The 288,358-nt window shown below is 36.0% G+C and overlaps 5 protein-coding genes and 2 long non-coding RNA genes across 13 annotated transcripts in view; 3 read left to right on the forward strand and 4 right to left on the reverse strand.

Annotated features, from left to right (window-relative positions):
* The first annotated feature begins 26,847 nt into the window (after positions 1-26,847).
* LOC149796486 (uncharacterized) lies at positions 26,848-112,421 on the forward strand. 2 transcript variants are annotated; one of them, XM_089961200.1, is made up of 18 exons: positions 26,848-26,928; positions 32,674-32,809; positions 34,260-34,339; positions 36,312-36,452; positions 40,697-40,803; positions 43,421-43,539; positions 47,716-47,831; positions 58,973-59,118; positions 62,144-62,265; positions 68,368-68,540; positions 73,670-73,783; positions 104,478-104,559; positions 106,179-106,272; positions 108,261-108,343; positions 108,666-108,791; positions 109,539-109,629; positions 110,558-110,736; positions 112,049-112,421. In XM_089961200.1, exons 2-18 carry the CDS (start codon positions 32,681-32,683, stop codon positions 112,226-112,228), a joined length of 2,082 nt encoding a protein of 693 aa, XP_089817326.1. In that variant the 5' UTR covers positions 26,848-26,928; positions 32,674-32,680; the 3' UTR covers positions 112,229-112,421. The 2 variants fall into 2 exon arrangements, with proteins under 2 accessions (XP_089817326.1, XP_089817327.1); XM_089961201.1 differs by lacking the exons at positions 26,848-26,928; positions 32,674-32,809; positions 34,260-34,339 and having other exon boundaries at positions 36,328-36,465.
* Positions 34,633-100,493, reverse strand: LOC149796487 (uncharacterized). 2 transcript variants are annotated; one of them, XR_016421704.1, is made up of 4 exons: positions 100,352-100,493; positions 86,624-86,668; positions 74,128-74,197; positions 34,633-34,816 (listed from the first exon to the last, which is right to left on the reverse strand). It is a non-coding gene; the product is annotated as an uncharacterized LOC149796487 (long non-coding RNA). The 2 variants fall into 2 exon arrangements; XR_016421703.1 differs by lacking the exon at positions 100,352-100,493 and having other exon boundaries at positions 86,624-88,309.
* A 14,080-nt stretch (positions 112,422-126,501) lies between the features above and the next one.
* LOC149796488 (uncharacterized) lies at positions 126,502-144,404 on the forward strand. 2 transcript variants are annotated; one of them, XM_089961202.1, is made up of 8 exons: positions 126,502-126,583; positions 127,070-127,127; positions 129,310-129,406; positions 131,052-131,134; positions 133,376-133,501; positions 134,196-134,286; positions 140,783-140,961; positions 143,583-144,404. In XM_089961202.1, exons 2-8 carry the CDS (start codon positions 127,077-127,079, stop codon positions 143,760-143,762), a joined length of 807 nt encoding a protein of 268 aa, XP_089817328.1. In that variant the 5' UTR covers positions 126,502-126,583; positions 127,070-127,076; the 3' UTR covers positions 143,763-144,404. The 2 variants fall into 2 exon arrangements, with proteins under 2 accessions (XP_089817328.1, XP_089817329.1); XM_089961203.1 differs by having other exon boundaries at positions 126,503-126,571.
* Positions 144,405-163,367: 18,963 nt separating this feature from the next.
* LOC149796489 (uncharacterized) lies at positions 163,368-165,333 on the reverse strand. Its single transcript, XR_016421435.1, has 2 exons — positions 165,103-165,333; positions 163,368-164,587 (listed from the first exon to the last, which is right to left on the reverse strand). It is a non-coding gene; the product is annotated as an uncharacterized LOC149796489 (long non-coding RNA).
* Positions 165,334-196,949: 31,616 nt separating this feature from the next.
* Positions 196,950-249,758, reverse strand: LOC149796490 (choline/ethanolamine transporter flvcr2b-like). Its single transcript, XM_089961204.1, has 11 exons — positions 249,519-249,758; positions 238,777-239,351; positions 231,672-231,813; positions 227,673-227,810; positions 225,138-225,205; positions 221,584-221,687; positions 219,329-219,439; positions 216,402-216,507; positions 204,770-204,881; positions 203,515-203,558; positions 196,950-199,119 (listed from the first exon to the last, which is right to left on the reverse strand). The coding sequence occupies exons 1-11, from the start codon at positions 249,520-249,522 to the stop codon at positions 199,045-199,047; spliced, it is 1,479 nt and encodes a 492-aa protein (XP_089817330.1). The 5' UTR covers positions 249,523-249,758; the 3' UTR covers positions 196,950-199,044.
* A 9,612-nt stretch (positions 249,759-259,370) lies between these two features.
* Positions 259,371-271,739, forward strand: LOC149796491 (uncharacterized). The gene is made up of 6 exons (XM_089961209.1): positions 259,371-259,525; positions 261,032-261,254; positions 265,925-266,063; positions 267,622-267,748; positions 268,336-268,481; positions 271,582-271,739. Exons 1-6 carry the CDS (start codon positions 259,397-259,399, stop codon positions 271,607-271,609), a joined length of 792 nt encoding a protein of 263 aa, XP_089817335.1. The 5' UTR covers positions 259,371-259,396; the 3' UTR covers positions 271,610-271,739.
* A 2,411-nt stretch (positions 271,740-274,150) lies between these two features.
* The window catches only part of LOC149796492 (AFG1-like ATPase), a 62,218-nt gene continuing 48,010 nt past the window's right edge, over positions 274,151-288,358 (reverse strand). For 3 of the 4 annotated variants that reach the window (XM_089961207.1, XM_089961206.1, XM_089961208.1), the window contains 2 exons: positions 287,467-287,583; positions 274,151-277,675 (listed from right to left, as the gene is read on the reverse strand). In XM_089961207.1, coding sequence (XP_089817333.1) covers positions 277,544-277,675; positions 287,467-287,583 — 249 coding nt within the window. In that variant the 3' untranslated portion in view covers positions 274,151-277,543. The remainder of the gene's footprint in view (positions 277,676-287,466; positions 287,584-288,358) is intronic. The other variant, XR_016421705.1, reaches the window with a different exon arrangement.

Raw genomic sequence — 288,358 nt, forward strand, 5'->3', positions numbered from 1 at the left:
GAAGAAAGTCTATTCAAAGTTATTATTTTAAACGAGTTTGCAACTTACTTAAGCTCGGTTATTTGACCAGAATCAACGCAGAGATAAGTCCCTGTCAACGTATTGTACCTACAGTGTTGTTTTCTAAATATATTTTGAACACTGATGTAAACTGCTCATTAGGTATGGCAGTACGTGCAACATAATTGTATTCACAGGAAGGATGCATTCTAATCATAGTAGATGCTGACCAACTTGGAAGGAACACGTACACTGCATTTAGGTTTACGTTATGGAAAAAACACATCTGAATTTAATATCTGATTCTCCTCCCATGTGGAGGAGAAAATTTGTGTATTTGGAAGACAAAAGTACTCTAGGCTCGTAGTTTCACTGCACACCTACCAAACTTGCTATCCTATACATGGTCGGTCGTATTCCGACTTTATATTCTATACTGGTTATGGTGGATCAGTTGCGGGTTCGAGACCATTAATGACTAGCATGGGTAAGCTGCTACAGTCCATCCTTAGGCAAAGAATTGTACTCCCTTTGCCCTGGCACTAAAACGCTATTGATGTGCTTATGTGCCACTATTGAACACCATCTCTACCTTCAAGAACAAAAGAATAGAACAAAAGGTATTGTTGAATTGTATTACAAAACAGAAACTATAAAAATTGTTTCAGAATTTACTCTCAGCCTATCTTAGTTTTGCTATATATTGGTATGCATATGTCCTACGTGCGATTTTCAAAGAATTAATAGGGTCGCAGATTAATATAGATTTTTGCATTTACAGCACTCTTTGCACTAAGTTTTGATACCATGACATTGTGAAAGGGTAGATAAGAAAGCTATGAAACATTTATTTTGACGCAGAAGTACCTATTGTTTTCGATCGGCTAGAGTGTTTTTTTTCCTAACCACTTGATTAAAAAGTAATACATATGATGAGCTGGTCCTTTCGAAACAAATAAGTGAGATATTTATGGAACACTCGACCAGATTAGACGCGACTAACCAGTCATTTCTGTGCAACAAGAAACTGCATTATATACTAAATTGGTTTGGCTCGCCACCGTACTACAGGGAAAATAAATAGTACGTAAGTCTCTTGCTTGCTCAACCAGATGGCAACACAAAATAATTTGAAATGCTCAGCGCAGATAAATAATAGCACACTGCAAAATTTGGATAAAGTTAATAGTGTTCAGAAAGGTGATATAACTAGTTCATGAACTTAATCTCTAAGTAATCTCAGTAGCAAAAGATGTTGTTTACAAGTTCCGATGAAATGAAAGTTTGGTCAAAGCAGATGTGTTACAAAATAACACTAAATAGAATAAAAATGTTAAATTGTCACTTTTGTCACTTACAAACATCAGGACACATCCTGCAATATTTGAGAAAATGTAAATATTTATAGATGCATTCAATGACAATAACACAGAAATAATCATAGTTAATCCCAAATACAAGAATTTTATAATAGTACGATACGGTGAAGGAATTAAAGACATGATGTGAGTAAATATACATATTTGCATTTAGCTTCACTTACAGCACAATTAGAAATTTTCGTTGACTTTACGAAATCTATAGCGATTTTAACAAAACAAATTCACTGAAAGAATGAAAAACAAAGATCAAATAAAATATAATTTATGGTGGCGCGGTATCATTCTTGGGCAACAAAAGCCAGACGACTTTTGCTCAAGACACACTGATAATTCTGGACAAATCTGAGCTTACCATACCGGATCGGTCGTCGCCCGGGTCAACAAGGACCGCGCCTGCCGTTGTCCACCAGCACGGAGGTGACAAGTGTGCTACTGGTACTCTGCATAAAATCAGAGCGAGTGACAGCATTGCCATCGCCACCTGGCACATTAGAACTCTGGCGCAAATTGGAAGAATCCAAGAGTCGACACATGAGCTGTAAAACTACACATGCCACATTCTGGGACTCTGTGAAGTTAGATGGAAATCCATAGGAGAACACCAAACTGAAGATGGGCATATATCATAATATAGTGGAGAGTGTGACAAGTCCATAAAAGGAGTAGGCTTCCTTGTAAACAAAGCCATCAAGGGATCTGTGCTTGAATGCTGCACCATATCTAGCAGAATCATTTCCATTCGTCTGAAAGCATCTCCCTTTAACATCACAATTATCAAAGTCTATGCTCCAACTACTGATCATGATGATGAAGAAATAGAGGAGTTTTACAACAAATTACAAGGTATTCTAAACATGGTCAGTAAAAAAAGACATCCTCGTCATCCAAGGAGACTGGAATGCCAAAGTTGGCAAAGATGCTCTAAAAGACTGGGGAGTACATTGTGGACCTTCTTGCAATGAGCTGACCAATGAAAGAGGGAGACGGCTGCTCGAGTTCGCAAGCTACAGCAACTTGGTACTAGCCAACACCCTGGGACAACATAAAGCTTCACGATGCTGGACATGGCACGCATCAAATGGAACCCATCACAACAAGATCGACTACATACTGGTTCGAAACCGTTACCGATCTGTCATCAATAGAGCAAAAACAAGGACATTTCCAGGTGCTGATGTTGGAAGTGATCACGACATCGTGATTATGAACTTCAGAGTGAAGCTGAAGAAAATCAACAAGCCAAAGAACATCAGGCTCAAATTCAACCTTGAACAACTGAAGGACCCTAACATCTGCAAGTCATTCCAAGCCACACTTGGAGGAAAATGTGCTCCACTCCTTGTGATGGATGGTGATGTCAAAGGGATGACAGACACCTTCAACACAGTCATGACAGCAGCTTCCAAGGACATCATTGGCCTCCATCGCCCGAAGAAAAAAACCTGGGTTACAGAAGAGATTCTGAAGTTGTGTGATGCCCGTAGAGAACTCAAAAACACCAGACACACAACAGGGGCAATGGAGTACCGAGAAATAAACAAGAATATCAGATAAAAACTTGAAGAAAGGAAAAGAAGATTGGATTGGACAAAAGTGCATAGAAATAGAGAGCAGTCTGATAAAGAATAACAGCAAAAAGGCGTTCCAGATTGTGAAAGACCTCACCAGACAGAAACAACATAGAGTCAGTACCATTCAAGACAAAAATGGAAAATGCCTCACAGAAGCGAGTGACATTGCAGAAAGATGGACTGAGTATTGCAAAGAACTCTACAACCATCAGTCCACAGGAGACCCAGAGGTGCTTGAAGTTCCAAACTCCTCAAATGATGATGACTTCCCCATTCTCAAAGAAGAGGTGGAGTCAGCAATAAGAGCACTGAAGAATGGGAAGGCAGCTGGAGTAGACAACATCCCAGCTGAACTTATCAAGAATGAGGTGGGGGGGAATCAGTGAAAGAGCTACTAACCAAAATCTGCAACAAGATCTGGCAGACAGGTGAATGGCCAACACAATGGACCCAGTCACTGATTATAACACTCCCGAAAAAAGGCAATCTCCAGCTGTGCCAATATTATAGAACTATCAGTTTGATCAGCCATGCTAGTAAGGTAATGCTGAAGATCATCTTGAACAGACTGAAACCACAAGCAGAAGAAATAATCGCTGAATAACAGGCTGGGTTCTGGAGTGTAAGAAGCACAACAGAACAAATATTCAATCTCAGGGTTCTGTGTGAAAAGTACTCGCAACACCAACAAGACATCTATCATGTGTTCATAGATTTCGTAAAGGCCTTTGACAGAGTGTGGCATGAGGCATTGTGGGCCACAATGAAGAAGTATAGCATGGGTCAAAAGTTAACCAATACTATCAAGCAACTGTACACCAAGGCTACCAGTGCAGTAATCGCCCAAGGTTCTGTGGGGGACTGGTTCCAGACAACAGTGGGAGTGCGTCAAGGCTGTCTCCTGTCACCCACACTTTTCCACATCTACTTAGAGCGCATCATCAGCGAAGGCCTGGAAAACCACTGTGGGACAGTCAGCATTGGAGGGTGTAACATCACCAACCTCCGCTTTGCAGACGACATTGATGGGCTGGCAGGCAGTGAAGACTAGCTAGCCACCTTAGTGAAGAACCTGGATGAAACATCTTCCAGATTTACCATGGAGATAAGCGCTGAGAAGACAAAGCTGATGACAAACAGTGGCAAACAAATCTCAGCCAAGATTAAAGTTAGAGGACATGAGCTGGAAACAGTGGGCCAGTTCAAATATCTTGGTTCCATAATCACCGAAGAGGGATCAAGAGCAGAAATTTTGTCAAGAGCATCACAAACAATGGCAGCTATGTCAAAGCTAAGACCCATCTGGAGAGACAAGAATATCTGTCTGAAAACTAAAATCAGACTATTGCGAGCTCTAGTCATCTCAGTCTTTTTGTACTCATGTGAGGCCTGGACCCTGACAGCAGAATTACAACGAAGAATCCAGTCACTTGAAATGAGATGCTACAGAACCATCCTTGGCATCTCTTACATGGACCACATCAAAAATGAAGAAGTGCGTAACACCATCAGGCGCAAAGTAGGCTATTATGAGGACCTCCTCTCCACCGTCAAAAAGAGAAAGCTGAAATGGTATGGCCATGTCACTAGAGCCAACAGTCTATCCACAACAGTCGTACAGGGCAGCGTCCAGGGTGGCAGAAGGAGAGGTAGACAGAGAAAAAAAGTGGACTGACAACATCACAGAATGGACCAGGAAAAGTTTTGCGGAGACACAGGCATTGGCACATGATCGAGACAGGTGGAGGGAACTAGTCAGATGTTCAGCAGCACAGTTCCTCGACGACCACAGTAGGTCATGAGACATCATGATGATGATGATGATGATGATGATGATGATGATGAAGTAGCCATTTTTAGTCAACTAAAAGAATCCTACATTTTTCATAAATCTGAAATCGTTCTAACATTTGAAAGAATTAAAAATACGTTGCAAATCGCTGAAAAGAAAAGTGCTAGTTTTGGATGGATTTCCGGCTGAATTGTTGATAATGCCTAAAAGACAATTTGTCAAGCGTTCCATATTTTCTGGATGCTTTCATCTCATTTTTAATGGCTGAAAATCAACAGTATTTAAGGCATATTTTTTACAAACCTGAAAGTACAATCAATTAGAAAATAAACCAATGAGGACAGAAACAAAAATAAAATACGCGGAATTTTAAAAAGAAATTGAAACTGAACAATCTGCCTGCACTTTACGAAAACAAGGAAGAGCAGAAAGATTTCCACCCTAAAGACAATAATGTGGGAGTAAATAAATCAAAATTAAAGCAGAAAATTGGTTGACGTTAAACCAAAGATAATCGATGGATACAGGAACACACAACATACATCAATAAAGATGACTCCACTTGAATCAAACATGGAACAAAATAGATCACGTGTATTGATCTTTATGTTATGTTACACTACAACTTACCAGTTTGGAGCCCCAATATTCAAATTTAGTGAAACAGAAAAAATATTGCAAAGGGATACTCTCCTAAATTTGCAGAAAAAGGTAATCTAAATCAGACAAGTAATTATTTGCGTCCTGGTAGTTTAGAGCTAAAAGGTTTGAAGAGACAGCCGATTCAGTTTAACAAAGAGCGGTATTGCAAAGGTCGAGAAAGAATCGTGACATTGTGACAGATAGTTGAAGAAGACAAAGTATGCAATTGCTTTATAAAACGTTAAGTTAGAATTATAATGAATTCAGACAGGGACATTGTTTAATTTTAGTATTGTGATACTTCAAATGACTTAGCATGTCGCCACAATCCAGGCCATTGATACATTAGCAAGTTTGAAACTACAGGCACATTAATATATTCAACACATTAATTATTAGAACTTACTTGGAATACCACTGCTGTTGAATTGGAACACCACTGCTATTCAATTAGAATACCACTGCTGTTGAATTGGAACACCACTGCTATTCAATTCGAATACCACTGCTATTGAACTGGAATATCACTGCCATTCAATTAAAATACCTCTCCTGTTCAATTGGAATACCACTGTTATTCAATTGGAACTTCGTGTATTTAGACGTGCGATAGAATGTGCATGGTTGTGTGGGATTAAGTTCACACTACTGCAAGTTCTTTTCAAAGAGTCACTTTGTATTCTACGGAAATAAATGATTTGTTGAATTATATAAAAGTTGTTGGCTTTTCGCTCTGTGCTGTTACTTTGTCTAAGACCATATAGTCATAATACGTGGTTTCATGAACTGGTGTGGTTTACTTTTTAAGATGTTCGTTATCTGTAATATTACTCCTTGCCTTATTTTCTTACTTCTTTGATCAATAATGCGAATAATAAAACAACTAATGACAACACAAGTAAAATAGTTTATTCAACATTGAATGAAACACCTGAAATAGCTACTTATCACTCCACCGATAATGCAAGGCAATGCTTTCTTTTAGACAGTAATTGTTATACCCGATTCATTAAAGGACTATTTCAGTCTTTTTTTTAACTTAAGTCATCTCTTTTGTTGATGTCCTTTTTAGGTTCTAAGTCTTATTTGATACATTTTAAGAACAAGTTTCATTAACATTCTCTATGATTTGATAATTTCCATGGCATTTCGTCAAACGAAGACCTCATTGGTGTTGTGTAGCTGTTAGTTATATCCACACTACGTGTATTAATAGTTTAGAATATAGACCTTAAAGGTCATTTTTTATGCACACTACGGGGCTTCAATGTAATGAGTTCGTACTTGTGGATGCGGTGATTCCCTACATAGATGCGCTAGCGTCTGTGCGCAGTCAATCCATGCGACTCAGTTTTCAAACATGACGGAACCTAAGAAGACAATGAATTGGGGTGTATCGGTCGTGGAGGCGAGAAGCAATGATATATCAACGACTATCAAAGTCAACACATGCCTACTTCCAGAAGAGGTCGATTGTAATTGGGATTCAGTCGATTTTCTTCTTCGCAAGAATTTGTTTCGGTACCAGTACATTCGCCGACCTCTCCTTCTTTACCACACGTAGAGGATTTTAAACAGAGACAGAAAAAATAATTGGAGAATTTTTTACAACAGCAGAAAGAAGAACAAGTTTTACTTCTTCAACAGCAAGAACAAGAAGAAGAAGAAGAAGAGGCAAGAAGAAAATGACATGAAGAAGTAGAAGTAGTAGAGAAGAAACAAGGTCTAGGAGAGAAGGAGAATATTGAAAGTCAAATGGTAACGGTACTCTTAGACATTTTAAAGTTTCAGTTAAAGAGTCTGAAACACATGTATCAGTCTTCTTTATTAGGACCCAGGAGAAAAAGACCTTACCGAACCAAACAATCCAGCCCTTTTACTTCGCCTGCGATACCACCCATAGTGATTTCTACCAAATCATCATTGACAAGAGCCAGTACAGAAGTATGCCTTGGCCGTAGCAAAGGCTTAAGGCAGTTAAAGACGATTACGTCCCGTTCCTGAGTTTTTAAAAAAAAAAAAACAACTAACCAACGGTCCTTTTCAGGGTTAACCACTTCTCCCGAAAAGAGACAGTATTTCAATTGCCAAAATCAATTAAAACTCAAAAGCCCTTTTTTACCCATGATGTACGTGTGTGAGTGAGTGAGTTTGTGAGTGTAGGTCCATTTTCTTTAAAAATCAAAGGCAAGAGATACATACGTTTCCTGCCTAGTCTAGTCTGGTACAAAGTTTACAATCCAATTCACAACACAACACAACACTTTAAAAAGTTCATAGACTTCTTCTGTGACTTTGTTCACTGTCTCTGGGTTGTTGTTTTTTTTTCAATTTCTTTACTTTCGCAGGTTTTTTCTCCTCTACGTCCTCACTTTCTCCTCGTCTTTTTTTCTTCTGTTTTTTCTTTCTGAACGTGTATGGGTTCTTCCATTGGAGAGGGTACCACTTCTTCTTCCTGTTCTAAACCCCTCTCTTCCTCTTGCTCCTGTTGTTTGTAAGGGCATTCTGATGACCAATGTCCTTTTTCTTGACAATGATAACAGGTATCTTGACTTTTGTCTCTTCTGACACCTGTTTTGCTTTTATGATGACCAATGTACTTTCTTCTTACAGATATAGCAAGTATCTTGACTTTCATCTCAAAGGAGGGGAGTTGTCCGTCAGTTTGCTGAAGAACATTTTCTTATGACACTTCGCAAAGCTCTGATCAGAAGTTCGATCTGTGTGGTCACTTCTATCGTTCTGTTCGGTTTGAGAGTGAAATTATTATTAGAAGGGAAGACACACCCTTTATATATACGCTGGTTTGACACGGATATAAAGGGACCCATGGCGTTTAAAATGTAGTCACTGGACTTTTGCAGTCAAGATGAAACTATCGTATCATGTCACGGAGAAAGAAGACAGCAAGAGACAGAAACGTGACTTATCGCCCCTACAGTAGCTGAAGTCTTGGCACACATTCATGTAAGTGATTTTGAAGATGATATGAGTGAGCCAGAATCCAGATCCAGAGAGTCTACACGCAACCAAAGTTCACCACCATTAGTAAACCCTGAAATGTACTACCATATTGGAAAGACGGAAAAGCGCTCCACTAGAAACTTTAGAACGACGGCTTACACATACACGGTGAGGTTTAAAGATTTCATGTCCGACGTACCGCTGGAAAAAGCATTGGGCTTCATCACCAAGGTGTGGGATTCATCGTTAACCACACTGAAACGACAATGTCAAACCAAAGAAGACGATCGCTTGAGACTTTCCATTCACCGCGACAGTTTAAAGTCCCCCTTTCGGATCGAGTTTAGCATCCCAGCAGAATTAACAGCTTCCAAAGTCATCGACAAGGTTCAACACGTGCAACAATCCAACGACAAGTTTAACATCACCGATGGAAAAGCGACACTGTTTATGATCCACGTGTTATTGGTGGACGCCCTTCGTAGCACCAAAACGAGTCTCGTCCGAATTAACAATCCTCAAGACAAAAGGTGTTAGTCAAGGCCCTCGTGGTGGGACGAACGTATGCCAACAAGAACGACACTGTAGAATGGAAAAGAGATGAGAGAACATTCGGAAGCAAAACTCATGTTACAGCAAGCGGGTGTATTCAAAGACACACTGTGGTATTCCTGAAATGCAGAAATTGCATGGTGTCTTAGCTCCATGCTACACCTTGAAAGTGCACCCTCAAGAAGTGAGCTGACCTCTATTGTGCTGAGGCAAAGATTTCAAAGACGGAAAATACATTCACGTCTGTTAGCACGATGAACATTTCGACGCCATCACCAGTATCGTCGCATTATTGGCATACAGTTAATAATGTGAGAAATGTGACTATGGCTATAACAATCCAGAGCAACACAAACATTGTGGATCGAAATACTCAGGATGTTTGGCCTCTCAACTTTGTCTGCACGAATGACAAGAAAGAGTGCATTGCCCAGCTTGCCAGCGCACTTTTGTCAGTCCAGCTTGTTACCAACAACATCTGAAGACGCAAGGTTCACAGCAGAAAAGTGCTTGTCAACTCCTGAGACTGTGCCCTAATTGTGGACAAGGCATAAGTACCAATAATGCCAAGTTACACGTTTGTCGAGGAAAGAAACAATGTTACATTTGCCACAAAATCGTGGATTTGGAACACGAATGCTACATTCAAAAATACCAAACACAACAAGAGGAAAATGACCAGAAGAAAGGTAATTTCAGCTTTTTCGATTTCGAATGCATGCAAAAAACTGGTATTTGCATTCCTAATTTCTGCGTGGCTCATCGAGCGTGCGGAAAGTGCATCCAAGAGCCTATCTTTAGTCATTGCCTTCGCTTTAGCAAGATTCCTGGAGGACTTGAAAAACTATTTTGGGAACCGATCAACCTGGCCGATTTCGCCCAACGGATCTTAGATCCTATCGACGGGACGTGGAGCCAAGAGGACATCGAACGTTACGGAGATTGTTATCGCCATGTCACGGTGATGGCTCACAATTTCTCGGGATACGATGGACAGATTCTTTTGAGATACTATACGGAGAAAGGCACCTAATGTTCTAAAGTGACTTTGAACGGAGCCAAAATCATTTCCATGCAAGTGGGTTAAATGCAGTTGAAATATTAATGAGTCGAATGCCTAAAACGTTTGGAATGACAAAAATGGCCAAAGGTTATTTTCAACACTTTTTCAATATCGAAGCCAATCAACACACTGTTCTACACCATTTGCCTGAGACTCACGACTACGGCCCCGACAACATGCGTACCGAACAATACGAAGCATTCTACGCTTGGTACCAGGCTCACGTTTCGGATCCCTTCGACTTTCAGGAAGAAGTGTTAAAGTATTGTCGTTCCGACGTGGAAATTTTACGGTACTGTGGAAAATTTCGAGAACTGTTCATGGAACACGGAGGGATCGATCCTTTGAAACAAGTCTGCACCTTTGCCAAAGCGTGTTCTTTAGTGTACCGGCAATGATTCATGCCCGAAAACACCCTGGCTGTCATCAACCCTCAAACGACCAACTTTGTCAAAACGTCACTACTCGGTCAAAGCCCTACGCTGACTACATTATTTGTGCGATAAGGAAGATAAATGAATGCAACATGCCCGCAACGGAGGAGGTGAAAAGACCATTGGAACCTATTCAGTGGATGGTTGAGACTTAGAAAACCCAAAGATCGTGTACGAGTTTAACGGTTGCTTATTTCACAGATGCCCCCTTTGCTACCCTGAACGTGACAATACAGATCAGGTTTAAAACGGACCATGCAAGACTTGTACGAGGCCACTTGTCAGCGGCGCAAGAAGTTATAACAGCAAGGATATCAAGTGGTGGAAATGTGGGAACACGAGTACGATCACCGTTTAAAAACGGATCCCGAGTTTAAACGCATCGTGGAAAGTTAACAATTGGTGGATTTTCTAAACACGCGAGACAGTTTGGACGGAGGACGGACAAATGCCACCTGTTTGCTGTAACGAGCCGACGAGTAGAAAGGAGAAGAAATCAATTACTTGGATATGTGTTCTCTGTATCTTTACTTGTGCAAATATTGTCGCTTTTCCGCAAGATACCCTTAATTACTGACGGAACACAGTATGCAATTACTGACGAAATGACATGGACAACATTCGACAATACGAAGAATTAATCAAATGCAAAGTCTTTCCTCCAACGGAATTGCATCCTCCCGTTTAACCACACCATTGCCAAGGAAAACTAATGTTTCCCTTGTGCCCAAACGTGTAACCAAGACCAACCTGGTCTGCACACCCAGGAAGAACGCGCCTTGACGGGAACGTGGGTAAGCTTGGAATTGTTGAAAGCTCTGAAACTGGGATACCAACTGTTAGAAGTGTACGAAATTTACCACTTTTCCAAGACAGAAAAATACTGCAAGGGAGACGAGACTTAGAAAGGCATTTTCGCGGACTACCTGGTTGCCATTTAAAACTGAAACAAGAAGCCAGTGGCTATCCTTCATGGTCCCACACTCCCGAAGATCAAAAGAAATTCAAAGAGAAACAATGGAAGCAGGAAGTCATCACTTTAGACCACGTGGAGAAAAACGAAGACAAGCGATCTTTGCCAACGTGATGTTAATTTGGTTGTGGGGCAAAATGGCACACCTACCGTGTTTCCCCAAGACAGAGTATTTGACAGAACCTTCGCCGTACTTTAAAATGATTCATGACAAAACAGAATACATGAAAAGCGTGGACGTCGTTCGTGAGGACTTGATCTTAGTAAATTACGAAGAATAACCGACGAATTTGAAAATGTTATCTTTGCTGTTTACGTGACGCCCATGCTCGCTTAAAATTGTACGAAGCTTTAGAACTGTCAGGAGATCGCGTCCTGTACTTTGACACGCACAGTTACATCTACATTGATCGCCCGGGACAACGTCAGCCTGACATCAAAGGAGACCGTTTAGGACCCTGGACAAACGAATACCCCGACGACAAGATTTTAAGTTTCGCTAGTAGCGGTCTTAAACTTTATGGCTACGAATACCGGGACAAACAAAGAGAAGTGCACACCGAGTGTAAAGTGAAAGGATTGACTCTCAATTATCGCACCAGTCGAGTGGTGAACATTGGTATAGCAGTCTTGCATTCTGGACAGGATGGAAATTTTAGAGTGACCACCTACGAACCTTATAAGATTGTAGGTTTACTTACACCCATAATAGTCAGCTGGCCTTTAAAAAAACTGGATTAAATCTTGTACCAGAAGCAAGTGCGGCTTCCCAACCACTTCACTTTACCCTACGGTTACGTTGATATCGGTCAGCATATTAAAAGAGACAACGGCCAAGACCCATAGCTTATTGTCATTGTCACTACCAAAACTAAGCGAGAAGGTGAATCCTTTTAAACAGACATCTTTCAAGTTTGGGGATTCTCAAGTGGAATGAAATGCTGTGCATTGCGATGAGAGTGATGCCGTACGCTGTGACCTCAGCGATGCAGGAAAGCATCATGTGAACTTTGCTATAACTACTACTACTAATACTACCACTACACCTACAATGGAAAGAGATGCTGTTTGCGTCAAACCTGACGGATGCGAACGCTATGCCACTCGTTATCGTGGGGTCTTTACTGGCTTTCATGGTTAATGTTATCCTCCATGTGAAACCATGCAGCTGTCACCATACGGATGTCATCCAAAACCGAGCTAACCTTTGCGGATTTCACCCAACTCTCATTAAAATGAACCTGTGAAACACGAATATTCCATGTGCGTTAGCCTGAATACTGCAACTTTGAAAGTCGATTCCAAACCTTCTAAGGAAGATATCCTAAATATCTGGGAGGATCTACTCCCGAAGAATTAGCCAGAGCATGAGTTTTCTAGTTGAATGAAGGGGATAAAGTCAAGTGCTTCAGTTGTGGTGTGTCACTACACCAGTGGGAGCAGAAAGATTTGGCTTACCTGAAACATAATCGATGGTCTCTGGATTGTCACTACCTATCTTTAGTGGGACCGAGTCATTGAAGTGGCATACCATGTCATTTACTAAACCAGCTTATTTAGGAGTCAAACGTTGGACAACACCTAGACAAGTATTAAAAATTAATATTCAAGGATTACCAAACAAACTGCAAGAGAAGACCCACAAGGAAGTTTGGCAGGGACTTGCCAGAGCAAAATCTCAATTGGTGACTGTAAAACATTTGTGTCGAGAAATTCACAAGAGGAAAGTGAAAGAAGTCAACAAACGGATCAGATTTCTCTGGATCAAGTGTGTGCTCATCCTATTATTCTGCTTTAGACCGTTTACATTGAAAGAGTTTATTGACATTCTTGACTGTTACCCTGAATGGCAGTAGTCAGAAATTACTCACTATGTTCATTATTTTCGCTCTAGGAGAAGATTTTAAATAAAATAATACTGACTGACATGATCATGGATACTTTACAAGAGAACATTCGAGGTTTGCATGTGGAGTTAAGAAAACGCATTTACTCTCGGCTGGTCCAAATACAAGTGAAATGCAAAACCCAATTGCATCCTTTACGTCACCCGTGTTTAAACCACTGGGACCTGAATGATATAAGAGCACTGATTCAGATGAAAGTGTTCCATTGGTCAGACATTGCCCAACTACCCATTGGAATGAAGGATTGGTTTGTATTGCTGATTCTATTTGCTACAATGTAGACTGGAACGAATACCAGGACAAGAGTTAGTGGGTTACCAAAATCTTTCACACAACATAAATTTAGTTCAAGAGGAAACTTCTGAAGGAAGTGTGACATGCATGTTGGTGACTAAATCATTTATATTGGCCACTGGATCATCTCTGATTATACAATCATATCTGTGCAGAAATTACACTTATTACCTCGGACAAAAGAGTGTATAAAAACGGGATACCATGCACCAACTTTTATCACTCGTGATACAACAGATTCCGTGGAAGGAAATCAATGGCACTATTCACACAGTGGAGAATTACCAACACTTATTACGAGATCTGTGTCCATTGAATTGGACTCGACCTATGGTGTGTGTCTTATTGACTTCCTTTCTTGAATTTCGTTTACCAGCCTATTCCTTGTGGGATCTTTACGAACAGCACCGACCACCAAATAAAACATGAAAGTGGTCACTTTAAATGAGCGCGAGAAACTCATTTAGTTCAAAGCCTTGCGTTTTCATTTGGATACTTCTCGGCCTCTACGGTAAAAATATTCGTCATCTTTTAGGTACTGACGATGTGTATGACGATGTGTGTGTAGCTTGTGACTTACACCCTTATTGGGCAGATGTACCCGACTGGAAAAGTTGGGGTTTTGATACTTGGACCAAAGAAGTGGCCAATTATGCCCAAGAGTTTTGATCCTCAATTCAAACATACAAGGAAAAAGTAAATTTTAAACCTGTGTTAGTGACGGTGCTAGAGGAATCCGTCAACGAGGACAACAACTCCCAACAGGACAGGACTCTCATTAACATTCCCGAAAGACCACTCCGGGAGGACAACTGTGTCACTGTACCAAATGCAGAGACTGTAAGAACATTTCACACTGTCCCTAGGACACCTTGGTCGTTAAACACATGTTGTACAGTGACTTGTCTATATTCCACTTTGATCTTTCTATGTGTATTTTATCGTTGTACTTAACCATTTGGCTTTTAAGCATTTTTGTTTTTTGTGTTGTTCCATTTTAACTTGCAATACACGTGTAATAAAAAGTATATAAACTCTTGTCTTGACATTCCTTGCACTATGGCTACCCCTGCTATCTCTGCACCCTCTTCCTCCACCTGCAAATTCATCAACGAGCACATAGATCGTGTTAGTTTGTAGGCCTTGTATATTCGCCATCCCTTTAACATGTTAATTGCTGGACCTATCTGTTCAGGCAAAACCGAATTTGTCAAACGTTTGATCTAACATAAACATCATTTGATCGATCGTCCAACTCAACGGGTTGTGTGGCGTTACAAAGAGTGGCAACCGGCTTACATCCTCTTGCGGGAAACTCAAGGCGATTCCATCGCGTTTGTGGAAGGCATTAATAGTGAAAACGACAGGATCGTATCTGACCTTAGTCAAAACCATCTGGTCATTTTAGATGACATCTTAGGAGAAGACGAAGAAGAAATTAAACTGTGGTTTACGCGCAAAGTACATCGTCGTAATGCCAGTGTCATTTACACTACCCGAAATTTGTTTCAAACAAAGTAAAGCCCATCGCACCATCAGTCTCAATGCTCATTACGTGGTCATATTTAAAAGCCCTAGAGATAAATTGCAAGTGCAAGTCTCAGCCAAATGGCTAGGAACACATTGGCTGCCTCATGCGTACGATGATGCCACTCAAACCATAAACTGTTATTTCCTCGTGGATTGGGACCCACCAACAACAATTATTTGCGATTTCGTACCCATTTGTTTCACCACTGGTGCCATGACGAAGGGCATGTTGCGTACACGTACTCCTGGATTTACTTGGATTTACCAAAACAGACATCTATAAATATAATTAAAAAAACTCAGACACTTTGTATCTGTCTCACACAGCGTCAACATAACGTCCCTTCAGTCTCATCGTCCGTTCAGATTGATTCGTGCCTTGTTCGGCATCATTAGCGAAATAAAATCCACAAACACGTGCTCATGACTTTGAAGCCAGTCTCAAAGAAGTTTTACGATGGTGTATGATGACAGCACATCAATTGCTGCAAGGTAACATTCACATTCCTCATCAAACCAAACGCTTTCTCGAGATAAACAAAGTAGCCTCGACACAACTTGCCGATCCATGCATCGACACTCAAACCGAAAAGCAAATCATTTTGAAACCTATAGGTAACGGTTCTCTAGGAGGTGTCATCATTCGCTCCATCTTAAAATGGGATCCAAATTCCACCTAAGTTATCTCCAAGAAAAAAGCCACCCCCAAAAAAGCAAAACAAACCCAAAGAAGAAAAGGAGCAGTGGTGTCAAGACCAGGTCACAACTCCGGAAAAAGAAAAGCCTAAAGAAAAAGAAAAACAAACGTCCCCCAAAATGAAAAGCCCCAGAAAACAGCTTCTACCCGCAAGAGAAACACTTCGGCCAGGACCCAACCTTGCATTCGCAAACAACTACCTGCAGCAACGTCGACCGCGTCTCCAGTACCCTCAGGTTCTTCTACTTTTCCGTTGTTATGGACGCCTGCCAAACCCAATTTGACACAGGTTCTTCCTCATTCGATGAAACAAAGGAAACCCGCGTCTCCAAACACTTCTCCTCCAGCGGTGACATCCTCCCTCTCTTTAGCTGCAGTGACAGCTGCTCCCAAAGTACCTGCTCACAAAATCAAAGTCCAAGAGAGATCAAGCATGTTACAGAGTTTACTAGATTTGTCCAAACAATAACTGTCCCGATTTAATCCGTTGCGAACGCCTCCACGACGTGTGATGTCTGCCATCAAGTTGAGACGACGTAAAGACAATCAGTGGCGACGCATTCCAGTATTAAAAAGACAAGATGCAAAGCATGGGAATCGGTGTTTTTGTGCTCTGAACACATGAAGATGTCACCCCACCCACCCCCCATACGCAATCCCTCTGCTAACCCCAACCGAAAAAGGAAAGGACTGCCTCCTCGTTTAGTTAAACAAAGTTTATCCACCCATGCGAGAGAAAAAAACTCATTCAAACCGCCTCCGAAGACGTTATCGATACCGTGTGCGATTGTTGTTTGAACGTCTTGAAAGGCACGATACCTTTGTCTAAGCACCAGAAAAAATGCTTAGCTAAGCATTGATACGTTTTTCGCTCAATGGTCCAAAGGAAAACAAAACATCCGTCAAAAAAGAACATGTTGGTACAATGTGGAGGAATTTTGCCCATGTTTTTAGGGCCCTTGCTGAAAGGACTATTTGGTAACAATGCTGGGATGAAAAATTACGACCACCACCACCATCACCACCCCATCGGTCAAGACAGCTGCAGTGCCACGAATGTCTGAGGAAGAAGAGGTACGAGACGTCTTTTAAACACCGTCAGCAGTTCCCATTCCTAGTAAGATTTCAGCGTCCTGTACACCCATTCACCACTCCCCAACGAGAATAACTTAAAGCCTTAAAGCTTGCGTTGAAATGATGATGTCCACTTCTCCTTCAACATCAGTCAAAAAGAAAGAAGGGAAACCAGAAGTGAAAAAAGAAGTGAAAAAAGAAAAGAAGACCAAAGCCATCAAAACAACCACCAACACCACTGCCACCACTACCCTCCACTTCTACGCCAGTGGCATATGGGACACGTAAAGCCATTTCCAAACCACCAATTCACCCCCTCCAAAGTAGCGAGTGACTTCTTAAAATATGGAGAAGGTGTTAGCCAGCATTTACTACGATACATCCCATCCTGCGGGTTACAGGGGAAATTCAGAAATTGTATCGTGCTGCCAAATCCCGTCCGATAAGTTTACGTTTACCTCAAGTGCATCGATGGTTACAGGAACATGCCACGTGCATTTTACACAAAACTATTCGACAAAAATGTTCCAGAAATCGCACCTAAGTAGAGGGCATCGATCATGAATAGCAAGCCGATTTAGCCTATGTATTCATTTGGCCACCTACAATCGTGGTTACAAATATTTGTTTTGCATCATCGACGTCTTTTCCAAATTTGCCTGGGTCGTACCGTTGACTTTCAAATCGAACAGTGAGTTAGTGCAAGCAATTAAAATTGTGTTGAAACAAAGTGGGCGTCACCCTCTTCGATGGCAAACCGACAAAGGCACCGATTTCTGAACCAAGGTTTCCGAAAATAATTAAAGAAACGAGACATTCACTTTTTCACCACCGGGAATCCCGAAACCAAAGACGCACCTTGAAAGAACGCATGTGGAAATATTGTATGCATCAACACAATCTTAAGTACATCGACGTCTTACCGCAACAAGTCCACGTGCACAACCAGTCTTACTATCGGAGCAACGGATGTGCCTCCACGAAGTGACTTCCGACAACGAAGTGACTGTTTTTGAGCGCCTGTTTGGTACATCCCCGACGGTGATTGTCCCCAAGAAAGGTGGAGTGTTTGTAACAGGAGATTGGGTGCATATTGGAGCCAACAACATTTTAGAACTGATTGATCGTTTGCATTTAGACATCTGGTCGCAAGAGAAGTATTTGCTGAGCGCAGTGGATGTCTGCCGGAGACTGAAACGTAGCAGTGCCGCTTTCCATTTTATAGTTCAGTCTGCCTATTACAAAATAGTCATTCAGAAAACCAGGCTCCACGTACGACGTGTGGACATGTTACCTAAAGTGGTAAACGACATCAGTCACACTTTGAACAGAACGACCGCCAATTATCGGATACGACGCGTGGAAGCGAAAACTTTAACTATTCCCGCTGAACATCAATCGATGATCGAAGATCATCTGTTCCAAGGATAGTTACCCCAATGTTTGATTATGGCTATCGTCAAAAATACAGCCTTCGATGGAGCCTTAGCGGAAAATCCTTTTGAATTTCAGCACTACAACGAATCCAAGATCGAAGTCGGTCGAGATTGCAAAACATTGTGTACCAGGCCTTTTGAACCTAACTTTAGTGACGAGAAGAATTACTTGAGATCATACATGTCCCTGTACGAAGCCAGTTAGGAACCAACTGCATTGCATACGAGGATTATGCAGAAGGTTACAAGTTGTGGGCATTTCATTTCCCTCCAGACCAAGGCAGCGATGAGGGACATTTCCACCCTGTAACATCTGGCCACATTCGTCGGAAACTTCAGTTTGCAAAGCCAATACCCGTAAACAACACAGCAAACGTTATCGTGTATGCCATATTCGATAAAATAATAGAAATCAGCAGTTTCAGAGAAGTCATTCTAGACTATTACAAACTATGGATGCATATAATCCCTCTTTGATAGTGGAGAATCATTGGAAATGGAATGGGAGGATAAAGTGCAAAACCCCAACACAAAGACGAAGAGGACATGGTGATGACGTCAAGATGGACAGAACAAGATCAACATTTAGCCTCCTGTTTTGCCAAACACCTGGCAGAAAACATTACGTAATTGGTTATCAAGAAAGATTGCTATGTCAAAACAATCATCCAATCAAATTCAACACGATGAATGTCTGAAGAAAAACTGGACAAGTATCTGGACGAAGCTTGGAGTCTTATCTTGGAAGAAGCCGTGTTTCATCAGTGGTATAAAGACTTGCGTGATCATTCGTCTCCTCCGTTGATTGCTCTAAAGATTCATAATATCGAAGCTCTATTGTCTCAGGGCGCGAAGATGAAACGAAGACACTGTTACTTGTCATAGATTTTCAAACAAAAAGTTATGATTGAATTGATGACTTATCATTACCTGTGGGGAAAACAATTGAAAAAACAACAACACAAAAAATGGGAACTGGTAACTGTATTACATTTTGAACCACAGTTCGTACACTGCTTCTTGGAATCCTTTCGTGTGTGCTAAAGATGAACTGATTCATCGCAGACCTCAAGAACATCGTCTACTTTATGAGAAGAAATGCCCAGACGACACAGTTTAATAAAGCACAGATTCGTTGGTGTGTGGACAATAGTGTGTGTATTTCCTTCATCAACGCAGTCTTGGATATTCTTTAGAACATTTAGTGACTTATTTTGATCGTCACTCTTCTAGAAACGATGACAAAATAGATCAATGGTTTTGTGAGCATTATGGTTATCTCTTGGTTTTAGCTAGTGTACATCAATAGCCCATTGATTTCCATCCTTGGCAGTCCAGCCTGCCTTCACAAAGTTGTCAAGCTTACCAAAAATAGTTTATTTGTTTTAAAAATTGTTTTTATGTTTGTTGAAAAAAATGTTTTATGGTAAGTTGTTGGTTGTTATGTTTTTTTAATTAAACATGTTGTGCTTTAAAAACATTGTGTATGTCGTTTGTTTTCAATTTTTATCATTATAAATGTTCTTTGACTTCTCTCTATTCCTCACTCTAAAATCAACTCTATAGTATTCCGACCCAACACAAAAGCATAGGGATGTTTTCTATTATGTCCGCGCTTCGACGATATAAAGCGAAGCAGTCTCCAATCTGACCATCCATTGTTGACTCGTTCACCTATGAAAATGCCTTCTAATTTACCTAAACTAAACGAAGCCTACGTGCATTTGCATCCTGTCAGGCTAAGCCTGATACCCAGACCTGAAGAGATAGAGAATGTCAGGATCCTGAAAGCAGCCAAGACCTGATAGAAGAGGTCCTCACAGAGGAAATCAAGAAGAAGAAGAAAGAGTGGACGGAGAAGTACGGGTTTCAGAAGCAGATATATAAGAAGCAACAACAGTATGAACCAGACAGAGGATTTTTCGACTGCCGTGTAGACATAAAAGAGTTCTCCTTCTCTTTCGGAAGAAGCAGACCCTATCCTGTGGGGAAAACCTGCCGCCAGATTGCTATAACTCCCGGTCCAATAAACAGCCGTTTTCAGGGCTATCCCAATACTATAAAAAAGAGACTATTCAAGTGCCCAATTGGTATGAGTGTAGAGTAGTCTAACTATAAACACTCACTACTTTACTGGTATGTGTGCGTATTTGTGTGTTTGTATGCATTCGCGTACGTTTGTGTCGATAGTAGAGTGTGTATTTCTATGCGTGCCCGTGCGTTTGTGCGGAGAGTAGATACTGTATTTGCTTGATAGTAAATATTGTGGTATTGTTTATAGTAGATATTAATAATTTTACCATTCCTTTCTGGGTAGATAGTAGAGTGTGTTTGTAGATTTTTTCTTCCCTCTGTGTGGATAGCATATTTAGGGTTATGTTTTTCTTCTTCCTTCTGTGTGGTGTGTGTGTGGTGTTTGTGTGGGGGGTGAGTGTGTGGGGTGGGGTGGGGGGAGTGGGTGGGTTGGTGTGTTTGTGTGTTCGTATGCATGCGCGTACGTTTGTGTGGATAGTAGAATGTGTTTGTGTGGATAGTGGAGCAGGTGTTTGTATGCGTACGCGTACGTTGTGTTGATAGTAGAGTGTGTGTTTGTGTGGATAGTAGAGTGTGTGTTTGTATGAGTTCGCATACGTTTATGTGGATAGTACACTGGGTTTTTTTTCTCCTCTTCCCTTGTGTGGATAGTATATTTGGGGTTTGTTTTTCTCCTCTTCCCGAGTGTGGATATTATATTTAAGGGGTTATTTGGGGGTGGATTTGTCTTTTTGCACCTTACCGTGTGTGGATAGTATATCATGGTTTCGTTAAGAAAGTAGGAGAAAGAATAAGAAGTAGGTGGAGAAAAAGAAGAAATTAAAAGAACAAGAAGAAAGAAACCAAATGCCCTTTTCAGGGCCATCCATATGACTCGAGAAGATATTTATTCTCTTTGCCTAAAAAAATGCTGCTTCAACGTAGGACTTTCCTTGCTGAACAGGGCCGTTGGCGCGTGGCGGGTAAATTTGGAGTGACAGGGGAATCTTCAGGGCCCCGTAGGGACTTTCATCGCTAGACAGTGCAGCCTTCCTGTTTGCGTTACAATGGGTTTGAAAGTGATTTTCCTTCCTTGGGATTGTCTTCAAGCAGACACAGAAGATACTCCGTCAGGTTTGGGCAAGAATATTCAAAATTGGTATAGTTTATGAGCTAGCTGAACTTACCCGCCACCCCACTACTAGCTACCCGATGGCCTACCTGAACTTACCAGCCACCCGCTACCCGCTGAACAAGCTAACTTACCCGAGACCCACTTCCTTATACAACAACCCAACTTTCCCTTATCGCTATACAGATCCAGTATTCCCCATGTTCAATCCACCTTGTCGCTAAACGTGCCCTGTGTGAGCTAGAAAGTGCTGTCGCCAAAAAGCGGCGGGGGATGTGTGTCTGTAATGTATTTTTCCATTCTCATTAAAAAGCCCCAAGTAACTACTAGTCTTCTATAGCAGCCTTACATTCCGGTACCTTGAGAGTCGAGTCACGAATTAAAGTAAAACCAATGAATATTATCTGCGGACTAATACAAGAACTATGGGATGAACGTTTGTTAGAACAATATTTTTTTAAACATCACTTAACTCTAAAACCTCACAGGAAATAAATACATTTTTCAGCATCTTAATTTATCTTTTGATTCACATCAATATATTCTATATCACACTGTACAGAATACCTCTCTTAGTATCACCACTTCTGACTCGGATATACCGTACTATATAATGGGTTATTGTTCTAACGTGACGTTTGACGGAAGTTCTGTAAAATGTTGATTTAACGTCGTACTTTTTCGTATATTTCCAGATAATCAGCAAAATAAAATATATGCATATCAATGTAAACATTCTATTATCCTACAGAGAATGTGCGATACTTTTAAAACAAAAATAGGTTTGTTAGGGAAAGAGCCATTATACTATATATATATATATATATATATATATATATATATATATATATATATATATATATATATATATATATATATATATATATATATATATATGAATGAGTGTCAGGGATTTTCAAAATGAATCGCTCTCTGACTTTCGCTCTCCAAAGACATATCTATGAAAAGCTTTGCAAGTATGCCTGCCTTGGAGTTGCCCTAGAAATTTAAGATGATTATAAGAAACAAAGTATGTAATTCTCGTTATTGAAACACACGTAATCACGTGCTAAAGACGTTAAGAAAAATGTAAGAACGTTTTGGGCTTACGTTATTTTGTGAAATGATGCCTAAGAGTCATTGTCACGGAATAGTATAAATCCTTTTATTTAATAAATACATGTACTCGGGTTTATTTTTTTTTATATTTTTTTTGTACAACGATACCCGAGGGGCGGGTATGTATAGCCTACGAAGATTTTGAAATAGTGAGGTCGGTTCATCTTATGCCGCACGTGCGAAGTGCCTTCGATTGGAAGAACCGCATACGTCCAGCGCACAGACGATGTATTGCGGCATCGTCTGTGTATAAACCATTAGACTAAATATTTACATTACCGAACGTCTTGTCAGTGAACGATCTACTTTAAAGACTTGCACATCTTCAGCTGTAGAGGTATGTGAACTATTAATTTCTTGTGTATAAGATATAACTATTGTACGACCACGTTTATTTTTGTATATTTTCTATGTAGATTCGGCTTACGTAGTATCACGCAAATATTTTCTATTCTTGTTTGCGGCTTATCAAGAGATTTATATTAGCACTATATAAACTTGCATTTTTAAGAAACGTTTAGTACCGTAGCATTTTTTTAGGGCACGGTTACGTACACTTCTTAACATGTGTATTGTTTGGCAATTATTGTGCCGATAATGTAATCTGTGTAACTTACCGCATATAATAACATCATTACGTTTTATCGTATATGCCCGTGTCATGCATAGTACACGGTGTTAGATGTATTTTCAGCTGATTAGAGCGATCGGAGTCACAGCTGTGTAGCTGACCAGAGTGACAAGAATGATCAGAGTGATCATAGTTATCGACGTGGTACAGGCTGCGGAGCTAACCATAGAAGTTGACCATAGATGCTGTGAAGCTGAATCATAGCAGCCGTAGAGACGAGTAAACAGTGTTGCTGGTCGTGTAGCAGGCGATCTATCACACATCGTTTGAACAAATCCAAACTACACTTACACTGAAACAAAGGTAAGTCTTTTTTTCGACCTATATATCCCTCCTCCTAGTAATAAAAGCAAGCTGACTGAATCTCTCTTTTTGGAGCAGTTTCCTAATCTCCTGGAGTATGGAAATTCGATAGGTTGCAACCTGATTATTCTTGGAGATTTCAACTTTCACTTTGTCCGTCCCGGAAACCCAAACACATCAAAACTCCTAGATTCCATTAATGTTTTCTTCCTCAAACAGTCAGTTAACCAGCCCACAAATAAACATGATCACATTATAGACTGGATTCTTCATAGACCTGATGATACTATGGTCCTCCCTGGTATCCCACAAACTTGCATCAGATCACCTCTGCATTATATGCCATCTTGACGTATCAGTCGCTAACCCTCCATCTTTATTTGCTACTAAGATAAATCTCCGTATGATAAATAGAACCAAACTAATGCATGTCTTCCAAGCAAACCTAACAACTTGCATACCTCCTGCAGCAGAACAACACGATAACTGCCTGCGTTCATTGCTCGACAAACATGACCCATCCAAAAGAGTGCAGAGTATCAATTCAAAAGTGGTATGAACCAGCTTCGCACTGCTAAAAGAGACCGCAGTAAAGCTGATATGCTTTGGCTTTCCACCAGACTCACTATTCATAAACAAATATATGAAGCCGCTAAGAAGAATGTCACCAATATAGTCCATGTAGCGAAATCAGCCCACTACAGTACTAACCTCATGGAACGTTCCAGCCGCAAAGAGCTCTTCGAGATTACTAACAAGATATGTCAAGGAATAAATCTACATCGCTTCCAACTACTTTCTCTCTAGTCGACCTTCTGGACATGTTTCCAAATTTCCGTGACAAAGTACAAACAATTAGAGACAAGCTTGATAACACAATTTCAATTGACTCATCGTCACCGTACAGTTGGGATACAGAATTTGAGCAGCAACCATTAGCAGCATTTGAACTTGTTCTTATGGATTTAGTACGTACAATCGTGATGAAGAGTGCACCAAAGTCATGTGAACCTTATCAAATCCCAACTTCACTGCTGCTTGAGTGCTTAGATCTAGTATTGCCTTCACTAACCGATGTTATTAATGCCTCTCTCATCAGTGAATTCCCACCATTCTTCAAAACTGTCAGTGTAAAGTCTCTGCTGAAGAAACCAACACTCGACAATAACGATTTAAAGAACTACCGCCCAGTTTCTGATCTCACATTCATATGAAAAATCTTAGAAAAGTTTGTTCTACCCCAGCTTGTATCTCATCTAAATTCAAACGGTCTTTTTAGCCATGTACAATCTGCAAATCGCCCTTGCCACAGTACAGAAACTACTCTTCTAAAAGTAGCTAATGTCATTCTCTCTGCTGTGGCTATCGGAAGTATTACAGTCTTCACCCTCCTTGATTTGTCTGCAGCATTTGACACAATAGACCATGATATATTACTTTACCGTCTCCAGCATGTATTTGGCATTCATGATACAGCCTTACTATGGTTCATATCCTACTTGGTCAACAGGACACAAATTGTGTCTGCAAATGGAATACACTCCAGCCCAGTTAATCTATGTTGTGGTGTTCCACAGGGGTCTGTTCTTAGACCTTTTCTCTTCATTCTGTACACTCAGCCGCTCTCAAGTGTCATACATCATGATCCAGTGTCTCACCAATTGTACACTGACGACACCCAAATATACAAATCTAGCCACCTAACTAAAGTTGATACTACCATCCAAGGTGTAGAGAGGTACATTTCTGATGTGAAATCATGGATGACATGTAACAAGCTAACAAGCTGCAGATGAATGATGATAAAACTGAGGCCATTCTGATCACAACACAAAGACTTTCTCAGTCACATCCTTTACCTCAAACAATAAATATCAGTAACACCAAGATTAAATTCACACAGTCACTACGAAACCTAGTTGTCACTCTGGACAGTATTCTCACGTTGCACCATGTCATGAACATATACAAGGCTGCATATCTTGATCTGAGACGCATCAGCTCCATTCCCAAACATCTTTCAGCTGATGCCACTAAAACACATGTATGTTGGTATTCAGGAGATATGAACATGATTAGGTTCAAAACATCATTTCAAAAGCACAATCTGCTCCACACGGATTTATAACAATAAATTTACAAGATCCTCGATCACGATATCGTATAGGTCTTGATAAAATCTTTGGTTGAGATATTGATATAATAATGATTTAATTACAGCAGCAGAGAGGGTGCGACCACAAATAAGTGTCCGGACAGGTAAACACAAAATTTGAAAAACACAGACGACAAAGATAAAGTAACCCAATTAGAAAAACTCTAGGTAAGTTAGAGGCTTCGGTTTGACGTTATTGACCTTATTTATTTATTTTTAAATTGTTTCGTTTCTTTCGTATGAGGTTTTATGTTCATAAATGGACGTTAAAGCAAGTGGTCTGTTCACCATCTTTGCTGCTCTTATTTGATGATTCTGACAGATTTCTACAGTGAAGAAGTTTGCGGTACACTAGGTGATACTTGTTCGATTGTCTGACACAGACAACATACCGTGCAAGTGGGTCATATTGCACACCTTGCTGAAAATATCACAATAATATTATAGAACTTACAGTTCAGTCCAAAGCACTTTGCTTCTCTTATCTCGTTCCTTTGTCAGGCAGGGAAAACTGCCAGCTTAATTTGTATATGACTGTAGAACTCAGTCCTCTTAATCTCCGAATAAAATGAAGAAACGCTCTACAATCCTTCGATCCGACAGATTCTACACCCACTCCACACCGGCTATAAGGAGGGAGTACATAAGTATCAATCCAAATAAACGGCATCCATGCCTGCGTGTATATTAGAAACAGCTCTGAACTGACGAAGCTTTTACATATGAACTAAATTGTCGTTATTTGAAATATCAAACACGTTAGCTCTAATGAGTTTCTACTTATCGTTCTGCATGGTTCGATTAATCATAATTGTTAGTCTCTCCCCGACGTTCTCTTCTGTCTAATATTAAAGAGAGATGATAAAAAATATTTCTTATGCTAGTGCAGTTATGGGGCATGGGGTTGGGAGAGTCACTCTAAAAGAAGAAAGAAAAAAAAAAAACCAGCACATATTCTCTTCCTGAATAACGCTGCGTTCAGAACCGTGTGTCGGCTTAAAGAATGACGCGCAATTGCGCAGAATATCTCGCAAAAATGAACAAAGACACGCAATAACCACAAATGTAATCATACAAAGACAATGTGTTTAAGAGACTCATGATGGTGTTGACGGACCAAATTGTAGATTGGATTCGTCTACATTGGCACCGTATGTTGCATGATAAGTTATCTCTCTTTCCAGGATAGGTTATTTCCCTTGTAGCATAAAGCGGTTCACTGTTCAGATCAACTCTGCTGATTAGAGACAGGGAAAAAGAGATGGTACTTGCTGAATGTCTCTCATTGAAATGTTGAAAAAGTCCTTGCTTCTTTTAATCCAGTGTTTGAAATTTTATCACTTTTCTGTTTCCATCCACGAGTACCCATTATAATAATACGGTGCATGTTGATAGACAAGTTAATGCTACCCTGTATTGTGATGATAAGATTCAACATGCACTTTCTTTACCCAGTTTAGTATTTGGACACCATTGTAAAAGTCCGTAGCAGTCAACAATTTTCGTCTTGAAGTTTCTTGATGACAGTTAAGGTGCAGAGTATTGAATTATGAGGATTGAATAGACCTTGGTTAAACAAAATTAGTAATAAATTTTATACCAACATGTTATTTGTAATTTAAGATGAGTAAATGCGCATATTTGACCTGTATGACTTTAGCATTTTCGCACTATCCTGTTTGTACCTTCCCCAACCAGTTTTAAATTTCGAAGGCATCAAGAATGTAAAAATTGCATTAAGCTAAGTCATGTCATTCATTGGTTTATAATTTAAGACCTGAATGTCACCAGGGGGTCCCAAAGTTGCAACACTGTCGACCTTTGACATTTTGAATCAGACAGGAGTTTTTTCAACAATATGGTCACCATATTTGCTTGGGCTGATCTATGTTTTCAAGCAACAGAAAGTGACGTAGTTCACCATCTTTGATAATATCAATAATTCTGTAAATTTTGGAGTAAAATTTCTTTGAACATATGTATTCAAGAGTTCCTCCTATTTATTTGTCCAGTTTGTTTTGCAAATACATGTATTATAACTAGGCCTTGAAAATATTGGACACAGATGACAGTTTTTACTGGAATTGACTATTAGGTCACCAGAACATGACCCCAATGCAGTCGCTGTCGGATCTTCATGTATGACATTGGAGATCTGATTTTAATCAGATTTCTAGAAACCAGAAAATAGACAGCGAGCAGTCTGCCTGTTTACATTGAAAGCTTCCAGTTGTGTTTGAAACACCAATAAGTTGAATGTGTAAGAAATTATAAAACAATGAATGAAATGACTAAGCTTTACACATTCTTATATCCTTTATGCTTTTTATTTTTAAAATCTGTATGGTGGGTACAAACAAATGAGAGGGTTTGCAAATACTATAATTGTTGTTTCTGTTTCTGCAAACGTTGTAAGGAAGATTCTGCAGGATGCTGAACTCATAAAGGTACACAGATATTTAATTTGGACACATGAAAATTCCAACACGAAAACAAGAGTCTTTGGTATGCATGTGTTTTTATCAATGACTTTTTGTATTTGAGTAAGTACTAATCATGTAGTATGAGATATATCAACGTGCAAGTGATTGTAAAGGTATTAGGTGAATCAACATAGGTTATATCTTAGCTGGATACTGAGACATTTGTTCATAGATTTGCTCAAGGTAATTTGAAAAATGCATTTTCAAAGAGTAATATTAATTTTTATTTATTTATCATGGTCTCATTGTTACATATTTATCTTTTCTCCACCATAAACCCTAAGATATTATGCCAGGAACTGTCTAAAAATTCAGATCTATAAATAACCTGCTCTAAAAATTTAAGCAAATATTGCAAAAATGTAAAATGTGGAAACATTTTTTATAATACCTTAAAGTAAATAACTGTTAAAGTATTCATACATTTGTACAAGTAAATAAAAAATAACATCTAAAATGTGTTTTAAAATTGTTTCCTAAGTATAGTAATTTGGGCTAAATTGTATTTGTTTGTACAATAGAATTCACATCATTTTGATTTTCTCCCAAAATGCGGACAAATAAAAAACAAAATATGTTACTATTAGTTGTTTGAATGTCACACATCCTTTTTCCTAACAACTGAATAGTAAATTAAAGACTTTACTTAATAACACTTTGGCAAAGAGGTTAAGTCATATTTATGACTCTATAGATTGGCACTACCAATCACCAAAGTAGCAGCCCAGAAATTAATACCTCTTAAGCTGGCAATAAGTTCTTTTAAAAATACATATCACCTGATTGAAAAGTTATGATTGTTATATTATGTGCTGATTTCAGTCCATCAGTTGATACAAGTTTGAAGGCAATTTATTTTCATGTCTGTAGGAATGATGTCACTGACTGGAAAGTTTCATTTCTCTAAGAACTTCAGGAATTCATAAAATAAATTTAATTATATTTTTCCTTTGGAAATGTAAGTATTCTGAGGCAGCTTATAAATTTTTCAGGGACAAAATTAAATGATGTGTAATGACTAGTTTTGTATTGGATCTAAAATGTCCCTGGTGCAGTCTTACTTTGATACTACATGTTTAGACTTAGCAGGGTTTTTTTCATGTTGAAATTTGGCACTGGCAAGTTTCAAATTAAAAAAAAGACTTGGCTATTTTCTTAAATGTTTGTTCGTGCTTGCCACCAAATACATGCATGATGTACCAAAATTCAGGCATGTCATTAGGGGCAATTGTGCAGCATTATTATAATCAGGCATTACTTCTGGTATGTTGTCTGTCATTGCCTTTTCTGAATTGAATGAACTCTTGCACACTTAACTGAAAATTCACCTTCAAGCATGACACAACCATTGTAAAAATTATGTTATAAAAGCTTTAAAATATTGCTTTGTTTAAAATTGTGCAGAGTGTGTATTTGGTCAGTTAAGAGGATCAAATATAATTTGAAGATTTCAACATTCTATTCCTTATCTTGAAACACATGCTAAAATGATAATGAGGCCAGATACACAAGATTTGTGGTATCTACTTTGCATAAATACCCACAATTCCAGTGTATGGAGCAAACAAAAAAGACCCGTTTTTAACTCTGGGCCTAATCTTAATTATCAAAGGCATATTAGTGTTATCCCCACCTTGCTTGAGCATAGCTACTGTTAATTGATTGCCAGTTCCTAATGATCATTTTAATTAAAGACAAATTATATGTGCATTGATGCCTCACTTTGATGAGCATCATTCAGCACAGTTTTAATCCATTGTATTTTAAATCACTCCACAATGTTTGGAACACTTGCATTCAATCATTTATGGTATTTAGAAAAATTCACTGTAGTGGCCAGATTTTAGGACTTATATTGCTTGTCAGTGAAATATGAACTTTGATGTTAAGAATCAAATCCTAATAAAATGAGCTATTTTCTGTGTTGTGTACTTTTGTTTTCGAGTGATGATCAGATAAGGCTAATTAGATCATTCTAGAAGGTAATTTACCATTAGGCAATGGTTGTTAGAAAATGCTAATTGTGACCTGAGGTCATGCAGAGAACTGTATCATCTTGTGACTGTGAGGATTGTACCAGTCATGCTGTAACATCTAGCACTTTAAGTTGTATCATTTTGTGACCAGTTTGGGCTGAATTTTATTACTAGGACTTGTGTCTTTAATTCTTGGATTATTTTTGGATTTAATTCGCAATACCGTAAGTTCTTTTTTTCTTCTTATTTTTCACTTTGAATTCTAGAGAAATAAATTATTCGTAACATTTTACAAAGCTTGTTGTCTTCGCTTTTTGCTGTTACTGATTTTAAGAATAGACTCGTAACAATGTACTCAGACTTGTGGGTATGTGAGAAAGCTTGCCAGTAGCCTCCTGTGTGTCAGTGGTTATTTACATTGATTTTCAGGATTCTTCCTCCACCAGTATACTAGCTGCCATATGTGGCCTATATTTTGCTGAACAACCCCACAATATCAACAAGATATGTTTGAAGAGAGCTAGACAAAAAACTTTTTCCAGTAGCCATGGTGTTCTCAGTTCTTTTGTACACAAATTTTTCCAAACTTTGACTTGCATGCTCTTTGCAGGAAAAGAAACAGCTTACATAAACAAACACTAACATCATGAGAGAAAAAATGACCAATTACATGTATGAATGACAGGGTAACAATAAAAAAAGAGTTCAGTAATGGAGCAAACAGTCAGATGATAAAACAGCTTCAGAATATGTAAACTACCGGTACGTGTAGATTTGTGTTGGGTGAGAATAGCCAGTGTTTAAAAAATAATTAAAGGTAAGGTGTCAGGTGATCTGAATATAATACTTGTGTATTTATTGTATGGAGAACTTAATTGCTTTGACCTACTTACAGGCTAAGGACAAAGGATGAAAACTATAACAGTATATTCATAGTTATGATTGGAAAGTTATTAAGGAAATGCATGAAGGGAATTTTGTAGTGGGATAATGAAAAATAGATGATGATAATAAGAAGAAAAATTTATGTAAAGATTCAAGGGATATTTAAAATGATTATAAATATTTGTATTTGGGTCATGAACTGATGTCTGAAATATTGACAAGATTACATTAGGGATGTTAGATTTTTTTCATTTAGACTAAGTCCCTTATGAATTGCCAGTTACAAATTCCAGTATCATTCCTTATGTGCTTGGTTTATTATGGCCAATCTTTGGTCAGATTCAGTCAGGGGTATTTTGAAGGACTGATGAATGGCATACATACATACATACATACATACATACATACATACATACATACATTCACATCCAAACATGCACACACACACACATACCTGAGACATCAAAGATAGATTACAGGTGCTTGATTACAATTACAGGTTGTATGGCGCTGCAGATTAGGGTTAAACATTATTTGGAAGGCATGATTATGATTGCTTTGTATTCGCTTGTTGACTTTTTTTGTTCTGGACAGATATCATACATTGCATAACTAAAAAACAATTTAAATGCTATGTAAATGTTTACTGACAATTATATACATACAAATTTAAATGCCAAATGTGCACTACTTGGCATTACTTATATCACATTTACATCTACAAAGTAAGGTACCTGGCTTGAATATTAGCTTAGTAATTGGATTTCTACTTAGAAGCCAAATAAAGTACTTTGCTTCACTAATCATCTTGTGAGACCAACCATAACAAGGTTGAATAGATGAAGTCTACTTCACTGCAAACTTACACCTGATGATTTGTTGTTGTTGTTGTGGGGTTTAACGCCATTTTTCAGCACGATAGGCTATACATGGCAGCCAGTATTAATGGTGGAGGAAGAACCCTGAAAAGCCCGGAAAGAACCACCGACCCACGAGAAGCTACTGGCAGGCTTTCTCACATGCCCACATTGGCTGAATCTTAGACTCGAACCGCCGCAGACAGAGGTGAGATGGCAGTGATCCGTAACGAAGAGCGCTTTAGACCACTCGGCCACTCGGGGCCCCTACACCTGATGAAGAGATGCCAATTCAACATAATTTTTTGAATTAACAAAGATCACCTATAATTATAAGACATGATATATTTGTAGAAAAATTAGCTTGTATATTGCCCACCTAAAATTGCCCATTCCTTGTTGCAATAGTCAACATTTGTGGACCTTTGTTTATGGAACCTTTTATTATTCTTACAGTTATTAAGAATATAATTAGTGCTTTTTTGTTGTAATCATTTGTAATCATGATTACACTGTGCAATTATACTGCCATTGAAGGATAATTATGATTACGATAATGTCAATGATTTCAATTACAAATCACAATGTAATTGCTTATGAACACACACACATACACACACACAGTGGTTGGGTCAGCAGGTTGTGACATAAAAAGTAATTTTAATAACACAGCAATGCATCCGATGACTTAAACCTCGGTTATTTTGCGTTGTTTTGTATTTTAAATATCACACCTTGCATTTCACACATCATGTTTTGTGAGTACAAATAGTAAATATGTATTGACTTTCTTTATATTTTACCCCAGGTTCAAAATGGACTGGAATTGTACTGTCTTGCCAACCCTGACAACTTACAATGTGATCCTGTATACCAGTCTGTTGGCCATGATGTGGTGGGTTTACAGAAATATGGTGCAGCCATTTCTTTCTCCTTTGCGCAAGGTATGCACATGCCGTTTTTCATAAAAATTTCTTACAGTTGTTCATACCCTGTAGTATGGTGGTATTTGTACCTTTTGAAAAGGCATGCGTTTGATCCTCAGCAGCAGCTTTCTCTCTTCCCTATTCCTGTGAAAATCAACCACAGAAGAATAGGCTTGAAAGTAATTGTGACCAATAGTCGAAGAATACTTGTAAGCATCAGATAGTTAAATGACTACATGGTCATACAATATCAGTAGAGCATAAGTAATGGTTATTCATTTATCATGGTTATTATTTATATTTGTCTTTTTAAGGAAATTAAATAAAATGTAGTTTTGTGATATAATGACATTAACATTATCAGTTAATCATGTAACCCATATATAAAGGTAAAGTTCCTTAGGTTTCATTCATACAATATATTAATAAATTAATAAAAATTTACATAGTTATAATTTCACCTGCTTCTAAATACTACCTTACTATACCATTTCTGTTTGCACATACATTGGGTCCAACTGCAAAGAACACAGACTTGGATCTGTGATTACTATATGTACTGGCAGATCAGGGTCTATGTTGTTTTGTTCTACAAATTATTCATAACACACTGTACAGACCCAGATCTGCTGGTACATAATGCAATGGCAGAGAGGAGAATATGGTGTTATGTCAGACATATACATGGTACTCTTCCAAGGTTTTATACATCAATTTGATTGTACATAATTTATTATTAAAATCAGTGGTGCCTTGGATGGTCATAAGTGCTTACCATTCTGGATCACTGCCATCTCACCTCTATCTGCATGGGTTCAAGTCTCATGCTCTGCTAACATGGGTATGTAAGAAAGCTTGCCAGTAGCTTCTTGTGGTTCAGTGGTACTTCCTAGGGTTTTCCAGGGTTCTTCTTTCGCCAGGTTTACTGGCTGCCATGTATAGCCTATCTTGTGCTGAAAAATGGCATTAAACCCTACAAAAACATTAATATCAGTATAAGTGCTATAATTGATGGACAAGGGTTAAGAAACCTTCCTACCTTTCATATATACTTCTTCCTCCCTTTGCTCACAATGGCAAGAAAAATTTCCAGCTGTTGAGTATATTTTCTAACCACTCAGTTCAAGAAACTAGTATAATGCAACAACTTAAATGTGTCTATTCTCCAGGAAAGATATGTTCTGTCTAGACTGATGCTCACTGCATACAATGAAAAGTCAAAATGTAAAATGAAAGTTTGAATTACCTCCCTTTTGATGTGAGCTATATCTGTTTCCTTTTAATTGGCATTAGTGTCTTGCTAGTAATAAAAATAATTGTCTAGGAGCAGACTGGTTTCAAAGTAGAATCACCACATTAATTTGTTTCAGATTGCAGGGAAACCATATAGACCTATAGTGGGTAACATGTTTATTTCATATCCCAGGGAAGCCATATAGACCTATAGTGGGTAACATGTTTATTTCAGATCCCAGGGAAGCCATATAGACCTATAGTGGGTAACATGTTTGAGGCCACAAGAGCAGAAGCTATGTCTAATGCAGTTAGGTATGTATGAATATAACCATGGATGAATTTGAAATAAAAAGGTAATTGTAACAGAGATGAATAAATAGATAATCTTAATGAAATCTCATTTCAAACGAATTTATTTATTTAAATTTATTACATCTTTTGCAACATTTTTCTCCAGAAGATTGAAATCAACAATTTTTCATAAATTATATTTGATCTGAGTACAAATTAAGATTCCATTCAAAATTTGATGCAACACATGTTTTCAATAAATTATTTCTATCGTGACATAATGATGGGATATAGTAGTATGAATTTTTATTTTATGCTAAGCAGTTAATTACTTGATTTTCTAATTAAAATAATATTAATATTTCACTGTAGTGAAAAAATATTATTTTTTCACTATAGGAACTACTTTTTGGGGTCAGAGCATACTTACCTCCTTTTGATTTTCTGTCAGTGAACTACTTTTTCCTTATGTACATGTCATTGTCATCTCTGTGGCATCTGCAGCCAAAACTAAAATGTCAGTTATCCTTGAAACTTGTAGTTTGTTATTCTGGAAATATCAGTTAATTTTTATCAATCTGATGTGGAACTAATTTAATGCGCAGGTACACATAGCACAGCAGAACATGTACGGTAAAGAGCTGACATTACCGTAAGAAATCTGCTAATTCACTGAATCACAAAATTTAGGTAGCCAACGTATGTGAGCATAAAATAAAAAGAATATTTGCTTGAAACGAGTGAATAACGGATACATTTCATCATGGGTGAAAAACTCTAGTATTTCATCCACTCGATGAAATATATCCGTTATTCACTCGTTTCAAACAAATATCCTCTATGTATTTAATATTTCATACAGTAACAAATCAGAAGTCTGAAACCCTTCAAAACGTGTGTGATTAGGATTTTTAACGTAGCTTTAACAGTATTTCAGTCATATTGCTATGATGTCTGCAGTGTGGCAGTTTATAGTGATGTCTAGCCCTGGGGCATCATGCCACAGACATGTAGCATGATGTCCCACCCAGTCACATTATCCTGACACCAGGCCAACTAGTCCTAACACTAACCTCTTTGCTGAACACCTAGCAAGGCAGCTGTTAGTACCATTTTTGTAAGTCTTTTTTTATGACTTGGCTGGGGTTCAAACCCACAACCTCTAACTTCCGAGGTGGATACTCTAACCATTAGGCCACCAGTCCCTTTCAAAACATAACATTAGTGATATCATGTGATAAAACCAATAAAACATTTATTATGTTGAAGATGATCAGAGTCTGAAAAAAACGAGGGTGAAATGGAATTAATTGAGCAAAAGATTCCTTTCATCCAAAAGGTCTAATCATCAGACAATACATTGTGTTGGTACCAGTTAAGTTAGACTGACATCTAGGTGCCAGTCAGTTTCAAAACTTGGATAGTATCTCTGTGGCCTACCAAGAAGACAGTCTGGGTACCCCAGCATATATTCTTAGGCCCAGGAAGGCACCTTAATATAAAACTGTTAGGTTTTAGACTTCTTTGGAATTGATGAGTAATTGGTAATTATCTGTGGAATATTTTAAATATTGATTTTGAAAATAATGTACAAGAGGCCATTAAGCCATGTTGTAGCTTTTTGAGCTGCCCTAATTTGATGTGGTGGCCAAGACCCACCATTTTGGTATCCCCTGGGCTCCAGGCACAGAATTTGTCAGATGAGTTACTCTTTGGACTAATTTCACACAAATGTCTCTTTTTAAAACATAATGTTGTGATCCCCAGAATGATCCAATAATCAATTCAGGAAGATTTTCTATATTGACTGAAGAAGCATAATGAATGTGTGTAATTTTATGTAAATATTTGTATAGAAAAATGTTCATATAAATGCCTGTCAAAAAGTGTTTAACATAGGTAAACATAAAGTTAAACTTGTAACAGGGAAGTTGGAAAGCTTCTTAATTTCTGTGTTTCAGTTTACAGTTTGAGTTTTTATGTTTAATTTCAGATGGATGACAGAACTGAACTCTTTGACAATCCGTTTCTATTACCTGAATGGACAAGAGCGGGTCCTAACAGCTGATCCACAAGCATTTCGCCACATTCTTGTAACTAACACCAAAAACTTTGAGAGGCTTAGATCTCGGAGGTTATTATCAAATGTAAACAATTGAATTCCAGTCATAATGATTTTCCACTTTATATTTGACAGCTATATCTTGATTATCCTCTTTTCCCTGATAAAGACTTTATATCCTCGTTCTTGACCAAGGTCAAGGTAAAAAATTATTATGCTAACTTACTTTTTCCACTTTTTTTCTTTTACTATTATAATTTTCTGTTAATTGACATAACTATGTGCATTAGCTTGTATTTTTCCAAACTTATGTCTAGTAAGAGCAAGATCGTCACTACTTAAATAGGGAATTCATACCATAAACAATCCATTTACAATATAAAGTGATGCAGTATTAAGTAAGGGGTACTTAAATAGGGAATTCATCCCATAAGCAATCCATTTACAATGTAAAGTGATGCAGTATTAAGTAAGGGGTACTTAAATAGGGAATTCATCCCATAAGCAATCCATTTACAATGTAAAGTGATGCAGTATTAAGTAAGGGGTACTTAAATAGGGAATTCATCCCATAAACAATCCATTTACAATGTAAAGTGATGCAGTATTAAGTAAGGGGTACTTAAATAGGGAATTCATCCCATAAGCAATCCATTTACAATGTAAAGTGATGCAGTATTAAGTAAGGGGTACTTAAATAGGGAATTCATCCCATAAGCAATCCATTTACAATGTAAAGTGATGCAGTATTAAGTAAGGGGTACTTAATTAGGGAATTCATCCCATAAACAATCCATTTACAATGTAAAGTGATGCAGTATTAAGTAAGGGGTACTTAAATAGGGAATTCATCCCATAAGCAATCCATTTACAATGTAAAGTGATGCAGTATTAAGTAAGGGGTGCTTAAATAGGGAATTCATCCCATAAGCAATCCATTTACAATGTAAAGTGATGCAGTATTAAGTAAGGTGTACTTAATTAGGGAATTCATCCCATAAACAATCCATTTACAATGTAAAGTGATTCAGTCTTGAGTAAGAGGTACCTAGATATGAAATTCATGCTATAAATAAGCCATTTGCAATGTAATATGATTCATTATTGTGTAAGGAATACCTTGATAGGGAATTCATTGTTTAAAAAATCCATTCACAATGAAAAGTGATGCAGTTTTCATTCAAGGATAGGGGAGCTTGTAATGTAAAGTGTTACAGTCTTCAATAAGGGATAGGGGAACTTGCTATTTAATGTGATACAGTGATCAATAAGGGATAAGGGAGCTTGTTTTATGCTTTACATACATTGTATAGTAAGACAAGTTTTGGAGAGGTTCCCTCAATGATGTATGCACTTTTTAGATTGTACAGCTTGGAATGTAAATTCCAATCCATTTTGATTGGTACATTATATCTTGTACAGTAGACTTTGGAAAATACATTGTGCCAAGGAACCATTCTTGAACAGTCTTGTGATTTCATATGTCCTTATTATGGTGAAAATACTTTTACTTGAACAGCAGAAGACATTTTAATTAATTTGGCCATATACAGAATTAAAACTTTGGTTAGAAATTTATATTTCACCAACTTTAAAGGTGAACAAGTTTTGAAAATTTTGAAGTAAAAGTTGTACATATGTCTGTTCAGTTAAGGGACTGGCAGCAAAACTTTTTGTCAACAGTCTTTCATAATTACCGTAGCATATCTTTTTCTCCGTATTTTTTTTTATGAAACTATGGATAGTTTTATTAAGGCGTGTGAAACCTCCTTATTTATTCAGATGACCTTCACTGCAGGTTGTTTTTGTTGGTTGGATTCTCCTTAGAATACATTTCTCAATCACATTATGTTAGGAAAGAAGATCTTTCAGATACAGCAATCATAAAAATAGGTGATCATACAGAGACAGAAAGAAACAGATTTTCTCTGCCTTCAAACCTCCAAACTGTAAGCACTGACCACCTCCCCACCACCTGCATATGGCTTACCCATGGGCAGCCAACTCCTGCATTTTGAGGCGCACTGGATCTTCCTCTTCACTCAGAATTGGTGGGTGACCTTGATCATTTTGGAGTGGCTTCAGGTTATAGTCACCCAACTCCCTCCCCTTTCCTCCTTTCCCTTCACGGAATTCCAGGCAGAAGGATGCCTTCCTTCAGCAGGAGATGTGGTCACTCATTTCAAAACAGGTGGATTAGATTGTGCAAAAGCCACAATCTCCAGGGTTTTATTCAAGGCTGTTTCGAATTTGGAAAGCAAATGGCAAGCTGAGACCCATCATCGATTTGAGTCACCTCAACAAATTGATTGCACCACCAAATTTCAATCTGCCTCTCCATCAGGAAAGGCACGTATGTCATCATTCCTAACTTAACCAATGCATATTTTCATAACCCTACCCAACCCATCTCCCAGAACTTTCTCTGGGCTTTTACACAGATTATGAAATGTGTTGTCTCCCTGTTCCAGTCGACATCATCCTTGACGATGGCAGGGTACCTGGATGATGTCCTCCCGAAAAACATGATAAGTTCTATCCCAATCCAAGACAGGAACAATCTCCTTTCTGTTTTAGATCATCTAGGCTTTTTAACGAACTGAGAAAAGTCATCCCATAACTTCATCCATCTGTGTATGGAGTTCTTAACCAACTGGAATCTGGTGTGGCTACCATGTGCTTGTGTTACAAGAATGTTAAACTCATCAAGTCTGTTTCGAACAGGACTTGGATTTCGACAATTCCTTGGTTTATTCATTGTGCCAGCAGACCTGATCCCACTTGGCTGTCTTTTTATTAGCCCCTTGCAGATAACATTATTGGCACAGTGGTGCCCTTTTTCAGGTCCCCTCGACCAAGTAATCATGATCACGCATGATTCATTCATTCCTATGTCAGTGGAATACCCCAAGTTGGCTGACCATGGGAATCCCATTGAAGAAACCACAATCAGAAATTATGGTATGCACTGATGCCAGGGCATAAGGTTGGGGAGTGCACATGTTGCCAGGCTTCACTAATGTCAGTGTCATGTGGGAGCAATGGGAATGGCCTCTGCACATAAACATGCTTAAATGAAGGCTGTCATCAAAGCCTTTCACTTCTGGGAAGATGGACTCTCAGGGAAAGGTTCTCGTTTTGTCTGACAACTCAGTCATGGTGTCCTATCTCCGCAAAAAAAAAGGGGGCACCAAATCACCTGACCTGTGTGTTCTGATGTGACAGTTTCTATGATAGTGTGACAACCTCGATATCAACGTATGAATTGGACACATTTCTGGCAGACTCAGCACTGTGTCCATGCTGCAAACTTTAAATCCTTGGATTAATAAAGAGTATACAATCCAGATCTGCCATCATATTGATACTGTGCTGTCAGATCAGGGTCAATGCTGATCACTTTCAATCCTTTGTACATTTATATTTGTCTTTGCATAATTATAACATGCTGGCAAATCAGTTTCCATGCTGTTTATTTTCAGTCCTAGATACACCCAGTTCTTCCACAACATCATTATATGAAGGTAGATCTGGGTGTATGCTGGATATTCTATCTAGTATTTGATATGAACAACACATACCCTGATCTGCCACCACAACATTGTATGAAGGCAGATCTGGGTGTATGCTTTATATTCTATATAGTATTTGATATGAACAACACAGACCCTGATCTGCCACCACAACATTGTATGAAGGCAGATCTGGATGTATGCTGTATATTCTATTTAGTATTTGATATGAACAACGCAGACCCTGATCTGCCACCACAACATTATATGAAGGCAGATCTGGGTGTATGCTGTATATTCTATTTAGTATTTGATATGAACAACACAGACCCTGATCTGCCACAACATCATTATATGAAGGCAGATCTGGGTGTATGCTTTATATTCTATTTAGTATTTAATGTGAACAGCATAGACCCTGATCTGCCACCACATCATTATATGAAAAAAGTTCTGGGTGTATGTTTTTTGCAGTTTAATGTATTTTATTTAAGTGCAAATATGGAATAGAAAATTCACTACCTTGTATATACTCATAAGTTGAGCCCATCTGAAAAAACAGACACTGATCAGCCATCTCAGAATGCACTTGCACACCATGGTCTTTGTTGTTTGTTCTACTAACTACTCAAGACAAACTGCATAGACCCAGATCTTGCTGATGCATTTTGCGATATGGGTCTGTTCAGTTTGCAGTTGATCTCAAAAGTGAGTACATATTTTATTTTGAATTACATTTCTGAATATTCTGATAGACAAATAATAATGAAAGCATTGAACTTTTCAGTTTCATTTTCATTGCAGTGGTCTTCAAAGACTAATTGGAAAGGCCATTCTGTTTGTGAACGGTGAAGAACATCATAATATGAGAAAATTGTTGAACCCAGCTTTTGGTCCTAAGGTGCTTATGGGTATGTGAATTGAACTTGCCAAGAAATTGTCTTTACGTGTTCTTCAGGATGATGGTACGCTGCAGTAAAAACTTAGGATTAGGTGTGCCTTTATTTCTACATTTTTATCTGACATTTTATTTGCAACTACACTGGTCTTTGAACTCTCGATTTTCACTAAGAGTTTGATTAAGGGCCTGATCCCATGACTCTAGATTGATTCAGATTGGAGACTGATGCTCAAATCCATTTGGCCCTGGTTTTGTACTGGAGATCTTATTGTAACATTAGGTACCAAACCTTGTATTCTCATAGGTTTAATGTACAGTGTGACCCCGCTTTTACATGCCCTGCAATAACGTGAATTCAGATATAGTGCAGTTGTGACATGGCTCCTGAAACTTAATATATTCATTCGCACATGAAAAGAAAATTTGGGGAAGAGATTGTGTATGAATTTGGCCTGGTTCCTGAAATTTTAAATACATGTACGTGTATTTTTCTCATACAAAGAAAAATATTTTTTTAAAGTACAAGAAATAGTGTGTAAAAATTGTATTATCCCTTGGGGGAAGAGTTCGCATATAAATTCGAATATAATACGATTGTGGCATGGCTTCTGAAATTTAACAATTTCACCAGGATCTTGAAGTGTTATGCCAAAATAAACATTATCAGAAATTTTACTTATTATTGATCCATGAGTAAAGCCAGTGTTGTCTTTGTGATTGTCTTCAATTAATTCTGTATACAATCGTTGCTCAAACAATAGCCAACATGTTTCTTCTTTAACTGCATACACAACCAAGCAGCAGACAATGTGGTAGTTGATAAAAGATTCTCACAATTTAATAAACATAAAAAAGCGAAAGCTGCCAACATGTTTGCTGTGCTTGGTGGTTTTATTAGACGCAGTCAGTTGACCAGTAAATAATGTCCACTTTATTAGCTGGAAAGTGAAAGGGTATGAAATTGTACATTCATTCATCTTAAAAATCTTTATAAAAATATTTTTCACATGTTTCTTTTGATATACACATAATCAGAAGTAAAAGTTATATGCACACTGAAAGCATGTGTTGTTTGTTAATTATTCTTGCTGTAGTCGTTCAAATGAATGTGTGTACAAGTGTTAATTATTGGAAATTTACAATGGATAAAGGTACGCAGAAATGCATATGATACAATTTTAGCAGCATGAAATTTGTACAGACACCGTTCATAGACCCAGGAATGTAGTGAACCGTACTTGTGCTTCATCTTTCTTAACCTAATTTTGCTGTTCATTTTTCCCATTGAATTCAGACACATAATGATCTGTGCCAAAATTACTGAATATTTTAAATATGTATGTATTTTTGCAATGGAATTACATTATTTTGGATTAGCCGCATACCATGACGGTACGATATCAGTCTGTAAGTAAATGGTGTTATTACTCTGTTCATGCTTTATATTAGACGTTGAATTCAGACATAATGATCTTGACAAAATTATTGACTATTTTAAATCTGTGTGCAATTTTTCAATGGAATTAGATGCATTATGGATGAATTGCTAGCCATGATGGCACAGTACTAAATGGTTTTGATACCCTCTTCATAATATTCATTAGACATGAATAAACATATATGTGCCAATGCGTTGTTCTCAGAAAAAAAAAAGTAAAATACTTTAAAACCCTGCATTAAAATGAACCCGCTATTAATGCAGTCCAATTTTCTGGACTGCAATTATCGTGTTATAGCGAGGTTCCACTGTACTGGGAATCTAATTGTTACAGTAGGTATTTTGCCACAGGTTTTCACAGGTAGATTGCGCACGGAATCAGAATGTAACAGTAGATGTTCTGTCTCATGTTATAATTTTACATTTATTTAGGATCTAAAGTACAATTCACATAGACAAGTCATAAAACTAAACTATGAATAAAATTAGCCCTAAGTATAGAAACAAACATATAGACAAATGGGACACAAAAATGACAAAGTTAAGTACCATACTTAAACATGTCATCAGCACTGATTGTTATCAGTACCTTTTAAATAGGCCTGGGATCAATTGAAAATTTTTACAAATTGATTTTTGGTTTAAAATAAAAGAAAGCAGCTTATTAGCTAGATATGTCCACAGAGCACTATGTAATAGAAAAATAGGATCCCTATATTATGCTTGTATATGAAATAAAAGTTTAACAAGTCTGAACTCATAATACATGATTAATTCACCAAAACAAATTATCAGTTTCAAGTTTGACTCTAACCCTCTTGTGGATGCCGAGCTAAATTTAATGAAGAATAGTGTGTCTAAAACTTGGATGAAAATGGCTTTGTTCTTGTGAAAATGTTAAATTTAAAAACGACCTTTCCTTCATTAATCTTTATTATTGTAACTAATTCCACACAAAGTAATAGGCTTTCCAATGTAAATGAAAAAAAGAAGCGCATATAAATGAAATTAATAATTTTAAAATGAAATATATTCTGGGATATGGTGGACCTGATTACCATCTAAAAGTAAAACCTGTTCCTTGATCAACACTAATTAAACATGGCTGGTTTCATTTGTTTTTTGCAAATATTTCTGGCAATTCAAAGGTTCTTTAACTTCGTTATAACAGATGTTGTTTCCTATTCAGAGATTATCCCAGTGTTTGAGATGAAGGCCAGGAAAGTGAGTTCAATATGGTGTGATCTTCTGTCTGAGTCTAAAGATAGAGCAAAAGTAATACAGGTCCAGGACTTCCTCACCCGCATTGTAAGTTGGTTTTGATGGAATTTTTTGTGTTCATTTTACATGCTGTAGGGGCCTCTTGGTTTGCCACATCATACATGCATACATTATGATTGATAAAATCCTTGAGCCCAACATCCTAGACTGTTGGAAAAGTGACATTTTCCTATTTAAAACAAGCCAGGCAAGTGCAAAATTTTCATACTTTAATCACTTGATAATTGCAATTGGCAGTAGCTGGTACAGGAAAGTAACATTTCCATTGGTCACAATGTTACCATGTGATCAAAATGAATTGCATTCATTTCTGTATGAACTGTAAGGAGAACTACTTTTCCACTTCTATAAATAGAGTCACATGTACAGCATAAGATAAACACTGCCAGTGAAGGCAGACATGAAGTAAGCATTAAAGAAAAACAACATTCTTACATTTTTTTAATAAAAAAATTGAATAAATTTGGCTTCCATTGGTTGAAGGACTGGTATTATGATGACCGTATTATGATCAAGCAGGACAATCCCAAGTGCTGTATATAGCTACGTAACGGAAAAACCCCAAACATGTATTACTATGCTCAATTAAGATTTCTGTTTTTTAATGATGCAAACAAAATAACATAACAAATAATTGAAATTTCAATTATAAAAGTTTAACATTGTTTTTTTTTTTTGTTTATTGTGGTATAAACTGACAGTTGCCGACTCGCACAGCTTACATAACACCCTTCGGGCATTATTTGCTATGTGAATTAGCAACTGACAGTTTATACCAGAATAAACTCAGAAAAAACTATGTTAAACTCCTACATATACCTTTACCTTGTTATTCCTGCCCTCTGGACATACTAAATGCTTGAATCTACCTCACCGTGTATTCATTCACATCCTGTGATACAACAGTAAATAATCTTTTATAACTGTCCCATGTGTGGGAGTTCTATTACTTCTTGACTGCATAAGTGAAGCAACCAAAGTTTCAGTCTATCAAAACATTTTAGACAAAACAATTTCATTATGACAGATTGGCAGTGTTTTAAGTGACCTTGTTATAATATTGTCCTGGTCAAGTAGTTGAAACAAAAATTTGTTCAGCCCAGTACATACAGTGTTTCAAATGGGCAGTGACTGATTTTTAGTTTTGACAGATTTTTAGTGGGAAGTTGAATACACCTCTCCTTCTATAACTCCCACACAGTGAGGAGGTCCAAAACCATAGAACCTATGTGAGGGGGGTATTTAGTGAGGGACCTCTGAAAGGGATGGACGTCACCAGTGGTGGTGGAGGGAGTTAAGTGGTTGAATACTGGCTGAATAATCAGTCAGCCAATGTGAATAATTGTGAACAATATAAAAGAAACTGCTTTTTGTAATGAAGTTTATTTTTATTAAATGCAATCTCTGAAAGATCATTTAAAATATTACTCTAAGTGGTTTCAGCAGACATCACATGTGTACTAGCAAAATTATTGTTTATTAGATGACTGATTTTTCAGTGTGAATGTGGATACATTTTTCTTGTATTATTGTAGATTTGTAATAAGAGAAGATTCTTTATTTACAGAAAATAAGGGTTAAAAAATGTAAATGTTTTATATTAAATAGTTATTTTGTGATTTCATTGCAAGTGTTAGATAAATTTCTGCCCATACATGAGCAAACCTCTGAGTGACAATTCGGGAATTTTAAGTTCGCTGTAAACTTTGGAACTCACTTCTCCATAATGAACTATGCTGGGGAAAAAAGCTTTTGTTGGGACATAGACAAGTTAAACCTCTAGATGCTAAGGTCAAGGCTATCTCTGAATTCTCTGTGCCTATCAGCAAAAAAACTACTGATGCAATTTTTTAGTATGGCTGGATAGTATTGGAAATTTTGTTCCAATTTTTCCATAATTGCTGAACTATTGACATATTTATTAAGCAAGAAAACCACGTTTCATTGGTCTGAAAAATGTCGGGAGCCTTTTGATAAACTAAAAGCCATACTTAAGAGTGCACCAGTTCTTACAGCTCCATATTTCAGCCAATCATTTAAACTTTCTGTTGATCCAGGTGATGCCTGTGTTGGAGCAGTATTGATTCAACAAGATAAAGACTTTTGGAGATTCCTAAGTGAATTTTATATGCTATTGTGTTGTAAATAAACAAGGCTCATTAGATCATTGGAGAAGGTTATTTTCCATTAGGTAATGGTTGTTTTTAGAAAATGCTAATTAGGAATTGTAACCTGAGTTAAAGCAGAGAACTATATTATCTTATGACTGTGAGGATTGTACCAGTTTGGGCTGAATTTTATTTTCTTCAGATTAATGAATTCAAGTGATTATTTTCTCTGGAAATACAAAAGTGCTCTGACAAAATTCTTGGTTAAAGACATTCACTGGAATTTATACTGAATTAAAACCAGGAATATTTTTGTGATTCAACAAGAGACTGTTGACATATCAGCACTTCACAGGCCATAACACACACATCATTGCCTTCAATTTGGATCTCTTTGGGCCTTGAACTGATTTTTATTCAGAACTTTTTATTAATAGGACTTGTGTCTTTAATTCTTGGATTATTTTTGGATTTAATTCGCAATACCTTAAATTCTTTGTCATTTTTCACTTTTCCTGTTCTAGGGAAATAAATTACTTGTTAAATTTTACAATTTTACAAAGCTTGTTATCTTCACTCTTTTCTGTTACTTATTTTAAGAGCATAGACTCATAAGAATATTAAATCATTTATAATTTTCTGTTCTTCCTTTCATTGTCTTTAATAACAGTATTTGAATACATTATGATTTGTCTTATTCTCTCTATTTTTACTCATCTTAATTCATATTGATTTAAGGCAGAGAGCAAACTTACAGCTATTTGATACCTTTAAGGTACATGTACATCAAAACAATAAAATGAACCGAACCAATGGCTTAAGATGTGGGAGGTTGCAGGTTCGAACGATGGTCGAATCATACCAAAGTCTTATAAAAATGGTACTAGCATCCACCTCACTTGGCGCTCAGCATTAAGAGGTTAGTTTTAGGACTGGTCAGCCTGGTGTCAGGATAATGTGGGTGGGACATCATGCTACATGTCTGCGGCATGATGCCCCAGTGCTAGACATCACTATTAACTGCCTAACTGCAGACATCATAGCGATATGACTGAATTTTATTTGAAAGCTACGTTAAAAATCCAAATGACACATACAATATAAAATGCTACTTAATTCCTTTTTTTGAAACTGGGAAAATAAAACTGACATGTAAAAGCTAATATTTTTTAATCACATTACAGAAATAACATTGACTTATCAAATAGGTTTATTGATCTCTCAGAATAAAACACAGTAAACGAAAAGGAAGGGTGCTTCTTAATGATAGGTGGCTAAGTTTTTGTTGTTGTGTCTTTCAATATGTGGTTCAAGGCAGTAATGAAATCCTCGAAAATTGGTACCCAACAAAAGTTATTGATACTACAGTATGTGTTTTTTTGTCTGCTTCAATGTACAGAGTCATGGTCTTAAACAGTCTGGATATTTTTAGTTATGGTTTGCATTTACGCTTGCTATAAACAACAATATTAATCCGGTTTTATGCTGTAATAATCAAGGGCTCTAAATACTTTTCGGGAGGTAAATTTTCAGACTTGTAATTTGGTTATTATAGAAAATAAACTGGTTATTGTAGATGGCTTTCATTATAAATTTGCATTCTTTTATATATTATATATTTCACTATTTTATACCACTCTAATGTGGCATTAGATAATGTTTACATGATTTTGTTACATGTGTCTAATACATTTGAACTGTGCTAAAATATTTCAGTTTTGTGATTTTTGCTTTTTCAATTAGTATTCTTCACCTGTAGTACTTTTATAAAGTGAAAACCATGTTGCTGCTCCAGTATAATTTACTTGGGACTCTGGGAACTATAATTTACTTGGTACTATGGTTACTATAATTTACTTAGGACTATGGGAAGGAACTTTCAGTGTGAAGTAGACACTGACAGATGAAATTTAGAATTTCGTATTATTTTAATGTGATTTTTTTGAGTACTCAAAGCACACTATCATATATTTGTTAAAAACTGCCTTCCATTGGTACTGCATGCATTTAAATTAAATAGCTCTGAACATGATTATATTCCTGATAATTGTATTGATTTCTAAAATGTCACTTTACGTACAGTTGATACTTTCAGACACTTGACAGCATCTGTGGTATAGGCCTTGACTACCATCCTGATGCAATATCCCAGCCGGAAGCTGCAAATGTCACAATATTTTCCAGGCTTTTCCTGGAGGTTGCCAAAGTCAGGTAGGTACTTACTTATGCATGTACTTGTTTTTAACTTGGAGGGTTTATTCTTGTCAAGTCTATTGCATGGTCTACTCACAGTTACTAATAATAGTCTGTATATCTTAGATAATAGGTACTTTTCTGTATTTAGTTCTGTTGGCATTTTTGGTGCTTGAAAAGTACATCTAGCTTTGTAAAGTGAAATAAGTCAATTTTTAATCCTAAGAGGAATTGACTATGAGCAGTTATGATGCTGTTTGAAGGCTTCTATGTAGAATTATTTTAGTACCAATACAAATGCTCACAAATAGTAATTGCTGATATATTTTATGTCCAACTCTTATGATTTTTTTTAATCAATTCTCTTTTAAGAGATAAAGAGACAAGACGGTATCACTATATTTGTCATCAGGACAGTATCAGTATGTTTGTCATCAAGTCAGTATTAATACATTTGTCATCAAGTCAGTATCAATACGGCCTAGTGGTTAGGGCATCTGCCTCGGATGCGGGAGGTCGTGGGTTTGATCCTCAGCCGAGTCATACCAAGGACTTACAAAAATGGCACTAACAGCTGCCTCACTTGGCGCTCAGCATTAAGAGGTTAGTGTTAGGACTGGTTGGCCTGGTTTTAGGATAATGTGACTGGGTGGGACATCATGCTACATGTCTTCGGCATGATGCCCCAGTGCTAGACATCACTATAAACTGCCACACTGCAGACATCGTAATGATATGACTGAAAATTTTTTAAAGCTATGTTAAAAATCCAAATCACACACACACACACACAGTATCAATATATTTGTCATCATGTCAGTATCAATACATTCATCATCAAGTCAGTATCAATACATTCGTCATCAAGTCAGTATCAATACATTTGTCATCAAGTCAGTATCAATACATTCATCATCAAGTCAGTATCAATACATTCGTCATCAAGTCAGTATCAATACATTCGTCATCAAGTCAGTATCAATACATTTGTCATCAAGTCAGTATCAATACATTCATCATCAAGTCAGTATCAATACATTCGTCATCAAGTCAGTATCAATACATTCGTCATCAAGTCAGTATCAATACATTCATCATCAAGTCACTATCAATACATTTGTCATCAAGTCAGTATCAATACATTTATCATCAAGTCAGTATCAATACATTCATCATCAAGTCAGTATCAATACATTCGTCATCAAGTCAGTATCAATACATTCATCATCAAGTCACTATCAATACATTCATCATCAAGTCAGTATCAATACATTTATCATCAAGTCAGTATCAATACATTCGTCATCAAGTCACTATCAATACATTTGTCATCAAGTCACTATCAATACATTCGTCATCAAGACAGTATCAATACGTTTGCCATCAAGATGGTATCAATATATTTGTCATCAAGACAGTATCGTTACATTTCTCCTTCGAATATATTCCCCAATCACATTACATTAGGAATATTAGCCTGCTACCTCGCGAATCCAGCCCTACTTAAAGACAAAAATCTTCTTATTGTCTATTTTTAGATAGACAAAGGACAGTAACTCTTGTCCATTACCTCCCCTTGACACCACCTGGTGTCACCAGTGTTTAACTTCACTGTGTTCTGAGACACAGGCAGTGCAATAGCCTCTGATAATCCAGCCCATTTTTGTGTTCCTATGGACCCATCCAATGTTTTACATTTATAATGCGGATTTATCGATCTACTGCAGGTTGTATATTTTATTTTACAAATTCTACCAATATTTTGAGAGATTTATTACTTGTCGGAACTTTGTCTTGTAGGACCACCAACCCACCATGCTATCGTTGACCTTATACAAGGTCATTACGGGTTAGCGTACATTTGACTTTATTTGCATACTTTGTCCTCTATGGAGCTCTTAATAGCGAATTCTGAAGTGCTGCTTGATAATTATCCCTCATTTATTTGTATTTCATGCTGTTTTGATAGATTTATTATTAACCAATACAACATAAGTTTTAAACAGTGTCATAGGTATCTGATTTGACAATTCACTGAACTGTTAGTGTTTTTAGCGACCTAGTAATTTCACACATTACTAGTTTCTGATTTAGTTTATATTGTGTGTCGTTTTAGCATATATCAATTACACGTTCAACAGGCCACTTCAGAGCATGGAATTTCACCATGACTCCTGTTTTGTTTATGCTATGTAGATGGTTTCTGTTACATGGCATCTATAACATGTGGTTATGAAAGTGTTTTGTTTCAGCAACCTAGTAATTTCAATATATTACTTGTTTCTACTTAGATGTGTCTTGTGTCAGAGCATGGTACAGTGCATCCCCCAGGGGTGTAAAATTGAGGGTGAAAAAAAAACCTTGATGTCAGAACTGGAGGTCAAATAAAAAATGTGGGGGTCAAAAATGTACTGACAAATTATTATATGACTTGTACTTTTTCAGCTTGAAATAGAATATTGCAACTTGCACAACATACTCTCTCTCTCTCTAAACATACAAATAAACCAACATGCACAATTAACAAACAAATGCATTGTTCATTCAAAGAATAATTTTATTAGTTCATTTTTGTTTTAAAGTCGTACTTTTAACAGTCTCCTTATAATCATTATGAAGCAATATTATAGCCCAACACAGTACATACAAGCCAATACAAAAAACCAAATAAATATTTTAAGCAAAATGGCAGTCAAATTACTGCCTTTCATAAAATGTGTACTGTCATCAGTTTCATTGTACTTCGTCCTAGAACATATTTATCCAAATATCAAGGAGGATAATGATTCATCTTCTTTCTAATAAGTTACACTTGAACTTTAAGATCTATCTTTTATTGCAGCAAAGTTAAAAACCAACAAAATCTGCAATGACCCGCTGACTTTGTAATGCAAATAACGCATTTGTCGATGCAAGTTTACTGATTTCTTTGTTGTGAAAGAATGTCTTGGGTTATAATGTGTTCTCCAGATATCTTGTGGCGAACGAGAGCAGATTTTTAAAAATTCTAAAACCCTGTCACGAAAGGATTATTCACTTTTGCAGTCTTCGCAATCACGCGATCATAAGTCACACCGGTAATCCTAATGTATGAATACCGTATTCCAGTCAAGGATATTATTTTCTCCATTTTTCATTAAAGTTTGGATCCACAGTTAATCTTTTGTGTTCTGCTTCTTTCACTTTCTTCGCTAATGATTTTTAGTGCACGTCGTTTTAATCTGGAGATCACTTTCTAGTGCAACAAGCATTGAGATTAAACATCTAGATGACCGCTTGCTGAGCTCGATGGAAATCGCGTGAGAGCTCGCGAGATTAGGGGAAGCTACTCCGTCATAATATTACCTATGCTAGTCTGGTTCATTGTTTCGAATGTTCCCTGCGTTGCACTCTGCTATACGAATAGAGGAGCGCAAGGCAAGGAACAAACAAAGCGGGGAACCAGTCAGTGCCTATGTTCGAAGTATATACGATGCAATCCCAATGCATTGGGGTATTAAATAAATCCAGATCACATTATGAAAATCCTTTGCGTCAAAAAAATACACAGAAACAAAATGTGTGCGTCAATTTTCTCCAGCGTGTGTCCCTGACGCACAAATGTGCGTAAAGGGAAACACTGATGGTAGCTTACCATGACTCTGGTTAGGTTTATAGTATGTACACATTATCCCTTCTCTAGTAACTATGCATTGTGCTTAAGCTTAATATAGCACATAAAATTTATGATACAACACGTTTATGGGTCTGTTTGTTACAGCATTGTTTTAGCGATCTAGTAATTTCAACCTTTGCTAGATTCTGATTTAGTTTGTGTCTTTTGAGTTGTTTCCACAGGATATTTATTTAATCAATCTATATGCAGTTTCAAAGCATGGAAGTCCACCATGATTCATGCTTTGTTATGTTATGTATACTTTGTTTCTGATATACAGCGTCTGTAACATGTAGTATGGGCTGCCGAGTTAGATGATTTATACTATTAGCTAGTTAGTCACAAAATAATTTGCTAATCTATGCTTTGTCTGCTCTCATCTGGTGTCGTTTCAGGAGGAGTGTTTACTACACACATGCCATGCAGTGTTTGGTCGGAAAACACATGCTCTGCTATACTTCAAAAAGCAGCACTGGGGAAAAAGAGACAGTCGAGGTCACGGCAGGATACCTCTGACATCCTTAGTCTCCACACCAAATCAGCCTCAGTGGCAAGCCTTGCTTGGTTCGCTGGAATCCACCCCATCCCAGCTAAAATTTGTCACACGTAACCAACACATACCGTTACATCTGGGGATGGAGAGGATAAAGCCTGGGACCATCCATCACTGCATAAGATGTGTCAATCGATACAGCAGTTCAAGCCACACTCTCTTCAGTCTGAGCAAAACATTAAGGGAATCTTCCCCATTTTTAGGCTACCCACATGGGATTTACAATTGATCAGCTGGATCCAAAAAGTATTAATAATACTGCTGCACCGTCACCAGCCGTCCAGCCAAAACCAACAGTCACACCGACATTACCAGCAGTGCAGCCATCCCAGAATGGAGACCTCTTGGCCGGAATGGTCTAACTACATAATATTTATGGGGATCTTAGTGATCTGTCCATCAAGCTGGACAGTCGGCAACATTTTATTTCACCAGTGATTTCAATGAGAAATATGCTCGTTCAGCCATGGCTTTGGAGCATCCAGCAAAGGTGCGTGCTGGACGGACATATATGCAGTGACATTGCTGGAAAGAATAGTAGTGTGGTGATGCTGACTGTACGGGAAAGGTCAGAGATACTGGCAGTGCTGGAAAGGCCTTCAGTGAGGTGATACCGACAGTGCAGGAAACAACAGTGATGCAGGCAGTGCTGTCTTTACCAGCGATGTTGGATATCAGAGTACTCAAGGCATATCCACAAGGAAGAGCTTGTGTCACGATCAGGCGGAGTCATCAAGGCCACCCGCTTGATCTTGAAGCCAAGCCAGACGATAACCCAGCATACATTTAGGGTGATGAGTCATCGATAGTTGCATGTGCACCCACATTGACCCCTATCATACAATAGTACAATGGATGTATGGAACAGATTTGAGCTCACTGGACCTCCCTGTTCCATCAGAAGAGGGGGGCTGTTCCAGGTAAGTCTGAGGGACTTCGGGTTTCATTCATCAACAGTCCCCATGCCCCTCAACACAGTTCACCATCAGATCGGGAGAGGGATGCCTTTTGATACCAGAAGATACAGTCGCTCATAAAAGGCATGGGAGCTTGTGCTATGGACACATTCCCCAGTTAGTTACTCAAGACCTGCATTTGGCATACAAACAGCAAGTGGAGGCCCATCATCGACTGGAGTCTCCTCACCATATCCAAGATGGTGAAGGTAATGTCATTCCACCTCCCCATCAGACTGGCAAGTATGCCATTAGTCTCAATCTGATAGATGTATACTTCTTTGTCCCTATCCACCCCGTCTTTTGCTAGTTTCCACGTTTACCGCCACACTGCCCTCATCAACCCTTGGGCTTTCACTCACACTAGGGATTCCGCCATCTGCCCATTCTGGGCATCGTCATCAACATCGACAGCATGCTGGGCAGCATCTTAAAGAAACACAGAGTAAGTTCTGTCCTACTCAAAATCATATTGATCTACCTTCTCTGCTAGATCATCCAGGCCTTTTCATGAACTGGAAAGTTCACACCTCTGTACGTTCTAGAATATCATCCATTTCGGCACAGACTTCTTAACCAACCTGAATCTGGCATGTTCCCTTGTGTTTGTGCTCCCAGAATTGTCGAACTTGTTATGTATGCTTCCATCAAGACTTTAATTTCATTGGGAGATTTCTTGCAACTCCTCAGCTGTTATACAGCAGCATGCTTTACTCTGCTTGGCCATCTCATGTGAGCCTTGCCAGCACATTGGCACCCTGTTATCAGTCCTCTTAATCAAACAGTCATGATCACACCCAAAATTAAATCATTCCTACATCAGTGGAGCAATCCAGGCTGGCTGACCATTGATATCCCACTGAAGAACCCCAGGCAGAAATAATGTAAAGTACTGCCACCTGTGCACATGGGGGGGGGTGGTTTACCAACCTGTTGCTGACTTTCACTACCATTAGCGACACTTGAAGAATGGGCTGTATGGGCCTCTATCCCTCAACTGGTTGCCTTTCTCTGGCTCTGTTTTTGGAGGAGAAACAGTAGGACCATAATCATTACCAAAGGCCACTGCCTTACTGCATGATGATATTGGACAAAATCTGGCATCATAGCAACATGTCTGTTTGGAATAGAAACCTAATGATCTTTTTGACAACATTGGTCTCTTTGACCAATATCCTTTATTTATCTCCAGAGAAAACCAATCAGGTTTTTTAACATGGCATGATTTGAATCCTTTCAAACTTCTAGCCCACACATTGCTAAAGTCACTCTCATGTAGACCATGTTTACTGATAGCTTTAGTTTCACCATGCAGGGCAAGAGAGCTGCATCCCCCTTTATGTTCACCGGAATTCTCTTCAGTTCAGATCAGAGGGTTTGGTGGTCTCCAAGATACCATTGGGATTTGTAGCCCAGAACAGAATACCTTCTGTTGGTGTCCCAGCTTGCTTTCTTACATAGCCAGGCTAAGAACAGCAGCCATGCAAGATTCTATTCGTGCCCTTAGGGATCAATGATTTCGGACACATTCCAACATCATGGCAGATGTGACATTGGGCATGATAAAAATCTCTCAGATCTGTTAGACAATTTGATTTCCAGTTACCAAAATCTATAACATTATTTCCAAAATGGAATTTGTCTTGGGTTCTAATTTGGCTCAACTCAAGCAAGTTTGAACCTCTCACCCATGCTTTGCTAATAGTTCCTATCATACAAGACATGCTTTCTGATAGCTTTAGCTTTCTCATGCAGGATCAGTGAGCTACATGCCCTTTCAGTTGACCCAATGAACTCTTTTTTGTTCAGTTCACATTGTTCAGTAGTCCTCCTTACACAACCAGGCCTAGTTGACAAGAATCAGTTGCCATCTGTAGGTAACCGAATAGTAGTCATTTGTCCTCTCTTTCCCATAGACAGGTCTAGAGAGGCAGCCATGCAAGATCCTGACTGCACCCTCAAGCTCTGCTTGAGATGCACAAAGACAAGTCGTGGCACGAGCAGTGCCTCTTCTCACATGGATTATTGCTCCAAAGTTTTGAGCAATTTCTGTGAGACAGAACACGAGATATAATGCTTCGTGACCTTTTTTCCTGGCTGAAGGGGATCATATGCTTGGTGTACTCTGACATCTCACCAGATCAGAGTAGCCTCATGTCTGCACCCTCAATCACTACTTGGGACACACACAGACAAGTCATGAAATGCGCAATTAGCACTTCCTTTGAGTCAAGGTCAGAAAACAAGGCATCACCCCTCAAGACCTTGCTTCGTGGTTGAGGTGGGTTATATGCTCGGCATACTCTGAGATCTCTCAAGATCAGAGTTGTTTCATGAGGATTACAGCTTATGAGATTAATGCCATTTCTGCGAGCCTTGCTTTCTAACACAATGTTTTGATCCAAGACATTATAGAAGCTGTTGGCTGGTATGCATAGTAAAACCTTCTCAAGTTTTTATCTCAGAGATTTGGTGTTGCAGAGTCAAATGTTGGATCTGGTAGGGCTGGTGGCAGCAGCACAGATGGCCACCAGACCCAACTAGACCAGTTAACACAGACCATTAGTTTTGCTGGATTTGTGAGTGAAAAGTTTGGTTGGTGAGAAGATCTCACCTTTGTCTTCTTAGGCATGCATATATATATATATATATATATATATATATATATATATATATATATATATACACACACACACACACACACACACACACACACACACGAGTCCTCAGATCAAATGATCTCAGACTGTGTTGCTTAGGTCATTAGGAGTATGGGTTATCTTTCATATGTGGAATCCAGCCACTCATCTCCTGAGGTAAAGGCTGGATGTTCAACATCCACTCCTTCTATTACTTATTCTCCTAACATAATGTGATTGGGGAACGTATTTGAAGGAGAAAGCAAATTTTAAAGTAAATTATGTTTCTCTGAGAATACTTACCCAATCACATTACTTAAAAACCCTTCCAACCACCATGCCAAGCAAGCATCCACATTAATATCTCACTCAGCTAAAAACTGGTGTCATCAAGGGAGGTAATGACCAAGAGTTACTGCCCTTTGTCTATCTAAAAATAGACAATAAAACGATTTTTGTCTTTTAGTAGGGCTGGATTCACAAGGTAGCAGGCTAATATTCCTAACGTAATGTGATTGGGTAAGTATTCTCGGAGAAACATATTTACTTTAAAAATTTGCTTTCTGTCATTTGAGGTAATACATGTACAGTTCTTTTCTGTTTTTATTCTGTATCACTTTTTAGCACATCTCAACAAAATACAGATAAGCTAATGATCTACCCCAGGCATCAGCATCTGCACAGATCAGATCTCATGTATAACTACACTGTCACTGGGTGTCATCCATTCTGTCTTCATAGGTCCCAAGCAACAGTTTGGAGTGGGTTTCATGGAACTTCTCCACAGTGGAGGGGGCTAAATTTTTATATGTACACTATTCTTGGTCAAGTGCTGGCAGTTAGCAGTCTTTTGCACACTGTATAAAATATTGTTTTACCTGAAATCTTGAAACTTGGTAAGAGGATGCATTTTCAAGAATACTACACTCTTGTCACAATTGTAGGTCACTGTGATCCATATTTCATACTTCACCGACTTTGTTTAAATTTTGTGGCTTAAATTTATTTCTCAAGCTTTGTTCATAAATTCCATTTCTGACCACTGCCATTTGGAAATAGGAATATATATGTTTATTCAATAGTTAACATTCCATTTTAATTGCTATACATCTTATATCGTGCTATGTTACCCACTCGATAATATTTTACATGGGAATGAGTATAGGAATTAGATGAGTGGGCTGCATGCTCAGAGTCATGCTGCCAGGCAAAGTTGGTGACTAAATTGCCTAAGGAATGTAAACTTAACTTTCTTCTGTTAGGAAAATGGGAACAAATTTGCCATATTTTAGTTGTACAGTGAGTGACAGAAGTTTAAGACTTTTGATATGCTCCCTCTTCCTAGCCAGGTAGTTGCAATGTTGTTATAGCTCAAGGTGAAATGTATTGCTTGCCTCAGATAGCTGGTGTTCATATCAGTTGTGCTGACAAACTGTTCCACATTCACAGGCATGTGTTTTTATAGCTGACTGACATTTAACCATTTGCAAAGCAAGTTGGCAACTATCATTGCCCGATTTCTGCAAGTTCTCTTTTGATAATGAAAACATACATGCTTGTGTTTGAAAAGTTAAACATCATTATGTAAATAGCAATTTTTGTTTTAACACGTTAACCCCTGGAGCTTTTTGTCATTTTTGCCTGAAAATCGAGTAGGAAACACATTTTGAAAGTTATTTCTGAATAGACTCAAAAACACCAAATCCCCGGTCATCTTTCAATAACATACTGCCTAGTTGTGTTAGAAACATCGTTTTTCATTGGCTATTTGACTCGCGCATGAGCAGAAGAGTAACAGTTTTTTTGGTGCTAAATGGAGCCATTATTTTTGTATGGAGACCACTCTTTATTCCAAATGCCCATCTTATCCTATTTTTTGCAAAGGCTCATCTATCTGTTTGCAGTTCATACTTGTTTGCCTTAGATCTGAGATCAAAAAGTCTTAAATCCTGACACAAAATCGGATTCCAACCACGGGCGAATTTTGGGTAGAAAAAAGTCGGGTCCAAAAAATGGTTTTTTTAATCTGTATTTTGTAGTGCAACTAGATATTCGAGATTATTTGGTATCATTGTAGAGCTACATCAGTCTACCTTTCTATAATACCACCCACTTTAGTGTATCATGCATGACCATGATGCTACAGAGCTCGGCATTAGGCTACTACCTCCTGCCCCATTAAGTCGTCGCTAGGGGTTAATGTGTTAAGAATAGTTTGAAAAAAGTAGTTTCTAACTTTAAAAAAATATTTGAAGATTTTAACTGCTGCATTTTGCATTCTTTTCTCTATAAAATCAGGATGAAAGTGAACCTGTGATGGGAAATTAATGGCAGACATCACTGTGAAGTATCAGTTTATTAGATTCTGTTTTCATAAACCATTGAGTAAATATACCAGTATTAAGGAAAATATACAGTTCATAGAAAGCAAAGTCTGAATATTATGTAATTGAAGATTCAGCCTAAAAATGCAGTTATATAGTCAGAAGCATTTGGGACAATGCTATGTTGTTGAAATTACAAAGCACTGTAAGATTAAGGTTGTTTTCTGACCTCATTCATTTTGAGTGTAGTAAATACTATTTAACCAATGCCCTATATTATTTCAAATAAGAGAATCAAATATGCATGTATGCATGCACTATTGCATTCCTTGCATTGCTCCCATTTCTCCCTATTCTTTCCAAAAGAAAAAGTCACTTCTTTCTAAGGTTTAAGTCAAGGTCAAATCCTGCATGCTGTGTGTTTTTCATGTAAGTCCTCCTCACCTGTGGTAGTTAATCCAGGTGATTGTTGATGAATTAACTATATATGGTTGGCCACAATTTCAAGGTTCCATAATGTGACTTTCATCCAGTAAAATCTGCCTTGTGTTGGTAGACAATGATAATAGCTTTTTAGGGAGATTGTAATTATACTGGTTTTCAACAATTAATACGAAAACAATATTCACATGTTTCTTTTGAATTTATTATCTTTTTTTTATATGATAGAAAAGAGTGCTCTTTTTTATGTCTTGCATGCCCCGTCACAGTGGAAAAGTAGGTGGGTAGGTAGATACTTGTCTTTTATGCCCCGTCACAGTAGAAAGGTAGGTGGGTAGGTAGATACTTTTGAAGTAGTTACACATGATGTCAACATAATATTGTCTATGCAGTACCAATTGATCATTCATATTTCATTTTAAAACTTTATCTCTAAAAAAACATGATTGCCAAAAATATATTTAGTATAAAAAAGGGGCCAAGATCACTTTAGTGTCAATTTATTTTCTTCATGATAATGTTTACAAGGCAACTTGAGAGTAATGAAAAGAGAGGTGAGTTTGGTTATCACTGATTACAATCTGGTTTCAGGTTGCTCTCAGTGATACCATTTTATTCATACCTACCCACAAAAGAAAATATCAGGCAGAAGACTGATGTACAGTATGTCACAGATACTGTCAAGAGGACCATTGCAGCAAAACGGAGTAAATTTCAAAACCAGTCTAATGAGAAAGGTTTGTTTTATTCTTGGGGTTTGTCTGTAATCTAAACTCAAAAATATGAATCTCATGAAAAATTATCACTACATTGCTTCCTCTATTTTGAGTGCCTCAGTATACTATGGTCACTTACAGATTTGGTTATGGATCCCATTCTATACAACTGCCTGAAAGTAGGATGTATTATGTTATGTCCATCGCTGTTACCAGTTTTATTTCTGCATGGTGATGTGTTCATTGGAATCAACAGTTACACAAATTTGTGGTAAGTTCAAAAATCCTGTTGATTTTGGGGTCAAAAAGTCAACAGTCAAGGTAACTGTGACTGAAACTAGAAATATGATTTCCACACAACAATTTGAACTCACTCCCATCTTCAATTACAAATCTGATTGGATGGCTTGCACTTTGGATGAAGAAGAAGCCTATCAAAAGTCAAAATCACTGTGACAGTAAAAAGGAAAATGATTTCTGCACAGTAACATTAATTATACATAACACACCTAGACCAAATTGTGTGGATGGCCTGCACTTGAGGCATGGAAGATGTCTGTTGGTGGATGGCCTGCACTTGAGGCATGGAAGATGTCTGTTGGTTTGATGGATGGCCTGCACTTGAGGCATGGAAGATGTCTGTTGGTTTGGTGGATGGCCTGCATTTGAGGCATGGAAGATGTCTGTTGGTGGATGGCCTGCACTTGAGGCATGGAAGATGTCTGTTGGTTTGGTGGATGGCCTGTACTTGAGGCATGGAAGATGTCTGTTGGTGGATGGCCTGCACTTGAGGCATGGAAGATGTCTGTTGGTTTGGTGGATGGCCTGTACTTGAGGCATGGAAGATGTCTGATGGATTGGTGGATGGCCTGCACTTGAGGCATGGAAGATGTCTGTTGGTTTGGCGGATGGCCTGCACTTGAGGCATGGAAGATGTCTGTTGGTGGATGGCCTGCACTTGAGGCATGGAAGATGTCTGTTGGTTTGGTGGATGGCCTGTACTTGAGGCATGGAAGATGTCTGTTAGTTTGGTGGATGGCCTGCACTTGAGGCATGGAAGATGTCTGTTGGTTTGGTAGTCAGATGGTAATGGTCAAGTCATTGTGACTTAAACGGAAATGGGTTTTGCAGAATAACTCATGTTGTGGAGTAAGTTCCTTGACCAGACTTCATGGATGCCTTATTTTTAAGGCTGTATAATACCTATAGATTCTGGTGTCTCAAGGTTAGAGGTCATGGCAATTCTAATAAGAAAATAATGGCTTCAATTTAGCTTCATTCAGGACTGCATGCCTTGGCCAAAGTTAAAGATCATTGAGACCTATTCATGAGAAATCTCCGGAGTCAACCATACCCTAACAGTGCCTACACATAGGACTGTTCAATACAGGATGGTCATACAGTGTGCCATTCACTGTATTCCTGTTAAGATTAATACAGCTTTAAATTGAAACTACTTTGGTATAAGGCAAATTTCTTATTGTGCTCCACTTCATGGCTTACAAGAACCCTGTTATGAAGAGGGAATGATGTATTTATAATTGGTTTTCCAACATATCTTTGCAATGTTTTGTTGGACTTAAGCTGAGTTTGGCAGCAGCTTTATATCCATGATACCTTCAACTGTACAAGTTTTCATAATTCAGCATCATTATTTAACCATTGGACTGATTGCCTATTATTCTCAGACATCGGTTTCTGCAGCATAAGAGTTCTTGAGGTCACTGAATTTTAAGCGAATTTTAGAAGTGTACATCTTTATATTGATTGACTCTTGCTTGAGTTTGATTGCCACCATTTTATGTCATTATCATTTTTATCAAACCCGCCTTCTTGGAAGCTGTACACAGTAATCACTTTGATATCCATGTGCATGTCTGTCTGTCTAAGCATCAATATATCCACACGTCCATTCACACCCACGATTAACCTAAATGATCAAAATTTGCATGTGACAAGTTTTTCAAGAACATTTGGTCACAGAGACATCCTGCTTGGTATGTGGATTCATCTTGATGTGTAAAACACCAATTTACCTAAAGCTCATGGGTGAACTTGACATTCAAGCTATGGCCAGTGTTTTGTTTAGATGTATAACCCTATTTGTCAGAAAAACTTTTGTTCCATCAATTTTCTTTTAAGGCCTCACAGAGCAAATTTTGCAAGTGCTGTCTTTTGCAGTGCAACTTCCTCAATCAATCGGTCCATCAGTATATTTAAAAAATGGTTTTGGTAGGTAGCAGTAATTGTTTGAAGGCGGTAGTCCACCTTTCATTTTTGGCAATGGACTTCTTCCAGACAGAACAAGGGGCCCCGAGTGGCCGAGTGGTCTAAAGCGCTCGCCGTTACGGATCACTGCCATCTCACCTCTGTCTGCGTGGGTTCGAGTCTAGGATTCGACCAATGTGGGTATGTGAGAAAGCTTGCCAGTAGCTTCTCGCGGGTTGGTGGTTCTTCTCTGTGTTTTCCCAGGTTCTTCCTCCACCATTAATACTGGCCGCCATGCATAGCCTATCGTGTGCTGAAAAATGGTGTTAAACCCCACAACAACAACAACAACAACCAGACAGAATATAAGGAATGTAAATACTCTCTGCATGCTTTTTTATGAACAGCAAAAGATCTTGTCAGAATAGAGTAAGTTCTTGCATCTGCCTTGATATAGCAACATTTATTTAATATATGGTGAAATCTCTAAAGACCAAAACTGCACTAAACTGAAATTCTCAGTTAGCTGACTTTTGAAATTGTTCTCTCATATTTACTGTCCAGTAACATTTTGTCAGATCACAGAAATTTACATAAATGTACATGTGGAAACAAAATTTCTAGAAAGACAGTATTATATTAATAAAATATAAAATAGTCACTAATAAGTTTACATAATTTTAACTAAAGGGCCATAGCTGTCTACATATCATACTCATTTAAGTGACATTTGAGAACTTTACTACGTCAAAAAAAACCTCTAAACCAAAACTTTTACTTGAATCCTTGGAATTTTAGTCTTGATGGGTTCTGCTGTATTTATACATTTTTCTTTTAGATATGAAAGCTCCAAAAGATCTGCTGTCTATACTTTTGATGGCCCGAGACGAGGAAGGAAACAGTATGGAGGAAGATTTAATACAACAAAATGTTCTCACTCTGCTTGTAGCCGGATATGAAGTATGTTACCAGTTTGAACATGATATTTATTCTTGGATAGCAAGTCATTTGATTGATGATGATGAAGATGGTAACTTGACAATTTGAGCAAGATTTTTATTCTTACATAGCGAGTCATTTGAATGATGATGCTTGTGCAATGTGCCCTCACTGTATTCTTATTATAACATAGGTATGGTCACAGATTCCATGGAATTGGCCTAATTTCGTTTCATCATTGCTTTTTAATTTATTTCTTCATCAACTACATTATGAGACCAGAATGCATTAGGAGTACAACCTCTACCTTGCAAATCCAGCTAACTCAAGCAAGATTTTGAGAACAAAAGTACTAACAGTCATCTGCCAAATTAGGTGGAAGTCAGACAAGTGTGATCTCCCCTTAGATAGGTGGGTTGATGCTGAATCCTATCTGTTCAACTACTGCTTCTGCTTGTGTTAGGAAGCACTCTTTTGGAGACCTTGTAAAACCATTTCCCATTTGTGCCATTTTTATGTTTGGAGAGATTCTTGAGTTTTTTTTGGCACAGGGAAGTATATACTAACTACTTTTTTTCAATTTTTCTACTCAGTTATTTCCAGTAATTCTCACTTTGCTGGTCTAACCTCGTCTGCATCATTTAAAATTACCGACACTGTGGTCTATAGTACATCAGTTTGAATCTTAGTACTTGACCTAGTGTATGAATTCTGTTAATTAATTCTTTTGTATTACATACTGATGATATACATGTCTCATCATAGTATATGAATTCTTTCAAATAATTCTTTTGTATTGCATACCATAAAAGTCACTCTTGTAATTTTGTTGGACACTTGTATTCATCATTAGCATCTTCATGTTAAGTTCATGAGATGCTTGACTGATTTCACCTGTCGATGCTATTGTTTTGCTGTCTTTAGTTATATGTGTCACACTTTGGGTAAAACTAGATGCACATGGTGCAAATATTTTAAGCTGTCAGAAGGTAGCCACGCTACTTGTCTAAATTATAATGGGTTTAAGCTGTCAGAAGGTAGCCACGCTACTTGTCTAAATTATAATGGGTACAATCCAGGTTATAATATGACATGCATCCAATGGAAGAAAATGTATGTGCAACTGCCTTTTCAGACAGTGTCATGGGCTAGTGGCAGAGTGTAGGATGAGGATGCCATAAGCATTGCTGTGGATGTCACTTCAGTTAACAGCTTTTTATTGATGGAATCTTTGAAGGTGGAGAGCTCACCTGTCCTGAAAAAATTAAGCTGGTCATATTATTATGTGCATCACAGATGCTCAAGCCCCTCCCTGACCTTGATGATTAGATCTCAGCAGTACCTACTGGGCCAATTCCAGCTTGGTATGTTGTCCCATCCAGATCAGCAATAGCATCAGAAGATTATATACTGTGGACAATACAGCTCCAAGGTGTCCTCAACTGAGGCCTAGAGAGACTGGGTAGGGTGATCAAATATCTCGCCTTGCCCCATCCTAGCATCATGAAAGCAACACTGTAATTGAAGAGTGCATGTCCTCTATCAGCAAGGACTTTTCGCATCAGAGGTGGATCAACTATGGTCAAGAGCAACTCTGATATGGACTAAAGCTCAGTCATGGCCCACAGCCAATGTGGGTATGTGAGAAAGCTTGCCAGTAGCTTCTCTGGGTTCGGTGGTTCTTTCCAGGGTTTTCCCAGGTTCTTCCTCCACCATTAATACTGGCCACCATGTATAGCCTATCATGTGCTGAAAAATGGCATTAAACCTCACAACAACAACAACAGTCATGGCCCATCACACTGTACAGCATCTATCCAGTCATGAATGCATGGCACCATACCTAATTCATGGATGATTTGCATAGGGTGTCATTCTAGGACCATCAATAACTCACACAGGGATTTCCAGAAGCTGGCCAGAGCTATGTCTCACACTAGACTCTTCCTAAACCATTGATAATCTGCTCACTTATCCTCTGGAGATTACAGTATGGTTTCATCCCCATTTTAGTTTACCATCCTTCTCAGAATACTTCACCAGCTGCATCACATGTATTGCAGGAGACATCTGTGTTTCCCAATTACTCTTTGTTTGGGGCCTCACACTCATAAACTCTGTCATCCAGACTTGATCCAGCAGTGTCCAGAGCAGTTTCAGTCTTCCTCACATCTATTGAGTATGTTGCAACCCTAGTTTTGTCAATCTCCCAACTATGCCACTTTCAGCCATATATGGAGTTATTGCATCCATTGATATGTTGCCCAGCTGACATTGAGATAGCAGAGTCTGTTGATTTATTACTTTATTTAAAGAAGTATCCTTAAGACCTTTATTTTCACAGAAACAGCTTTGTTCTAATTTTCACAAGGCTTCCTATATGTCTTTTATGCCTCTTTTTTTCATACTTAAGTCCCAGCTGTCAACAGGAACACTGCAGGCCTCAAAATATCAAAACCTGCATTAGTCATATGGATTGAAAGTTGTTTATACACACAACAACTGGTTCAGAATGTTGTAGTAAGATCAATGACTTGGTATCTTTGGTTAAAATTCAGCAATTTTAACACAGACTAGCCTTTCCAATCATTAGCCTGTACTACTATGCTTGGAATCAGTCTTTTGTTCAGGGCTTTCAGTACACACTTGATAATTCCGTAACAGCATCAGTAAATTTACAACTCGTGGAAAGAGATGTCATTCTCTCCTCATCTGCCTTCTTTAAAGATCCAGAAGGCCACACATAAATCACAGCTATTGTCATCAAACCTGGTCACATAGAGAAAATAGGATACAAGAGAGGCAAACTTTGCACAGGCCCCATGTGAAGAAATGAACCCTTATTTCAGGGTAGAGACTTGAGGAAGATGGACCACCCACCCCATTCCTCAAGAACACATAGTTTCTGAAGGCCAGTGACAACAAGCAGTGGTGAGATAAGGATCATTTTCTTAACTAATTTCTCTTCATATGAGCCTCGTTCCAGGAGAAAATGATGACATGTTTACGCTGTTCTATTTATACATTCCAGTAGTGGGAAAATGATGACATATTTACACTGTTTTATTTATACATCCCAATAGTGGGAAAATGATGACACGTTTACACTGTTCTATTTACACATCCCAGTAGAGGGAAAATGATGACTTGTTTACACTGTTCTATTTATACATCCCAATAGAGGGAAAATGATGACATGTTTACACTGTTCTATTTACACATGCCAATAGTGGGAAGACTCAGGCTCTTCATTATGGAATGGGAAACACTTTGCCCCTGTGATCCTTGGATCTTACCAATTGTCTCATAGGGCCTTTACATGGCATTTAGTGCCCTCCCTCTACCATTGTAGAGAGTTCCCTTCTTTTTTTCCAAGTGATCTATTCTGCAGTAAAAAATGCCTGCCTTCTCATAGAAAGGGAGATAGAGATTGTTTGAAAAATGAACTCACCAGGACTTTACTCAAGACCAGGCCAAAGCCTAATGTGATGCTTCTGCCAGTCATAGACATAAGCAACGTCACCCTATTCATTCAGCCACTTTAGTTCTGCATAGAGTCACTGAGACTAGTTCTAAATGCATCATAGACCTAAGCAACCTCAGCCTTTTCATTCAGGTATACCACTCCGGTGGCCTAGTGGTTAGAGCATCCACCTAGGATGCAGGAGGTCACAGGATCGATCCCCTGTTCAGCCAAGTTGTACCAAAGACTGATAAAAATGGTACCTACAGTTGCATCGCTTGGCACTCAGCATTAAGAGGTTAGTATTGGGACTGGTCAGCCTGGTGTCAGGATAATGTAACTGGGTGGGACATCATGTCACATGTCTGCGGGATGATGCCCCAGTGCTAGACATTAATATAAGCTGTCACACCGCAGACATCGTAGCGATATGACTGAGAAAGAAAACAAATTTAAGCTACGTTAAAAATCCAAATCACACACACACATTACATAACTACTGTTTTATTTATGTTCATATGCCTATATCCTAATTTTTATGTCAATTTTTATGTCATGCAACACATGTAATAGCATCTCGTGAGATCACAAATAATGTCATAACATCATGCAAAGGAAATGCACAATGATGGAGACATCTTAATGTAATTCAGAGTCATTTCAGATTTCTGCAGTCTGGCCTAATGAAATCAGGTATTTTGTCATGTGATAAATAGAATTTTATATTTGTGCTCATTTCAAATGAAATTTTTGAAACTCATTGAACAATTTCCATCTTTTACTCACTAAGGCTGACAAAAGATAGAATAAATAATTAAATTTGTTTAATACATTTCATGTGAAATGAGAATTCATTTAAGATCCTCAATACAAAGGATACATAGAAGACACCAACTTGTTTTCTTCATGTGTCCACTATAATCAGGGTTCAAGCAGATAGGTTTCATCTTGATGTAGTTGAGATGATTAAGTTCATCACAGTACTTTGAAGTGTGGCCCTGAATGAGAGCATGGTTAATTTTTGTTGCAACTTTACATTTGTTGTCTAACTGGCCCACAAATTTGTACCCCACTAATGACACCAAATTATCTGAAATCATTAGGATGAATTTGATGAATGCAACAGGGATTTTTAGATCAGATCAGTGAGACAATTATGTAGATCAATTCACAACACTGACCATTGCCCAGTGTTCAAACAGGCTGAAATAAAGTAGATCAATTCACATCACTGACCATTGCCCAGTGTTCAAACCAAATATTCATTAGTTTTTGCACATGTGCATTTTGCTTAGAGCGAAAACAAATAAAGACCTGTCAAATGTATTGATCGTCAGAATTTTATCAATGTTTTAATCAGTTTGAAAACCATTGTCATGGATGTATGCTTTCAATTGCATTTAATCATGTAAAAGATAAAGACTACTAACAAAACAGACCCTTAAAATTCTTTCAGCATATGCCACAGTTGTTGTATAAAACAGTCACTAACTTTAACATGGAACATTATATAACAAACTTTTTATTTCTTTTTTCTAAAATATATTACTATAGTTTCAATAATATGTTTAAAACAATGTCTTTTATATATATGTGTTTTAAGTTGGCTAGATGGTGTGGACTCTAAATCTGTTGGTCCAGTGTTTAAGACTTGCCGTCATAAAAGAGTCATACAACACATTTCCACCTTCCTTTATTTACCAATTTACAATTTGACAAGTTGAAGAATCAAGACAAATGTGTAGAGCATTCACATTGAAACACAGTCATGTTAAACAAGTCATCAGGGGAATTAAAGATTGTAACAAGACCAATGCTGGAAACATTTGTAAAAAGAAAGAAAGTATGGAAAAGAACTGCTGTGAGTGATTGTTGTAGGTGTTAAATTAAGCATAAGTGTGATCATATATTGAGTTTCTTTTATTTCATGAACCTCATATACATGATGAGGTAATCACTTACTAATACATGTTTGACTATGATTGAAACATAAATAATGAAAAATCATGTAAATAAATTGTTTATTCAGGTCAGTGCCTGTCTGAAATACAATGTCAATGCATATCTTCAAAATACAAATATTTCTTGAACCTGTTAAATAATTTAATTTTGTAGTATATTCTTGTCTAATAAAATACACATATCACGTATTAAATTTTTCATTTATTCTTTTTATTTGTAAGTGATCATCATACTCAGGATTATTGAATTCTTGACTTTACAGCTTTTTATTTTACCTATATTTGCTCTTTTCAGGCAAAGTTTTGACATAATTACTCATTTTAGCAGGTATCGGAATTCACTTTTTTTTTTCTGCCCTACACAAAATCTGCATGTTAGCAGGTGTTTGATATAGGTGCATATCACTTGCTTAAGCTTTTCAAAACCATTGCATGTAATATGCACTCTTTTCACCAACTCTTCAACCTTTATGATAAATTTGATATACTATAAAATTGTCACATGCAGCAGACTCTATATATAGCATCACAAATTTGCCATCAGAGTAGGGATATACAAGGTTACATTAAAATGCGATTTACCAATAAAGAGCAACAGATGTTATTTGCAGTATGACAATAGTTGTAGATAATTGGATCAAACCAATGGAGATTGTTAACTTGAGCTGCCAAGCTTATTCCTTGTTTGCATCATTTCAGACAACAAGCGTTGGTTTGACTTGGGTAATGCTACAGCTTGCCCAGTATCCAGACATTCAGAAGAATGTCCGTGAGGAGCTGAAATTGCTCATTCCTGATCCAGCTACACCCCTGACTTTTGAGCTTCTTGATAAACTTCATTATCTTACATGCGTTATCAAGGAGACAATGAGGTAAGATTTTATGAACATGGTTAATGTAATTCCTACATTTAACTTTGCTTAAAGATGAGTACATCCACTGATTTTTATGTCATTTGACAAAAAACTTTTATGTAAGAACTAAGACCCTTTATGATATGCTCACTCCCCACCTCTAGAAGGCAGGCCCCTAGATCCTAGGTACAGATATTTCATAATCAAATTATATTGTTAAGTACACAATTTCCTTCTAATATCAGCATATCTTTTTCAGAATATAATATGGTATTGAAGAAAGGACCATTGAAGCTAAGTGATGAGGTCTGGAAAATTGACCATGAACATAATTGGTAGCTCAGTATATAGTACAGGGGCTTAGGTTAAGAAAATTAAAAGTTTTGTAATTTTAGGATCATTTTAATGAGGGCTTTCATGACTGATCTACATAATGTAACTTCGTTACTGTGCTGTTGGGCAAAGGCGGGAGCAGCAAACAGTAGTGATAAATAGAAATCAAAAGTTAAAAATGGGCAAAATTTTACTCATCTTTCATTAAACTGCCAAATAAAGATCTTCTAGCTTTATTTCAGCCTGTTAGAAAATGGAAAATATTATAAGCTTTGCTAAATGTTACCAAATACCTTTCCTCTCCACACTAAGTCTCAGTATATCTGCCATCCAGACTTTGTTCTGAATGACTGATTACATAACTGTTGTATGTAAGCATGAAAAACCTAATTAAAGGTATAGTCTGTCAGAATGTTGGACTTGAGCTGGAGCTGGAGTTTCTTGCCAGAAGAGCATGGAAAATACAGAAGTAGATCTGTTGCATAATACACCTCTGATCTGGGTCTATGTTGGCTAGAAATCTTTAGTAGAATAAAAAGTGTAAATCTGATCTGCCAACACATTCTGATCCAAATCTGTTAACAGAATGATGTGCACTTTTTATATGTAATTATTTATTACTTCATTAACAAAAATTCTAGAAACATAATGGGTCATTTATCAATATAAATTGATCCAGTATTTCTGTTTAAAAATTATTCTGGTTAGAGTAAGAACTCTAACAAGGCCATAACTAGACCCAGAGGTAATGTGTATACCATGGGATGACTAGCAATACATTGTGACCCAACTATAACATGGTAGTTTGGAGCCATAGAACCCGACTGTGTTATAGACCGAACCATGTTACAAGCAACCAGGTCAGTTAGCTGAAGAAAATGATGCACATACCCAAAAAAATTGCAGGGGGGGGGGGTAGGTAATAAGTTCGGGTGGTAAAATATGTGCTTCATCGGCACAGTTACCATCTTAAATCAGTGCATATTAAATGAGAAATACACCTCTAGTGAAAACAGAGAAGGCATATATAATAGTTTACTGTATTTAGAGAACCACGGATTGGTACATATATGTGTATACTGTTTATATATACATGTCTAATGTGTAGCATGAATAGAGTATCAACACTGTACTCACCGCGAACAGCATCACATACATTTAATCCACAATACAAGTAATTCCTTCAAAAATATGCATACACACAGATTTAAAATATTCAATAATTTTGTCACAGGTCGTATTGGTATGAATTCAGTGGAAAAATATAGCACAATCATGTAACGAATGATGAAGTACATTTACTTTTCAGTAGGTTCCAAGTCAGTAAAAGTTTGTTTGCGTTTTAAGCTGCCGTTGATAGCGTTTGTAAGCATAAACGTTTTCCCTGCAAAAAGGAAACTTACATGGCACAATTAACATGTTCCAGTCACATTGGAAAATGCAAAAATACGTCAGATTTCATTACATTTATTTAAGTTTGGTACTGACTTCCTTTGTAGAAATGTTCTTTGTTTTTATTGAAGATTATAGTCAGTGAAGGGTGCATGCGTTATTGAAATCAGGACAGCTTTGGAGAACCGAACAAATGCCCAATTCTTATTGTGGCGGCAACATCAAATAATTGTATTGCATGATCGAGACTGATTTTTTTCATACATTTGAGTATGTTTTCATAACAATCGGTACTTCAAAGGTAATCTGTTCCTTTGAAATTTTAGCAAATTAATTTATCTGGGTACATTTTTGAAAAGGAATTGGTTGTCACTTGGTCTATCCTAGTTACTGTTCCTCCCTGCCTATTGACTAAACCAATAAGTAAGATTTTTTTAATGTTTTTTTTTTTTTTTACATTTGTGGTAGCAGCATGATGCTGCCTTCCACGCATGCATCAGAAATTTAACAAAGGGTCAACAGACAATAGAGACTTAAGTGTTCTGGTCTGATGACAGTGATTATTACAGAAAATGTAAGTGTTCTGAAGGATTTAATTCTGAGTGAAAAGAAGAGAAATTTTACTTACCATCCACATACAAATGTCTGTGTAAATATATTAATTACTAGCGAGCGGCTGAAAATTTGATGAAAAATAGATTACGAGATAATGCCTTGTCCAGTTGATCTCCGTTACCAGAAATGTCAACAACAAAAATGCAGATGTCTCACAACATACATTACTCATGCTAGATGTCAAGTGGATTATGATATAACAATGCACTGTTTAGATGGTTTGTCAATATGGACAAAGAATTTGTTTCTGTAAGAATAGATGAATTTCAGTGCATTTTATATCCAGTTTGCTGCTTCCTTTCATGGGGCCTCTAAATTTCTCCACTACAAGAAAATTTTTGTTTAATCAAGTTTAAACAGCCAACAATATCGCCAGTTAAATAAACTCGGCAGATGATATATTTTGCCACCAATAAGGGAAAAAAATCCAAGTTTCTGACATTGGTGAAGCCCTTCCTGATCCCAGAATAAACTTTTTACATGTTATTTTTCGTGCTTTTAAGAAGAAAAAACTACTTTTTCGTGTACAAGAAAAATACATATAAAATTTCAGGAGCCACGCCACGGTCGTCTTTTATTATTCATATGCAATCTCTTCCCCAAAACGATAATCAGCAATTTACATGGGGTTTTTTTGTACTTTCAAGAAAAAAATTGTTTTTTCCTGTGCGAGAAAAATACATGTATATGAAATTTCGGGAGCCTCATCACGATTGTGTTATATCCAAATTCATGTTATAATGGAACTTGCTATAGCTGGTCACGCTGTACATAACTGGGTAAAACAAAATGGCAGAAAATGTCTGCTTAAAAATTAAAATACATGATGTTATGACATATTTATGGTCCATATATGTGAAATGTTTATATATATATACACACACACACACATATATATACACACACACACACACACATATATATACACACACACATATATATATACACACACAGTGCGACCCTGCAATAACTTGAATTCAAATATAATGCAGTTGTGGCATTGCCCCCTCAAAATTTCATATATTCATTCGCACATGAAAAAATATTTTTTGTTCAAAGTATGTGAAATAGTGTATAAAAAATGTATTATCATTTGGGGAAGAGATCACCTTTGAATTTGAATACAATATGATCGTGGCATGGTTCCTGAAATTTTAAATACATGTATGTGTACTTTTCTCAGTATGAGAAATAATGTGTAAAACGTTTATTATCATTTTGGGGAAGAGTTTGCGTATGAATTTGAATATAATCCAATCGTGGCATAGCTTCTGAAATTTAATAATTTCACCAGGTTCTTGAATTGTTATGCCAAAATATACATTTATCCATGAGTAAAGCCAGTAAGTCGTCTTTGTGATTGTCTTCAATTAATTCTGTATACAATCGTTGCTCAAACAATAGCCGACATGTGTTTCTTCTTTAACTGCACACACAGCCAAGCAGCAGACAATGCTGTGGTTGATAAAAGATTCTCACAATTTAATAGGCATCAAAAACGAAAGCCTTCAGCATGTTCACTGGGCTTGGCAGTGTTATTAGATGCAGTCATTTGACCAGTAATTAATGCCCACTTTTTTAGCTGAAAATTGAAAGGGTATGAAATTGTACATGTGTTCTGCTTAATAACTTTTTTACAAGTGACTCATGACCATTGCAGGCCTAGTGCACTTAGTTATCGGGTTTTACATCTGTATGGTGTTTGGTTATGAACTCATTATTTTATAAAACTATTTTACTGTTATGGAAAAGCAAGTTCACAAATGCATGTCGTTCTCTGCACTTTGCACAATGATTAGTATAGCACTTTTCACACGTTTCTTTCAATATTCACAAAATCTGAAGTAAAAGTTATATGCATGCTGAAAATATGTGTTGATTGTTAATTATTCTTGCTGTAGTCTTTCAAACGAATAGGCCTACAAGCATTAATTATTGGAAATTTACAATGGATAATGGTACACGGAAACTGATTTTAGCAGTATAAAATTTGTACAGACACTGTTCATAGACCCTGGAAAGTAGTGAACCATACATGTGCTTCATCTTTCTTAACCTAATTTTGCTGTTAATTTTTTCCATTGAATTCAAACAATGATCTGTGACAAAATTATTGAATAATTTAAAATGCAGTTTATGCAGTGGAATTACATGTATAATGGATTAATTGCAAGCCCCGGCCATACAACATCAGACAGCAAGTAAACGGTGTTAATACTCTGTTCATGCTATATATTAGATGTTGAATTCAGACACAATGATCTGGGACAACATTATGGAATATTGTAAATCTATGAGCAATTTTTCTATGGAATTACATGCATTATGGATGAAGTGCATGCCACGACAGCACAGTAGTAAACCTTGTTGATACCCTGTTTATCGTATACATTAGACATGAATACACGCAGATGTGCCAATGAGTTGTTCTTTGAAAAAAATAAAATACTTGTAAACCCTGCATTAATGCGACCCCGCTATTAATGAGATCCAAATTTTTTTACCCCAGTTATTGTGTTATAGCAGGGTTCCACTCTGTGTGTGTGTGTGTGTGGGTGTGGGTGTGGGTGTGTGTGTGGGTGTGGGTGTGTGTGTGGGTGTGTGTGTGTTCAGAGTTTGAGTTTTCACTTTCATCCAATCAAAAGTTAAGTCCTATTTCATTCTTCAACACCAAATCTTAAGTTCAAATTAAAACTCAGAAGTTTTATGATCTTTATTCCTGGACACTATGTAATGGCAGTTCTGGATCTTAGATCTATACATTTCATCAGGATCATTGGACCCACTAGATCTTGTTCTTCTCATAGACTGTTCCCTCCAATATCCAACATCACCAGATGTGCTATTCATGATGACACAATCAGTGGATACAGGATCCCAGCTGGCACAATTATCAACCTGCACGTTGGAGCCTTACACAGGTAGTATCATTATATTTTCTTATATCCCAATCTTGTTTTGTTAAAGACAGGATTTTCAAACCACCCATTGGACTTGTGATGCCTATCAGGCAATGTTGACCCAGGGGTACAATGGAGAGATACATTTTAAGATTTTTATGGAAATAAATCATAGGTGTAATTTGATGTTCAGTTTAGAACAGTTTTGTATTATCTGGTGTTCACAGTTTGGAACAATTTTGTATTGTTATCTGGTGTTCACAGTGGGAATATATACCCAGACCAAATACAATAGTTGCTTTCTAAGTTAAACAAGTTTCCTTCCTAAAGAGTTTATTCAAATGAACTAAGGCAGTAGAGAGTACCTGTATTGCATGTGACTTCATACGAACAGATATGCCAGCCTTTACCCATGGAAATTTCAAATAATGGAATCTGAAATAAAGATAGGAATACTTGAAATCTGTATTGAGTAATCTAGCTTGTTTAAAGTAGTTGAAACATTGCTGCTTACAGTAATCTTTCTGTCCATGTGACATGCTGAAGTGGAATGGTATTTGTCCAATATGGATGCCATGCATATTCCATTTACAATGTCTGTAGTACATGTTGGCATGATACTTTTCAGATGATTTCACTTTTCTGTTTTTCTCACACTTTCTCAGGTGAATCAGAGTACTGAGCATGATTTTTGATTGGTTAGTATTAAACAACATCTTTGAAACAAGCACTTAGTTACACTTTCACAAAAGAATTGCAATCATACGTTATAAGCATTTCTCTGATCTAGATATACTGGTGATCAGCTTGTGGCTTGTTTACATAAAATTATACCAAACCTGCATATAGAATTAGATTGCAGTGATCATGATGGCATAGTGTGAAATAAAAATTGGAATGATTCAATCAAAATCAGAATGACTTGACTCTGTAAGAAAGATAGCTGCTTACTACAGGTGCATTTGAATGAAATCAAGTTGTTTGAAAAGTCTGATTGATCAAAAGAGGTGATCTATCAAATGAGCTGGACTGTGTGTGTTTTGGACTTTTAATGTAGCTTTATAAAATGTTATGTCATATCACTACAATATCTGCAGTGCGATAGTTTGTAGTGATGTCTAGCACTGGGACATCATGCTGTAGACATGTAGCATCATGTCCCACCCAGTCACATTATCCTGACACAAGGCCAACCAGCCCTAACACTAACCACTTAAAGCTGAGTGCACAGCAAGGTAGCTACTTGTATCATTTTTATAAGTCTTTTTTTATGACTTGGCTGGGTTCAAACCTGTGACTTCACGCATGCAATGCTGATGCGCTAAACACTAGGCCACCAGAGCAGTTTGCCAATGTCATTGAACAAGTTTCATTTCCAGCATGCCCTAACATCAGTTACAAGAGTTATAACCAGGGTTCCCATGCTACAGGGAAGAAGTTGGGAGAAATGATAATTGTTTCCCGACCATGAAAAGTCCTTGAATTTAGCAGATATCAATGAAAGTCTGAAAAAAAAACGGGAATTTTCCACCACCACTTGATGTCCAAAACAATTGCATAATTGAGTCATAACTAAACTGATTGTGAGTTAAATTTATCAGGTATTAACCAGAATATTTGGAGGGAACTGTATGGATCATTTGGGTGCTAGCAATAAACATTTATGCTAAATCAGTTCAAATACTCAGTGGATTAGATTTGCCTACTAGACTTTTATTTTCAAAGTCAGCTTGATATCCGTATCTTTCCTTACATGGAAGGTATGAAAACCAGTCTATCATCACAAGAAGCCAACATGTTGATGGCAGAGTGTAGCCGCTTACTGGATGGCCTAGCAACTTCAAATGTTGTTAGATCAAATGATACATGCATGAAATTGATATGAAAATTATTTTCTCAAAAACTTGTGAGTATTAAAATTGTTATGTTTTTACTCTGCTGAAAGACAAGATAAAATTACGTTGTTGATGAAATGTGACCTGGTACTCACGATTTGCATAGCTAGTTGCATGAGTGCACAAATCTAATGACCCACATTTTTAAATGTTGCAGAGAAAAAAAATTCTGCTTGATAAATCAGACTGGCCAGATTGCAGGTTTTTACAAAAAGTAACTGACTTTCATTTAATATAATTGAATTTCTGTACAAAAACATTATAAAGGAGTTTGTTGTTGATATCACATGACTGTTGGACTTGCAATGTCATCATTTGAGATTTGTGAAGTCATGTGACTAGTAATGCAAATGGCAATTACTGGGTCAGGTTTCATCTAAGCCGTAGTTTCGTCTTGTCTGTCAGCGGATTAATGAAATAACGATTATAATACTTAACATTTCTGAGAAAACAAATCATTTTCCTATCGATTTCATGTGGGTATGAGATGATATAACACAAGTTTAAATTTTATAGGCCCGCTGTTAAGCGACTTTCATAAGTCGCTATCCCACGGGGGGAGCAAATTCCAAGTTTTCAGTATGCAGTTACAAAGACCCCACACCCCAACCTAAATGTCCAAATATGAAAAATTATGTGGGAATAGTCAGAGGAAACTCAGATTAGAAAACAGACTATTTGTTTAAAGCCAAATTTTTATTCCAAATTGTTGAATCTAAGAGCTGAAATGAGAAATTTTCATCCCTTGTATTTCAATGCTGTCGGGCATTTCTGTGCACCTAAGGTTTCCTTCTGTAATATTGAAGCAAAACGCATACCAAATTCGACGGATTGATGAAAATAAAATACTGCAATGCTTACCATTTGAAAAGAGGCAATTGTCACCAGAATATTCTGTTTAAAATAATATTAATTTTGGACACATGGGATACCACCCCCGTGTTTTCATGACTCGTGAAATGTAGGACAATTCAGCGCACAGCTTTGAAAAGATGTAATATCGGGTTATAGAAATGAAATACATTAATTTGGACTGTTTCTGTCAGCAATTCATTTAGGTAATTAGGTCTGGTTTATAGCTTGTTTTACAAAATTCAATGTAACAATGCCAATAAATGGCAAGCAATATTAAGCCAATTAAACCGATCTTGTAAAAATAATTACTAAAGTTCAACATTTTATTAAAAAAATAAGCTGTTATGTGGAAGAGAAACAACAATGAATGGGGTGCAAGATGTCAACAGTGTCTTGTTTATGGGGAAAAATTACTAAAGAAGTTAGAAACAGACTATATGCCAGGAAATTTCGTGACAATCCTGTTATAGCAGCAAGTTGACATGTTGGGTAGCAGATGATTTTGCATGTGTGAGACAACTTCTTGCAAAATTGGAAACTTGGATTAAGATGCAGTATTTTATAAGATATACATTTCCATCTTTTATATAATGTATTTATTTGTATAATTCACAGTAAATAGGATTTTCTGGGTTACACATTCAAGAAGGTCATGGAGTGGGTCTTCGTGTTGACATTTAGTAACCACATTTTCGTATGCATTTCGAGTCAAAATGTGGGATATCTTTATATATTTTATGAATATCATTTTTCTTAATTAAAGTATAATCATTCTTTCTTGATATAAATGGATTTTTGACCCAAAATAACATGTGTTTACAGAAATAACATATTGTTGCGCAGGATTGCCCGGCACGCAGTATTGGCTGACATGGTGGTAATTTTATGTTAGAAAACAATACAAGCCCCTGTATCAATCAGGTTTGGGGACTGGTTTAATGAATTACAAGAAGGCAAGTTGATTTTACAGAAAATTCAGTCTTTGTTTATACAAAAGTATATAATTTTGAAGGTCTTTTGACAAAATTTAAATCAACCCTTTCGAAAATGTTTTTTAAATGATGTATTTTTAACCAGATCCTCTTAAGGAGCTTAGGTTGTTTGAAAAATCTTGTTTGGGATTTTATTGATAAATTCAGGGTTACGCTCTCTTTGTTACTAGACAAGATTCTAATTATTTGCCTTTTTTTTATTTTATACTTTAATAGGAATTGTTTACTTTCTATAAGATGCATATACATATTGCTATAGAATTCTTTAGAATTAAAGGTTTGAAAGGTTTGAAAGAAAACAAAACATAATTTATGTTCATTATGTTGTTCCCACCTGGTAACATAATGTAGCAAACTAAAGTTAGAATTTTTATTCTGTCCATTGAAATGACTTTACATGCAAATTTATAGGAATATAATCTAAATTGTTTCATATGATAAATTTTGTGGTTTTGTACATGATCATCTTTTCTGACTTGATGTTTTTGGAGAGTCTTGAAAGAGAAACATCTTTAGATTTAGAAAATGCATGTTTTATAATCTAACATGTTCTTTAATTCCTTTCAGTAATGGTCATATGTGAACCTTGAAAAAAAGTAATTTCATCCTGGAAAAACCCTGGAAATGACCTGGAAATTTATCTTATCAAAAATGTTCAACATGGGAACCATGTATAACCCTCATTTACCATCCCCATGACATTGGTTTCCATAGCCTAACTTTTAAAAAATTTGCTAAAATTTCAGCTAAATTTGGATTTATATTCATGAAACTTTGCATGAGTTGAATTACAGCAAAATGCATCATCATTTACAGACGTTATCCTGCTGACATTGTTTCCTACAGCATCAACTTTACAAAAGATTCTTGGATTTTAACCATACTCTTTTATTATGTATGACCTTCAACTTTACAATTTACAATTGTTTTGCCCCTAATTTACCAACTTTCTGACTTTGTACCCATAGCCTGACTTTACCATGGTTTCCAGTATTTCATCCATACATGGTATACAGATTTATGTTAATTAGATTTTGAATGAGTTAACTAGGCTGAGCATTCAGCAACTTTGTTTACAGAAATTATTACCCCATTTTCTCACCCCTCCTTACTTTGGTTTCCACAGCATAATTTGACTAAGTTTTCTTGAATTTCAGCCAAATTGGCAGGCATCTTAGACCACTCCGGTGGCCTAGTGGTTAGAGCATCCACCTCAGATGCAGGAGATCGTGGGTTCAATCCCCAGCCGAGTCATACCAAAGACTTACAAAAATGGTACTAACAGCTGCCTTGCTTGGTGCTTAGCATTAAGAGGTTAGTGTTAGGACTGGTCTGCCTGGTGTCACTATAATATGCCTTGGTGGGACATCATGCTACATGCCTGCGGCATGATACCCCAGTGCCTGAAATCACTATAAACTGTCACACTGCAGACATCAGAGCGGTATGACTGAAAAATTGTTAAAGCTGTGTTAAAAATCCAAATCACACACACACACACACTGGCAGGCATCCTTATTTTTATGGTATTTGAATTGAGTTCTTTTTACAGCTTCTTTAGTATCGTTTACAGAAGCTATGGACCATGGTTTCATTTCCTCTTGACTTTGGTTCATGCATGGTTACTTTACTTAGGATTCTTGGATTTTAACCAAATTTAACATTCTGTGTTAATAAGACAATAATTATTAATGAAACAAAAATTGGTTACTCATGAATGTAAACAATACTGTAATGAAAAGACCAAGACACATTGAACTCACCTATGAAATCATCAAATCCGTAGTCATTTGCATGTCCAACAAAACAACACATCCTTTGCTTTCAATATTGAGCTTCTATTCAGAACATGTGCCAATGTAGATAAAATATTAAGACGATGTTCAAAACTTTATACAGTGTACTGTTTGTGGAATTGCTTGTTTGATCTTGACATAGCTATTATATTAATGATAGGGGAACCCCAGTTCTAAAAATAGCTATGTAGTGGAAGCCCTCAACAAGAATTCATGCTCTTAATAGGACTCTAAAACTGATACAAAATTTCTTTAAAAAAGCAAACTATAAATAATAGAATTAACAACATTATAAAGAATTGCAATTATAAGAGTGGAATTGTTATTTTTTCTGAGTTTATCTTAGTATAAACTGCCAATTGCTGACTCACACAGCTTATATAATGTACTTGGGGCATTATTTACTGCTTGATTTTGTGACTGTCAGTTTATACCATGATAAACTCTGAAAAACAACATTAAACTCTTACTTGAATTGGGTGGTTGTTCCACTAAAACATAATTGTGACCCAGAGAAGGTACTTTCAGCCTTGGGAAAACTCATAGATGCAGTTTAGAATTTGTTTAACATTTTTCATGAACTCTTTGAAAAATCAGAGTACCCTGGCATATATATTTTTTTTAAATACCCTCCCTTGGTGCTTGGAACAGCTTGTATCATTTGCCACAGTTATTGTGCCCCTAATTTATCATCGTCCTGTTTAAATGGAACAGCTTGTATCATATGCCAGCATTCCATTACATAATTTACATAATAAATCCAGACATTGGTTTCAGCAGAATTACCTTCCCAAAGATATTTTTATTTGTCAGATTTGTATTTATGAGACGTTTTTTTTTAGTTTCATCTCCAGCATTCCACATTCCCATTCGGAAGAGTTATTGCCCCTGACATTGGTTTCCATAGCATAAGATTTCAACCAGATTTCATATTAATGAGACCATAAATGGTTTGGATTTCCAGCATTTTGTGTCATCATTTTGAGGAGTTATACGCTTTCTCCAAACTTTAATTTCCCAACACCAGTACCTCTGTTTAAGTTCGTGCAAAGCAAATTATGGTGGGTGGGGGCCCTTTGCTATATACATGTCACTAAAACAGCATTGTTTTAAGTTTGTGAACTTTTCTGGACTACATTCTGTTGATTTTCAGTGGGGGCATTCATAGTTTACAAACACAGATCTTATGTATTCATCCAGTGATAATTTCGTGCCTGATGATAAATCAACCACCTAGTTTTTTTTAAATATTGAGTAAGGATATCTTTGTGTAAGCCCACCACAACCATTTGACCAATTTTTACTTGACTGGCCCCGTGGTATTATCATGGAAAAATTTATTAGTCTGACCCCTGGTATGATCACAGAAGAAATTCTGTTTTTGAGTGAGACTTGTTTGATTAAAAATAAATCAGTATAGTTTTTACTTTTATTTCTTTTAATGGGCATGAAACTTCATGGTTTTGCAGAAAATAAGTTATTTTGCATATGCAATTGAATTTATGGATATGCCACTGGTTGAAACTGCAATCATATTGTCTATGCATAAGTGTTAACATTGGGTCTGTATTTTTGGGAGCTTTTTGCAGCCACAAGATTTCACATTCTTCTGGTGTTTTCTTCAGGATGCCACAGAACTGGGAAGATCCGGAGACATTCCGTCCAGAGAGATTCATGGAAGACATTGGAACCTACAAATTTCTTCCCTTCATAGCTGGTCCACATACATGTATTGGGAATAAGTTTGCCATACTAGAGATGAAGACTGTTCTAGCAATACTAGTCCGAGACTTTGAGTTTAGCATGGCCCCTGGCTATAGGTATAGACGTGTACAGGGAGTCACAGTTAAGCCAAATCCTCCATTGCTTCTACAAGTCAGGAAGATTTGTGATTCTTGAATAGTACCCCAGGAATAAGGACAAAATAGAATGATAGGAAGAGATAGAGAAGAAAGAAGATATAAAGTACAATAATTACTATATTGTTTTAAAAATACATTATTCTTATATTTTATTTAAAAATATTTAAAGATATTTTAAACAAGAAATTGGCATACAGACAAGTTATAATAAATTAGTATGTTTTGCAGGTGTTGAAAATAATATCTGTAATATACCACTTGTTTGTAGAAGTCAGAAAGTATACTGATATGTATGTTGCATTCTGTACACTAGTCTGTGAAATCTGTCAAAACATAGAATTGTGACATTTTTCCCACACATGATTGGATATAATAAATATATGATTTACAAAACATTTCTCTGATATTTATCCCCCATGCTATCTCTTCATAACCCAAACCACTTGTTGGAAATTTGACAAACTTGGTACATTGGTTGCCCACAAGTATTGAGAATACATTTGCCATACTCTAGGTCATATATCTGACAGTCTGGAAAAGGAGCAAAGAACATGTACAAGAAAGCACATGTATTTGCCATGGTGAGACGACTTGTTGTTGTTGTTGTTGGGTTTAAGGCCATTTTTCAGCACACGATAGACTATGAATGGCGGCCAATATTAATGGTGGAGGAAGAACCCGGGGAAAACCCCGGGAAGAACCACCAACCCACGAGAAGCTACTGGCAAGCTTTCTCACATACCCACATTGGCCGAATCCTAGACTCAAACCCACGCAGACAGGTGAGATGGCATTGATCCATAACAGCGCTTTAGACCACTCGGACACTCGGGGCCCCTAGGTGAGACTTGAAAGTATCTCTAGTTGCAATTCATATGTTAAAATTTCTGTTGGACGATGTTTTCATTACATCCTATTTTGAGGGTTCATGTTTTCAGTGGTTTTGATGGTACATTTGACACATCATTGGTAATATCATGCCACAGAAATTGGAGTTAATAGTCTTTCCAAAGACGCATTTAAAAGCAGCCAACCCAGGCTGGCCTGGGCAGGTACAACATATATACAGACCCTGAAAATTTGGAAGTAAAATGAAAATGGGATGCAGATTGAATCCAGATGAAGTGTTAAATATATTTAAACAAAACAGAAAACACACCTGCAAAATTCTGAACATTGAATGATTAACAAAATGCAACAAATCATAAATAGATGAGATAATTATTTTCAAGTTGCCACTAAATTTCTATGGTTGAAATTACTTATGCATTGTAATACAGGATCAGATTCTTTACTCAGACACATAATTTGTATCACGTACAAGCCATTGTTCTTGTTGATACAAATTTGTGGGCCACAATAAAGTCCCAGTTCGGCCCAAATGGTGGTTATCAAATGGTTTAGGACATTGTTATGTCCAAGTCAGATTGGGTTGCAAATGTTTTTCTTTTAGTCCTATGCTGACATGCTGAAGCATATAACCAGTGGGCTACAATATTGGTACTTCTGGGCCATAATAATAGCCTGATTCAGCCCTTTACGGTGGCTTTCACACAGTTTAAGAATTCCCAAATCCAAGTTTGATTGAGTTGCAAATGTTGCTGTTGTGGTCCTCAGCTCGCTGCCAAAGCCTATAACCATTGGGCTGTAATAATGGTTCTTTGGGGCCACAAATATGTTTTAACTTGGACAATTACAGTTTTTGATTCAGTTTGGTTATGATTGCAACAGCAGTAGCAACAATATTTCTTTGAAGTTGATTTAGAATACCCAAAACAATTATGTATTAGTAGCAGACGCATTATCATTGCCTGTTTGTAACCTTCTCAGTGCACAGTCATAAAGTAATCAGTATGTAAAATTTACCAGATGTACCAAGCCTGTTCCAAATTACAGGACCAAAAATAATTGTGTGGTACATATATGAAATTTACAGTTGTATTTGCAATTAGGAATACTTGTAATTAAAATCCACCGAGTGCATGGTTTTGGTCAACAAGCTTGGAGGGCCCCATATATTCACAAATTCAAAAGCCACAAATTGTTGTGAAAGATTCTGTATTGGCAAACCTAAGGAAAATTTGTGCAAATAAAGTTGACAATGTAATAGTGATAAGCTTCATAGGCTTATTGCTGATTTGGCATTTAAGACTCAATACACATATATATATATATATATATATATATATATATATATATATATATATATATATATATATATATATATTTTGATAGTGGCCTTATTGTTGTTCACAGTAAAACATAATTTTTTTTAAAACTTTTCTTGACAACATTTTTGATAGACCTAACCATCACATCTTTAGAGGAATGTGGGGTCGAATATCATGTTAATAAAAGATACATCATCTTGGTTTTGATTTGGTATCATGTGTCACAAAAAAATTTAAAATATATAATATAACATTAGTTGCCAGAGATGAAATTCTGCTTAAAGGACTCAACATTTATCAGCAAGGGATTTTAACCATCTTTGGCATTTGTGTTTAAGATTATGTTTATCATTATATCTGTAATGGATTCTGACCGCAGTGATGACCTTGCAACATTTACTGAGAAATGGATGCTAAGAGTGATCACTCATCAATGAATATCTGCTTTACCCTCTCTCATTTAGACTGAAATATAATCATGTTCAAGGCCAAATAGACCATTGGAATCAACATTATGTACCACAAGCATCTCGAGATCAACTCAGAGTCACTCCATTAGGACATGAAAGCACTCAATCATTGACAGCACCACCAGGTGCTAAAACACTTTTGGATTGTTTCTACAAAGAAGTGAAATTCACATTCCCAGCTACATTTAGCAATGAATAGGTTACATCAACTGAGACAAAAAAGATCTCGACTGTTATTCAACAAGGAGACAAGAACAATAGATTTAAAAATTATTCAATGATGTAATCAGTATGGTTTTAAATGAAAAGGCTCCTAGGTCTCCAGAATGCACTGTTACACAGGGGGAGTGAATGTTCCTCCGTATTTGGTTTTCGTTATCTAGGGGTTGACCGCCCTCGATGTTATTGCCCGGTTCGAATAAATAAATATAAATGGTGAAACTTATAGGTGGAATAGATAGAGATCTGAGCAGGTATATAGAACAAACCAACACGAGCCCCCGTACATGTAAACAAACAATTTAATCAATTACATACAAACACTGTGAAAATTCATTACATCAGGAATGTACTCTGCTTTTAGAAATTTAACTTTCACCGAAATACAAAGAAAACGTAAATAGATTAAAATAAGATAGTTGATCTGTTACTGATAGATTTAGTTCATCATAGGATCGAGTGAACAATCGAAGTCAATGTCTTGTACGATTTCATAACCTGCTCGTCCTCAGTCTGTTTTTGCTTCCTTTGTCGCTGTTCAGACCCTTGGATCTCAGGATGATACTTTCTACCATCCGTCTCAGGATATTCTCAGAATACTTCTTCAGAGATTAATACGTCGCAGGGTTGCGTCACAGGATTATATGTCTCACTGCACTCTTCTCTATGCTTCTCCGTATAGGTCTCAGAATAACATCACCTCATTCGTTCCATACGTCTCTGGAGCTATTTTCTCCCTTTGCTGTCAACGTTTTCTCCCTCTAATCGGTAGATTAGTTCGTCGGTTCCTTTCGACAATCGTCCTCTTTTTGGACAACAGTTTTACGGAAATTTCTTGCAAATTCCCGGAGTCGTAACCTTTGGGTCTCCTCTTGTAGGAAAAGCTTAGACTGATTAAAATTCGATGTGGCGATATTAAAACCTATGAAATTTTGTGTTGGAACACGCCCTCTCATTTAACGTACCAATCAGAATCAAATATCACTGCCGCCTTTTTTCCAGAGGTGCCAAAGTCAGGGTCAACTTGACCCTGGTAGTTTGAGTAACAGAGTTTCTGCATTCTCTCAATTGTGACAACTTTACAATGAAAATGAAGTTTTCCTTGTCCTAAATTGTCCGCCTGGCTGCTGTGTAAACAAATGTTTAATTAGGAACAGAATTCTCCCTCTAAAGGACATTACCGTACACGGTAGTATGATACGCGCTTGTCTCCATAAATCTAATTAATGGTTGTCTGGTCTCAGCTAATGTATTCTTGTTAGATCGACATAAAATTTGCCACTTCACATGCACAGTTGCCAGAAATTTTAATATTTCCAAAGTTCACACTTTCAATGATTTTATGACAATTGTACCATCAAAAAGTGGTAAATGGTTAGAACTGCATGTCACGCCTAATCAAGTTTAATGTGAAAAAGCAATTAAAGTGAAACAAACAACAGCAAAATGAAATCCGAGAGAGAACTGCATTAATCATAAAATACAATTGCAGCAACAACTACTGGTCATGGTGTGGCTGGAATCATGGCAATGACAACCACCAGTCCATAGTAACTGGTGATGCTGGCAAAATAATTTGATAACAATTACATTCTCAAATACGTGTCTATTCAGAACTGCTTGAAGCAGCACACAGTAGTCTCAATATGAGCAGTAAACTGTATTCAGTGGCTATTGAGGATAAAATAATAAGCATAGCTGAATTGGACACAGCATGGGCAGAATGGTAAATCATTGACAACTCCATTCACAATGAACCTTCCCGTGTATAACAATGTATTATTTCATATACACTTTGTGTAATTAATATGAGTTCTTTTTAACCTCATGTATAATTAGTCTGTGGTAAAAGAAAGCTTTATGTTTAAAGCTTTCTATTTCTTTATGGGGGAAGTGTTGTGTATATTTGATTTAATTATATCTGATCTATATATTTATTTCAATTTAATTGTTTGTCAATTTTGAATTTTTTTAATATTTCTTACATGCTATTGTAGTGTAAATTTATTCACTAGAGATGATACCTTTTTCAAAAAATAGTTTGACCTTGACTGTTCGGTTTATAAAAACTTGGTGTTGATCTAGATCCTGACTTTGATTCAAAATTAGTATCAACCATGGAATTAAGTTCTGTTCTTATTTTAAAATGATTGATTGTCAAGGTCATGATGGGACTACGTGGTTTAAGATGTAAACAATTTTTTTTATTTCTTAGAGTAAAATGATTGATTTTTGTCAGGGCCACACTGGATGTGCATGACCTTTAACAAGTACATCATTTCTATGAGGTTCTGGAACATGATCACGTGACCCCCTTTTCGTATTTTAGAAGACAAAAAAAGAGTAGTCATCCCTTAAAACAGATTAGAATTATTGTCATTCAAACAGTGTTGCTATTGCATGACATTTATTCATACTTCAACATATGTGGTTGAGAACAATGATTAAAGAAAATATAAATATAGGCTCCATGATTTCTCCTAATTGAAGTGTATGTATACGTTAAACAAAGGGATGTCATTGACAACTTGTGCTGGTAACACACACACACACACACACAAACACAAGCAAACAGAGAGAGAAAGATTTTCTACAGCTTACATTTTTTGCATTCCTCTTCATGGATTATTTCTTCGATTTAAAAACCTGAAATTTTGTAAACAAGAGGAGAAAGTCTGAAAATATATCTTCTTTTGTCATAGTCAATTGATGTTTTTCATACCTCTTAACAACTTAAATTTTGAAGAAATATACTCATATCCTATTTGGAATGATATTGGTATTTAGTTGGAAATTTTGTTGATGAGAGAATGTTTAAACTTCATACCTTTTCAGGATTTATTTTTCCTCTGGAAATGATCCAAGTTAAATCGTAACCTGCTGTCATGCTATGTGTGTATTATAAATACCATAAGAACTTCTGACAAAGACAAAATAAATTAAAGTCTAGTAAAAAAAAATAATATAGACATGTTCAATGAAATAAGTCATGTTAAATGAAACCATGACTTTGTTTATCAATCCAGTTATGTTACGTTGTGTAGCCATCTCCAGTATATCAGAGTCAGCTGGTTTTTATTTGGAATTGCATTAGCGCAGATGTATATTTCATTGGTCAACCTGGTATTAGTAGACGGAGTTGTCGATAGATCAGTTAGAAGACTGGATAATACCTGTCTTATAAATGATACATTATATTTAATATGCTCGAAAAATAGAGATCAGTCTATTTTAAAATCTTGTTGCAAAACAAATAGTTAAACGAAATGTAAGAGGAAAAGGGACCACCGCTCCCCCAAAAAGCGAAATGAAGTGAAGCATGAAGAGGAAATGGTAGACCTAAAAGCAAGAAATATTTTGTTAGGAATAGAGCCTATATCAAATGTTCTGTTTCATTCTTAGATAGGTTGTGTTTTATATAAACTACAGCACTAGCCACAGCAGCAACCAACTGTAAAACATGACTACCACAGGCTTAGCAGTACAAAGTGCAAGAACAAAGAAGAAACTAAACGAACTGTTCCTCCTAGTAACAGCTGTTATAAATTTCTGAATTGTTTAAACAACAATTATTGTACTTTACAGTGCTCGTTTATGTTGCCTTCTCTGTAGCAAAATGCAACATTTAATATTTTGCATACACTTTAATATATTGGATTCGTTTTTCAAATTTCAAAACTAATCATTTAAGTGTAGAGTTTGTTTGTGTAGTACGTTCTATGTATGTATGTATGTATGTATGTATGTATGTATGTATGTTCGAGATCTACCAATTCCTTATTTCAAGAGCACAAAGCCACAGATGATAATTACACAAACAACAGATTAACAAAACACAAAAACATGAGTACCATAAAATGCCTACATTGTGTTTGCTGTCAATAAGTACAATTAAATACAAAATAAAGGTTGAACAATGTTGAGTTTTGTTATTTTTTAGTGCTTGTAAGACATGAATGTCTAAAACAAATGACCCTCATTGATGGCATTAGTAGGTTAGCACTGAAATGTTTGCACCATCCCAGATATAATATTTCTGTCCTGGAAATAATATCTCAGTGAGCTGGTTCTTTGTTAAAATTTGCATGAAGTTATGTTCTAAAGCAATGTGGCATCATTGAATTGGCAGTATATAATAGTTTAATAAACGCTTTTTAATAAATTGATAAATTCGTTTTACTGACATTTTTACATAAAAATTATAGTTAAGACCATGTGTTTGAGAATGCATATAAATGGCAGGAACTTGGTAACATGTAAGTTCCTTGTTACCTATGCTAAATTGTTGTTGTTGTTGTTGTTGTAGGGTTTAACGCCATTTTTCAGCACGCGATAGGCTATACATGGCGGCCAGTATTAATGGTGGAGGAAGGAACCGGGAAATCCCCGGAAAGAACCACCGACCCTCGAGAAGCTACTGGCAAGCTTTCTCACATATCCACATTGGCCGAATCCGAGACTCGAACCCACGCAGACAGAGGTGAGATGGCAGTGATCCGTAACGGAGAGCGCTTTAGACCACTCGGCCACTCGGGGCCCCCCTATGCTAAATACCCGTTATTTTAAATTACATGCATCCAATGTAAAGTCATTTTTAATTTGTTCATGCAGCAGTATTATCCTTGCATTTTAAATTATCATTCAGATATCTAGACATGGACATGTGTCCTGTTGCATGAAACGATATGTTTTTAAACAGCGGACATTGTTGCGCAGCTAATAATCATAAGAGACACTTTCCTTTAAATGTTGATAAACCTAATATTATAGTTATAATTCACATTTGTCCTGTCTAGCTAATACTCTCTTTTGATTTCACATTTTTAGTGTTTGAACTTTGCAAGTTTCATGTGTCACACAAATGCTGGTATGTTAAATGTATTTAAAAAAAAACAATACACGATATATATGTCGAATCTCTTCGCAAGCTACACAAATTTGCACACACATCATATCTGATCTGGTAAAAGAAACATTGGATGGATTTGTATTGTTGCACTAAGGACAACTGGTCATAGCCTGACACCAAACGGTGGATATTACATGATAGAATCACCATTTTCTCATGGTAACCACTAGATCGTGATGTCATAATGAACACTGGCCACATTTCTGTGTCTGCATCCACGGAAACAATTTGCAATCCTCTACTAGGAGGTTTGCCACTAGTTCATCGATAGGTACTAAATGGTCAAGCGTTGGCTGCCTAAAATTGTCAATCCAGTTCAAGACTCTAAATACACTGACTGACCATACTGGGTCAGTAGCACGATGTTGCCTGCCTTTAACTCCCCCACTGCATACAGATACTGAACAAAGTTGTTTCCAAGTGGGTCTACCAGCGGTGGTTGTGAAATTATGTTGAATATAATGGTGACAGTTTTCAGTCGAATCACCTCAGCAGGTTTTAAATCCAGTTGAACGTGTGATTTAATTATTTAGTTCTTGTATGACTGATGGAATTCGTGTTGCCTACTCACGTGATTGAGAACTCTGCGGTCTCAGTATTAATTCATGCGCGTAATGACCATTCCATCAGTGTAAGGTTAAATCGTTGTTCAATAACCTGGTCACGATGTATGTTAACATGTCTAACACGAACCCACATATTACATTTTGTTAACAACACATTAACTGCTCAATAAATTCTTTACCCGGATCCACTTGCAACAACTGTGGCCATGTTAGCTGAAACAGCGCATACATACGTTTACGCGCATCAGCGACTTCTGCTGAACCATTAGACGTCAAAGGATCGGCATATTTTTATCAAATAGCACCATCTACAATAGTTAACACGTACTTTTATGTACGCCCACAAATATCATCATGTGGAAGAAACAAAAGATCAGCCTGATAAACTTCGTTAGATGTTTTGATATCAAATCATACACGGGTAAATTTGCTACAGTGCTTATTTGACCACTCCCGAGCATTCACGTAGTGAGATTTGCTGCTCTTGTTCACATTTCACCGGCAGTTTCACCTTTCCAATAACTTAACTTTTTTGTAGAATCAAATCAAAAATCAAGCCGTGTACCATGCCACAATAATTGTATCATGTGATGTGATTTTCATCATGATATTTGGTCCCTGGTGTTCCCGGTAGCTTGCAGATCCATCATTACGTTTTGAACTCGCAATGGATTTGCAGTACGAGCTTTTCATTCTGCATTGCAATATGAAGGCATGACTGTACTGTATGTAGCAGTCGTGTTATACAACAGATGATATTCAACATGGCATCATGAAAGAGAATAAGTACCGTCATTGAACTCTCAGTTCTTTCGGTGATTATTGCCCCAGCCGGATCATGAAAACCAAAGTGTTGTTGAATAAGATTTTGAGATGAGATCGGCGGACGACCATGTTTATTATGAAGTACTAAGAGATTTTACTGTGGAGTTTCAGTCTTAGCCAAGAAGCATATCGTCAACTGTTGATTTCTTTTCCACAGTTGAGGAATATCATACTATTGGCGACCTTGATTCAAGACAACTCCGACCAAGACAACTCCGCTAGAATATTTCTCGAGTTCATCACAAACATACAGACGTATTCTATAATTACACAGACACGCACACGTGCCTAAAGTGATTCGTGACAAGTCGAGAATGTTCATGATATTTCAAGGAAATGACGCATATGCCTTCGCAAACGTTCACTTGGACTTGGTGTGCTGTTGATTAATAAGGGAGGAGTTTCGAAATAGACCACCCCTGAGACGTATAGTTTCCACACAAATGACTTGACTGGTAGACCACGCAAATATTGAGCTGGTTTGGACGCGATAATTTAAGCATTTATAAACATATAATGCTAAAAGCTGGAAGTGGTGTTATAGCAGAGTATGGGGAGTTGCGTCTTAAAGCTGATTCTTAATGTTATAAAGTGCTCAATATATGTTACAGACAAGACAAACTGCGCGGGAAGATCTGCCTGAGGGCATCCAACAAACGATTACACCATTGCTCAAGCCCACACATGAAACCACGGAAAAGGTTAAGATATATGCTAGTACGACAGCAGAAATTATGAAAACAATAACAAAAATTGGTCCGATTCTCAGAACAGCACGAAGCATTGAACAGCTAGAAAGATTCGAAAAACTTGACATAAACATTGAAGCGAAAATTGTGTATCTTCCATCACCGCCATTACTCGTATACTAGTCAATGCCGAGAATAAAACCACAATAGTTTTAACCATGTCGCCAGTGGATCTTCAAAAAAACCTTCAGTGTCACTCTTGAGATACCTCTAAATGGAAAGGTACTTGGACAGAAAACCACCTTCGAATAGAAAAGATTTCATGGATCAAGTGGGTATACAGGGAAATTACTATTACGTTTTTAACAAACAGCAACTGGCCGGCTGTTTGATTTTTATAATATAATGCTTGAAACAATTGCAGATGAAAATGTCAACTAAGGCAACTCAATTGTTTGTGCAAGACATATATAAGGAACGACTTAGAACAAGACCATGCGCACGTCCTCACGAACATCAGCCCAGATGATCATATCAACCTGAACCAGGGCCATCAGACGAATCTGAATCAAGGCCATCATACAAATATATTGGGATGGGAAACCTTTAAAAAGAAAACATTTGCACTCGCACCCGAATAGTTATCTATGCCTCTACCGGTAAAGGTTACTCAAGCCATAACGAACACGAAAAGTATTTACCTGAGCATCCACATGCAACTGTTGAAAAGAAAATATATGCACCAAGGGGAAAAATCACTTGCACTTGTTGGGAAGGAAATATATGTTCCAGCACGCTAAGTTTTACCTGTACCTCCATGGACAAACCTTTCCCGTGCCAAAGGAACTCCACTGACGTGGAAGAGCAATAAGAAGGGCAAAAATATCAAGAAGTTGAAAGGAGCGAAACCCTGCAGCCTGAGAGAAACGGAAACCTGTATGACTCGCACGGGAACAACAACTAAAACAGGCAAGAGAAGAACAAAGACATGAATACGAGCAGTAAAAACTGGCAGGAGAATAAAGACATGTACATAAGCAACAAAGACCTTTGGTATCCACAATGGAACAGAATCAAAAATAGAGCTAGAGGGAAAATGACGTGCATGTACTCTGAGCCAACAAAAATGGCTGAATGGCTGAAAACGTAAAATTTAAAATAGCACAGCGAAGAAACTAGAACAGATTCTAAAACAAGAAAGGAAATGAAAAGTGATCATAGAAGGGGAAAACATGCACAATGGGCAAAAGTGAAACAAAAACGTTAATCTAATAAGGCATTTATAGCCCGAAAACAATTAACATCGTCACTACCAACCCAACAGGATGTAATACAACAAATGCTAGAGTTATAAAGACAATCACCCACAAATTGGACGATGTGAGAGCGGCACTGATAGCCCAGAATGCTTTACCACTCACACCGGTACTACAAATGACCCCTGCGTCCAAATTACTCTCGCAATAATCAAGGGGAGGGACTTGGCGGATTGTGCGAGGCTTACGACCTTGCGGATCGACTGGAAACACTCCTGGGATTGGTTGACGCGGGCAACAACACACTAGAAGTTAATAAAGAGCTCGCGTCGATTTGTCAGCGGTTGCTTACCGACGATATAATGAACCCGAAGACTTTTTGCTCGTTGACGCACTAACTTGTTTCGAAAAAATGTATGTATTATACGACGCCGGTTTCTGGGCCGAGCGAAATTTGACATTCATGATTTCGTCAATAAAATCAGAATTTTATGTGACATTTTTCTACAAAATTCACCGATGATGGAGGTCACACACTCAAGATTTTACTAGTATCATTGAGAATTATCTCATTTGGGCTAATATTCGATTTGGGGATTCCCCATGCATAACTTGTTCGAGTTTCTGTCAGACGGTGGCACCACCTGGAACGTTGTTGGGCTTTCTACCGGTGCATACGAGTTTGAATCAATAAATACTGAGATCCGACGGAGGATCGCATTAACCGGCAAAGACACACGAGGACACACTCAGCTGTGCCATCTCGACAAAAGCTCGAGAGTATGCGGTTGATATTGCATAGTCGTCGCTGAGAACATTTTCCTGATTGGCCAAAAGATAATAATGAGATTTCATCAAACGAATGAATTTTCCTTGCAGGGCCTAAAGGTGCCAGTTATAATTTTGTGCCAGTCATTGTCTGGATCACCACTACAACTTATATTAAGTTGACCTGTGATGTCATCATTGATAGAAGCTTTAACCTCGACAACTCAAACGTCGCAGGGTTATATTATTTTGAAGGTTATCCTGTCTCAGGCCCTCCCCCCTCCTCCCAAGTGATTTGACATCGATGGCTTCTGCTGTGCCAGTGTATTTTCCATGCTATGCTTGTCCTTATGAAACATATTTTACCCATATGCAACAGGAACAGCACACGTTAGATCTCTGCGGCGATATCTTAACGATACAAATGTACACTAGAGATCGCGCTAATAATTAAATAAATGACAGTCGCATGTCGACGTGAGATACCCGTGCGTGTTGTCAACTCGAGTAAATCCGTTTACACAGCATAGTAAAGAATTGGTCTTGGCGATGTTGTTTGTAGAGTGTTTACATGTGCAACAAAGGTGCTCGCGGCCATGTTTCGCGCTCTGTTCCAGTATAGAAACAAGCTGCAATGCGAGTCGTTAATAGCATCAAAAACATTGGTGCGGCTCTTTTGAAAAACCTAGGATTCAAGCGATTCAATGGATTCGATATCGACTACCACTACAGCTATATGTATGATATGTCCTGCAGAAATCACGACCTTGACTCCCAATAAACGTTTGTCAATAATCCTCAAAACACACACACATACTCAAGCACAAACGATACATTTTTTTATCTCAACTATACATGTCCGAAGCATGTGATTTGTGGGAGAGCCTATTAGGTTAATTTGCATTAGGTAAAGTACACTATGTGGAACAACGAAATTCGTTCGAATGAGAATGTTTAACCATCGTTATTAAAGATTGATGGGAAGTCTGTGATCAGTGGCAATCTCCACACTAGTCTTGAAATACGATTTACTTACAGGAAGATAATGAAGATGTACAAATTCTCTGTGAACTTCATACATCTTTCCTCCTTCATCGTTAGCATCTACTGCAGAATCCACTTTGAAAGGGATAATTTTAAGCAACGGAACAGCTGTGTTTCCAGCTACTTTACATCCAACAGCGTTAAGTTACATCAATATCAAATTAAGAATCGATCATCTTTGTGAATATCGTTTAACTGCGTTGTTTAGTTCGTCTTTCTACAAAGAAGAGCAAACAAACTAAAAGAAAATTTTGATAGACGACGTTTTGCCATCTGATGACCTTTCTCCGGTGCTTTTCCAAAACTTATGATTGAAAGTAGTTGAAGAATCTATCAACAGGATGTTGAGCTTTGAAATAATATCATACTGGAATTCACGTGGCATAGATATTCATCTAAGAATTCACTGCGATAGTGTTTTGGATTCGTAAATGAAATGATTGCTTTTGTACTAGTGCTTTTGAAAGAGTACTCTGCTGGCAAAAATTATTCCAAAAGCGATAAGAAATTGCACACAGCCAAATTGAACTCGTCCTTTTGTGAACGAATACTTGTTTCAGCAGTAGCAGTCTCAGCAATGCTCGTACGATCACTCCGAGTACACGATGTCACCACGTTAGGCGCTCCCGAATGCATCATGTGCATCATGTTTTTACATTGTACCCTTTACGTTGAATAGTATGTATGGGTGTTGGATAGCAATTAAGCTATGGATATTGAATAGTAATCATAAAGTGGGTGCTGGCTAGTAATTAAAAAGTATGGGTGTGTGATTGGGATTTTTAACGTAGGTTTAACAATTTTTCAGTCATAACAGGCAGCTGTTAGTACCATTTTTATAAGTCTTTCTTATGACTCGGCTGGGGATCGAACCCACGACCTCCCGCATTCTTACGTTCTAACCACTATGCCACAGGAGCGGTCAGTTAAAAAGTAGGCGTTTGATAATTCTCAAAAAGTGGGTTTTAGACAGTATCTAAAAATTTCAACATTACATTTTCCAAAGAGGACCAAATATGTTCAGGTCCACCTTAGGTTTCAGAGGGGGATCTTTGACCCCCGTCACGTTAACCTATGGTAATTTTTATATTTGTATTCCCATACTATATGTATACAATATGCTAACAATGCTAAATTAAACGTTAATTAAAAAATATAAAACTGGAATCGTGTCAAATCAATGCAATATTGTTTGTCAATATTCTGCTAATCTTGTGGACCTCGTAATAATTATAATAGAACAAATGATAACTTGACAAAAATGGTGTTATCTCTGTTGAGTGATAAAGATGAAATATATTGTGCTAATATTTGTTTGAATTACCATGTTATTTTTTCACCCTGAGTACATAATATATCACCTAATTGTATGCAAATTGCTTGCAATGAATTGTTTGATGCCGCTTCATTTAAATATATTATCGCAGTCTGTTTCATACTTTCTCTGATCAGTATGCCCTTAATTCATTTTAATTTTAAGCAAAATAGTGAGAACATCAAACCATCAATTTGCAAACTTATTTGATCTATTAAAGCACTCTTATTGTCATTTTCCAATTTACTGAATTTAATATAATTCTAAAACGCAAACTATAATGCTGACCTCTATTAACATTGTGGTCTTTGGTTACATAAAAGTAATGCAATATTATATACGTGTTAATATATTAAAATATCTTTTCAAAAATCAAGATCGAATGGATTTAATGTGCGCTTTCAATGAATACTTACGTTTATTAATATCTGCAAAATTTTCAAAGCTTAGAACGAAAATAAAATAAGTTGCCTGACTGGTTTGAGGTTACTCGCGAAATAAAAATTCAACGGTTACAGTAAAGTACCTTTTACTATTGTGTTACTGGTGAATAACTCGTTACAAAATATTTATTTGATAAATATGTTGCAAAGAACATAAAGTTTACATGTGAAATACAAAAAAACATCATAGGTTGATTTATATACGTTATTGTATGATAGTTAAATCAATAAAAAAAGTTCATGGCTTGATTTATATATGTTATTGTATGATAGTGAAATCAATAAAAAAAAAGTCATGGCTTGATTTATATATGTTATTGTATGATAGTGAAATCAATACAAAATAATCATGGCTTGATTTATATATATTACTGTATGATAGTGAAATCAATACAAAATAATCATGGCTTGATTTATATATGTTATTGTGTGATAGTGAAATCAATACAAAAACATCATGGCTTGATTTATATACGTTATTGCATGATAGTGAAATCAATACAAAAAATCATGGCTTGATTTGTATATATTACTGTATGATAGTGAAATCAATACAAAAACATCATGGCTTGATTTATATACGTTATTGTATGATAGTGAAATCAATACAAAAACATCATGCCTTGATTTATATACGTTATTGCATGATAGTGAAATCAATACAAAAAAATCATGGCTTGATTTATATATATTACTGTATGATAGTGAAATTAATAAAAACAAATCATGGCTTGATTAGTATATGTTACTGTATGATAGTGAAATCAATACAAAAACATCATGGCTTGATTTATATATGTTACTATATGATATTGAAATCAATACAGAAAAATCATGGGTTGATTTATATATGTTAGTGTATGATAGTGTTGAAAGTTGGTCATACTGGCCAGATTAACGAATATTTTCAAAATGTTTTTCAAAGATATATATATATATATAAACTTACGTTTTCATTAGTGTACACATCTAAATCTTTTTTTGGTTAATAAAGATTTCAATGCAATAGTTCATCTATATTTTGTTCCAGAAATTTATGTAAAACTAAATTAAAGCGCTGAAAATCGTTTACACTCTCTTACTATGCATGTGAAAACAGTAATGGCTACTACAATAAACCAGGTATATGTTCCAATGTTTTTATGTTTCACATGGTCCGAAGCCTGGAATCATTCCATAATTTGGTCCGAATTAGCCAATGTCCAGTTGAGTCAGGGACCGAATGAAATAAAAAAAAAAAGAGTTTTACACCGATTTTACCTCGTTTTAGGTGATACTTTTATAATTGTAAAAAAATTTACTTGGCCTCATGTGTAATGTTTAGTTTTAAGTTTTTTTATCTTTTTTATAGCTTTTAGTTGCTTTTTTTTTTCTCCTGTAGTTTGCTTGCAGCTTTCACTTACTCTGATTTCTTCGCTGTTCTTGTACGTGGTTCCCTATATTTCGAATTAGTTGCGAGTAAAGTGTGTGTGTGTGTGTGTGTGTGTGTGTGTGTGTGTGCTTCCGTTGCATTAGCACTTATCGTATACGTGTGCATTCTGCACTTTTTGCATAGTATTGTCCACCTCTTTCTACATTTAAGATATACGTTCACGCAAAATGATATCTTAAGTGTGCATTGGAAAGCCATTGAGCATGTATATTTTATGACTACCTGTAACACTGGTCTACAGCCAAAATGCTTCCAAAATAAATACAACCACACTCCACTAATTCTGGATTACTGAAAATGAATGTGATGCTTAAAATTGTTTATTGGCTCTAGTTTTACAGGTATGGTACTGGGTCAGTGTAAACGACCCTTGACTTAGAAATGGCGGAGGATAAGTGAGTTATAAGAAGAAGGGATCTCAAATTAAAATATAAATGACCAAAATACATCTTTGACTGGATCTATGAATCAATCTATAACTGGGTTTGGTCAGTACTTGCTTTATAGGCAAAACAATGAATGATGCAACCTGAAGCTGGTATTGTGTCATATATGATTTGAATTGCATCATGTTATTCATAGAAATCATGGATGATGCAATCATAACTAAGCTTATATCACTCTGCTGAACAAATTGCCCTATACCAGCTCTATAAATCATACAGTGTCGTGCTCTCTTACTTGTCAGTGTTTGATTTTGTAAAGGTACACATTTCTGTTTAGCTAAAGTGAGCCGAAATGCCTCGTACTTGTATGAACAATAAAGATAACTTCTGCTCTTTGTGGTGAAGTGAATCTTGCTGCACAAAAGCGCAGTATAACCATTATGATTAAGAAAGCCTATCACCTTTATTTTGGCTGCAAAATTGGAGATCAGGACAAGATGTGGGCCCCACACAAATGTTGCAACACTTGTGCAACAAATCTTTACCAGTGTTGAACAGGAAGAGTAAATATATGCCTTTTGCAATGCCAATGATTTGGAGAGAGCCAACAAATCATATCAGCAATTCTTACTTCCGGATGGTGCTTCCAGTTGGGAAAGGAGTGTCAAAGAAGAAAAAGTGTACTGTGCGTTATTCAAACATTCCATCAGCTATACGCCCAGTACCGCCGCAGAGAAGGAGTGCCGGTTCCTGATGCACCAGAATCATTCTGACCTGAGTCAGACGAGAAAGAGGAAGAGAATGAAACTTCTAGTCCTGAACCATCAGTGTCACATGACCCATATTTTCTCCCATCCTCCTCCTCTGAACCACACCTCATAACACAAGGTGAACTGAATGAACTTGTCAGGGATTTGGAACTAGCCAATAGTAAGGCAGAGCTGTTGGGCTCCAGACTACAGCAGTGTAATCTCCTGGCAGATTTCCATGTTCCGTCACAGTCAAAGGGATCTGGTCCCATTCTTCTTCATGGAAGGTGATCTTGTAGCCTGCAACAGCACCGATGGTGTGATGGCAGCCCTCAACATAATTCATGGTCCATATGAGTGTAGACTGTTCATTGATTTATCGAAGACGAGTCTTAAATCTGTTTTGCTGCACAATTGCAATGTTTTGCCATCAATTCCAATAGGTCATGCAGTAGATATGAAGGACACTTGTGAAAATATTAAACAACTTTTGAGGTGCATAAACTATGAGCAACATCAGTGGTAGCCTTGTGGTGATTTGAAGTATCTTGCTTTACTGCTTGATCTGCATACTGGATACACAAAGTACTGCTGTTTTCTCTGTAAATGAATAGTTGTACTAGAGATTCCCACTACATCAAAAGAGATTGGCCACTCCGACAGTCACTGGAGCCTGGGAGTAAGCATGTTCAGCATCCACCACTTCTTGAATCAAGGAAAATTGTGTTACCACCCTTGCACATCATGCTGGGTCTGTTGAAGAATTTTGTCAATGTCATGGACAAAACACAAGCAGCTTTCAAGTATATCCTTGGAAACTTTCAAAGGTTTAGTGAAGCTGAGATAAATGAAGGTGTTGGTCCTCAGATTCGTAAACTTCTTCGAGATGATGCATTTGACCGTGGCAAGGAAAAGACGGCATGGAAAGCCTTCCAGTTAGTGGCAACAAATTCTTTCGGAAACAACAAGGCAGACAAATACAGGGAGTTGGTGGAAAACCTCCTCAAGGCATACAAAAGTCTTTGTTGCAAAATGTCATTAAAGATTCTTTTTTTTTCAAGTCGCATCTGCATTTTTTGCACCGAACTGCTGAGCAGTGAGGGACGAGCATGGCGAGCGATTTCACCAGGACATTGCAACAGTGGAGAAACGCTATGAGGACAAATGGAGCTACATGTATGCGGCATGATGCCCCAGTGCTCGACATCACTATAAACTGCCACACTGCAGACATCATAGCGATATGACTGAAATAATTTTAAAGCTACGTTAAAGATCCAAATCACACACACACACACACATAAACAGGACAGGTTAAAAATTATCATGTAAAGCAACCAAAAATACACGGTTTACAATTTATGATAAAAATTCAACTATCTATACAATATACATAGACATAAAATATAAAAACTTAAATATCTTGGAAACAGTAGCCAATATGTTGTTTTAATTGCCATATTTGAAATCATTACATGAAAGTCAATAATAATAATAATAATAATAATAATAACACATTTTATCTATGAAGCAGACGACTTCTAAAAAATTGTAGCCCAGTGTTATTGTAGAGTAGAATCTATTCACGTAACTTGATTTCTATGCATTGCAATTTTAAATAAAATTATTAATGGGAGGTGAGTGCAGGGGTATCTTTAGGCTGACATCTAGTTAGTTACTTATTCCTTTATTCCTTCAATGTCATATGAAGGCTTCTTAAACTCGTAAATACTCCACATAATTCTCCCGTAAGGACGTGATAACCACACAAGAGAAATCACTAATTTCACACTTATATAGTTTTTTGTGGTTTCACGTTTACTTGAGTCATTAGTGAGCTTTTCGAATCCAAATACTAATCCTTTACACCATGAACCGTAAGACAAGAACCAAACACATAACACGACTAATTAATCCTATATCAAATTACTAAACATGTATACCTACCAATATCCTAAACCCTTCCTAAAAATAGTCCGTGATCTGTTTGCTTTATACAGCTAGTACCAAAAGAACGCTCGTATTTCTCCAATCGGGTTAGAATAACAAAAGTGCATGCCCTGAAGAGCTGTCATCTGGAATAACAAAATGGTAACTAATTACATACTGAACTGGGAATAAGGAATACATAGCCAACTGGGTTCGAATAAGAAATAAGTATTCAAATATATGTGAAAATGGTTGAATCGGGAATAAGCAAGTGATTAAGTATCCCTTATTGAGCCGGGTATAAGGAATAAGCAACTGATTAAGTATCCCTTAGTGAGTCGGGAATAAGGAAAAAGCAAGTGATTAAGTATCCCTCATTGAGTCGGGAATAAGGAAAAAGCAACTGATTCAGTATCTCTTATTGAGTCGGGAATATTGAATAAACAACTGATTAAGTATCCCTTATTGAGTCAGGAATAAGTAACCAATTTGATTTCAGTCATTAATCTTAAGTATCAGCCAGCTATTACGCATGTAAATGTTAACACTGCATGAAATTGGTCAGTAAAATCTCCTCATGTAAATCGATTTATCTACAATGAATGTTCACAGAAAAATAAAGTGGGTTGGGGTAAAGGTTTTGGGAATTAATTTTACCATAGAAACACGATTTTAAAAATAAATATACAGAATAAACCTATGCTTATATATATGTCCGACTGCACACGTTGATTATTTTATAATTATAGTCAGTAAAATAGCCCCAACGAGCTAATGTTTCTTATTACATAAATGTATTTCATACTGAAAATAAAATTTGTCTACGTCTCTCTCTCTCTCTCTCTCTCTCTCTCTCTCTATATATATATATATATATATATATATATATATATATATATATATATATATATATATATATATATATACTGTTTGTTATTAACGGGACGTAAATCTTTCGTTGACACAGTTAATGTTCGTTTGATTTACCGGTGTCTAAGTAATTTCTCTACGAGGATTAAAGGTTTCAGTGTCCACGTTCTTTATTAGTGTTAGGGCTCTTCTAAGTACGGTTTTCAAAGTATTATTTATTATACTGTTATATTGATTTAATCCGATTTACTTCACTGAGCATCTGGCCACTTTCTGTTAAATTTATACTTCGTCAAATTCGATCATCAGATTTTCTTTCTTTCTTTCGAGCTAGTTGTAACTCACCAGTCATTGTTATCGAGCCCTCATATGACAATGTTATTACATCCTGGATAAGATATTCTTTCAGTCACATACAGTAGGTTATGTCCATTTCAAACAAATTTAAAGGGGATTTTAGGATGAAAATTGCCTTATCTATTGCTGTTTAAGAAGAAGAAGAAGAGTTTCAAATTTAACGGTAAAGTCGAATATTTATGGAAACAAAACCTAACCGGTCTAGTCATGATCATTAATATGAAACGGGTCAGACCTAGTAGCGAGCGAAGTTTGCTGCCATTGTGTGTCCGGAATGAGGTCGCGTAACGTCATCGAGATAGGTGTATTGTGTCGAGTGCGTGTGCAATTTTAATGTTTTGTTCGAAATAATGTTTTAATATTGATGTTGAACAGGTTAGCGATCTTAGAAATGGTGAATATGCCCCATGACCGAGAAAATAATCTGATGAACGTTACGAACACTTAATTGTCCTTGGTTTTCTTTTCTCTCTTTACTGAGCATGCGCAAAATGTATGCAGATAATGCCGAAGACATTACGTCCTATTACCTCGTTACTACTTAGAAAACATACCTAAAAGTAATTCATTCATCATTATCCAAAACCTCACTTGAACAATGCAAAATTTCATAACTGCATGTAACTGAATGTTTTCTCGGGCAGGAGGAGATGTGGAGTGAAGTGGAAAAGTTGAATTGTCATGAGTGTGTGTGTGATTGTGATTTTTAACGTAGCTTTAACAAGTTTTCAGTCATATCGCTACGATGTCTGCAGTGTGGCAGTTTATAGTGATGTCTAGCACTGGGGCATCATGCCGAACACATGTAGCATGATGTCCCACCCAGTCACATTATCCTGACACCAGGCCGACCAGTCCTAACACTAACTTCTTAATGGTGTGCGCCTAGCGAGGTAGCTGTTAGTACCATTTTTGTAAGTCTTTGGTATGACTCGGCCGGGGATTGAACCCACGACCTCTCGCTTCCGAGGCAGACGCTCTAACCACTAGGCCATTCGAATCGGTTTGTCATGAGTGACGAAGCCACGAGTGACAATACAAAATGTTTCCATTTCACTCGTGAAATATTTCTTTATATGTACTGACAAAAACGTAGGTTATCTTGTTATTATATATATATATTTATTAAAGCAAATAGCTCACATTTTCAATCCTGCCTCAATGCAATAGAAGGCGGAATTGTTACATCGATAAAAAGGAGTTCCGACGTTGTAGAATAATTTTAGGATAGCAACTTTTTTGCAAATTTAGATCGTACCGATTTTTATTTTAGTTAACACACTTCTAGTGCGGATTGATACAGTAAACACTGCGAACATTATTGGGGTAGGAGTATTATGGCAGCATGACAGAACGTTCCATCATGCTTAGAGCGTAACATCATTAAACAAAAGATTTTAATGACTGAGTTTATTTGTAAGGACTTTGTCTGTGATCTGTTTTTTTTTTTTATCTGTGCATTCAGACGTTAACTGTTGTCTATTGACATGATTGTATTCTATTCCGGTAAGATGCGCTGCGCCCTAATTTCGACTTTGTCACTTAATTGCGGTTGCCAGTATGCACTAATCAATGCCTGATCTCGCCTTCGTCTTCAGACACGATCATGATTTTGATGAGAGTTAAAATCACTAATTAAATATTCTTATTACTATATGTAATCAAGAGTTTTTATTACTACATGCATATTTAATTACGAGGTTTTATTACTACATGGATATGTAATCAAGAGGTTTTATTACCATATGTAATCAATACGTTTTATTACTATATGTAATCAAGAGGTTTTATTACTATATGTAATCAAGAGGTTTTATTACTATATGTAATCAAGAGGTTTTATTACTATATGTAATCAAGAGGTTTTATTACTATATGTAATCAAGAGGTTTTATTACTATATGAAATCAAGAGGTATTATTGACATATATAATCAAGAGGTTTTCTTATAAGTGTTTTTCATTTGTCGTTGAGTGTAACAGCTATACGATAACCAAGTTTAGTCACTGAGAATTAGCTTGATTCTTGTGGAAAAATAATTATAGAAAAGTTAATACTTCAAGTCTGCTTTTTGTATTAGTTTCGGGTTCATTTTTATGTAATTTGGACGGCGCGATTTACTCATTACGTAAATGTATACTAGATGGTCAGCAATGCTGACACATTTTAAGATTTGTTCATTCTGATGGGAAGAGGGAGAGAAAGGGTGGAGAAAGAAAAAGAGAAGGAAAAGAAGAAAAACGAAAGTAGACCGAAATATGGAAATACGGGTCTGAAGAGCATACAAGAGGACATGTGTACTTCCTGAATGGAAAATGTAGTTCCAGACAGTGGCGCGCGCATAATTATTATTTTTTTTTGGGGGGGGGTATGTAGTTGTCAGCTATTAAGTTTTACGGATGTAGACCAAAAAATATTTAGAGGTGAAATCGGGGAGGGGGCGGACAAGTGCCCTCCCCCGCCCCTATGTAAGGGCGCCCATGGTTCCAGACATGATATCACCACTGTAATGATATCATTTTTCTCCCAGTGATATATATCACCATCTCATTATGAAATAACAAAGCCTCTTTATCAGTTCGTGTTTGCATGACGTTAGCGGTTTTCGTGAAGTGAATGTTCAAAAAAAGGGTTCATAAGCATGACGCGGTAGTAGTATACTTACGGTACTGCTGTTTTTAGACTGCAAGGGATATAGCTTTAATATATGCCTTGTTTATTGAATCTAAAGACCTCGCTTCACAAGCAAGCTTTCGATCTTGCTAAAGTTTGATCATTATTATTGTTGTCAGTAAAAGGGTCAAGTGGGGATAAGAAAAATTCATCGATTTTACTTGATACGTCTCATTTAAAGAAATGCATCTGTAGAATTTATTCAGCACTTGCTGTCAATTCATAATATTTTTCAAAAATTTAGGGGCCAGCGTCAACACAACTTTAGTCTTCAACACCAGAAAATGGAAGCGGTTCACGAAACGGCGAAATCCGGATTCACTCAGGTAGAAATCTTTACCTGGACTTTTTTTCATAAATGTACATCAGTCAAAGTGTTGAAATTGGTGATCTATGCAAGAACTCATTTCCTACGTTTGAGCCGCCCTCGGTGCCCTTAATTTTTTTTTTGAGAGTATCAAAACAATTCATTGGACTAACACATTACACACAATGTTGGTTTTTACGAATTGATGAGCTCCAAAAGGGCCAGAGGTCATTCGGAGTACATCATTCATATAGAAGGGATTTTGACAGTTACACCTGTAAACAATTACACCTGTAAATATACAAGTATGTTATATACAAAAAATTGATGTTTCCTTTAAATTGAGACTAAATTGATTCTTGCCTTTTCTTCCTTGGAAAATTTCTGTTACAAATGTGAACATGAGAATAATGCATTTCTACCCCGAATGACCGCTGACCTTACGCAAGTGGACATGATTAATACAAAGTGGCAATTTTGGCCATTTTTTACATGCACTGGTCCAGGTACATGAGACGACTTACTAACCAACCATGCAGTATAGATTAGAACAAAGAAAATATCGTTCTTACCAACATTCAGACATTTCATAGGTAAACGTTTATATGATACACCATTTATTCTTTAAAAAATATGCTACATGCGTAAACTCCATAAACTTGCATGCAGGAAGGATACAATACTAAACGATTTTTCCCCTATCAGTAAATCGTCTGCTTGAAGTTTGGCTTGTTTTAGTTTTGTGGGCTGAACTCCACTTTTCAGCATAGGATCTGCAATACTTGGTGATATGTATATTTTGTGCAGGAAGAACCCGGGAAGAACCATCTACCCAAGGGAAGCTTCTGGCAAGCGTTTTCATATTCCCACGTTGACCTAGCCAAGATTCGAACCTAAGAGGACAGAAATGTTAGTGTTGTATAAAGGGGAGCGCTTTGCAGCCCTCGGCCCACCGGAACCACCTGGTCAAAATATATTTATCTGGAGCATTGAGAGTCTTTGACACATAGTAAACTGAAACAACTGCTGAACATGTGTCTCTTTTGGGGATATTTTTTGTTGTTGCTTTGTTTTGGTTTCGTTTTGCTTTGGGCTTTAGTTATTGTTTGTTCGTTTGTTGTGTTTTGACTGGTGCGTTGGATGGTGGGTTTAATAACCTGAAGGGATTCCAATACGGACGAACCCAGACTTCCATCTTAGTAGGATACACACACGAACCCCTTCTTCGTCCTAAAAAAATATGGATACGGACTAGTTTGATGATATTTGCTTGGAAGATTATACTTATTTTAAAGTTGGACCCCGAGTGGCCGAGTGGTCTGTCTGTGTAGGTTCGAGTCCAAGGCTCGGCTAGCGTGGGTACGTGGGAAAGCCTGTCAGTAGCTTCTCGTGGGTCGGTGGTTCTTCCCTGGATTTTCCATGGTTCTTCCTCCACCAGTTATACTGGCCGCTATGTATAACCTATCTTGTGCTGAAAAATGGCGTTAAACCCTAGAACAACAACAACAACAACATTTTAAAGTCAGTAACATTTACAATTCTTAGATGTTTTGCCGCGGTGGCTCAGTGGTTAGCATGTTCGACTCACGACCACTGCCCCCTACTTTTTATGTTAATTTTCATTGCTTGTAATTGCAGGGAAATGAATACGATAAGGCGAGGCCCTCGTATACCGACGCTATTGTCCAAGAGGTTTTATCTGCATTCAAGGACACGGAAGAGCACAGCAAAGGTATTAATTACATCACTTGGTAAATATATCGATCATCAGTTGAACAATGGATTGACTGATCGGTAGATAAATTGATTAACTTATTGCTCCAGCGAGCATTGAAAATTCTTTTTTTTCTCCTCCAGCATATTAATTCTTTATGAGTAGGATTGATCAGTGTAAGTTGTCTGATTATATTCATATTGACCTTGATCGATCGATTACTTGATTAATTGATCTATCGAAGTATTGATTTGACCTTTCACTTACTTTTATTTACTCGCACGCTTTTCTGGCAGTTGTAAAAATGGAACAAACTCTGCATACCAAAAGCCTTTAATACTCAGAGACGAAAGAAGAACAAACGAAGGAGGGATCCCCGAATATCATGTAGTGTAACAACGAGAACAAGGCAGGGTGGGTAATGCAACTTACGATGAAGGCTCCAACCCAACCATCTTTTACTTCTGTCGGCATTTTTACACTGCATGATACTGTGGACTCCCTGTGACTTTATTTAATCCCGTGTGGACAATGTTTGTTACTTTCCCAGAAAGAAAGTATTCTTTCTTACAACAGATCGGGAAATGTTAAATCAGTTAGCTGCGTTGCACGACAGCGGTTCATGGTGGCACAGCTATCACTGAAAATGAAATCGTAGGCTGGAGAATCTTTAAGTTGCAGTATTTTCTAACACTAACAGCATTCTTTTTTTTAAGGAGCAGACTTGTCAGCAATTTGCCATTAGCCATATTCCCGACAATTATGCAAAAGCCTTTATGAATCCACGAGATGAGAGAAGAAACATATTTCATATTGGAATATGTACCATATTATGTAAATAGGTACATTTATGAACACTTTCGTTTATTGATAAAACATTGTCGTTTTCTTTTTGTAAGCAACATATTGAGTAGCTAATACTTTATACTTTTAGAATATATATTAAGATCATTACTTGCAGGTGGCTTTCTGACCTTGTAAGTGTCTAAAAGCATATTATGAATTTGATGGAAAATTTTATTAAGCTGACAGAGTATTTCCAGAAAATGTTTATTGCGACATAGGTCAAGAGTGGAGATAAATAAAACTGTTTAGTCATGGTTATTTATTTCTAATCTTAACATCAGTCTTTAGAAGAATTAATTTTGCTGTCTTAAGTTCAGATGATTTAATTAATTTTTTTAAATTTACTATTTGGAATAACAAAGTGCTTGTTTACTTTTGGGATTAAATAGCTATTTTGGAAAATATTGTGAATTTCTTTAAGAATATTTTGGATTATATCATTGTGATACATCAAGACCGTTTGTAAATCAACACTTTTCCACTGGAATTCATTTGGAACACTCTATTCTCTTGGACCTGTGATAGAATATTTAGGACAGTTTGGGATTTAACTCACAATACTGTGAGTTTTTTGTAACTTGTAACTTTATATTATAATAACATTAGTACCAACACTCTAGACAATGTGTACCTTATAAATAATCTGATAACATTAGTATCAACACTCTAGACAACGTGTACCTTATAAATAATCTGATAACATTAGTATCATCACTTTAGACAACGTGTACATTATAATAACATTAGTACCAACACTCTAGACAATGTGTACCTTATAAATAATCTGATAACATTAGTATCAACACTCTAGACAACGTGTCCATTATAAATAATCTGATAACATTAGTATCAACCCTCTAGACAACGTGTACATTATAAATAATCTAATAACAATAGTATCAACACTCTAGACAACGTGTACGTTATAAATAATCTGATAACATTAGTATCATCACTTTAGACAACGTGTATATTATAATAACATTAGTACCAACACTCTGGACAATGTGTACTTTATAAATAATCGGATAACATGGGTATCAACACTAGACAACGTGTACATTATAAACAATCTGATAACACATTGTTTTAAAGCAAATTTTTATGAGTTCTTTGACCGAAGCTTTGAATTTTTCATATTTTCTAAAATTTACTTCCAGACTTCATTTGTAAGGCCGATATTTTGGAACTGGGGGCAGGAACCGGGAAATTTACACAGAAGATTTTGCCTTTACTGGAAAAGGTAGGAAAAGAAAAACAATACTTCGATATGTTCCTTGATAAATCACATTCTCAACCTTTCCCATGGTTGTGCCAAAATCCCGCAAATACAGTAGAAATAAAAACAACAAAATCAGTGATACAATATGCATATAATATTCAGTTATATTGAATTTTAAGTATATCTGTAATTTCTTGTGTGGCCAGATGTTTCGAAACGTTATCCTGAATATATACAAACTTTATTTGTCTCAATTTTCATTTCTTTGTATTTTTGGGGTAACTGAATGGACATTTTTAAGCGCTTATATAATTACCAAATGTCATGTCTGATATGCATTCAGAATTGCCGTTATCTTGCCACGGAACCAAGTGAAGGATTTCTTGCCAAACTAAAAGAAAACTGTCCAAATATAGAGGCACAGATTGGGTCTGCAGAACATATTAGTCTACCTGACAATTCAGTAAAGGTAAGTATTGACACTAGACTTTTCGGAAATGCTTAGTGATCATTGCCACCACTCTCTAACATATATATTATGCTATGTCATTTTGATGCGAAAGAATAATGATGAATCCAGACAAAATGGTGTGTTGTCTGATGAAAACAGGAATAGCACTTTTATGTAAGAATTTTAGGAATCTAACCTAGTAATTTTACCCATTCATCAGTGATTTGTCTGATGAAAACAGACATGGCACGTTTTATGTATCAATTTTAGAAATCTAACCTAGTAATTCCTCCCATTCATCGCTTTTTGCGTTCTTGAAACAAATTGCTAAAGGGGCGAATTAGTTGCTACTGTTTAAAAAAAAGGAACCGTCATAGCTAAGTAATATAATATGCATGTAATATGGAATAGGCCTAATAAGGTCTCACGCTGCAATATTTTTGAAATGCCAAGGTTAGAAATCAGATATGGTGAAATGTGTTTCTACGCATATTGCAAACAATTTTGTCCAAATGATAATGGAGAAAGAAGAAGCAGCGACTCCAGAGAACTGTCAATGATTTTAAAACATTTTTCCTGCGAAGTTAGAAGCTGCGTAATAGGTTTGTGCAGAACCAATATTTCCGCACATTCATTGAGCAGACAGTTTTAATTGTCTTTGATTATGCTTCTAATGGGACATACTAGATAAAAACTATCAATAATTAAATAAATTCATAATTCTTGTCTTTTCCTGCGCTTTGTCCGTCCCATCTCTTCTTCCAGAATGTGATTTGTGCTCAGTGCTTCCACTGGTTTGCCACTGAAGTCAACCTGAAGGAAATTCACCGAGTTCTAATACCTGGGGGAAAATTAAGTATGTTCTGCTTTATACACACCCTCTTTGTTCGGTTCAGGTCTTTGAATGCCAGTTTTGCCAAAATACCGTGAATTGAGTTTTGCGAAAAGATAGATTTGTCTTTGTACATAAATTTTTGACTTGGGAAGAGCTATTGTTTCCGCAGAAGGATCGTTATTTGTTGTGTCCTATGGTTGGAGGTAACTGTGAAATCCACGGAAATCCCCAAAAAATAATGAATCTGCAGTACTTCATATTTAGTACCCTTTAGGTCGCAGTTTGTAGTGATTTTGGGATTAAACATAGAGACCAACACTGTATCACCAAATGTTCTCAAACGTTTAATTTTCCTGATGCATGTTTAAGTTTTGAGTTTGTACATTTACTCTTACTGTAAAGAGTCAAACTTTGGGGGAAATGAACATGGTTGTAAGACCTCTTCCAGTATCTGTTTCGAATTGTTCTTATTTTATATTTGATTTGATGTCATAGTTTTTACGCATTGCAAGGAATGATATCGAGTATGCAGACTGAGTAACAGATTTTCATTTGTTCATAAAAATCATTATGAATTGCATGACAACTTTATGGTCATAATGAACACTCATCAGCCATAATTGCTTTCAGACATGACCAATGGGCATTCGAATATTGAAATTTAACTGCAGTGGTATTGGCCTTTTACTAAAATCTCCAAGTATTTGAATCAAGAAATATCACAAAGTTTGAATCCAGACTGAATATTCTTCAATATCAGGTATTGCAGAATATTCAGTCTGGATTCAACTTTTTTTTTAAAATCAGAATACAGATAGAATAACCAAATTTCCGAAGCAGCTGAAAAAAAATCGATTTCTTTAGTTTGGAATCTTGAGATTAAAAGTCATTTTTTATGCTTACGCAATTTAATAACTAAAGTCTGAAAACCTATTTGCATTTGTTTCAGTAATGGTATGGAATCACAAAGACTGGAGTGTCCCGTGGGTGAAAAAGATAGAGGACATTCTTAAGGAATTCTACAAAGGGGTACCTAGGGCACTAAACTATGACTGGAAAACGGTTATTGAAAACTTCAAGGGATTTGCTTTGAAGGACCACAGAATGTTACCAGGTGTTCATTTTCAGGCAAGTTAATAAAAATTAACATTCCAGTATGATGCAATTGTTATTTATACCTTCAGAAACTTTGTTATTTTCATTCGATCACATAAGTGAACTTTTCCGAGGTTGGGATGGGAAAAGAGTACAAACGGGGGTGGCTGACGAAGCAGTTGCCCTGGGCGCCAGAGGTCTTGGGGCGCCAGAACTACGGGATCCAGATGTCTTAGGGCGCCAACACAACTTTGGGCCCTCATCGTCACCCCATGCGCCATTTACCCTTAGTACGCCACTGGGTAGAGCTACTCATATTGAAAAATGGTAGGTGGTTCAGCTTGAAGTTTTGGACCCCTAAAACGTTTCAAACAGATTTTAACACCCCATTGAAGCCAGACACTTTGATTTTAAACAACTGTGTCAATACAACAAGAACTAATCTGACGAAAACACCTTGGAATATTAGCTGAAGAATGAATGATGTTGCCACAGGTATCATCATGTCTCCTTGTTATTTAATCCCTTTCATTTCTGACTTTAATTTACCTGGTGAAATAACATTCTACTATTGCTTTATGTCCTTGCCAGACACACGAATAGACGACACTCGGATCCAAAAAGTAACCCCGTTTCAGATTGGACCGAAATCCTTGGTCCTAACTGTATACTGCCACTTAAGTATTGAGTGCACCGAATCACCTACCGTCCACCTCCACCCCGTAAATTGATTAATGTCAAAAGCACTTGGAACATTGACCACCCAACGTCCACACCCACACCGTAAATTGATTACTCTCAAAGGCTATTGGAACACTTACCACCTAACATCCATCCCAGCCCCAAGTTTGATTACTCTCAAATGCAATTGGAACATTTACCACCTACCGTCCACCCCCACGCCGTAAATTGATTAATGTCAAAGGCAATAGGAACATTTACCACCTACCGTCCTCCCCCACCCCCAAAACGGATTAGTCTCAAAGGCAATTGGAAAACTTAGTGACTTTGCAACCTATTCTCATTGGGTAGAGCTACTCTAAGTATCATTTAATGCATGGGTTAGTGGTCTCACCCATGCAAGTCACGCCAGGTATTCAAATAAATGTTAACCCAAAAATGATCACCGCCCTCGAAGTAAATCTTCCTCTAATACATTTAATCTTTCGATACGTACAGGGGATTGTATAAAATATTTATTGGTTTACATCAAAATTTACTATTGCGCCCGATAATTTATTTTTTTACAAACCTTATTGCCTCTGACACTATATTATTTCATTCAGTTTAATTATATTCAAAACATATGATACTGGAACATATACACGCAAGAATTCTTTTTCAGGGATCATCAGACACCATAGTTGATCACTTTTCCTCAATTAGCGTGGTTTCCAGTTTGGACCCAGAGAGAAAAGCAGCAGTTCAAGACAAAATAAGGAGTATAATCCAAGAAGCTGACCTGGTATTTGATAAGATTACCCTACCAATGAAATCGGAGATCTATTGCTGCTACAAACAATGAAATCTGTCTCACCGATATTATATCAATTTTCACAGGTGCTTGCTCATTGTGAAACACAAGCTTCCTGTCTTGTAGATAGGAATAAACAATTTTATGCGCACAAGTTTATCAGTATATTTGATGATTTCTAATTTAGTCTCAATATATTCAATTTATCTAATAGGAACATGAATCAAAGATGCTGCGATTTTCATACCATTCTTTTTCTTTTTTTTTCCTTGATGGCGTTCTGGCTAGTATTTCTATACCATCCCCACCCCCCAAATAAAAAGATTTATGTAAAATCTTTGTATGTGGAACTTTATTCAGCATCAATGTGGAAGTTATTCCGAGTTGTGTCCGAACTTTCCCATCCTGTGTTTGTTATTCGAATACTCAAGGTGGGGTTGGAGATCAGAGTCCATCCCCCATTAAAAGGTTTGACTTCGCCAAAAACGTGTACTATCGGCATACGGTAGCCGCTTACGACCGTGCCTGAGAAAGTTAAGCGACCTTACATTGAGTCCTACATGCATTAATAGGTAGAAAATTATATGGTTCTCATACATAACAATTAAAACCTGTTTTTGTTCAGTAAAAAGTAACCACTAGAATGTTTAAAGTGTTGAAATAATGAATCACGTACTTTACTATTTCTCGAAATGCTTGCTCGTGTGCCGCAAATCTCTCGGACTATATTTTTCTCGAGGTCATCTATAAAACTATCACGTGATACAAGCAACTTATGAACGTAAAAAGTCTATTATATTTTGATTGCATTAGAATAAGCAGGCCACGAGATAATGTAACTAAACAATGCATTCCAGAGAATATATTCAATACTGGATTATCACCTCATATATTAGCTTATTTAAGTTATGTATAAGAAAATGCATGGTCGAATTATCGGTTTCATGTATCATGCTTTCAATTGTTTTCCCATAGACCTCAGTGCTAATGTTTTGTGAAATAAATATGTTTTCTATCCTACCTTGGCATACGTGTCACACACTGTCATAGAGAACAATGTTAGATTGTCATGACCCGTTCTGACATAGGACCCTCTCTTTCATACTATATAAGAGAGAAGGTACGTAACTTCTAAATACTTGGTTCCACCCAATTTTCCTTCTGCTATTTCCGTCTTTAAAGGCACATGACCATACTGTATGGCTTGTTTTACTCCTGAGATATTTTTCTATTCATCAAACCATATTGACTTCTCTGCGTTATACCAGACAGAAGTTACGAGCTCCGAAACGTGCGATTTTCGCGAATTTTGTCTCTTGGGACAAGTGCGAGCTCGTGTGAGAAACTGTGAAAAGAGCTACATGTACCATTTTTGCGACTCTACGATACATCCCTATTATTTTTCCCTATTATTTTTTAAAACTACCCAATATGCGGTATAACCTTTTGAGTCAATCATATTTCGTTATTGACGTGTGTGCCGCATAGTGGACATTTTTAAAAAAAATGATAGTCGCTTGTTTACGATGTGTGCAGTGAAAAAGACATTGTCTAATTCTTCCATGGAACAGGATTCCTAAAGTTGAATCGAGTTAATGGTAAGTAAAAATTTAATCTACCACTGTAATACGAACGGATGTATCGTAGAGTCGTAATTAAGCGTAAAATGCGTCAATCTACCGTAAAAGCTATGTCCGCGAGCGTTTCTCTGAGTACCTAAGTAAGTACCGAACTTGTTTTGATAACTGACTTCAGGAAGTATTTGTTGTATTGTTGCACTGAATTAAAAGCTCTCCCCCTTTGTATTACTGCGTTAATTATCTCTTTTGAATCAATTAAAGGGGGTGGAATAAAAGAAAAGTTGAAAGACACGATAATCCTACAAACTTAAAATCTAGCAGCCTCGGTCGTATGTCGGGTGAACTCACTCATTTGATCAATCGAACACTTATAAATGTTATTGTGTTATGTAACAGAAACTACCTTAAATTAACCGACTCTTTCATAACTGTGATCAAAGATAACAAGGCAGCCAAGCGAAATGAATAATTCGTAAAATAAAGAGCTTGATTTCACAGATATGGATCATTGTGGGCAAGTGAGTTTCAGAGAATTCTTGAACTGGCACTTAGAGATATCTTCTGTCAAGACGGAAAAAGAATAAACAGGGAAGGAAAACAGCAGAAACAGAAACACAACAATTACAAGGAAAAGAACAGGAAGACGGGAGTGATGGGCAAACGGAGTCAGAACCGGACACAGAAAACGACGCAGAACTTGAGGATGAAACCGGAACAACAATAGAATCTAGACAAACAAGTTACACAGAAACGGAAAGCACAATTCAATCGACAGTTACAAGCACCTTAGAAACCCAAAGTAATACACTTTAATCAGAGGGGGGTAGGGAAACCAGTGCCTCTCCAGAAGATTCACAACTAAACACGTAATAACATTTAATATAAAAACAAATCTAAACAGGTTAATTAATGTAAACAAAAACAACACCCTGGTAAGAGGCAGGAATGGAAGGAACAAACTTGCAACTCCTGTCTGTTAATGGGTATTAATAGAGAAAAGGTATACAAATTCCCAAAAGACTTAAACTATGACATATTGATGATACAAGAAATGCACAATGGATTTAAAGACAATATAAAAGTAGCAATTGAAAGTCATTTAGACGGGATTTTAATAACTAGTGATTATGAAAGTACAGACATTAAAGGGGGGGGTGGCAATTTTAATTAAAAATAAAAAGGGATTATCATGGGATAGAGTAGAAGTAGAAAGGTATTTTAAAGGTAGAATGATGCATGTAGTAATTGAAGAAATAAACATAATTAATATATATATGCCAGCCAACAGGGAACATAAGAAAGAATTTTTAGAACATTTAAATAAATATATAGAAAAATATGCGACAGGGAACCTTATCATAGGGGGAGATTTTAACTGGGTGGGAGATAATATAGACAGGGAGGGAAATCTGGCACCAAATGATATTAGGATCAAACCAGAAATGGAATATTTTATTAAAAAGTACAAACTAATAGATGTATATAGAGTACAAAATTTATTAAGAAAACAGTTCACTTACGAATATAAAACTAATAAAGGAAGTCGCTTAGATAAATTTTACTGTAATAATTATGATATAAATATACACAAAGAAACTAACATCACTGATCTTAAAATATCTGATCACAAACTCATAAATATGACTGTAACAATTAAAACTAGAATTAAATGGGGGAAAGGAAGATGGATGCTAAATAACTAAATCCTAAAAGACACAGATTTTGTACAAAATACCAAAAAAGAGATAGATAAACTTAAAAGTAGGGAAAATATATTATTAGAATGGGAAAAATTAAAAGTCAAAATTAAAAAATTAGCGATAGATCACTGTAACTTAAAAAGTAAGAAACTAAAAATGGAAAGAGAAGCGATTAGAAACCAACTGCAAAAATTAAATACTAATGATAGAGAGACCAATTTAAAAAACAGATTGGAAGAAATAAATAAAATAGAAAGCAGGGGTAGAGAAATCAGGGCAGGGAAATATACGGGGATATATAAAAAAAAGCAGAGGGGTTGTATAAAAGGGAGGAGAAAAGATTGGGGGGAGATAAAACTATGGATAAAATTAAAATCAACACAACAACAACAACAATAACAGAAAAAGAGGGAATTATGAAATACATTAAAAACTTTTATGCCACACTGTATGAATCGCAAACTATAGCAATGAATGAAACTGATAACTATTTAGAAAAAATACCTTGTAAAAAAATTAATCATGATTTTAAACAACTCTGTGATGATTTTATCACACAAGAGGAAATTTTAGAAAGCATAAATTTAATGAATAAGGGAAAATCGCCAGGAGGAGATGGACTCTCTGCAGAATTCTATATGACATTCTGCGGAGAGTTGTTGCCCATTCTCGAATGGTTATATAATAATATATTTGTAAAAAATATGGAAATGGCAGGGACGATGAAGGAGGGGATAATCGTTTTAATATATAAATGGAAAGGGGACAGGGAAGACTTGAAAAACTGGAGGCCCATCTCCCTCCTTAACACAGACTACAAGATTTTGAGTAGGATCCTAAGTAATAGACTCAAAAAGGGGATAGGGGATATAATAAATGTAAATCAAACTTGTGGGCCAAAAAATATGGATATCCAAAGTAATATATTAAACATAACTGCAATAATTGATTATTTACAAATTAAGGGACAAAAAGTTGCTATGGTACTTTTTGATCAGGAAAAAGCCTTTGATAGAATTGAGCACAATTATATACAAAAAGTCTTGGAAAAATTTGGATTCGGAGAACCTTTCCGAAAATGGATTAAAATACTATATAATAATATAACATCCAGAGTACAAAATAATGGAGCCATGACAGAACAATTTGACATAAAAAGATCAGTGCGGCAAGGGTGCCCACTATCAATGCTATTATACGTAATAGCCATCGAAATGCTGAGCATTAGCATAAAACTAAACAAAGAAATTAAAGGTATAAAAGTTCCAAATATTACAGATGAAGTGAAAATGCTACAACATGCAGACGATTGCACTAACTTTTTAGAGGACCAGAAATCCTTTGAGAACCTTATAAAGGAATATGAAAAATTCGGAAGAGCATCGGGGTCCAAAATAAATCATGATAAAACGGAAATATTAGAGATAGGTGACTGGCGTGGTAGGCATTCAAGCATACCAGTCCATGTATTCAAGGATACTGTTAAAGCACTCGGGGTGTGCTTTGGCAAAAACGAAGAGAAGGATAACTGTAAAAAAATGGAAAATGAGATAAAACGGAATGTCGATATCTGGGCACTTACGCCGTTATGTTTAATGGAACGGGCCCAAGTGGCCAAAACATATATGTATGTAAATCTTAATTATATTATGAAGTCGACCAACATAAGTAACATAATATTGAATAACATAGATAAAATTATAATTAAATATATATGGGATTTTAAACTACATTATGTAATAAAAGAAACTTTGTACAAAGCAAAAGAATTGGGGGGAATAGGGATACCAAGTCCCATAATTTTAAAAATTACCAATATTTTAAATAGATTTAAACGACTGAGTGACGAACCTAAATTACCATGGGAGGAAATATATATATATTTTTTTGGTTTCGTTTTGCGGAACAGGGAGGGGATATACAAAAATAATAAATTAATGAAACTATTGGAGACACCTAGGAAATTTAAAAGTATAAAGGATTTATTGATGAAATATAGAGATAAGAAAGAATTTTGGGACATGGACGAAAAACTCTCTTATAAATGGATTAGAAATGACATAACCAAAAATATACTATGTAAAGTAGAAAAAGAGAATTTATATGTGAACTGGAAAAAGGCGTGGGGGCACTGGACACAATTAGGATCTGTAAAAATACAAAGCCTCGCCTTCAAATACATGCATGATGCGTGGTTGACAGGTGAGGTTGCAGCGAGACGGCAAATGGTCAGAGCACCGCCAAAATGTCCATTGTGTAAAATAGGAACATTTAGTAAAAAACATCTAATCTTAAAATGTAGGGAAACGCAGAACGATAGGGAAAAGATTATAGATGAAATCAATAAAAATAGTTATTTTAAACCACAATGTCTACTATACCTTGATGGTGATTTTAATAAACAAATCTTATACAAAATCTCAAGTTATATTGTAAATAGTATAAAAAAGTGTGGGCCAATTAAGTTTTAACATAAGAAAATTTCAAGAGGGAAAGTACAGATAATGATGCCATGGGGCTAAGTCACATGGCGCCACGCGAAGTGAACAGGCCCATGGAAGAGTCTCGAAAGAAACCCTCTTGAAAATAATGTAAACCGGAGAGTTATCCCTTTGTCTCCAACTTACAAAAAAAATTTTAAAAAAATAAAATTGAAATTTTCCGATTGCAACTCAAATAAATTTTAAACTTTAATTTTTTTTTTTTTTTTTTTTTTTTTTTTTTACGCATTTGCGACGAACTTTTAGAGCATTTATAAGTTAAAGATAGACCTGCTCCATGAGAGAAAAACATACAAAATAAAAAAATGTGGATCTCTCCTGGAGCTCAGTCTCATCAAAGAAAGAAAGGTGATTCAAATACACTCATAAGAATCAATAAGATTCAAAAATTAAGGGGAAATCACCGATCTACAAAATTCAAAAATATGGACAGCCTTCCGATGTATTGGAAACACGGAATATAATAAGAAAACTGATACACTACAAGAATTTGACTTAAAAGCTATCCCAACAATAAAACAATATAGCATACATAACAAATAGCACAAACACATAACAAACACGGGATGTAGGAGACCCTAGCAAGGTCACAGAAAACGCATATTTAGGGAAAGTGACCCGAGAGGATAATCAAAATCACTCTCGGAGATACACCCCTATAGATACACTAGGAATGGAAAAATACCCGAACTCCTAATTCACTTTTGAAAAGAGGATGAAATAACACATTACAACAAATCAGGGGGTATACAAAGATACATAAAATTTAATTAATTAGGATGGGGGGGGGCATCTGTCTGGTGCCCCCCCCCCAAAAAAAAAAAAATTTAGAGATATCCTCAAGGATGATAAGAAGTTTCATTATTACTTACAATGAAATCACGACATCAATATTGTACTAATTGAACAATACAAAAATTGAGTTTCCATGTAGACAGTTGTCTCACAAAATATATAAAAAAAAGTCAAAGCGATTTTTTTCTTCAATTTTTGGAGGTCCACCGGTTACTCGCGCCTCGCTTATAGTGCTGTCTATGTTTGTTGACACCGTTGTGCGCGAGTTATCGAGGGAGACGTGTACCACCAACACCCAAACAAATTTTAAAAAATTAACAAATATAAAAAAATTACTATTGAAAACAACAATGCCCCATTTTGTGGTTCGTTTAGTAACCTATGAGAATTGATTTATTTCAATAGCTTTTAAGTCCTCCTCAGATAATTTCTCGAATCTTGCTTTTTATCCCTCAGCGGCTTCAAAATTTACTGGCCCAGTTCCCACGTTATTATTGTTGTTGTTGTGTATGGCCACGGTGACTGAGGTCATGGGGTGTGAGGGACTATATCAATCGCTGTTGGTCTGTTTCATTTTCAGCGTTTGTAACGTCGATCGCATTATCGTCAAATCCATCTTCATCTGCTTGAATCGCTGCTATTATATCTTTTAACTCCTTGTCATCTAATTGTTCAAAAAAAAATCCGCAGAAAATTGTAAAATCACCGTAATCGGCCATTTTGAGCGACTGTGCAGCAGACAAACGCCAAATTGTAAACTATGCATTTCAATCAAAGAATATTTGAAAAAGTATAAAAAGGGTATAATTTATATTTATTTGCTGAATAAAAAATTGTAAAGATGAAACAGTCGTTTTGCAATGATGTGTCTGCAATGTTTATTTATATTGCAAACAGTACAAAAACCGAAAGTAGTCCCAGAATTTATCGATATGCAAAAAATTCCAGATCAATATCACGTGACTTTACAACCAATCGTATTGCAGAAAATCCGTTTCATTTATAAAAATTGGAATTATATTTGATTAAAGGTTCACACATATATTTATATTTGTACATATGATTAAAGTTCTAAGGCGGCATATCCAGTAAGATTCCTTTTCTTTCCTGGTTTCGGAACTGGAGAACTTGAAACCAAGCGGTTTGAACCAAGAACACTAGAAAAAGACAGCCATGAACAAATAAAGTTATCTTTTTGCAACCGACACATTTTCTTTCAAATAATTCTCTAAATTTGTTTAATAGCCTATAATTACTACTATAAGAATGATATATCCGGGATACAATTTGCACTTACATAAATTTACATAAAATAATAGATGTCGCTATGGCTCATCAATTTCAAGGTCAATAAAAAATATTTTCCAGCATCTGCAACAAGTTGACATAAACTAGTTGAAACATAATACATTTAAAGGTTCCTGTAGAAACAGTCATGTAAAGTTTTGGAAACACAACGGTTTTTCTGTTTTCTGTTTCATTTCTTTGTTTTGTCATTGTTTTGTATTTGCCTTTGAAAATACTCAATCTAATTAGATACTATTTTTGCACTGTTCATTGTCAGTTTATTGCAACTATCTTAATCAATCTATGATTCACTGTCAGTTTATTGCAACTATCTTAATCAATCTATGACACGCATGATCCCTTGCTGGATCCAGTGCACTTGAAAGGACTGTTATTCGCCACATGATTTGTATTGTTTATATATATAAGTTTTACGTGGCTTAAAACTGTCATTGTATAAACTAGCAATGTAGAGTCGAAATGATTGATGCTATTTTGTTGGGGGGTGGGGGGCGCCATTTTTCTGCGCAAGATGGTCTATACATGGCGGCAAGTATAACTATTGAAGGAAGAACCCGAGAAAACCCCGGTAAGAACCACCGACCCACGGGAAACTACTGGAAAGCTCTCGCGTATCTTCATTGGCCGAGCTCAAGATTGTAAACCACGCTGACAGATGTGAAATGGCAGTAATCGGTAAAGGCGAGCACTTTAGACCACTCTGCAAACCGGGGCACCTGAGTCAAAATTCTGTATTGCACAATATCATGCAACAAATAGGACTCAATAAACATCGAGAAGATGTGAAGAAGCTTAAGTGTTAGGTGAGACGCAAGACTTGTGAAATTATACACATCGTAAACTTATTTTTTCAGTTATGTCACAGTAACGTTAACCACTTGTGCATTTGTGACGTCATACATGCTGTCTCAACATCAATGTAACTAATACGAGTACTTTTATGATATAACCGATCAACCAGATTACAGGCTAAATCATGGTCAATGACAGAGCCGCTGGTCTGCCGCAGATTTAGATACTCCAAATGGACACCGCCATATTGGCTAAACTACGGGCATGCTCCTCTTAAACTCCTAAAGTTCTACATTGGGAGGTCATTGGCACATGCTGAAGTCTGCTAACATGGTACTTTACAAGGTTTCTTCATTCCAGCTAAGTCAAGGAAAGTAAAGGTTATGTACAGGCGGAATTTGCGACATTCATGCGGTCTCTTCTGAGCTTTAAAGAGACATTAAGACAATGATACATTATATATGCAGAGAATTTCAAACGTAATTCATACGTAACAAATATTAAACACATATCATATTCTATGTCTCGTACATATTAAGATTTGACAACTTGACTACTTTTAAAAATACTAACACTAGTGCATTAGTAAAACTTGACGAATTATATTACATACCGAAATTAATAATAAGCATAGTATTGACAATAAAACATATATGGCATCATTCATTTCCTGTACATAACATGGGATAAATGAAATAAATTACACATATCACATACAGAATATCTAAACAGTGTGAGATTTACTTTAATCAGAAAACATTATCCTTTTAATAACTAAATAAACTTTCTCTCCTGAATTTTCTGTTTTCTAAGTATTTATCCCTCAGTAAAAATGACATTGAAAAGGCAATAGTTAAAAGTTTGACATAATGAATGAGTAGTAAATTGTAATATTTTATAATCTACTTAGGTATTTGCCTATTCTCTTTAGAACGACGAATTTTTTCATGCCACTTAATTATCATATGCAAGTAATACATTTTAATTATTTTCACATTTTATGGTAATTTCTTGTAGGGCAAAGGAGAGATTTTGATTATGTGTCTTGGGAGCAGTAGCTAAAGCGTGAAAACTTTCTGGGTGTGCCTTCAAAGGTTATTTGCCAACCATTCAATATAATATATACGCTATTCTTTTCCAGGATATTGACTACATTTTCAATGTTTTCATCAGCATAGATTAAGTAAGGTCCATCTATATTGTGATAAAAATCACTATCTGTTACAAAAAAATAATAAAAATGTATTTCAAATATATAGTAAATGAAACAGGTTTAAGTGTCAATTCCTGTGGAAAACCTCAGTATATATCCCGAAAGGTGCTCAATATATTCCTGATCTTAACACATTGCTTCTGGAAAGTAAGATAACTTTCTTAAATCATTGTCGGACCATCCACACATTCTTTGCTTCAGCAGCAGAAGGCATTTGACAAGCCGTCAGAGTCTAAATAAATATCCATTAAGACCACAGCCATTCATTTGTTTTCATGAAGAGCCCAACGAGAGTTGTCTGCCATTCTTAGTAAGGTAGTGTGACATCCATGTTCGGATCTAAAAGCAGATAAATAAAGTGCAAAATGCTGATTAAAAATATATCTAGGAGCTGAAAGAAAATTGCATTTTAGAAGAATTTATAGAGTGTTAGAAGAACATTTACTACTCAATACTAACAAAAGTAATGTTAACATGTCACGAACGTTAGCTTAATCAGAAGTAAGGTTTCCAGTGTCACATAAAACATTGTTCCTCCATACTAAGCTACCTTTATTATACAGGAGTTTGTTGGTTGATCAGAATCTGCTTGTTTTGGTTCCCTACACAACTCTGACCTAACATACTGATATTTCACTTTAGCTGCTTTGATTTCATGGGCGACCGCACAGCGGGCAATATACCGCCTCAGCTGGATTTCACCTCTAAACACGGATTTGGACTATATCCGTAAAACTTAATATCTGACCACTATATGTTGCCCCCATTTGATTTCTCTGTATTCTGTCCATATCCCACGTTTGATTACTTCTATTATGTAGGTTCTTATTATGTGAATTCTTTTTCTTCTTCTTCTTTTGGATAGCTTTGTTTGGTGTACAATAAACGGTTCAAAATAGGAATTGGCTGGGCAATAGGCTTTCGTCATTTAGTTGTGCATGTTTATCAAAAAGTAGCTAAGAAATTATCACTGAAACCTCGGAGGCATCAGTACTACAGTATTTCAGATTTATCCAACCCTTAATATTATCTCATTCCATATCTCGATAAATGATCTCCTTTTGAAGTCTTATCTATCACAGATGAAGGTTTGTAGATTTTACTCCTCCATTTCATACAGAATCTTCTTATTCTGCACCAAAGCCACACAAGAGAAAATACCACAGTAAATACAGTCTAGATTGTATCACTAAGTTATCAGCTAGGAAACCTTTTTCTCGATGACATTTTATAACCAAATTTGCATCATTGTGGCAGTGGCGTTATCCTACCAAGAGGAGGCAACCCACTATGAGGAGTATATAGAGTTACACGATGAACCTCGGCACAGTTTACTTAATCAGATACTGTCATAATTATTATCAGTATAGATTAATGTTTCAAAACTATGATCAAAGATCATGTTTCAACTCAAACATTTTTTGGCCATCTTTATAGACCCCAACACATTCAGGAGTTAACGTATTTATACATTTATCAGATGACGTCGCAGCGTCAGCAATGCTAGGCAAAAGTGCAATCATCTGATTAGTGTGGATATAACTATTACTAGGAAATTTGTAATTTGATATTTTCAGCAATTTCAACGAGAAGATTGAAACACTTTTTTCAATCATTGAAATAACTATCGTTTTACAAATAAATAACTTTGACATTTCTGGTCTAGATTGGGGATTGTGATGGAGGTCTGCCTAGATGACCTTGCTGGAGATATTCACCAACAGATGTTTTAAAACATACGTCTGGAAAAATCTCTACTTGTAATAAGAGTATACAGCGCGCTTTTCATATTTGTCGTCCTAACCAATCGTACAAAGTTCCCCAAATGGTACAAAGTTCCCTAAATGGTACAAAGCTCCCCAAATGGTACAAAGTTCCCCAAATGGTACAAAGTTCCTCAAATGGTTTCCTTTAACAAGTGAATGATTCCAGCAAGTTCAGCTCGGAAGACATCCATCAAAAACCCCAATCCAGACCAGAACTGGCAAAATTGGAGATTAACTGGTGCCAGCTAAGGGGCCTTGTGCTTAGCAATGCACCTGAATATTCTAGTGGACATTTATTGATGCATCCGCGTGTTTCTGATCAAATACCGTAAATTATACATGTCTGTAAAATCATCTTTAATTGTTAGTTTTCTGCTTTGTATATAATTAATATAAGTACAAAAATGATTGTAGTGCTATGTCTAACTGAGAATGACTTTTATTTGACATTTCCTGAAAATTAGATTATGATTCAAGCTTAGGAAATTATTAAAATTAATATGTGCACAAAAAGTGAATCTTATGATTTAATAGTCCTTCCACTTAAACTTACAGCATAATTTGAGATCATGATTTTCACTGCAAGGTCTAGAAATAAAAATTGCTTCAATGAAAATAATGCCGAAAGTGAGGGAAATTAGTTCTTGTTGCAAAGATAGGTAAAAACCTACTTAAAATAGAATTTCTTTTAGGAAATATGATAGAGAAATATCGATTTTTAGAAATGATCAAATGTATTTACTGCTGAAGATAATATGCTGAAAATATAAATATATCAAAACTTCATCACAACAAGTCGCTAATTGAATATTGCGCTCAACAGAATTTATCCGAACTGATACTTATCTGGTATTTACATGGTGTCTGAACCGCTCCGGCGGCCTAGTGCTTAGAACGTCCGCCTCGGATGCGGGAGGTCGTGGGTTCGATCCCCCGGCAGCGTCATACCAAAGACTTATAAAAATGGTATTAATTGCTGCCTCGCTTGGCGCTCAGCCTTAAGAGTCTAATGTTAGGACTGGTCGGCCTGGTGTCGTGATAATGTGACTGGTGGGACATCATGCTACATGTCTGCGGCATGATGCCCCCAGTGCTCGACATCACTATAAACTGCCACACTGCAGACATCGTAGCGACATGACTGACAAATTGTTAAAGCTACATTAAAAAACCAAAACACACACACACACACACATGATGTCTGTATTTATATCGCCACACAATTATGGGATTCCTAACATTTTTTGTAACTGAAGAAATATGGCTTGCGTTACAATTTTAAAGCATGTTGTGTTTTTTCCCTCATAAATTTAATTTTCTATTTGAGCTTAGTCAATTAGTGTTATGAGCCTTATAGTTATCAGCTTTCAGATCGACGTAATTATCTTTCTCTCTACTTTTATCTTGGAATACCTGGCAGCAGTTGTCAGAGGACAATTTACATAGAATTTTAACATTTAAAGGAAAATGTTTCACTGACATTGTATCTCACTTTTTAAAATTTGTAGAGGAACTTTATTGGAAAGTAAACTTCTGATACGTTTGTTTTTCATTGGTGTGTGTGTGTGTGTGTGTGTGTGTGTGTGTGTGTGTCTTTGATAATTATTTGTTACAGCTATTTTTATTGCAAAGCTAATATGGAAAAAGTGTAGTGTTTGTGTCTCTGTCTGTGTGTGTATATGTGTCTGTGTTCAGATCTTTGTGAAACGCTGAGTATCACAGCTGATATTTTGATACATTTATATGCTTTTCAGTCCGGGTCAGTGAGGTGGGTGAGGTGTAAATGGATGCCTTTGGAAACGATTCATATATACTTCCAGTGACTGAAATACATAATATTTAGTGTATGAACACTTTAAATAAAAAAGTTATTTTGATATAATATTTAATGTATGAATACTTTAAATAAAAAGTCATTTTGACATAACATTTAACGTATGAATACTTTAAATAAAAAGTCATTTTGACATAATATTTAACGTATGAATACTTTAAACAAAAAGTCATTTTGACATAATAGTTAACGTATGAATACTTTAAATAAAAAGTCATTTTGACATAATATTTAATGTATGAATACTTTAAATAAAAAAGTCATTTTGACACAATATATAGTGTATGAATATTTGGTATCAAAAAGTAATTTTGCCGTAATATTTAACTGTTGTTGACGCAAAAAAGAACATTTCGCCCAAAATGTTAAGTTCATTTTCTAGTTAATGGACAGAACAATAAGAACAGACTTTTTGTTGTAGTTGGGCAGTCATCTTATTTTCCTTGGCTCCTTCCTTCTGTATCGTTATATCTCCAAAAATTGCATCAGCTTAAACAATACTAAGTAAATACGATAATTTCAATCAACATCTGAATTCTTCAAACATAAAATGTGTAAAATGAATGCAGTCTTTAAATATAATGCCTCAAATACGTAAACTCTGGCAAATGTATGTGATATCAGATTATATTGAAAAACTGCATCCTTTTAAACTTTTTTTCACATTTCCAGTAGTAAATATGAATTGTTTACACATAATTTAATGTTGATGGATGTTCAATAGGAAATAAAGATACCTGATACACTGTCAGTCATCTGAATGACGTCATAAGTTAACTCGCGAGCTATAGTGCAGACCACGTGTTCTTATCGTAGCCTCATTTTTGTTCTTCCAGGGATGGGCTGAGAAAAGTTTGCTCTTTTATGCTGTTACATGTTCACAGACATAGCCATAGCGATGATGGGTAGATACATAGGTAGTTTGTGTGTGTCTAGAAATTCATACCAATAACTTCCATACAGGGTCTAAACACGTTTCTTTCTAATGTCACATAACGTACGTGGTATCGTAAAGGAAACTCCATGTATTGACACTGATGCTGATTTATCACGGTATTTTTTTTTTTTATAGCTACGTGACTTGCATTGTAAACTCTTGACCTTTTACCTGTCCTTGACTTATCCAAATACCGGTAAAAAGTGTCATAAGAGAGCGAGCGTATACCAGTGTTGACTCTCTGAAGGGCACTTCATTAGTTTCTTTTTACAAAAGAAATCAAGCAGGCCACATCTAATTCCATACTTCTTTTGTATTTGGCCAAGACAACATTTAGTAAACAAAAGGAGGCAGCACTGGTGAAGAATTATCATGTAGATTTAAGGAGTTAAGATACTTAAATGGAAGATGATATAGATTTGTATATAATGGCTTCATAAATCCAGATGATGTGTTTATACTTCAGTTGAAAAATGAGTGAGGTGAATGGTGTTCATACTCTTGCTAAGGAAGGATTTACTGAGGTAATTACCCCCCTCCCCTCTCTCTCTCTCTCTCTCTCTCTCTCTCTCTCTCTCTCTGTTGTCACGTGTGTGTGTGTGTATGTGTATGTTTTCAGTCGTTTTTTTAACTAATTCCACTCAAACTTTTGCATATAATTTTTTCCAAGATCAACAGATAAATCGAAATTCAGACCATTACGCGCTTAATTTTTCCAAGCTCTCCAAATGGTCGAAATTCAAACAATTTACACCTAGCCATTCCAGGGCCCCCAGATAATCGAAATTCATACTTTTACACACTGTCTTTTTTCCATGATCCCCAGATAATCTAAATTCATTATTTTACACACCACTTTTTCCATGATCCACAGATAATAAATATTCATACTTTTACACATCGCCTTTTTCCATGAGCCACAGATAATCGAAATTCACAATTTTACACACTGCCTTTCTCCATGATCTCCAGAAAATAGATCTAATGTCGAGTAATATAAAATTGCAGAATCTATTGAGGAAATAGAGACCATAATGTATAAACACAAAGGGACGCGTATGTTGAGGGGGAGGTCTTTATATTAATGTGTGTGGTATCCATATCACAAATCTGACATCACACATGTCATCTTTATTAAATCTGCCCAGTTCTTGACCGTTAGCAGACAATCTCATCCCAGTTTTTCATACCATCACTCATTATTTTTACGAATATTTGGTTGTTTATATCATGAGCCAGTGGTTTTTTAAAAATCCATATTTCATCGAATAAATGTCAACCATTATAATTCGGTACAGGCAACAACGCCCTCAGAAGTGTCACTGAGTTTGTTAACAACAAATGGTCACATCGACGTTGAAGCAGTATCCCAGTTTCGTATTTTATCCCCGTTTTGGAATGTCGCAAAATGCAGCTTCTCACTTTATTTGACCCCGTTTAGGATTGTTGCAAAATGCAGCATTTTAATACAGGATCAGCTTATTCGTGAGTTTTTACCGCTTCATGAAAATAGAATCTCATTCCCTTTTACGGACTTGCCTCGGAAATGACATTCTTATGTATCAGGAAGAGTATTCTGGTATTCTTTAAAGCCACAGCGAACAAACGTTGGTGATGATTAGCATACATTTGAACAGTATCAAGATCGTTCTTGCGTGTTTAATAAGTTATAGTTGGTTCCTTCGGACATTACTGAAACAGCTGGAGACTGCAGTTGTAATTGGCAAATATATCACGTGTCCTGCATAAACACTTCACCTTCTTCACAGAATGACACCATGGAAAAATTCCCAACAAATCCATTCCGTCACTGTTAACATGTCCCGTACCTATTTTCCGTACCTCGGATAATCCCCTCGGTCTGTGTCCCGTACCATGGATAATCGACTCGGTCCATGTGTACATGCCGCGTACCTTTTAGCGCTACTAATATGCTTTAGTATAGTTTGCATTTGATCATGTTCAAATACATACTTGGCTTTATTGTTATCGATTTGTTACAATCTCTGTGAAAAGCCATATTACCTTGTAAACTACACTTATTCGTATTAAAATCTTCCGTTTTCATTACGTAGGATGCTACTTGCCCTTGACATTTTGTAATTGGGGATTTTAACTGTGTGTGACTTGATAACAATAATTTGTTCCTTTGATTTAATCAAACTTGAAGGTCGAAGATTTTAAATGGAGTATAATCTCAGTTGAACGTGTTTTATGAAAATAGGATATTGCAAATAGACACATGAAAACAAACCATACATTATAAAATAACAATGGTTTTCTAACAATGGTTTTCAAAGTACATGTGTTTAATTCCATACATTATAATTTAACACTGGTTTTCAACGTACATGTATTTAATTCCATACATTATAAAATAACACTGGTTTTTAACGCACATGTATTTAATAAGTACATTATAAAATAACAATGGTTTTCAGCTACATGTATTTAATTGGATACATTATAAAATAACAATGGTTTTCAACGTACATGTATTTAATTGCATACGTTATAAAATAGCAACGGTTTTCAACGTACATGTATTTACTTGCATACATTATAAAATAACACTGGTTTTCAATATACATGTATTTAATTGCATGCATTATAAAATATCACTGGGATTTCAACGTACATGTTTTTAATTGTAAAGAATACGAACTGAATGACTAATGAAGTCGTTAAGTGTCCTTATTTCCTCAGGGTTCATTGTACCACAAGACGAGGCCTTCATACGCCGATTGCGTCATTGAGGAAGTTCTGCAAATTGTGCACGATAACGCATCGATTCAAACACAAGGTAGTGGGCACTGTTAAAATATTACGTCATGATATTAACTTGGATAATCTTTGATTAGCCTTATATAATTTTGTCTCACTGCTTCCTTTTAGTTGTTTTGCGCACTAATTCTGAATCATATCGATCAAAGATATATCGTATTAGTGGATATTATAAAATATTTATTGAAATATCTGACCAATCACATTGATGTTGTATCAAATTGTGATTTGCCCATAGCGTATGAATACGCATAAAGATCATGTTGTTGTAGCTTTTATACTCTCTAAACATGGATATGAATTTCTTGGAATATTACATTTTAAAAGGAGAAAATAACAAAAAATCGATTTCCATGTAAAATGTTTTTATAGAAACTAACATTTTTATACAGGGATGTTAAACTAAAGAAAGATCCGAATGGACTGGAGTATCTTAAACTCAATGAAAGGCAGACAAAAATAAGAACAGGAGACAATAGTAAGGACATCATAGATATTAGTCCTAAGATGTATGAAAACAAAAACAACAAAGAGAGAGATGCACTTGCTATCTACAAACGGTATGCTGAGCTAAGACCAGCAGACTTTTGTCAACCTGACGATCCTTTCTATATTGCGCACAACACTATGCCAATCTCAGCGCCAAACCCAAATGGTTTAGGAAACAATTCGTTGGAATTAACAAACTTGGATGCATCAAGCAAAACATGAAGGAAAAAGCAAATATTACAGAAAGAAAGAAATTTACAAACACAAGCAGCAGAAAGTACCTAATTCAGAAGTTAAGAGACAAAATCATTGCCCCAACTGATATCATGCAAGTTTCTGGCCACAAATATGTAGTCTATAAATAGCTACTCAAACATTTGTGACAAACAACAACAGACATACTCCAATTACCTGAGCAACACCGGCCACCCAAGTGATAATGCTCTCAACCCCCTCCTCCACAACAAAGAAATTTCAAACTGCACAACAACAGACTGCATTATATCAAGTTCCCAAACGTGTAATATTCAACAGACTCAGATTATCAGCATTCTATTCTATGGATCAAACATCACCGTACATAATATGCTTGTTATGAACCTCCCGCAAAACGTGAACGAGATCCCTAACTTGATCAACTTCTTTCAACAGGCGAATTTACAAACAGGGCCCACACAGCAGAAACGTAGGAGAATTTTTGAAATTGACACTGACAGTCACAAAGAAATAGAGAAGTATGGACAGAAACGATATCAATGAAATGTAGTTAGGGTTAAATTGTTTAATTACCTCATGTTGCTTAATTATTTTGATGAAGAGTTCACTCCCTTACAGTGCACTGTTTGTTGCCGTCAGTTTTATCTCCCATACCAAATGAAAACTTGTATGTGGTATAAATAAAATATATGTATAACATGTACGCTGTATCAATGATATACCATTCGCTGCATAATTTTTTTATTAAAAGGAAACTCTGCAAGCCTCGTTTCCTTTTAATGAAAAATGTATACATCTCGTGGTATATCACTCATACAGCGTATATACTACACATATATTCGATATATATTATATATATCTTCCTCCTCCAAGAGGTAAATCTGTATGTCAGTTTCATTATGTTATCATTCAAGTAGCCTTGCATACTACGTCGATATAAATTAAGATATTTTCTACAGGGTCTTCCTGCCAGTACGACATTCTGGAGCTTGGTGCAGGTACAGGAAAGTTTACAGCCCAACTCTTGCCTCGGTTAAGCACGGTGAGTGTAATGTACGAATTGACCTCAGGATTCCTTAAAAGTATGCATTTTGTGGATTTTATTACCTCTAACATCTTTATCTCACAAATATATCTTGCACTTTCTACATCAACACCATTGTCTTTCCTCCGTTTCCTCCTCCTTTTCCTTATATTCTTCTTCATTTCTTCCTATTTTCTTCGTCTCTTTCCTCTTCGTCACGATGCAGTTGTTTTCTTCCCGCTTCTTCTAATGCTACTATTATGCTTTCAAGTGTCATGGTTTCCATTCTCGATATTTTTCCTCTGCATCAAATAAGATATGATTTATCTGTCTGCTGATTCGTTTTTATATTACAACCCGTCAGCAAAAAGAATGATAGCCATTCTGTATTTACGTCATGTTGAACTCATTTCATATTCATCACAACCGTAACTTAAATCAATAACTGTAAATGAAAGAAGAAAAGGTAATAGTATTGATCTGGTCATTGTAACGCTTGACAACTCCTCTTCCATATTTTCATCTCTAAAATTTTAAAGATGGAAGATGAAAAGATATGAAACGATTCCATCTCCCATACTTGAAAATTTAAAGATGGGAACATAGCAATTACCTCCGTAAATCATTTGCTAGTATTTGAAAAACGAAAGGCAAAGATGAAAAAAAAAATGGAAACTAGTTCGTGTTATCTTCAGTTCAGAAAAAGATGGATTTGTCACTATCTTTTCAACTTATAAAGACAGTTCTTGCATTTCCAATTTCGGAAGCGATATCACAGAGAACTGCCTTGCGTTATCTACAGATAACCGTATCTTGGCCCTCGAGATACGTCAACGATTTCACACACACACACACACACACACACACACACACACACACACACACATATATATATATATATATATATATATATATATATATATATATATATATATATATATATATATATATATATATATATATATATATATATTCCTTAAACTACCTAGCAGAATAGAGCGAAAACCCAAAATGTTTGTAAATTTCAACGAAAAATAGAAAAATATACCTAAATGTTCTATTCCAGGTTCCATTTGAATTACACTGATGTTACAAGTCAAAATCAAATATTGAATGTGCATGTAGTCTTGATTGTACCAGTGTGCCAGTGGCCTGGAATATGGCAATATGATAAAAGTCTGAGGTATCACAATACTATAATCCAAAATGTCATTGACTGAATCACTATAATTCCAAATTAATGATTTAGTTCAAGAAGTATTAATGAGCACGCTGTAATTCCAGCGAATAATTTAAATAAACGAATCCACAAAACTTAAAAACTGAACACCACAAAAAGACTGATTCCACTTCGTATGTTAAAGTAGAAAATGTAATATTTAAAGTGCACAAGATAAATATAAAAAGCTAAAACGCAATAAAATAGTCAGGATATATGTCAGTCTCCTCTCTGAAACATTCAAACTTGACAACAAGTTAAGGAATTTCGAAGTGAAACACTTAATGGCATAGATTCATTTTCAACCAAGCATGTTTACCTCCACTAAAAATGATCTGAAATATATATATATATATATATATATATATATATATATATATATATATATATATATATATATATATATATATATATATATATATATATATATATATATATATATATATATATATATAGATAGATAGATAGATAGATAGATAGATAGACAGAGGGGTACCCAGTAGCACTGGCGCCCTGTCAGGTGGAGATTTCACTTTAGGATTAACTGATCTTGCTTGGGTATTTGAGGAAATTAAAATTTATATTAATGACTCGCGAAGTTTCATAAATTCTGAGATACGTCATGTTAAATTTTGTGACTGATTAGATATATTTTGTACTTGACTAAATTTCCAACCATGGTCACTTAATCCTTAAAATTTCAAGTTTCAGTATTTCTTTCGTTTAAAAAAAAAATGATTTCATCAGCAAACTATTTAATTTGGATAGAGCTTAGTTTTCAGTCATAAGGTTATTCACAGAAAGTAGCGCCATTTTTAGGCCATACATGTCGGCCAGTATATACGATCGAGCCAAAACCCGGGAAACCCCAGGAAGAAGCAAAGACTCGAACTCAATGCTGTCACAGGTGAGTTGTATGATTGATACGTAACGAATAGCACCTTAGATTATTTGGCCACACGGGCCCACTCTGTTAAGTTTTTAATTGACTAAATATATCCTCTTTATAACTTGTTAAGGAAAATTAGTTTTTCTACCAGGATCTGCGATATTTAGCAGCAGAACCAAGCAATGGATTTATAAAGACACTGAGAGAAAACTGTCCTCGAGTGGAAACGAGCGTGTGTTCAGCAGACAAAATACCTCTTCCTTCTAACTCAGTAAAGGTAATAAAAATATGAAAACCAGACATGTAGTTCAACATCGACCAATCTTGAAACATATTTGCCCACACTCCTCGTTGCAAAAGCATTCACTGTTTGTTTCAATAGCAAGTTTAAAGGCATTAAACCGCGATCGACAGTGTAGGTAATGGTAGAGATTATATTACGACTTTCTTTGTCAAAATTCACGACAGACTTATTCCACCTCACAAATCTGTCAGCTCATGTGACCGAGTACCATATGACATTTTTAATCGTGAGAGTAGTGAGATTTAAATGTTGACATTGTTTGCATATTTTCCCTTAAATATTACAAGATGGCGATTAACTGTTGTTTGTAACATTTATAGGTTATGTATATAGTTTTGCCTTTCACTGAATCCATAGTGAATACAAAATGAGACCAATTTGTATTCTTATTCCCAGCATTCAAAAGAATTAGCATCGCCTCTCTGAATTAAAAACTTCCGAATTCCTCATACTCTCTAGTTATACGGTCATTAAACATTTTGACATTATTCCCAAAAAAAATTTTCTGTGAGTTTTATTTGCTCATGAAAATAAGAACTCTGCATTACAGAATAACAATTCAACTGTGCAAAATAACCAAAGATGTATACACTTATATTACGCATGCTAGATTTTACAAGAACTTTTTTATTATTTTTTTATATATTTTTTAATTTCGACAATTTAGAACGTCATATGCGCACAAAGTTTCCACTGGTTTGCGAATGATGCAAGTCTGCAAGAAATACATCGAGTCCTGGTTCCAGGTGGAAAGCTAAGTACGTAAATGGATATATCGCTGCCTTTACGTCAGCATATGTTCTTTTTCTTACGTTACTTTAAAAATCCAAGGTTAAACAATGCTGTTGATAAGAGAACGAATAATGCAAAATTTTCAATATCAAAGCTTAAGATTGTTTCGATCTCTTGCACTCAATGTTTAATTTACTTTTATTTCTAAATGCCTCTAAATATATTGCGATCTAAACGGATTAATTTTTTCTTCGAATACGTTACCCAATAATAATGTCTTAGGAACACTACCATTAGGCCGATGAATCAGCCCTTCACCCATAATGATATTATTTTAGGGGGAAGGGGTAATATCATATATTCATTAAAAGCTGCAATTATCTGCTTCTTAATTTGGCTGCAGACATTGGTATACATTTTCTACACTTACCGATATTTCTCGTGGTTGTACAGTTACCATCGGCTGACGGGTTCTTTTGGTGAGATGCACATTATATTTACGGAGTAAATCCTATATTTAGTGACTTGTAAATCCACGTGGAATAACACAATTATCTGTCCTGTGGCCATTTTGAATTTCGAGCTTGATATGGCTGTAATCAATAACCGGTGTGTGTCAAAGGGGGCAGGGGCCAGGTTTTATGTACAAATTTAATGCCGCAATCAGCGACCTAGTATAAAAAACATAATTAAAAAAATACACAAGTGAGGTTAAAAAAAATCCATATTTTTGGATACTTATATTAAAACAAAGCATAAGAATAGTATCCACTTGACCAGAGAAGTCAATGGCAGTTCATAGCAGAATAAGTTTATGTACCCCAACCCCAAATTTATACCTGCATTTTTCATGTCCGAAGGTCATATTTAATACCATGTGATGCTCACAGTGCAAACACAAGTCCTTTTCCTAGATGACGGTTCTGCAAAACAGTGTGTAATAAACAGGCTGATGCAACTGGAAATAGTTGTCATCCAGTCCATTTTTGAGATATTCTACTTGCGCCAAACCCATGTGTTCACTGCTATGGGAGGCTAGCTCATCTTCCTAACCAATAACGTGTATTGGTATTTCCCTATCAACATACTTCAGAGTAACTATGGAAGGTGTACATGCCTGACATCAATTTCAAGAATAACACAAGCCCGAAACACCTAGTTTACATATATATCTATATCTTTAAATACTAAACAATAATAGCTGAAAAAGTCACACCACAGCCTTCAGTTAAGAATTTTGCCAGGGTCCAATTTGCGAAACTGGATCCTGCCACCTAAGGTGTGCATATTTTAATGAACATCAGACCTACATATCATCCATCAGTATCAATAGAAATTTGGGAGGTCAATTTATTGGTCTAAACTACCACTGCCTCGCAGATTCATCCCTCCCAGATTATAATTTTAGCTAAGGGGACCTAAAAATTGTCTGCTGACCTATTTTGGCGGTCGGGCAGAGTGATCTCCCCTCCCTTACATACAAGACTTGGACGTAGAACACAATTAATTTGACTAAATATTCTCTACATTTGGTTCTCCGTACTGAACTTTCCATTGTGTGACAATCAATACAAATCATATGTTAACCTAAAATACCTTCAAAGATGACTTCACGGTGAAGTTCTTGTCAAAAATTCACCGGCATTTTTTTAAGGGCTGGACTGTAAACAAATCAACGTGCAATGGAACACAGATTTCACTTCTGGACCATCACCAATACCTTATTACTCACTGTACACTGTCTCCGAAACACACACAAACACACCATAAGCTTATATTCTAAGGAATAAACAATTGCCTTTAAATCCATACCAAGAATGCCTAAATCTAACTCTTGTATCACCACCAAAAGGAGACAGGAAAAAATGCTCTAAAATAGATTGGGACTATATTCATGAGTACTGAATTGAAACTATTAATTGTGACCTGATTCCACTTGGCGTCACAGTGTAAGAATATCCCAATTATTACTGAAGCGGAGGGCACTCTCCCTATGAATGCAACTGCGGGGACGCTGGGAGGGTGTATCTGTATTATGATTGGGTAAGTATTTTTGAAGAAACATAATTTACTAGACAAAATTGGTTGCTTCTTCGAATACGTTACCCAATCATAAAACCTTAGGAGAATAAGTAAAAGGTGGAGGGAAGTACATCCCCTTACCCCGAAGATACCATCTCCGGTCCTCTAAAGTATTGAGACAGCTTCTAGGTAACCTGACAACAGGAGACTCCATCTGTGACTTCAAAAGGAAAATAAAATGTTCCCCATGCAAATCCAGTTGAAGTCGTGAAGCCGCATCTTAGGAAGCTGTCGATCGATCTGGAATGGAGACCTGTTGAGCTGCGAATAAAGGTCCTACCAGACTGAACTGGCATCTGTGGGATGACGTATCTCGGAAATAAAAGCTTGAGAATATGGACTCCGATCTCCATACCACAGACTGACTGATGTTGGTTAGCGAACAGTTCCAGTCTGATGCTAGATTGGTGGCAACTGCTCGAACCTATTGAGCCGAAGTGCTTAAAGGTTCATTGAGTTGCGTTTATTTTCCCTATATGTTGAGCAAATAACCCCTTACTCCATGACGTGTTATTTTGATCTGATCGATATTCCTGTCCTTTTATGAGAAGTAGAAAAAGGCATGATCGCCCTCGACGCAACGGCTCTGTTCGTACTAACGAATCACTTGAAAGCCCGGAATTAGTTGATGTGTCCAGAGAAGACAGAGTGTTCACGACAAAAGTTTAGCTACCTATGGAAGAGAGACAACGGCTCTGTTCGTACTAACGAATCACTTGAAAGCCCGGAATTAGTTGATGTGTCCAGAGAAGACAGAGTGTTCATGACAAAAGTTTAGCTACCTATGGAAGAGAGACGGTTCTCGACAATGAAAGAGGATGCCGTCATGACTAAGATGGACTTGTCTTGTCTGAATTTCCATGTAAACCGGGTCTGCTGATAGGGCATTTATTTCGCGAATTCTGCCTGCAGCTGATAATGCCATGAGAAAGCAGGTCTTGTGGGAAATGGAGCGCCAGAGACGCCATTGAAAATCGTTCAGAAGGTGTCTTATCCAGCTAGGTTAATATCCAAGATAGGTTTCGCTTTGGGCCTAGTGTTAAAATTTCTAGCTGTGTATACCCAAAGCTGATGATAAGGTCGGGTAAGTCCTGGGTTTGTCCGATATCCTCTCTCGTATGATAACGAAAGGTGTCGGCGATCGTGGAGCGTTCACCTTGGACCGTAGACCCAGAGGAAGAAGTAAGCTGTCTGCGGTAACGATGCATGGAGAGGTAAGATACGGTCGTTTACGCACCACTGGATGAAACAACTGCGGTCGTTATATGAGTAGATGAAGGAAAACCCGAATTCCACGGGTTTCCGATGCAGATTGATAAGGTAGTAAATTCACAACTCCTCTCAACGGAGCTGTGTAATTAGGATGAGCCTACAGGCTGATTCCATTGCTTCTGTATCACTTTGGAATCAGAGGTGTTGGGGGTGTATTAGTTCAGGTTGGTCCAATCCAACGATAGGGCATTCACTGATCAAGCTGTTGGGTCCGAGACTTGAGAGACAAAGGATGGAGTTTCCAAATTGTCGCAAGCAGGCCCACCAACGATTGGTCCCATTGGGTACAGACAGTGAAAACCGAGGGATGGAGACACCATTCCTTCTGTACTAGTCGATTGTTCCGTGACGAATGTCGGTCAGCGCCTTGAGGAGTCATGGAATATGGTGAACCTGTATGGCTTGTTGATGAAAAAAGGTCCCACACCATGACGCAAAGGTCTGGTGACTGGGGTCCTCCTTACTGAAGATAAATCACCAATGAATGATTGAGTTCCTCCTTGTTGTTTGAGACAAGTCCCACACCATAACGCAAAGTTCTGGGAACTGGGGTCCTCCTTGAAGATAAATCACCATTGTATGATTGAGTTCCTCCTTGTTGTTTGAGATCAGTCCCACATCATGGTGCAGAGGTGTGGGGACTAAGGTCCCATTCTTGTTGAAGATAAATCGCCATTGTAGGTTCGAGTTCCTTCTTATTGCTTGAGATAAGTCCCACACCATGACGCAAAGGTCTGGGGACTGGGTCCTCCTTGAAGATAAATCACCATTGTAGGATTGAGTTCCTCCTTGTTGTTTGAGATCAGTCCCATACCATGGTGCAGAGGTCTGTAGACTGAGGTCCTATTGTTGTTGAAGATAAATCACCATTGTAGAATCGAGTTCCTTCTTATTGTTTGAGATCACTCCCACCCCATGCCGCAGAGTTCTGGGGGACTGGGGTCCTCCTTGTTGCTGGAGTTAATCACCATTGTATGATTGAGAAAATCATTGTTGTTGCGATAAATCATCACTATAGAGTTGTCATCAGACAGAATGAGAACTCCCTTGCCATATAAATAGTATTGCTCCCAAAGAAAGGGTTTCACAATAGCCGTCCTCTCTAGAAATATTTATATAAAGATGTCGTTCCAGTGGACAACATGCACCGCTGACGTCCCGAAACGATGGTAGTGTGCGGGCTCTCCAGCCTTTCGAAATCATCGGTAAAAACTGTAATCACTAGCGAGTGGACGCGTAAATGCATACCCGCCGTGAGCCAAGTTAGGTTGCATCCAATTCCGCCGATGGGACCTCAGTAGGGTGCAGATTTTGAGAGGATGGTCCAGTAGGCAAACATGATGACTCCATTCCTGCAGAAAAACAGTGGCAATGCAGTAGAAGGCGACCTAGGACCATGAAATCCGTTGCTGCGTAGAGCAATCCCGTATGGATAGAATTCCTTGAACGAAGGTGCTACAATGGGGCAATACAGTTCCCAATCCTGAGAGAGACAAAATATGGTGCCTGTTACTGAAGTCCATACCTATGTGAACGAATCACTGAGATGCTACTAGATCGGATATTGTTAATAGAAGTCCAGATTGGTAACAAGGGCTATCATGACTGGTCTCTTTGATGGCTTGTTAGCGTACTTCATCCATCGGGACGTTAAAACTGAAGGATAAAGGCCGTGCTCTCAGCTTAAGACTGACTCTCATGCTTGTCCTGAGGTATTCTGAGTGGGAAAAGATAAGCTGTGTTCCAGTATTGGGTAAGTATTTTCGAAGAAACATATTTTACGAGTAAAAATTGGTTCCTTAATAATGCCATGATACCTAGATTTTGTTGGCACGTTCCATTAAGTTGCGGATTTTTACTTCTTCGTCTCGATATTATTTGATAGGTATTCTAAATTTCGGTCAGTTTCTTCAAAGGTGACTCTGTTTGCTGTGTAGAAGCTGAATAGTTGGCACGAAACACCATAAGCTTTGTTGATCAACCACTGCCACATTTAATAGCACAGTAAAACCAAAATTTGCTCTATATAAGCTGAGCACAATTGTGCATAATAATAATAATATAATAATAATAAGTATGACTTGCAACCATTAGTGAGATCTGCGTGTGATTTGGATTTTTAACGTCATATCGCTACGATGTCAGCAGTATGGCAGTTTATAGTGATGTCTAGCACTGGGACATCATGCCGCAGACATGTAGCATGATGTCCCACCCAGTCACATTATCCTGACACCAGGCCGACCAGTCCAAACAATAACCTCATAATGCTGAGCGCCTAACGAGGCAGCTGTTAGTACCATTTTTATAAGTATTTAGTATGATTCGGCCGGGGTTCAAACCCGCGACCTGCCGCATCCGAGGCGGACGCTCTAACCACTAGGTCACCAGTGCTGTACAAACCATTAGTAGTAGTTGTATTGTAGATAAATAAGAACACTTTGAAGCAAAACTTAACATGTTTTGTTAATCAAGTAATAAAATTTGAAACAGATCTGATTAAAACACCGCACTCAACGTGGTGTACTGTACATGGTTCATTTAACTTTTACCTGATGTATATGATGTACTCTACACATCATAAAGCATAAACTTTAGAGGAAAAAAACATAAGCATTGTAAATATTTTCTGATAATTATGTGCTCAGTAAATATATGATTTTATAAGTTAATTACCACCACCACAACCACAACAACAACAACGAACCACGGATACATGTACAGTGTACTAAGATAATCTTGTTGTAATCCTTATCTGACGTTACGGTGTCGTGTGACCGAGCAACTATGTCGTGTGACCGAGCAGTTGTTAGGCAATTAGATGAATCGCGTTAAGCACAACCGTTATTTCCATATTTACGATGGATGCAGATAGGCACACGAGGGTTTTATAACACATACATAGCTTAAATAAGAACGAAGACAGGTAATTTAAAAACTTTGCAAGAAATTATTCAAGTAATGAGGTCCAGAGTTCTGACATGGGACCACGGATAAAAGCAGAGCTACCTGTATTTCTCACCCTACCGGAAGCAAAATTCTGACCAGTATGCTTAAGTTATGAATAGAGTTTGTGAGAATAGCCTTCTTTCTATTGAATAAAGACGTTTTATCAAGTAACTGACGCACTCTTTCATTAATGTTCTTGCATATACTGTGTCATTTTAGTCCTGATTTGGAACGCCAAAGATGTGGATGTACCATGGATCCGTCAAACTGAGGAAGTATTTGATGAATTATATTTCGGTAAGCCTCGCTACCTGTCGATGGAATGGAAGAACGTGTTAGAAAAGTTCCCGGGTTTTGGCTTGTACCGCCATCAAACCTTGCCTGGCGTGGAGCTTCGGGTGAGGATTCGAAATACAAACATGCGTGCACACACATTATTAGACTTGACAGCTTTATATTTATAGAAATATACAGAGGACTGCCATCAAACTTTGCCCTGAGTAGATCTTCGGGTAAGGATTCGAAACACAAGCATATGCGTGGCGCGCGTGCGCGCGAACACACACACACACCTTTGCTAGACTTGACAACTACATGTACAGAATTTATGTTCCCATATTCGTTTTTTAAAAAAAATCCTGGATGTTATTTTGTGCACACTTTTATCAAGGAATTCGACTGTGGACATAGTTTCTAACCTGATAACTGTTGATTTTCATTTTTTTTTTGGGGGGGGGGATCTATTTTCTCAATCTTAGGTTAGGGAGACTTTACAACCATGCCACCCACACTGATTCCCGTACTCAAATCATTGTGCTCCGTTTATCTCATTCATTAGTTTTCTTCTAAGTTAATGAAGTTTATTATCCTGATTCTGTATAGAAATATATCCAATGTATCACGTCAAAGCGGCACGTACTAAATGCTGCCATGCTACGACGCTCTCAAGTTAACTGCTCCGATGACCTATTGGTTAGAGCGTCTACCACAGATGCAGGAGATCGTGGGTTCTAACCCCGGCCGAGTAATAACAAAGACATAAAAATCGTACCAGCAACTGTCTCGCTTGGTGCTCAGCATTAAGAGGTTAGTGTTAGGACTGGTCGACATGGTGTCAGTATAATTTGACTGGGTGGAACATCATGCTACATGTCTGTGGCATGATGCCCCAGTGCTAGACATCACTATAAACTGACACACTGCAAACATCGTAGCGATATGACATAAAAGTCTTTAAAGCTACGTTAAAATTCCAAACATCAAACACACACACACACACACACTTCGTAGTCAGTTATGGTACGATACCCCTCCCTCCAGCGCCTCACCAGTACTTGAGCTTTGAGAAGGACAAAACAGAACAAACCCTTTATTTGTTCACATTTTTATATAATAGAGCATACATTGTTAGGCGTAAGTGTGTACACGAATGTCACTACTAGACAGGACAATATCCCTAGTTCACAAGGACGAAATAAAGAATAGTAAATATTATTTTGTAACAATGTGATACATCAGAACAAATACGACCCTCTTAATGAAATTAAAAGGATCATTTATTATACAATGCTAAAGACGGACATGCAGTTATCGTCGTGACAGTTACATGATTAATAAATAAAATATGTTGGTTCAGTGTTGTATGTTTTACACCATTTAGAATGCAAAGGTGTCAGAGACAGTGTATGTGTGTGTTCTCGCTTCTGATGAGTGTTGACATACGCAGTGTCGTCACTAGGAGGTGCGGGTGGTGCGAACCGCACCGGATGACGCCATCAGAGGGGGTGACACCAAACTTACTGTCTATAAAATATTTGAGTTTTTGTGCAGGAAGGGGTGCCATGGGGGTGACACCACCATGACTGTTTATACAATTTTTGAACTTTTGTGCAGGAAGGAGGTCCATGGGGGTGACACCATGAGTTACCGCACTGGGTGATACTAACCCTAGGGACGCCACTGGACATATGTAATTTTAAATATGTCCATTGATATTGGTAATAATAGCGCAATCCGTATCAACACGCTACTTAATATGTATGGAAATAGTAATATAATTAAAGACATCTGAGCAGCAGCATTTCATGCCATTTAAAATTTTAGCTCCAAAAGTGTAAAAGTAGAAGTAAAAAATAATTTTTAAAAAGGAAAATGAACCAGTCCAACAACAAAAAATATTTAATCATAGAAGATCAAAGGTTACGATATTAAAATTCTTTAAAGACATAAAATAAAATATAAAGGTAAAATATTTCACATCAGTCGGATCCAGATTTGTTATATAACGACATTCATTTAAAAAGTCCAAGATTATCTCTAATGTACATCATCGAACAGCTTCTTAAGTGAATAACTTCATTTCATAAAATTTGTCTCAGAGCGGGACTCGATACACTCGATAAGAATACAGCCACTTTCAGTGTGTACTATCACAAGTCCAAAAGGATAGAACGTCCCCAATGAATTCCAATAATATCAAATGTGCTGATGTACCAATTGTCTTAACTGTGCCAACATTCTTGATGCATCACAATTATAAAATTCAGAATGTCGTATAATGAATTCACAATAATCCCCAAAAAGTTACTTTGTCCAAAATATCAATGCACTTTGTAAATATTGTTGTTTTGTTTTTGTTTTTTTTTATAAATTATTCCTCTCAAATTATATCTGAACACAACAATAAATCAGTCCAGAATCTGAACTTAAAGGAGGTATGGAATAATTATGCTGATCTCAACATTATATAAAAATCTAAGACACAATAAAATGACCAGGATGTGGGTCAGAAGTTCCCTTCCAGAACATTCTAAATTTTTATTAAAATTTAGGCCTTGAACTCAAAAATCGCTAAACAACCTATTTATAACTTACAAAAATGTCATAAAGCAGATACGCAACAAACTCTATCTTCAGTCATAACAATAGACAAACACAAAATACAAATTAAATATGCATAACACATAATAGTTGAATGCGAGTGTTATATTAAAATGTACGGTTTTTCTTTCTTTTCCAGGGATCTGTTGATTCCATCATTGCAATGTTTTCTACGTTCAGTGTAATTGCTGCATTACCTACAGCCAAAAGAGAGCAGTATCTTGGAAGGATCAAAAGTATTATCGAACAATCAAACCTTGATCTCAACAACTTGATAATACCGTATAGTACAGATTTTCACTGCTCGTACAAAGTTTAGAGTTTATCAGTTTTGTTACCTGATTTGCAGTGCCTGTGGGTATGGTTTACGTTATGGAAGACCATGCTTAAGTCATATCAATTGCAATGCCTACGTGTATGATTGCACACCTGTATTATTTACGTTCCGTTAGATCATGTTTAGATCACCTCATCTGAAATGCCTACCTGTACAATTTACGTTACATAATATCACCATTAAAGCACCTCACCTGTAATGCCTTCCTAGATTATTGCATACCAGTATGATTTTACGTTCCATAAATTCACGCTTAAATCACCTCACCTACAATACATACATGTGTGATGTACGTTCTTTAAGGTCATGTTTAGATTATCGTCATCAACACTATTGATTTTAAAATTGGATAATTGATTAATATGATTAATTGCTGTATTTAATATAAATAAAGAACGACTCAGTCTGCTTTTGTTGAATATATGTAGACAACATTGCACTAAGATCGATTGATAGGTAATTTGCGTCTTATGTACATATAAGTTTACCAAAGCACGAATATATACACACGATTGGATTGTATTGAAGAGAACTGTGACTATCTACCTACCCAGCTACCTACCTACCTACCTACCTACCTATCCGAATGTTTCCATGTTACTAATAAAAGCCGATTGCTTTGGACGGACGTGTTCATGGTTTGTATTTTTCCGATTTACTATCCATCTGCTATTGTAAGAAATACCTTAACAAACAAAATAATTGTGTGTATCTGTCAAGATTCCTCCTTAAAGCATGGTAAGTCACAACATCTGGAGATGGATTGCCCGATCTTTGAAATTCTGAAAGTTGTATTATTTTGGATTACGCAATATCTGCACTGAATATTCAACGCAAATTACTATCCGTATAGTGATTCATTACATTTATTAATTAATTTAACTTACAGCACAGGGGACGAAAAAGGGTCGAGGGTCAATATAAAAAAAAATTAAAATACATTTCTTACGAAATTAACACAGTGGTGATACCATTTTTGTTCAAATATTATAATGGACTCAGGATTATTCCATAGTGATCTTGCAGAATTTAATTGAAAACAGTAAGGTTAACTTGTGACAAAATTGTTTACTTTATTATTTTAATAGAAGTGCCAACTTTCTTTTTCTTATACAATTTGACCCCACAGGATAAGCCGATACATTTCGATAATCGCAGTAATATATATTCTTACACGTTTAACATATACCTGTTTGACGTCATATCAGGTAGCATTATAAAATTCTTTAGAAACAATTCCATGGTTGGTAATGCATCGTTGTCTTTTTCCAATGCTGGAAAAAACTCAATGTCTAGCACAAAATTTATTTTTCGAAAACGCAGGCCATACCTATTCCTTTACACTAACTACCAAAAAGATGTATTTAAATATTCAAGAAACTAAAATAATCATGAACATTTTAAAATGTCTTACTCCAAATAACTCATAAAAATATGTCACTCTTCATCATCTTTTTCTCTAAATAGCGAGCTTATTACTCATTAGTTATGTTCAAAAATAAAAGTGATCTTACATTGTTGACAAAGAATTTGATGCTTTGGTTCGATCCACATTTACGCGCCCAATCCCAGAACACTTGTTTAATTTTGTCAATATTGTTTGTGAAATTATTCGCTTACGACTCTAGTCAATATTAAAGGATGACATTGAGAATTAAACGAAGCGTTCTCTAAGAAAAGCCCTTAATGTTGTCTTCCCCTGCAACAAAAGGTAGACACCAACGTTAGATTACTCTTTGTTTTGCTTAGTTTTCATTCTCCAGTCGAGTCAGTCCTTGTACGTTTCGATTCCTCATTACCAGTGCGCTTTATTTTCGTAATCACTTTACTTCTTGCTTAGCGAGGTTTTACTTGAATATCTCGACATCGATTTTATTGATGGTTCTTTGTCCTTATTTATGTCTAACTTATAAAACTTCTCCAACATCTTATCTTCATACTTCCTCTCAAAATTAAATTTTCCTTCTTCAAAGTTCGTTGTTGGAAGCCTCCTTTGAGTTTCCTCTGTATGTTTTCGCAAAGCATATCCACGCATGTCATCTTTAAGATGGGCGGCCTTTCGCATAGAAACTCTTTGTTTAAGATATTCATTTCTGACACAAAACATCTCTTGTGTTAACATCTTTAGTTGATCTTCATGTTTCAACTTGAGCGTGTCCAGTTTCCGGTCGAGCACTCTCTGCATGCTAATGTTGCCAATGAAAGGCAATGTTGTATCTCGTACAGCCAATGGCGTTCGTTTTTTGGTGCTCATATCTATTCAAACACGCGACTCAGCCTTTAACAAGAGATTATGACTCAAAATAACTATATCACAAAATTGACACAAACACTATTTGCATTATGCAAGACTAGTTACAAGGAGAGTAAGTTATCATAAATCTTGTTTATGCTATTTCTAACATATAACATTCTTTGTGATTCCTCCAGCTCTAGATATGTTCCATGGAACCTTGATAATCCGTCCTCTCGAACTTTGTTTATTTATTAATTTATATAACAGCTATAAAATGGACTCCATACGTTTAACACGTTATCTCGTCTGTTGGTCACAAACAAAATGGTACATGTTTTATTAGTTTCTTTAAGGAATATTTCCAAACACTGATTATTTCCAAGCATGCACTGATCAGATCTTCATTACCTATTAGCCATTTTTGTTCTTATCAAAATTTATATCCTGCTCTCTAATGCGTCTCAAATAAATGTTTATAAATGTCACAGATAGAACATGATATATTCCGTCGTTGTCAAACTTTGTTCGCCGTCAGTTTAAGCAATTCTGACAGCGTTACTTTTGCACTGTATGTTTTGCAATTCGTGGTAAGTTTTCATAATCGAAAATGACGACATACAGTTCATATGGAATATAAAAAAAATATATTTGTTGAAACCTTTGTGAATTTAGTTTACCGAGTTTAAAACGCACCAATCAGATCGTATCCTATATCCGAAATATCAAGTATTTTAATGTTTTGTCAATTTAGATAATCTGATTAGACTGGTTATTGTGAAAGAGAAACATAAACGAATAACGAAACAACCACAAGACACAAGATAAAGACAATGCAATATATAGTATTTCAAGCCGATGGTTCATGGAGACGATATATGCCACTGGGTTAAGTGCAAAGTTAAAGAATACAAACTTCCCATCTGATACACAATACTGTTATGTTAAATGGCTTCCAATAGTAGACATATATTATTACTATTATCTACCACTGCTCACTTACGAACTTTCTTTCTTCCATACGGTAAGTCAGAAGGTCAGGGATAGGACATAGTGGAGTCATAGCGTGGTATTCATACATGTACATGCATATTTTTATATATAGTTGCAGACAAAGAATTTGCCTTATTTAAATATTAAATATGCATCAATCAACTACGTGTAGATTTTACTCATAGGCATATGACGCTGTCCGTTCTTATAATAATAATGATAATAATAATAAACTATCTTTAACGAGGATAACACATTTGGTCATGGCTGACCCATCTGCCATGTGGTCCTCAGTTTTTGTAATAAAAACAAATAAAAATAGAAGTTCATGCACATAACCGTGTTTCGTCGCACACTCATTCGTACATATTTGACATGAATGACTATGTGTGACTATACTGGGAAACATACAAATATATATCAATTATGGATATGATTATAAAGTTTTCTATTCAGAGCTTTTAATATGTCATTCCAGCTGGTCTAGAAGGAATTTCTTTAATGATATTTTAAAAGAAGCAAGGGAAGTTGAATTACGTATCCTCATTGGTAAGGAATTCCATACAGTAGGTGCTGATACAGAAAATGAGCTTTTGTAATAATTGGTTTTCGACCAAGGAATCTGGAGATCGTTGTTTGTCGTCGATCGGAGATTACGCTCAGTATTCGATGATCTTAGTTCAATTATGTTAGAGATATAATCTGGAGACCGTTTAAAGACTTGTATGTCATGATTCCTTTAAAATAAAGAATACGTTTTTGTATAGGTAGCCATTTCAGACGTGAAAACAAAATATTCGAGGGAGTCATAACAGGAAGTTTCAGTATTATTCGGACTGCCCTTTTCTGGAGTCAATCAATTCTGGACAGATTATAATTTGATATGTTTCCCCATATGGTACAGCCGTAAGCTATCAGTGGTAGTATATAACCCGAAAAATAAATTTCAAGTGATTGTGGAGGTAGAAATTTTGAAAGCAATTTTAATAGAATTATTCTTTTGACTACCGCTGCACATAAGTGATCGATATGCGCATTCCAGCTGAGGTGTTGATCAATGTAGATACCAAGAAGTTTTTGATTTTTGACAATAGATACGTCTAAGCCATTTTGAGTTAGAAGTAAATCCATGTTAGTAGATAGACGCTGCCTTGTTCCAATTGTCATACATTTCGTTTTAGAGATGTTAATATGCATTTTGTTTTGATGACACCAAACTGATATATTGCTGAGGTCGGTTTGAAGTTTATTTTTTAAGGAGTCTAGAGATTTATCAAATAAATGCAATGTCGAATCGTCAGCGAAAATATCTGTGTTAGCGTGCGCTGGATACAAGGCTAAGTCATTGATAAATAGTAGAAAAAGAAGAGTCCCTAATATAGATCCTTGAGGAACACCACTTAAGATATGACTTGGTTCGGATATATGTTTACCCGTGCAAACAACCTGGTGTCTGTTTGTGAGATACGACGTGAAGCAGGCAACTGAGTTTGGAGAAAACTTGTGGCTGAAAGTTTTTTAATGAGCACCGAATGGTCAACAAATCGAATGCTTTTTTAAAATCAATGAAGATTGCACCAGCAAGTTCACCTGATTCTACTGCTAGTAGCAATTGGTCTATAAGTTTTGTCATTGCAGTCTGACATGAATGATTCTTTCGAAAACCTGATTGTGATCTATGGAGGAGTTGGTACTTGTCTAGATATCTGAAAATATGCTTGCTGACATGTTTTTCCATAATTTTTGAAAGCACGGATAGAACAGATATGGGTCGATAGTTGGATGGGTCGTTCTTTTCATTTCCCTTATAAATTGCGAATACTTTAGCTAACTTCAATGACTCCGGGAATTAATTGGAAGTGATACTACAGTTAATTATTTTTTTCAATGACTCTGAGATTGATAAAGCCGACATTTTCAGAGTTTTGGGGTGAATTCCATCTAGACCAGCTGATTTGTTTGTGTCAAGTTTATTTATAATATCAAAAGTGTCATTTATTGTTATTAAGGGAATGTTGAAACTAACATGATCGGGTACCCTTTCATTCACGAATTTAGTAAGTTTGTCTAAATTAGGCTCTGTATTCTTAGACCTGTCAAGCGTTTGGGAGATATTAGTAAAAAAAATGGTTCAGCTGGTTTGCAATATCGAGCTCTTCAGTATATTCAGTGCCATCAACTATAATTTCACATGGACCTAGAGGCGCAGGTTTCGTTGAAGTTAGATTTCGTAAGTGATTCCAGATGGATCTGTTATCGGAGTTCGATGTGATGGCTTCTTTGAAAAAGGAGCGTTAGTGTTTTACAATGATTGATTTGACTTTGTTTCGCCATAAACGATAGTTTGTGAAGTCTTTATGTTTATGGTAGTAGTTTCGTTTGCAATGTGCCTCTGCGATTTCATTAGTATACCATTCTGGTTGTTTTGATCGCTTAATTCTCTTGATGCGTATGGGGTCGTGTTTATTTAGGATAGTAAGAAAACAGTGATTCCAGTTAGACAAGTCATAATCTGGGTCTATGTTAGGGAAATATGTTGCGTTAATGTTTTGTGATAGTTCGGAGAGAAATTCATTTTCAGAAAAGTTTTTGAAACATCTGTACTGCATGTAGGAGTGTAAGTTGTTTTTCTTTGCGCTCTGTTGCTTACGAGTTGCACATATAGGATAGTGATCACTAATAGGGAAACATGGTACGTTTATCTCGTAGAGATTGGTTAGATGGGTAGTATAGATGTGGTCGATCAGAGTAGAAGTACAGGCTGTTACTCTTGTTGGAGCATATATTACCTGTGTAAGGTCGTGTAGTTGTATCACATGTAGCCATTTAGTGTTAGTATCAGAGATGAGGTCAATATTAAAGTCTCCCATGATAATTACTTCATTGTTGGAAGATAAAGCAGCCTCTAACTCGTGTTCAAATTGGTCAGTCCATGAGGAGAGGGAGTTTGGGGGTCGGTATGCTGAGCAGATATAGAGTGATTTGCTATTGAGGAAACTTAACTCGATCCATATTGATTCGATAGTAGAATTTTCAAAATCTGTTCTTCTCTTGTATGTTAAGTTATTTAAAAAGTACATGACTATCCCTCCTTCTATGCCTTGTGGTCGATCTCGTCTTTCCAAAGAAAAGTTGCTAATAGAGGTAGCACTGTCAGGTACATTACAACCTAGAAACGTTTCGCATAGTCCAGTTACTGCAAGATTGGATTCATTTTGTATCGTTAGTCTTAGTTCATCGATCTTTGGTAAGATGTGTCTTACATTGATATTGATAAGTTGCAAACCTTTCTTTTTCAGACCAAAGGATGTACAGTTTAAATTTTTCTCAGTCGTTATAGGACTGAAGACAGATTTATTAGTTATTCCCGAGTCCGTGGGAGAGACTTCATAACCTTGGCATGAGGTCAGTCTGGATGGTTGGACGGATAGACTCGTGTATTCAACCATTATGGCACTGCTGTTAAGAAGTATTCCTCTCGTTCTGCCCATGAAAAAAAGCAAGACATTTATACTCCTTTTCATTTTTTTCATAAAAACGTTTACTTCGACCCCTTAATAACAAACATAAGAAGACAGTTTAGATACACATATCTTTCTTAAAAATCTCTCGCCTACACATGCCGTACATTATAGGTCGTCAGCTTCATTATTTCCCCATTTTACAAACAAAACGATTTTACGTCAGCGGTTTTAATAGGACAAACAAAGAAAAGATTTGTTGCATTCAGCGCAATTTTACATTATTGCTCAACTAAATGAAATGCACGTACTTTGTGCACCAAATTATACTTATTATTATTATATGATGCAAAGTATATAGTGTGTCCACTCTGGACCCCTAATATAAGTGGACTGGCAAATATCTTAGTTCCCTGATGTGGCAAAATGAATGATGTCTATTTATAGTCAGGGTCTGAATCATAGAGCAAAATCAACGAGTAAACGATTTCATTCTGTTGGATATGTAATACAAATAAACTGCGAGCAACTGATGATGTGCTCGAATTAGTTACCATTCCTTCAATTTAAGTATTCTTCTTTCGCCTTAAGAAGTAATAGAAAAATAAACAAAAAAAAACCAGTGACCGTTTGTTTACTTGGATTTATGATGGGCATCGTATGGGTAGTTTTCATTTTTTAAATTTATATTATATTTGAAAGATCTAATTTAGTACAAAAATTAGTTTTTCAAAAAATCTGCCTGGACGATAAAATCAAAACTGAGCGTGGAAAGATATATCACCTTGTGCTTTTGGTCTGAAAATTTAAAACAAAGAACAAACAATAGGGCCAGTTCCTTAAAGTTGATGTGAATGTACATTTTATTTACAGAACGCTTTAGTAATAAAGACATATCCATATTCATTCTTTTTTATCCAAAGATACATAAAACATCAGTGAGACTTTCCCTAGGAACCTCGATAGGTCATTTGGCAGAACGTTGTACTCGTACTCGAAGGGTCACGAGTTCCATACCCACCCTTACCAGCCCGAGGCAGCGGCCTCCGTGGGAAAGACACTTATTTCGTCAAGATGTGGCCAATAATCATGTGCTCAGAGTGCCGTAAAACAGTTTGTCTAGTGTCCGCTAAAATTCAAACGCTGACTGAACCATGGTCAAACGTGTTACGTATTAGACAAATTATTATCGAGGTTTCACCCACCCCAGTTTCCTATGCGTACGCACATTATCAGTAGACCCCCCCCCCCCATGCAGGTGTATGCATTCGGGTTACCCATTCCCCCTAAATGCGTACATAAGAAATGGACGGCCCTTAATGGGACGCTGTTAAAGAGAGAGCATTAGTGTTAATCCATGCAATGTCGTTGTTTCTCTCCCTTGTATTTTGGAAATAAAGATACCTGACGAACAAATTGGTGAGGAAAAAGGAACCAACTCATCAAATTTTCATGGTCGAAGTGGGAAAGAGTGGGAGCTGGGATAACTTTCCGTCAATTTTTTTTGACTGCATCTAAAAGAAAATAATTCAAAAATTTCCTTGAGGTAACAGTATTACAATAAATTATCAAGCATTTTATGTCAAAAAGTTCCAGAAAACACGTAGCTAAAACTGTATACGAGTACACATATCACAAAAGCTGCTTCATGTATTGTAAAAGATGAGTTCCATGTTTTTCATCAACTTTATTCTGCAAAAGAAAAGAAAGGTACATAACTGACTTTCTCATTATAAATTTCCAAATTCTCCTATTTGAAAGGTACACACACATATAGAAGGGCTATGTGGTTAGTAAGAAGTAAATTTGCTGACTGGTTGATTGTTATATAATAAGATGAACATAATGTGTGAAGGATATCATGTATGATTTTAGAGAGAGTTCCAAGAGGTTTGTTATAACCAAGTTTTACCGCAATCAAATATACATTTTTTCACTTACAATTTGTCATGATCTGAGAAATCGTATGATACGTAACGAAGCTTCTATTGCCCATATTTTTGGAACAAGGACGTACAACACTATATCTAGATGTGTACTGATTGTTGGAACTATTTTTCATATACAGGCATCTTGCTCATCCAACACATTTGACGACGAAATTTATAGGGAGATGAAAGAAAACTAAGTCAACCTTCATATATTCGGTTTTTAATATTACAACAGTTTTGATGCAATCTAATGCTGATTAACTATGAGTTTCAATTAACTGCATTTAATGCAATCAAATATATATGTGTGTGTGTGTGTGTGTGTGTGTGTGTGTGTGTGTGTGTGTGTGTGTGTGTAACGTAGCCGTCTTAGAAAGAGGGGTGGTTAATTGGATTTGGCTGGCATTATCTAGATGATGACTTCCCTCGATATTATAGCCCGGTGGGAGTTGAAAAAAGAATCTCAACAGAGAACTGAGGTTCATCAATCAGAGGGGTGGTTCCTATTGGCACTGGGCGATGTGAGGTCTTAGGTGCCAGTCGCTGACACTTGTCACAAGACAGACAAAACCTCCTTACATCCCCATACACACCTTGCCAGTAGAATTCCCTCACTAACCTATATTTCGTCTTTGCCACGCCTTTGTGACTACCCAGTAAACTCTCATGTGCCAACCTAAGTAAGTCTCTCTTAGATCGAGGTACAATCAAATGCGTATATTTCTCAAATCCTTTCCGGGCGTATCGATACAAGGTACCTTGTTTCAGCACGAACTCTACCTCACCGTCTGGCAAGTTCCGTACGGACTCCTCCTTTGCATACCCGAGTATCATGTTAAGGGTAGAATCTTCCTCTTAAAGTCTCCTTTATTCACCAGGTGGAAAATTGTCTATGGGCGAAGTCGAGGTGTCGGCTTCGACCCTGACCTTCGCTTCAGTGACCTCGTCTCTATGGACCACACGTGTAAAGGTGCACACGTCATACGATTAAGCTGTGGCAACACATACCTACATCATAAAATTACATCGTGCGACAATCCTGACAAGCATGCTGCTTGAATTCGTCCATTCACATACGGCGAATCAAGATCGATGTAGACAACCGGGAGAAAATCTTAGTCCTATTAGCAAATTGGGCTTCCACTGTCTCACCTGTATAATCAGCAATTTGACAGTTTTGCTATCCACCAAGGCTGGTTAACTACAGCTGGTGTCATAAAGCACGGTAGCCTTCTCTCCATTTACCGTTGCTGTTGCTGTATTCGACCATTCAACTGGTTTACACCTTCTACCAGTGCCTGATTGTGGGACGATATTTCCTGCAGTGTTTGAGAGTATGGCCAGGTTTGTTTCAGCCGTAGCATACAATTACAGCTTTTTTTTATCAGCGGTACCCTTATCTATCCTTTGGGACTTTCCTGGGCCACGGAACTGATCACGTCTGGGATAATCAGCCCCTAGCTTCCCACCATTTTGACCATTCCGCCTGTGAGGTGCCAAACCGTTAGCTCTTCTAAAGTCAGAAACGCTGGGTCGATCCCTGCCACCCCAGGTGGTTGGACGGGAGTGTGCACTCTCATATCGCTCAGCCATCACACTGATATCTTCAAAGGTTGCGAAATCACGCTCCGCTAAAAACACGATCAGGTCTTTCCGATATGTACTGAGGACATGTTCCTTCAAGATCTCCTCCCATATGCCTTCATAAGTGAGCGCGGTACCTGTCATATTAATCCATTTATAGAAAAGCACGCGTACGCGAGTATGAAATTGCGCGTTTGTCTCCGTTGTTCGCATTGATGATCTCTGAAAAGTTTGCGAAAACTTTCAGCCGACAACTCTTGAGAGCGCCATAATCATCTACTTCAGTCGGTGCCATATTATGATCGACATCCTTGGCAGCTCCTTCCAAAAATGCAGACATATTATTGGCCCGCTGATCTTTGGGTATATGATGGATTAAAGCTAACGTTTCAAACTGAGTTAAAATGATATCGATGATTTCGTCTCTGTCGTTAAACATCGGTATTGTGATCTGGACGGTACGTTTATCCTCATATCTTTTGCTTGTGGGTTCTGAATGTTCATTCAGTTCTTGGTCCATCCTAGATTCCACTTCGATCCTTAGTCTCTCCATGGATTACTTATGTTATCTCTCCCTGACTCTTTCTTCGGCCTTACAATCTGGCTATCTCGATTTCTCTTTCTCTTTTTACTCGGCTTATCTAATTCTTTTTTTTTCCTCGACTTTTCTGATTCTTTCTTTTTCCTAGGCTTGTCTCTTTCTTTTTCCTCGGCTTATCTAACTCTTTCTTTCTCTGCCGCCTGCTGTTTTCAGTATTCCCCGAGACTCCGCTCAACAAATTCCGCTAATTAGGTCCATTCATGACCTAAATCGTCTTTACCAATAGACTTAAACTCTTTGACCAACTGCCTATCAGTTGACATTTTAGTCTACTCGACGGTATCACCAACCAATCTACTTAGCTGAAGTATTTACTAACTCTTACTGCATTAGAGGAAACAGCTTCCTTAAGAATGCTTACCCGTATTCTATTCCAATAAAGTCTAAAGCAACCTAACAGCGCTTGGTAGTACAAAATTCTGAATTTCTCTCCAAATTCAGCTTGCTCGCACCAACAATGTACAATTACTTCCTCGGGACTTCCTGAATTATCTCTTCTCACAAGAGTAACTAAAGGAAATATTTATTTCTCAATTACTTTAATTCAGACAACGACCACACTATCAAAGCAGTACAGGTACGGAATCTTAATTTCTTACAATGTCATAGCATAAATTAAAGAAATATAAAACAATGGCATGCACTAACTACAGAATGCATAGATGTTGACTCGATTCACTCTCGTTATTTCTTGATTAGTCAATAACAAAATTTGTCACTGCTATGGTACCCTACTTTCCATTCAATATCCTACTCAACCTCTGTCACTCACACCGTTCAAAATATCCCGGACGATAGCCCCCACTTTGTAGCGTCGCCCTCTTAGCAAGAGGTGTGCTTACTTGGATTTGGATGGCGCTATCTAGAAGATGACCTCCCTCAATAGTATAGCCTGGTGAGAGTGGAAAATAGAATTTCAACGGAGAACTGAGAAAGAATATTGGGAGGAAATAATGCAATACTAGCCCCCTTAGACAAGAAATATAAAAAAATTAATCAAAACAAACTAATAGCGGCAATTCCAATTCAATCTAAATTATGCCAACATAATTTAATAGCAGTGCCTAATTTGGATTTATTTCATCATAATAACGAGTGGTGAAAAAAGTGTTATGTCCACGAATGATTGTATCACCTTCCTCCCTTGACCGTGTATCAGCGTCTTCTTGTTTCTTCGAGCCTTCCAATTCTCTACGCTTCACCCCTTCCTGGATTTCCTAGTCCTTTGTTCTGGACTCGTCACTTCTTTCTTTCGGACTTCCGTCTTCGGACTGTCCCGTCTCTCCCCAGAAAGCTGTTCCTTAATGCTGTTCTCTTTCAGAAATTGTGCGTGCATGCACTAAACTCTGTCTTTTCTTGCAAGAGAGCCACCTGCACCCATTTTCTTGTTTCACGAGGAAAGCACAATTATTCTTAGGCGTCCTCGGCCCCACTTCTCCTCTTTCATGAAATTTAAGACTGAAGAATTTCGACTAAGGTCGTCACTTTAAATTCACATTATTTTCAAAGTGTACACATTAATTTACTCTGGCCAATCATAAGCAGCAGTTCCTAAATTTTTCCCAAGATAATCATTTCTTCCTTCAGATCTCAGGCAGCATATAATCTGTGAAGTATCGGGCATATCAATTTCGCTTTGAAAATGATAATTTGAATGGATTCCTTTTAGTTGGTTATAATTGGTAGGTCAAATGTTTACTTTCTCAGGACAGCGTTGCAATACCCTGTTCAAATCTCACACAGTCATAAATTCTCGCCTTTCGAGTTTTAACACTGAGATGGGGAAGAAAAGAAGAAACGTCGAAGTGACCGTCCACAAAGACCTTTTCTGGATTGAATGTGATAAAATTATAATGCTCATTGCATTCAACGTTAAGGTTCAATACAGTTCAATACAATTCAAAACTCGACACTTTACGATATATAATATTTATATAATATATTTATGTATATTTGATTTAATTATGTCTGATTTAAAAAATAATGTAGTTCTGTTTGCTAGGAACTTAATACGTTTTTTAGAAAAGAGTTTGACCTTGACTGTTCGTTTTGGTAAACACCAGGTGTTGATCTAGGTCCTGACCTTGATTCAAATTTAGTAGCAACCACGTAAATAAGTTTTATTTTTATTTTAAAATGATTGGTTGTTGTGGAGGTCATGATGGGCCTACTGATTTAAGATGTAAACGATTTTTAAAATTTTATTTCTTATAGTAAAATGATTGGTTTTCATCAGGGTCATGTTAAACGTCAAACTATTTTCTAAAAAAGTATGAAGTTCGTAACAACCAGAACAACATTATTTTGAAAAATACTGAAATTAATAAATAGAAAGATTTTAAAACACGATCCAAAACCTTACAGACAGGAAATATTAAGTCTGGCCCATGAAACTCCTTTTGCTGGTCATTTAGGGATCAATAAAACTTATCACAAGATAATTTACTTCTATTGGCCAAAAATCAAAAGTGTTGGTAAATACTGTATATCTTGTCATACATGTAAAATGGTAGGAAAACCAAATCATAAAATCCCAAGGCTCGTCTACAACCTATTCCTACGTTTAACGACCCATTTAGTAGAATTATGGTAGATTGTGTTGGTCCCTTACCTAATACCAAGTCATGTAACTAATACCTGTTGACCATTATGTGTGCGTCAACAAGGTTTCAAGAGGCAGTTCCTTTGAAGAATATTACAACTTTGATAAATAATTTTACTAAACTTGGCCTTCCCAAATTTGTCCAATCGGGTCAAGGGTCAAATTTTAGGTCTGGAACTTTCCAGCTTATTATGCTTGAATCTGGCATTCAGCAATTCAAGTCAAAAGTGAAGATATGTTCTGACAGAACTTTAATGGAGATAATTTATGAGTCTGGTAATAATGGAGTTCTGTCTCTCTTGCTCATTTGAAAAAAATCAGATTAAATATTACGGCCCTTACAAAGTTAAAAAGAAAATGAATGAGTTAAATTATAATATTCGTGCTCATTGGATCAAATTAAATTATAGGAGTACCAGTATATTGAAAGATATAGCCGGGTTAAGCATGCAATTAATTTAGTTGTACCTGTCCCACTCAGTGAAGGAATATCATCGGATTCTACTGATATTGGAGTGACGAATCTTCGGAATTCAGACATTATGATAGATCGGGACCAGAAACTATCACATTTGCAAGAGCAAGAAAGAAATTAACTTAAACAGTTATCATTTGAATATGAGCACTTATTTCCAGATGTTCCTACAAGAACCAACAAAAGTTTCCATGACGTTGAAATTGTAAATTCCAAACCTGTGAAACAACACTCGTACAGGATGAACCCTCTCAAACAGGAATTCTTGAAAAAAGAAATTCAATATTTGCTGGAGAATGACTTATAGAGTCCAGTAAAAGTGATTGAGTTCACCATCCATACTTGTTCCAAAACCAGATAAAACTTCCCGTATGTGTACTGATTATAGGAAGGTGAATGGTATGTCAAAAATATTTTTTATTGGGGGTATGTAAATTTGATTTAATTGATTGTAAGTTTTAAAATCTTTCTATTCTTTTAATTTCAGTATTTTTCAAAACAATGTTGTTCTGTTTGTTACGAACTTTATACTTTTTTTTTTAAAAAAATAGTTTGACCTTGACTGTTCGTTTTAGTAAACACTAGGTGTTGACCTAGATCCTGACCTTGATTCAAATTAAGTAGCAACCACATACATAAGTTCTATTTTTATTTTAAATGATTGTTTGTTGTCGAGGTCATGATGGGACTACGTGGTTTAAGATGTAAACAATTTTTATTTATTTTATTTCTTCGAGTAAAATGATTGGTTTTAGTCAGGGTCATGTTAAGCGTACATGATATAAACACGATCACGTGACTCCCCCTTTTTTCAATTTCGCAACTTGGGGATTTTTGAAACTGCGTTTTAGAATACGATATAGCTTTTGTTTTAGAGATATAATCTAAGTTGGGCTTTTTCTTTGCTCTGGAAGGTGTTGTGTCGTTTGGAGTTATTTCATATTACTTGGATTCAAAAGGATTAATTCTTTTTTTCTGGAAAATGCGTGTGCTCACGTGATATTCTTGAAAAAATACAGCTCTTATTAAAAAAAAATATTCAGATTTCCAAAACCGGAATGATATTTCTTGTTTCCACAAGGAACTGTAGACTGCAACACTAAAGATTACAGCATACATCATCGTTTTCCATCTTTGTTTCTTCGTGGGGACTCGAACTTGAAATCAGTAGAACATTTTGTTATTAGGAGTTCTAAAATTTGATTCGTGGATTATTCTTGGATTAGTTTTGGATTTCATTCTATAAAACAGTAAGTTCATATTTATTTTTTTTATCGAATTTTTCCGGGGAAATGAATAATTATATTTTTCTAAGCTTGTTGTTTTAACTCTTTCTTGTGTTACTGTTTATTTGAGCCTAAACACGTAACGTAAGATTTATTATTGTTGTTGTGGGGTTTAATGCCATTTTTCAGCACACGATAGGCTATGCATGGCGGCCAGAGAGACAGACAGACAGACAGACAGACAGACCGACAGAGAGGGGGGATATCAAATGGATGATGATTTACTATTTAGTTATTGAATTTATGAAACGAGTTGAATAATGTTCAGGCTTAAATCATTACCCATTAACTATGATTTCGATGAATTGCATAACGAACTAACTATATATATGGAGAGAGAGAGAGAGAGAGAGAGAGATGTCCAATAGGTAATGATTTAATTATGAATTTATGAAAGGAGTTGAATACTGTCCAGGCTTAAATCATTGCCCATGTTTATATTATATTTTATTTTAATGGAAATAGTTTATTGAGAAAGAAGAAGAAATACTTTCCGTTTTGTGACTCTCATTCTCTTAGAATTCGATTTTACATACCTTCAAATGGCAAGTATTCACGTTATTTGGATCCCCATGCATCTATATTATTTTGGAAAGTCATCATTTAGTCTCCCCTAAATATGGATACAGGAAAAATCAACGTGGACAATTTTGGACGATACCAACCTGAAGGTGTGATCTAGTACAGTCCGGATTGAATGTTGTGCGCTGCGATATCACAATGAAAACCATGCATGTTAATAAACAAATTCGTACTACTCTGTACTGTGACAATTAGATTGGACGTGTCTGATACCTGACCACCACTATAAATGTCCATAACGATAGATCATTTTCTTCTAGAAGTTTCTTGATGACAATTACGGTGCATCAATAATTATGATTGTATAGACTTTGGTTAAGTAAAATTAGTACTAAATTTTAAAACAATAGTTTATATTTCATTTAAGATGATTGAATGCGCATATATGACCTATATGATTTTCATTATATCGACATGCATACCTGAACAAAAAAATGAACTGTAGCAAACTCACGAAATTTCTAAGTCACATGGGCAAAAATATCATCTGTTTGCCCTCGTGTCACTATTCCAGTAGGAAACATTCAACGGAGGGGTTGATATCGCACTTTATGGCTGTCACTCTGCAACTAAGACTAAGACTGTATATCCCAAATTAGAGCACTTGAAAGGGGGTGGGGGTAGTTGTTAAGATCTTTTTTTTAAACCTAACTACTCAAATACAGCAACCAAATATGGAATACTTAAACACCACGGTAGTTGAAACAAAATTACCTATGGACTGAACTCTTGCTACAAAATTATCTTCGGATGTAACAGAGGTACATGACTGAAATGGGAGTGGGAGTGGGATTGGGTCAGCAATATGATTTATCATGCAGTTAATCTATAGCGGGGGTATAGAAGGAGGCGGTGGAGTGGAGAGTGGTGATAGTTGTGAAGGTACTTCATAAACCATGAGTGAGTGTACCATTTTAATATTATCCATTGATTATTTCGGATCTTTATGTTCGTAAGTCAGTTAGCGCTGAATCAAACCATTCTATATTTGTTTTTCTAAAACAAGTGTTCTTTGACCAACTAATCCTTCATTTGGATCAGTTAACTTTGAACCAACCAGTCCTTCTTCAGACTTAGTAACCTCTGGACCATTCAATTTTCGGATTATGAACCCTCAAAATGATTAACCCTTCTTTCGGACCACTGAAAGTTCGAACCAGTGAACCTTTGAATAAAAGGACTGTAACGGTTATAACGTTCATTGTCGATTATGCTGTGTGAATAACATTGTGGTCGGGGAGTGGGTGATATCATGTTCTCAAATAGTTTACACCTGAAATATGACACAGATTGATTTTGTAAATGGTTGATTGCTCCAATTCTACTTTAATTCCCGTGTGTTAATGATATGCGCCATATCTAGATTGCAATGATCACCAAACTAATCGTTCCGTGCTTATCCTGCTTTCATCGCGGCCGGGGGTAGAAATTTAGTCTTGACTTGTTTCTCCATTCTTTTTATTCTTTGTTAGCATTTATAATGGATATAGAATATTCATAGTCGATGAAATACATAAATGTAAACAATGTTTGCGCTTTATTCAAAATGCATGTTCAGTGTAAAGAAATCATTATTTAATATTTCTGGTACGTTTGTTCAATGTATTACTGTTGAATTCTTACCTGTCTCAATACAATTTTATCTACGCTAGCTATGTTGAATATATTCCTGTCACTCTTACTATTCTTGTAGATTGTTTATGAAATACTGAATTGCATTTGATTAGGTGTATACAACAGACACTTCAACCTAAATGTACCGTCACATGTGTGCATGCTTCATTTATTTAGACTGTATAAGCCATCATTTGAAGATTGTCTTTTTTGGCAAAGTTCACTTTATACATTTTTTTACAATTTAAAAAAGTTATATGCTTTGACGTCGAAACATGTTTTGATATGTTTGACAAATCTCTGAACATTAATGCTCAATTATTTTATTAAATTATTATTATTTTATTATTATTATTATTATTATTATTATTATTATTATTATTATTATTATTAGTGTTTGTGTAAAACATGAAATTGTTCGGACAAAATAGAGTTTGGTGAGACATTTTACATTTCACACCAAGGAAAGTTAAAAAGAACAGTCTTACAAATATTTGAATGTACGTGTCCTAAGAAGACCGTGATATTGTACTGAGTTTTCTTTGAAAGATATTTTTTTCTTGTACAGGCGTTTGACCATGAATTTTCATTCGTCGAATCTTTTATTTATAAAAAGAACTCAGTCATGTTACTGTGTGGGCAGACTATATCCTCTTTTAGTTGAAAATTACTCTTTTACACAGAGTAAAAAATTCCAGAGTAAAGTATGTTTGAGAAAGGCATTATGGAAAGACAAAGGCATACATACATGCCTATAAATAAACCATACTTATTAAATTACGTGAACATTTTCTTAACTATTAGCTAATTTCGAATCTAACATTAATTAATTGATCTAATTAACATTACTTAATTTATTTATTTAATTAATAAATAGTTATCCGGATACAAATTATCACACTACCAATCAATCAGATAAAAGACTGGTTCCCTAACTTCCCTCTCCAGAAAGATAAATAACAAGGTTTCTCAACCTGACTCCCACATAAATCGAGCTTGACGTGTTTCGTTGAACGTGACTAGTAAGGAGCCTTGTTATCCAGTCTGTTTCACCTCATCGTTTCCACGAAATACAGTCTTGAAGATGGGGCTGTGGGTAATTGCAAGGTGATAAGGTGAGTATTGATTCTTATAAGTTTTAAGTAGTTTAAATCATTGAATCTATTCACTCATTGTTTCTCGCGCTTTTTGACTTGATCGTCTGTCATATCTTTAATCAACCTAATTTCTCTAATATTTATGGGGTTAGATGTAAAGTTAGTTGCAAATAAGAAAACAAACGGATGTATCTTGTTTCATGTCATTTGGTTTCGCCAGAAAGCGGTTTCAGAGTAGAAGCCGACGCGATTATGCGTGTAGGGATCATTATTTTCCATGTGTTTAACATCGTTATCAGTATCCAACAGATCCAATACTGTCATACGTACAACTTTCAACAACGCTCTTCGTTTATCAAGATTATTTTCTTTGTCAACAAATTTACGTTTTATCAGTAAGTGATTTTGTTTGATATTTGTTTACTTCTATTTACGGACCACCTTTCTCAGACATCCAGCACAGGCCAAAATGTAGATAATTCAAGCGTCTCACAATCGAATACTTGGCATCACTCTTAGACTATCTGTACTAAATACATGCAAAACTGTGAATCAGTCCAGAACATAAACTAGAGCATATAAGGGCCTGTAGGGCAATGACTGGTTAATAGTGAAAAGTAAAGTTTTAGCAAAACGAGTCTTCTGTTAGTTCATCTATTTAGAAACAATATTATATTGATGTAGTTTCGGTGTTTCTAAAGACCTGACAAAGGAAGATACAATACTGAAAGTGATAATACGAAGCCGTCCTGATGCAGCGATGATCTGAAAGGTAACCAATTCAACCATTCTGCCAGTTCCCAAAAAGGAAGCTTTCTATACATCCAATGCAGATAATGGGGTCGCACTTACAAAGCTGATATAGGATGACAACAGGGCCGCCGACAAAAGTAGGACAACTAGGACAAAATTTCGGGGACCCACGACTGTCACAATTTGTATTTCAGTGGGGCCTAGTGAAGAATTTTTCCAAGTTCCCACAAATCCTGTCTGCGGCCCTGGATGACGATATACTTTTTCTCTTGCTGAGGCGAATAAAGATACAAAATAAATAAAATAAATACATGTTCTGAGCTTAGGTGAGGAATAAAATGATTGTAAAATCCTGTGATAGAACAGCTACAAAAATACACTTCAAGAACTTCGTTTAATTTTTACAACACTATTAAAGCATAACACGTCTGTTATGTACCACATTTTGGAAAGAAAAAACGCAACGTTTCACTTGCAACTTTCATGTCGGTTATCCATTCTGGTACAATTGTCTTTTGAAAATATCACAGAATACAAGAATGCATAAGCTGTACAAAATATATGAATATATCAGCTGTAAAGTTATCTTACGTTGTTGAACAAACACATTTTCTTGAAAGAGAGTAGTTTTGTTACCGTTGCAAAGGCACCCTTTTTTTGTCCAAGAGACTTTACTGTATCGCATCTTCTCTCAGTTATGTATCAAACCAGATGCCCAGTCTCACTCATTTAAATTCTAACTTTACGCACCAAATGAAAACTTGTTTCACCACTAAGAAAAGAAGTGTTTAAGCGCTTAAATGCCGATGTCTCGATTCTACCACAGGCGGAAGTGACAGTTTCAAAGGAATTTTTCGAGATCTTACTTTCCGTCTCTGTAATGTAATTTGAGGTTGTTTTACCAACGGTATGACAGGCAATGTGTTTGAACGCGCCAGGACCATCAACGTTTGTCCACTTGCTGAAAAATTTTCTTTCTCGTCTCTTTCGTCTTTCTTCTCTTTTTCTTCGTTCACAGACTCCATGATTGGGTTGATAAAAGAATAACGTATTTTATTTCTTTTCGGTTGAATGTTTATTTTGCTTTCAGATTCGCTTCTCATAAGTTTAGATCCGGTTTGACCTGTGGGAAACTCTTGAAACTCTTTGCTTCTGTTGATGGGAGCAATGCCCGATAACATTTTATCCTCGAAAAGTCTCTCGAAATCAAATTTATCTTTGTCGTGTTTTTGATGCTGCAATAATTTCATCAGATCGTCACCATGCTTTTTGAGTTTATTTCCATGTAAATCGTTATTCATGTAAGTCAACGTATTTTGGGAAGTTTTGAATTTTATTATTTCTTGTTTAAGATGAAGGCGCTCTTGTGTCATACTTTTGAGTGCTGCCTCCCATAATTGATTTATTTCTTGAATCTTTTCTTCGAGAGCTCTTTGTATACGAATGTTCATGACGGATGCATGCGTGGAATCCTTTTTTTTAATACTTTGGTGTTTGGATCGCATTTTCAGTTGCTATGACTTTAGTTTATGATGTCGTTGTCCTTACTCACCCTACGTTCTTTCATGGACATAAAAATCAATGTTCATACTACCCTGCAAATAAAAGACGAAATTATAAAACAGAAGAATATTATCAAGTGATTAATTACGTATTATATGACTTTAGCAATATATGTACCCTTTAAATTTTGCAGGCACTCTTGAGCCGGATCACAAATCACGCAAAACATGCAATCACCTGCCCACATACACCTCAGCGGGGGGGGGGAGGGGTTCAAAGAGGTGGTTGGGAACTATGATCCAATTAAAATAATAATTCGCATATCTGATATTTTTCAAGGTATGTGTATAATTTTTCAGTGACTATACTGAACAAAAACAAGTAATTTTTATACCAGTTACTCACACGCAAATATGCATACGAACAGCCATTCATTCAGCCATCTATTCATCTATCCTTCCATCCCCATCCATCCATCCATCCATCCGTCCGTCCATCCGTCCATCCATTCATCCATCCATCAACGCACGCACGCACGCACGCACACACATACATACATACATACATACATACATACATACATATAAAGCATTATCTCCCTACCTACCTGTGATTGACTCCAATGTCCAGACTGCTAAAATGCGAGTTGAAATTTTACTATCCGCTCACTTGTATATTCACTGAAAAGGCTCGAAGTTCTCCATTTGTTATCATTGTATAAAATGTTTTGTCGTCATTTCAAGGGGAGCACCCATTGACGTTTAACAAATATCTCGATAAATAATCGCTCCATGGAGAAAAACAAATAAATTGGCAAACTCTCATTTTCTTTCCGTAATCAATTCCATTCCACTTATTAATCGTTCATAATGGAAACCCGAGTAATGATTTATTCTCAATCATTACCGTATATCACTTCTTCTAAGCCTCTCACCTATAAGGAGCAGACATATTAATATGTTTGTTTGTATATCTGCTTGTTCATTGGCCTACATGTCTGTTTGTCTGTTTGACAATCAATTTATCTATCTTTGGCATAATCTATACTCTACTAGGGTCCACTTGTCTCGCAAGTACAGTTTAATGTCCTGAATTATCTGATCATAACACACACACACACACGCGCGCGCGCGCACACACACACACACACACACACACACACACGCAGACACACACGCGGAAGTACGGTCATATGTGCAACGGGATCACTCCCCCCCCCCGCCCCGGATTTCACCTTTAAGCATGTTTTGGCCTACATCCTTGAAACTTAATATCTGGCCATTACATGTTTGCACCCCCACCACCACCCCATCCCCGATTTTGTCAGTTAGCGTATGCATGGACACAGCAGTAACCTAATTTTAGTTCAATTTTCTTCCAGTAAATGGCAAGGAAAGAGTTCTTTCACCGATCAATACGAACTTCAGTGGCATGACATTGTTAATTTAAACGTCTTTTATCAAGTCCTATCGATATATAGACAGGTAATCAAGGAAATGACGTGCATATGAAGTAATATATATATATATATATATATATATATATATATATATATATATATATATATATATATATATATATATATATATATATATATATATATATATATATATAACACCTCGATTAAATAGCTAAAAACTGGATAAATATGAAAACCAGCACTTCCAAAATATGAAATTAAAAGGAACTTTCAGATAAACCAACAGAAGCTAAAATAAAACAAGCATGCTTGTAAAATAATAACATTAAAGCTCAGGCAACCAGATCAATGCCCAAATAAAACAAACTAGGCACAAAAGAACCTGACACATGTCAAAAGAAGCAAACAAAACATGAATGAAACAATCAAATGCCAAACGAAAAAATAATATTTAATATTACAAGATCAATACTGAAAAATAAAACAAATGAGGAACAAACAAAACATACATATGTATAAAGAAAGTAATAACATACGAATGAAACAAACAAATGAAGAACAAAACAACGGCATTTAAATCAAACAAACAAAAATCAAGCTGGTTAAACTAACGTGCAATGAAACATCGTAACAGCAGAAAATGTAAAGAAATACGCTCATATACAACATCTATGCGAAAATACTATTGACAAATTAACGAAACACCAGTGTCAAATGATCGACTTTATGAAAATATCAATGGGCGCCCCTGCATTGTATGGTGAGATAACATTTATTGAGCAAATACAGTAGCATATTTAAATATAGCGCATCCGGGAGACCATATGATTTAACTAGCACCGTAATATTGTTAAATGAGGCAGCCGATTTATTGTCAAGCGCATTAAACAAAATAACAAGTGAATCGAGGCCGCCGCCACCCACTCCGATGACCTCAGTGTTAATGACAGCATCAACATCATCGACATCATCTACCATAAACAGCATCACCACCAAACACAGGCAATTATTTCGAAGAGTTTCCAATGTAAGTAGGCTTATTCAATTCAATTCTAACTACTAACGAGTGTGTAGAGGACTTGCTAATGATTTAGGTGTGGTTTCATTAAATCAGAGAGAGAGAGAGAGAGACCATCCCTGGATTATGGATTTTGCTTTACCTTCTAACCTTAAGGATTCGTTTCTTACAACAAAGTTTAAATCTCATTATAGTGGTGATCATATCTTATGATCCTCTGAGTCGATGAAGATTTTATACGAAGTCTTCCATATGAATATATTTTCTTCCGCTTAGATAAATTGTATTTTTCTCTGCGGCACAAAGAAGGTCTCGAATAAGCTACGTGATTCTGCGAATCTAAACATTTGTCTTCATTAGTATTGTAATCAGATTCCTCCACACACGAGGATAAAATATCTGGTCTGTACTTGTTAGTTATTTTCAGGCATTCAGAGTAGAGAGTGACACAAATAACTTATATAGACGACTGTATTGTCATCCTCTTACGATCGTTACAAAATTATTATTAATGGTTAATTGATTTGTTTGTATAATAATCTTTGGTCATTAAACTGCTCATTAGGTATGGCAGTACGTGCAACATAATTGTATTCACAGGAAGGATGCATTCTAATCATAGTAGATGCTGACCAACTTGGAAGGAACACGTACACTGCATTTAGGTTTACGTTATGGAAAAAAACACATCTGAATTTAATATCTGATTCTCCTACTATGTGGAGGAGAAAATTTGTGTATTTGGAAGACAAAAGTACTCTAGGCTCGTAGTTTCACCGCACACCTACCAAACTTGCTATCCTATACATGGTCGGTCTTTTTCCGACTTTATATTCTATACTGGTTATGGTGGAACAGTTGCGGGTTCGAGACCAATAATGACTAGCATGGGTAAGCTGCTACAGTCCATCCTTGGGCAAAGAATTGTACTCCCTTTGCCCTGGCACTAAAACGCTATTGATGTGCTTATGTGCCAATATTGAACACCATCTCTACCTTCAAGAACAAAAGAATAGAACAAAATACAACAATCGCACTGGCAATACAGTCTAATTAAGGATAATATTAAAATACAGTGACGATATACAAATATAATGGCTGAAAATACATATAGAAGTATGAGCAAACAAGTAGCTTTCATATACAATGGATTATCATTGCGCTCTTTCTTGCTCACCCGCTCATTCTCCCATATATTAAACAATGAATTCTTGACAATATAATATCCATTACAAAACTTTAAATCATTTACGCAGTTAAAATACAAAAATAATAAAGCACTTATAACAGAACTGAGCTTCATTACTAGTTCCCGTCTAGCAATAAATATAAGAGATTAAATAAAAAATACAGATTATTGGTATTCAGGACAGATAAGAAAATAGTAGAGACATATTCTAATGAAATTTTTGGACATGCGTGACAAATTGGGACGAAACGGCTATACACACAAGGATACCGAGTTTACATGGGAACAGAATAATTTCAATATCAGCTATGTATATTTAACCATCTAATTGTACGTTAATAATTGTTTTATTTCATTTAGTCACTACATTTTCATTAATTGACATTTTTTGATAGATACTTCTTACTTATATTTCTTTTCGTGTTTATGTTGATATCTTGTGAGGCATGTAATTCACATATTCTTTCAGATAAATTATAATTTTCCCATCTTCCAGTTTTGACCGGAAACCTATCGATCATTCTACTGAACGTTCTTATAATTAGTATATACCTCTGTGCATGTGGGAGACATGGAATAATGTCTTCTTGACTCATGAGTATATGTAACCACTATACTGAGACTTTAATTTGTTTTAAGAATAATCATCCTTATGGCTACTAAGAGGAGGAGAACCAAAATCCAAGGATAATACATACAGCTCACAACCTTCCTCTCGATCTTCTATCTATCTATCTATCTCTCTATCTCTCTCTATCTCTCTCTCTCTCTCTTCGGATTACGTTTTTTTGATCGATCCAGCTTTTAAACTTTATATTTTCTGAGTCGTGTAATGTCGAACTTGTTCGTTTTCTTGTTGTTGTTTTAGTAGTAGTAAAAGGCGAATTTGAGAGCAGCATACATGAAATTTTGCTAAGTCACAGAACAGTAATGTTTGTTTTTTTTTTGTTAGCCCCTGGGATGTTTCTAAGGGTCGTATTTTGGAAGGCCTTTGGCAATCATGGTAGGCTGGATTACTGTCACCAACACACCAATCAGAGAAACTGTTTGTCTTTGGGATATCGCCATTGACAATCCGTAGCGTAAGCGGAAGACACGTTGGAAGAGTTCTCTTGCGAAGAAGTCATTACCTTTGACCGTGATGAATCAGGTGACTATCCTAAAGAGGAGGTTGAGGACTACATAGAACCACTAAAAAACTTCGAGACCCTTATTTAGAGTGGCCCTTTTCATTTATTTAATTTGCCTGGGAAACACAGATCTGGCTAGATAGCACTGGACCCAAGACCATTAACTTTACAACGGGGATATTATATCCTTCCTCCTTTCATAGTTACCATATGAGAGCCTTTCTTTAGCGCACATGAGGCAGAATTTATAGATAGATGGGATTTAAGAACCGTACGAAACGGGCAAACCAAGAAGAACCGTCGACATGGTCAGGAGGAGTGTTCGAAATGAGCTCTGGAAGGTCGGGCAGGCTAGATGAATAGATGGCGCGTGTTAGGCTGCACCCTCGACCAACATTTTGGGAAGATCCGCTCAACCCTTTGACCGACCATGGGCCAAAAGCGCCTTTCTCGGCATCGCCAATCGCCCCCGGAGGGAGGGCTCGGGCGACTAAATCTGCGATGAAGTAGAGCTTACCTCTAGCAGGACCCAAATCGGACGGTAAATTGTCATGGCAGCGAGAAGATATAGCATTAAGTGACACGCCGTCAAAAAGTATTGCGAGTTTAGCAAGCCGCTAGAGTAGTGAGCTCCCACATACTTACTATCCCGACGCATATGGTTACAGTGTCAGATGCAGCCGCCATACCGTCGACAATCATGACAATCCGCCTATACATTTTGCAGAGGGAGATAGTTATGGAGGCTCGTTTTGACGGTTACAACTGAAAGCAGGAAATACATCGCAATACGAGATTTAGTTGACATGTTTAAGAAATTTAAGTTATCTACTCAATTAGCAATTTGACATTTACATGATATCTCTCTTGTAGTGGCCTGTACCATCTGGATGAAATAGACTTAGCAGGACGCAGAGAAGACAAGGTCCGACATATGCAAAACCTTTTATCAATAAACTTTACTTTTTCTGATACCAACAAGATGGTCGTAATGGGCTGGACTTGTGGGTCTTCCCACATTGCAAGGGAAACTTCAAGCTCCTTGCCACAGTCTGTAATCCTATTAGTCTCTCCCGGTACGGTGAAGCGGTAGATTGCCAGTTCTTCTCCAAAGAGAGGCGAGCGAAGAGTAACGTATGGTCCCTCACCGCTGCTAAAAACAAATGACGCGGGACCTGTCCAGCCGTCAGCAAAAAACCATCCATTGAACTTAAAATGAGTGCAAAGTTAGTATGCCGCATCGGCATATGCTTTGGTGGCCGTGTCTTGGGGAACAGTAGGTTCCACCACACCCACTACTTTATTTGCATTCCTATTTATTGGAGCTGTTATATTACTCAGAGAAGCTGACGTACCATCCCTGTTAATGTATGATTTGACAGACAGTTCCCCTGTACGCACGAGTTTGTTTTCTTTCATGTTCAAGGGATACCACATGGTATCAGCAGTTTTTGGGTAGCGTTTAAATAGCCAGTTCTCGGACTTTGGCACTTGACATTACTCATTCTTTGGTTGCCCCGTCTTCACCCTCATTAAGATTTGCTATTACCACGCATTTATTCGCATTCATGGTTAGAGGTTTCTAAATAGTTTCCTCACTCTACCCTGATTGTTAGTGCAATGGTCAACGTATGATTTGGTAGCTGTATCTTGAATGACTACGGGCATGTTATGATCCAATTTTATTTCCACATATATGCAAAGGACCAGACTTACTACAGTCTTTAACACCTTTCCCTCATTTTGGCGGTTTACGCATTCTTCTCAGGTTGTAACCGTGGGGGCGAGATACTGTTTTCATATATCAGTAGGGGTCGCCAAGCCCGTGATTTTTTGTGCAACCATGTTAACGTCGCTCGTCATCGCGTCGCCGGACCTGCAAAGCCGAATAGACGCTTTTTTATCATTATGCATCGAAAACCGGCTTACAGCATTGAGGCAGGCATAAACAATAAAAAACAGCGGTAGGCAACATGCACCAGCAGGTCCGCTCGACTCTTTTGGTTGGGACAATGTCGAGGACTTCTGCATGTCCAGAAAGGTAACCATTACATATGCTTTCCCTGGTTCAACACTAATAAGCAGAGCGGTGGAGGCATGTGGCCTTGGCTGTGTTAGTGACAAGGGCTTGGCGCACCCCCTCAGAAGTTTGGTCTATGACTTTATGGCCACCCGCCTCGTTGACAACGTCCCACATGTTGGGCGGCATCTTATTACTTGCCAGTATCATCGCCTTTTTTAACGGCCTTTTAACACCCTTGGTAGATAGAGCCGAGAGTCCTTCGTTGAGAACGACTGTTTTGATGATGCTTACGGAGCGCGAGACCACGACCTTGGCCGTCAGGATTGCTTTCCTTTTTAGGCAACGCCACCACGGACGCTGTGATGACGATGACCTGGAAGATGTCAACAAGCCCGTCACTGTAATGCACGTCGGTCGTTCTGAACATATCAACCTTACACGTATCGCGCACCTTTGGGACATTCCTGACTATTGTTCTTGCACTATCACTTCTAATATATAAGTAAGAGGGTCGATAGTGAGTGTCCTAACTCAGAGGTTCAGCAAGCGACCGTCCTGACAGGCCATTGATGCAGGGGTTTCTGCAGGGCAGGTAGACGGGCAGATTCGGTACAAAGGTCAGGAACTCGCTGGTCTTGCGTCAGGGGCGAGGATGTAAATCTCACAGATGGCACTGGCCCTATTGATGGTGTCCACGTAGGGGCCACTCACGGTATCTCAAGTGAGGTAAACCGCGATGGTGGATGTGATCTGCCACGAGGTTTTAGCCCAGGCCAAGGACCCTATACGCAGGTTCAACCTCCTCGAGTCACACCAGCAGTGTACGCAGGCTTTAATACGCGACATCCACTCGGTACACCGCCAGGGCAACCTCTTTGGCCTGAGTAAGGTCGGATCGTTGATGTGGATGTTCAGTTTGGTGCCTTCAAACCTGTGAGCCATCCGCTGTCACTGAACAGCTTTGTTAATGGATTGATCTCCTACGACAAACGGACGGCCTTCCATGTTGCGTCGACGTCGGAGTAAAAACACGAGAAGGTTGGTGGCCAGGAGGCTTCCAAACGATTCATCATGGACATAGGGCCAGCTACAGTAGACGTCAGCTCAGCACAATACCCAGGCTAGAGATAGACCTCAAGCGGCTTTGTAAACACCACATCAAGCTGTTTCGAGCTCGCTGAGACCATCTGGGTGATGCGCTGTTAGCTTTTGGATAATCCACAGATGGGCTGGTACGTTTTTGCCAAGACTCTAAGTGGTGTGTGCGGGTGCCTTACGTCGAGTCATAGACATAATCAAAAATCTCTCATATTAACGACCGGATCGTGGATCTGTTCATTCGAGGCCGCAAGGTAAACACTGGTAGCTGTTTAAAAAGTGAAACTGACCTAGGAAAAATGTCATATAGCTTTCTATCTTGTTGGAAATGACGTTAATGTCTGCCATTAAGGCTGTTCCTAGCGCTGCCATCAGCAGGTGGCCGTAATAGTTTTTCAGATTGTGAAAGATAACGTAAACATCTGTACTATCCTGGCTTATTCGTCGATGGATGTTATAGCTATTGTGGGAGGTTCCTCTGTATTGTACGGTGATCTGTCAGTGGTCTTTTATCCTGCATCACCCAGTCGCTCTCAGAAGATATGACAGACACGGGCCGCTTAAAAATAAGCAGTATCGGCATAAGTTATCAGCGAAAGGCGAACGTGGGCTAAATACTCTTTGAGGCTGACCATATCTTTCTCCAGGCTATATTAATAGGTTGGATGACCGCGTCTCTCCATCTGTACATTACTTTTTTAGTCATATAGCAGAAGCTACCAGGAGGATGGCTGGAGGTTTTATATAGATCGCTAAAGACAGGATCGACCTCTTTCATTGTTGTTGGCATATCAAGTGTCTCGAGGTCAGCAAAGATATTCGATTGATAATATACTTAAGGCAAAGCTTGTTCTTTCCTGGCTCTGGTAAGAATGTTCTCTGTGATTCTGAGCCAATGCCGCGACAGTCTTTAAACAGATTAAGTCTTGAGAAGACGTGGAGGCATCGACAGCAGACGTACGTTTTATGCTCATTTTTGTTACTGTTGTACACCATCCAAGAACGGTGTTTACTCCATACATAATGATGCTTATTATCATCCAACATCAATAGGTGAATAGTTTTCTCAAGAGCTATATTGGATATATGTATGTGGTAGAGAATATGCTCAGAGTCAAAGACGTTGACAATGAAGGTAGGGTTAAGGTTCTCGAATTTGGTAATGTGAGATTCGTCATAGGAAGCATATAAATCGAAGCTAGCCCAAATACTTACGGCAAATTGTTTACGATGAGCAGCAGAGGAGGTGAACATACCTTTTTCTAGAGTGTAGGCTTCCTACGAAAACGGAAAAATAAGGTCAGTGACCTGAAACAAAAGCCTCTAACTTAACCGAGAGATTCTCTAATTGGGTTAGTTTTTTGTTACTTTATCTTTGTCGTTCGTGTTTTTCTAAACTTGTATGTGCGTTCGTTTACCCGCCGTACGTTTAATTGAGGTCGCACCTCCTCTACTGCTATAAATGTATGAGTAATTAAGTCATAATTTTATCAATAATGGAATCTTACACTAGTAGACTAGCTAGAGAAAGATTAGAAGCAATTAGAAGATATCTTCCTGTTCGTGATGCTCTCAAAGAAAAACTACAGGAACATCAAGAAGCACAAGCTGAATAAGCAGAAGATAAAGAACGATTTTTTAAACCTGTTACGAAGGTTACTGAAGGAGTTGCAGAAGCAACTGAAGGTCTTCTTCCAGCAAAAAAACCAACTGCAGGCAAACTGAAAAGAGAGAAAGAAGAACCAAACAGACAAAAAAGATTTTAAGAGATCTTCCAGCTATAGCTGCTACTTAACCTCCACTTACTCAATTTAAAGGCGCTGTCGGTGAAGAACCAAAACCAATAACAAAAACAAATTAAACAAAAAAGATTGTTTCATAAATTTACTGAAAATGCTATCACGGTAATAAAAAAGACAGCAAACATCAGCAGAATTAGTGATAGTTATAGAGAAAACCGCAATGTGCTAATAAACCGGTTTCAAGAGACACTTGGCACAATTGGATATTTCGAATAAAAAAGGAGGTAAGCTAGTTAGGACAAGTAATTATTATGATTATATTGCATATATGGGTGCAATAAATAATTATTTAGCGATAGAGCAACGACTTAGAAAACAACCTAAAAAATCTAAACCTGAAGTTGCTCTTCAGGATAAATTGACTATTAAAGGTTTTAATGATATCGCGAATGCAAAATCAGAAGAAGAAGTTCATAATATTGCTGCAAATCATAAAAATAGAAGTAAATATGTAAGAACGAAATATGCTGATTCTTGGACAAAAGATGATTGGGTTAGATATGTATATCTCATCTCTACTAAACAATGTTCTCTCAATGCTGATGATCCTGATTTTCAAACATTTCAAGAAGTAAGTAAAAGAGAACAACCTAAACAATTACAAATTGTAACTGAATATCAACAACAATCTCCTCGACGACAACTTCCTCAATCACAAATTAATCAAAAATAACTAGAACAAAAACAAAACAATATCTGCAACAAAAACAAGAAATAATTGAATATAGAAAACAGCAAATAAATTAAATTAGGAGTAGATTTACACCTGAGGCTTTAGACAATATTAGAAAAATTAAAACTAATGATAAAATAATAGATATTGCAGTAAAATTTGATGAAAGAGATAAATATTTAAAACATGAACATGTTGGATCTTTGTCAGAAAATGACTGGATTAAAAGTATACTTGCTGTTCATTCTAGTGTTGCTTATCTTAATATAGTGGGTAAGGAAAAAAATTAAATTGTTTTATGATGATGAAATAAAAAGAAAAGAACAATTACAACGTGAAGAAGCTATGCTTGCTGGATTGTCAAAATACACGCAAAGCTCTGAACAAAAAAACCGGATGTGGAATAGCAATTTGTCCTGACAGTGTTCTTGCCGATGTTGACCGACAGGAAGTTCTGATCAGAGGAAAACGCACAGGAAATAATTCTGCAGAAATTATTAATGAAATATCTGATATTTAACGAAGACTGTTTATAGGTGGTGTTACAATCGTAACATTTATCATTCTCTCATCAATGAAATTGCTGATGATTATCACAGCGACTGAAAACAATTAATTAATCAGCATGTAATTTAAAAATGAGTATACACACTCCTCAACATGGGTCTGTAATAGTTAGGAAAGTAAATTCACGATTGCCAACTTACAAAGCGATTTATGGAGATGGACTTGGTGATGTTCAGTGTTTATTTTCCAAATCCTCTTTACTATCTTCACTTTCGCTTTCAAAATCCTTTTTAATATTTTAACTTTCACTTTCAAAATCCTCTTTTCTATTTTCATTTTCACGAAGTGACATAAACGTTTTTAACTGACTCATGCGTGTGTTAATAACTTTTTCGTTTCATATTCGTGAGCTAATTCTGATCTAATGTTTTCGATCACGCTTGAGAGAGATACGAATCTTTTAACTTCCGTATCTTTCACAGTCGCCAAAGATTGGAACATAGCTTGTTGGATGAGCTTAATAAATCTATATTCTGCTGGTAATGTATATCTATCTTCAAATTAACGTGTTTGCAATGACTCAAAATCACAAACGATTTTTTTTCTGGATCAAGTTGAATGGTTATGCCGTCTTTTGCAATGTTTTAATGTCAGAAATAATAAATAATATCATTGATATTTTCATAATTCATTATATATATATATATATATATATATATATATATATATATATATATATATATATATATATATATATATATATATATATATATATATATATATATATATATATATATATATATTGGTCTTAATAATAATGTGAACGAGATACCATCCACAATTAAAACTGAGCATTCCAAGATAAATTTAATCTTGATAGAATATCCCCTGACTTACCGATGTGAAATCTGGTTAATCCGACGAATAAAAGGTTGATTAATACTATTCACAACGCCAGAGAAGAATTTAGTAAAGATGGTGCATCTTATGTGCGGTCGACGTTTAAAATCATACGCAACACAGATGGTGTTGACGATGTTATCAATGCTACAAAGAACGACAAACGAGCGGCAACAATTATTAATTATCTAGACAATCGAACATATTTTTTCAGAGTAAAGTTTATTGTAGTATCAAAAACATACAATAATACTTGGAGTATCAGTGACAAACGTGACCCTGTCTTTCATAATGAAAAAATTGCGATATTAAGTAAAAATTCCAAACCAGGGATGTTGATTGGTATTGACAAACTGTATTATGAAAGGCCGTATCCTGTAACCGCGGTTATTTGTGGAATTTATTCGATAAATGATAAACCCAGCGTCAATAATCTAAAACCGATGAAATTTTCAAAAATAAATTGTGTGGCCTAACGAGTAACAGAACATTTTACAAACGCGATACATGGAAATGGTTTAACGGATAAAAGACGTAAAATAATAAACGAGTGGGGAAAATAGTTAAAAATACCGGAGTATCTGTAAAAGACGTCGCCCAATTAGGAAAGAAACTAAAATTTCCAATAAAGGTAAAAACAATAACCGGACAGATTTTATACGAATCAAAACGTAAATAGAAAGGAGATTCGATTGAAATTATTGATCATAATGTGTATGCGTGGACTAATGCAGTAACAATATTTCCACAAAATCGAATTGTTAAATTTTATGAAGATTTATTTGATTTTATTAACGAAATAAGTAAGAACGATCCTGTATCAATATGGTTATTTCAAAGTTCTGATAATGGAAATTATGATCAGTTTGAACGACCTAATGGAGATATTTATCGTACAGAATATCTAATTGAAGAAATGAAAAAAATTGCGTTGAAATGTACCCATGAGGACGCTGAACAATTACTGAATAATTGTTTTACCGTTCCGTCAGTTGATGTTCGTTTTGCTATAGAGAGAAAAATTCGTAGAAACACCAACACAATTGGATTTTCTTGACGAAATTCAACGCTGTTGTGTCGAATACGGACACGGCGGATTGTGGAATACTAAATACGATTATAAGGATGTTATCTCGGTAAATATGGTTACATGTTATCCGGGAAGTTTTGCTTGGTATGGGAGAGTGTTTTACATATTTTGAGCGATTCGGACATCCAAGACACGAGATGACCAGAGTATCGATAAATGGACCATTACCATATTTCTATTTGACTGGATGTGCTTGCATCGAGTCATTTAAGTTTGTTGAAAATTTTAATCCGATTTGTTATGTCTGGTTTGGCAAACATTTTTCAGAAACAAATGTGGCACCAACAGTATTATTACGATAAATGCTCGGATTCGGCTAATGTGGGTATGTAAGAAAGCTTGCCAGTAGCTTCTCGTGGGTCGGTGGTTCTTTCCGGGATTTTCCGGGGTTCTTCCTCCACCATTAATACTGGCCGCTATGTGTAGCCTATCGTGTGCTGAAAAATGGCGTTAAACCCTACGACGACAACAACAACGATATATGCTCCATGTAAAAATACTTTTATTGTTAACAGTAAGTGAATCAATTATATCATATCATCCACTGATAGAAATTTTGCTACCACAACCAAAGAAATAGTCTGATGATGAAAATCCTGATATAACTGATTTTGAGTATAAAATCGCAAAGATCTTGGCAGAAAAATAATCAGCAATTTCACCCAAGGAGGATCATGTGATCATAAACGACAATGTACAAGATTGATTATAGATGATGCTGAACTAGATTTTATAACTGCTGCAACAACGGATAGAAATACGTTAAATGTTAATTTATCATACGGAACTAAATTAGGTACAATTGTGAGTTATGTTGATGGTGAGTCACCGCAATTTACTCATTTAAGATCTTCACTGCTCGCGTACGTTTCCATAAATCTATTATCGATGATAAATAGAGTTTCTGAGTTTTCTGCCAGAGTCGCTACGGATTCATTTTATATCAATAAAAGAAAATACAGGATTTCTAGAACAACTACATATCGGCACTTATGCATCATGGGATGAATGGAGAATGAAACAAGAAAATATACTTAATTATTCTAAAATCCGCCGACGTTGAAATTAAGGATATTTATTATAACAACAAAAAAAAAATATCAAAATTATCATCAGCACCATCTGTATTTGATCCTGTAGCTAGACAAAACGGTTTATCTCAATGGACCTGGTGGCTCTGGTGAAACAACTCGTGTGATTGAATTAATCTTGAACAGTTGTTCAGAAATAGTTGTTATAACACCTACACACAGACTCGTAAGAGAAATGAAAGAAAAAATATTAAATCATGCACTTATCATAAATTATTTTGATGGAAGGGCGATAAATGGACTCCTGACCGATCGGGAGAGAAATGTGTTCCAAGGATTATTGTTTGGGATGGATTATGCACCGTTTCATTAGAAACATTAAAAATATTTCTTGATTGGTTATTGACAAAAAATACTGCTGTAATAATGTGTGGCGATCATGGTCAACCACCACCTTTTGCTGGATTGTCTCCACATAAATGGCTGATGAATTTTGTAGATTATTATGAAGAAATAATTAGTGATCATAGAGCACTTGATCCAGAATTAAGAGAGTTTAAGAAATCAATCAGACTACAACCGAAAAAAATTCAATGTGAAATGATGCGTGAAATGATTTCAGAAACTCCTATTAACAACTTTTGAAGTTTATGGAGACCAAATGATTTGATAGTTGCAAGTAGAAAGAGAGTTCGTGATACACTTCAACAACGATTATTTATGTTACATAAAAAAAATTCAAATATACCCGTACCATTGTGTTATCGACCAGCAGATACGTGACGACAGAATATCGACGTTGATTTAGCAGGATCGTCAGAGAAACAAAATCTTGTTTTAAATGATATTGTTTTAGTTCCTATTAATGTTGTTGAGAGCGCATTATCCATGGAAAAAATTCCATGGACACTAGGATAAGCAATGCCAATTCATTCATCAATAGGATTAACCATCTCTGATACAAATGTTTGGATCGTCGATAATCGTACCTAATGGTCAAATTTAGTTTATCTAGCAGTGTCTCGAGTCAGAATAATATCTCATCTGCGGAGAATTGTCATAGACTTTACAGAAACTGGTGGTAATAGCGATGTTATTGACAATGATATAGTAAGAAAAAAAATAGTTATAAACAATATGACAAAAAAAAAATAGCGCGACTTTGATCTCGAAGCTGGATTTATCATGACGTTAAAACAACAACAGAATAATCATTGTGCGAGCTGTAACAGTAATACTGTGGCAATATTCAAAAAGTAATCCAACACAATTTACCGCAGACAGAATTAATAGTAGTCTTGGTCACACACGAAAATGTAATGCTGACCAGTCTTGAATGTAATCGACGTCGAGTTGCTAGATTTCAAAAGTGTATGCGTTGGTAATTGTGTCTTCAGGAATTACTTGCTCTTTTTTATCACCTTCAAGTTCACCACGTTCATATAAATATCTTACAGTAACATTACCTAGTACTGTTTGTTTTGACAATTCATGTCGTTGTATTGGTACGTGTTTTTTGTGTAATCGCATTAATGGGTTTCATAGAAGTTGCACGAGTAATTCAATTATTTAACGCAGCTACCACACCTAGTAATCTTGCAACCCATTCTTTCTGAATTATTTCCTTTGCATATGTATATATGTATACAAATAACCGCTCAGCAAGTGTTCGATTAAATCGTCCAACAATTGCCTGATCACGATGAATTGCGGTATGTCCTCGTCTAATTTTTGACGTTATGTTGTTTCATCAGAGATGATAAAGTACCAAGAAATTCCCTGCCAGGATCAACTTATAATAGTTGTTGCCATCGCAAGGGTCCTCGCTGATAAGTTCGTTCAAAAGCAGAAGAAACTTCAGTTGCTCTTTTAGTTGATGACGGCTCTGCTTCCTTATATCTGCTTGCAACATCAACGACAGTCAACGCGTATTTGTATGTACGTGATTGACGTCTACCAGTTTTAATATTATCATGTAGTAAAAATAAAATATCTGCCTTGATGAACTTCATTAGGAGTGTTGACATCAAAATATGCATGCTAAATAATTTTAGGTGGTGGTAGATACATTTGCCATATTGCCTGTCATACTAACCAATTTGCATCAACAGAACGTGCAACATTTGCTGCATCAGCGAGTTTACTAATCGCTACTCTACCCCTCCAATATCATTTTGGGCTGTAATAAATCGATTCCATTATTTTATAATAATCGGTTGATTAATTACCGGCTCCGAATAATAATTTACCTTTCATCGCAGATCTAACCAACCAATTAGCTAATGATTCTCTAATAGATTTCTTCTTTTTTAGAATTTAACGAATGAATCAACTTCAATATGTCGTTATTGCAGATCTTTACTTTTATAAGCTACCTCATGAACGTGACACGTTTGATCAATATCATTTTTTGGATAATCTCCAGGTCTTGTTTGTTCTCGCTCATCAAGTCGAATATCAAGTCGGGTTCTAGGACCACAATAACTATATCCTGTAAGATGTTTTTCTCCTGGGTATTTAGCCCATGGAGTTCCTGGTAATTTTTCTGATGAAGTAGCGATATCACCACCGATTTTATTATTAGAAATAAATTTATGTTTACTTGTACCACATTTTACACATTTAAATGTAAGTGCACGCTTTTTATTTTTTGTTATTACTGCTGTTAATCCACTTGTGGGGGTGGATGCTCTACATCGAACACAATACAAATCCATATTATTTATTGTATTTGTACGACATGGATGTCATTTATTTCTCAGCGACACGAAATCAAGAGCAAGTTAAACATATTTCAGCATTACCGAATTCCATCAGGATGGTCCATCCGGATCGGGTAAAACACAATTACTGCTTAATTTGATAATGAGATGGCTCAAGTGGGATAAGCTGTATTTAGTAGCTCCGTCAGTTGATGATCAGAGATGTTACGATGTACTTAAAGATTTTAATGAAAATGGAAAATTGTTGGACGAAGATGGTGATGATATTATTATTTTTATCACCGATATTGATGAAGCTCCATCTGTGGATGACCTTGATGGATTAATTAATAATTTAGTAGTATATGACGACGTACTGCTGGACAAACAATCGAATCCAGCTAGAACGTTTTCTCGAGGCAGACATAAAAATACTGATGTGATTTATGTTGTTCAGCGATATACACTAATACCTAAAGTGATCAGATATATTTTAGTCGTGTTTAATGGAGTTGATACACATACTCTGCGAAATATTCATCAGACATGATGTAGTGGGGATATGGACATGATTAGATTCAAAAACGTTTTTTCAAAAGCACAATGTGCTCCACACGGATTTATAGCAATAAATTTACATGATCCTCTATCGCGATATCGTATAGGTCCTGATAAAATAGTTGGTTGAGAGATTGATTTAAGATTAATTTAATTACTCATACATTTATAGCAGCAGAGGAGGTTTCACCTCAGTGAAACGTCCGGCGGGTAAACGTACGCACATACAAATTTAGAAAAAAAAAACACGAACGACAAAGAGAAGGTAACAAAAAACTAACAAAATTAGAGAAATCCTCGGTAAGTTGGAGGCTTCGGTTTGGCGTTATTGGCCTTATTTTTTTCGTTTTCGTGGGAAGCTTTATTTTTTTTAAAAATGACATTCTAGTAAAAGGTCGGTTCACCTCCTTTGCTGCTCGATGGTATCCTATAGTCACGCCGCGTGTCTAATAAGTATATTAGTGATAGTTTCCCGCATTTCCACAACCGCCAAAGGTCTGCTTTGACCCACCCCTCAACAACACCCTCTGTGATTTAGTAAAATATTAAATATGATGGTCTCGGATAGGCCGTTTACTACTACTGATTTGATTCGTTTTTCTTTTTTATTTCTATCATTATTTATTATAAACTGTAAACATGATATGGTCACATTGTCCTTATTGCTTATGGAAACCAACATTACGTCAATGTAGCTTGCAAATATTTGACACATATTACATATCGATCCAAGTGTCGAAGAAAGTAACGACAATGGGAGGGGCTACATTGTTATATTTTTGTTCGGTTCATACATGTGCCAACCCTCCAAAAATTAAAATGGCCTGGCCAGTCAGTTTGCTAAAAATCGGAAAGTAGAAAGACAAGTTACTATACATGTGATCCCTTTTGTCTGATAGTCACTGTGCGCTATTCTTGTCTATTTTCTGATTTATATTCGCTATTTCCATTTACTCTTATTATGTGTATATCTGTATGCATGCATGTATATAGAGAGCAATCCTTATCGTGCCTGTATTTTAATACAACAATGGCGCTATTGTGTTAAAGTGGGGAAATGAATCTCATTTTCAGGTTACGTCAGACATACAAACATACACATTTACATACATACAATGAATAGCCAGCCAGAGAAAGGTAAATCAAAGCTGGAGGCTTTGTGAATTCATTTATTATAGTGTGTATTAAGTTTCGTGATTTTGTGACAAATGACGCACGTATTTTCGTGGAAGGTCAAAGGGCTTATATTGTTTCCACTGAAGAATTGCTGTTGTGGCTTTAAATTCTAGGCTTGTAGCAGTCACAACATACACGAAAATTGGTACCACACAAAAATAGTAAATTTACAACTCGACTTTACCAAGATATTCATGAAATTAGGCATCGCTGCATAAAGTTTATCAGCCATGAAAACATACTCAGCTCAGATGTCCGGACCGCGTAATTTTTAATTACATGAGCAAGAATGTATTTGTAATGGACACTAGCAAAAATGCATATGTAATATATTTGTAATGGACATTAATAAGAATACATTTGTACTATATTTGTAATGGACTTTAATAAGAATGTATTTGTAATATATTTGTAATGGACTTTAACAAAGATGCACATGTAATATATTTGTAATGGACATTAATAAGAATGCATTTATAATATATTTAAAAGAAAAAGCGAGTATTAACAGGCCATAATGTCAAGAAATGATCTACAAATATGAGGTATGGGGAAAAAAATAAGTAGACGGATAAGATTTTTGAGTACATACCAAAACTTCCAGATTTAATGCTAGAGGGTTTGCCTCAAAACCGACATTAGCCTAACTCTGATCCGATGATCTGATACTTGCATTATCTGAACTGACCGTAGTATCAAGTACCCATAACATATAACCTTTTCGATCGGAATAATTCAATGGTTGTTAATCATGTTTACGCTTATACGCTGGAAAAAAAGCCGGTGTGTTTCATTCCATATCCCATTCCCCATGCTTCCTCGAGTCATTATCCATGTAATTCCGTTAAATAATTATCACGTGCATCCCTTGACACATCTTTCATATTTGGTGCCATAGATCAAAATGTAGAACCACACTCTGACAAAGGTCATTGCGGTGAACATGCAGGACCATATCAGACAGCTAACAAAAATCTTCACTAGCTGCAACAAAGTGCAAAGTCAGTTCCGCAGTTTGATGTCCTAAGCCAGCTTTTTAAGTGGCTAGACTAATTAATATGATTTAATCTAAACTGGGTATCCATATTAAAGCAATGTGCTACAACCCCTACAGTGTTCCTCTTAGTTATCCCCCATAGCTCCCCATCTCCTTCTTCATGTTCAACAACCTCATCCCACCCACTCCGCAAGCCCTTCCACTTGGAATCATCTCTCATGGGATTAGCCTAAGAGGAATAATTTGGGGTAGTGTCTTCATTTAATTCAACATAAATATATTTGCTATACATTTTATCCCTGGAAATTAATGAATTAAATATCAACGAGCTATCATATATATATATATATATATATATATATATATATATATATATATATATATATATATATATATATATATAATTTCATTTTGTTCTCATACATTGATTGAGATAATGCGTGATTTTGTTTATTTGACGTAAGCTAGATTTACAATCGCTCCTACAATTTACCTGAGTTCGCAATTATATTAATGAAATGGTCGTCGGCTACACCAAAAAACACGTTTAACTGACCATATTTGTATTACAGACTGTAAAACTTATTTGCCATTAAATTTAATACACGATTAATTTATGAAACTTTAGCTTATTTTTCTATCAAAATATTGTTTAATATACTGTTCTAGTGTATTGGGTGTAATTAATAAATTTCAATCTTTTTCAGGACGTACATATGGTATTTAATTACCAGCACGGGATTGTGTTTTGCTGTAATTCTAAGTTCTAAATCAACAACGAAAATTGACTCGGATGTCAATACTAATTAGTTTTGCTCTCACTGCCCCTTCTCTGGTCACCAACATATCAACACCCAACCCCGTTAGCATCGTTATCAAAAGACTAAATACTTAACACGCAAACATTGATAAATAATGAGCAACGAAACAGAATTTCAAACGATCATCTCTCTCTCTCTCTCTCTAAACATTTATCTACCGATATATTGATTTATATAATAAAAATTTGCATGCATAGAAGGACAATTATTTCTAAAAAGTCCTTGCATTTACTTTCTTTGCTAAAAAATATAGAAAATTATAAATTAACCAATTTCACTTTTCCCAAACAAATATAAAAGGTGAGAAAAGTACAAACGAAATACTCGTGACTTTCTTTTTGAAACGATCTTTAAGAATACTGTATATTACTTCTTTCTACTCTACAGCGTTTTTCTTTCATCACTGATATGTCCAGACTTAAATAATATGAACACTTGCACCGATTGAAATAAATATGTATGATGATTCAATAAGGATTTTCGCAATGTAATAACATGATACTGAAGAACACCGACCACGCAAAGTTTTCAAAGCCTAAAAAAAAATTATACCGAGGAATCGAATCTAAATATTAAAAGATACTACATTACCTAATCCCTAACATAATGCTTCATCAACCGATACATTCTAAAAGTAAATAAACAGCTCTCAGAATGAGTCATGTTTGTTGATTTCTATAACCTTTCTGGATGTTTGCATTACAACAGCTCAACAATATTAGAGACATAGATGTTTTTGCTGTTACAGACGTAGCAGCAGAAATAAGTGTGTTTGTATGTTGTCGTAAGTATTCCAAAAATGATAACGCTATCATTTTTGCATTCCCTTACAGTTTCCTTCCTCTCTCGCACAAAGTGGCAAGCTAAATGGGGCAACTTGTTTGATTGTAATAATGGTTCCGCAATCAATAAAATTTGGTACGACGTACATCACAGAACTTTTTCCAACTCTACACATTTTATATTATAATTTTAGTAACAAACTGCTAACTATAGCTCACATTTTATTTTGTAACCATTAAGAACTTTCTACAAGATTATTTTCCATTAGGCAATGGGGGATGATGGGTTGTTGTGTTTTTATCTGTTTTTTTCTTTTTGTTTTTAGAAAATGTTAATTGAGATCTGAGATCAAGGGGAAGACTATATAATGTTATTACTGGAAAGATTATTTATTCGTACTTTAAGATATAGGAGAATCATTTGTAGCATTGTTGTCTTCAGTAGTTTATTTGTGCTGGAATTTATTTCTGTAAATTCTTAAATTCAAGTGAACTTTCTATGGAATAAGGAGTGCTCATCGAAAAAAAATATTCTTGGACGGAAACATTCACTGGTATTTATAGTGAATTCAAACCTGAAATTATATTACTGTGTTTCAACAAAAGAACAAAAGACTGTTGGTAAAACAGCACAGTACATGCCAACACAGACACATCAACACCTTCAGCGTTAGACTTAATTTGGATTTCTGCTAAAGTTTATTCAGAACATTAAATTACTAGGTCTTGTGTCTGTAATTCTAGTATTAATTTGGGATTTAAATCGCAGTTCTTTTTATTATCACTTTGTTTTCAAGGGAAATAGATTATTAGTAGAATTCTACAATGGTTGTTGTTTTTTACTTTTTTCTTTTCATTTTAAGAGCATAGACTCGTAACAATTGTATTGTATACGCCTGCAAAATAATATAAAGACTTTACATACTGTTCGAGGCTTTGAACATCAGGCAGTTGCTTCTCATATGCCAAATAAAAATTCCTGCCATTCAATACAAATTGGATGCAACTAGTTTCTTGGAGGGACAATGCATTGTGACCTTGTCAGGAGCAACAGATGAGGATATAACGGTCAGGATTGTCAAGGCACGCTATGCCTTTACCACTCTCAGACCATTAGGGAGGAACGATAACAACTGCCTGAAAACAAAACTTAGATTGTTCAACTCCAACTTCAAAATCGGAGCTGCATTGCGGGGCAGAAATCAGGAGAAACACAGAACTTGCAAAATAAGTTGCATGTCTTTGTCAATACTTGTCTCTGACAGATCCTGCGCATCAAATTGTCAGACCAAATCCACAGCTTAAAGGAGACTAGAAATCAAAATTTTCCTTTTACGTATGTAATTCTCTACAGATTTTAATTCGACTGCAATGTTTATAAATTAAATATCGTAAGCGGGTAGTGATTATATTGCGTGGAAGATACCACGATTCCGTAAATTGCCGAGTTTTTCCGAGTTTTGATGAGACGACAGATCACGTGGTACCGTGACGCTATACTAGCCAGTCCTCGAATACAAACAAAAACATTGGCGAGCGAGGCAGACAGGAGACCACATTTGGGTTGCACATTAAAAGTTGAATCTGCAATCTGATATAATAGTTTATGTACTGTACTGGTAAGTGCTAAAAGAAATTTGTTAGGCACAGGCCCCGGGCTGGTGACTTAAATAAATTAAAGTCCTGAATGAAATTCCACAAGCCCGGACAGTTCATACCTGTCAACTCTCAAGCCGGGAGAAAAACCTCCCGATTTTGGGGGTATTTCCTCTTCTACCTCCCGATCTCGAAATATCTCTCAATTTTGCGCAGCGAAGTCCCGATTATTACATTATGTCTGTCAATTTTCATTTGTCAGAAGAAAAAAAACCCAACCCCAAACCATTTTTAAATATAACGTATGCAATCCACAGTCTAAACTGCCACACTGCAGACATCGTAGCAATATGACTGAAAAATTGTTAAAGCTACGTTAAAAATTCAAATCACATGCACACACGTCTAAACCGGCACTGGACGATATAATTAATATCATACAACAGTTTTTTTTTTCTTTGTTTTTTTCTTCTTCAGTAAATAGAACGTGAAGATTAAACATTATTCAAGTAAATTTCAGATTTTTTAAACAACTACAACAGTACTGCAGTATTAAAAAAATTAAAAGAATAAAGTTGTCACCAATTAGCTTAAATGAATGATCACTTTGAAATTTTCTCTGCAAACAAAATCGCATCTCCATTTTTGCCAAAGAAACTCGGTCAGTTAACACCTGACATTCCTCTACCGTATATGAAAAGTTTAATTATCATGATTAAATTACAAGGAATAAAACAAAATATACCATGCAGTATATGTGGCCCTAAAGAACTAATTCTGAATAAATATTTTATTCAGCAAACAGTGTTACATGCATTAAGACTTAAACCTAAGGAAATAAGGTGGGGCATAAAACGTGTGGAAAACAGTTGCCACAAGTACGGTAACTTGTGACTGCAGATTTGAACTGTTAAAATTAAGTCCATGGCATCGTAAGTAACAACAAAATAGGCATCGTTTATTTGGTAATCAGTTGCTGGTGCTTACGCATCCTCACACTGTCGAACATGGTTTCTTTGAAGTAAGTATGAAGGGCAGTCTATTTCACAAGATCAATCCAAGGATAAAGATTATGTTCATTAGTCACACCGGCTTCATCGTTTGCGTACTTAAATCAAAACTTTAGCTATTTTGCAATTTAGCCAGAACTGACCAGAATATGCAAAAGGGGCTTGTCATGGGGGAATAATAAGGCGTATCACAGGGAGAAAAGGCACGTCAAATGGGCGGTCGCACATTGGGGCAAGGGGGGGGGGTCAATACTCCCCCCCCCCGTTCTATTAGACAGTTAATGTGAAACTTTGATCTCTTTTTTTTTTTAATCGCTGCTTTTTAAACTGCCCAAGGAATAGTTTTATATCAGTCCCAATTATTACAGATTACCATTTATGCATACTACATGTATACAATGCATTTTTTTAAAAAATTTTTAATTTTTATAAGATTACTGAAAATCGTGTTTTCTCGAAACACGACAGGTTTAGAATCTTATTTTTAGAAAAGTTTCCATTTGATTAAAATCAAATCTAAATTTCACCTAGGACAGTGGTGATTTGATTTAGATTGTGCCGTGTTAAGGCATGTATGTCAACATCTTGAAAATACATTTACTCATTTCACCAGCGCAATCAAAGTTTCCTCAGGCAAACAATTTTTGTTTCGACAAGCCTGACGGGCACCTCACTTTGAATACAGGATGGGCCGGAACTAAAACCAGAAGGGGCCCAGGGTGTCGGGCTATCAGATTTGTTTTTAGCACTGCTGTTATTAGATAAAAGATGTGTGGATTGATTGTTGCATTTTGTGGTCACTTACTCGTCTTTCTGCCTGTTTTCGTAACTCACACATTTAACACTTTTCCCAGGATTTAAAATGTCCAAAGGTATGTCTGGAACAGCGCCAACTTTTAGTCTAGGCCTAGCATTTGCGTATCTTTGAGTTGCTATTTTTTCATGATCCCTCTCGTAACATTCCTTTAGAAATGTAACGAGCACATAGTGCTGTATGGTGTTGCTTTGAATTCGACTCGTTTGTAATAATGTACCCATTCTTTCATTATGCCTTTATCTTTCGGAAAAGATTTTTTTTTTATGTCAACAGGCTTTTCTTAATGTTCTATTACACCCGTAAGCAACGCAAAACGGTATTGTCTTTTACTCTGGCAACTCCCATTTGGGCTGCTGGAGTCGCTACTATGACGTCACGTCCCGAAAGTAACCGAATAGGCGCGGAAATTTTGCATACGAGGTCACGGAAATTCAGCTCCTAGAAGATAGGCCAATATTTAAATATTGGCATTACGGTCGCAGATGATACTTCAGAATAAGGTTTTCTGCTATAGTACTTTTATTATTATTCTATATTTCCACTGGTTTCTGGTCTCCTTTAAGGTATGGCTGAAAGCACAGCACAAACTTATATTCGACACCACTGAGGAACGCAAGTGCAAGTGGATATGGATTGGACATATCAGGCGGGGAAACCAGCTCAGCATCGTTCGCCATTCCCTGGATTGGAACCCTCAAGGCAAACATGGAAGACGACAACAGACCATGACTTGGCGAAGAACCCTGTACACCGATCTTAAGACCATCCGGATGTCCTAGAGGGAGGCAAAACCGATAGCTAAAGAACATTACAAATGGAGATCTGCAGTGAAGGCCTAGAGGGAAACAGGGATGAAGACGACGACGATGATTATATTCATATATAATACATGTTTGGCTGCTGGTAACAGTTAAAGAAGTTTTACTTCTGTTTGCACAAAATATTAAATCACAATACAATACTCAAGAGCTTTTCGTAAAGCAAAATCAATTGATTAGAGAAAATATTGTCAGAAACAACAATTTTACCGGTTTAGTGTTAATTCAACATGTCCACTCACATTACAAACATGCAGATTTGAGCTTTGTTGGTACTTAATTTAGATTACTATACTGAAAGATTTTATAGGATTTACTCTAGTTGTAATTTAGATACCTCTTTTATAAATTTTAACATATTTATTCTATAGTTTGTCTTGTTAACCTAAATGTTTACGATTATTTTGAAGGATATATCTTCATGAAGTTCTTATGACCATTCTTTATTTTAACATTTTTAAAATGTAGCTTGTAAGCGGTAAAACATATTCAGCATTGTGCTGACGTGCCGTTAAACTCTCTCTCTCTCTCTCTCTCTCTCTCTCTCTGTGTATATATATATATATATATATATATATATATATATATATATATATATATATATATACAAACACGCGTAAACACTCATACATGCATACCTATATATCTATACAACAAAACAGTATAGAATGTTGCCATTCTATCATCATTCCTTCAGTTAATAAAGTAATTCTTGTATTTTCCAAGAATACAAATTAAAACTGACCGGAAACAAAACTAAAGAAAGATATCTCCACAAATTAAATACTTTTGTCAGAGTCGACACGAAATTCTCTGTGTTGAAATGAAGACAAGACATATGTACTGCAAGATGAGACTTTGTTGGAAAGGGAGGTCCATGTTCTGTAGATGAATTTATCATTTACCAGTTGTTCTCACTAGTTATCTTCAACATCGCCAACCTATTTTGTTGGCATTCTGGTGTTTAATATATCGACAGACTCATACTTTTATAGAATGTAAACTTTCGCAGAATAATGCTTATATTGTAAAAAAAAAATAAAAAATTCAACGATGTAGTTGACTGATCTTTCGAGTGTCTATTCAAATACCGAACACCATCTTCCCATATCAGTTTTAATGAACACGCCTATCAACTAGCTATAAAAAAATGCATAGTTTACCCAGGACTAAATACCCCATACGAGCGAACAAATAAGACGGTATTTAAAGATCTCATTGTCGAAATTGACCTTTTTCTAGTAGTAAAAGTGTCAGATGTAAGCAGTTTGGAATTATCATGTACATAAATGCGGTGGTTGACGAAAATCAATACGGACTTTAATAATGTTAATTAAAAACTAGAGTAATGGTGAGCAATTTGCTCAGCTGAATTTATCTTCGACTAACGAGCATTGTATCCCTACCACATGTAGGAGTGAATCTGTTGTTTAAAAAAAGGACATAATCCCATTCTACCACATGAAGGAGATGAGTGCATTAGTCACAAAAAGGGACATTACTCTTCTGAAAATAAAACGAGATTGTGTCATACACTGATTTAGCTACCATTCGCAAGGGACACTAACAAACACTGCGGGAGTACAGTGATTTGGCTGCATGTCTATCTTCAAATGATGATAACATTTGCCACGTTTTGTACCCATTTTGTACGCTCCTCAGAAACAACACCCATTATCCAATACCTTCCTTTTATTACTATCCAACACACACCTGTTATTACTATCCAACTCCCACCTTTTGAATTACTGTCCAACACCCGCCTTTATTGTTACTATCTAACACACACCTTTTTTATTACCAGCCAACACCCACCTTTATATTCCTATCCAATGGCCACACAATTTATTACTATCCAACATGTCACTTTTTTATTAATATCCACACATGGTTTTATTACTATCCAACACATCACTTTTGATAAGATCAGCACACACGTTTTTGTTACTATCCAACATACCACTGTTTGAATACTATCCAGAAATCTGTATGTAGTGAATACCCCCGCCCCCACAATCAAACGACATAGGTAGGATGCAAAAGAAGGGAGATAAAATATACACACACTATCACACACAAGACAGGAGTGCTTATATACGCAATATACCCACAAACACACAAGCAAGTACGGGTGGCAGTGGTTTTTAAAAAAGTTTTTAAAGTTTTAGTTGGATTGTGAACATTGAGACATACATACACAAAAATGCAAACACGCTGATCAGCAATAAATACGAGTAGTATCCTGGGTCATGGGTATTTATTGATATCGAGGACAACTGCACCCCCATGGATGAGATCAACAACAAAGATACATCTGGTCTCAGAATTCAGTTGTGCTTCGGACAGAGAGAATGTGCCTCTTTCCTCCCATTCTCTTCAGACATCCACTTTTTCCCCCTCTCCTGCATTTACTCCTGGACCCTGGACACGCATCGAGTTTGGATTAATGTGTAGGATTGCCCCATCTCTCTCTCTCTCTCTCTCTCTCTCTCTCTCTCTCTCTCTCGCTACCTCGCTCTTTTCTCCTCTGCATACACCTTCTTTATGGTCTCCACATTCTCATCTAACACTTGTCTAGTGAGCTCCTTTCCTGAAGTTAAGGAGACCATCTTACTCTTCAAGTGCATGAGGTTCGGTTAGATGTTTAATTATATCATCCAATCTCGGAGATGTTTCCAGGACGAATAGCCTCACCAGATGCTACAATACGTCTCAGAGAACCATTAATCATCTGTCTCTATCAGCCACTCCTCCACATCTTCTCCCCGCTGCTGATCATTCATTTATTTTCATTTCCTCATGCAGGATTTATTATACGTCTTGCGCAATCTTCCTCTCGACCAGACTGTGTCTTAACCTTTCACACGCACCAGGACTTCGGTCAGTTTTGAAATCTTATGCATATTGTTTCGTCAACAATGGGTGTTAAGACTGTTGAATGCATTGTGCTTTATGATGTAGAAGTATGGCAATCGGATGTGAAACAAAACAGTGAAAAATGTAAAGATTGATAAAGAAAACGTGATAGAGCATGATAAAAAATAAAAAATAAAGTTTCCTATACAAAACACATCATTTTTTCTAAATCATTCTTCCTTAATTATCCATGATCACAGAAAACAACAGTTAAGAAGAGGGAGGGGATTAGGTATAATCTCTTCCTCTTCATTTACAAATACCATAAACATTAAACATGAACCTATTAACAAGACTATCGTGTGCTGAAAAATGGCATTAAACCTTACAACAACAACAACAACAATTAACAAGACTGACTACGTTGTTGAGTCAGTCTTGCCTTACGTGGTCTAATACACATTCATTTTTATTTTTTGCGATTAATACACGCTACACTATTGATCTAGAGAAAGATGTTACGAAAAGCATATTTCTATTTTATCATCGTTTCTAGAGTAAACATGGTCAAAACAAGTTACTAAATGTTCTAAGAGAAATCCATGACTGTGTTGATGAAGAAGAAAGTAAACACAATATTGTCAGCACATAATTGTCCGTGTAATCTCATATTATTGAGTAGATGCGACATTTCTTATTATAAAGCGAATGGTATCGTCTTCTAAAGGAAGTAATCCATAAGAATCAAACTATTTCCCACTAGGGTTGTTGGGAAATCAGACGTGGATTCTTCCCGTCTGTGTTGATGACATAGCCTCGAACGTCTTTTAGGTTTTCGATAATGATGTTTATCTTTAGTATCCACTGGATACCACGAAGCTGTGTACGAACTGAAACTCAGAAGGTAATGAAATTCCTAGCTATTCCTTCTTTTCTCACATGTAATTATAAGTCATCAGTTCACAACTAGACTTTTTCCTTGAACGCATCTGTAAAGTAAGTCCATGAACGGGAAGTCTCTGTATTCTATTGCAAAAGAGCTGCAATGCGTTTCGTTACCAAGGAAGGTAATGGAGGTAATGAATGGTCAATCAAATCTTTACTTTATACAACTCTTTCAAAAGTTTCTTTTACGAGATGAGAATCCATGCATCTTCCAGATACTCTTCTTGACTTATCATACAACTTGTCTTTTCTTGTTTTGTATTTAAGTTTATCGATTTAACATCAACAACAATGTTCCATGGCTAATCATGTAATCCTTTCAGCTAAGCCAGGTGCAAAACAGAAGTCTATGTGTTCTTCTTGTTATTTACATTTTGACATCATGACTGTAATTTGTTCTACTTCACTTCTTGTCTGTGACTCTTGTTATTATTTTGGATTCGCCTAACCCCATAATTCTTTTTATCCATCACCTTTTCTAATAGTCTAGAAAACTTCTTTCAAACCTTTGATTTTCAGAGTATTATCAAAATCATGTAAAAAAATAACATTCGCACAATTTGCCTGACCTACAGCGAAATGAAGTTCCATACGAAGTTGGCGATATTTTATAGGGTGGAATTGTCTTTCGTCGTTTCCTTGGTCTAGAGTGAATCTAAAGCCCTACAAAGTATAACCTTCTGTATAGCTGTCGTAAGAAATACCATAGTAACTACTGGCACGTGGCTTAAATAGTTTCAAGTAAGATTTTAACATTTTTCGTGAACGATATATTGGGTAACTAGCAACTCCTTGGTACACTGGACAACATCTCTTATAATTCATTGGAGACTCGTTTCATTGTCAAAACTGGTGGTGGCATGGGTTTGCCCGGTGGTGGGTATGCAAAATATTCTCAGAAATTAGTATGCATCCTGTTGACCTTAGAACCATAGCCTGTGCGAAATTATGGACAAACTTCTGAATTTCATGTATTTCATTTCGTATCTAGGAATTCACCAGGGGTTATGTCCATGTGACCATAAAGGGGAAACACCTCTCCCACGCTTTTATGGTAAAAATAGATCATAGACGTAAAGAGCCCAAAAATAGCCAGAGACAAATATAGCCAGAAATACATGAAAGATACAGCAGAAATATATGAAGGATATAGCCAGAAATACATATGAAAAATCCAATAGTAAAAATAGACCTCATTGAATGGTATCCCATGAAGGGATTCCATGAGGGCAGAAATTGGAAAAGTGAGAAAACCTCATTGAAGGGTACCCCATGAAGGGCTCAGGAAACACAAAAGTATGGTCTCAATCACATACAATATGAACAGAGGTATGTTTGTAATTTGTTGAATTAATTTGTTTTAAATTCATGCTTCAATGTAATAGAAATCATGTAGTGCAGGAGTTTTATGCATTGCTCTGATACACATTGTGAGAATTAATTTGTCTAGAATGTTATTGGAATTATGTATCCTAAAGATTTCCTGCATTTCTTCTGCAACGAATTGTGAGAAGTAAATTATGTTTTTAAATGATTTGTATCATGTATGGTGAGAATTTATTTTTCTGTGTCTGGAAATTTATGTCAATGAATCGATAATTAGCAAAGTAATGTAGTTAGGACAAGGAGTTAAATCCATTAAATTCATTTGTGCAATAAAGTTGTGAATTCTTTGCAACAGAGAATCAATAGAGTTAGCATTAGAGACATACGTCAACTGATGTAGCTAGTAATTTACAGCCACAGCAGGATGTAATGGTTTATATAAGAGTTCTAATTATGTTATTGTTCCAATAGGAATGTGAACTGCTGCTAGAAAGAAAAAAACCCAGAAATTCATGTTAATAGGATTGTGTATCAGCAAACTGACAATAGCTTAGTTCTGCTGAATTATGATAAGACAATATCTGATGTGAAATGAGTGGGTATAGTGTTGATGTCAAGAGATTTAGGTTCCCTCTTATTTTTTATTTGAAGAAAAAATATCTCCCTACCTGTTCTACATAGTGGAAAAGAGCGCAGTCTACAACCAAGGTGGTTGATAATCTGAAGAGCCAGAGGACAAGACCAAGAAGGAAAAGAAATATGGCAATAATGACCTATCACCAAGTGATTTGAAAAAGACCGGAAGCAACTAGGTGATGCTGACATGCTGGCAATTTGAGTTCAGTCAGTCACCCAATTATAAGATGAAATTGTTTTACTGGTGTGACAGAATTTTGCATACATTTTGTAACTATATTTCTAAGAGAAAGCGAAGCATTCAAATGTCAAGATCATTTTTGTTTGTTTATGTACTTGATTAAACTGCTATATTTTACATACAGGGGCTTGTGTTGTGTATTCTATATCCCTGCTCAGATCACTCTTATTCCATTATTTTTATATTTTAATTTATTGTTTACACGATCTAGGCATTTAACACCATGGTTGATTGTCTCCTATATAACAATAACCAAGCACCATAAGGAGTGGAACATCACACATCATTCCACCTCTGACATAAAAATTACAAATATGCCATCATATTTCCCTTTCCATAATGAAGCATAGCAAAAATAACAGAATGAAATAGCTGAGACAACATTATATGCAGTTCAAGTGATAAACTTTTAAAAACTGGACAATACATATATGCCAATACAGAAAATATAGCAACCTGGGTTTATACTCTGCTCGAGAGATGATGCAATCAGAACACACCTTTCCATCCAGTCAAGAAAGAAACCTTGAATGTTATTTACTACCAATGAGAACTATATTCAGAACTATTTCGATTCACATGACACAATATGGCATTTGAAAAAGACAAGGTTACAGTTGGAACCATGTCTGCCTTTTCTGTTAAAACATGTGGTACACTCCACCTGGGGTGAATCACCAAACCCATCAAACTGTAGTGTATTCCTATAACAACTTCCAAAATCATTTCTTGCCAAAATGCTGAGTGATGTTCCAGTTGGTGATGATGCTCAGTGTTAAGTAAGTTCCATTTCTGTGATTTCATTTACTGTTACACATGCAGATGACATCAATTTAATCACACTAATAATCACACCACATCAGAATTTATAAATTTCTTAATGCAATATGGACTGATGTTATATAGGCCCATCAATACAAACCTTTATGGCATACAAAAATTGTATATATAACTGGTCAACAAATTGGCAAGTGATCTTCTTAGGCATCAGAAACTGCTGAAGAAGAAATAATCAATGCATGCCATTACTACACCAAGATGAGAAAATAATTTAGTACTGCACAGGTAAGTCAATTTGTCACTTCAGCCAATCAGGTGTGGTTTTTTATCGGTTTCTGATACAAAATGGCCTAAGTACCTTCTGAAACTAATAAGCTAGGCACTTCAACATGGTGCCAAAAAAATGCAAGTTCTAAATTGATCACCGGCAGGTAGGATGACCTAAAGACCTGACACTGTATTAATGTCTGTGTTGCTCTGTTGCAGGTGATAACACAAAAGACCAACATATATCATATATAAACTTTTATTTATCAACTTATTTTCACTGAAGAAGTATGTGTCACAATTATAGAACTGAAAGTGGCTGCAAAAGCATATGTGGAAATTAAAGAAAAATATCTGGAAGCCATAGGTAAGTTAATGACACTGAAAATACTTGCAGTTAGTCTCAAAAAGTTACAAGGAATTGCTACTAAATTCACTTGCTACTTTTTCCAATGGTTAATGCTAAATCAGACCCCAAACCTGCTGAGTCGTCTTAGATCTTGATTTCACCTAACCATAAATTATTGAAATTTTTTGTAAACAGATCTGTACACAACACATAGGAATACATATTGACTGTTTTTATACACGAACAGTTCTCGAGTTAGGTTTGGTTTGAGTGGCTTTTCGGTGATGTTTCCATTATTAAATCTGATATATTACAACTTGTAACTCAATGTGGAAAAACACTCCCCTCCCTTTGAATTTCCTGGCTCCAATGGTTGATGATCTCCTGTTCCATCAATATCAAGAAACCAATCAGATGTAACTTCGATCATTTTAAATGGTTGATTTGGTCATGTGACTAAGGTGTCTGTGCATTTCTCATATGACTGTCACCAAATATCTCATCATGTGATTTAACACCTTTCAACAAACATGTAAAATTCCAAAACTGACAGATTAATTTAGTATTCTGACCATTTTGGGCCACACTGTCAAATTAATCAATCTATTTGTAATTTGATGTTATGAAGTCAGGAAATTCAATAATGGATTTGATATGGAAATGTCCTTTACACATTACCGAATGCACCCTTCAACTGACCATAACTAAAGACCTGCAAGAAATACCATTAAGTATCTAAGAACCACCTGCACTAATTGTAGTGTTTCAGAATAGGTACAATGAGATCTGAAACCATCCACCACACCAATACAAGTATGGGGGCAGTTATCAGACAAGTTGATAACAAAGGATAGAATTAAATGATAATGTGTTATCAATTCTGTGCACTTTACGCATTCCAATGGCAAGGGCAATCACAGCATTAGAACTATGTGGAACACACACTGAACTCTTCTATGTTGCCTGATAGTATAAGTGTACTATGGGATGTCTAGACTGGTTCCCCGTTTCAGTTGCTCATGTACAAATTTTATACAATGGGAAATCAAAGGCACACATATACTAGTTGTTTAGAAGAGTTATATGTTGAAATAAATACTGAAGATTAATCTTGGTACAAACATGAAATGTAACAATACAAAAAGTGTTTTAAAATGGAATACAATTGTCTATTCCTGAGCATAAGTTCACGTAAACTAGTTTTTCAAAAATCTTTTTTGGACTGAACATTATATATAGCACTTAAAAAAGAAATGCATAACAATGATAAGAACTGAAGAAGAAAATTTGTGAACTAACAGGTCAACATGTCAAAATATAAATCTACACTTTGATTTAAAGAAAAGTTATTGAAACATCATATCTCAAACAGTGACTCATTTTAATTCAGTTCTGAAAGGTACTTTTGAGCGTGCTCAAAATATGTTTCTAACCTCTTAAACAAAATAAATGTTGAAAATATAAAAAATTTCATTATCATTTAAAGATCTTTATCACTGATGACCTTTTGTCAGAAAATCATGACAGGAAGACATCATATGTATACTTTCTTCTATGTTTGAAGGTAAGACAGCATAAAAAGGATTTCATTTCAACCCTGACATGAATGAAATACAAAAAAAGACAACACAATTTGGAATATTTTCATTCACTGGATAGTAATATTTAAATCATTAATTATCATGAAACAATCAATTATTATCACTGCCACAGGCTGTAAAAGAACTATAGTACATTTCACTTTTTACGGCAACATGGTTTAAAAAAATGAAATGTAGTGACATATATCACAAAAATGATTATAAAAATTTGGGTAATTTAATTTCTTGGACAGTCAGCCAAATGATGCACCTTCCATTCAAGGCAAATTCCAAGAAACTATTGTATTCCAGTGTAGCATCATGATGACATCAAGGAAAGATGATCACATGACTCCAGGTCCAGATAGGGTTAAATGTTGTTACATCATGTGATCAAAGTCTCGATTTTTTTCATTTTTCACCCTGCTTAAACTCTATGTTCTCCTGATTAACTTGTACCTGCATACTGTCAAGAACTTCAATGGCCTGAAATATGAATTAAAAATGTAAAATTTCTGGAGAGATGGAATTATCGAACAAGGGTGAAATGATTCATTGAAATATCAATGCATCGATACTTTTGCTGTACCAATACACATACTGATACAAGAGGTGAAGAACCAATACAAAATGATGCTTACCATATGCAAGTTATTTTAATCTTCAGCAGTCTTGAATAATTATTAGTCATTTGCTTTGTTATTCTTTAAATTGAGAATTCATCTGATACAGCTGTCACAAGCATAAGCACTCATTTTCATTTGTAAAAATGGAAAAGACTATTGAGAACACTCACTCGCCTTATCCGAATTAACACAAAATTATGTGGTTCATACTCTTCCTGCCCCATTGCCAATTCCGTGATAATCATCTTATCCCAACTGCATATTCAGCATAAAGGAGACATCCCAAATGTGTTCCCCATGTATAATGTAGTATCTTACTCATCATTTAATAACCATTTTTATGTGAAGATTTGTATCTTGTCTACCCAGATTTGAAAGCTACACTACAGGTGTATCACAAAGTGAGTTATGTAACACTGAAATCTCATTGGTGGTTATTGTTTGTTTCTGCAAAGGGTAAGCAATAACCACCAATCAGAACTTAATGTAGCTTCTTCTCTACATGACAAATAAGTACTGGCAAAGCAGCTGAGAAACTTCATTCAAAACATGGTCATTAATTGATCTGTAAAGTACTAATAAACAGATACTGCCAGAGTGTGTGATTGCCCTAATAAACAGATACAGCCAGGGTGTGACAGCCAGGGTGTGTGATTGCACTAATAAACAGATACTGCCAGGGTGTGTGATTGTACTAATAAACAGATACTGCCAGGATGTGTGATTGCACTAATAAACAGATACTGCCTGGGTGTGTGATTGTACTAATAAACATATACTGCCAGGTGGTGTGATTGCACTAAAAAGCAGATACTGCCAGGGTGTGTGATTATTTGGGGTGTGATTGCACTAATAAACAGATACTGCCAGGGTGTGTGATTGCACTAATAAACAGATACTGCCAGGGTGTGATTGCACTAATAAACATACTGCCAGGGCGTGTGATTGTACTAATAAACGGATATTGTCAGGGTGTGTGCTTGTACTAATAAACAGATACTGCCAGGGTGTGATTGCATTAATAAACATATACTGCCAGGATGTGTGATTGCACTAATAAACAGATACTGCCAGGATGTGTGATTGCACTAATAAACAGATACTGCCAGGGGGTGTCATTGCACTAATAAACAGATACTGCCAGGGTGTGTGATTGTACTAATAAACAGATACTGCTAGGGTGTGTCATTGCACTAATAAACAGATACTGCCAGGATGTGTGATTGCACTAATAAACAGATACTGCCAGGGGGTGTCATTGCACTAATAAACAGATACTGCCAGGGTGTGTGATTGTACTAATAAACAGATACTGCCAGGATGTGTGATTGCACTAATAAACAGATACTGCCAGGATGTGTCATTGCACTAATAAACAGATACTGCCAGGGGGTGTCATTGCACTAATAAACAGATACTGCCAGGGTGTGTGATTGCACTAATAAACAGATACTGCCAGGGTGTGTGATTGCACTAATAAACAGATACTGCCAGGGTGTGTGATTGCACTAATAAACAGATTCTGCCAGGGTTTGTGATTGTACTAATAAACAGATACTGCCAGGGTGTGATTGCATTAATAAACATATACTGCCAGGGTGTGTGATTGCACTAATAAACAGATACTGCCAGGATGTGTGATTGCACTAATAAACAGATACTGCCAGGATGTGTGATTGCACTAATAAACAGATACTGCCAGGATGTGTGATTGCACTAATAAACAGATACTGCCAGGATGTGTGATTGCACTAATAAACAGATACTGCCAGGGTGTGTGATCGCACTAATAAACAGATACTGCCAGGGTGTGTGATTGCAGTAATAAACAGATACTGCCAGGGGGTGTCATTGCACTAATAAACAGATACTGCCAGGGGGTGTGATCGCACTAATAAACAGATACTGCCAGGGGGTGTGATTGCACAAATTATGAAAAATTTGTAAATGTTTGCACACTTGGAAAGCAGTGATGCACGAAAACTTCCAATAAACTGGTTGAAAGTTGCACATATGAGAATGTACTTAGTGCAGTTTACAATTTGTATTTAACTGTTCACCGTTAAAGTGCCTATCATTGCACAAGTCACACCTGTATAGGTAGCGCTTGTTGAAATTATGTTTTTCAGGGAGGTAACTGTTTTTACACATCAGCATGACATGAATGGTTGTTAACCTAAATTTTATTTGGCATATTGGGACCTGGAACAAGCATTTATTTTGTAGTTGAACTTTGCATCAAGGAAGTTTTATAAAAACGTGTTCAAAATATAAGGCTACCTAGAAAACCCAAAATGGCTGATTCCCAGCATGGAACATCTTCAGATGATTATTTCAGTTGGCAGATACTGGCTGATGACAGAGATGATGACAATAACTTTTAAAGTTATGAAGTATCTCAGATTATTGTAGCTGTGAAAATGTTAATGGAGATACCAGTGAGTGATTTTGAGCCTGAAAATGGTGTTAAATAGGAGTCTGATGTACATGTTGCATGGACAAAAATAGATAGCATGCCAGTCAATCCCCCTTCAGCTGTATTTCAAAACGAAAAGTAGAAAAGGCAGAATACCAAGACTAATTAAATTACAGACAATTAAAAAGTAGAATGCAATCGTCTTTTTTTTACTCAAACAATTAAGCCTTGCAGGATAAAATGCTACAAAACCATATATCCCTATTAGGGTTAAGATCAAGTGAATAAATAAAAATGAATTTTTTTTTAATAAAGATATTTATTTGATGAAAATTCCTGTCTGAACAAGTAGACTATGGCAACGATGGACTTAAAACCTTAATACAGCATTATGGAACATGTAAATATGGCAACGTGGTCAGTAAAGCACTTATTCAAGAAAGTGAAAATTTGGCAGAGCTTACATCAGTGAAAAATCTTGTTCTGGTGCAAAAGTATCCAAAAAGATAATAACTGCGAGCTCAGGAAAATTGTACATAACAGCCATAATGAGTAATTTCCAAACTTTTTCAAGATGACTAAGCCCTTCCAGACAAAAGCACAGAACAATATTCATAATTACACAAATAAAGAATATGCCCATAAACAACAGATTAATACTTATACAACTAGAGGTGACGTCTTTAAAAGATTCTGATTCCAATACAGCTCTAACAGAGTGGAGCAGGAAGCAAGAGAGATGAATATTGAAGTGTTAGGTGAATGCTGAACTATGGCAGTTCCCTCCTCCCCCTCCTTTTTGGTCTCCTCCCCTGTTATTTTGGTGACAAGGGGTAGCTTCCTACTTTATATAAAATCCTGGCATCTCTGCTTATCAGTAAATCATACATGATGAACAAATTTGGAATATCTCTTTGTAGGTAGAGACTGAATGTGCCAACTGGGTAAATAAAATTAGCCCAAAATTGGCTCTGGGGCAGATTTCAAACCACATTAGTTTGTTATCTTTCATATATTTTTATCCTTTTTTATAGAATGGAAGTGAGTGTTGTCAATAGTATTCCTTCTTCACTAAGAAAAACAAGTACTTGTGGCCCTGGCAGTTTTTTGCATCTGCAGGAAGTACAATGTTTTAGATTTTGTTGGTATTCATCCTAATTCTCATGGCAAAACTTGTTCAAGATAAGATTTTCTTTGCATAAAGAAATTGCATTATTTCTTCTGTTTTGAAGATAACATCATAGTGTCTTCCAAGTTTAAGTGAGACATGAAATCAGTAATTTGTTTTTAAAATATTCATGCAGCGCAAGACAAAGGGCATACTGGCTAAAGTAAGTCCTGCATCTGATCATATGGAACCTGTCGTATATGGCTTGAAACACTGAATAAAACTGATAAGAGGTAGTCGGTTTGAAAGCATTTTTTATCTTGTCATTGATGAGAATGGCATATAAATAGATGCTAAGTATATGTCGACAGCAAGGGGGTGTGTGGGTGTGTGTGTGTGTGTGTGTGTGATGGTTGACATTATGAATTTTTCTTCCTTCTGCATACATTTTGGCTTTCATATGAATGAAGATATTTGCTAAACTAATTATATGCCCAGCTTAAATTTGTATGGGTAAAATTGTGTATTGTGTAGTGTATACTTAAAATGCATCAGTAATATTTCTTTCAAAAGTATTTCTATACACAATTTATTTCTCACAGACTGGTTCAAAGTCTCTACAATAGCTTATAATCAAATATAAATGCAGCAACTGGTCAACTGTATTGATTGAAAATCAATCATTCAATCAATTAATCAATCTGTATATCAATAAATAAAATGCATTTTACCTCTTTCCCAGCAGCTTGTCTTTTATAATTGGCACCAATAAAAGCTACAATAGAAGATATCAGACTTTAACTGATCCTTGAATAAATCGATGTCAATATTGTGACACTATTGACAAATGATGCAATGGAAGTGACAAAATTGTCTTTCTCATGACTTAATTTATTCCTGGCAAACTGAAATAATTACTTTCTTCATGGAAATTATGTAAATTATTTTACATATATTTTAGTGCATAACAGATTTTTAAATAACATTTGCTACATTATTGGTCATATAAAGCCAAATTCAATCAGACTATTCCCTGACTCAGCAGGATTATGGAGAAATATGACCAATGTTGTCAAAAGACCAACAATGCGAGATGCCCCTACTTTTCCATGAGCTAAACTTAGGCCCTGATTTCAATCTGATTTTGTTCTCTACAAATCTTTCATTTTACTTTTATTTTGTATCAATTTCTAAAGTAATTTTTCTTGTCATAAACAGTTGGATTATTTTTCAACACTATATACCAATATTTACTAATATCATTGGATAGAATTTAAGAAACAATTTAGGATGGTGTACACAAAGCTGCAATTAAAGACAATGTCAATTTATAAGTGAATTGTGATGGGGGTCTTTACATCAATAAATTTTGGGGATCCAACTGAAAATTGTATAGAATCTTAGCAAATGCTTTACCATCATGAGCCTATATTTATCTCCTTCTTAGTGGCCAATGCAGTGAACTTTGGGGTAAAGGGTTAATTCTAAATCCTTTGCCAGTTAATTTTGTAAATTTTTAAGTGAAATATCAGAGAAAAGAATGTTGACCTTTTTAAGGAAAACAAACCAACTCCTTCTCAAAAATGAATGCACATAGAAAAAAATATTTGATCCACCCCAACCCACTTTTCTTTGAAGAATGAAACTTTTTGTCTCACTTCAAATAGAAGATGTGAATGCACTTATGATATGTTCCTGGTAAACCAATAAACTGGCTAAGCTCTGGATTTAATAGCCATAAAGTCTGAGAATTATCTGAGATTATTGCTATTATAGAAACACTTGTGAATTCATGAAATAAGGTTTGACTGTGATCTTTAGGATCCAAAAAGACATCAAGTCTTACTGTGTGTTGAAAGGATCAGATCTTCTACACTGTGGTAGATATTATGGATATGCAAATAACCTGTCAAGTATTTATGATCAAAAACAATCACACACAATTGAGGTAAAAAATCAGGACAGGTGGTCATATTTTACCCTTACCTGTGAATATGGTCCCTACAAGAAGTGTTCCAGAAACTGCACAGTTGGCTGCAAGAACGCTATATCTGTTGATAATTGCCCGCATACTAATAGTTAGGATGATGCCGATCAGCTGCAAAAGTACAGTAAAATAAAATGTTAAAATGCAAACTGTAAGACTATTGCAAAGTATTGGCAAATGATAATGATCTATATAGCATTATAATGCACTGCAGTAAAGCTGCACAATCCCCAAGAAGTTCTCAGAAATTCAGTCTCCTCCATGACTCTGCCCTGATTTCAAAGGCACATCCCCAGAAGTGAGTACATATTCTAAGATCATTTTGCACATCTTCAACCACCCAACCCCATCCCACCCTGCCCAATATAAGTGAATTCCAAAGTTCCCTTTTGTAAATGGTGCAGGAGTTATGCAATACTACTCACCAAAGCAATCACAAAGAGATGGGTAGAATCACATTATTCCCACGCTCTCTTGTAAGAGCTTGTGAAAAATTAATATATAAAACATTATAGAGTCCAGCCCAAAATTAAATAATGGTAACGACTTGACTGATAGAAAAATATACATCACTGACTTTAATAAATCAGCCTAAAAAAGTAAATGTATACATTCATCACCATGTCAAAAAAGTAAACGTTCATCACCATGTCACAAATGTATACTTGATCACCATGTCACAAATGTAAACATTCATCACCATGTCACAAATGTATACTTGATCACCATGTCACAAATGTATACTTGATCACCATGTCACAAATGTAAACATTCATCACCATGTCACAAATGTAAACATTCATCACCATGTCACAAATGTAAACATTCATCACCATGTCACAAATGTAAACATTCATCACCATGTCACAAATGTATACTTGATCACCATGTCAAAAATAATCCTCATTTCTTTTTCTAACTGTGCCTTTATAACATTTATTTTACTGAATCCCATTGATGCAGCATACAATGGTTAACATTACAGTGGCTGTTCAACATGGTCTCTGAAACTACCATAAGGTATATACAAATACAATTAGAGTCTACATTTTGGTGTTTGACTGGAAATAAGTTTTCTCCTAATTTGGTGTATTCTGGGTCAGTCCACCTAAAATTAACATGAGGTCTGTTTGTAGGGGAGCAGGACATTACCCCCCTGTCAATTACCCCCCTGCCATTACCCCCCCCAGGTATATAACTCCCCTGCCATTACCCCCCTATCAATTACCCCCCTTGCATATTACCTCCTGCCATTAGCATCATTTAGACATACAGATACAAAATCGAACTAAAGCAAATACGATGAATTTAATTAAAGTGTACACAAACACAATCTGATAATCCGTGCTCAATCTATACTATTGTTTTGTCTTCAGCTCACTGAATAAAATTCGAGCAGAAATGGTTTCTAATTGAGTGTACACAAACACAATCTGATTAGAGTATTGGCTTCACAACAATAAAAATGATCTTAGCAGTTTAATCTGTGGTCCATCTATACAATTGTGTTGGCTTCACCTCACTGAATATACTTCGAGCAGAAATGGTTTCTAATTATAATGTTTTGCTTTCCACGTATACTCTGAACTTTATCCATGGTAAAAATATTTCTGGTGATATATATTTTTAAGAACGTATATATATATATATATATATATATATATATATATATATATATATATATATATAGTTTTTCTAGAGCATGCGCATAGAAATAATTTATGCGCATGCTCTAGAAAAACTATATATATATATATATATATATATATATATATATATATATACGTTCTTAAAAATATATATCACCAGAAATATTTTTACCATGGATAAAGTTCAGAGTATACGTGGAAAGCAAAACATTATAACAATTATATGGGGGGGGGTAATGGCAGGGCGGTAACATACCCGGGGGGGGGGGGGTAATTGATGGGGGGTAATGGCAGGGGGTAGTTGCAGGGGGGTAATATACTGGGGGGTAATTTCCTAGACCCGTTTGTAGTGTTATTTCATCACCAGTGATGTGTAACTTGTGTACTGCCTCTTAGTGTAGATGGAGAAAAAATATTACTGATACGTCTTGTACAGGATTTTTGTTTTGTATTTTGCACCATCTGTCTAACCACTATATATATATATATATATATATATATATATATATATATATATATATATATATATATATATATATATTCAGCTTCTACTTCTTACTGCCCCAAAGTCAACTCTATATCTCATTGAAAAGATTGAACATCTTCAGGCTAAATCTGACACAAGACTTCCTTCAAAAGTTCTGACAGCAAATTTCAATTGTACTAAATAACTACTGAATCCAGCACAATGACATCCAAAAGGTTATCGTGTCAAGGTCATATGAACTCATCCAGAGAAATTCTGAGCATTTACTCATTTATTTATAAAGTTGGAAAAAATGACATATCTAGACAAAATCTGAGCTTTCACTCCATTATTTAAAAAGCTGTTTAAATAACTGCAAATGTACTAGCAATATTCTGGTTGTAGGAGAAGTACAAATGTATTAGCAATATTCAGTCTGTAGGAGAAGTACAAATGTATTAGCAATATTCTGGTTGTAGGAGAGGTACAAACGTATTAGCAATATTCAGGTTGTAGGAGAAGTACAAATGTATTAGCAATATTCAGTCTGTAGGAGAAGTACAAATTTATTAGCAATATTCTTGTTGTAGGAGAAGTACAAATGTATTAGCAATATTCAGGTTGTAGGAGAAGTACAAATGTATTAGCAATATTCTGGTTGTAGGAGAAGTACAAATTTATTAGCAATATTCTGGTTCTAGGAGAGGTACAAATGTATTAGCAATATTCTTGTTGTAGGAGAAGTACAAATTTATTAGCAATATTCTTGTTGTAGGAGAAGTACAAATGTATTAGCAATATTCAGGTTGTAGGAGAAGTACAAATGTATTAGCAATATTCTGGTTGTAGGAGAAGTACAAATGTATTAGCAATATTCTGGTTGTAGGAGAAGTACAAATTTATTAGCAATATTCTGGTTGTAGGAGAGGTACAAATGTATTAGCAATATTCTTGTTGTAGGAGAAGTACAAATTTATTAGCAATATTCTTGTTGTAGGAGAAGTACAAATGTATTAGCAATATTCAGGTTGTAGGAGAAGTACAAATGTATTAGCAATATTCTGGTTGTAGGAGAAGTACAAATGTATTAGCAATATTCAGGTTGTAGGAGAAGTACAAATGTATTAGCAATATTCTGGTTCTAGGAGAAGTACAAATTTATTAGCAATATTCTGGTTGTAGGAGAAGTACAAATGTATTAGCAATATTCAGGTTGTAGGAGAAGTACAAATGTATTAGCAATATTCTGGTTGTAGGAGAAGTACAAATTTATTAGCAATATTCTGGTTCTAGGAGAAGTACAAATGTATTAGCAATATTCTGGCTGTAAGAGAAGTACAAATTTATTAGCAATATTCTTGTTGTAGGAGAAGTACAAATGTATTAGCAATATTCAGGTTGTAGGAGAAGTAAAAATGTATTAGCAATATTCTGGTTGTAGGAGAAGTACAAATTTATTAGCAATATTCAGGTTGTAGGAGAAGTACAAATGTATTAGCAATATTCAGGTTGTAGGAGAAGTACAAATGTATTAGCAACATTCTGGTTGTAGGAGAAGTACAAATGTATTAGCAATATTCAGGTTGTAGGAGAAGTACAAATGTATTAGCAATATACTGGTTGTAGGAGAAGTACAAATGTATTAGCAATATTCAGGTTGTAGGAGAAGTACAAATGTATTAGCAATATTCTGGTTGTAGGAGAGGTACAAATGTATTAGCAATATTCAGGTTGTAGGAGAAGTACAAATGTATTAGCAATATTCAGTCTGTAGGAGAAGTACAAATTTATTAGCAACATTCAGGTTGTAGGAGAAGTACAAATGTATTAGCAATATTCTGGTTGTAGGAGAAGTACAAATGTATTAGCAATATTCTGGTTGTAGGAGAAGTACAAATTTATTAGCAATATTCTTGTTGTAGGAGAAGTACAAATGTATTAGCAATATTCAGGTTGTAGGATAAGTACAAATGTATTAGCAATATTCTGGTTGTAGGAGAAGTACAAATTTATTAGCAATATTCAGGTTGTAGGAGAAGTACAAATGTAATAGCAATATTCAGGTTGTAGGAGAAGTACAAATGTATTAGCAACATTCTGGTTGTAGGAGAAGTACAAATGTATTAGCAATATTCAGGTTGTAGGAGAAGTACAAATGTATTAGCAATATTCTGGTTGTAGGAGAAGTACAAATGTATTAGCAATATTCAGGTTGTAGGAGAAGTACAAATGTATTAGCAATATTCTGGTTGTAGGAGAGGTACAAATGTATTAGCAATATTCAGGTTGTAGGAGAAGTACAAATGTATTAACAATATTCAGTCTGTAGGAGAAGTACAAATTTATTAGCAACATTCTGGTTGTAGGAGAAGTACAAATGTATTAGCAATATTCTGGTTGTAGGAGAGGTACAAATGTATTAGCAATATTCAGGTTGTAGGAGAAGTACAAATGTATTAGCAATATTCAGGTTGTAGGAGAAGTACAAATGTATTAGCAATATTCTGGTTGTAGGAGAAGTACAAATTTATTAGCAATATTCTTGTTGTAGGAGAAGTACAAATGTATTAGCAATATTCAGATTGTAGGAGAAGTACAAATGTATTAGCAATATTCAGTCTGTAGGAGAAATACAAATGTATTAGCAATATTCTGGTTGTAGAAGAAGTACAAATGTATTAGCAATATTCAGGTTGTAGGAGAAGTACAAATGTATTAGCAATATTCTTGTTGTAGGAGAAGTACAAATGTATTAGCAATATTCTGGTTGTAGGAGAAGTACAAATTTATTAGCAATATTCTTGTTGTAGGAGAAGTACAAATGTATTAGCAATATTCAGGTTGTAGGAGAAGTACAAATGTATTAGCAATATTCAGTCTGTAGGAGAAATACAAATGTATTAGCAATATTCTGGTTGTAGAAGAAGTACAAATGTATTAGCAATATTCAGGTTGTAGGAGAAGTACAAATGTATTAGCAATATTCTGGTTGTAGGAGAAGTACAAATGTATTAGCAATATTCAGTCTGTAGGAGAAGTACAAATGTATTAGCAATATTCTTGTTGTAGGAGAAGTACAAATGTATTAGCAATATTCAGGTTGTAGGAGAAGTTCAAATGTATTAGCAATATTCAGTCTGTAGGAGAAGTACAAATGTATTAGCAATATTCTGGTTGTAGGAGAAGTACAAATGTATTAGCAATATTCAGGTTGTAGGAGAAGTACAAATGTATTAGCAACATTCTGGTTGTAGGAGAAGTACAAATGTATTAGCAATATTCAGGTTGTAGGAGAAGTACAAATGTATTAGCAATATTCTGGTTGTAGGAGAAGTACAAATGTATTAGCAATATTCAGGTTGTAGGAGAAGTACAAATGTATTAGCAATATTCTGGTTGTAGGAGAGGTACAAATGTATTAGCAATATTCAGGTTGTAGGAGAAGTACAAATGTATTAGCAATATTCAGTCTGTAGGAGAAGTACAAATGTATTAGCAATATTCTTGTTGTAGGAGAAGTACAAATGTATTAGCAATATTCAGGTTGTAGGAGAAGTATAAATGTATTAGCAATATTCAGTCTGTAGGAGAAATACAAATGTATTAGCAATATTCTGGTTGTAGAAGAAGTACAAATGTATTAGCAATATTCAGGTTGTAGGAGAAGTACAAATGTATTAGCAATATTCTGGTTGTAGGAGAAGTACAAATGTATTAGCAATATTCAGTCTGTAGGAGAAGTACAAATGTATTAGCAATATTCTTGTTGTAGGAGAAGTACAAATGTATTAGCAATATTCTTGTTGTAGGAGAAGTACAAATGTATTAGCAATATTCTGGTTGTAGGAGAAGTACAAATTTATTAGCAATATTCTTGTTGTAGGAGAAGTACAAATGTATTAGCAATATTCAGTCTGTAGGAGAAGTACAAATTTATTAGTAATATTCAGTCTGTAGGAGAAATACAAATGTATTAGCAATATTCAGTCTGTAGGAGAAGTACAAATTTATTAGCAATATTCTGGTTGTAGGAGAAGTACAAATGTATTAGCAATATTCTGGTTGTAGGAGAAGTACAAATGTATTAGCAATATTCTGGTTGTAGGAGAAGTACAAATGTATTAGCAATATTCAGTCTGTAGGAGAAGTACAAATGTATTAGCAATATTCTTGTTGTAGGAGAAGTACAAATGTATTAGCAATATTCTGGTTGTAGGAGAAGTACAAATGTATTAGCAATATTCAGTCTGTAGGAGAAGTACAAATGTATTAGCAATATTCAGGTTGTAGGAGAAGTACAAATGTATTAGCAATATTCAGTCTGTAGGAGATGTACAAATGTATTAGCAATATTCAGTCTGTAGGAGAAGTACAAATGTATTAGCAATATTCAGGTTGTAGGAGATGTACAAATGTATTAGCAATATTCAGTCTGTAGGAGAAGTACAAATGTATTAGCAATATTCTGGTTGTAGGAGAAGTACAAATGTATTAGCAATATTCAGGTTGTAGGAGAAGTACAAATTTATTAGCAATTTTCAGGTTGTAGGAGAAGTACAAATGTATTAGCAATATTCAGTCTGTAGGAGAAGTACAAATGTATTAGCAATATTCTGGTTGTAGGAGAAGTACAAATGTATTAGCAATATTCTGGTTGTAGGAGAAGTACAAATGTATTAGCAATATTCTAGTTGTAGGAGAAGTACAAATTTATTAGCAATTTTCAGGTTGTAGGAGAAGTACAAATGTATTAGCAATATTCAGTCTGTAGGAGAAGTACAAATGTATTAGCAATATTCTGGCTGTAGGAGAAGTACAAATTTATTAGCAATATTCTGGTTGTAGAAGAAGTACAAATGTATTAGCAATATTCTGGTTATAGGAGAAGTACAAATGTATGTACTTTAGAACAGCAACTGTTGTAAACATTATGGCAAGGTGCATCCAGGTTTCATAAATCATAAACATACAACCAAGATAGATTTGTCAACAAAGGTTACTTTAAAGGATCAAGTTTTAAAATATTTCATCAGAAGCAGTGTGAGGCACTTTCTGGCCAATATCATTGAAAATATTTTATTTCTTTATTGGGACACTAAGTGTGAGGCACTTTCTAGCCAATATCATTGAAAAGATTTTATTTCTTCATTGGGACACTATTCATATTAATGACCCGAGATCCTCCATTTTCTGGTAGGTCACCTCCAGAAGGTTTTATGTATGTTGAATACGCATTGGCTGACTGGTTAATTGGTTTTCAATGGCACATTCACATGTTACTGACTGTATCATGCAGAGGAAATGAGAGCTAAGTGCCCTTCCCAAGTATGCACAGATACAGCTTACTGACTGTATCATGCAGAGGAAATGAGAGCTAAGTGCCCTTCCCAAGTATGCACAGATACAGCAGACTGGGTATCGCACCCATTACTCTTCAATTATGAGCCTGCTGTTCATATAAATTGACATGCTATCACAAGGACATGGATAGTAAATGTTTTAAAGTGGTACTTCAGTTATAATGGCCCTTTGAGATGATTATCCTCTGTTCTGTGTCAATGCATATCTAAGGCAGTTGTTATTTATTGTTCTAGCCCAAAAAGTACTCAGGTTTCTTTTGCAGATTCAACTTTTGTAGGTTGTTGTTGTTGTTGTAGGGTTTAATGCCATTTTTCAGCACATAATAGGCTATACATGGTGGCCAATATTAATGGTGGAGAAGGAATCCAGGAAAATCCCTGAAAGAACCACTGGCCCACGAGAAGCTAACGGCAAGCTTTCTCACAAACCCACATTGGCTGAATCCGTGACTTGAACCCATGCAGACAGAGGTGAGATGGCAGTGATCAACAATGAAGAGCACTTTAGACCACTCAGCCATTCGAGGCCCCCACTTTTGTAGGTACACACAATCAAGCATTACAAGGCATGATAGGAAATCTTATAGTTTCACATGTGAAAACATGGGAATGAAAATAAATATGAAAATTATTTTGCCAATAAGTCTCTGTATTTCACACTTAAGTATATCATAAATACTATTTTCTGTCAACCATATTTAGAAGGAGTTCAGGAAACTGCATTCCATTAGTTGCATCATTCATGTACGTGACTAAATCTAGGCTTCATGTACATGACTAAATCTAGGCTTCATGTACATGACTAAATCTAGGCTTCATGTACATGACTAAATCTAAGCTTCATGTACATGACTATATCTAAGCTTCATATATGTGACTAAATCTACATTTCATGTATGTTACAAAATTTTCAAACTGAAAGGTAATCCAATCCATTCTCTGATACTTCACAATATACCAATTTCATTAGTAATACAAAATCTGATTCTTATCACCAATGACAAGACAAATATTATCCCAACTTAAATTTATCCCATACCTGCTATACCTGTATTCAATCTAGTTTTAGGAACATACATAGTAGTAGTTAATGCTATTCAGCATTCAATCTGGTTTTTAGTAATATACATGGTAGTAGTCAATGTTACTCTGTCTGGTTTTTAGGAATAGACATGGTAGTAGTCAATGTTACTCTGTCTGGTTTTTAGGAATAGACATGGTAGTAGTCAATGTTACTCGTCTGGTTTTTAGGAATAGACATGGTAGTAGTCAATGTTACTCTGTCTGGTTTTTAGGAATAGACATGGTAGTAGTCAATGTTACTCTGTCTGGTTTTTAGGAATAGACATGGTAGTAGTCAATGTTACTCTGTCTGGTTTTTAGGAATAGACATGGTAGTAGTCAATGTTACTCTGTCTGGTTTTTAGGAATAGACATGGTAGTAGTCAATGTTACTCTGTCTGGTTTTTAGGAATAGACATGGTAGTAGTCAATGTTACTCTGTCTGGTTTTTAGGAATAGACATGGTAGTAGTCAATGTTACTCTGTCTAGTTTTTAGGAATAGACATGGTAGTAGTCAATGTTACTCTGTCTAGTTTTTAGGAATAGACATGGTAGTAGTCAATGTTACTCTGTCTGGTTTTTAGGAATAGACATGGTAGTAGTCAATGTTATTCTCTCTGGTTTTTAGGAATAGACATGGTAGTAGTCAATGTTACTCTGTCTAGTTTTTAGGAATAGACATGGTAGTAGTCAATGTTACTCTGTCTGGTTTTTAGGAATAGACATGGTAGTAGTCAATGTTACTCTGTCTAGTTTTTAGGAATAGACATGGTAGTAGTCAATGTTACTCTGTCTGGTTTTTAGGAATAGACATGGTAGTAGTCAATGTTATTCTCTCTGGTTTTTAGGAATAGACATGGTAGTAGTCAATGTTACTCTGTCTAGTTTTTAGGAATAGACATGGTAGTAGTCAATGTTACTCTGTCTGGTTTTTAGGAATAGACATGGTAGTAGTCAATGTTATTCTCTCTGGTTTTTAGGAATAGACATGGTAGTAGTCAATGTTACTCTGTCTGGTTTTTAGGAATAGACATGGTAGTAGTCAATGTTACTCTGTCTAGTTTTTAGGAATAGACATGGTAGTAGTCAATGTTATTCTGTCTGGTTTTTAGTAATATACATGGTAGTCATCAATGTTACTCAAACTGGTTTTATGGAGTATGCATGGTAGTAGTGAATGTTACTCAATCTGGTTTTTAGGAGTATGCATGGTAGTAGTCAATGTTACTCAATCTGGTTTTAGGCATGATCCAAATTGCAGAAGTGCTCGATCAAAGCTGCACTTTCCAAGGGAATAAAACCAATAAAATGAAGGTTAATACTCGTATTACCATAAAGACTTGCATACAAGTCCAACTGCAAACTACACAGATGCAGATCTGCCATCACATTATGTGCCAGTAAATCTGGGTCTATGAAAATTTGTAGGAGTGATCAGAAGAACAAAGAACAATTAATAAGTAAGTATATATGGTAGTCGTGGATGTTACTCAATCTGGTTTTTTAGTATATATGGTGGTAGTGACACTCAGACCTGGTTTTGTAGGAGTATACATCATAATAGTGAATGTTACTCAATCAGTTTTTTAAGGAATATACTTGACAGTAGTGAACGTTACTCAATCAGGTTTTTAGGGGTATACAATGTAGCAGTGAATGTTATTCAATCTGGTTTTTAGGAGTATACATGGTAGTAGTCAATGTTACTCAATCTGGTTTTTAGGAGTATACATGGTAGTAGTCAATGTTACTCTGTCTGGTTTTTAGTAATACATGGTAGTAGTCAATGTTACTCTGTCTGGTTTTTAGTAATACATGGTAGTAGTCAATGTTACTCAATCTGGTTTTTAGGAGTATACATGGTAGTAGTCAATGTTACTCTGTCTGGTTTTTAGTAATACATGGTAGTAGTCAATGTTACTCTGTCTGGTTTTTAGTAATACATGGTAGTAGTCAATGTTGCTCTGTCTGGTTTTTAGTAATACATGGTAGTAGTCAATGTTACTCTGTCTGGTTTTTAGTAATACATGGTAGTAGTCAATGTTATTCAATCTGGTTTTTAGGAGTATACATGGTAGTAGTCAGTGATACTCTGTCTGGTTTTTAGTAATACATGGTAGTAGTCAATGTTACTCTGTCTGGTTTTTAGTAATACATGGTAGTAGTCAATGTTACTCTGTCTAGTTTTTAGGAATATACATGGTAGTAGTCAATGTTACTCTGTCTGGTTTTTAGGAATATACATGGTAGTAGTCAATGTTATTCTGTCTGGTTTTTATGAGTATACATGGTAGTAGTCAATGTTACTCTGTCTAGTTTTTAGTAATATACATGGTAGTAGTCAATGTTACTCTGTCTGGTTTTTAGTAATATACATGGTAGTAGTCAATGTTACTCTGTCTGGTTTTTAGGAATATACATGGTAGTAGTCAATGTTATTCTGTCTGGTTTTTATGAGTATACATGGTAGTAGTCAATGTTACTCTGTCTAGTTTTTAGTAATATACATGGTAGTAGTCAATGTTACTCTGTCTGGTTTTTAGTAATATACATGGTAGTAGTCAATGTTACTCTGTCTGGTTTTTAGTAATAGATATGGTAGTAGTCAATGTTACTCAATCTGTTTTTTTGGAGTATGCATGGTAGTAGTCAATGTTACTCAATCTGGTTTTTAGTAATATACATGGTAGTAGTCAATGTTACTCTGTCTGGTTTTTAGTAATAGACATGGTAGTAGTCAATGTTACTCAATCTGGTTTTAGGAATGATCCAAATTGCAGAAGTGCTCGATCAAAGCTGCACTTTCCATGGGAATAAAACCAATAAAATGATGTGATCCAGTTAAGTTGATATATTTGAAAAAGTCATGTTAAACTTTAATCTAATAAATCAGTACACAGAGGATGGTATGAGCTATGAACTTCAAAAACAGATTCAATCTATAAATTCATATAAACAAAACCATCTTGAGAGAATCAATTGTTTAGTGACAATATTCACAACGATAGCTAGATGGAAAGAGTGTGTTTGTTTCAAAATCAAAATCCAGAAAATGGATTAATTTTGTACTGAAAAGCATAAACTAAAATATACCTGAGCAGAGGCATTGATAAGCCCAGATGAGGTCCCCTCTGATTCAGGATACGTTATTTCTGCAGCAAACTCAAACCCCACAGGTAGATAGCCCGTCATGAAAAACCTGATGTTAGTAAAATACAAGTATGTTGACTAACAGTCCATAGAAGCTTATTATTCTCATTTATTATTCTAAAGTCCTCCATTTCTAATGTAACTGTCAAAAGAAGCTTATTACTGTCATTTAATATTCCAAAGTCCTCCATGTATAATGTAACTGTCAACAGAAATTTATTATTATCATTTATTATTCTAAAGTCCTCCTTGTTTAATCTAATTGTCAATAGAAGCTTATAATTGTCATTTAATATTCCAAAGTCCTCCATGTCTAATGTAACTGTCAGTAGAAGCTTATAATTGTCATTTAATATTCCAAAGTCCTCCATGTCTAATGTAACTGTCAACAGAAACTTATTATTGTCATTTAATATTCCAAAGTCCTCCATTTCTAATGTAATTGTCAATAGAAGCTTATTATTGTAATTTAATATTCCAAAGTCCTCCATTTCTAATGTAACTGTCAATAGAAGCTTATTATTGCATTTAATATTCCAAAGTCCTCCATTTCTAATGTAACTGTCAATAGAAGCTTATTATTGCATTTAATATTCCAAAGTCCTCCATTTCTAATGTAACTGTCAACAGAAACTTATTATTGTCATTTAATATTCCAAAGTCCTCCATTTCTAATGTAATTGTCAATAGAAGCTTATTATTGTCATTTAATATTCCAAAGTCCTCCATTTCTAATGTAACTGTCAATAGAAGCTTATTATTGCATTTAATATTCCAAAGTCCTCCATTTCTAATGTAACTGTCAATAGAAGCTTATTATTGCATTTAATATTCCAAAGTCCTCCATTTCTAATGTAACTGTCAATAGAAGCTTATTATTGTCATTTAATATTCCAAAGTCCTCCATTTCTAATGTAACTGTCAAAAGAAGCTTATTACTGTCATTTAATATTCCAAAGTCCTCCATTCTAATGTAACTGTCAATAGAAGCTTCCTATTGTCATTAAATATTCCAAAGTCCTCCATGTATAATGTAACTGTCAACAGACACTTATTATTGTCATTTATTATTCCAAAATCCTCCTTGTTTAATCTAATTGTCAATAGAAGCTTATAATTGTCATTTAATATTCCAAAGTCCTACATGTCTAATGTAACTGTCAACAGAAGTTTATTACTGTCATTTAATATTCCAAAGTCCTCCATGTCTAATGTAACTGTCAATAGAAGCTTATTATTGTCATTTAATATTCCAAAGTCCTCCATTTCTAATGTAACTGTCAACAGAAACTTATTATTGTCATTTAATATTACAAAGTCCTCCATTTCTAATGTAACTGTCAAAAGAAGCTTATTACTGTCATTTAATATTCCAAAGTCCTCCATTCTAATGTAACTGTCAATAGAAACTTCCTATTGTCATTAAATATTCCAAAGTCCTCCATGTGTAATGTAACTGTCAACAGACACTTATTATTGTCATTTATTATTCCAAAGTCCTCCTTGTTTAATCTAATTGTCAATAGAAGCTTATAATTGTCATTTAATATTCCAAAGTCCTACATGTCTAATGTAACTGTCAACAGAAGTTTATTACTGTCATTTAATATTCCAAAGTCCTCCATGTCTAATGTAACTGTCAATAGAAGCTTATTATTGTCATTTAATATTCCAAAGTCCTCCATTTCTAATGTAACTGCCAACAGAAACTTATTATTGTCATTTAATATTACAAAGTCCTCCATTTCTAATGTAACTGTCAAAAGAAGCTTATTACTGTCATTTAATATTCCAAAGTCCTCCATTCTAATGTAACTGTCAATAGAAGCTTCCTATTGTCATTAAATATTCCAAAGTCCTCCATGTATAATGTAACTGTCAACAGACACTTATTATTGTCATTTATTATTCCAAAGTCCTCCTTGTTTAATCTAATTGTCAATAGAAGCTTATAATTGTCATTTAATATTCCAAAGTCCTACATGTCTAATGTAACTGTCAACAGAAGTTTATTACTGTCATTTAATATTCCAAAGTCCACCATGTCTAATGTAACTGTCAATAGAAGCTTATTATTGTCATTTAATATTCCAAAGTCCTCCATTTCTAATGTAACTGTCAACAGAAACTTATTATTGTCATTTAATATTCCAAAGTCCTCCATTTCTAATGTAATTATCAATAGAAGCTTATTATTGTCATTTAATATTCCAAAGTCCTCCATTTCTAATGTAACTGTCAATAGAAGCTTATTATTGCCATTTAATATTCCAAAGTCCTCCATTTCTAATGTAACTGTCAATAGAAGCTTATTATTGCATTTAATATTCCAAAGTCCTCCATGTCTAATGTAACTGTCAACAGAATCTTATTATTGTCATTTAATATTCCAAAGTCAAACCTAACTTATTACCTATTATTTTGTATACACTTGCCAAGTGTAGTACTTTCCATGTGTAAGCAAGAACATGAAGTGTCCATTACCTAATTTATAATTAATTATTTATTTCCTCATTCCATTATGTATTTATATATGCTATGAGATGTAAGCATATTATTCTATAATTTTATATTTCAGCTTAATACCATATCTGCTAAACTAAAATCTTAGTCACCATTACATTTTAAAGAAATCATTCATCTGTTCATCTGTTCATTCATCATCATCATCATCATCATCATCATCATTACTGGCATAATGAACTTTGCTGATGAACATACTCCCAAAATATTACTGCATTAAAACCTTCACATTATCAGATTATCATTCAGTATAATTTAGTGTTGTCAAACACTGGTGATATGTTGGTAAAAAACAACAGAGTCTGGGTATTTGGGAATATTTTTCAACAAAATTATCACATAATTACCCTAATGTTCCCGCTGTTACGAATACTATCCATATACGGCCCACATCTAAGGTGAAGGTGAAGGCCACAATCCCCGCCAGAGATAGGAAGTAGATTCCAACTGTTGTTGGCCTGGTAAAAGAATGTATCATATGATCACAATACTGATATATAAAGACATTAGGAAAAAAATGATGCATGTGTGATAGAAATTTTGGGAATACTAGAAAAATAAAATGATGCATGTGTAATAGAAAACCTAAATACCAGAAAAATAAAACCTTTATGTGATAGAAAACCTAGGGATACTAGAAAACTAAAATGATAAATATATGATGGAAAACATGGGGATACTAGAAAAATAAAAAATAATGCATATGTAATAAAAAAATAGAGATACTAGAAAAATAAAATGATGCATGTGTGATAGAAAACCTAGAGATACTAGAAAAATAAAATGATGAATACATGATAGAAAACTTGGAGATACTAGAAAATTAAAATGATACATATGTGACAGAAAACCAGTGGATACTAGAAAAATAAAATGACAAACATATGATAGAAAACCAATGGATACTAGATAAATAAAATGACAAACATATGATAGAAAACCAATGGATACCAGAAAACTAAAATGATGCATATGTGATAGAAAACCAATGGATACTAGAAAAATATGCATGTGTGATAGAAAACCTAGGGATAGGTAACATAAGCTTCATCGTTTTAATATTTAAGCTTCAGATCTTTTGTGATTAAAACAAATAACTTTTAGGAGTATGAGGGTAGACAAGATTTTCTCTCCCTCTCCATATGTGCATGTGCATGTGTTTGTGTGTGTGTGTGTGTGTGTGTGTGTGTGTGTACATACATACATACATACATATGATTTAATTTGTTTGTTTGTTAGTTTTAATTTGTTTAATTCCATTACATGCTATTGTAATGTAATTTTATTTACTGGATTTGACATTTTCTGGAAATTCAGTTCAGTTTGACCTGACTGTTTTTCATAAACACTAATAATAGAAACTTTGTATCTAATACTGACAAAGTTTCTAACCTTGATTCAGAAATCAGTGAGTTGAAGAAAACAACTTTTGAAAAAAATATTAATTCATAAAGTGAAATCGAGGCCATACTTGAAGTATGTGACAAATAACAATTGTTTCAAACTCTGTTTTTTCTGGATGATTGCCCTGCATCTGTTTTGTGCCATAGCCAGATTTAATATTGATGTTTTGAAAAAGAAAAGTCATTCTTGCCTTAACACTTGAGAAGTCAAAGTATTAAATGCTGTGACCAGTTTGAGTTGAATTTTTAATTTTTCTTCAAATTATTTGGATTCCACGAGATTATTTTTCCCTGGAAGTACTTGTGCTCTAAATTAATTCTTGGACAAGGACAGTTATAGAAATTTACAAAGAATTCAAACACTGGAATATTATTTTCTGTGATTCAACAAAGAACTGTTGACATATCAGGATGACGCTGACCACAGCATATATCATCGCCTCCCATTTAGGAGTTCATCGGGATTCAAACTCAGTTTCATTAGGACTTTTTATTACTATGTCTTCTATTTTTTAATTATTGGATTATTCTTGGATTATTTTTGGATTTGATTCATAGAACCTAAAGTTCTTTTTCTCATTTTTACCTTGTTTTTCAAGGGATATAAATTATTTGATAAATTTTACAAAGCTTTTTGTCTTCACTCTCTCTTTTCTTGTTGCGTTTTTTAAGAGCCTAAATGTAACAATATATATATATATATATATATATATATATATATATATATATATATATATATATATATATATATATATATATATATATACACGTATATAGATACACAGAAATGCATACATGCACACATAAACCCACCCACATAGAGAGAGAGAGAAGGGGAGAAAGATGATATACAGATTATAGTTTGTCCCCTGCTGGGAACTGAACCCAGGTACACGTGTGACATCACCTGTCGCCTTGCTTGCATGAAGCAACCCCCCTAACCTCTCCACTTAGCACACACCTTTAATAGATGGAACATAATTGTGAAGATAGCAAGCAGACACTTGGCAATCCAAACTTATGTTCCTCTAAATACACAGTCACTCGGACGGTTACTTTATTTATGCATCCTACCATAATAATTCATGTCTTGTCCTCACCTTTCAATTTACACAAACGTGCATCTCCAAGTGCACTGGTAAGGAGTTTGGGGAACAGTGCTGTCAATGCATTCAATATTACGATATTTAGCCACTTACTTATAAGCCCTAGTTCGGTCCAACCAAATACCCGCCAAAATGGACCCAAACACTCCAGCCACAACTATTGTCAATCCAATCTCCCCTGCAGTTTGTTCATGATTCTGTTAAGAGATGAAAAAAGCATTGCACAGCATTATCTGCAGAAATATTATAATATGAATTAAAATAAGCATGTCACTTAATTAAATGCTTCTTTTCTTTTTCAAAGCCAGGAACATAATTCATTAATTTTTATGAAATGTTATTTCAAATAGATCAGTTCATTAAGTGAACTAGGACTAATACACTTTCTTGTGAGACACCATAATTTAATGGAAAACTTCTCTAAGTCCCCTTATTATTGATCTTGAAATCATCACATCAAATCTATTTATCAAATTGTTTGGCAAACTGGATCCATGCATAAAATTTGTGACTTACACATTCGTGACATTTTACAATCATATGCTGGCCAAGTGGTCTAAAGCGCTCTCCATTACGTATCACCGCCATCTCGCCTCTGTATGCGTGGGTTTGAGTTTAGGATTTGGCCAGTGTGGGTATGTGAGAAAGCTCGCCAGTAGCTTCTCGTGGGTCGGTGGTTGTTCCCAGGTTCTTCCTCCACCATTAATACTGGCCGCCATGCATAGTGTATCATGTGCTGAAAAATGGTGTTAAACCCCACAACAACAACAATCATAAGCAGGGTTGATCTCAATGACATATTGAGGGATACAGTATTTGAAAGTCTTATTTGCTGATGAATGTTGCTTCTAATGGTTTTACATAAGTCTTCTTCATAATCTAAATACAGTGCCTATATGGATTAACTCTAACAACCTAACCTAATTATTGTGCCTAATAGATTAACTCTTAACAACCCTAACCTAAATATTGTGCCTAATGGATTAATTCTATCAACCCTAACCTAAATACAGTGCCTAAATGGATTAACTCTAACGACTAAGGTCATCCACAGTCTCGGTGAATGATAAACTAACTGTACATTACATTCACATGCAATATGACAGAATTTCTGCAATTCTAAACTGTACCTTCTTAGGGCCTAAGCCTCCCCCCCCCACCATATGTGAGTTTCCTATTGCACTGTTTTTAAAATTAGGGTAGGTAGGTATTTTTTTATTATATATATATATATATATATATATATATATATATATATATATATATATATATATATATATATATATATATATATATATATATATATATATATGTGTGTGTGTGTGTGTGTGTGTGTGTGTCTGTATGCATGCATGCATGTTTGTATGTATGTGTGTGTGTGTGTGTGTGTGTGAGAGTGTGTATGTATGTATGTATGAATGTGTGTGTGTGTATGTATGTATGTATGTATGTATGTATGTATGTATGTATGTGTGTGTGTGTGAGTGTGTATGTATGTATGTGTGTATGTATGTATGAATGTGTGTGTGTGAGTATGTATGTATATGTGTGTGTATGTATGTATGAAATGTGTGTGTGTCTGTATGCATGTATGTATGTATGTATGTATGTGTGTGTGTGTGTGAGTGTGTGTATATATGTATGTATGAATGTGTGTGTGTGAGTATGTATGTATATGTGTGTGTATGTATGTATGTATGAATGTGTGTGTGTGTGTGTGTGTGTGTGAGTATGTATGTATGTGTGTGTGTGTGTGTGTGTGTGTAAAATTAGTATATAGAATTTACTAAACACTTCAAGTAATGGGCTCAACCAGCTATTAAGCATAAATCAATTTTGGGAATAGGGGGGTACTACAGGTGAAAAAATGCTAGAGTAGGCAATGAAAAACAGGTATGATCAGCCAACTGGAAACACATATTTTTCGTGGGGTCTAAGTATAGTGAAACTATTTCCCAAAAACAAAAAGTAGGAATCCAAAAAGAAGCATATTGCCAGACTAAGAAATAAACAGATTTATTTGCTGCTCAAAGAAATAATTGATTTATTCAGACATGTTCGAATTATGTAACTTTCTAACAGGATCAGGTCTTACCTGATGATTATGAAAATATTTTTTGATTGAATTTTCTTTGCTTTTTAATGTTATAAATTGGTGTTTCGATCAAAACATTTTATTAAGAAAATATGAAAATACATGACAGTTAAAATCAGAGACAATTCATGTTAAGCTGTTGATGAGAAATTTACTTTCAATGTCATATGCAACTATTAGCCTAGATATATTACTTTGGGGAAAACTCAATGCAAACGAAAAATATAGATTTTTGCATCACGCATGCAAATATATAACCGCTACTAGACAATTTCAACTTACTCAAATCGTGATTACTGTCATTGTGCCTCTCTTTCTCTTTCTCTCTCTCCAATCATTTTTCATCATTATGTTCTCATGCTGAATATGTTGCAATGCTTGTATCATATCATGTAGGAAGAGACCTAATTTAAGTTGTTAGAATTGGTGTCCAATCCCATTTTATCCTATTATGATAATAAAATATGTTTAAACAATTAAAAAAACAAAGCTGTTGCTTTTTAATGTACCTAAAAAAAATGGTACCCAATTATTATGCATATATGTTTGCTCTCAACCAAGTCAGTAACAGGTAAAGAGGAATTTCATCTGACAGAGTACATGCTAAATCAATTTCAACATAACGTGCTTTGCCACATTAGATTAAGTCTCATTGAAATCAAGGTCGAATGCTGAAAGGCACATACTCATTGGCTGGCTTAATGCCATTGTTCTCTTACTGTTTCAGTTAAACTGAAAAATCACAAACTGGTATTAATCCTGAGCATCTATAGAATCATTGGAAATTAAGTGAGAGGATTTGTTACTCAATACTTTCCATCTAGAATCATTGGAAATTAAGTTAGAGGATTTGTTACTCAATACTTTCCATCTAGAATCATTGGAAATTAAGTTAGAGGATTTGTTACTGAATACTTTCCATCTAGAATCAATGGAAATTAAGTTAGAGGATTTGTTACTGAATACTTTCCATCTAGAATCATTGGAAATTAAGTTAGAGGATTTGTTACTGAATACTTTCCATCTAGAATCATTTGAAATTAAGTTAGAAGATTTGTTACTCAATACTTTGTGACAGTTTTTATCTGCAAACACAGGAAATGTATGTCCAGTTTTTCATCTGGCAGACAAATTGTTGACTTTGTTTAATTATGACAAATGTCAACCATCTTTATAAGTCATGAAAAAGGTCAATAAAAATAAAATCCTGCCACCAACAAAACAATTGATGCAACATAACCTTTGTAATTAGGTTATACAGATGACAAAATCAAGGCCAGACTGGGGTTAGATGCAATATCTCATGTAAGATTTAATCATTGTTTGTGAAAGGTAATGTGGACTAATTTTTGCAGTACACTGGTTTGAGACAGGTGTACACAAATTGCCCACAGTAATCAAGTGACCCTATCAGTTATACAGTATTTTGGGTCCTAAACGAGTTGAATACCTATATCATATGATTTAAGCCTTGAAAACTGTTATCTTTAGAAATATACAAATATTTAAAAGAATAAAAAATAACTAGATCTAAAAAGAAGTCACTACTTACAGGAAAATAGTTGAGAACAATTGGATTCAACAGCGTTCCAAGGGCATAGTAGGATCCAGTGTTGATTCCTAGAGAAATATGAAATATGAATCAAAATGGAAAGGTAACTTTATGCAAATGTGTAAAGTCAAAATACAGAATATGACTTTGTTATAATGTGATTGTGTAATCACTGTATCATATCTAAAGAGGACTAAACATGCAAGAACAAAATAAATCATTCAGTTGTTTTATCCATCTGTATTGTTGATGTCAGTGCTACCGTGCATAAACAGTAACCTATTCAACCAATATTCTTTACTTCTCTTTCCATACCACTTCTCCATGTAACATAAACAACCAAACACAATTGTTTCTTTACTAAATGGTGGTCCCCAAAAATAGAACATTGATATGCACTATCATTACCTTTGCTATTCAGGTGCTTGTATATATCCCAGGGATATTTTTATTTTTTATTTTTTTTATTACTCTTTTTGAGGAGGGGGTATTTTGGTGTACAGGCATAGCCTACAATACTGATTTAAAGTGCTGATGTGCTTGCATTCAAGCAATTTGAGTCTGCCAACCAAGTTGCAAGAGTAAGGGAAGTTTGATGAAATGCCTGCCCATGCATCATGTTTGCTCTAATAGATATTTATGGTTAAGTAAGATATCCACTATATACCAATAGAATACAAGATCGCCTCATTATTATGCATGGATGTTGCTCATAATTGAATTCCTCTGAGATCCTGATAATACAAACCTGATCAAAACCTGTTTAGAACTGTGATCTCTAATTTGTTTACAAGCTTTGCTAATCAAAAGCCTGATAACCACATTAATATGTGTGGATGCTAACCTCCTCTACAATCTAGATAATACAATCTTATACACTACAGAATCTGATCAGAAATAAGGCTTGTGTAGTGTTCACAAGCTCATCAGATGCAAGATGTGAGTGTGTGTGTGATTTGGTTTTTCAACGTAGCTTTAACAATTTTTCAGTCATATTGCTACGATGTCTGCAGTGTGGCAGTTTATAGTGATGTCTAGCACTGGGTCATCATGTCGCAGACATGTAGCGTGATGTCCCACCCAGTCACATTCTCCTGACACCAGGCCGACCAGTCCTAACACTAACCTCGTAATGCTGAGCGCCAAGCGAGGAAGCTGTTAGTACCATTCTTGTAAGTCTTTGGTACGACTTGGCCGGGGATTGAACCCATGACCTCCCGCATCCAAGTTGGACGCTCTAACCACTAGGCCACGGAGCGGTCAGATGCAAGATAACCACATTCTTAATTGCAGACATCACTCCTAATTAAACTTGTCTGTGATCATGGTGACATAAGCTTACAAACCCAATCTGCTTAAAATCTGATCAGAATGTGGCTTTTGGAGTGTTCATAAGTTTAGCCAATCACATGCAAAATCATCTCATTTATATATGTGGATGTCACATGTCATTGAACTCATCTGAGATTTTATATAATGAATGTTTACATATCAAGTCTGACTAAATCTGATCTGAAACATGGCCTCTAGAGCGTTCAGCCAATCAGATGGAAGATCAAGTCATTAATTAATATGGACTTTATTCATAATTGCTTCTTTTCACACAGCTCTGGCCCCATCTGTAATTCTTATTTTGTACCTAAGTGCTTAAGTTATAATCTATACCAGCTTGTTTTTTTTTTAGTTCAGGTATAGTGATAGTTAGTTAATTATTTTCTTAATTTTGGATAAGCCGAAATAGTTGGTAAGTCTTTCAATGTCTTTCGATTAAGCATTCAGTTCCCACTGGAGAAGAGGGGTCTCCCCAATTGAAACAGACATGTAAGGGAGGGGCATCCAGTATGCACACAAGCGAATCCACCCCTAAGTAGCGTGAATACCCATTCCAAACAGTGGTCCTTCCTCAGTACAGGAGACATTTTAAGATTATTATCTAGTCATTATATATGTACATATCTGTTTTTTTTTGCAATAAAATGACTTGTCCACAACTAATCATGGTTTTTGTAGTGAAATCTATTACTTTAGCTCATATTTCTTTATTTGGAATGCTATCCATATAGAGTAAAGTATTTATGTGAAGTAAAAGGTTCTTTATGATGTCACATTCCATTTTATATGCATTACATTGCATCAATGATCATTATGTGTTTTGTTGTAAAATTCCCACTTTTGCAAAGAGGACATTTTGGCATGATTTTGCCACTGCATCCAATCAAATTCACAGACCCAAAGCACATCAATATCATCCAATCAAATTCACAGACCCAAAGCACATCAATATCATCCAATCAAATTCACAGACCCAAAGCACATCAATATCTGCCTGATCCACCAAAGTATTGATTAGATTAACATATCTGAACCTTGTCTAGCAAAGCTGAATAGTCAGCAAGTAAATGAAACCAGTAGGTGGACTGGTATGAAAGCTCATAACTTTGTCTATTTGCTTGTGTGCTGATTACATGATTGGCAAGATGGTAGGAAGCAAGTTAAGATATATGTATATAGATAGAGAGACAGACAGAGACTCACCATATGTTACCAGAAGAATCAAATATCCACGATTACGCAACAGATTAAGTAGAGATTTGCCATAGTGTTGATTATCACTGGATTGTCCTGCTAACATCTGCGCCTTGCTAGGTGGTCGTGGAGGCTGAGCCTTAAAAACTGGAAAAGTCATTAACATCATTATTAGTGTCTTCATCATAATCTTCATCATTTTCAATATAGTCATCTCTGATGCCATCATCTTTTTCATCATTGTCATAATCATCATCATTAAAAGTACTACCACAACGATAAGTGATATATAACTATGACCAACAATGACACTGTCGTCAGGGTCATCAACACAATCATTAATATGGCTGATGTTAATGTCCTCTTATTTTTCATCATCTTACAGATCTGCAATTATTTGCTATTTAGTACTGATGTCAGTGGTGGTAAATGTGATAGTGATCATCATTGATGAAGGTCTTAATGGTGACAATGGCAAAATATTGGTGCATCTGCAGTGATCTGTTAATCTGCATATTAATGTGAACTGAGATAAATCTGTTTCTTGTTCTTGCCCTTGATGATGATTCCAAAACTCATTAGACCTACCACCGATTCTATCATCCAAACACTTAAATACTTTGTCATTTATTAAGTGAATGTTTATTCTTTAGAACACCTCTCCCTTTCAACACCTTTATGAGACTTTTGGTACCACACTAAAAATGCTTTCAAAGCGATGAATTTAAATAAACTGCTTTTGGCCATAGTTATTGTTAGACATCCACAATTAAGTAGAGGGGCCCCGAGTGGCCGAGTGGTCTAACGTGCTCTCCATTACAGATCACTGCCATCTCACCTCTGTCTGCATGGGTTCGAGTCTTAGATTCAGCCAATGTGGGTATGTGAGAAAGCTTGCCAGTAGCTTCTCGTGGGTCGGTGGTTCTTTCCGGGGTTTTCCCGGGTTCTTCCTCCACCATTAATACTGGCCACCATGTATAGCCTATCGTGTGCTGAAAAATGGCGTTAAACCCTACAACAACAACAACAACAACAACAATTAAGTAGATTCAGACATCTCTAGCATTGCTGTACCAAAAAAATTACATCACGTATGGATGTCAGTGACAGCTGTTATCAATGTAGATAAGGAACAAGTCAGCATCAATTAGATCTCATATTCATTATCAAGAATTTCAACATATTTATTAATCAAACTTTAATAACAAGTTGGACACTAAATAACATGTTTGACAAATTCATTATTCATCCTTTAATAACAAGTTGGACACTTGATAACATGTTTGACAAATTCATTAATCATCCTTTAGTAACAAGTTGGACACTTGATAACATGTCTGACAAATTCATTATTCATCCTTTAATAACAAGTTGGACACTTGATAACATGTTTGACAAATTCATTAATCATCCTTTAATAACAAGTTGGACACTTGATAACATGTTTGACAAATTCATTAATCATCCTTTAGTAACAAGTTGGACACTTGATAACATGTCTGACAAATTCATTAATCATCCTTTAATAACAAGTTGGACACTTGATAACATGTTTGACAAATTCATTATTCATCCTTTAGTAACAAGTTGGACACTAAATAACATGTTTGACAAATTCATTAATCATCCTTTAGTAACTAGGAACTCTAACATGCTTAAAATATTTTGTAAACATAAACTCAGTGTTTAGCTCACAATGCAAATCTGCCCAATCTTGCGTGGGGGGGGGGGCAGGCAGTGTTCTGCCACTCCACTCCCATCCAAAGAGATTGGGCTTCCCACATAACATATTAGTGTTGTTAAATCTTCACTTACTGACAAAGCCATGGACGCTTTCTTTTTTTCAATAACCACTGCAAATAATTCTAAGATTGCAATGTTGCAGATAGAATTAGAAAAGTTTAATAGGTAGCGTAGTAAAAAAAAGTAATTGTTAAAAAATAAAAAAATATACTACTGGAAAAAGGCATTGGTGTTATTAGATGCTGTCTTATATAAGCAGACACACATTGGTGTTATTGGATGCTGTCTTATATAAAGTCTGTCATACTGTCCATACCAATCCTCAAGTCTGTCAAACTGTCCATAGTAATCCTCAAGTCCGTCATACTGTCCATAGCAATCCTCAAGTCTGTCACACTGTCCATAGTAATCCTCATGTCTGTCATACTGTCCATAGAATCCTCAAGTCCGTCATACTGTCCATAGCAATCCTCAAGTCTGTCACACTGTCCATAGTAATCCTCATGTCTGTCATACTGTCCATAGAATCCTCAAGTCCATCATACTGTCCATAGTAATCCTCAAGTCCATCATACTGTCCATAGTAATCCTCAAGTCTGTCATACTGACCTTCAGTCCGGCACACAATGTTGTTTTAATGGATTGCCATAACATTTTATAAATATTATGTACATCTCTTGAAGATGTGCACATCAATAAATCCATTTGCTTCCGTAATTGTACAAGTTTTATTGCTCTTTTTGTCCTGGAGTTTAATGTAGCACTTGGCATAATCTCGTCAGCACAATTCGCCCCCAAGTTCTGAATGAATGCTATGAAACTTTGTCAAGTTTTATAAGAGTTATATCCCTTTATTACTTGCAGCTGTGGACGAATCACACAGAAACAACTCGGCATTTAATGCAGTATATGACATAATCATGTGAATACAGCCAGGATAATGGTTTCAATACAATGCTATGAGACTTGGTTATCATCTGATTTTGTGAATATCATCAAATCACTATGTCAAAGCAATTTTTATAGAGGTATTGCCATTGTGGGTATAAAGATGAGTGTATTGTATGACAGAATCTTGTCAATGCAAAGTCATCCCACAGTATCTGATAGATCACTATGAATCTTAGTACATATTATGGTCATCATCTGAAGATATGAATATCGATGAATTACTTTGCTTGCTGGATATTTGCTAGAATGCTCTTTTAAACTTTGTACTTACAAAGTGTTAAACAGAATAATCTCATCAATTTTCAGCGGATCACCATGAAACATTGTGCCTATTATGGCCATCATAAGATGATGCACATATTGCCAAACCTCACAAGGAATTTAGAGTTATTGCCCTTTTAATCCTGCAGCTGAAAGCAGACAGAATCTTTCGAACACAACTTATCTTGCAGGTTCTTTTATGAATCTCTCTGAAACTCTGTACATATTATGATCTCTTTGACTTATTTTTTGTAAATGTTATTGGCCTTTATCATTACATACTACTGGATTATAGAAATGACAACTGTTATAGTATAACTAATCTTGCAGCTTTTCATAGACTGCTGTGAAATTATTATTGTAATCATCAGAATACATTAATGTTGGCCTATTATCACACAATTGTCAGGAGAGTTATGCCCCTTTTGTACCATTTTATCTGCATTATTGAGTATGGGTGGTCTTCAGAACAGGTAGGGGTATATTTACATTAGCAAACTGCTCAACATGCCTTTAATTTTTTTTCCATCTATCTGCAGTCTGATTAGAATCACATTTCTACTGTCCTACTCAAAGATCTGACAGCAACTACTTAGGGGTCATGTTCTAGTGACCTTTGAATTAGCCAATGGAAGTGTAGCTTTCAGAAATTTTAAAGTTAATTGAATCATTCAGCAGACACTGATGCTCTTCAGCCATGCTGCTTTGTCTCACACACACCAAGGTATAAGAATTCATCTGATTGGTGGATAAATTATCGATTATGGTAATATAGGTTACCAGATCATAACCCTTAAGTGGTCGCTGTCAAATCTTCACATAGGGCAGTAGATATCTAATTTTAATCAGACTGCTATCTGCATTACCTTCTCAAGTCACTCAAATTGTCAAATATGTGAGTCATAACATTATGAAAAAGAAGATATCAAGCCAAGAACCCGATCCTGAATGAACTGACTTAAAATCCAACAAACATGAAGCATGCAAGATTTGTACTTGATAACTATAAGGATATCATGGTATTTTTTAAAAATCAAGATGGAGAAAACTTACCAATTACAATCATTACTAACAGAGCTGTAGTGACCCCAACTCCTATATAAAACATTTTGCTAAGATCATCTGCTATTTCTTCCATAGTATCCGAGTTCGGTACCAATATCGGTGGAATAAGGAACCCAGCAGCTACGCCAACCTGAAATACATGTATACAATTGCAGCTGAACAACTGAATAGGAGAAGGCACATCGGAACATCATTGCTATAAATGTTAGTAATTCAAGACTTTGGCAAAACAAATATCAAGGCAACTTAAATCGTCAACATTTCATACATAAAATTATTAGCAATTATTACATAAATACCAGTGAAACATGTTTTGCATGTATATTTAATACATTTATTCAGAAATAACGGATATACGTCCAATATATAACACAAGAGAGAGTGATATATGTGCCGAATTTGAAATTAAAGGAAAAGGAATTCATTTTAGTAACACGAGTCACTGCAGAGATAAGCCCTATTGAATTTATCATCATTAATACATGGAAACTTTGTTTTGGACAAAAAACATGTGGACACTAAAAAGGAATATTATTTGTCAAAAATGAAATCCACGACAGCTTGGGAAAGAGACTTTTAACAATAAAGAATCAGGCACACAAAGGCAGAGAGAAAGAGACAATGTGCCGAGAGAGAATATGATTGCAAAGCTTATGGTTACATATTTAAGGAACCCCAAGGCAGTTTTTTTAGGGTCTATCATTACTGAAGTCAGTGTACTTGCTTTTATATTCTGTGCTTTATATATATCATGTGTTATTATAAGGTGTTGATTTTTTGTTTCTTGCTAATGGTTTTGACACTATATAGTGTGGTTTTATCCTTATATGTGGCGCCTAATTGTAATATTTACTGTGCATTTTCTTTTATATTCATTGGCTATATGTCATTATATGCTTTAGTCTGAGTGCCACCAAAATGAAGACAGTAAAAGTGGAAATACAGGACTCGCACCTAAAGTGTTATCACACACATTTGTTTACCCCATCTTTTCCTGAAAAGTGAAGAAGAAGTATCCACGTTCCATACATCTATCAACAACACTTTCGTTTCCGCTCAGAATTTTGGAGCTGTTTGAGATTAAGTGATGAAACTAAGCATAGAAATACAGCACCATTAGGAAGTGTGCCTTATACCAAATTAGAGGTCTTGTCTTCAATACCAGATGAAAAGTTTAAAATATTGAAAATGAATAATAAATAAGCAAAAGGTGAAACTAGTCTTCTAATCTAATATGAATACTGAATCTCATAGATATCTTAAATAATTTTGGAGTTTGCAATGGAAATGAATGTTCAGATCAGTGATGGATAGACAGAAAAACGAACAAAAACAATCCCAAAAAAATTTAATATGTAAAACTGTAAATAGCAAAAAGGCACTGCACCAGTCCAGTATGTGTAACAAGTTTCATGCAGATATGTACTTTGAACAGCTGGAGAGTTATCCACTGAAAACATGTTTACAGACATATAAATGGGTTATGAACAGAGAGGGACAGAAATAGCAACAGCTATACCATCCTCATTGTATACACATGAGAGGGAAGGGGAGGGGTACACAGTGGAAAGGTATTTGGAAATAAATCATGGTTCAATGAAAATACCAAAGCATATTCCACATTCTTTCAATTTCATAATTTTATTATACACATTCACACAGCTATATATATATCACGACTTGGTGTCTAATGTTCTGAGCATTTAGCCCCATGTTTTAACTGTATTTAACCCGTAAGTTTAGTTCTGTGCATTGTATCTGCAATGTCAACGGTTATCCCCAGTGATATATTTGAAAATAATGTGTTTAACAACTGATCATTAACAAGGGTTCATTGATCATGACATTAAATGCCCAATGATTTTTAGTCCTGTATGCAGCATGCAGGTACTAAACAAGTGTTGGGGCAGCTGCTAGTACCATTTCTACAAGTCTCTGGTATGACTTGGCCAGGGTTAAAACCCGCAACCTCCCACATCTGAGGCTCTAACCACTTTTATATGTTCAAAGTTCAAAATTATCTCGAAGAAAATACAGTTCCAATGACAGTTGTTTCCAAACTTTCAAAAGGGACCTGACTTTCCTCAAAAGGGGCACCAAAAGTCTATGTGTCTATTTCATAACTAATAAACGCATACAATAATAAAATGATGGCCAAGTGACTGAACATTTGTGTGACTGTGCTTTTATTTTAGCCTGGGGATGGGGACAAAAATTCTGGACCCCAACCAACCAGCACTGTTTAATCATACTAAAATTAATGTGCAGAAACCATTATTTCCTTATTAGATTTGTATGAACTTGTCCTCTGACCATTAGACATCATAATCAATGGATTTCTTTATTAGATTAAGTGTATGCCTTATGTGTACATTAAGTGTATGCCAGTCAAAGTGTTGCTGAAGAAACTCTCTCTGAACCAAAAGTTACTCTGCAAAACCCATTTCTCTTTAAGCTAGAATGGTCTTTTACTTTTTATTTTAACTCCAAAACCAATAGGCTTCTTCCATACCTTAAGTGCATGCCTTCTACAGGGTCCAGTCAAGGTACAAGCTCAAAATAAATGTAATACAAAAACCATCTTCTTCTTCCAGTCATGATCTTGACCCTTTGACCCTATGATTAAACAAAATCTATATATCTCTTCATTACCCAATGCCTAATAATTCATCCACTAGCTTTCATTAAGGTATATGGTTGATAACTGGTATTTTTGTGCAGACATTTTAATTCTTTCAATCATGGCAACCTTGACCTTTTGACCCCCAAATCAAGAGGCTTTACCTTACCAAAAGGGGCCCCGAGTGACCGAGTGGTCTAAAGCGCTCTCCGTTACGGATCACTGCCATCTCACCTCTGTCTGCTTGGGTTCGAGTCTCGGATTCAGCCAATGTGGGTATGTGAGAAAGCTTGCCAGTAGCTTCTCGTGGGTCGGTGGTTCTTTCCGGGGTTTACCCGGGTTCTTCCTCCACCATTAATACTGGCCGCCATGTATAGCCTATCAACAACCTTACCAAAATGCTAGCAGCCCAACATTTGGTCATGGTCTCTGATGTTACTGCGCAGAAACCATCTTTATTCCTTCCGTCAAAATGACATTGGTATTTGACTCTTTGACACAGGGAGCTGCAGAAGCTCAGCTGGTAGATCGTCGGACTCGTAATCCAAGGGTCGTTGGTTCGATACCCACCAAGACCAACCTGTGTCTGCAGACCCATTCTGTCCTTGGAAAAGGCACTTTGGTCCTATTTGTTTTGGTTGATAAAGCCAATAATTTGTTCAATGTACCGTTAAAAGCAACAAAAACAAAACAAACAAATGACCTTATGACACCAAAATCAACAGTATCTTTACTTACATCATGTACAAACCACCTGCAAATGTTTGGTAACTGAAGATGACGAAAAACACGAGTTAGTGTCTTGTCAACATACAGACAAACGGAGGGGCATCATAACATAATATGGTGGCCATACAAAACAACTGGGGTGTGAGTCCTGCAAGAATGATTTCACCATATCCGATTTATGTTATGTTTTGCTGATTAACACAAAATAGAGGTTTGCTCTAACTACTTTATTGACTAAATTAAAACTCTCCCAAACTGGGAAAAAAATGCACACATCAGTTTATTACGCTGATGTTATCATAATACATAGGGTTACAAGTGTGTTTGTGTTACATGGATTTTTAATGTAGCTTTAACAACTTTTCAGTCATATCGCTACGATGTCTGCAGTGTGGCATTTTATTGTGATGTCTAGCACTGGGGCATCATGTCGCAAACATGTAGCACGATGCCCCACCCAGTCACATTATCCTGACACCATGCCGACCAGTCCTAACACTAACCTCTAAATGATAAGCACCAAGTGAGGAAGCTGTTAGTACCATTTTTGTAAGTATTTGGTATGATTCGACCGAGGATCGAACCCACGACCTACCGCTTCCAAGGCGGACGCTCTAACCACTAGGCCACCGGAGCGGTACAAGTTACAAGTGAGTGTGGAGCCTGGAGCCGACCTTATGTGACCTGCAACTGTCACGTCATTTGTAGCAACAGGATGTTAGAACCGTATAATCACCACACACGAGAACAAGGCGGAAATTAAACACGTGATTTTAAAGTGATTCTCTGCAGACACTAATTTTTAATGCGCATCCTTGTCACGCAACGAAGCAACAATTTTCATTCGTTGTATGCATTGCGTTGTTCCAAGATACTGTCAGCGTTCGACTGAAAATGGCGCACAATAGATCCGAAACAAACGAAATTATCATTTGGACCGCGCTTTTACAACCGACCATCGATTCCAAATAATTCGTTCCACCCATGACCCTCGATTTCCTTCAGCTATTTACGTCTTTAAAGGTAAGCGACCATTCTGTATAGTTTGCCTTACTCCTGAGATATATTTCTATTCATGAAGCCATTATTGACTCTTCTGCGTTGTACCAAACTTAAGTTACGGGCTCCGAAACGTGCGATTTTCGCGAATTTTTACTGCTGAGACAGGGGCCCCGAGTGGCCGAGTGGTCTAAAGCGCTCTCCGTTACGGATCACTGCCATCTCACCTCTGTCGGCGTGGGTTCGAGTCTCGGATTCGGCCAATGTGGATATGTGAGAAAGCTTGCCAGTAGTTTCTCGAGGGTCGGTGGTTCTTTCCGGGGATTTCCCGGTTTCTTCCTCCACCATTAATACTGGCCGTCATGTATAGCCTATCGCGTGCTGAAAAATGGCGTTAAACCCTACAACAACAACAACTGCTGAGACAAGTCCGAGCACATGTGATAATAAGTATAACCTTTTGAGTAATCATATTTCGGCGTTGACGTGTGTGCCACATAGTTTACCTATTTTGAAAATAGAGTCGCATGTATACGACGTATGTACAGTGAAGAAGACAATGTCTAATTCTTGCACGAAACAGGATTCCTAATGTTGAATCGAGTTAATGGTACGTAAAAAATTACGTATGCATCTACCACTGTTCTGTAATTCAAGAAGGAATGCATCGTAGAGTCGCAAACATGGTACATGTAGCTTTTCACCGTTTTTCACATGTGCATGCACTTGTCCCAAGATACAAAATTCGCGAAAATCGCACGTTTTGGAGCCCGTAACTTTAGTTTGGTACAACGCAGAAGAGTCAATGATGGCTTCATGAATAGAAAAATATCTCAGGAGTAAAGCAAACTTTACTGTATGGTCGCGTGCCTTTAAAGACGGAAATAGCTGAAGGAAATCGAGGGTCATGGGTGGAACGAAGTATTTGGAAGTTACGTACTTTCTTTCTTATATATTATGATAGAGAGGGTCCTATGTCAGAACGGGTCATGTACCCCCATCTAAGATATCTTTGTCACTCTGTGTGATTTTTTTTCCCTTCAGAATATTGTGTTTTTTTTCTCAACATTAAGCTCGCGTCGAGCACCTGTGTATCGAACCAGTGGAGCCTTCATGATCAAAAGATGACTTACCGGTTACTCGTAAGATAAAACGTAATTTGTGCAGCAATGGTTGAAAACACAGTGGCTATTTTTCAAAAAGAAGTTAAGTCGAGTGAAGAATGTGACAGTGAAGACACCTTTATGTTTTGCCATATATGTACAGAGGCTTAAAAAAAAACCTCCATGACCAAATGTGCAAAAAACAATAACTTTCAGAACAGTACACTGGCAAGGTAATGCTGGGTTGCCAGAACACAAACTGCTGATTGAAGGTCCACAACACCAGGCAGATGTGAATGCAGGTTTACAAAAACATTCTTCAAAATAAGACATAAAAGAGAAAGTGCTACTTAAGTGTGTACATTGTCTGAGTGTAAAAGACATTCCTGTTTTAAAATACAAATCTCTCCCTAATTTAATACATGACCTGACTGCTGAAGAAATTGATGCCATTGGCATCATGAAGAATTCCGCCGTTCAGTACGACTCAGCTACTACCTGTTCAGAGATACTGGAGAGCCTGTCAAACGTTGTTAAGGATAGTCTTATACGTGAGCTGCAAAATTCGTCATTTATGACAGCAATGGCAGATGAAAGCACTGACATGACACCATCAACAAGATTTTTAACAAATACAGAATGTTCAGCTGCGTCTGGCAAGGGAATTGCCTTATTGGCTTTAGTCACATTATTTAACTAATATTTATGTTGTGTATTTAAACAATATAATTTTTTTTTACAAACTACTGAAGACTGATCATCGACTTGAATAGGACTCGTAGGTTTGGATTCTGACTCGATGGTTATTGCCTTGATGAGCCGAATGACTTGCATGAAGCCATTTGTAGCTAAAAACACTGCTAACACCTCATATACCGCATATAAATGTCTATCACATATAAGTAATGTCTAACTACCGCATATAATATCAAAAACTACAGCATATAAGTACTGTCTAAATACCGTATATAAGTATTGTCTAACTACCGCGTATAATTATGGTCTAACTACTACGTATAAGTAATGTCTAACTACAGCATATAATATCGAAACTTCCGCAAAAAAGTACTAACTACCGCATATAAGTATTGTCTAATTAACGCATATACATGTAAATGTCTAAACTAACGCATATATGTCTTGCTACGAAACTATCGCATGCTATGGCAAAAACACTGCGTGTAACTACGCATCTACCATACAAAATAAATCAACTATAAGGCAAAATGAAGAAAGCACTTAATATAAAGACAAGAGCACATAATATATTAATGAAAGGCAATATCCTGGCGTTCCATACATAGCATGAAAGACACACACGTTATATAATATTACATTTCATTGATATACATGTGGCCAGAGTCAGAGTTGATCTATTCTCTACCACAATAAAGACAGCCTATGATTACGATGTTCATGTAGACTGACTATAATACCACTAAAGAACTGCCTACGATATTCGTGTTGATTTATTTGGTTACCACATGGAAACTGAAAGTGTAGCAAAGGTCAGCTATATCACTAATTTTTAGACAGTCTTGTTATCAGAAAAAAAGAAGTTACTTGCAACCTACAGGTTATACTATCAGAAAGTTTATTTTCTTCTTAAGAAAGAGAAGTTTTCAAAGGTCAAGAACATTACCTGGTTACCGAACACTCCTATCGACGTTGCCGTAGAAACCTCGTTGGCCCCGAACCACACTGCCGCCAGTTTAGGTGGAATTCCTAATATAAATATCTGCGCAATGGCACAAATGGTTTGCGAGAACATCAAAACACCAAATCTATCCCGGGCCACGCTTGCGCACTTGAGTCCAGCCCCTAAGGCATTTAAGAAGGCACCGCATATCACAGTTATCTTTAGCCCTTTTTTGTCTAAAAGCCACGAAGCTGGAAATATTAACGGAATGTACGCAAGCATATAAATCATCGAGAGCCAATCTATTGCTGTTTCCTGCTGGAACGAATCTCCGGGGAGACTTTCATTGTAGAATTTAACGATCACGTTGGCTATAATATTTAAATGTATCCATTGGTAGGCGTTACTGAAGGAGAAGGCAACAAAAAGCACCAGGATGAGCCATCGACGCTTGTAAACCTGCGGAATTTCCAGATAGACATCTGCTGTTTTTGAAGCCTCGGTTGGGGTCACTGGCGGCAAAAGTTTGTCCTCGCCACCTTCTGGTCTTGTTTCTGCCTTTTTGCTGAGTATTTCACCTGACATGATAACAAATGCAAACTTAAAGGTCTTTTTTTCAAAACGTGGCGCAGAACTTTGTATCAAATGTTAGTGTTGAAAATGAGACACGTGGCCAATGCAAGTTAGCATAGAATTATCAGCTTGAGACAGATTATGGGTTCAATGACAACTTGAACTTACCCAGTTTCGTATCACCATCGTCAGATAAAGGACGTACGGTACTAATTCAGTTCCCATAGTAAACCTATGCAAACACCATAATATTAAAAATTCAATAACTTAAAAATTTTAAGTGTTCATGATCAAACCTATATTTATCAGTACAGATGAAACCTGGGTGTCAACTTCTATGCTGAGGAAAGGATATGAGCCGCAGCATTTTCTGGACCTGCATATGCTTGAATCATGTGCTTTCAATTCCACAACAAAGAGTCAGGTGCTGATTTTAGTAATGAGTACTCCAAACTCAAGACTGTTAAAGGACTGAAATTCCATCAATAAAACAATGGCTCTAATTTTTTTTTTCACTTACAGCTAGGATAAGCTCTCAAAAGATTCTTTTTCCTAAAACATAACTTACATTATTAACCAATCCTGGTCAGCTAAACCCATATATACTCTATTTTACGTCCACCCATTTCCTGGCTGGTTCCCATTTTTCCATATCATTAGTACCGTGTGTCCTAAAGTAACAATGTGTCGCTGTGTTAAGCATGACAATTTCTGTTGTGTTGAGCATGACAATTTCTGAATTCATCTAAACTGCCTTTCGATAGATAAATTAATCAACAGACTTTTGGTCTACTAGAGATGATATCAAATGACCATTCAAAAATGTACTGGCATGTCTTACGTCGTAAATGATTCAGTCATCATGATTTGCGTTGACTCTGTGACATTCTTTGTAAGGTTTAAACTGGACAAACGAAATAACTATCAGTCTGAGTTCGACGAAAACGAGCCATTCTTGTCAGTGATAAAACTTAAGTTTTTCTCATCATGGTCAATCCAAGCAAGATCAGGTGTAATTTTTTAAATTTTTTTATTTTTTATTTTTTGTGTCCGATTATGCGAACGTTGGTCAATAGTCCATATTTGGATTTTTAATAAACAGACCTCAAGTCTGGATTTAAACTTTTTTTATTTTTTTACTTTAAAAATTCGAGTGATCTATCCCGAGTCATAATTTGTTTTGCTCTGGGAGATCAGTAGGTTCATAAACTTATTATTCATTATTGGTGATTAATCGTCCCCAAAATATTGGGTTTGCTTCTATTATATCGACTATGTCATTGATTATTATCAATCAGTTAGTGCTTTCTTGGACAAAAAAAAAAAGGAACATCTATATGCAACATGCAAACTTATGAATTTAGATAATAGCCGCCACAATTTCTAGAAACCACGAGAACGGCCAAAATTAAGAAATTTACAAGTGGTTTAGTAAATGTATTAACTTCATGCCCAGTGGTGGCGCGAGGGTTTGAGGCGCCAGGGGGAAATGTCTTTAATGACGCCCATTTTGCGAATTGTCCCTGTTACACTTTAGGTGAGGTGAAATAACATGAAAATTTCAGCTGCCAACAACAACAAAAATGCTTGCGACCGCGCTCCTCCACCCCTCGTGCTGCCACTCCTCAGGCCAGCTGAGTATTGCTGATTTCAAGCCATTTTAGAACTTAGAAGGAAGAAAGGCATGTGTATATATATTAAACCATTAAAACAAGTGTTTTGCCAGTCGATTCACAGGGACGTAATCTGGAAAAAAATTGATAGTTGCTATGACATTGTATCTTTGAACAATCGTATAGTGTATAATAATAAAATCTTACATATATGTTAAAGATTGTATCTTATAACAAGTTTATACTGTATTCTAATAAATTCCTACATAAATGTCAAAATTGTATCTTTTAAAAATTATAAAGTGTATAACAGTAAAATCCTATGTATATATGTCAAAACTATCTTTTGAAAATGTTATAGTGCATAATAATAAAATCATTATATATATATATATATATATATATATATATATATATATATATATATATATATATATATATATATATGGGAGGGGTGACGGAATGTCAGCATAATACTTGCTATATGCTGCCAATTGCTCACATGGTTTACATAACTGCTGTACTACTGTAAGAACGCAACCTATGCAAAACTATCCTACAAACTTTCCATCCTAATAAAAATTCTTTCAAAAGATAAAGGCAAACATATTAAGTCTGTGGTTCATAATCAAATTATCTAAGAAACTGTTGTCCACTACACGGCCCCGCCAAAGGTTCCTATCTGACCGACCAAACTTTCGTAACTTGGGTCTTATCTTGTGCCTTCTACTGCCTTATCTTTCCCAAATTTCTTATCAGTCTCGTGAGTGAGAAAAATGCACGCGGAAAGGTTGGAAATATCTGGTCCCGATGATATATCCCACAAACCAAATTTTATACAAAATGGATGGGAAATATTGTTCCTAGATCTGAAAAGGAGGCCCCGAGTGGCCAAGTGGTCTAAAGCGCTCTCCGTTACCGATCACTGCCATTTCACCTCTGTCTGCGTTGGTTCGAGTCTCGGATTCGGCAATGTGGGTATGTGAGAAAGGTTGCCAGTAGCTTCTCGTGGGTCGGTGGTTCTTTCCGGGGTTTTCCCGGGTTCTTCCTCCACCATTAATACTGGCCGCCATGTGTAGCCTATCGTGTGCTGAAAAATGGCGTTACACCCCACAACAACAAGATCTGAAAAGGCAACAAGCTCAGCCAATGAGAAGCAAGGCATCTCATTAATATGGACAGATCTCGAGTATTACAGAACCTGTCCACGACAATGATAAAATGCTTCACGACGGAGCAAAATCCGATCAGAATTCACGCTCCAGAATGGAACAAAGTCAGCCAGTCGAATACAAGACATCAGTACGTATCGATCTTGCTTTTAATCAAACTCCTCCAATATCCTCATGACATGAGACTACACAACAAATTCGATTAAAATCCGGCTTGAAATACAGTTCCTAGTTTGTGGAGAAGAATAATCAAATACAAGATCACATCATTAATATGCATAAATCTGATGCACACACAAACTCAAATATCTTGATGACAAAGGCATGTTTACCAACTTTTATTCAAATCCTATCAAAACTACAGTTTTGAAACTGATGATTAAAAAAAAACTGATGAAAGATCGCTTCATACAATATGCATACGTATCGCTTCTTAATAACAGCAGTCCATCAATCAGTCGGACGCTACAGTGTCCGCAAAAAAATTGAAGGAATTCAAGATAAGACCAGTTCTGCTGAGTGCTGAATCCACATCTAGCCACTGTGGCAGCCATACTTATTTTGAGCGGCACCATTTTCATTACGACAAACTGGATACTATCAGAAGACATTTGGAAAAAACCAAATCAATGTATGATCATCCATTTAAGATAAGTATGACCTGATTTTCAATACTTTCATTGTTCCAAACTGGTAATAATCTAGCCGAATGAGGGACACCATTTCCATTACGACGAACAAGATATCAGAGGAAATATTTTATTGAAAACCATATCTCGTTATGATCATGAATTCTTCTGAAATTGCGATTTTCAAGATGGCCGTTGTGGTGACCATAATGACTGTCTGGACGGTACCATTTTTATTTAGAACCAACTAAACAAACATAACAAGTCTTTTAGTTAAAACCCCGTTTTTATAACCATCCATTCAGGATAAGTAGCGAAAACAAGATTTTCAAACTGGCTATTGTTGCGGCTACGCTGAATATCTTTCCAATATCATCTTCATTTAGGACCAACTAAACCTTGAATTCGTGTAAAGTGGCATGGCAATCCTCCAATCAGTTTAGGAGGCTAAAATATCACAAACTTAAACTAATGGACAAACGGATGTCGGGCAACAGGCCATCGCATAAGTTCCTCTTTCACCAGTAGAGCTCAAAATCATCTACCATCTTGACGTAGCCTTTTACCAAGTTTCATTAAAATTGTGTCATAAACACAGTCTCTCAAGCGTTATGAACATCAGGCAGTCATGCAAGATTGCAAGACCATCTCATTAATATGCGCAGAATTCGTTCATAATAAATCGCATTCTACATCTTGATGATATGAGAGTTTTTCTATTTTTTGATACAAATACGATCAGAAAGAATCGCTAAAGCGTTGACAAGCTCAGTCAATCAGAAGCAGATGATCTAATTAGCATGCATTGATGCTGCTCGTATTTATCCAAGATATTAATGTTCTGGCCTATTTACCACGTCAATCACATGCAAATCAACTCATTAATATGCGTGTATCCTGCGTATGGTCGAACTTATGCGAGGTTTCGATTATATCAGCCTATATATGATGTTACATCAAAATTATAAAACAAATACGGCTTCCTCGCAGGTCAGCCAATCATATGTAAGATCACCTCATTAATATACATGAATTCACTCATACTGCAATTGTCCAAGATCTTCATCATACAAGCATATATTCCAAGTTTGATCAAGATCACCTTATCAATATGCGCGGACCTTGTGTGCCATTTGACAGAATTCACTAATATTAAGGAACTCGGTACCCTCATCCATCCACTTTGAGCACTTCAATATCAGCCAGTAAAACGAAATATACACAATTAAGCAGATGACCACTACTATTTTAAAGATTTATAATTTGTTTACCAAAACCGATATTTATACCTGCCCCACCCGACCTACGTTGCAATAGTGTTCTGAAGAAGAACAAAATCATTTCCATGGAAAATTCCACTGTCCCTTGAACTCAAAGGCAAGTGAAGATTGTGTTTACTAATTACAGTCATGAATAAAGTCAGGTAGGCAAATCTTTATCCACAACTCTCAATTACAATCATGAATAAAGTCAGGTAGGCAAATCTTTATCCACAACTCTCAATCACAATTATGATAAAAGTCAAAAACTATTTCCATAAACCTCAGTCAAGATCATGACAAAATCAAGTACACAATATAAATTAAATATACCCCACAATAAGAAATTTGAATTTTTAATTTGATTATTTAAGTAGGTCCGAGTAAAATTATGTTATTTCAGCACTGTATAGGCCCGAATACTTCATTTTATTTGCGTAAAATAAAATAAACATCCCTGCCTAGTTTGATGGAGGTCTCTTCCGTTTTGTCTGGCACGCACTGCGACCTTTCGTGTATTTTGTTCACACAGGTCTCTGAAATTTAATGGATTTCCTGTTCCTAATACTCCTGCCTCTTTAAACCAAACTGCCGGTTTATTGTTGTTGTTGTTGTTGTTGTAGGGTTTAACGCCATTTTTCAGCACACGATAGGCTATACCTGGCGGCCAGTATTATTGGTGGAGGAAGAGCCCGGGAAAACCCACGAGAAGCTACTGGCAAGCTTTCTCACATACCCACATTGGCCGAATCCGAAACTCGAACCCACGCAGACAGAGGTGAGATGGCAGTGATCCGTAACGGAGAGCGCTTTAGACCACTCGGCCACTCGGGGCACAAACTGCCAGTTTAAATTTGACCTTTGAGATCCAAAGTTGTTATGCTTCTTTAAAAAAAAAAAAAAAGCAGACAACGATTTTGATAATAGACCAACTAATTAAGTTCTGGTAGAGGTTTGGAAATTTCGCTCGAGCTGGATTGTTTTATTTTGTTTGTCCGTTGTCGGTTTTAATGTGACATTTAAAATTCAAAGTTGTTAAGCTTCTTAAAATCAGATAACTATTTTGATAAGCGACCGATAAATTAAGTTTTGGGAGAGGGCTTGCAATTCTCTCTCGTGCTGGACTACTTTGTCCGTTCTAATGGACACGAAGTTTTTAATTGATATTATTAAAAGTATGGGGGGAGCAGATTATAAACAAATTTTCGAGCCTAGGATGGGTTGGAATCGTTTTCACACATCGCCCTCTAGCTAAGAAGGAGATGAAGTCTTGCAAGGAAATAATTCTAAGAAGTGTTAAAAAAAAAAAAAAAAAAAAAAACTCGATGCAACTTTGTTCACAGCACACTGTAATTTTATTTGCTCTTTAAATAAATAAAAAAGTTGAGTAGTGAAGACTGCGATTAAGATACGCAACAAGTATGCTGGAGCGATGATAAATCGACGTGCTTTGATGCGCGCACTTGAACATGTTTGATTTTATCAAATTGCTAGTATTTAGAGTTGATTGTTCTCGTCATCTGTTGTTTCCTAGATAACATTATCCTTTAACTTCAGGATGCCGACAGGCTATTTATTTCCTAATCAGAGTCTTACATTTCATTCTCTGAGCAATCAATCCCATTCTCCCCACAGGGGCTCGTATCGTTGCTTACAACAGACCTTTCATACATGTACTATATAATAACTACAAAGGGAGGAGACTTGTCTCCTTGCTCGCGCGACCTATTTAAGAATAAACGCTGATATTTCAAGCTACGTTTTGCGTAGCTTAATAAATTTGGTACCGATATTTAGCTCAGGCATTCGACACTGTATCCCTATCAAAGGTTTGATTTAATGTCATACCTTTAAGGAATGCCGAATCATTTCCCAACGCTACCGCTGGAAATGGCCCTGATCGCATCGAATCAGGCTCGAACTTGATCAACAAACTCCTGAATAAAAACGTAACGTCAGTACGTCTCCAGTCACTGCAGAGTCATGAATGGACAGCCACTTTATTTAATGTTTCAAACATGTCATTGCTCTAACATGCGCTTATATTCAAGCCACTGTGACCTTCATTCCTCTGAATATCGTGTGCAACAGGTTCAGTTTCTACTTCTATGTGTTGTTTCTTGAATGTGCTCTAATTAAGATCGATTCACTTGATCATGTAATATACCAATGCGCGTGCAATGGTTTGACGGCGTTTTAAGGTACCTCAACAGTTGATGGTAATATGGTGCCGAGGAAAATATTTTTTGCCATTGCATCAATAACATTTACAACTGCAGTGATATTTTAATTGCGTATGTATGCCGCTGCAGTAATATTTTTGCTGATACAATAGTCCAGTAGTATAGTTTGATGGGTCAACGGTATGTGCACTAACAAAACTTATACAGGTGCACAAATATATGAATACTGTTGTAGTAACAATAAATTCTGTTGCAAAGGCATCAGTGATAAAAATGCGCTTACAGCGGTAAATTTTATCCTTGCAACTGCCGACATTACAGTTGCATCAACAACCACAAAAATTGGCGTTGCGATGATACTTAGATACAGTGGCAACGATAGCGGCAGTTTTCACTCTTTGCGTATATTATCTACCTATGACCCTTTTCGTACATATATATACACACAATCCTACACATTTTTATCGACTGGAAACTCGGAAGGATTACAGCCTCTTGTGTTCAGTCACTCTCAGATGGAGTCCAAACGTGTAGTAGTTGTTGTCGTGGGATTTAACGCCATTTTTCAGCACACGATAGGCTATACATGGCGGCCAGTATTAATGGTGGAGGAAGAACCCGGGAAAACCCTGGAAAGAACCACCGACCCACGAGAAGCTACCGGCAAGCTTTCTCACATACCCACACTGGCTGAATCCGAGACTCATACCGCCAAACATGTGTAACGTTTTACAATATTTTCTCACACTTAACTCCGAAGTCAAATTAGCTATACGACCGCAAATTATAAAACCATCAAAAAATGATTGTCAGAGCAGCTTATCAGACAATGTCTCACACAGAGTTATATAACCGTGTGGTATTTTTTTTATATGCAAATTGTCATGGTCCTGGTTTGCATTTTGCACTTTTCGGGCCTGTGAGCTTAGAAGAAATATGTTATTATGGAACACATTAGCCAGTTTATAGTGCATCTGAACTATAAATTCCAAATACAAACCGGTCAAAAAAATTAAACATGACTTGTGAATTGGGCCAAAGTAAAGTCAATTATAATCTGTTTAGACTTTATGTACGGAGTCGGAGTAGCTAAAATACCACGAGTACGGCACAGTAGGTAATGGGTAATCAAGGTTCTAAATTAAATAAATAACCTTTACGCTTCTACAACATTGCCACAAAAAATTATAAAGAGCAATAAAAGAAGGTGACGTTGAATTGGAAAATGGAATATGTACATCTAAGTTAGGCCTACGGCAAGGTGATGATACGCACTTGATTTGCTCTTACCTATTATTGAAGATAATCAATGTATATGTAAGTCAAAGACATACAAATTATACTCATGCTAGCCCTAAGACGTCTTATGGGATCGATCAATTAATTATGAGGGTGTTTGGCTGATGGGGGTTTTGTTCGAACTAAGATATATTTTTCCTTTACCTCAATATAAATTTGTCCAACTATCATAATGCAAACAATAGCTTTTTGTATCCTATAAATCAAAGCAATTATACATTTCCAAGCTGAGGGCTGAACAATTTAAACCACACAAATCTTCACCGCCACATTTACATTTAATGGTCGGTTCGGAAAGCCTATGAGCTTGTGAAAATGTCAGTTTGTTTACATTTTATCAGTAGAATCAGAGAGAAATGTGACACCACTGCCTCTTCCACTAAAAATTAGTAAACTATCATTCTACAAATATATAAAGACTATTACTGTACGCAAAAATTAACTACTCGTTCCAAAATTCTAACTGCTGATAAAAGCAGGGCTCTGCCTCTGATCTTCCAAAGTCGGTACCATAGACCTACGTGTATGACGGCATTTCTCACACTCGTACATTGAAATTGTAAATTAGTAAGTGGACAAAACAAATATCAACACTAATATGGTCTGTACGTGAAGAATTAAGATAGACAACAAATGTAAGTGTTTAAAAGAAATTAACAGCAGATTCAACGTGAAATAGTCTATTTCTGTCGTGAAATATTTAATAATATTAATGGAAATTATTCGTTACCGATGAGAGTGACAGACTTTATAGGTATCAAAACGTCAAAAGTAGCGATCGTGAACTGCAACCTTGTGAAGCGCGTACTTCATCACATGAAGCTCGCATTGTAAAATTTGTATAACGTTCACATCACGTTATACTATTTTTCACGTTACTCCCACTTTATATTACTTAAAAAATGAAAAGGATTCAATAACTTAGTTTCTCGTATTCATGAACAACAGCTGGTAATGAAGTTCAGATACACAATCTGTTATATAAGGATTAATCTATAACAATACAATAGTAAACATCTCCGCCGGTTACGTCTTGTATCTTTCGAATCAGCCATCCGTAACGCATGTTTTTGTTATCAATCTATTTGTCGGCATTTCAAAAGCTTGAGTTTATGACAAATCATTTTAAAGAACGAAAATAAAACGTTCCTTATTTTAAAGGAAAATGATGTAAATAAGTTTCAAATTACAAAATGAACATATTTATGCTCGTCGAACAGTGTCTAGAAGTATTCATTTTTTGGTCAATCGGCCTTTTCTTTCTTAGTTTGTAGGTACCATGGATGACCGAGTGATCTATCACTGATTCTACGGAGCTCGCCTTCACAGATTATAATCAAGCTACCTCTTTCCGCGTGGATTCCAGTCTCGACTCGACCAACGTGGTTATTTCAAAAGCGTGCCATTAGCTTCCCGTGGGTCAGTGGCGCTTCACGGGATTGTCACGGGTTCTTCCTCTACCACATATACTGGCGGCCATGTATATAGCCAGCCTATCATGAGCTGAAATATGTCGTTCAATCCATAACAAGAACAGCGTAACTTGTACTTGTTGTTGTTGTATGGTTTAACGCCATTTTTCAGCACACATGGCGGCCTGTATTAATGGTGGAGGAAGACAGCGGGGAAACCCCCAGAAAGAACCACCGACCCACGAGAAGCTACTGACAAGCTTTCTCACATACCCACATTGGCCGAATCCGAGACTCGAACCAACGCAGACAGAGGTGAGATGGCAGTGATCAGTAACGAAGAGCGCTTTAGACCACTCGGGGCCCGTTTGTACTTGTAATAACATGTATGTCGCAACTAGGCAATCGTATTGTCAGCACACCATGACTGCTCCAGGGTCAACTGCCTTCATTGCGAATGTTAAGATGTCTTCAATCACATTAATGAAACTTAGGATAAAATCTTAATCTACAATTATCCTTGACAAATAGAGTTTCCAGCTATTAATAAATTGATCTGTCTTTGCCAATTTACTGATAATCTAACAAAATGTGCATGTACTTACCCATGTTGCTGTAGATACTGTGCTGTTCCAAGCACTAGTTTAATTCAGCAATAACATCATCGGTAAAAGAAATAATTTATATTTGACTAAACTCTGAATCCAGCACATGAATCATGGTGAATGATGATAAAGGTCGACTACATGTACACACGTTCTAATGTATGTAGTGTAATGTTCTCCCTCAAACACGTGTACATAGCACACAGTACGAAGGTACATTTCGGTCGACAATCAATAAACGGAAACAGTTCGTATCAGTATCTTCTGAGCTACGGTTTCACAGTGGCTAAGGCTGTACAAGGAAAATTTGCGATTGTGTTGTACTCCGTTATGTTTTCGCATTACTTATAGTGGTTTCGTAAGGTCGCTATTTTATCTATGATTTTGTGTGGGGTTTGGTAGTTTGTAACGTCGCAGGCAGTAGACAACAATTCATGTGCAAATAATAACCTGAAATTTGAAGCGTGTGTGTGTGTGTGTGTGTGATTTGGATTTTTAACGCACTGTTTTTATTTCATTTAAAAGCATGCATTATGTATGCCTTCCAGTTCAGTATTTACGTTAGTTACTTTACACGTGACTATTTATAGAGTGTGTGTGCGATTCGGATTTTTAATGTAGCTTTAACAATATTTCAGTCATATCGCTACGATGTCTGCAATGTGGCAGTTTATAGTGATGTCTAGCACTGGGGCATCATGCCGCAGACATGTAGCATGATGTCCCACCCAGTCACATTATCCTGACACCAGCCCAACCAGTCCAAACACCAACCTCTTAATGCTGAGCGCCAAGCGAGGCAGCTGTTAGTACCATTTTTGTAAGTCTTTAGTATGACTCGGCCGGGGATCGAACCCACGACCTCCCGCATCCTAGGCGGACGCTCTAACCACTAGGCCAGCGGAGTGGTGTGAAATTTGAAGCGATACCAAACATCCGGAGTGGAAGTGTTACCATTAGGTATGGTTGGCTTAACCCCGTGTACGGTTGGTTTAAACCCAATTAAAGCATGTTTGATTTATCCTTAACCCCGTGTACGGTTGGTTTAAACCTAATTAAAGCATGTTTGATTTATCCTTCCCTTAAAACAATTTTCAGGGCCACATTTTGTGAGTTGTCATTATGTTTGATTTTCAGCAGTTTCAATAAATATTAACTGGTGTCATTCTTAATATCTGATTATATATTTGAATTTGCCATACAAATTCTCTCTTTGAATTTCTGCGGTGATTCTGAGTTATTTTATTCCATTAGATGAATAATTAAAACTCCTTTATGGTGGTACTATACAAGGAGTCCGTAATAACATAGACGGACCGAGCACATTTTTTTCTTGTAAAGGCCAGAGCCTACATTATTTTGTGTCAGAGTACAGTGAAGCTGTTCTTCTCGCTTGACTGCTTTTCGAAACGTATAAAAAAATAATCTTCACAGATCTGACGGGTCTTGAGACCTACAATGTGTGGGTGAAATTTGCCATTCAATTTATAATATGTGCGTAGAAATCGACGATAAAGCGAGTGTTTTTCAGGCGTATACTAACGTGTACAACTTTTAACTTCTATAAGGTTGTTATGCACGGTGCGTGATGTATTAAGGGATTGGTCATTCATACAACAACTTGCCAAAACTTAGCCTGAACACTTGTTTGAAGACCGAAATGAGACTAGTTTCTAGAGAAGTGTAAATCAGACTGAAAGCGTTTAGTTATTTCAGCTGTTCACTAATACCCGGCCGACCATCTACATTGATCAGCGTTAGTCATGGCGGGATTGGGTAAATTGATTTTTATTATTTGCTTTTCAAACTCTGTGTGCGAGAGGGATTTTCGTGAATCAATTTTCAAACAATATTTTGCATAGTCACTGCTAATAATTTTATTATTTAAAGATCAACAAGTGTTTTCTTTTACTGGTGTTTCATACATTATAACATTTAAAAGTAATATGGAAAGGGTTCAAGTCCAATACCCCATCTCTAACGAAATAATGATTAGAGTTTCTGTAAGGACCGCTCCGGTCGCCTAAGAGGTAAAAGCGTCCGACTAGGACGCATGAGGTCGTGGGTTCTATCTCTGGTCGAGTCATACCAACGACTTACAAAAATTATACTAACAGCTGCCTCGCTTGGCGCTCAGCATTAAGAGGTTAGTATTAAGACTGGTCGACCTGGTGTCATGATAATATGACTGGGTGGGACAACATTCTACATGTCTGCGACATGATGCCCCAGTGCTAGACATCATAATAAACTGTCACACTGCAGACATCGTAGCGATATGACTGAAAAATTGTTAAGGCACGTTAAAAATCCAGATCACACACACACACAGTTTCCGTAAGACAAAGTTGAGTGACGCAGTATCGGGTAGAGTGTTCTCAGTTTTCTTTGTATTGTATAGTATGTTCTACCGTTAGACTTTTGGTGAAAAAAATGACAAAAACGTATTCTTGGCGTTGAAGAAATACAATGGAAGAAGAAGTCATAGGTGGCTGACACTGCTTAATGTTAAAAAAGTAATAGCTCTTAAAGGGCAAAAAAAATCGTACCAAGTGAAAAAAGTTTCTCATAACTTATGTGACCCGCTCTGGACCCCCTCCTTTAAAAAATTAAAAAAAAATAAAAAAAATTAAAACAATTATTTGAAATTCACTATACAGGTTATCATCAATCTATACAGGAAACTACCATTAATTAAGCACGTGAAGACTACTAGTCTAAATACCAAGCAACTTAATAGTACATAAAATGTGTATATCAGTCATATGCTGAGCCGACCAATGGCAGCCGAGAAACTACACAAAAGACATAAAACTTTCTGGGTAGTAAAATGTTGGAGTCCATAAGCACCATCATCATCGTCTCCGCCGCTACTGCAGTTATCGTCGTCATTATTACCGTCATCGTCATGATCATCATCACTGAATCATTGCCATCTCTAAAATGTTTGTGCTTATTGTGCATCTAACGTTACTTGTGGACAATTACTTTTTTTATGAAGACAGAACGAAAATCTAACATGTATGCATGCATGTATGTATGTATGTATGTATGTATGTATGTATGTATGCGTGTGTGTGTGTATGTATGTATGTATGATGCATGCATGGATAGTATATGAATATTAATAGAGAGAGAATAGCCGAAGACTTGATTTATATTTTAGCGTTCCTCCGTGCAGTAATGGAATGAAGAGACGGTGCAAAAAATCACTGACACATGCTATATCATCAAGGTAGTTGCTAGTTAGAAATATGTATGTTTTCTGTTCCTTGACATATTATACTGTTTCACTCATCTCCACCTAATTATCTACTTATATACGATGTCCTACGGAAAGCCATCGCCGCCAAAATTATATCATTGAAATAATAGAAGCAAATGTCAAATAAATCAAGAAAACCTGCAATAAAACAAACATGCTTGCGAAGCAATAATGTTAAATCTCAAACAATAAGATCAATATTCAAATAAAACAAGGGATGCACAAATGAAACAGACACATTTCAAAAGAAACAAAAGAAAATGTGAACGAAACAAGCAAACGCAAAATGAAATCAACTGTACTTAAACAAAAAGAAAAATACACCCAAAAAAAGAGGCACAAACGAAACAGAAAAATTTAAACAGAAACAAACGACATGCCAACAGAACGCCAAAAACGAAATAAACGATGTAAAAAAATAAGATTAATACTCAAATAAAACAATCGAGGCACACACGAAACAGATAAATACCAGCCTGAAACAACAACGGTGTTGTCTGACAAGGATTTTGCCTCAATGGTATTTATAGAATGGTTTACACAAACGAACTAGGAAATAAGCGCTCTCGTAACAATAGTGTTTATTTTATTTTTTTTAATCAGCACAGTTAGAAGAAACACGAATCTCTCTTTCTCTCTCTCTCTCGTTTCATATAGAACCACACAAAAGTTTGCGAAGTCGACTTAGTCAACTTCGTAACACAATTAACAGGTGGCAGCACAGAAGCAGACAAATGCAGCCATTTTCTCAACGCCACTAGCGGGCAACAACTGTCCGATAACTTGGATCTCAGCTTTTCAAATTTTCGCAGGGTTGTTTTTATTTCAATTAAAAACACCCGTTGTCCACAAACAGGATTTTTTTTTTTTATGAATAATGAAAAAACTAAATTTTTGCGCCAAATCGCGAAAGTTGATCTAGTTTAGGCATAATCAGTGTTTGCAGTAGCATACCAATCGAGATACCGATACACTGGCCCCGCGCGGTCATGGTCGGCCCTAGGTCCGGCGTACTCCTAACGCCGCCTCTGTATAAGGACGAAAGCACAGCATATAAAGAAGTTCGCACATCATGGTTTTTTGACTTGATTCACTTGAAATTTCACAGATGGATAACTAAAATAACAGGGTCATTAGATGGATTATTTATGATACGACCGCACCGGTGGCCTAGTGGTTAGAGCGTCCGCCTCGGATGCGGGAGGTCGTGGGTTCGATCCCCTGCCGAGTCATACCAGAGACTTAAAAAATGGTACTAACAGCTGCCTCGCTTGGCGTTCAGCATTAAGAGGTTAGTGTTAGGACTGGTCGGCCTGGTGTCAGGATAATGTGACTGGGTGGGACATCATGCTACATGCTAGACATCACTATAAACTGCCACATTGCAGACATCGTAGCGATATGACTGAAAAATTGTTAAAGCTACGTTAAAAATCAAAAATCACATCACATCACATTTATAATACGAAAAGCTAAGTTAAATTTCCTTAATGTATTGTTTCTATTATTTTATCTTGATTTCAGGGAATTTTGTCCCGCACTATGCTGTTAAACTTCACGTTCAAGGACATATCGACTTTATTAAAGAAAAACATTACCTAAATCTAATGTAAAGTTGAAAATACGTTCTGAAATGCAGTTACTTCTAAGTTTAAACAAGATCTGTTTCACATACAGATTTTTTCAAAGAAATACCATTAATGAACATTTCAAATAACCCTACAAACAACGACTAGCTGGGTTTTCAAATACTTTAAAAGCTTTTTCTTAAATATCTTCATCAAATTCCTAAAATACTCTACATGTAAAAAAAATGTTAAACGGTATGGACATCAGTTGAAGAGTTTCAGGGTCATCGTGAAATAAAATATATTAAACAGTAAGGACATCAGTTGAAGAGTTTCAGGGTCATTGTGAAAAAAAATGTTAAACAGTATGGATATCAGTTGAAGAGTTTCAGGGTCATTGTGAAAAAAAAATGTTAAACAGTATGGATATCAGTTGAAGAGTTTCAGGGTCAACGTAAAAAAATATGTTAAACGGTATGGACATCAGTTGAAGAGTTTCAGGGTCATCGTGAAAAAAAATATGTTAAACAGTATGGACATCAGTTGAAGAGTTTCAGGGTCATCGTGAAAAACATGTTGGCTTTTTAGTAGCTTCATTTAGAGCATCAGTATATTTTACTGCGAAGGTTCAATGTTGAAAGAAAAATCCAGATCGATTAAGATTAAGACAACAGTCTTAATGCTCTAAGTATGGAACGTATTATCGATAAGCAGTGACATGTAATTAAGTTTTTCCAAGCCTCAAATGTCTCTCTTTCAAAGAAGCATTGATACTTCATATCCACGAATAAATCAAACTTAAAATACCACATTATTTTATGCCATATATCAAGAGGATGATCAACCACGGTGTTATTGCTCGGATCGAGTAAATAAAAAAATAAAATATGAAAATAATGGATGGAAAAACAAAGCTCTGCGCAGAAACATAGAATAGAACAACTCGAGTCCTCGTATTAAAATATAACAATTTAATTAATATCCTAAACCAAATGAAATTGAACTTGACATCTGAATGATACACTTTCTCTTAGAAATAAAATTATAAAATTTATAAGAACTGCAATACGCCATTCTGTTATACCAATAAAACAAATTGCATCATGAAACCGAGAGAATGATTAAACTCGTTTGCTCACCATGCCTGGGTAACCTTTTTGCTTCGGATCAATTTAAATTCAACGTTGGTGACAGGTCAGAGTCGCCGTATAATCGCTGTATCTCTGTCTCTCTGTCAGTCTGTCTTTGTCTCTCTGTCTCTCTCTCTCCAGCTTCCTTCCGGGTCATCAACCATAACTTGGATGTCTGCTCTCTTTCCCCTCTTTATGGTACACATATGAAGCTATTTCCCCTTTAAGATAACTACATAAATATGCATCATAAATATTGCCAGGCGTTTACTTCTGGGATAGAACAATAATCCCAACTCTTGTTACGTGAGATATCGTCATATCGTAATTCAGCAGAAATTGTGTCGAATATGGGTTAGTTCGTAGCCTGACAACTGATACACACAACCCTATTACAAGAAAATTAATCGCTATCCCTAGCGGATAGTTGCATTCCTGACGGACTATGATGCATCAGAATCTCTCTGTTTCTTTAAGCTCTGTGTTCCTCAGCATTCAGACACCCGTTCCTTGCACAATTTTAACGAGAAAATATACTTGCTATTTTTTCCCACTAGTCAACTTCTTGCCTTCCCGCAGACACTTAAACTGACTAATTTCGCAAGGAAATTATTTAAAACATTGAATTTCAGCTGGGAAGCACGCACCCCCTATTGAGGATCGCTTCGGTACACTAAGCGATCAGAGCGTCCGCCTCGAATAGGGGAGGTCGCGGGTTCGAACCCCGGCTGATTCATACCAAAGACTTGTTTAAACAATGATATTCGCAGCTGCCTTGCTTGTAGGCCGATAAATCAGCCCTTCACCCGTGACGATATTGATTTTCGGGTGAGGGGCTGATATCACATATTCATTAAAAGATGCAATTATCTGCATTTAAATTTGTCTGCACACATCGGTGTGCATGTTATACACTAACCGGTATGTCTCGTGGCTGTGCAGCTACCGTCGGCTGAAGGGTTCTTTTGGTGATATGTAGATTATATTTCCTGAGTAAAGCATATATCTGGTGACCTGTAAATCCACCTGGAATAGCACAACCATATGTCCTTTGGCCATTTTGAATTTCGCGCTTGATATGGCTGTTACCAATTACCGGTATGTGCTTAAAGTGTCTGCGGGCTTGTTCCGGAATCATTTGCATGCAGCAAAATTGCACATTTTAATGAACAGGTGACATCATACACACAACATCGTCCATCAGTACCAACACAAATAAGTGGAGTTGATTTATCGGACTACCTTGCTTGGCGCTCAGCAATAAGAGGTTAGTGTTAGGACTGGTTGGGCTGGTGTCAGAATATTGTAACTGAGTGGTACATGATGCTACATGTCCGCGTCCTGATGCGCCATGCTAGACATCACTATAAACTACCACAATGCAGACATATCAGCGATATGGTTGAAAAATTTTTAAAGCTACTTTAGAAGTCCAAATCACACCCAACCACCCTCATTTAACTTAGCCAATCAGGATTAACTTTATCTAACCGCCAAAATTAACCACCTCCTATCCAGGTTAGAATAATTATCTCTATTCTTCTTTACTAATAACTGTTTCTGTAAAGTTTCATTTTATGACACTTATTTTAAATTTCAAATTTGACATTTTTTATGCTACCTAATGCACATTAACCTGTCCTCGACAATATACATGTCTCAAATAATCCATCGCAGGCTAGCGATTATTTTGCGGTATTAGCCCGTACGTCAATGTTAACTGTTACGTGTCATGATGACCGCGACAAGATTCACTTCTTTATGTGTTGCCATCTTTCAAAATTCTCTCTCTCTCTCTCTCTCTCTCTCTCTCTCTCTCTCTCTCACACACACACACACACACACACACACATACAATTATATATGATATGCATATCCATAAGTTGTGTGCGTGATTTGGCTCTGTTAAATTCTCAAATTATGTAAGATCTATAAATAGTTGTTTACGTTGATAATTAGTAATAATAATCGCAATAATAAGACTTAAAATGGCGTTTATGACGTAATTTCTCAGTGACTGATGGAATATGGAAGTTCAAGAAGAATTATGTGACGTAAATCAATAGTGTATGTTATCACATGGGGTCTACTGCGAACTACAGTTGCAATATATGGTGTGTATAAGGAGAAAATTAAACATTCAGTTTCATTCCCATTTCTGGCCGTCATTCCCACTTTTTGTGTTCTTGATGTAAGTCTGCAGACGTGTTTTATTTTGTACTTAGATATTTTTCGAGAGGAAAAACTTTTGTTAGGACTGTTCAGTGGTGATAGAAAGTGTTCATTATTTGAACAATAATATTATTCTGGAACTGTTATAATATATTCGAAGGAATTCTGGACAACGCCATCTTGGCAACATCACGGTTCTAGGAGGACCAGTTCATTTCCAGTATTGAGACTTTTCTATCGTTTAGGACTTTCATAGACCTTTATAAGGACTAATTTGATTCACTTCATTATACTGTAAGTTCCTCTAACATTTTTTCATTTATTACTTCAATAATTAAATGTTTGTTAATTTTAAAATTAGTTGGTTTTGCTTCTTTTTCTATTACTTAAGTTTGTGACCATATATAAACAGACACGACACACACCTTGGGTGCGTGAGTTTTAAAATAATATGCTTCCCAAGTCATATGTAAAATCAAATGGGTGTGCGATATTGTTATGGCCAATACTGTGGTGAACGATCTGGCCAAGAGAAAATTTAGGAACACATGCAGATAAATGAAGTGTTAACCGCAATCGATCTCGGTTTTATCAAACGATGAATCAGTGCAATAAAATATATGTATATTGCAACGATGACTTGAAATTCTCTAATTGCTGTCCAAAGTGTTAAACTCGTTTTTATCATGTAGAGTAAGTGAGCAATTGATGATGACTGTTTGTGATGAAACCTGAAAAATACCAACCAGCAGTGGTTCGATAACAATACTGTTGTCGACGGTCGGTTGTATAAGCACGGTCTAAATGAAAATTTCGTTTGTTTCGGATCTATTTTAATTTGTTTGCCTTGTACGCCAATTTCAGTCGAACGCTGACAGTATCTTGGAACAACGCAAGGCATACAACTGAACGAATGAAACTATACCTGTATTTATGATTGGAATTAAGCAAGCAAATCGTGCTTATAATCAGAACGTCGTGGTGTAACATTTAACCTCAGATTTATGTGAAAACTTTTCTCTAATAAAGATGATATTTTTTCTTGTACACTTTAGTATAAAAAAAATTCAAGGTAGAGCAAAACAAACTCCACTGAAATCGATATAAAATATTGGAAAGATTATAAGAAATTTATGTAGCTCTTCATATTATAAATAATCGATCCAATGATCATGTTATTTAAGTTATCCATGTTTAAATGTAAAAGGTAAATATATATATATATATATATATATATATATATATATATATATATATATATATATATATATATATATATATATATATATATATATGATTTACTATACTATGACTACGTTAAGAACCAACGTGAACTTCCGGAGTACTAATAGTCGTGCAAGCTTTATAACTCGCTGTACTAGTTAAACGTGCTCCAAAATCGGTCTATGGCTGCTATTAAATGGCTTTGATGGTTAAACAAGTTTGATCATTTATCAATGAAACTGCACAGTTGTGGGCTAGGACAAATACAGCACAAAGAGTGGGGCACCTACATCATTCTTTGCTGAATACTGTAACATGATACACCACCAATCTTACCATGTTTGGCCCAGCCTACTACCGTATTCACATAGCTTAAATTTCTTGCACACAAGAATCTATTTAATTGCACAATACCTTTTTACGAGTTTCAAGTTCCGTGTCATATTTATTGTTAGAATGTTTTTACATGTCTTATACATACCAAGTAGTAAGCAAGTACTTCAGGAAGTTGTGATTCAAATGCGTGGTACGAATGGTATTACTAATATACTGATATATAGGGTAAATTACTCAGCATCAACATCCCTGTACAACTCCGACTTTTCTTTCAGTTGGGAAAATAACGTATTGATATTTTCTTCTTTGAGGGTAAGTAATTCTTCAAGCTTATTTTTGTTCTTGTGTCGTCTTGGAAACAGTAAAGGCCAAACATATTTGTATGACAGTTTAATTTGGCACAAAAATGATTGGTTTTATACAGTCTTTATCCGAAAGAGGGCTGACGTAAACTCGCTTTTGTCTGAAAGAGGGCTGACGTAAACCAAAATGTTGATGGTTTACTATTGCTGTGAAATAAAAAACTACGGAGAAAAAAGTACACATTTTAAATGCTATTCAGAAACGTTTCATGTTCATGTGTAGTTCTTCATTTTCACATTAATATGTATATTCAACTTACACAATGTTAAATTATAACGCACCGGCAACGATACTAACGAATCACCAAACGATATTTACACGCGATGGCAATGAAAAATGGCGAAGCAGAAGCCACGGAGAGGTTCGTGATTTAGTTCTCCGTTTTATTACTGTAATGACAATAATATTGTTGCTAGTATTAGTCCCACGGAATGTCAACAAGACCATTTCTGTAATATATAAATTAATACAAATACTACTATCATACATGTAAGTGAATTTTTAATTCGTACTCTACGGAGATTCGAACCCATCGCCTTTGCCGGCACACACGAGCCCATATTCTCTCACGACCAAGCTCACATCACCAAAAAATGATGTTACTCAATCGGTGTTCTATGGCATAGTGAGGCACCTGTTAAGTACCATTTTATAACTCTTTAGTATGACTCGTCCAGGGTTCGAAGCCGCGACCTCCCGCATCTGTGGCGAACGTTATAACCACTAGGCCATTGGACCGGTCATGCTGATAAGTAGCATTTTGTATACTTCCATCTCAGAATGGTTGTTCCTACAGTCTGTACGGCTGAATAGCAGCTTCTTCTACTGCATTACTGAATAACAGTTGTAATTTCATTTTACTTAATATTGTATATTCAAATAATAAATCTATTGTCACAAACTATAAGAAAGATTATAATGTCTATTTGAGGAACTTTTATTAAGGTGAATGGACAAGACGCCTGAATTTTCGTACTTGGACTTTCATGCAGCAATTGATTTTTTTCAAATACATGTAGTTTCTAATACCTTCCAATATACATTTCAAATATTTCATATATATATATATATATATATATATATATATATATATATATATATATATATATATATATATATATATATGTAAAGTTTTGGAAACAACTGTTTTTGTGTTTTATTTGTTTGTCTTGTCTATGTTTTAGCAGTTGCCTTTGAAAAAGGCTCACTAGGAGTCGAAAGCGCTCATGCTAGTTAGATACTAGTTTTGCACTGTTAGTTTGCATTTATCTTAATCCCTGACACACGTGACCCCGTGCTGGATCCAGTGTACTTGAAAGGACTGTTATTCGCCATATGATGTGTGTGTGTGTGTGTGTGTGTGTGTGTGTGTGTGTGTGTGTGTGTGTGTGTAGATTAGATTTGCTCATGAAAGCAGAAGGGCCGTACAATGTATGAAAACTATGGTAAATTCAGTTTCAGATACACCACCGAATTCGTCAAGGAATAGCCATGTTGCCTTTCCTTTTTGTGTTATTGACGCATATCTTATCAACGAGCTATGGTCAGGACCAATCATCCCAGTTCAATGAGTGGACCTACAACAACTATCCCAACCCATTCAACAATCCCGAAGCCTGTAGGAGACCAGAGCCATCTTTTATCTGTGATCCAAACGAAATTCTTCTGGCAAGACAAGGTAAAGATTCCACCATAAATCAGAAACATAAAAATATAACAATGTCACTGTAGCTTTTAGATGGTACTAAATCATCGCTAGATGCCTTCTCCAACGTCTCAAACATAGTCACACTAACTTGCACAAAAATTGCCATCACATATGTGATCTAAATTGATTTGTTTGTATAACACACGAGCTAGAAATGTTATACCTCTCTCTCTCTATACCGATCTTATATAATATAATATACAGAGAGAGAGAGAGAGAGAACAAATTACAAATATACACCATACAGAACGTGATGTGCTATTTCTAGATTATACAAGGTCGACATGCAGGTGTGTCTGTCTGCTACGCCGAATGCCTATACCACCGATTTTTTGATGTTCTAATATGGCTGCCTGTAGCCATAGGTAGTTGAGAAACGAATCTTTTCTCGTTATTAGATGAAAATTATTGTAGTAATTTTTCAGTAAAAATTTTTAACGAAAACCTCTGGAAGTTTTGGGGAATGAAAATCGCGCAGTCTTCGGCAAAATGGCAGCCTCCAGAACTAATTTTGGCCCAATGTATGAACTCGTTCGGATTGCAAAGTCATTCAGTCACACTTATTCATTTTTCTATGCAGTGCTCGATTTTAATCAATCGCATATTCATTTCACTGAAAAGTTACTAGAATTAATATTTGATCTCAACATAATGTATCCACGTTATGAGTAGAAACTTTAAGTTTCTAAATAGGTCACATAGCTGCTGACAAGTTTTTGGATTTTTTTATACGTAACTTTACAAATTTTTTAGTCACATCGCTACGATGTCTGCAGTGTTGCAGTTTATAGTAATGTCTAGCATAAGAGGCATCATGCTGCAGCCATATATCATGATGTCCCACCCACCAGTCACATTATCATGACACCAGGCCGACCAGTCCTAACACTAACCTCTCAGTGATGAGCGCATAGTGAGGCATCTGTTAAGTACCATGTTTATAAGTCTTTAGTATGACTCGTCCAGTGTTCGAACTAGCGACCTCCCGCATCTGAGGCGAACGCTATAACCACTAGGCCACCGGACAGGTCATGCTGATAAGTAGCATTTTGTATATTTCCATCTCATAGTGGTCGTTCCTACAGTCTGTACGGCTGAATAGCAGCTTCTACTGCGTTACTGAATAACAGTTGTAATTTCATTTTGCTTAATATTGGACATTCAAGGAATAAATCTTTTGTCACAGACTATAAGAAAGTAAGATTTGTATGTCTGTTTGAGGAAGTTTCATTAAGGTGAATGGACAAGACGTCTGAAGTTTTAAGAGTCGTTCTTGGACTTTCATGCAGCAATTGATTTTTTTTCTTCAAATACATGTAGTTTCTAATACCTTCCAGTATACATTGCAAATATTTCATACCTAGATTCACTGCATAATGAACGTACGGTTCTTTGATAGCGGCAGGATATGCAAAATGCTGAATAGCAAATCTATCATTTAAATTTATACTAAGTTAGTGAATCGCCCATGATGTCAGCTCTGCCATACAGATTTCACAATGGTGACCTTGGATAATTGATAACAAAAAGCAGCTGCCAATGTATTCCCTCCCTTTTTATATCACAGGGCACTTTTTAGGCCTGTTATCTGTTGAATTCATGACTTTCCCTGTACTTGAAGTTTCGGTAGCGTGAAAAAGCTGTAAGAATGCCCAAGTTCAAGACCTTCAACAGTGGTGTCAATATTTTTCTCACCATTTGATGAAGTGTAAAGATGAAATCGGTTCTACTAATTTTGTTGTTAGAAGCTGGAAACGCGTATTTCTTATTTGTACCAAATTTTGACTTGAACTAGTGAAAACTAAAATTGCGATGTGAGTTCATATAAGCAAATTTTTTAATGGATTTAGTAAAATACCTCTTGTTCAGTGTACAATTTTCTACGATTGGAGAGAGGCATTTTGATTTCAAATTTGTATACTGGATACACTGCAAAGTGTACCATTTAATACTTTATTTGGATTTCAACACATTGATAGATAGCGATCCTTTCGTACATCTAATCCCTGCCACACATAGCTGCTTAGTTTACGTGTAGCTTGAACTAATGAAGAACATTTAGTCTATTTATCTGGCAACACATTTCATTGATTTGTCTTAATTATAAATCACACACATTTAATCAAACCAGTGTTGAAAGATACATTGTAATTTCTTTTGCAGAATCTAAATTGATATAAATATGTATTGCGAAACTGCAACATTTTTATTGATCCTTGACAGACTCTCTGAACAATACTTGAATCAGTGTAACTAACCTGGTCCTGTAAACTGCAAGAAAATAATTTTGAATTTACATTTCTTGCCGTGTTTAAAAAAAAAAAAAGAAACGCTGAGGGTTTTTCTAAATATTAACATTACTTTGTCGTTCTCTGCATATGAAATGGCAACAAATTTCCCAGTGGTTAGCTGTATCTGATTATCAACGGTAATTGTCCAGAATCTGGAATTGATGGTAATTCGTTGATAAGACTCGCCATAGAACTGTTGTATTCATAATTGTAATGTTTAACGTTCAAAATTATGTTTGCAAGATAACTGAGTTTTTGTGGTTGCAAGCTGGGTAAGTTAATGTGAAAACTGTGATGTTATAAAGTCTGTCATACGTAAATATTATGTTAAGTTAACCAAGAAATGTTTTATTACAGTTTTGTAATGACTTTGAATTATCTTTAACATTTATTAAGCTTTGGTGTTGAATAAGCATTCTTCACGTCCTAACTGAACCCTGATTATAGCATGGTTCCAGTCAAATAATATAGGCTTTGGTAATGAGGAAACTAGCCTTTAGTGACGTTTATCTATGAAGATGTAACGACTTTACACTCATTAAGAAGGTGTAATGAAAAGTAACATTTGACCTTGTGTAATTTGGTCAGTGTAGGAATTTTGTGAGAATTCTTTGACTTTTTGAAGTGTTTTATAATTCTGGTCCGTTGCCGGCGAGAGTTTCCGCAGCACCAAAAGCCTGAATATGTTGCGATTAACTCTTTATAAAGGAAATGGAGTTATCATTGACCCAGCATATATCGAATGACTAATAACCACACGCGTTTTTGGATCTGTTGGTTGGGTGGGATGCATCAAGTTGATGCGGAGCCCCCAAATATGTAGCGTATACACACACACAGATAGATTGATCGAAATGACCATATGTTGCTTGTATGGGTTTGACAAAAAGGTATTAATCAGGTCAGAGAAGTGATCCAACGGGTAGTGGTCAAGCAAACAGTCTAGAGCCTAAAGGATCAAGGATGATTGGTACGAGCTGAATAGGTCTGGTGAAGGTTCCAGCGCCTAATCGAGATCACGGGTGATTGGCATGAAGTTAGATAGTTTGATCCGACGAGTAGGACTAGCAAGGAGTCTAGAACCTAAAGGATCACGGACAAAAGTGTTAGGTGCGGATTGCGACCCTGTGAGAAGGTCGTGTTCTTAATCCGGAGAATTTGGATCATTAACGACTGTCATGCGGATGGTTGGGGTAATCCAATGGAATAGGTCCATGCAGGGTGCTGGATCTTAGGAATCACAGGCGAAAGATGGTAGCTTAGATAGATTAGTCAACATGTTATTAACATATTGCAGTTGCGATCAGAGACAATTAAAATACATGGTGTCAGATAAATAATGCTGTTCAATGGGCATGAGATTTTCGCACAAAAATCTCGTATAACTTTCCGTTCGGGTGTTGCCGAAACAAAAGAAAGAAAAAAAAAACAGTCGCAAAACAGATGATTCATCACATCTCATATCATCTCTCTTCACTTATTAATCGCTCATTTTTTCATTCCTCCTTCCTTTCTCTTTTCTCCCAAAGTTCCTCTTTCTTCCCTATTGGTTAGTCAGTTTTCCCTTTCTTCATTAATTCCTTCATTCATACATGACTTTCTTTATTTCTTCTTACATTCGCACATTACAATATTACGTTTCATTATATTATCGCAACATTTCATGGCAAGAAAAATGAGCAAACATGAGAATTAAACAACAACAAAAAAACGAAAAAAGTGAAAGGATAACCCTAGAAAACGTCTGAGCTGGTGTATCGTGCACTGTCGATTTGGGACAGATTTTAATTTGCACGATGGTTGGTGGTGTGCATCCCAATGGGCAAAGAAAGATTAGAGATACACGTTTCTTATTTTTTTATATATACATTTATAATTGTGCGTGCATGCAAGGCGATGGGTGCCGTTTAGAGTACAAAGACCTAATGCACATAATCATTCCTATTGCAAATTTCTAAACTCTTATACGTTAGATTATTCAGATAAATGGTTTGGATAAGATAGTGGGCAGAGATCATATTACTAAAACTAATACATGCTACCATAAAGTAGCCAATAAAATGGCTAAATAATAGGATTGAAAAATATCTTCCCAACACCGATTTTCTATAATCAAATTAGTTATCACTAGAATCTAACAAAGCTTATTATAGAGACATAATGCAAATAACATATACACTAGGTTCGTTACAGTATATATAACACTGATAAAGATTTGATACATTTCGTTGTGGAAAATGCCATACTGGTATGCCACATAATAAATTATTAAAGCTTTAGCAACATGAAATATGAATAGGGAATGAAACCTATATCAACTTATCTTTTTGTAATGTGTTTATCTTACAGCCGACCAGGTAAATATCGTTCTGAAGAAAATATTCAACGATACAGATGTACCATGCTATGATGACACGGGTATAAAGAAAAGTGGTTATGTCGTCATGATTGCTTTGATGAATAAAATCAACAGAACCTTCAGTAGTAGGTGAGCACAATTTAAATTCTTACTATGTTGTTTTCTTTTTAAAGATAACTTTAGTATTAACTAGTTTTAAAAAATGGAGTTCTTTTTATTTACTTATGCACTGAATGTAATTTTATCGTGTTTGGAATGGTAAACATGGCGAACGCATATTATAACATCGGCAAAATGGTTTGCTTACCAACTTCTTTCTGACTTCAACCTAGCATAATACTTTCATAAAAAATTTAAAGGTTTTTCTTTTAAATAAAAAACAGACTATCACCTTGAAGCAAAGCAAACTTTGCCCCCTTTTTTTTTTTGCACACTAAGCAGTTAACAGTCTCTTGTTATTATCAATCTCTCTCTCTCTCTCTCTCTCTCTCTCTCTCTCTCTCTCTCTCTCTCTTCTTTGTTTGTTACATGGCTTTTTATTTTATAAATAAAAAAGCTCTGAGACTCAGTTTCCAAAGTAGAACAAAAAAATATATATACAATTGGAGTTATAAAAACCATGACTGAGTATTAGCTTATAAGTTCAACATGTGATACAGTTTAAGTATAAAAGGTCACAGAGGGTGACATTCATTGCAGATGAAATTGTGCATGCCTATTTTGATTATGTTAAGCTTCCGTTCTGGTTAGTCAGAGTTTCCTCTGACCCTTGTCACCCCATTTTTGATATTGGGATATTTATGTTGGGGTGTAGGGTCAGAGTCCATTCCCTATCGAAAAGTTGGAATTTGCCGACGCCATTTGGTGTCGGCATGGGGTAGCCGCTTACTAGCCGGCCCAGCAAACTTGAACGACCTTTCATCGAGATATACCTGCATGAAATCGATAAGAATATGATTTATTTTACTCAAAAATCACGAGCATAACATTCGTCATGTCTTTAATCCTCTGACAGACGAGACGAAAGTACGTCGTTGCTGAAATTTGACCTGGATCTGGCCATTTGCATCCTGAGTCAAATGACTACACAAACATAGCACCCAACATGTCAATAACATCAGAGGTTTTATCTGGTCTATCCTTGTCCATTGATACTCTCCATCTAGAAACTTAGGCTCATCTTCTGACACGTGCATACTCATTGTTCTCACTCTTAAAAAGAAGTGATATGGATGTTCTTTTCCTTACCAAGGCCCAGCTACATGGAACAAATCGACCATAGATCTTAGACACAAAGACAATCTGTCCTCGTTTACAAGTGCCCTTAAAACTTATTTCGACTACAAGAACAGACTTAAAGATGTGATAATGTTCATTTCCTTAGTTATTGTCAGCATGTTTTTGTTTTGTAATTTTGATGTTATTTGTAAACTTGTCATTGTACATGTTTTATGTGTTATCTAATATTTTAGAGCACTTAGTCCATATTATTATTATTATTATTATAAATTGTTACATAACTTCTTGCAGTTGTACCAGGATAAAATGGTTAACCATGACCCCAACTAATACGATTCCAAGTACATGATAAAATGTGTGATTTATTTTATGAAAATACTAACACTATCAAAAGCTTATCTAATATTTGTATTTTGCCTGGATTTTGTTATTTCTCTTATAACTGCAGCTATACAGACAACACGAGGGCTATTCATACTGAAGCTGCATGGTTTTCTTATTATCTTGGTGAAACTTGGCATCGTGATGTTTGTGACGAGAATGTAGTCATTCTGTACTCCAAGGAAGATGGTGTGGTATGTACCATGGCAACGGGATTATGTACTTGTTTTTATGCATTTTTTTTAAGCAAAGAAATCACTTGTGAATACTTGAAAATGAAAACTTTGTGACCTTAAAGAGCAAGTGATATTTCAACCATGCACTTGATTTAAGCAGTAAGAACCTCTAGAAATAAATGGAGCTACAAGAAGAAACATACTTTTAACTTTTCTCTCTATTCTCATTTGCAAGCAATCTTTACAAATTTTCACTTACTATAAAAATATTTAGCATTTCATTACCGACTTCCACCACCTTGATTTATACTGTAGTGTACAAAATAAAGTATATCCATGGGATAAACCACCAACTGTATTTATATTATTATAATTGTTATTCATAGTAGTAGTGTTACATAGTAGTAGTGTTACATCAAAATATCATAGTGTGTTTCATTTTAAACCTGAGCTAGTTCAGTCAAAATGTAAGACACATCATTTTTTTTCTAAACAAAATTAAGCTTTTCTTTTGACTATAAGTGTATGGTGAGTGGATTAAAGTCTTTGGTACCTTTGACTTAATCTGTACTATTTCTATTATTGCTTATTATTATTATTTGCAGTTGTACACAAGCACACAGAGCATCGCTCGCAAGAAACTGTCAGATGACAAAGTTGCCCTTGTCAATCTGAGAAATGGTCATTACTTCCGCAGTAGAAACAGAGATAAAATTCTCAGGGGTCTTCTCAAAGTTGCTGAGGCCTACAAGTATGTTAAATTTATGCATAATAAAGATGATCCCTTTAAATAATCATCGTCTAAACAAAGTCAGTATTTATGGAGGTAGTTGGAAACTGTTTGCAAATTCAACATAGGGCATAAATGCAGTATGTCACATTCTCTATGCAATATTTATAGGTTACCGCATTTGTATGGGAAAATATGAACGAGTTTTGGGATGGAATACTGCACGACCTTGGGAGTGCAGTATATCCTTCCGACAAAACGAGTAACCTTTTTATTGTATGCTCATTTTTTAAAATTCTACCTAAGGTTTAATTATATAATCAAAATACACTACAAGAAACAACGTAAATGAATGAATGCCGTATTCCAAACTAAATACACAAGCGCAGATTTGTCATTACACAATGACATCATTATTAATGCACATATAACTCCGCCCAGATAAATTTGAACTTAGTCGCGCGCTCGACATAACTTTCGAAAGAAAATGGCGTGTCTAGTTAAAATTGAAATTTTACAGTCATATTGTGAATGAATGCGCATTGCAACAACTTTTCCATTTGATCTAGAATGAATATATTTTGGCATTTTGTTTCGATTCGACGAAAGTTTGTGATTTTGGACTGGATTCATCTGTGCAAATTATACATGAAATACATCGGATTGACTTGGCGCGGGAGAAGCGTGTTTACATCTGCAAATGTGTTTCTGTTTCTGTCATTGAATGTTTGAAATCATAATGTTGGAAAATATGAAGTCTTTCAATTGCAATTTTCAAAAAGACGCTATGAAATTTAATGCTTATTTCATTTTGAGTGCAGTAAGGAGGATGCAATTGCACTTATCATCGAAATTACAGCAGAATTTCGAAATGTGTAATCCAGATTGAAAACCTATGACATGGCTCATGTAATTCGGATTTGCAGAATTAAGAAAATACATTTTGAGGAAATTCAGGATGTAAAACTGTATATTTTATTTTGCCATTCTTATCACCAGCTAAAGAAGAGAGTATATGACTTGTCACGTTTATGTTATTTGTAAGGACCTTATCTTCCGTCTGTTATATAATGTAGCTAGCCTAAATCCGTAACATTGTATCAAAGCGGAATGTGCCAAAATAGCTGTGGTTTTTTTAGCAGTCCATGAAACATGTTTTAGTTCATTCAGAAACAAATTTAAACAACCACAACGTAAACAGCCTCTTACGCAAGTGTACATGATATGTGTACAAATCAAAAGTGCTGGCGTCTGTGTCCATTGTTTGTTTACAATAGAAAGTAGTTCCTTTATGCACGTGTATGCTATATGTGTATTGTCGCGCGAGTTCAGTATCGGGTAATATTGAACGATTCTGACAATGTAAAGTTAACGGGGGAAAAAATGAGCATATAATAAGATTTAAAATTACACTCCTTCTTCCCCTGCAAGTACTGAATACTCCCTTAAACTGGAGGCCCCAGGTGTCTGAGTGGTCTAAGATGCTCACCTGTACATCACTGACATCTCGCCTCTGGGTTTGAGTCTTGACTCAGCCGGTAAGGGTATGTGAGAAAGGTTGCCAGTAACTTCCCATCTGTCAGTGGTTCTTCCTCAGTCAAACATACTGGCCACTATGTATAGTCTAACATGTAATAAAAAATGGTGTTAAGCACAAAAATCCCAAACATACTCCCTAAAACAAAACATTACTAAGAAGCTCCTAATGAATTTCATGTTTATTTTATCTTACTCCTTTAACTATATTTTTAAAAAGACTTGCATTTAAATTAGGGCCCCATATGAACAAAATGGTGGAGCACTATAGTAATTATGCTGTCCATGTGTATCTGAAATGCCTTGTCAAGCATCCATCTGTCCATCTATCTACATTGTGGTTGCAACAAGATAACATTACTGGAAATAGTATTTCGACCAGATTTAAGGTTTTATATTGATGGGACCTTGGTTGATTTTGTATCCCAGCATTCCACAACCATATTTACTAGAATTAAAGCCCATCCTCCATTGTTTTTCCATGGCATAATTTTGCTAAGGATAAATAGATTTTTGCAGAAATATAACTTTTAGTGTCAAATAATTATTATCAATGATTGCCCATCCTGCTACATTTCGGTTTCCACAGAATGGCTTTAGAAAGAATTGTATGATTTTTAAAGCTTACATGACATGCAGCTTTATGCTGCTGAGCCCTTGAATGAATATGCTTTCCAATGTTTTACAGCATTATTTACAGTTATGGTCCCTTATTACCCCTCCTCCAAACTTTTTGTTTAACTGACACAACTTTACCAAGGATTATTGATTTCAACCAATTCTGGCATGGAACTTTATACTGAGGTTTGATTTCCATTGGTTCATGTTGTTTAGAAGAGTTATGGTCACAAATCGCTAAAAATGGTCTTCACCACATAACAAATAATTATTAGATGTCAGATAAATTTGGCATGTACCTTCATATTGATGAAAGCCTGCATGACTTCAATTCACATTGCAGCATGACATGTCATTGTTTACTGGAATTTGGGACTTCCTTGCTTTGGTTGGTTTCCACTGTGTAGCTTCACCAAGAATTATTAGATTTAAGATCAAATTATTAATTATTTTTATATGAATAAGTCCTAATAATACCAAGTCACTTAATTTCAAATGAATTTCATTTGCAGATTTATCCTGTTTAGTGCCTGCATTTGCTTTGAGCATAGTAAGTGGAAAAAGTAAATAGCAGATATCCAAATGCTTTGGGAGAGAAATTTTGTATAGAAATGAAATCTTTCCATCAAGTACTCAGAAGCTGTTTGTGTCAGTCTTTTAAGTTTAAAAAAAAATAATATAAGTGTAGTTAAATGAAGTAAATTATAATACGCTTTTACATTCCGATTTAGTGAAAAGTTATGCAAATTGGTCATTGCTCTGGTTATTTGTAAAGCACAAGGATTGAGCAGCTGGAGATGAAAAAAAAATGTATATGTGATCATCTTGCAAAATGGCTCCAAGATAAAGAACCAGCCATCATGGATGGATCAATACCTTAGAGAATAAAGACAAGGCCTGTGACACCTGCTTCATACGGATAGACAAACCCAAACATTTCTAATAATGAGCACTGTTTTCTTTGCAGGCGTGTCCTAGAAGGGGGTAATGTGTAGACAGGTGCACTGTATTGACCGTGTTACAGATGGAATCCTGCTATTGGGAGAAACCAGGAAACAGTTTTCAAGGATTTATTTAGATGAAATTTCTTTTCTTATCTCTTGCAATAAAAACTAAAAATCTGAATTCTTTTGCTTGCTCTGTTTTGTTCGAAATATAATTTCTAAACATATTTGAAGAAGATAAAACAAATGCAGATCGGTGGTACCTAGCAGGAGAGAGAGAGAGCAATTCTTGAAACATGCACGAGAGATGTGAGACATAAAATGATATATGAAGAATGATGGGCTTAGAGACATGCTTAAACTTCATCTGGCGATAAAAAGCAACATCAGAAATTCAGTAATCACTGGTGACCACAACCAGCCTTAACAATCTTACATGTTGTGCTCTCTCTTTTGATCTTTCCTATACAAATATACTTTCATGCTGAAAGAAACAGAATAAAAGATCCATATTTAAAATTGTATATTTCAAACTTTCTAACTGATTATTTGCAAATTTAAAATAATCTGTCTCTACATTTCTTTAATTGCAACATTTACAAATTAAATACAAAAACCAAGGCAACCAAATGATTAACTTAATATCAAAGGATGTATAAATGAATCATACCAATATGAAACTGGTAAAAATGCTTAAACTGAGTGCATTTTTAGATTTTCATGTTACTACAATGTTACAATAAACAAGATGCTAGTCACTGCCTGCATGTAGGCCCTCAAGATTCAGTAATGAGGCCTTTCAAAGCTAGAAAAGATTTTGAAAATCCTTAAACACTGAGTTTAATTTAGGGTTCAAATGGATGGTTATAGACTCACCTTTGTGACAGTTATGTTGAGTACCATAATTAGATTAATCTAGGGTTTAGATGGAGGAATATAGTCACCATAGTCACTACTATGTTGAGCAACCTTACAGTTTAATATAGGGTACAGATGAGTATATATGGACACCAAAGTGACTCCTGTGTTGAACTTCTATACTCGGTTTAATCCATTATGTAAATGGCCTTATACAGACACCCAAGTGACAAGGTATATACTGAGTTTAATCCATTATGTACATGGCCTTATACAGACACACAAGTGATAATGTCTATACTGAGTTTAATACATGGTGTAGATGGCCTTATACAGACACCCAAGTGATAACTTCCATACTGAGTTTAATCCATGGTGTAATGGCCTTATACAGACACCCAAGTGATAACATCTATACTGAGTTTAATCCATGGTGTAGATGGCCTTATACACCCAAGTGATAACTTCTATACTGAGTTTAATCCATGATGTAGATGGTCTTATACAGACACCCAAGTGAAAACTTCTATACTAAGTTTAATACATGGTGGAGATGGCCTTATACAGACACCGAAATAATAATGTCTACACTGAGTTTAATCCATGGTGTAGATGGCCTTATACACACACCCAAGTGATAGCTTACATACTGATTTTAATCCATGGTGTAGATGGTCTTATGCACCCATGAGATAACTTCTATATCGAGTTTAATCTTTGGTGTAGATCGCCTTATACAGACACCCAAGTGATAACTTACATACTGAATTGAATTTAGAGTTTAGAATATGGACACCAATGTGATCACTATGTTGAGCTTTATATACCACGTGTAATCTAGGGCACAGAATGATGTATATGAATATCAAAATGATCAATATGTTGAGCTTCTAATAGGGTGGCCTTGACAAATGTTAAAGAATCAAATAAAAATAATAAAAGAAATTTCTGTTCTAAAAATTAATATTTAAAAATTACTGTGATGAAGCTGTCTGAATGTTTAAAGAACTGGTCCACATTAAATATCCTTTAAATGAACTGGGACACATTGATTTAGGACCATTTTGGTTTGTATATAACATAGAGCCAACTATGCTAAGCACAGTCCCAGATATTCCATCACATATTGTGTCAGTTAAATCTGTGTCTGCAGTGTTTTTTTAATTACAGATTTCAAGTGAATAGAGTAAATCTTGACCTGCCATGACATTATCATTACAGTAAACCCTCATTATAAGGTGCCTTAGTATAAAGACATGTACTAGTAATATTACTATAATATAAACAAAACATACATTGTGTAAGTAGACCTTATGTAAGAGCTGGAGGAATCAAATACAGCACTAACCCACTATCAGAATGCCTCAGCATATGCCAGTTCCTTTTATAAGGCAGGTATGGTCATGGATACCCTTTCATTATTTTATAGCAATATTAAATATAAAACACCTCAATCTAAGGTGACCTCACTTGTAAGGCAGTCAACTTTGTATGGATCCCATGAACAGCATTATAATATATTATTATTATTTTATGCAGAGCTCAAAGAAATCTGTTTTTTCGATACAGGCCCAAGACAAGTTACTTTTTTTAAAAATTCACTAATTCTAGCTTAATTTCGACTAGCTCCAGATCTAATAACGAATTCCATTTATCAAAAATGGTACTATTATTTACAAATATTTTTGTTGAAATTGCTATAATTTAAATATGAAAGAAATAAGCAAAATCATATTAAATTGACTTTCTGTGTTTATTCACCTTTAAAATTATTTCACATAGAGCGATGTTTTACTCCAAGTCCTGATTAGAAATCTCTTCCAATAATAACAGGCCCAGGGGAAGTGGCTTAAAAAAATCAATTGCCTTGACTTAAAATCTGTTACCTCCCATGGCCATATTTTGTATACACCCATCCCATCCAGAAAAATGAAATGGTCAATCCCTTATACTTTTGATTTTGTTTACAATAATGAACCCTCATTCACATTCTGCAGGGGAGGGTCTCATGGCTAGCAAGATTTCCATAGATTTTACAATTTCTGCATCCTCTGGTGGTGAATTCTGAATAACCATGGCACACACATCTGTTCTTGTGATCTCCAAATGTATACTTTCAGCTTTGCCATCAGGCTAATGATTAGTGTATATCAACATGATGCACAGGACTGGGGGACCTTAGAGTAGTTGTTTTCTGAATACTGCATAAATCTCGGTGTTTCTCGATCGAAGTTGAAAACAATAATGATGTGAGAGAGGCAATGATCTTTTACATATCGATCAGTAAACATTGTAGCTTAAAGTTTCTTAATTAGTTTATGTGATAGTACAATGGATATGTTATCATTACACACAACTCTCACTCTGTATCAACAGAATCAGTGGCTACCAACTAAATGAACTAAATGGATTAAAATGAAATGATCTCAGTTCCTTCAGGGTGAAAATATTGTATCGGGGGCTTTTATAAGTCACTAAACCTGCAGCTTGGCTTAACTATCATAGATACTGATCTATACATTACAAAGTCAGTGTCATCAAGTAAGTGCTAATTATAGGTAACTAATGAAATATGGTACTGTTCCCATTCATTGGTCATGTTCTTTGATTCTACGTACACTTGAAGTTTATAACTTTTTTATGCTGATGGTCTTAGTAATGTGGAGGGACCTACAGATGGTGCCCCATCAGGAAGCTGATTAATAATTTGCCAGTGTCTTTTAAAAACTTGAAATAAAAAATGCAGCACTTCATTGGTGGGTGCAAGGTTTCTCTAAAAGATTAGATAACTTTTTTTGGTTGGGGGGCAGGCAACTTACTTAGAATATGAGATGGGACCAATTTTGGTTTAGAAGGGCTCAGACATCAGGCTATCAGATTTTCTGTAGCTCTCTTTTATGGAAATATGCAGTTCACATAAGAAATATGTTGGGTACACTGATTTTGTTAAGAAATATATTTCAGAAGCCTATATTTGTAGGAAAATGAGTACAGAAAATCATGGTTTTCCAAAAAGATAATTTATATTGTAAAATCATAGAAAATCATGTGACAATTTACTTTTCCTATCAATGACATTCTTGTGGTAAGTTGGCCATGAAGATGGTGGACAAACTGTTTTAGGGGAAATAAATATAACTTGTGCTAAACGTTATGTTTACCATGAATCGATTTTTGATGAAGTGTGATAATTTGTGTTTATCAAGAGTTTTAGGGCATAAACATGACTAGTAAAAAATTAAGTCTTACTGTGATGAATTTCACCATCAACCTACAACCTCACCTCATGATGTATTTTGAGAATCAACCTTACCTAATAACAAATATCATAACCATCAACCCACAACATCACCTCATGATGAAACCTTCATCCTTACCTCAAGATGAATGTCACCATCACCCCACAAACTCACCTCATGATGAACATAACCATCAATTTGCAACTTCACCTTATATTGAAACCTACACCCTCATGCTGTGACGAAAGTCACTATCAATCCATAACCTCACCTTATTATGAAACCTATACCCTCACTTCATGATGAATGTCACCATCAATCCATAACCTCACCTCATGATGAAATCTACACCCTCACCTCATGATGAAATCTACACCCTCACCTGACAATGAATGTGACCATCAATCCATAACCTCACCTCACGATGAAATCTACACCCTCACCTCATGATGAAAGTCAACATCAATCCACAACCTCACCTCATGATGAAATCTACACCCTCACCTCATGATGAAACATACATCCTCAACTCATGATGAATGTCACCATCAATCTATAACCTCACCCCATGATCAAACCTACACCCTAACCTTGTCATGAATGTCACCATCAATCTACACCTTCACATCATGATGAATGTCACCAACTCCCCACACCCAAACAATTTCACTTAACGATTTTTACCTTTGATGTTTTGGGCCCCTAATAAGTCATAATCTACTATGTACACTAATCAAATATTTGAGAAGTCTGACAGTAAGGAAAGGATACAAGCAGAAGCAGTTTTAAGATGCCTTACATTGGGAATAAATGGTGAATTGAAGATGGAAACAAATGGACCATAATGCAAGCAAGAGAAGAATGCATGCCTTTGAATTAATTATACAGTCCTAAGAACTGTAATACTTGTGTTTTTAGTTTTACAAAGTCAAGATAACAAGGTCCTTTCAACACTCTGTCATTAAAACAAAAAGAAATTTATTGTCGTCTAAAATAATGGGTAGGTAACATCAATAAAACTTCACAACAACATCTGCTTTGTGATAAAAGTGAACAATCCTATAACATTTTGATAGTTTCTATTTAAACATTTAAAAAAGCTATTGACAAACAATATGTATTTTACAATCACCTGCATACTTCTGCATCAACAGATATTGTCCTTATATATTACATCTGAAACCGAAAACCAACCCCACCATACAATATGTCACAATTTTTTTTATGAAAACAATTTTTGTCTTATATTAAAGAATTAAAAAACATGGCCTGTATTACTAAATCTAACAATAATCCTGTACTTTTGTGCTTCATAAAATTAAATTATAAACACTGGACAAAATATAATTAAAGAGTCCAAGTGGCTCTTTCTAATCTTATAAATGAATGCATCTGCTGCTTTTCAACAACTACCTAATCATGACATATCAATGGTCTTGCTATAATGGAATACATTCCACAGACAGTGTTAAAATGGTGGGGGGCTTGTATTTGTTCCAACAGTAGTTGATAACAATATCTTAACTGTCATTGTGACAGTGACTTTCTAAATTAATCTTTATACAAAAATCTGATGCAATGAAATCTACACTGTGCAATAGTAAATCACAGATACAGTGATGATTCAAACAATTTGCCTAATTTTTAAAATAGTGAAATATTTATCAACTGATAAAGATTATATGTAAGTACAGATCTAGCACCAACAATTCTTTTGAGAGGTAGATGATCATTTTTACATTATACATGTAGGTATCTGTATGAATGGCAAAGTACAGTAAGGACTCTTTTTCTAAATTTGAAAATAAAACTAATGAACTGCATACAATAAATATTCAAAAATTTAATAATAACTACTAAAAATGTGGTGCCTAAAAAACAGCATTCATCAAGATTTTGCTTTCTGTCTTTGATTCCAGTATTCTTCTGTTCTCATTTCTGTGAGACGTGATATTGTCCTCTCAAAGGCAAATAACTCCTCCTCTCCTGTGAAAATACTGGCCTGTGACTTGTCGGACAACTGGAATAAGAGAAAGGTACAAATACTTGACTTTGATTGGTTAGACACACAGAATTCGAGAAATAAATGACAATTATTAGTCAAAACCTAAAAATTAAGAAATAATATAGTGCCCTGGAACAAGTTAAATAACTTGATGATATAGATAATAATGATAGTTGGTAATTATGTTACCAATGAAATGTGCAAAAACAACAAACAATACTAAAAAAATGCATAAAACAACAATGTATAAAAATGCATAAAACAACAATGTATCCAAATGCATAAAACAAGTGTAAAAAAATGTGCAAAAACAAAAAAAAAATGTATAAAAATGCATAAAACAACAATGTATACAAATGTGAAAAACAACAAAACAATGTATAACTGCAAAAACAACACAACAATGTACAAAAATGTGCAAAAACAACAATGTATAAAAATGTGCAAAAACAATACACAATGTGTAGAAACAACACACAATGTATGAAAATGAGCAAAAACACAACAATGTTTTATGCATTTTGATACATGTGCAAAACAACAATCTATAAAAATATGCACTTTAGTACTTGGTGAGAGAATTAGTGATTAAACTTTTGGAATATGTGTAAAACAGGCACACTGCATATGGACATGTAAAAATAAAACAGTTCCCTCTTTAAAAAAACTAGTCTTTGAAAGGTCAGAAACCAAACAAACTTGTAAGTCAAGTGAGTCAAACAGTGTTACTCTGTATATCATACATCACATTCTTTTGTGGCAGTTATTTTCAATGTTGGCAATTTATATGTTAGTGATTGGAGGTATTGGGAGGGTTTTTAATTTAGTGTGCATAACCAGTAATATTTTCTATTCACTGCAAAAATTGTCTTCTGTTGTTAGCAAAATTATTCCTCTGTTGAGGACTGGTCAAAATGGCTAATTTGCCATTCAATTAGGAAAAGATCAATAGGAACGAATCAAGTAATTGGATTATGTCATTTCACAGACATGTAAGTCTGTTCCATTTAAACAAAATAATAGTGCAATGTCAATTTTAAACACAGGCTTGTACAGACCACTCCTTGCCCTTTCTAAGCTTGATTGGCTACTTCATGTTCACAGTTTCCAATCAAAGTGCATGGCATTAACAATTCTTCATATTGTTGATAGCAGTGGATATGTTCGAGTGGTCACTTAAACTCATTATTCAGTTTATCTATGATGACAATATTGCTTGCATTTATGTACCAGTATTAAAGACTGAGTGCCCCTGAGAAAGAAGAAACATTTATTTCTGATTCTACTGTATCAATAGGTAATGACATATTTTTATTGGACATGCTGAAAGGAGAGACTAATTAAGTATTTCTGTTTTTTTTTAAAAGATAGGACTGTTCTGTTGTGTTTTCACTTTAAAGTTTCACAAAATAAATTTTGAACAAAAATCAGCCACAAAAATTTTAACAAATAATAACATTAAACAGAACTGATTTTGTGATCTAGTCCGAAGGATGACAAATGAATAACATATTTTCACCACTAAAACAACCCATATGGTATTTCTCTGATATATTGTCACACATGATTTATACAGCAGTAATCTTTAAATGACAACTGTCAATGTAAGCCTAATAGTTTCGTTTTTTAAATTGCTGAAAGATGATTTGTTTGGTTTGATCTTGTGGGATTTAATCCATTTTTCAGCACATGATAGGCAACTGGCATATTTGGTGGAGAAAGAACATAGGAATAACCACCAACATGCCTGAAGCTACTGGCAAGCTCTGTCACATACCCACATTGGCCAAGCTGAGACCTGAATTCAAGTGGACTGAAGTGAGATGTGTTAGTGATCTGTAATGGCAATAACCTTATCTCACTCAACCACTGGGACCATGTTTAAAGATCAATGAGCGGTACTATTATTATGTAGAAAAAATGTCCCATTTCATCTAAGCTTAAATCTGCAGTAATATTTTAAAAAGAGAAATATATTCAATTTTAAAATTTTAATACAATTGTCATCAATAATTTCATTCTCAAAATTTCAAGTAAATTATAAATTTCAGTCTGAAAAGCTTTATTCTTTCAGAGTTTAATATTCAAAAAGTACCCATTCCAAAAGCCTTTAAGTAAATCTTCATCCATAAAAAAGTAGCTAATTCCCATTGATATAAATGTATGTGTACTCAAACACGGTCAAATATTTAATATTTATTTCACCTCTATCTATCCATCTAGTTATATTTCAGAGGACATGTTAGTACTACCAAATATATTCATGTATATATCTTCTTTAACTCAATTATCTGACCAATAATGATTACTACTACTATTAAATAATCTGTTAATATATCACTTACAATACTGTCATACTTTTTTATTTAATATGTTAGAAAACAATATTATTGTTTGAAGTTTGCCAAGTCCTCGATACAGTTCATGGTTCCCACGCTTTTCTGAATATAAATTTCCAGGTCTTTTCCAGGATGAAATTAATTTTTTCAAGGCTAACATATGACACATTACTGACTGGATTTAAAGAACATTCTGGATAATAAAACATGCATTTTCCAAATCTGAAGATGTTTCTCTTTCAAGACTCTCCAAAACGTATACGTCAGAAAAGATGATCATGTACAAAACCACAAAATGAGTCACATGAAAAAAATCGGACTATATTCCCATAAATTTACATTTAAAGCCATTTCAATGTACAGAATATATACTTTACTTTGCTGACCTGCATTATGTTACTACACGGAAACAACATAATTTGCATAAATTATTTTGTTTCCTTTCATCCCTTTAATTCTAAAGAATTCTAGAGCAATATATGTGCATGTTATACAAAGTAAACATTTCCTATCACAGTATGAAAACCCCCAAATAAATGCAAAGTATTAGAATCTTATCTTGTAATACAAAAAGTTTAACCCTGAATTTATGTGTGCCAATAAAATCTGAAACAACATTTTTCAACCAACCTAAACTCCTTAAGACGATTTGGTAAAATTCCATAATTTAAAGACATTTACAAAAGGGTTGATTTAAATTTTGACAAAAGACCTTCAAAATTATATACTGTTGTATAAACAAGGAATGAATTTTATGTAAAATCAACTTGTCTTCTTGTAGTTAAGTAAACCAGTCTCCAAACCGATATTCTTATCGTTTCTTAATATATAATAAAAGGGACGACAATTTCAAATTTCTCCTGCGTTCCATTTAAGATCTTAAACCAATACTTCAAGCTACATGTCACTGTGTAATAGTTTTGCACCAAAATTTAGCTCAGAGATTCAAAAAATTTCTAATCTGGGTTTCCGCATACTATTCCAACCCCATTTTTCATATCTGGACATTTTGGATGGAGTGTAGGTTCAGAGCAATTATATATAAAAAATTTGGAATCTGCCACCACCGTAAGATAGCTTACCAGTGGGCATAGCAAAATTTAAACTATGTTATATTGACTTATACCTGCATGAAATCGATAAGAAAATTATTTATTTTCTCAAAAATGGTAAGTATTATAATCATTATGTCTTTAATCCACTGATAGACTAGACGAAACTCAGCATAGATGAAACCTGGCACAGTACTCGCCATTTGCGTCAATAGTTACATGACTTCACAAATTTCAAACGACGACATCAGAAGTCCAATAGTCACATGATGTCAACAACAAACTCCTTTTTAATGTTGTTGTACAAAATTATTCATTTCCTCAAAAATAGCAAGTATTATAATCGTTATGTCTTTAATCCGCTGAAAGACTAGATGAAACTCAACATAGATGAAACCTGACCCAGAACTCACCATTTGCATTAAAAGTCACATAACTTCACCAATCACAAACGACGACATGTTGTTGTACAAAATTTCAATTATATTAAATGAAAGTCTGATATCTTTTGTAAAAACCGGAAAGAACATAATTCTCAAAATATTTATTTCGAGAACAACTACAAGAAACTTGGCCAGTCTGATTCATCAAGCAGAGTAGTCTGGTTCCCTGCTTCATATGCTCCCTGCGTGAGAGAGCAGATGTCAATGTGTCAGTCATGTGACACAACAAAACTCCCGAAGTTGGTCTCGGAATAAATATACAGAATTTTGTGCTCTTTCGTTTTTGTATTTTTATTACAACTAGTACACGACTTTCCTTTAATATTTTTTTTCTATAATATTTGAAAATGACAGTTGTGAGATTTTGTGTGCTCGTGCGACTAGCAATCAAAATCGCTCGTACCAGCTCAAATTTCATCAACACATTAGTTTTATCATCTTTCAGCAGATCAAAGACATAATGATTTTAATACTCTCAGTTTCTGAGAAAACAAAATAATTTTCATAATGATTTCATGCAGGTATAACTCGATTTAATGTTTAAGTTTGCTAGCCCATCCACTAAGTGGCTATGCTTTAATGCCACCATGTTGGCCTCTTGTGATGCTAGACTGGTTTTCATACCATTCATAAAAAAAACCCCACAGATATTGAGCTGTCAGTGAAACGAAAAGTCTACTAGACATATCTAATCCACTGAGAGTTTGGATTGTCTCAACAAATATATTTATGGCAAGCACCCAAATGATCCATACTGCAACCTCCAAATATTCTGTTTAGAACTCGATAAATTTAACTCAAGATCAGTTCAGTTACGACTCAATTACATAAGTGTTTCAGGTGTCACGTTGTGGAGTAAAATTCCCAGGTTTTACTAGACTTTCATCAATATTTGCAAAATTCAAGGACTTTTCATGGTCGGGAAAACAATTATCATTTCTCCTGACTTTTTTCCCGATTTCCCTGTAACATGGGAACCCTGTACAGTTATTTGTCTCCAGGAACAAATGTAAAATGCTCAGAATCTGTGCAGTACTCATGATCTCATTAACCATTCATATATTTGTTTGGCTTTGTAGGATATGTAGATGCCAACAGCACAGTGGATTAGAAGGTTGGACAAGGAGAAACTTCAGTAATTTCAGTGGTAATGGATTGAGCCCAAGCAGCAGTAATGTATCTTTTTCTGCTTTTCAAATACATCTCACTGAACAAGAGGCCTGAGATGGGCACCAATCTACCTAATAGCTAAATGCAAGCTACCAAGAAATCAGGTTCAGTAGGATGCATTTTGTAGAAATCTCTCCCAATACTGTTATTAAATTGCACATGCTATGAAATTAACTGTTTTAAGGTTTTGGGTTTTTGATATCTTCATCCAAGATTTTGTTTTGCTATCTTAATCCAAGTATGATGGTGCATCAGCATCATTTGTCCAATACAAAAAGGCATTTATGCCAGGAATCATGCTGGAGAAGACAAAGTTCTGGCAGAGTAGGCTCTAACAACCAATCCAATCAAGTTTAATAACAATTGTGAGACCGGTTGCTATGGAAGCAACAGCATTGTTAGAGAAGCAGTCCAGAATATAATTCTGGTTGAAAATATCAGACAAAAAGCTTGCATCAACACTATTTCAAACTGTTCTGGGGAAGAAGCTAAAAGTATGTTTCCAAAATTGATGCTAAAGAAGTCAACCCCTTGTTTTGGGAGCCAACCTTAACACAAATCTAGCAAAGCATCTCCTAAGAATTGTTAGTGATATCAAAACTGGCTCAAGCATTCTAAATGAGAGGCTGAAGATTTTAGGTTGAAACATGCTTTCCATATGGTTGTCTTCAAGTCAGAGCATTGCTAGGGAAGCATATTATAAGAAAGTCACCTAGCAGGTTTGATCCAAATTGGCAAAGCTGACCTGGACAACAAGTTGAAAAGTTTTCCATGTGACTGGATTAGAAGCCATAATATTGTTAGTGGAGCACAAGCATAATGAGAACTACTACTACCTTGGAAATCCAGCCCTCCCAGGTAAAAACGTTTACCAAATACTACAAGTTATCTGCCCATCTAGTTGGCAGTTGGAGTGATCTCTCCTTGACAAAAAAGATTTACACTAAATCATATAAAATCATCAGTAACTGAATAGCGGCTGGGAGGGTGTATATATATTATGGTTGGGTAAATATTATTGAAAAAACATATTTACTAGAAATAATTGGTTTCTTCTTCAAATATGTTACCCAATCATAATACCTTAGAAGAATAATAAGAGTTGGTGGGAGATTCAGCCCCTTACTCTAGCGAGACCATCTCCAGACCCCAAAGGTATGTGAGACAGCTTCTAGATAACTCGACTGGAAAATAGATTCCAGGCCAGGGAGTGTATTCAAATGGGACAAATTTCCCTCCTACATATCCAATGAAATCATGAAGCGACATCTTTATGAAGCTGTCGAGTGACTCGGAAGGTAATCTTTTGCACTATGGGTAGAAGTTCCACCAGGTTAAGTTGAGCCTTTTAGGATTAAAGATCTCTGATAAAAACTGGAGAAGTGTACTCAGATTTCCATCTCAACGCAGAGAACAGTTTGGCTCACGTGCAATGTTTGTGGTCACTGTCCTAACTTCGTGAGCTGATATGTGAAGCAAAATTAATTGGTGTGGGGTTACTTTAGATACGTGGAACAGATAGCCCACTTTATCCAGCTGAAAGTGTCCATGTTGATATATCTTCCTTCCTCTGTTCACAAGCAAAATGAGACATGATCTCCCTCAATGCAACACCTCAATCTTCCTCAGTACCACTTCAGAGCTTGTACTGGGTCCTGTAGAAGAAGAAGTGTCCAGAGTAGATAGGAATTATTACCAACATCTGATTACCCATGGAAGTTAGCCTGCTCTTGGCAATGAAAGAAGGGGACCTCATGAGTGATATGGATCTGTCTTGTCAAAACTACATGCAGATGGTCAACCAATAGGAAATGTATTTGTTAATTCTGTCTACTATTTGCCAATGCAGTGATGAGGCAGGACATGTATAACAGGTGAACTAATTAAGCTCTTGACAGCAGTTCAAATGGTGTCTTGTTCAGCCAGGTTAAAACCCATTATAAATTTCACTTTTGGCAAGGATCCAGTATCATTAAACAGGTGAAATGCAAAATGAACAGAAGATTGGATAGTTCTTTGGTTTGTCCGATATCATTGCTTCCATGATAATGCAGTGTGCCAGTGATTTTGGAACAGTAGGCTTTTAATTGTGATTGGTGCAAAATGTTTCTCGTCGAAGAGCCATAGTAACTTTGTTATTGGGGTATGGATGCCCGCAGTGTTATAAAGTGTTCTTGTACGCACTAGTGAGAATATATTTCATTGCCTTTACAGTGGATGGCCATGACATGAGGGATTCTTCACCGCTTATTGTGAGGACTATTTGTTCTTAAGGGTGTATTTTAATAAGATCCAGACTTGCAGGTTCAATAACTCTGGGCTGGGATGAAACACCTGCCATAGTGGTTGCTTAAAGCAGATATGGGAATATCTTGATTCCTGATGATTCTACTGTGAAATTGATGAGTTTGATCAAAGATTTCCCATTTCAACTGAATAATCAGGTCAAGGAGACACTTATATTCTTTTTCTACCTGTATCAGCTTAGGAACCTGAGGTGTTAAAGTGTATACAGTTGGCTGTTCCATTCTACAGAAAGAGCATTGATTATCCAGGTCTTTTGGATCCAGGACTGGTGAGACAATGGTTGGGATTTTGGCATTCCACCATGTGGCCAATAGAAACATCATAGGTCAATCCCACTGAGAATGTATTGAGTGAAAAACAATGGATGAAGAGACCATTTCATTTGTATTAGTTCATTCTTGCAGGAGAATGAGTCTATCAATTCATTATCAGTCTAGGATATGTCAAACTTGAATGCAGATTTATCGTTGAGGACACCACTCAAGAAAATTCGAAACAAGAATACAAAGGTTAAGACATGTTTCCACTTTGCTGTTTGAGACAAGTCACCACAGTGTTGTTGTTAGAAGGAGAACTCCATTCCCATGTAGATTCTACAGCCACCAAAGAAAAGCATTCAAAACAGTTTTCTTCTCAAGAATGTTGACATGTAAATAATGATCCTGAGGGAAGCCACAATCCTATGGCATCCTAAGATGGTAGAGACTGTACAGGTAAAATCACTGAAGCTTCACTTATGGTAAGCTGGAGGCTATTAGTAAGCCATGTATAGAAATCTTACCTGTACATACCCGACAATGGTGAAATCTTTACCGTAGTATAAATAAGTTTTCTATAGTACATACAAAACCTGATAATAAAAAAGGCACTGAAGCATCATTATTGATACTTAAAAGTCGATGCTACAATGAGATAATGTTACCTGTAGGAAAGGGCCAAAAACATTCCATACAGTGAAGCATCACATATGAAATTATGAAGTGGATGCTAACACAGGATAATACAGAAAACTGACCTGTATGTATCCAAATGCAGTTGCAATTATACAGCAAAATGAAATTAGTTTTCTATCTCATATCATGCATTAGACCTGCACTTAATAATATGGCTTTGTGAAGGGATGCAGACCTGCCAACCCTGACAAGTCCGTCTGAGTAAGGCAGTTAATTTTCTTCCACAAGATTGACTAGTCTTCAGTAAGGTGTAACAAAATATCAATAAATGCTAATGTAAAGCTGGAAAATGTAATTAAAAGTTTGACGCATTGACGATAAACATTATGTTCAACTGAAAAGTTTGTAAAGTACACGTAGTACCACTAGTACAGTTGCACAAACTCTAGTTCCAAACCCTATGCAGCTCAATGGCTTGTTGCTATCTCTCAACTTGACATAATTCTTGGACATTCTTTTCCATTCACATGACGATGGCAATCACATCTCCCACCATGAGACATACATTGGCACGTAGTGTCCAATAAATGTAATTGTGTCCTTTCCAGCTTTTATTCACAAGAATCTGAATATTCCTTTTTATTCTTCTGTGTTGATTATTAACACTTTTCTAGAAGCTTATTTTCCCTTTTATCTTAAACATGCATCGCTTTCTGGACACCATTTTAAAAATTTTTAAAATCAACAGTATGATCATGCAGACACTTCTAATGAACAAGTAGGTGTATTTAAAGCATCTGGGGTGCTGCTGTAAAGTTAGTCTGGTTCCCTGACTAATTTCACTAATTCTAAGATGAAACCCAAATCCAAATAAAACACGGATGAATCAATTATCCGGATTTTCAGCAACCATCATTTTTCCATAGTTTTTGCTAGTATGCATAAGTCCATATTTTAAGGGTAATTTTTGTAAGACTTTAGAATCCATAGTAACCTGTGAAGTACATATCAAAGATGCCTAAGTGTGGAAGACAGAAAACTGGTAAGACTGATAATAAGAACTTTGTTGTTGATAATACGATAAACAGAAAACTTGGAAATTTATAGATGAAACTCCTCCAACTTGTTTTCAGGTAGAAAACTTCCAAACTGCTTCTAAAGATTTTGTGACTTTCTGTAGACAGCATGCTACTCAGCACAAGTTGAATAGGAAACTAATAATTTCACCAAGTCCTGGTATCATGGAGAGATCACAGTGGACATATACTTTAATCTTTTTAGCTAAAATGTTTTAGCCTGTGAGTGCTATATTTGTACAGTAGTAGTAGTTCTACCAAGGTACTATGAATGAGTAATGTATTTGATGAAGAAAGGCACTTAACCTGAATTTCTCCATTCAACCCAGCTGTACTAAACTCTGCTGGGAAGCTGTAACCTGCAAATGACTGGCAACACAGTCAGGAGTCATGCATTGCCAGCTGATTTACACCATGGAAACAAGGGTAATTTCTAGCTTTCTGAACACACAAAGGCAAACAATACTTAAATCTTCAGCTTTTAACAATTTCTAAGTATACAACTTGAACTGAAACAGAAATTTACCTCTTGTATTCCCAGGTCATCCATGAGAAGTCTATTTCTCTCGTAATCTGCTAAACTAATTTTCCCTCTTCTGAACAAATCCTTTGGATATGCTGCAGCAGAACACACCAATCTAACCTACATGAAGAAGATGAAAAGGAAAACTAAATTCTTGGTCTGAAAATCACACCATGAGATTGATTCTATGCACTTAATCACAGATATAACTATAGTAAATACAGTGCAACCTTCACTAAACAGCCCATCAAGGGATGAGACGATGCTGAATGTATAATATGGGAGACTGCTAGTAAAGGAATGTAAAATGATTATAAGGAAAATAACAGAAATGAAAGTTAGAATCTGACTGAATACGAGAGGTGGTTGTACACTGAGGTAACTGTTATTAGTGGCACAAATCTTTATATTCAAAGTCTCCTGGACAGAAACTGAAACTAGATCATAACAAGAATCCCTCAAATGGACTGATACTGTAATGGCTGAAAGTATTTCCAGGAGATCAAGAACATTTCATCTTTTTAACTGCTGAGTGTTGAAACCATTCCTGAGTGATTGGATTTTCAATTCTGGCACTGTGACAGGCAAACTGGATGGAAGATCAGCACCATTTTCATTTAGGACAAACAGGATTCCCCATTAGAGGACTTTGTGAGAACATCCCATCTTAAAATGGCCATCGATTCAGGAGAATTAGTGACAAGATTTTTAATATATTTATTGTGGCAGATATATTTGAAGACAGACTGTCTGCATTTTCATTTGTGATCAACCAGATACCTTAATTAGTCTACTGGTGAAATCCAGACATAGATAAAATAAGGAGGAGTAGCAACATAAAGATTTTCAGGATGGTTACCATGGTGGCCATTTTTAATTACAACCAAAAAGACAT

This window comes from Sinohyriopsis cumingii, chromosome 6 (assembly GCF_028554795.1).
Source record: "Sinohyriopsis cumingii isolate HCF-2022 chromosome 6, ASM2855479v2, whole genome shotgun sequence".
Taxonomy (NCBI): Eukaryota; Metazoa; Mollusca; class Bivalvia; order Unionida; family Unionidae; genus Sinohyriopsis; species Sinohyriopsis cumingii.

Coding starts and splice junctions, on each gene's coding strand:
- LOC149796486 (XM_089961200.1), top strand. CDS start 32,681: ATGGACTGGAATTGTACTGTCTTGCCAACCCTGACAACTTACAATGTG. Junction 59,119..62,143: donor AAACCAGTCTAATGAGAAAG/GTTTGTTTTATT, acceptor TTTTTCTTTTAG/ATATGAAAGCTCCAAAAGAT. Junction 68,541..73,669: donor GTTATCAAGGAGACAATGAG/GTAAGATTTTAT, acceptor TTCTTCTCATAG/ACTGTTCCCTCCAATATCCA.
- LOC149796488 (XM_089961202.1), top strand. CDS start 127,077: ATGAGTGAGGTGAATGGTGTTCATACTCTTGCTAAGGAAGGATTTACT. Junction 127,128..129,309: donor CTAAGGAAGGATTTACTGAG/GTAATTACCCCC, acceptor TTATTTCCTCAG/GGTTCATTGTACCACAAGAC. Junction 133,502..134,195: donor TTCCTTCTAACTCAGTAAAG/GTAATAAAAATA, acceptor TCGACAATTTAG/AACGTCATATGCGCACAAAG.
- LOC149796490 (XM_089961204.1), bottom strand. Junction 216,508..219,328: donor GTAACAGCGGGAACATTAGG/GTAATTATGTGA, acceptor TACTAACATCAG/GTTTTTCATGACGGGCTATC. Junction 199,120..203,514: donor GACAAGCTGCTGGGAAAGAG/GTAAAATGCATT, acceptor TTCATATTTCAG/GCCATTGAAGTTCTTGACAG.
- LOC149796491 (XM_089961209.1), top strand. CDS start 259,397: ATGCGTGGTACGAATGGTATTACTAATATACTGATATATAGGGTAAAT. Junction 259,526..261,031: donor TGATATTTTCTTCTTTGAGG/GTAAGTAATTCT, acceptor TGGTAAATTCAG/TTTCAGATACACCACCGAAT. Junction 267,749..268,335: donor ACTCCAAGGAAGATGGTGTG/GTATGTACCATG, acceptor TATTATTTGCAG/TTGTACACAAGCACACAGAG.